This window comes from Hippocampus bargibanti, linkage group LG18 (assembly GCF_051943395.1).
Source record: "Hippocampus bargibanti isolate YZ-2025 linkage group LG18, ASM5194339v1, whole genome shotgun sequence".
NCBI lineage: Eukaryota > Metazoa > Chordata > Actinopteri > Syngnathiformes > Syngnathidae > Hippocampus > Hippocampus bargibanti.
In genome coordinates, this window is record NC_142751.1 from 5653039 (window position 1) to 5941396 (window position 288358).

At 40.5% G+C, this 288358-nt stretch overlaps 8 protein-coding genes and 1 long non-coding RNA gene across 17 annotated transcripts; 6 read left to right on the forward strand and 3 right to left on the reverse strand.

Moving 5' to 3' along the window:
- Positions 1 to 524: 524 nt before the first annotated feature.
- On the forward strand, positions 525 to 17233 carry stom (stomatin). Of its 2 annotated transcripts, XM_089021236.1 has the most exons (8): positions 537 to 684; positions 1691 to 1720; positions 3734 to 3843; positions 4076 to 4148; positions 7807 to 7889; positions 11194 to 11397; positions 14126 to 14260; positions 16636 to 17233. In XM_089021236.1, exons 1-8 carry the CDS (start codon positions 630 to 632, stop codon positions 16822 to 16824), a joined length of 879 nt encoding a protein of 292 aa, XP_088877362.1. In that variant the 5' UTR covers positions 537 to 629; the 3' UTR covers positions 16825 to 17233. The 2 variants fall into 2 exon arrangements, with proteins under 2 accessions (XP_088877364.1, XP_088877362.1); XM_089021238.1 differs by lacking the exon at positions 1691 to 1720 and having other exon boundaries at positions 525 to 684.
- Positions 17234 to 18492: 1259 nt separating this feature from the next.
- On the reverse strand, positions 18493 to 39642 carry gsna (gelsolin a). 2 transcript variants are annotated; one of them, XM_089021234.1, is made up of 17 exons: positions 39432 to 39642; positions 29118 to 29311; positions 28619 to 28773; positions 28177 to 28338; positions 27926 to 28075; positions 27546 to 27635; positions 27221 to 27353; positions 25869 to 26173; positions 24424 to 24557; positions 24192 to 24282; positions 23975 to 24001; positions 21429 to 21599; positions 21171 to 21345; positions 20632 to 20753; positions 20454 to 20531; positions 20310 to 20370; positions 18493 to 19315 (listed from the first exon to the last, which is right to left on the reverse strand). In XM_089021234.1, exons 2-17 carry the CDS (start codon positions 29308 to 29310, stop codon positions 19098 to 19100), a joined length of 2265 nt encoding a protein of 754 aa, XP_088877360.1. In that variant the 5' UTR covers position 29311; positions 39432 to 39642; the 3' UTR covers positions 18493 to 19097. The 2 variants fall into 2 exon arrangements, with proteins under 2 accessions (XP_088877360.1, XP_088877361.1); XM_089021235.1 differs by lacking the exon at positions 23975 to 24001.
- Positions 39643 to 41737: 2095 nt separating this feature from the next.
- Positions 41738 to 50861, forward strand: ppp2r2ab (protein phosphatase 2, regulatory subunit B, alpha b). The gene is made up of 10 exons (XM_089021067.1): positions 41738 to 42044; positions 43336 to 43404; positions 44132 to 44229; positions 44404 to 44569; positions 44835 to 44947; positions 46221 to 46398; positions 48186 to 48350; positions 48535 to 48704; positions 49107 to 49198; positions 49403 to 50861. The coding sequence occupies exons 1-10, from the start codon at positions 42038 to 42040 to the stop codon at positions 49680 to 49682; spliced, it is 1338 nt and encodes a 445-aa protein (XP_088877193.1). The 5' UTR covers positions 41738 to 42037; the 3' UTR covers positions 49683 to 50861.
- Positions 50862 to 51367: 506 nt separating this feature from the next.
- LOC148884386 (BCL2/adenovirus E1B 19 kDa protein-interacting protein 3-like) lies at positions 51368 to 62777 on the forward strand. 3 transcript variants are annotated; one of them, XM_089021070.1, is made up of 6 exons: positions 51368 to 51644; positions 55137 to 55353; positions 57139 to 57313; positions 57504 to 57607; positions 58892 to 59055; positions 60361 to 62777. In XM_089021070.1, the coding sequence occupies exons 1-5, from the start codon at positions 51590 to 51592 to the stop codon at positions 59043 to 59045; spliced, it is 705 nt and encodes a 234-aa protein (XP_088877196.1). In that variant the 5' UTR covers positions 51368 to 51589; the 3' UTR covers positions 59046 to 59055; positions 60361 to 62777. The 3 variants fall into 3 exon arrangements, with proteins under 3 accessions (XP_088877196.1, XP_088877194.1, XP_088877197.1); XM_089021068.1 differs by having other exon boundaries at positions 51371 to 51644; positions 58892 to 59041; XM_089021071.1 differs by having other exon boundaries at positions 51378 to 51644; positions 57139 to 57217; positions 58892 to 59041.
- Positions 62778 to 65132: 2355 nt separating this feature from the next.
- dpysl2b (dihydropyrimidinase like 2b) lies at positions 65133 to 97759 on the forward strand. Of its 2 annotated transcripts, none has more exons than XM_089021065.1 (14): positions 65133 to 66640; positions 81543 to 81631; positions 82812 to 82996; positions 83589 to 83753; positions 84088 to 84149; positions 84568 to 84648; positions 84854 to 84922; positions 85681 to 85801; positions 86038 to 86194; positions 86271 to 86412; positions 88466 to 88636; positions 91440 to 91619; positions 91714 to 91882; positions 95492 to 97759. In XM_089021065.1, exons 1-14 carry the CDS (start codon positions 66368 to 66370, stop codon positions 95581 to 95583), a joined length of 1956 nt encoding a protein of 651 aa, XP_088877191.1. In that variant the 5' UTR covers positions 65133 to 66367; the 3' UTR covers positions 95584 to 97759. The 2 variants fall into 2 exon arrangements, with proteins under 2 accessions (XP_088877191.1, XP_088877192.1); XM_089021066.1 differs by lacking the exon at positions 65133 to 66640 and adding an exon at positions 71747 to 71792 and having other exon boundaries at positions 95492 to 97756.
- Positions 97760 to 101149: 3390 nt separating this feature from the next.
- LOC148884388 (alpha-1A adrenergic receptor-like) lies at positions 101150 to 109666 on the reverse strand. Its single transcript, XM_089020272.1, has 3 exons — positions 109497 to 109666; positions 102524 to 103769; positions 101150 to 102287 (listed from the first exon to the last, which is right to left on the reverse strand). Exons 2-3 carry the CDS (start codon positions 103419 to 103421, stop codon positions 101860 to 101862), a joined length of 1326 nt encoding a protein of 441 aa, XP_088876398.1. The 5' UTR covers positions 103422 to 103769; positions 109497 to 109666; the 3' UTR covers positions 101150 to 101859.
- On the reverse strand, positions 109666 to 111438 carry LOC148884389 (uncharacterized). Its single transcript, XR_016118257.1, has 3 exons — positions 111362 to 111438; positions 110771 to 110845; positions 109666 to 109790 (listed from the first exon to the last, which is right to left on the reverse strand). It is a non-coding gene; the product is annotated as an uncharacterized LOC148884389 (long non-coding RNA).
- A 5839-nt stretch (positions 111439 to 117277) lies between these two features.
- Positions 117278 to 176071, forward strand: igsf9a (immunoglobulin superfamily, member 9a). Of its 3 annotated transcripts, XM_089020764.1 has the most exons (22): positions 117278 to 117491; positions 118682 to 118867; positions 130300 to 130394; positions 130537 to 130737; positions 138006 to 138152; positions 138730 to 138878; positions 139082 to 139193; positions 148971 to 149112; positions 153364 to 153509; positions 154000 to 154142; positions 157049 to 157189; positions 157900 to 158016; positions 160731 to 160881; positions 162528 to 162639; positions 164479 to 164669; positions 165887 to 166104; positions 167420 to 167504; positions 168124 to 168270; positions 168495 to 168531; positions 168738 to 170948; positions 171148 to 171218; positions 172253 to 176071. In XM_089020764.1, exons 3-22 carry the CDS (start codon positions 130334 to 130336, stop codon positions 172414 to 172416), a joined length of 4746 nt encoding a protein of 1581 aa, XP_088876890.1. In that variant the 5' UTR covers positions 117278 to 117491; positions 118682 to 118867; positions 130300 to 130333; the 3' UTR covers positions 172417 to 176071. The 3 variants fall into 3 exon arrangements, with proteins under 3 accessions (XP_088876890.1, XP_088876891.1, XP_088876893.1); XM_089020765.1 differs by lacking the exon at positions 118682 to 118867; XM_089020767.1 differs by lacking the exons at positions 117278 to 117491; positions 118682 to 118867; positions 130300 to 130394; ... (1 more) ...; positions 138006 to 138152; positions 138730 to 138878 and having other exon boundaries at positions 139091 to 139180.
- Positions 176072 to 213525: 37454 nt separating this feature from the next.
- On the forward strand, positions 213526 to 250570 carry LOC148884391 (leucine-rich repeat transmembrane neuronal protein 4-like). Of its 2 annotated transcripts, none has more exons than XR_016118318.1 (3): positions 213526 to 213947; positions 225575 to 227266; positions 248014 to 250570. XR_016118318.1 is itself a non-coding variant. In XM_089020873.1 (3 exons), exons 1-3 carry the CDS (start codon positions 213944 to 213946, stop codon positions 248077 to 248079), a joined length of 1695 nt encoding a protein of 564 aa, XP_088876999.1. In that variant the 5' UTR covers positions 213526 to 213943; the 3' UTR covers positions 248080 to 250570. The 2 variants fall into 2 exon arrangements, 1 of the variants encoding a protein (XP_088876999.1); XM_089020873.1 differs by having other exon boundaries at positions 225575 to 227199.
- The last annotated feature ends 37788 nt before the right edge of the window (positions 250571 to 288358 follow it).

Consider the following 288358-nt stretch of genomic DNA (forward strand, 5'->3'; position numbering starts at 1 on the left):
CCAAACAACCAGGAGATCATTGTATTTCACAAGTCTGTTTTAAATTAATCAATGGATGAAGGAAACAAAATGAGGCAAGGAAAAGGCAAGAAATCAGTAACTATAGCATTTGAGTTAATCCCGAATCTCACTTTCAGGCAGCATCTCATGGACCATTGCCAAACGAATCACATCATTATATACTGTAATATGTCGTTATTATTATTTTTCTACACACATCGAATAATTAGAATTGTTAAAGATAATAAGGAAGTCCATTTTAAGCATCCCTGTGTTGTGTTAAACTGGTGGCCATAAAGGTTTGCTATGTGTTTTTTAGGCTGTTAAAACGGAATACTCGTGGTCATATGGCAAATCCAGATTTTTACATTGATGAGCGCTTCACTTTACGATTCAAAACTGCTTTGTCCAGCAGTTGCCTTTATTAGTTTGAATTAACTGAATTGTCCAGACGGGATAAACAGGATTATTTATACATTTATATTAGGCCATGACGATTGGTGTGCGTCATGGTACCTCCGAGTCCACGCTCAGGGCAAATATTATGCACAGAGGATAAAACCACCGCCCGTGTTGTGGAAAATTCTCTTCTCTCCTACTACTGCAAAGATTTGAAATACGTATTAAGAATGGAAAACGAGGATTTGGCATTGAAAGCTACCAAAAGACGAGAACGTCAATCAGGTAAGACTCAAATGATTTTCGCTTGTGTTTGAGCAGCTAATGCCCAACTATGTATAAATTCGATATCGAAAAGCTCACCATCTATTATTTGCAATACATCACAAATCTCTGTTCATTTGCAAATAGTGTGACCTTCAGAAAACACTATTTGCACTGTGTCAAATTCGAAATGAGATTTTCCCCAAAGCAAGCTAATGCAAAGCTAATATAGACTAGCCCCTCCCATTTGCCAAGCTAACGCGTCGTGTGAAAGTTGACTACGCACATGCCTTATACAGTACTGTAATCAGATTTCATGTAGCTAATCAAGACTACCCATGCACGTACAAACTGCGGTGTCAAACTCTACTCTGAATGTATGCACCACAATATAATATTGTGGTGGTTAAAACGCAGTTATTGTTTGTTTGTTTCGTTCTGTTTTTGTTGTTACGTACAATACTACAGATCATTATTTCGAATCACTTTTGGACGTATACCTGTTGCCAAGATCGTGTCGTCCTTTTAATATACAGTACAGTGAACCACCACCTTATTCACGAATGCACAAATTTGCTTCTCTGTACAACCTGTTGACAGAATGGGACTCGGCGACACAGGGTTTGTCTGACAGGCTACAAGAAGAAATAACTTATACACGAAGAATCAAAGAAATATTGTTACGTACCGAACATACATGCATGCATTACAGTTGCAACTTGAACTGGGTAGTGTAGCATCCAACATATTATTTTCCTCAAAATTCCATCTTTAATCCCAAACACGTATTTCTATTGTGTTGTTTTTATTTTCATTATGCTGATGATGAAAAAACAAGGGCCATTTCCTTGCTTCTCCTTTAAAAAAAATGAATAAACATAAAAATAGTGTTTTCATTTACTTTGGGATTTTTGGTGTTCCGTGGAGCTCAGACCCTACCCCATGTGAATAATCAGGGTTTACTGTACAGTATATTCCTATTGTACTCTTCGATCAATGGTGTTTTGACCTTTAACTTTGTCTGTAGGTCCAAGCAGCACTTTACATGATACAGAAGGTATTGCATCCAATCACACCCAATGAATCATTGCATGTCATCAAGTTTTGTAGTGAAATTCAAATTGGATGTTGGGCCATTGGCTGGTTAGGTTTACATTTAATCTAATCGCTATTAGTGATCATAGATCGGTAACTTGTAAGGCAAGGTGATTGTCCTGTAATTCTTATTTTTTGAAAAACTAATGGAATTCACCGTCATGTGTCTCTGAATTATTTTGCCAATGGAGAGCTTTCTCGGTTTCTAACCGGGTGGTCTTCGTAAGCCACCCATTCTCTATCACGAACCTGCTACGCGAATGCACTAGTCAAGTCATTCTCAATATTTTTACGCAAGAACACTTGTAGGTTATAAATGTAAAGTTTGTTGCAAGCTGTATGTAACCTTGAAATGTTAAATCACCATTAAAACACATGGATGCAGAATCTGAATTTTTATATTTAAGGAAGTGTAAATCATAGAATATTGTCGCACTGTACGAATGTCACCGTAATGTTTGAATGGCAATGTGTGTCATATATGGAGGTGGGCGGTACAAAGCGACATGTGAAGTGCACTTTTTAAGAGTGACACTTGCAAATTATGTGTTTGGGAATGTTCATCCAGCTAATAAGCGTTAAATCTAACTGTTATGTAACCAGTTGACAAAGATCACCAAAGCAGTGTACCAACGCCTTATTTGTTACTTTGTTGAAACTGTAGCACAAAGCGAGTTAGCAAACTCATGTGTGCCCCAGAAATACAAACCTCCCAGGTTAACTTATTACTAGCTAGCTGATATGAAGAAACACAGATGCATTTTCTCCTTTTTTTAAAAGTAAAAAACAAAAACAAACAAAAAAAAAACCTAGTTCAGCTGCAGGCCAGTGTACGACAATGGATTCCAGAGGTTAAAATAAATTATTTTAAACTAATTAGGAAGACCGTTCATGTGTTGACACAGCTGCATTAATTGGTTATGTCACGCTATAATAATTTTAAGGTTAGAAAAGGTGAATATTTGGGTTGGTAAAACGCTTTGGCGTAGTATATTAAAATGCCTTCAAAATTGGACGTGTCACTTGTGCTATAATGTGGGCAAAAGTACCCTTTGTAAAATATTCAGATTGATTCTGGAGTCGATCGTTTAATAATAAATGGGTCATGAAGAGATATTGCTCGATAGTTATGCCCGCCAACGGTAAAGCACAACCAATGGTTGAATGCGCATGTTTGGATGTGAACAGAGCCAACTAGTTTACTAGGTAATGACCAATCATGGTTCATGGGGTGTTCATTTAGCGTTCAAAACTGATCCCCTTAGGCACTGTGAGCACTCGATAGTGAAGTGGTAAAATGGCCACCCTCTGAGATAGGTAACGTCAGGTGGATTTGGCTACTTTATTCATATTCCTCAAATGCAGTATTAACCAGAATAGATTTCCCCTCCAAGGCTATGTTAGCAATCAGAAACCAGTCCCAGTGTCTTACTTGAAGTTGAACCAATCACTTGAGTGGAGTATTGTAGCCGTTCCCATTCAAAATTGCTGAATTCAGGGTGTTCTTGATTTATGATCGAGTCCCATTAGAAAAGCGCCACAGTATCATTTACATACTTCAATGCAATAGTCTATTTATAATTACTACGGAATTAATATTTATGTGCAAATGCTTGCTTGGTAATAAATATCAAAACAATCAAATAGAATGAAATATGACAATAAGTGAGCCAGCCTTGTACTGTCATGCAATATTCTTTCATTGGTCCCTGCATGGCATTAGTAACTTCAAAAGGATGGAAGCACTGTACGATAACTATTTACCTACAAAATATCATAAAATATAAATGAATCAAATGGCACATTATGTATGGTGATGGGGTAGCTTGCCTCCATATGCCAAAGGATGATTGATTCTTCCATGCCATAACCCATAATTCCGATTTTACAGGACTATCATAAACTAACCAACACGTTTATTTACCCGTGAAGAGGAAAATGACGGCTGTGTTTCTTTATTTTTCTTCCTTTCTAGCCTTGGAGAATGGAGACTCCAACATTGGCGCATGTGGCTGGTTGTTGGTGCTGTTGTCTCTTCTACTCATGATAGTCACACTGCCTATCTCCATTTGGATGTGCATCAAGGTCATTTTTGTTTTACTGCTTGCAATTTTGTTTTATTTTGTCAAGAGTTTCCCGCAGTTTAAGTCATCATCAATGTTTGAATGTCCTCTAATGCCTGCTAAGACTTTGTTACGGAGAATGGATTATGTCCTTTTCTTCAGAAATACAAATAAAATGATAGGATGTCCGTCCGTTGGATGTAAATTTAAGACCTGCTGTATAAACGGATAGTGTCTTCTACCTCTGCACGCAGATTGTGAAGGAGTATGAAAGAGCCATTATTTTTCGCCTGGGACGACTTTTGCGAGGAGGAGCCAAAGGACCAGGTTGGGTCTGTTTAAAGTACTTTTTATTCTAGTGTGTATGTTTGATACTTGAAGTTCTACAGTTGACGCAAATTTGCAATCACCGAAGCTGTTAGTCAAGGTCATCAATGACCAATTTGGAGTTATGTCTTACCTTGGAGGGTTGTTATGTCAGTGAAAACACAAAATTATTAATTGTACACCACAAGTTAACAGATTACTAGATTTGAAATCAGTGAAGTCAATTCAAATTGTTCAATTATTATTCAAGTGAGTGTCAATTAGGTACCGTAATTTACGGCCTAAATAGCGCATCTGATTATAAGCCTCACCCAGTACATTTTTAAAGGACAAACCATTTTGTACATACATGAACCTGACCTGTCAATTAGCCGCATTTTTATAAAGAAAGACGGTACACAGAATTTTTTTTCAAAGTTTTACTAATATACCTTAACTTTTCTTTCAAAACAGTGCCTGTTACGCAGAAGCAACACAACATGCATTATGGCAGTAACGCAGCCCGAAGAGGGCTGGTAAAAAAACATGCCAGTACAAGTGAGACAACGCGTTAACACTCGCTAACAGGTCTGGGTACAAAAACATACAAGGTAGAAATACGTTAGCAGAGTTGTGCAAAAGTTGCTCTTCACATATGGACAGTTTTGGTAAACAGTTTCTTGCCGCGGGTTATCCAAGCTTCCAATTGAACTCGGAGGGCCACTTTAACTGCACGATTCACATGCGTAGTTAAAGTAGTTACATTAACTTGAGTCTTCCTCGGCACACATATTCGCCCTGTCTCACTCTGACCTTTAGTGCCATACCGTTAGTAAAAATGCATAAATCGGTCGCATCGTTGCATAAACCGCAGGGTTGAAAGATTGTGACAAAAGTCGCGGCTTATAGTACGGAAATTACGGTAATAAAATGATTGCAAAATATCAGCGTTATTTATTACATGTGGCAATTTGACATTTCGGTACACATTTGAACAAGTTGACACACTTGATTTGCTTTTTGCGAGCCACATAAAATGACCAGGCGGGCCAGGGGCCAGATTTGGTCCCCAAGCCACGTGTGCGCGTGTATGTGGTGGTGTTATGCTGCAGTGTCCAGAGCTAATGTGGAACAAAGTCAGCTAATGATTATTGTTGTGTTCATTTTTTCTTATGTCTGGTAATTTATCCCCACACATTGAAGTAGAAACATTGAACACAAAAAGATGGCGTCCATTCTTGTTTCACGCGTGAGGCAATTGCAGTTAGCACTTGCTTGCAACAGAATGAGTTTGCCGTTGTTTTACAGTTTGATGTGCTGCGTAGAGCTTGCATTTTTTCCAGCGTGACACACGAACGACAGGTCCCGGGAAAAAAAAAAATGAAAACATCTTAAGTCAGAAGATGGGATTTGTGACTGCAGATTGGAGGCAGAGCCCAGCTGGATCCATTCAATTCATACGTCCCAAATCAGGTCAATTTAATTTCGGTCATAAAAACGTTTGTGAAGCAATGGTTGCCTGGTTACTCACAGCCATGTGTCGATGGTGATGTTGTCCACCTGTAAAATATGGGGCAGGAAAGAAAGCACAATGAATCTCAAGACAGGTTGCCGGATCAAGAATGATGTGAATTTGACCAAAGTCAAGGATGTAACTACAGTGATACCTTGGCTTACGAACGTTTTAGCTAATGAAGTTATCGGCTTGCGAACGTTAAATTCGCGATAATATAATCTTGGCATACAAACTATTTTTCGGCAAAGACACGGAGCGCCACAATGAGTGATGTGTCGTTCGCGAACGAGCCGGTTCTTGCGGCTCCTAGCAAGGTGCTGGAAATGGCAGCCGGATTTTTTTCCTCCTCGATTCCCCGCCCCCAGTCTTCGGTTAAAGCCGTATGTGATTGGTCAAGAGTAGTAGAGTAGAGTAGGTCCGTGGTAGAGGAAGGAGGGGACACAAGCAGCAGGCCACACGCAGCAGTGATCGGGGGAGGGGTTACAGAAACGGAAACACACACGAAAGGGAGACGACAGAGCTTGAAACAAAAAAAACAAAAGTGAAGAAAAAAACATAAGTGAAATGGTGAGAAAATTGATAGAAAACGGTGAAATTTGGACTCGTTTCAACTTGATAGTTCAAAGGCAGAGTGTAGGTTAAAATATCCCATCAATCAGGCTCCACAAATAACACGCACAAGCCATCCGTACAATTTGAAGAGAACATACAAGCAAGGGAACCAGCTATTACTAAAGTTTCTAGTGTGTCTGCCTGCATCGGTTGCTTTTGCAATATCACAACTTCTAAGACTTCCTTGTGACACTTGATGCAAAAAGCTATCCATTCCATCAAGCCATCAACGACCATCACAAAGGCAAATAAAACAACTTTATTATACAGTACAATTTATTTGTTTAATTACAATACAATAGCAATTTAATATACATAAAATAAGCTATATTTTGTGTAGTTTTAAGGCTTATTTAGTTAAAAATTATGTTTTATGGGGACCTGGGAATGGATTATTCTCATTTTAATGTTTTCCTGTGGGAAATTAATGTTTGGAATACACACTTTTCACCTTACACACACTTTCTGGGAACCAATTAAGTTCATAAGCCAAGGTATCACTGTATCAGGTAAAGGCAGTAATACCAGCGGATAAACAAACAAACAAAGAGACTTTTGTTCGACCTCCTTCGCACAAATCAGAAATGGAAACAATGTGGCTCTCCCCAATGTGGATCCTGCGGCGCCATTCACCAGGGCCTCATTTATGTGTTGCCATATGTCTGCCAGTGCTGTTTGACTTCTAGATGCAGTAATAAATCTTAAAATAGTGATGGGAAGGCCTATCCACCCCTTGTGAGATGGCATATTTGTAGAGGAAAAATGCAGGCTCCCATGAGAAACAATTTGCATGCATCTCATGGCTCTCTGTCTCTTCATCCTTGATTTGTTGTTTTACTGCATCCAATAAAAAACGCAGGGCGTGTCCTCTTAAAAATTGTGAAATTGGACTCCCTCAAGTGCCAGGGGACGCCATTGGTGACGGTGTAGGGTAATAATAGCCCTCTGCTCGCAAATTTCCCATTCCTGGGGGTCTTGTGGTGTTTATGCCCCTCAACTAAATTCAGCACTTGGTTCACTGTCATGCGCCTTTAAGCGAATTTTTTAAATGCCATTGTTGCCGTTGCTGATGCCAAAACAGTTATTTCACCACACTGGAATTTTACTCAGAGCCATAAAATCTCACAAGGTCCCTGCAAGGCCTTTCAGATTCAACTTAGCTTGCCTTGGGAGGGGGAGGGAGAGGCTGTGGTTCGTATTTACCATCGGCTCTGATTTTCCCCAGTCAAATCTGCACTTTCCATAATTGAAAATGCTTGAATGCTAAATGTTTGCATTCCTCGCGTTTTAACTCAGGCACGTGCCAAGTCTTGTTTGGTGCCCCCGCTGGATGGTTGTGACTTGAAACGGGCTTCTGAAAGCCGCAAATTTTCACAGCTTTGCCCGACTGTCAGCACAGCTGCAGTCTTCTAAAGCGTGCTTGACTTGGCCCCTCGCCAAGATTTCATTCATCCCGCCGGCTTCAAACATCGCTGGAGACGTCCGCTTCTCATTGTGTTTACCGCTGACGCGGTCTCTGCACAGACTATTTGCATTCTTATGATTCCACAGGTTTGTTCTTCATCTTGCCGTGCACCGACAGCTTCATCAACGTGGACATGCGTACCATCACCTTTGACATCCCACCGCAAGAGGTATGACGTCGACCAAATACACACGCAGACACTCAAAGGCTGTCAAAATACATTTGGAAAATTTCCTCCTCCAGCTCCCGAATGTAAACACATTGTTGGGAAACAGCACAATTGATTACGCCGTGCGGTCTCATTCCTGGAAAGTGACTTGCTTCAATCACGTTTTGTAATTATCAATTCCACACAAAGAAAATTACTCAAAATCAGAATCATCTTTATTGGCTAAATATGTAGAACACACAAGGAATTTGTCTCCGGTAGAACACACTTCACTAGTATCATCATAAGAAAGACATGATAAATAAGTATGGAGGACACTAATAAAGGCTAATTTAATCAAACTGAATTCCTTACTGTAAGTCAGAGGTCTGGAACCTTTTTCACGGAGAGAGCCATAAAAGTAAAATATTTAGAAATGTTTTTCAGTGAGAGCCACATACACACGCACAACCACTTTTCAACAAAATGTCAGAATGTATTATTGAAAATAACTTTGTGATAGTACTCACCATTAACATGAATGGTTTTCCGTTCCTCATGATTGGTAAAAAAAAAACTCCTGCCGAACGATCGGAATGAAAACCAACTTGCCGGGTCCATAGGCGAAGTTACTGCTAGCTAGCTAGAGGCACACTGCTCATTAGCTTGCACACTTGATTTCTGCTGTCTCTCGCAGAAGTATATTGATGTTAACGTTAGTATGGGGCTTGTCAAAGTAGCACTGATATTCAACTGTTTCACGATGGTATTGTTTCATTGCAAATTAGAATCAGAACCTTTTCTCTCAACAAAGACGAATCCTTCGGTCCATTCTAACCTGAAGTGTACGATACTCTTCATTTTTTTTTACACGTTGGGCTTATTTAAAAAGGCGTTTACGTTTTTCGACATCAACGGCCACCTAGGTCAGTATCATCTAATCAAAATTGCTTTTTGAACATCAAAAACCACCTTTGGTCAGTATCATCCAATCAAAATTGCGCTTATGCAATTTTCAAAAGAGCAATAATAGATTCCCGACCCCTGCTATAAGTGGTACCTCTCAAGAACAACTGAGACAATGTGCAAAGTGTCAAGCAGACAGTGGTCCAAGTGAGTACAGAGCTGGATCTACAATGATTGTAACAGGATGTTGTTCCACAGGGTTGTGTAAAATTGCAGGGGCACTATACAGTTAGATTTGGGTTACTATTTAGAGAGTTACTGGCTAGGAGGACGAAGCTGTTTAAATGTCAGCTGTAATTGGTGTACATGGATCGGTAGCACCTGCCTGAGGGGAGTAGCTGGAAAAGGTGGTGGGCAGGGTGCGGAGGGTTCAGTAGGACTTTCCGCGCTGTTGTCTTGATTCTTGCAGTGTGCAAAGTCCTCAAGAGTGGGTAGAACTCATTAGTCATCTTTAATTTATTCACTGCCTTTCACAAATTCATTTGGGAATTGAAAATATGATGTAGAGCGCCATTCCCGAATTTGTTTGGAATTTGTTTTTTCTTGTTTCGGTGCCGATAAAGCGCTGTCCATGGCCTCGACCCACAAGGGGCGAGCATTTCCCTTTTTCCATGTTCACACTTTAAAGCACTATTTAAACCAAAATGTATGTATTGCATTGTATTTTGGACATTTTCAAGCTCCTATAGCTCCAGACACATATAATTTAGCAATTGACTCATTTTTTCGGATGAAAGAAGAGAGTCTAAGGTTTCTTACGCTGCATTGAATGTTTATTTAATCCTAAAACTCAATATTGTGTGGGTCCTGGAATTCGAGTGACAATGACAAAAACCCTGGCACTGGAGTGGACACATTTTTGCACGTTTGGCAGTGAATGAGTTAATGGCCAAACATGTAAAACACAAAAGGAATTTGCCTCGGGTTTAAATAAGTTATACTTGTATTGTACTAACGAATGCGGCGCAAGCTGCACAGCTGCCATCTTTCATTTTATGACATGCCAAGCAACACAGAATCGCCACGGCAACAGGGAGCAACAAAATCCAAAGCTTCCCGTAACTTCATCTTTAATGACACCCAAAGTTTGAAAACGATCCGTAAGAATAGGCGTTTCTGAGAATGGATGGATGGTTGGGTTTGTTTAAAAAAAAAGAAAAATATATACAGGTAACATCCGATTTATGACCGAGTTCCGCTCCGACCAAACAGTCGTAAGTCAAAATAGTCACAAGTCGAAATCCATTCAAAATTTTGAATAGAGACTCGGAGGCTAAATCACTCGCAAACTCCCCCCGTCTGGTGCCATCAAACCATCGATTGCTGTGCGAGAGTGAGATTCTGGCGGGCTGGCCAAAATTGTCATACATTTTGCCGTCCTGCTAGCACGTTGCGGTGCCAGGTGTAGAATTAAAATTTTAAAAATAGGCTCTGGAGGTCGTAGTCGTAAATACAGGTGGTTGTAAGTCGAGTTGGTCGGAAGTCGGATTTTCCCTGTATATATGAGGCCAAAAATGGCGCCCAAATTCCAAAGTAAATTCAAAATGGCCTACTTCCTGTTAGGTTTAAGCTACGCCTCAAAATGACTTTTTGTAGGTCTTGGGCCTTTCCATATGCCTCCCAATGTTCGTAGAAGTGGATGATATTTTTTACTGGGGTGCTTTTTGACAATTTATAAGGGCAGAACTGAGCTATTTTGACCACAAAAAAATGAGTTTTTACTATATCAATGCCATCGCAGAACTCAGACCGACAGTCAAAACACATTTTTGTCATGCTTAGTTTTCATCCGTGGGTGATGCATGTGATGAGTCACTGTGGCAGCACGTTGAGTGCATGTGCCGCGGTGGAATGTTCCAAGTTGTTCCACTTGGCTCTCTGTGCTCAAACCAGTCCTTGAATATTTCCACCAAAGAACGTCCTTTTGCCCGCATCACCTTTTTCATCGACTTGTCGTGTCCTATTTCTATTTTTTAAGAAAGATAATCGAAACGGATCCAATAAAAGTATTGGTTTATTCACATTCAACCGAAGGAAATGCCAAAACACTACTTTCACCCTTTTCGATCCCTTTGCTCTGCCAGTTGGTTTGTCAGCTCACTATCTTTATGTAACCATAAGATGGCGCCGCGAGAGTGGCTGCCTTTCCAGTAGCTAGTAGTAGGTGTTTCTACTTCTTTCTTTTCTCTTCTTTTCATAACTTTTCTGCTGTGGAATGTACATTTCTCCACTGCGAGACGAATAAAGGTACATCTCATCCAGTTGTGATAGGAAAATAAAAAAAAGCTCTGTGGGAAACCTCCTCACAATTAATATCTTGCTGCCTCGTTTCCCATTTGGAATGTGACAATTCCTGCAGGTTTTGACCAAAGACTCTGTGACAGTGAGTGTGGACGGTGTGGTGTACTACCGTGTTCAGAATGCCACTCTGGCCGTGGCCAACATCACCAACGCTGATGCTGCAACACGCCTTCTGGCCCAGACCACACTGAGGAATGTTCTTGGGACCAAGAACCTGGCTGAGATCCTTTCGGACCGTGAAGAAATTGCGCATAGCATGCAGGTAAGGGTTCTTTCCATTCTCAGTTGACTTGCGTGTGGCCCATTCCATGACAATTTGGATGTATCGATTAGGACCGATGTGGGTTCTAATCGACCGAACTCGATCATTCAACCGCTTTGATACTCATGTTTCTTTGTGATGAGAACATTCACGACAGCTCACAATGTGATATCAGTGTTTTAGAGAACTGTCTGACTTTATGCAGTTTTTGCTGTTTGTTTTGCAGAAAAGGGTTGAATCTTGTAGATTTTAGAAAGAAAAAATCGAATTGTGTAAGCCAGTTATTTTGCTGCCAATTATCTTGATCAAGTCTGCACATGCTCAAAAAGATGGGTCACATGTGTGTGAGAGAATTTAGACAAAAAATGGCTTTCATTTGAACAAAACTTAATTGGTCGATTTACATGAGACATTTATAAAAATAATACATTTAATTTATAAGCGCCATTCAAAACTCAAGGTCACTTTACAGTCACAGGATATGTTTTTCTGCGGGTGAGCAGCGTCAACCTCACGCTCCAGCGTTCACTGAATCCAGAAGTTACTGAAATAGATAGAAAGCTAGCTAGCTAGCTGGCCAATCATTAGCCAACAGATACCTAGCTAGATAGCCAGACAGCTAGATAGTGAATTGATAGCTAGCTAGCCAGCCAGATAGCTTATAGATAGCAAATAGCTAGCAAGTGATGATAATAATAATAATAATAATAATAATACATTTCATTTATAAGCGCCTTTCAAAACTCTCAAGGTCACTTTACAGTCACAGGATAAGTTTTGTGACTGCAATCTAATCTAATGGTGGTCCAGGATGGGCCGACCTACCTACCTAGCTAGCGGATAGCTAGCTATCTAGCTAGCTAATAGATAGCAAATATTTAAAAGGACCTGGAGGGCACATGGAGAATCAAATCACCTGTTTTGTTTGCATGCAAGTTTTTGGAGTGTGAGAGGAAACGGGATTACCTGGAGAAAACCCACGCAGGCCCGGGGAGAACATACAAACATAACACAAGTAGTCTGTACCTGGATTTGAACCCGGTACCTCTGCACTGTGAAGTCAACACGCTAACCACTGGATCATGAAGCAGACTACGCAGGGTCATGATGACTCGTGGCAAATAGACAAACCCAAACATCTCTTGTTTTGGCAGTGGGTTCGCTGAAGGACTTCCAATCACCTGCTCTCGGAATAACCTCCGCTTCATGTGCTCTTCTGGTGAAGGAGTTCGCTAAGCAGCTGTGGTGGCCGCTATTGCGCAACAGACAAACACAGAGAGCCGATAGAAAATAGAACAGATGGTTCATGTGGCCTCTTGATTGCAGCCGCTCTCTTGATTCGCATTTATTCAGCTGCAACTGTCGGTTTTAAAAATGAACAACCTGCAGAGGACTGGATAAACCAAGAAAGGGCAGCTGTCCGTTTGCATATGATTATCATTTATTATTTATTACCCATGTTAAGAATTATTTTCATGGACGCCATTAATGGGAGCCATACGTTTCTTTCATCGTCACATCTGTGTAAGCTCAGTCGTACAGGAGTGGTCCATCAATGAAAATGTTTCTTCAGCCGTCATCTGCACTTCTATGAAGGTGTCCGATGTTTCGCTTCTCATCCAAGAGACTTAGTCAGCGAACTAAAATTTAGGTGGTAGATCTGGCTCTATACAAATAGATCCCTACTGTCCAGTTAAGGTAGTATAAGGTACTGCTGCATTACCTTACATTGTAGGGGTTTCTGAAAAACTAGAAAGGGTCCTTTGGCAACACAAAATTCCTACTTATTTCAAACCAATAAACACTTTAAGACAAAAATTAGTGCATCCAAAAGATAGGCTGCCAAATGAAAAAACAAAGTAATGTAGCTTATTCAATACATTGTAAAAAGAAAGATTGTAAAGAGCAATACATTGGAGAGACTCAACAAATTCTCAAAAAAGACTATCAACATCGCAGGGATAATACTAGTGTGCCTCAATCTGCAGTACATATGCACCTCAAAGCTAGCAACCACTGATTTGACGACAATGAGGTTAAAATCGTCGCAAAAGAAAATTGATGGTTTGAAAGGGGAGTGAAAGAAGCTATTTTCATAAAACAGTAAACCCCTTCACTAAATGGTGGTATGAGGTTTAATTTGGATCGTGCTTACAACACCTGAGATCGTGACTGCATAGGCTTAGTTATGCTGATGAGTTGATACCAGGGCAAATGGGGCAATCCGGCCAGTCATAGACCATAATCAGTCACGACAATATAAGTAATCAGTGTCGCCTCAGGAAATAGTCCTCTGCTACCCCCAACCTTCGAGCACGGACCTATAAGAGCATCAGTAAATTTTTAGAAGCCTCTTGGATGCGAAGCGAAACGTCTGACACCTTCAAAGAAGTACAGATGACGGCTGAAGAAACATTGTTACCGTTTCATCATCACACATAATGTCAAGTGTTATTTATGTGTCTCAATGTTGCTTTGCATTCTCTATTTGAAAATTTGAGATTGCCATTGGGGAAAAAAGTCCCTAGTTGTCAGAACATTGTTTTTAAAATCTTTTACTCTGCTGCCATCATGTGGCGAAAAGTAGAATAGATAACACAGGTCGACACAAACTAGATATTTCTCCTAGTCACCAAAAAAACCATCGCATGATTTGAATTCACTTGATCCTTGAGCATTGACTATCCATCTTCGAAAATCCACCTCATGTCTGCGTATGTCTTGGCAGTCCACCCTTGATGACGCCACAGACGACTGGGGTATCAAAGTGGAACGGGTGGAAATCAAAGACGTCAAGCTGCCCCTCCAGCTCCAGAGAGCCATGGCGGCCGAGGCTGAAGCTACTCGAGAGGCCAGAGCCAAGGTATGCGTCGCAGCGACGTAACGCTTACATAAGAGGACAGATGTGACTGGCAATGATCTCAAAGCTTCTGGTCCAAATTTCCTCGTTGATTGACAAAATTCACTCACGTGCCTTGTACTTACTTCAGATTTACTCCTGAGATGGCTGAACATGTCCCTGAAAGTATTGCTTGAAAGTGTCTGCCTTTTTAATGCGTTGTAATTTATACATTATATTTCAGTAAAAAAAAATATCCACCTCATGTTAAGCTTAACCATGAATTTAAAAATGATGTTATTATTAATATTGATAATAATATTGATAATAATAAGAAATTTGGATTTGTTTGTGGGGGTGTGGTCTAGTTCTAGAACAGGGGTCGGGAACCTTTTTGACTAAGAGAGCCATACATGTAAAATATTTAGAAATGTTTTCCCGTGAGAGCTACATGCATGTGCGCAAACACGCGCACGTGTGATTTCAACAATGACAGAATATATTATTTAAAATAACTTTGTGATCATACTCACCACTAATATGAATAGGTTTCCGTTCCTCGTGATTGGTAAAAAAAATCCAGCCTAACGATCTGAATGAAAGTCAACTTGCCGGGTCCATAGGCGAAGCTACTGCTAGCTAGCCTGCACACTGCTCATTAGCTCGCACCCTTGCTTTCTGCTGTCTCTCACAGAAGTATATTGAAGCTAACGTTAGCATTGGGCTTGTCAAAGTGCCACTGATATTCAACTGTTTCATTCATGGTATTCTTTCATTGCAAATTAGAATCACAGCAGAACTTTTTCCCTCCACAAAGGTGAATACATCCATCCATTCAACCTGAAGTGTACGATACTCTTACTCGTCAGGCTTATTTAAAAGGGGGCGTTTACCTATTTCGACATCAATGGCCATAGGTCAGTACAGTGTCTGAAACTCATGACAAAAAGTTAGCAGACACCCGGGCAGACAACTCTAAAAAGTTGCGTGCCCGGCCATAAAATTGCCTGGCCCATTTTTCACAACTTGAAACACAATAAGACGACTAATCGCAAAAAAAAAAAAAACATTGTTACGAAGTATAAAATATTTTTTTAATTAAGGAAGTACCTACCACAAATGCTCCCCTGCTTAATTAACGGTAAATATCCCTTGCTGAAGATTATGCTCCAGTTGTCATTTGTCGTCATGGTGCATAATGCAATGTTAGCGTTGCGTTGTCTGCTCAAAGCCACATGGACTCCTCTTTCTAAGCGGCTTTCAAAACTCTCAAGGACACTTTACAGTCACGGTATAGTCCGAAGCACGAAACAGGCTTCTGATTGGCTGCTGTGCCGAGTATGCAAATTGACAAACGAACGTTCATTTGGCAATTTGCATACTCAGCACGGCAGCCAATCAGAAGCCTGTTTCGTGCTTCGGACTACACCGTGACTGAAAAGTGTACTTGAAAGTTTTGAAAGCTGCTTAGAAAGAGGCGCCCACGTGGCTTGTAGCGGTTTGCTTGTAGCTTTTGCTTTAGTGAATAAAACAAACATTTGATTTGAAAAAAAAATTTTTTTTTTTTTCTTGAAGAAGTTGTCACCCACCCGAGCTGAGACGTTTTGAAAGTTGTACGCCCGATGTAAAAATTGTACGCCTCCGGGCAGACGTTATTTCAAACACTGGTCAGTATCATCCAATCAAAATTGCGCTTTCCGCCAACTGCTGCCCAAACAGGAAATGAACAGCGAAAAAGCGAGAATATGTATTTAGTTTTATCGGCGAGCCAGATGCAATCATCAAAGGCAATCCTGTAATCCGGTAATCCTGAAGTTGCCTGGTGGTATTGTAGTTTCAGCTCAATTTAAAAAAAATGTTGAGTGAGTCACACTAAATAAACAAGTAAATATGTCACAGTTTTTAGCCTATTGAACTTGAAAATACCGGTTTATCTTGAGTTCTTAAAAGCACGGTTGACCTAATGAATCAATGTACCGTATTTATTTGAGCGTAACACACAAAATTTTGGCCAGGGAAAAAATGCTCATATATCTTTAATGCTTAATCCCTTCCAGGAGGGGGGGGCATTTCCATGGCTATTCTCACCCTTCAGTTTTGATTCTCGGAAAGACCCAGATCACACGTATTCCTTTTTTGTTGTTGTTGTTTCCTTTCCTTGCCTTGCCCACACTAAATCGCGAGTTGAGCATTGCTGTTTTGCACAATTACCAATATCCAGAGTTTCCATTCAGTGTTTACATTGTCAATAAATGATTTTTATCACAATGCTTAGTCTGAGCCGAGAAAAAGTGAAACAAAATGTTATACCCATTTTTAATAGAAAATTAGGGGTGCGCGTTATACGCGGAGAAATACGGTCAATGTGAAAATGGAGGTTCATTACCCATGCCTCCTAGGTCATTGCCGCCGAGGGCGAGATGAACGCTTCGAGGGCATTGAAGGAGGCATCGCTGGTGATCGCCGAATCTCCATCCGCGCTGCAGCTGCGCTACCTGCAGACCCTCAATACCATCGCTGCAGAGAAAAACTCGACGATCATCTTCCCTTTGCCTCTTGAGATGATGCAGGGCTTTTCCAAACATTAAGTATCCATCAAATCCGGCCCCAAACACACACGCAATGAGCATTTGCATCAAAATCATGAAAAAGTGACCTTATGCTCATTCACGTACTTCTTATGTAGTAATGCCCAATGCTGCAGATTTGCTCCAACCACTGCCAGCGTAGATTCTACTGTAGTTGTTTTGAAGTTTTAACTTGTTCGTTCGTTCTCATCGCATGACTTTTTGTCAATTTGTGTGTTTTTAGGCCAACACTTTTTCCAATTTCTTAATGTTTTTATGCCCTCCGTCCATGCATTTTCTAATCCACTTAGCCTCTCTCAAGCTGTTCCAGCTGTCTTTGGGCAATAGACAGGCGACACACAGAATAAGTTGCCAGCCAAGCGCACATTCATGAACAACTATTTTGGCTTACAATCACACCAATCAACAATTCTGAGTATTTCATTAACCTGCAGTGCGTGTTTTTAGAATGTGGGAAGAAACCGCATAACCCGGAAAAAAAAAACCACACAGGCACAGGGGGGGAGGAGGACATGCAAACGCTGCACCATGATCAAGGCCAAAGTACTAACCAGCCTGCCGCCGTAGCATGTAGGATACAGTCCCGATGCCAATTGAAATGTCTAATTTCTTATCGCGGCAATGAATAATGCCTCACAGACTAAAGAGAATAGTTGATCTGAAAAGCATAAGGCTTTCCAAGTGACTTCAGTTATGCGAACATGCTCTATAGTGGACAAACGCGCTCTGTAGGGAACGCAAAAAGTAGTTGAGGATAAATATGGATATGCTCAGCTTTCTATACACCGCAGTGCCACCTTCTGGAACTCCCTCAGCCTTAATTCTCATGAATAAACGATCGTCCCATATCTTGATTACGTCGTAGTTTTCGAGCCATAGCCCGCTTTCACAGAGCAGTGATGTAAGACATAGAAGAGCTTATGTTAAACTGCATGAAGAATGCTAAGTTAAAGAAATTTGAGTGCCATACAACAAACAATATTGTTTTACAATATGTATTCGTCAATACTACAATTAGGTGACACCCAGTGTTTTAATCCATACACTTTATACACTGCTTATTTAGCCGTATTATAGCTGTCATCTTAATTATTTTTAATGCATTTTTTTAAATATGTGGGGGAGGTCCCTTGCAACATAGACAAGCCATACATGTCGGAGGTTATTGCTTCATCGGAGCTCGTGATCTCGAAGAATGCTCTTCCCGCAAACCCAAAGGCTTTAATTTACTGCCATGGATTTATTTTGACTCTTACTATGCAGTTTTAAATGTAGCATCAGAGTTTTTAATGTACTTATTATTCAGTCAAACAATTCTTCTCTCAAAAAGTCAAAAGAGCCCTTGTATTGGGCTGTCTTTGAAGTTGAATTGTCGTGTTTGAAATGTGATGTGAACAGTAGCTGTTACAATATTCTGAAAGTTTTTAACTCGGAACGCTTTAAATCATTCAGGTGTGCACGCATGTGCTTTACCATGCAAGTGTTTTCCTTTTTAGCTGTGAGAAGTTTTATTACTCTATGCTTAACACACACACATTGCTACAGTAACCATTATATTGTTATGGTGCAACTGTTACGTTAATGATACATTTCCGGGGTTACGGTATAATTGCATCCAATGTGTTTTACTCATTTACAATAGCATCCATCCAAATGAAATGCCAGTGATTGGAGGAAAAAAAAAAGCTGTTGTCTTTATTTTATTCATGTTAAATGCTGTCAATGTTAACACATAGTGGGCATGAAATATTTTTGTTCTGTGCAATTGATTTTTTAAAGAATGTTTTATTTGCTGTTTTGTACAGTATTTAGGATTGAAGACGGTTGATCCCAAAGCTGGAAAGTAAATGCAAGTCCATTTTTGCTATGATTTTATCACACACTATTAAAAATGCTATTCAATCATCAAACAAAGAGATTTTGATTTTTTTATATATTAAAAACACAACTTTTAATTAAATTTTATTTCTGTGCAGGCATGCCGTGAGACCTAAATTGGCACAAACTGTAGATGACTGCTTAAAAACCTGCCATCCTGACCAGCTACAATACAAGGCATGATATTACAAAACAAAGTAAGGAAAAAAAGACATTGCACTTTAACAAAAACCCTGCATAAAGCCATCCTGCAAAAAGTGACTATGCTATTTGATTTGAAAAGCAAATGAAGACCACCTTGTGAGCCAAAACCCAACTTGTTTCTTGACATCGCAAAAAAGGTTTGGCATATTTAGAGCTAAAATCAATAACCAGCTTGCAGAGGCGGTGAAGTGTCAGGTGCTATTAGGGTGGCGAGGTGTGGCAAAGACCAGGTATGATCTCACATGGCCAGTTTCGGCCATGGCCCGCTCCAGGGGGTCGGTGGTCCAGTAGTCGTGGTCCCAGCCCAGGAACCAGCCGGTAAAGGTGGGCGGCTCGAAGCTCTGCTTAATCTTCACGATGGGAGTCCTGCGGTCTCGGTTAGCCGGGTCTGTCTCGATGTAACGCACCGCTGAAGGCAGATGGATCTTACGTTAATTATTTGTGACATACAACTTTTTCAGATTTCCATTTCTTCATTGATATCAGCTCACCTGCGCAAAAAGGACTCATACAGTAAAACCAGGACAACAGCCAAAAGCCACTCATAATTGATACTCTCAAAAATGTTTCAGATTGCAACGATTAATTATTTCATCCGTAAGTACCGTATTATCTGGCGCACCGGAGTATTAGGCGTACCCCTAATGAATGGTGAATTTTCAAAGTATAGGTTCAAATGGAGTATATAATTAACTAATAGAATTCTATAAAATATCCCGAAACATGTAAGGTAATCGAACACCTAAAAAAAACCACCATATGTAAGTAAAGAATATCTTGTAAATTAGAATTCTATAAACATAAGCTCTTTATTTGCTATCTACCTGGCTAGCTATCCAGCTAACTCCCTATTTGCTATCTAGCTGGCTAGCTATCTATCTAGCTAGCTATTAGCTATCAATTAGCTAGCAAGCTAGCTTTCTATCTGAGTTACTTTCGGGTTGAGTGAACGCTAGCACGTGTGGCTGCCGCTACTCACCCACAGAAAAACTGAGCCTGTGACTGTCAAGTGACCTTGAGTGTTTTGAAAGCCGCTTATAAATTAAACGTATTTTTATTATTACCACAGTGGAGGCTGGGGTTACGCACTAAATTAAATTGGTGGCTGCTGACAGTAGTCGCGAGACCTGTTGTGGCTTAATATTACTTCACATTTAATGCGCACCTGCGTATAAGGCACAGGGTCATTTTAGAAAGAAAATCAAGGCTTTTGGGTGCGTCTTATATACCGGAAAATACAATATTCCACAAAATATGATCACAAGAAAATTCACTACCATTCAAACTTCCGGCATTTTAAAAATGAATGGTCTCAAGATGATTTGATTGAGTGGACTAAAATGCATCATCAAATCATTTTCCAGAGCTGTTTATATTTGAGTAGATAGTGAAAATGGTCTTACCAGATGCCATTGCTTCGGTTTTCTCTTCCTCTTGGGCCTCGTTGCCGATCCAGACAAACACCTTCACAAAAGGTAGGAAGTACAAAGTGAATTACAGATTCACATTTTTTTTGTCTCCCAAATTTATTTTTCTGCTTTCCTTACCTGCTCCCAGGTGTCCAGGATCATGACATCATCAGTGGCAAGATCATCCTGGGTCAGCTCTCCGGGCACCTCTTCAATCTGAAAGATAAATATTGGTTGACGTTATATGTGGAGCAGACAAGCTTGTTTCACGAATGGGGAGTGGAGGGGGGGGGGGGGGGGGGGGATTCCAACTTACAATGAAGTTTCCGGTCTTGTTAGAGCAGGCAAAGAGTCTCGGAGGATGGGCGTCCATTTTGTCCCGAAGTCTGGTTGAAGTGCGATATTCTGTCTTTCCCCCGAGAGCATTCCAGAACTGACCTGTGGATGGGACACATGCTTTCAATATCAAACAGGTACTGTGGCCGAAAGATTTGAAAACAAATGAAATTATCTTAAAGCGAACTGTCAAAGGTATTGTGAGGCAGTGAATGTTTGCGAGTGTAAAGGTTTTTGTGCTCCCTCTTATGAATACCAGTCAAAAGCAAACATCAGCATTTTGGACCAACTGGAGATGCTTGATGGAGGATTGGCTGACTCTAAAAGTAAAGTGCATCTTTGTAATCCAGTCAGAATGTGACGACGGCATGAATATTTCAAAGTGTCCTTGATGAAGGAGAGGCTTTACTTTAGCAAGCTCCCTTAGATACAAGCTGGATTTTACAATGGCACCAATTTGCCGTTTCAATATAAAATCACTTAGCCAACTTCCAGACTGTTGTAAACAAGACTCATTACCTGTCTCCCCTCCCTCGGCCACCTCTGAAGGCGACACTCCGAGGATGCCACATAGTTGCTGGGCTCCCTTCTTTTCAATGTCACTGGCACCGACTCCCACCCACAGGAAGGAGCCTTTGGGGCTCGCCAGAATAAAAGCATCATTGGAATTCAGGTTGGCTGCCACTGCATCAATCTAAACATACACGTATGTTCATGTTCAAAGTTCTGACCTTTTTGGACATACAGTTTACAAAATCACAATTTCTGATGTCTTACCTCCACTGCTCTGGTGTGTCCGGCGGAGTTGGAGCGCACCTGGAAGAGGCGAGTCTCTGCGGGAGATGACTGACCTCCTTCTCTGGACGTCCCACCCTGGTAAACCACCATGGGCTGTCCTCCAAAAAGACTCATCAGGTGGGCCGGCTCCTTCCCTTGCACCACCCTAACCTGACAGAAATTCAAACATCTGAGAGCTCATTCATTAGCATGTTCGCGCATTGATTCTTTGTGCACCCAATCTCATGCTTTCGTGTTAGTTTACTTGCAGTCTACAAAATCTAATTTTTAGTAAGGCCACCGAAGAGTATGATTCACTGGGTCGCCATGTGACAAGATTTTTTGAATGTGTACATTAGTGTATTGTGTTTTCTCTGGAGGTGGTTAGCACTGCGGTTTCACAGTGCAGAGGCCTTGAGTTTGAGTCCTACTCTGTCCTCCTGTGTGGAGTTTGCAGGTTCCCCCTGGGCTTGTGTGTGTTTTCTCCAAGTCCTCCGGTTTCCCCACATTCCAAAAACATGCATGGCAGGCTGATCAAAAGCTCAAAATTGTCCTTAAGTGTAAGTGCGGATGGTTGTATATCTCTGTGTGCCCTTCGATTGGCTGGAAAACAATTCAGGGTGTCCCTCGCCGAGTGCCCGAAGACAGCTGGGATAGGGTCCAGCACCCTCTGTGACACGAATGAGGATAAAGCGGTCTGGAAAATGGATGGATGGATGAAACTCTTTGGTCAAATTAAATTGCAAACACCCATTTTGTACCCTTTCTGTGCACCAAAGCTGGATATAATCATTTTAGTGTGATTTATTGGGCTCTGTTCTCAAATAGAGCGCCAAAACCACGTTTGAAATGGACATATTGGACATATTTGCTGCAAGTCACAATTCCATAGTTATTGTATTTGGGTCGAATACAAAAGGTTCTTTGGTGCCGTCTGGCGGCATTCTGTTGCCAAGCAATTGTACTGAACTGAGTGTGGAAAGGAGTTTCTTTGGTTGGAGCATAGCCTTGTCTTTGCTGCCATCTAGTGGTAAATCTTTCAGGTAGTGCAGTAAGGTACAGTGATACCTCAGCTTACGAACTTAATTGGTTCCCAGAAAGTGAGTTTAAGGTCTAAGTTCGTCTGCCAAACATTTATTTCCCATAAGAAACCATTAAAAATGAGAATTGTCCGTTCCCAGGTCCGCACAAAACATAATTCTGAACTAAATTACCTTTAAAACTACACAAAATATACCTTATTTTATGTATAATAAATGTGATATTGTATTGTAATTAAAGAAATAAACTGTACTGTATAATAAAGTCGTTTTATTCACCTTTTTGGTGGTAGTTGTCAATGGCTGGTAGCAATGGCCGACAACATTACTGGGACAGATAAGTCACACAAACGCACACCTCGTTTGCGTTTCCTGTTTTCTCACACTGTACATGCAAATGAGGTGCAATCTAATATCCACAGACATGAAGCATGCGCGTGGAAATGACACAAGTAAACAGTGAGGTGAAAATAAAGACAAACTGGAATCATGAGCGTCTCACATGCACAAAGCCAGGACGGTATTTCTATGATGACGACAACTTAAGAAATCTAAAGATGTCAAATTTAGACACATTTATTCGGGAATTGAAAATATGACGTAGAGCGCCTTTCCCGAATTTGTTGAGGTTTTGTTTTTTCTTGTTTGGGTGCCGACAAAGCTCTAGCCATGGCCTCTGGCAATGTTTTTTTTCCGTTCCACGAGGGGGCAGCATTTGCCTTTTTTCCATGTTTGCGCTTTGTCACAGCTTCAGCTGTTGACAAAGACCTATATAAAAGAATGTGTATGCAATACGCATTGTATTTCAAGCTCACATGACTCCAGACCCATATAATTTAGGAATTAACTTGGTTTTTTCTGATGAAAGCGAGTCTAAGGTTTCTTACCCTGCATTGAATGTTTATGTAGCCCTAAAACTCAATCTTCTGTGGGTCCTGGAATTCGAGTGACAATGACAAAAACCCTGGTACTGGAATGGACACATTTTTGCACGTCTGGCAGGGGAATGAGTTAAATGAGCCAAATGATGTTATGGGGCATTATCACATGATTGTAGGAATGAAAAATCGAAGCGTTCTATGAGTGAAATTGTGAAGAGTGAACCGTGAACAGCGATGTACTACTAAAGCGGGGGTGTCAAACATTTTTTTTTTTTTGCCGCGGGCCACATTGTAGTTACCGCTACTGTTCTGAATTTGGGTAAACCATTAGAATGTTTCATCTCTTCCATGTATTACATACAGAACGCACAACAAATTAATGAATACGTACTTTTCAAATCTGAAGTCAAGAATAATGACTTGTTATTCTGGTTTACATACGACAATTTTAATTTTGGTTCTGACTTCAGCGAGCATCATAGCACTTGACATGCTGAATATAATGGTGTGGCGGGCTAGATTTGGCCCGCGGGCCTTGCCTTTGACACCTGTTATCTAAAGTATCAGTACTTTTGTCGCTGGCTGTGGACTCAATGGACAAGACTTAGTTTGAAAAGAAGAATACCTGATTAGTTAAAGGAGCACCAACAACCTGAGGAAAAAAGAAGCGGCGTAAAACTGAGGGGAGGAAAGAAGCGGCAAGTGAGAGAGAAGGGGAAAGGATGGAAGATCAGATGACGAGGGAGCTAAAAAAAACGCTGACAAAGTGAGGGACTGAACGGATTTGAGATTATGAGAATAACAAGTTGATACAACGTTATTAACCGTACGGCAAGGGCTACCTGCACAGCTCCGCCACCAAGCTTGTCATCCAGCTCAGCGCTGAGGATAGCGCAAGCCCCAATTTCATCCTGGCTGGAGTCCATGCCCTGCCTGGGAAGAAGAACCACAATCACTACGGATCAAAAAAAAAAATGAGTTGAATAACATGAAACCACACTCCTATAGCTTGGTAAATCAAGATGAGTATTATTTTTTTTCTGTGGACAGAGTTTGCGTGATCATTATTCTCACCACATATAGATGATATGTCCATTCCGTCCTCCGTGATGGTAGTTGTACTGGATGATGTAACTGTCTCCTCCGAAGAACTGGCCGTAGGTGGACTTGTCTACTGGAACCTTGTCAGATCCCTCGATACGCCAAATCTGTCAGGAGAGACACAAAATCGAGTTCTCGCGTGACACGTCATTGGGTACACTTGTGCAGTCTAATAACACAATTAGAAGATTTTGTGAGAGGGAGGGAGTACAAACCAATGTTCATGAAACTTGTCTGCAGATTTCTTAGACTTTTTGTGGATGAAAAGGTATCTTCAGCCGTCATCTGTACTTCTTTGAAGGTGTCGGACGGTTCGCTTGTCATGCAAGAGGCTTCGTCAGCGAACTATTTTTTTTTGCTGGTAGCTCTGGCCCTATATATATCCCTACTGTCCAGAGATGGCAGTGCCAGACCTCTGCTATGATAGGTCCCTGCTCTAAGGTTGGGGGGAGCAGAGGACTATTCCTTGAGGCTACACTGATTACTTTTATCGTCCTGGCTGATTATGGTCTATGACTGGCCTGATTGCCCCATTTGCTGTGGTATCACCTCATCAGCATGACTAAGCCCATGTTGTAACAATCTAAGAAGTCTATTGCAAGCACGAACAAAATAAAACCTCACACCACCATAGCAATGTAGTGAAGCGTTTTGCTGTTTTATAAAAATAGCTTCATTCACTCCCCTTTCAAACCATCTATGTTCTTTTTAACCTCACTGTCATCAAATGAGTGGTTGCTAGCTTTTAGGTGCATATGTACTGCAGATTGAGGCCCACTAGCATTATCCCTGCAATGTTGATAAAGTCTTTTTTTGAGAATTTGTTTTGTCTCCCCAATGTATTGCTCTTTACTATCTTCATTTTTTACAATGTATCGAATAAACTACATTACTTTGTTTTACATTTGGGAGCCTACCTCTGTACTTTAGGGATATTTAGGGCCTGAGTTACCAGCACAACTTTACGTCTGTGTAAGCTCTCAGTCGTACAGGAGTGGTCCATCGATGAGAAGGTTTCTTCAGCCGTCATCTGTACTGGTCGTATCGACCAGTCAGACTTTAGTTCGCTGACGAAGCCTCTTGGATAACAGGCGAAACGTCCGAAACCTTCACTTTTGTACAGATGACGGCTGAAGAAACCTTCTCATCGACAGCACAACTTTAGTTCGCTGGCGAAGCTCTTAGGATAAGGAGCGAAACATCCGACACCTTAAAGAAGTACAGATGACGGCTGAAAAACCTTTTCGTCGATGGACCACTCCTATACGACTGAGAGCCTACACATACGTGTTTTTAACATGTTAACCTCATCACTTTTACGGAGCTGATGTTTGTGTTAAATCAAGCCTCTTAGTTTTAACAGTGTCCACTTGGATGAATCTATTGCAAAGGTATTCAAATCAGAAGAAACTCCACACCTTCTTTTCACCGCTGCCATCATCCACCATCCCGTGCTGGGCGGCCATGGCGGGGGAGTCGTGCAGGGATGAGGCGTCGAAAGGCACCTTCGCAATCTTGGCGATGCTGTTGGCAATGTAAGCCACGCCCAAGCCAACAGTCTGATCTTTGTCCCGCCAGTTCTTGAAGAACTGTTTGAAGAGCGGCGTCTCGCCCATCTCGGGCAGGATCTGCACTTGGGTATGTTTGGGGTAGCCCATTTTTTGGATGAACCCCTCAGCAGCATTCATTGATGCCTTTCGCTCATCCATGTTGGCGCCTTGACCTTTTTTTTTTTGTAAAGAGAGAAAGGAAAGTTCTGGAGAGGTCTGAGAGAACTACCAGAGCATAAAAACCAAGCCCTGGTATAAGTAGTGGAAAAATGAAAGTAATCAATTCAACCGGGAATGTTTATAAATGCCAATTCATAATTTAACGTGTCAATACGGATCCCAACAAACTTAAATATCACTTGAAAGTCATCTTTCTTACATTGCCTTTAAAAAGTGCATAAGATTAATCTGAAAAAGAAAAATGCAAACATGCAGTAAAGACTTTCCACTATCAACCCAAGCTAAACTATCCTCCCCGATATAAAAATGTCTTTGTCACATCTTGGCTCGATTACTGTAATGCGCTTTACTTTGGAGTCAGCCAATCCTCCATGAAGCGTCTCCAGCTGGTCCAGAAATCTGCTGCTCGCCTCTTGACTGGTACTCGTAAGCGGGAGCATATGACTCTAACTCTGGCATCCCTTCACTGGCTCCCTATCCATTTTAGAGTTCTTTTCAAGATCGTATTATTTGTCTTTAAATCTTTACCTCTCCGAGCTCATCCACCCTTACACTCCTTCCCGACACCTCAGGTCTGCTGACCAGACATTATTAGATGTGCCAAAAACTAATCGGAGGCTCAGAGGGGATAGGGTCTTTTATGTTGCTGGTCCCACTCTCTGGAATGAGCTGCCACTGAACTTTCGACAAGCCCCCTCGCTGCCCATCTTTGAAACCCGTCTCAAAACTCACTAGTACCCTTTGGCATTCAACCCGGCATGATTACGACTTGATCTTGGTTTTACTCCCTGGTGCTTTCAACTAACTTTGTGACTGCTTTATTTCCCATATATGATACCTGTCCATGTTAAGCGCTTTGTTGCAGCTTCAGTTGTTGTTAAAGCGCTACATAAATCAATATGTATTGTATTGTATAAAAAGCTTGTCTCTCAGTCAAGTTGAATCACTTCAACGAATTTTACAGCAATGTACACTGGGCGGGGCTTTGATGACATTCAATCAAAACTAATCATGGCTTGATAACTACAACTCTACCTTACCTTTCCATACGTAGATCTTGCCGTCAGAGCCGTGGTCCAGAATGAAACAGTCACCGGTCTCCAGGGCGCTTTGTGGGAATGGGTTCTGTTCAGCCACCAGTGCAATCGTCATACCTCCGCTGGCATTAGACACCTGCCATACAAAGTGACACAGAAATCATTTTTATAGCAGCTACAATTGAACTCTTGAGTGCAATAAATTATCATTTGACGGCCCGCCACTGATTACTACCAAGTCTTCATTGTATTTTATAAAACCACCCACCAAAGAGCCCAGCAAACAAACAAATATTTTTATTCACCGCAAAAGGAAAAACAGAAGTACCTTATAGAGTTTGGCCCTTTTCCTGTTGGAGGCATCGGCCTTGATGTCGTCAGAATCTCCAAGAGGCAGCTCTGGTTTTTCTCCTAAAACCTGTGGCAAAAAAGGATTTCATTGTGTTTGACGCACTAACTTAGCCACACGTACACCAATACGATCAAATAACATCTGACACGAGAACGACTGTGTTAGATATATAAAAAAGTGGAGAGCGGGTGACCTCAATTTTGATTGACAGGTACAGTATGTGGGGTGCCCCTGGTGGGTTGCCACCGGTCTTATTTTTGAAACTTTTGATTCATGGATTCCATTACATCATGCATCATGTGTTAGCAATGGGTGTATTTCTGACAGTACAGTGCCAGTAGATGGAAGAAACTCACCTCTATCATCTTTTCTCTCTCCGCACCCTCCTCACAGACATAGACGCGGGCCCTCCCGCTGCGCTCATTGTCACGGATCCCCTTAGCGACATGCGTGGCCTTCAGCTTCTCAAAGCGGTTACTCTGGGAACCACACCACTGGTAAATCTCCTGCGGTGCATAAAGGGGGGAGGAAAAGTAAGTTTATGCAATCCGATGGACCCAAACAGCTTTTCCCTTATTTTCAAAACCAACACCCCAAGGTGACTCACAGCTCCCAAGTCCAATATGAAGCAGTCTCCTTGGTTGAAGCTATCCCAGCTGACAGGCACCTCTGTTGCCCTGACAACGCGACGACCTTTGACTTGGAGCACTCTCTGTACAACCACCTCATTGGTGACGACATGCTTGAACCCTGATGCCACACCGCCTCTCTGGTAGATACATTTTTCGTCGTTAATGATTGGAGGCCTCTCAAAATACGGTATGAAAATATAATGTTTGAATGATGCGTGAATTTTGTGTGACGTCTGACAGAAGATTCATTGACGTGAACAAAATTATATGAAACTGTAATGTAAACTACTAGGAGGACTTGCATATCACAAGCGTACTCCAGTTGTACCGGTATATATTCAATCATAAATGAATATTATAATTCAGTTGAATTTCAAAACTCCAATGTAATACACCGGGTACAGCAAAGCAGCACACCATATACTTGATCCCAGACTTGAAGTAGCCAAGAAAGGTTTTGGACTCGTGTCCCTGGACTTCACGATACTGGATGGGGTTTCCTCCCAGGAAGTCATCCATTTGGACTGTAAAAATGGCCGCCGAGCCTCTCTCATCCGCGGTGCAGGCATCACCTGCGCAACAACAATCACAACACCAACGACACCCGTTTACCCCGACAGCGTTTTCATTTTGGGGCCGGAACATCATATGTCACATCTTTGAAAAAAAAAAAAAAAGATTGGGTATTTCCCATTGACCACTCCCTTAACAGATATGAATTTTGTGTGTTTGAATACTAATTTGCGTATTGGAAAAATTCATGAAGCATATCTACTCTCACACTTTCTCAAATTAAAATTGTTGACTTTCACACGCATAACCCTACACTGGTGAACAAATGGTTCAATTTAATGGACCAAATAATTTCTGTTAATTGAGCATTTGAGAAAGAACTTGTTTGTCTCTGTGTACTCACCCAACCAGAAATGGAGGTCATACTGCAGATTTCCTGAGCGTTGCTTGATGGTATTGAGGATGATGTATGCATCTCCAATGTAAAATCCTCCATAAAGATTCTCAGGAACAGGCACCAAGTTAAAGTTCTCCACCCTCCAAACTTGGAGGCCTTGCTTCTTTCCAGCCCTCTCAAACTCTGGGTGCTGTGCCATTCTACCTCAGAAAAAAATGACATAAAAAAATCACAATTATTTGCAAAGTGGGTTCTTTTAGCTCCTTTTCAGATTTAAGCATACATATGTGTCGTCCTGGCGCTGGAACTGTGTGGGCAAACACTGCCGATGTAACAGCCCTCCCTCTGTAAAAAGTGAAGCTTAACTCCTCCTAGTTATGAGCCACATGCTCTGGAAACGTCAAGCTACTCCCATTAAGGCTGAGCCGTTACCACGGAAACAAAGATACACTAGTTGGATATTAGTGCACCACATAGTGAATCACTGTGTTTGGGTATTTCCCCTTCTAGAAGGAAGTGTTATGACTCAGTCTGACAAAGTTCCACACAACCATATGGAGCTGACTTGCGCCATTTTATGCTACATTTTATCTGCACCACACATTCCTAAATGTATGTGGAAACAGAACAACGAGTGGAATATAAGAAGGCTCAGAAAAAAAAGCTTCAGAGTTTATAAATTTGCCTGTCATGAAACGCTGCCACAAGTGGGACTGAAACAATAGAAATGTGAAGGCCTGATATTAAACTTGAATTAAATAGTTATCCCAAAATTTTATCATTTAGCAATTACAGCTAATGAATTAAAAATTTCCCCATTGTGGTACGATTAAAGGCTTTCTGATTCTGATTCTGAAGTATTCAAACAATGTTAACAATGGTTATTTCAGTGGACAGTTAATCGTGTTATCAGGTTACAGGGTACATGACAGGGTAAATCCAATTTTGCAGCAAATGCAACCCACCCACTTCCTCCTACCTCGGGACCAGAGATGGCGTGGCACTGGCCAGAAATAACACCCATGCAATCGGTATGAAAGGCAGAAGCAAGTACAGTACAAACAAAGCAAAGCCCAAGTTTGAAGGAAAATCATTCCACAGACTATGAAATTGGGGAGACTGGTCACCACCAGAATGCCGCCAAGCAATGCTTTGCCTGGCCTTCGCTGCAACCATTTCGATTTGCTGCTTGTTTACCATTCTTGCTCTTTTGGCTTTTGAGGTTTGGCTTAATCTGGTTTCAAAGGACATCTCACATTCTCCGCTTCAATCAATCATATCTCTCATTTTAACGGTTTTAAATTCACTGTGGTGAATCCTTGGATGTGAGGGCCTGTTCTCCTTCCCGGGGACAAAACCTAGACACTGGTTTAGATATGTGGACGATACTTTTGTCATAATTAAAAAACTAAGAAATTCAATCCTTCACAGATCACCTCAACTCAGTAGACAACAACATTAAATTTACTCGTGAGGACATTAAAGAGAACCAACTAGCCTTTTTGGATTGTAAAGTAATTATAAAAGAGGACAGAGCGTTAAAAACAGAAGTCTTTAGGAAGGCTACGCACACTGACCAATACTTACTTTTCGATTCTAACCACCCTTTACAACACAAACTAGGAGTTATCAGAACCCTCCAGCATAGGGCTAAACTAATACCAACAAGCGTTGAAGGTAGAGAAAAGGAGTCAAAACATATCAGGAGAGCACTCACAAACTGGGTACCCTCAGTGGTCATTTAACAAATGTGAAAGAAAGAATAGGGAATGAAACCAAAAATTCTAAAGATACAAAAAGGCGAGGAGTAGCAGTACCTTACATTGCAGGAGTTTCTGAGAAACTACAAAGTGTCCTTTGGCAACACAAAATTCCTACTTATTTCAAACCGATAAACACTTTAAGGCAAAAATTAGTGCATCCAAAAGAAAGGCTGCCAAATGAAAAACAAAGTAATGTAGTTTATTCAATACATTGTAAGAAGGAAAATTGTAAAGAGCAGTACATTGGGGAGACTAAACAAATTCTCAAAAAAAGACTATCAACATTGCAGTGATAATACTAGTGGGACTCAATCGGCAGTACATATGCACCTGAAAGCTAGCAACCACTCATTTGACGACAATGAGGTTAAAATCTTAGCGAAAGAACATAGATGGTTTGAAAGGGGAGTAAAAGAAGCGATTTTCATAAAACAACTAAATCCTTCATTAAACCGGTTTGGTGGGGTGAGGTTCAATTTGGATCGTTCAAATAATAGCCTGCTTAGGCAACATAGGATTAGTAATAATGATGAGGTGATACCGGTCGAAGTGGGGCAATCAGGCCAGTCGTTAGTCAGAACGATAGGAACTATCAGTGGAGCAGCTGCAGGGAGTAGTCCTCTGCTCCCCCCCCCCCCCCCCCAACCTGAGAGCAGGGACCTATCATAGCAGAGTCCCGCACCGCCATGTCTGGACAGTAGGGACATATATATAGGGCCTAAACGACCAGTAAGACTTTAGTTTGCTGACGAAGTGTCTTGGATAAGAAGTGAAACGTGCGACACCTTCAAAGAAGTACAGATGACGGCTGAAGAAACCTTTTTATCGATGGACCACTCCTGTACGACTGAGAGCTTACACAGACGAGTCACAAAGGTAGTATAGAAAGCATCAGGGAGTAAAACTAAGATCAAGTCGGAATCATGCTGAGTAAAATGCCAAAGAGTATAAGTAATGTCATGCTGGATAACCACAGCGAAATGGTCACATCGTGGTCACACACCCACGCACACCCACTCATCTCTAACCATTTGTGAAAGTGTATGAAGATACATGGCGCCAGTCGAGTCAAGAGATTCAAGGAGGTGCCTGCTTGTGGGCATGTGATGTTTAAAATGGGAGAGGTGTAGCCTGAGTTTACTGTTTCAATTTTTTTCTCCCATCTAATCATTGTCAGTTAACCAAATAATGGTGTGAGGTTATTGCTTCTTTCATGTGAGAAGGGCTTTTCAAAGGCTTAACTTGGTTTCAGCTTTTGATGGCAAATCACAAGACTTGTAGAGCGTTAGCAATAAACAAAAACCGGTATAACTCACACGGCTGGGGTTTCATCCTTTCATTCAGCTGCTGAACATGAAAACAACCCTTTTGGTTTCTTTTGTCAAACATTTGGAGAAGGAAGCACAACATCATTGGGGAGTAATCAAAGTAACATTAAACTTATTTCAGAATCACTGAGTGTCAGTCACGATGAAAAATATGTACAGTAAAAAAAAAAAACATAAAGATGGCAAACTCCAGGAACATTTTCTCTGCATAGTGATATATGATGACTTAAAGGACAACCGACGTCACTTTTTTTGTTTCCTAACTGACATCAGAAAACCGTTTTATAGCATCTAAAATACCCAAAACATGCAGTATGATATTTTATTCAAGTGCAAAACACCAATAAAATAACTGTGTCCAAAATCTGCAAAAAATTGAGCTGCGAATTGGGCATTTTCAGAATGTCCCGCCCCCAGTTCGTGACGTCACGCCAAGACGTCTTGCATTGCTGGAGAATCAAAACAATGGCTTCAGATTCGGAGAATATGCTTTCTTGTTACACATCCAGTTATGAATATGATTCAAATAGTTCTGAAGACATGTTTGCAATCGATTAAATAATTTATTCTGTGCCATTTTGAGGCAACATTGGGGGGCAAATGTCTCACCCAAAAAGAGGCAGAAAATGGCCAGCGAGCTGTTGTGAGGAATGAATCAGCCCGTTTCCACAGGCTGATAAATTCCTTCCATGGAGCTTGGACGCCCTCTTCTAGCTTTTTATGGTGCAACACGAGGTTTTCAGACCAAACAATCATTGATGTGATGGAAGGACTGCTACAATGTGTCCTTTTTTTCGGTCAAGGGCGTTCCTTCAGTGATGTCACGTACGGACTCGTCACCAACACAAAAACAAGACTTCCGGAATATTCAGCACGAGTCTTAAAACGTAAAATATAGCTATATGCGGTGGAATCTTATTAAAATACGCTCAGTAGAAGTCATTTGAAGCCATTTTACAAACTATGGACACAACTTGTCGGGAGGCGTCAGTTGTCCTTTGATGGAACTTGAGGATGTATTTAACCGCCTCTGGCTGAAACTGTCACAAATACTTGTGTGAAAATTATAATTCGCTCTGAGATCATAAATACAACCGGTCACAGAAATGTTCTCAGCGGACTAGCTTGACTCGCTTACGTGGCAGAGTAAATACTGGAGAGTGTAAACAAGTTCTCTGAATTGAAGCGGTGTTAGCAAATTAGACTTGGAGTTGTATTTATTTATTTATCGAAGGGAGCCTTTGCTACCAAATTTCAGCAACATGATTCCGGTTAACTAACTGATTCACTTGTTTAGCTCAAGATGTAAAAATTATTCTCAAGTATTCTGTGTTTTGCAATGAAGAGCACTTTCTTTTTGCTAATATGGCCCAAACATTGTGTGTGTGTGTGTGTGTGTGTGTGTGTGTGTGTGTGTGTGTGTGTGTGTGTGTGTGTGTGTGTGTGTGTGTGTGTGTGTGTGTGTGTGTGTTGTATATATATATATATATATATATATATATATATATATATATATATATACAGTAAAGTCTCGTTATATCGATATCGGATATATCGATAGTCCCGGTTATATCGATACTATTTCTATGCACGCACGGAGAAAATTACATGCAAACAGGGTCGGATATATCGATAGTCCCGGTTATATCGATATTTTTTTCGGACTCCCTTGAATATCGATATAACGAGACTTTACTGTATATATATACACACATGCACACACACACAACCCCCATTACATGAATCGTTCAGCTTTCAAGATGGCCGTCGGACCACAAGCATGCGAAGCATCTCCTGCCAACTCTAGAGGCACAAATGAAAGCAAGGTTATGGGTGAACTCATATGTCCAGCCCAACATATTTATTCCCACTATTATTACAGCTTCCCTTGCGCAACGCCGAGTGGGTTCTCCATGTGACAAAATGACCGCATATGTGGCTATGTGGGAAAGCGATTCGTAGAAACTAAAAATGAGAGCAAGTTAACATGCTTCTTTGCGATATGTTCTATTTGCCCTAACTAGGATTTGTAGATGAATCCATCCATTTTGATCAATGTTCGGATGGGGCAGATATTTTATCTTGCACAGCCACTTATAATCAACTGAGAGTGACGTCATCATGCCCGCAGGCTCACTTTGCTAACATCACCTGGCCAAACCAATAAAACAGGTAAATCGCAAATGTGGTTGATATTTCAATATGTAAAGTGTGTTTTTTGGTTTGATGTCACCTTTTTGGTCTTATGAACAAATCAAAGGAATTAATCCGACCTGCCAACAACTGTGGGCGTCTTGTCGATTCCATATTACTGTATTTTGTGATTGTATGGCCTGTGCTCTCTAACATTGCGTATTTATGGAGGATATGGAAAACTGAATACTGAAATGCACAAAGGTACACAAAGGAATATTTTGATGCACTTCATGCAAATAACGTTTGCTATCTTGATTTTCTGTATTTAATCCCTAATTGTAGAGTACTGATCCTCATTCTGTATATTAAATACAATGAACAAACTCTGATACCAACTACAGTAAAGTCTCGTTATATCGATATTCTCGGGAGTCGGAAAAAATATCGATATAACCGGACTATCGATATATCCGATCCTGCGGCATGTAAATTTTCTCCTTGCGTTCACAGAAATAGTATCGTAATAAGCAGTACTATCGATATAACGAGACTTTACTGTATTATTACTTCTTAATTATAGGTGGAACAATATGCTCCAAACTACTGGCCATAAATTAACAACTTCTGCTTTTGTGGCTGTAAAAGTCACTCATTGACATACCCAACAATCTGATTACCAAATCCAAACAAAGAGAAAGCACGAGATCCTTATTGGACATGAGGGCAGGTGTTTGGCAGATAATCTTATTGAGATGTTTTGAAAACTAAGGACTAAAGTTTCATACAATTTTTTTTTTAATGTTAAATCTCCATACTATAAGTTTTGCGGTCTCTGAAATAGCACCCCGGGAGACTCTTGAAACCCGAGTAAGACACTGTCTTTGTCAGTCCTAATAAAGCAAACATGCGTGCGTTAGGGTTTTCCCATCTGACTGCGCGTGAGACTCATGGTGCGCCATAAGTAGACTCCGATGGCAAATGCCACACAGGAACGTCTGATAGTCAGACAAACACTCTGACTTCCGATGCAATACGAACCACTCTCCTACCCTGCTGCTCAAAAACACCAAAATAAACCAATTAAACCTCTGGGCTGCTTATATAAAAGTGGTGAATGTTTATCTGAAAATCCAGTTTGTTTTGGTAACAGCTAGTAGTGTAAAATTGTACCTCAAAAAGTAATGGAGCATAAAACTGTAAAAAAACAACCATGCCCACTTACAATCCCAAACGTTTGTGGAACTGAATGGAATGCACTAACACCAGGTCAGCCTCTTTGGCTCAAGAGTTCCAAAACAATTATCTGGTCCCTTCCCCCATACTTGGCTCGCAACAGACCCCGCTGCAGGCCTCAATACTGGTGCGGCGCAAATGGTAGAATCAGACGTTGCAAAACCCTTGTGATTTGTCAGCTGCTGTCACAGCTGGGGAAAAAAGGGGTAAAAAACAAGCCTACAATTCACAGTTTCATTTATGACACAAACACACTTCAGCCTTGTGTTGGGATTTTTCCCAAAATGCTGGGATTGTGTAATTGATGACTGACGATATTACCAACTTGAATTCACCATATTGTATTCTTCTTTGTTACCAACACCGTAACATTTAAAGGACAACCGACGTCTACGGACAAGTTGTGTCCATAATTTGTAGAATGGCTTCAAATGACTTCTACTGAGCGTATTTTACAAAGATTCCACCGCATATAGCTATATTTTACGTTTTAAGACTCACGCTGAATATTCCGGAAGTCTTGTTTTTGAGTTGGTGACGAGTCCTCACCCTACGTCACTGAAGGAACACCCCTCAGCGAAAAAGGACATACCTTGCATCACCTCAATGCATTTTGCGGTACTTTGTTTGGTCTGAAAACTTCGTGTTGATGGGGAAATTAGAAGGAAAACACATAAATAACGCAATGGTGAATCGTGTGTTGCGCCAAGACTTCGACAGTGTATTTGACAAAACTTCCCAGGAGACAATTTCCACAGAGCTTTGTCGCTATCTTCTGCCTTTTTTTGGGTACCGTAAGTACTAAAGAGTTTGTCACTACATTTCTCTCCAGATGCATCAAAATGACCGGAATAAATTCTTTAATCGATGGCAAACATGTATGCATTGCTCTTGAGAACTATTTGAATCATATTCATAACTGGACGAGTAACAAGAAAGCATATTTTCCGAATCTGAAGCCATTGTTTTGATTCTTGAGCAAGGCAAGACCTTTTGGCGTGACACCACAAACAAGGGGGCGGGAACTTCTAAAACTGGCCACTTCTGGGTTTAATTTGAAGTAGTTTTTGGACACTTTAAGTCATTTTTATTGGTATTTTGCATTTGACTAAAAATGTCATACTGTGTGTTTTGGGTATTTTAGATGCTATAAAACGTTTTTCTGATGTCAGTTAGGAAACAAAAAAGTGATGTCGGTTGTCCTTTAAGTGATAGCATCGAACACACTGCGAGACTAATAAAGGCTAATCCGATGCAATGCACTCCACCATCCTATTGGTGGATATCACAGTAAAAATCTATCATCATATTGTTTAAAATTGAATCACAATGTAATTCAGTTACTATGGTTAAAGATCAGCAAAGAAAGAATGCCGTTATTTGAAGCATCTTTCGAAATGCAAAGACTGCGGATTAAATGAGGCTACAGGCTTCCTGGGTTTACATCTGATTGAGGATTTGACGGCGGCCATTCTTATTGTATTGCAACTTCCTATCAGGAAAATATCACCTCCATACACGTTGTGGGAAACATGCATGACAGTGGGTGACACATTCATCTCGTGGTCGTGGACACAACTTCCTCTGCCTCAGTATTTGTTTGAACGTTTCTGTGGAAACAACACAAGTCTGCTCTTGGAGATGGTATGCAATTGGTCAGCGGTGTCACACCATTTCTAATTAGGGAAAATGAAAATATCACCAAGCCGATCATAAAACGCAATATCCATCTAGATGTGTTAAGGTAATGCAATGTTTTTCAATCTTTTCTAATCCAAGACACATTACTTTCATTGAAAAAAATCCCGCAGCACACCACTACCTAAAAAAAAAAGTGAAAAAAGTTTATTCTATTCTGTATTGCATTTTAACAATTAAGCGTTATGGACTAAAATGCCGCCCCCTGTGCGGCTTCCTCTACAGCAGCTTTGTGATTCACATTCTTGTTGTTGTGGTTGTTTTTGTAATAATTAATAAATAATGCAATATTATAACACATTGAATAGGAATCAAATTAACATCAATGTAATAGTGTATTCACTTTAATGGCAAGTAAAATATAGTAAAATACAAATTTAACTTGCTCTGGGTCGCATTTCTTTTCATGAGACATACAGTTCTGCTTCTCCCGATTGTTTGCACTCCAGCAATATTGAGTTTGAGCAGCTTCCATTTAGTCCATAATATTTTTAAATTGGAAAACTCGCTTACAATTTTAGCTTTGCTCCACGTTTTGCAAAGCATATCTGACTCACTCGAAAAACAAAATACCTTACCCAGTTTCACTGCTTGTTCTTCTGTTTGCGCAGACTCCGACATCCACATACCAACTTAAAATAACCACAGTTCATTCTTATTTTGGTTTGTGTCGTCGATAGATCACATTCACGGCCCCGTTGTTTTGCCTTACTATGGGATTAGGATTAGCACATTTACAGTATCGCTGCCGCACTGTTATTGTTATGTAACAGAGAACATGCGCTAGTACATACTGACAATGCTGTGATAGTCAGTGCATCATATTGTGTGATAAATTGGACATCCGCCACTCGCTGAAGTACACAGCAAATTGATAGACCACACAGACATATATTGTGAATAAAATTCCCACGCCAGACCTGACGCTATCTCGCTGCACTGGTGTGCCGAGGCACATAGTTTTTAAAAGACTCAGATCTTGTACAGTTGAACCTGGCAAGGTCCGTGAATTGCTAAAATCTACATATGACCGACGCCCACTGAAGTGTATTGGGGAAAAATTCTCCCTGAAATGCTGCTAAACATTCAATGCATGGCAAACAGGCAGGGGTTGACCTGACAACCCTATCCGTAAAAATCCATGTACAGTCAAACCTCAATTTTCCAACATCTCTGTTAACAAACAAATTGGATTTCAATTTCATAATTCGAGATTTGTCCGACTCAGATTCTGACCAAAAAACAGATTTCGACCAAATTGAGTAAACCAGAAAATGGCACTCCACTCATTTTGGCTTCGTCACATTAGGAAATGACGATTCCTTCAGAGCAGACCCGTTTGTTGTTATTTACACAAATCTGGCGTTTTTTTCCTGATATTGTATAAACCCCTATAATCAAGGGTGAGTAAAATTGTTTCGCATATCGAACAAATCACATTTTGAACAGCCTCCTGTCACGGATTATGGTTGAAAATCAAAATAACTATATACAATAAATATGTATAGTCAAGAAAAAAATCTGACTATGCATGTGAATCATCTTCTAATCGGTATCAAAACAGTATCTTGGGACATTCCAAATACACAAACGTAAATACAAAATTATATTGCAATGATATAAATATCCCAATATTCAACATGCGTATCAAATTTCACATATTTTTCCAGTCTCATTCAGCCTTCATCCATGGACAGTGTCATATTCACATTGGCATTTCAGTCTTTAATTAACATAAGAAGCATGTTTTGGAAAATGAGAAGAAACCAGAAAACCTACACAAACAGGAAAAAAAAACACATTACACAAGAAGACTTGAGATAAGACTTTCGTAACACAATCCGTTGTGTCACAGTCTTGCCATACAAATTAAACCACATAATTATCTTTCTGCATACAAGCAAGGGCTATGTCCTTATATGGCATTGACTGCCCTACAGAATGTATACTATACAATAATATTGATTTAACAATAGCTGAAGCTGGAACAAAACGCTTAACATGGACAACATACGGTCGTTACTACAGCATTACTACCACTGTTCAATACTTCAGAAGACCAAAGTAGTGGGGCGCCATGCAAAAAAAAAATATGACCCGGTCGTTCCCATCGTGAATTGGGGGCGAGAAAGCTTTTGCTGGAAAAGTCAAATTGGTCGTACCTGTCAGATTCCGAGTTGAAGAAAACAAACGGAGAACAAAGGGAGACGAGACCGAGCTGGCGTTTCGAGCAACAGTCCGGGACCAGTGAGGCGTCAAGGCGGCGTGCGTGGCAGCTGAGCGCAAAGCCGCTACTTTGGAGATTGTCCCGGGATACTCCCAGTTACGACACACCCAGTTATTGCAGGCCGGCCATTGCCGACCAGCACAATGAGTGCACAAAGGCGGAAGCGCATGTTTTTTTATTTTTTTGTTCTTGAGACTGGCACTCCCCTCCTTTCGGGATTTTAGTGTGATCACATTGCACGATCGTGATGCTTTTACAGCACGAGGAAAATTCAAACTTTATTGAGTGTGTGCGTGCGTGTGTATGTGTGCGTGTGATTGACGTCCCAAATACGGTAAATCTGGAATTCTACTTCCGGAGTGTGAGAAAGCGTTCATGTTGAACTATGCTGGCCCCTAGTGGTGACACGGTAAAGAATAAAAAAATAAATACACAAACGAATAAATAAATAAATCAATAAATAATCAACGCGCAGGATAAATGAATGAAAGAACAAATAAATAAATAAATAATCAAAGCACATGATAAATTACGGCACACCACAAAACAAAAAGATAAAAGCAAAAGCGTAGTTGATCCAATCGCAAATAATACTCAAAAATACTTAAAATATTTATCTTTTTTTTGAAATATTCAATTGAACACAAAGAAACCATTTCAGATGATTAGTAAAGTGTGGATACAGGTTAATTTTCCATTCTGTTATTTGTGTTACTTCCGGGTAGAGTGAACGCTGGCCTGGCGCGAATGGCTGCCGCTGTTCACCCGCACAGAAAAATCCTGTGACTTCAACGTCCTTGAGTTTTGAAAGGCGCTTAGAAATTAAATGTATTATTATTATTATTATTATTATTATTATTATTATCTAATGAAATGTGTTCCTGCTGACCACTGTACGCTGAAGACATAACTAAATGAAGATAACCGCATGATTTACAGTAATAATTACTGCTGTTTTTTGCAGCACACCTAATGGTACATTCCTCACGGTACACTAATATGCTTTGTGTGTAACTTAAAGGACAACCGACGTCTCCGGACAAGCTGTGTCCATAATTTGTAAAATGGCTTCAAATGACTTCTACTGAGCGTATTTTACAACGATTCCACAGCATATAGCTATATTTTACGTTTTAAGACTTGCACTGAATATTCCGCAAGTCTTGTTTTTGAGTTGGTGACGAGTCCGTACGTGACGTCACTGAAGGAACGCCCCTGACCGAAAAAAAAAGACACATTGTAGCAGTCCTTCCATCACGTCAATGTATTTTGCTCTGCTTGTTTGGTCGGAAAACGTCATGTTGCACCAAAACGAGCCAGACGAGGGCGACCAAGCTCCATATAAGGAATGTATCAGCCTGTGGAAACGGACTGATTAATTCCTCACACGGAGCTTGGTCGCCATTTTCTGCCTCTTTTCTGGGACGCTTCATTGCACTCGAGATGAATCAAAATGACACGGAGGGACTTCTTTAATCAATTGCAAACATGTCTTCTTCAGAACTTCTTTTTGTGCTGTTTGATCATCTCACATACATTCAAGGAGAAAACACGCAATTTGTAGTTTAGGGTAAAATGTTCTGTGACACCATTCCTGTAACCTGTGTAACATTTCAGTCTCTTGTAGAAGTTAATATTTGGAAGTTTACCCACCCAAACACAGAAAACACTAAGGATCGAGTCCGCTTGTGTCAAAGTCAAGATCTGACCCACCAGATCATTTTATGTGGCTACGAAAGCAAATCATTTTTTTATCAGAACAAAATGGAAGTAGATGTCAACTTCCACGATGCTCCATAAAATATCGACCATAAGTCAGAATCAGAATCAGAAAACATTTATTAAAATGATCACAAGCAAGAAATAAGAGATATGTTGCCAGCAATTGTTTTGTCATCAAACCGTCACTACAGTCACTTAAACAATATCTGGAGAGAAAAAAACTGTTATACTGTACTTTTATCCTGTTTTTTATTTCGGCCATAATAGGCCTCCAAGGTCATTAAAATTTGACCTGTGACATAAACGTGTACAACATCCCTGGTCGAGCCAATTTCAGCAGGGATGGCTGGGCAATATATTTCAGGGGAAGAAACAAGTTAGAATATAAAAAAAATCAGAAGGTGACAATATTGACCACAGATCATTTTGACTGAAGTGCCTCCATTATGCTTCTGGTTTCATTCTGTTTTTTTCTCTTCAATTATGCGCGCTCATCCGAGCATCTGCTTTAGAGCGTGCGCGCGCTTTGTAAAGAAGGATTTGTGTGGAGGTGCGGAAGGAGACTGTGGCGGGCGGACGACAAGTGACTTGTGGGATGCCAACTCTAGAAAAACAGTCAAGAGCGGCAAGTCGAGGCGACGATCATTGAAAACGCGTCGTCGAACGCCCCGACGCCCAGGCTCGATTTGCCGGCCAGCGGATATCCATCACAAGAGAAAGTTCAGTCAGTTACCCACCACGAAGCAACGCGTGGGAGTGGGAGTGGGAGTGGAAGGAAGGATCGCGTTTGACTGAGGCGAGCCCCGAGTCGGTCTCGTCATGGCAGGTAATTTATTTCGGCGGTTCTACATGTAAACACGACGAATATGCCGACGTGCTAGCAACGGGATACACAAGCACCCTCGATCGTTGCACGATTCTGCGTACGCCCTAGTAGCAGTTTGGCTAACAGTAGCAGGCTAATACAATTTAGCCAGCGCTAATGCTAACGTTAGCTTGTCAGGAAACTCCGGTGTCATCACGCGTCTGGCCTGAGTGTTATCGATAAGTCCCCCACGCTACAACGAGGGCAGCATTTTAAACATGCACGCCACTTCCGCAAGAATTACGAAAGTGACATTTGACACCCAAAAATAAAAAAAGATGTAATAAACACTCGCTACAACTGTCTTGACGAAGGGACCCTGCAAGCTAAAATTAGCTCAAACTTTGACATTGACCACATGCTATTGCCGCAGAGCTAGCTATTAAATGATCCGGAGCTGTTGCACTTGAGTCAAGATGAAGAATATACGTGGTCGTGCAAAATTGTTCCCCTGTCGTAGAATATTTTTGCAGCCGGATATTTAGCGATTATACTTTTAATCCATCAGATGTTAACGGTACGACTTCCGTTGCAATTTGTAACCCTCATTAATGGGGTTTTTAATTGGACCGTTTTGATCGAATTTCGCGGCATTACTTGTTCGTTTGACATAAAAAAGGTCATAAAAGGGTTACTGTCAGCATTGCATCGTTTTCTTCTCCCCCCCCCCCCACCTTTTGGGTGGAGAAGCAAGAAGGATCCAATGCATTGCTTTGTGATGATCTGATGATTATATTTTCTTTGGCGTCATAGCAACAAAATTACTAGGTAATCTGTACTGTTGGACTAATCTCTCCTCTCTTTAGGAGTCATGACTCACCTTTGATGATGTGAATATGGCACAGGGATGACTCATAAGTGACTGACTGGTTATTCTCATCCCTATCCATAACAATTTTTCTTGTAAACTATTTTAATTGTAGTGTCTTAGAATAAATGTACCTTTGCATGAAATCAATGTACAGTTGTTTCTTGAAAACATTTAAGACATTTTAGACACAAATGTTTGTTATGGGGAAGAAACATCATAATACCAGTAACAAATTGAAAAAGAAAAGTAATTAAAAAACATCCCTGACAATCAACCAATGAAAACCAGACAATTATTTTACATTATCCTTCCCCCCGCCCCACACACAGACATATTCTGTCCATTTCATTTGATTTAAGCAAACAATGTGTCCATATTTGTGCTTTGTAACAAAACCCCTGTTCGTTTGGCCACCTTCAATCCAGTGATTTTAACTTGCAGGAGCTGGAGGTGACATGCAGTGGTGCTTCTCTCAGGTGAAAGGAGCCATTGATGACGACGTAGCTGAAGGTATGCGCAAAGGCAAAATTTTCATTTGTCCAGTTTTTCTCTGTTACACAGCACTGTTCACAACACTGTAGTGATAGGGCAGTATGCAGTATTTTTCTGCTAATGTGTGTTTCCTTTTTGTCCAAATTTTGCTGTCACAAAAATAGCAATGGTGAAGCAATAACAGTACATAATACCCATTGTTTTTTGATAGTTCCTTGTTTTCTGTTATTATTATTACTATTATTATTGTTGTTGTTTTTATTGCTTTGTGTTATTTATCCAGTTAAAAAAAGCTAGTCACTCCTTTATTATCTGTATGTGAATGTAGGTTAGTCATTGCATACATGGACTTTGACACCAATGTGATGCCCCATCCCCAGGCAATTGGTCCATTCAATCTTCTCATAGACATTCACAAATCTTTTGTGTGCTGGCATTCTGCTTCAGTGGGCAAGAATGGCTTAAGTAACAAGATATGTGGAAAGGGCTTTCCCGTCTTCTCTCTCTTTGGGCTACCTTCAATCTATTGCATTAGGATGCTCCAGCATGTGTTTGTTTTTGGGTATGGACAGAGGGAGTCTCGCACGACATACTCATTGTGTTGTTAAAATAAACCGCTTGAAATTTGGTGAGCAACGTAATTATGCATACAGAGGACCCCTGAAATGACTGTTGGATTCACAAAAATGTTTCTTCTGTTCACCAAAAGATTGTTTGTTGTCATTTTTCTTTTTAATATATGCAGCTGATATCATCTCCACCGTTGAATTTAACCACACCGGTGAACTACTAGCCACGGGTGACAAAGGAGGACGCGTGGTCATTTTCCAACAGGAAATTGAGGTATGACCCAAGCGAATGTGAACACCGACATCAAACAGAAATGTGGCTTTAGGAAGTGTTTTAGTTTTCCTTTTTCTTTTCTTCTGATGTTATATTTTAATTTATTATAACAGCAACAGTCCATTTGACCATACTTGGTCTGTGTCTGAGTGTCTTCTTGTGATGTTCCCACAGAATAAGAGTTTGCCTCAGTTTCGGAGTGAGTACAACGTTTATAGCACTTTTCAGAGTCATGAGCCTGAATTTGACTACTTGAAGAGTTTGGAGATTGAAGAAAAGATCAACAAGATTCGTTGGCTTCCTCAGAAGAATGCTGCTCAATTCCTGCTGTCAACCAATGGTAAATTAGTCATTCAGGAATTCAGTCCGATGCGTTTTGGAACGCAATGCTTGCGGAAGATAATTTAGGCACGTCCTGACTAGAAAAAAAAAACGTACATTTTGGATGGTTATCACAGCATTTGCAAGGTTATGAAATGAAGTTTGAGTTATACGTTGCTAACTGAAATTATTGCAAATATTCTGCACGTCAATCATTTTAGTGGTCGCAGTTCAGTTCATGCCATTTGCCGTCGGGAATGTTGACAATATTTTGTCATTGGCAGATAAAACCATTAAATTGTGGAAAATCAGCGAACGAGACAGGAGACCAGAGGGCTATAATCTTAAAGAGGAAGATGGCCGCTACAAGGATCCCAACACTATCACCTCACTACGGGTCAGTCCATGACTCATACACCCCCGAAAGCACAAGGAATGACATTGTGCAACAACACTAGAGTTCAGATGCCTATCAATCAGAAGAATCTAACCGGCGCATGTGCATTCTCTGGTCTATCGGTTCCCTTGCCGAATCGGATGACGATGAAAGAGCTCAGTTTGTGGTTATCAAGCTATTAGCAAAAATTAAAATTGCCTCATTTAATCCCTTCCTCTCCCCTTCCATTTCTTTTACATTGCAAATCTTACCACTTCAATCTTATCTGCATATCTATGTAAACAACAATGTATAACAGGGCTCGAAATTCACGGTAGTCCAGTCGCCTGCGGCGACTTAATTTCCCAGTTGGCGAGTTCGTTCAGTTACTAGCCAGCCCGGTTGACTAGTTGAAAATATATTCTAAAAAACGTGTTTTAAGTTGAAAATATAAACACAGTGTTAACCGAACCTCCATACAGTATGTGTAAACAAATCATAAATGAGCTTGCACTGCCCATACAGCTGTTATCGGTAGTGGCCCCGCCGAAAGAATGATCCAAACGCTTAACAAGGTAACCTTTGACAGGCTTATGGTCATGTTTAGAACACGTCGTGGAAATGCGAAGCATGCACCGCCTTTCATGGATTTTGTCTGGCAGTGTGAGTTACATGACATTAAAGGTCTGGGCATAAGGAAAACCTATAGGAATGACAAATCTGCCAAAACATTTTCACACTATATTGCTGAATGTGAGCGATTGAAAATTGGAGAATCAGTACGCAATGCTAAGTACATCAGTATCATGTATGACGGAAGCACAGATTCAAAATACCCTTTGAAATGCAATAAAATACTTATTAACTATGAACAATCGTAGTCTTCTGTGCCATTTTTACACAAGGATGAACTTACTGAGATCAGACACATTTTGGCTAGTTGATTTTCTGATTGGCTAGTAAAATTGTAAGGTAACTAGTCCGGCTGGCTGGTAAGAAAAAATATGCATTTGTAGGCCTGTATAATAATTTAAAACGGCATAGCTTTGTTTCGTTCAGGAGCTGAAGCACTTAACATGGATATGTAAAGTCTATTTGTTAAGGTGACATCCAAAAAATGGGAAAAAAAGCAGTATTCAATTAAAATAATGATTTTTACTCGACTCTGCCCATCCCTGACCTTCCATTTCCTTCCATTTCGGTTGTTTGACCAATGTAAGTCTCTAGAGGGCAGAATTGCTCTCGTTTATCGAAAAAAAAAAGTTGAGAAGTTTTCTGTGTCCTCATATTTTAGGTGCCAGTTTTGATACCCATGGACCTCATGGTGGAAGCAAGCCCACGAAGGGTGTTTGCCAACGCTCACACCTACCACATCAACTCAATCTCGGTCAATAGTGACAATGAGACGTACTTGTCAGCAGATGACCTTCGTATTAACCTTTGGCACCTCGAGATCACTGACCGCAGTTTCAGTATCCTTTTCTGTCAGCGTCGAACACTACTGCAGATGCCGTAGATGTTTAATAACTGGCTCTGTTTACAATAGTATTTTTTTTTTTTTTTGCAAATGAGCTCATTCAGCACTTTTTGGCATCTTCTGTTTGGTTTCAACCTGTCATAGCTTTTGTTATCTTATGCTTTCAAGAATCAACTTTGATACAGAAGGATATTTAAAGGACAACAGACACCATTTTTATGGTGCCCAACTAACATCAGAAAAACGTTTTATAACATCTAAAACACCCAAAACACACATTATGATATTTTAGTCAAATGTAAAACACCAATAAAAAATACTGAAAAGTTGCCCCAAACTGTCACAAATGAGCTCAAAACTGGAGGGATTCAGAAAGTCCTGCCCCCATGTTCGTGACATCATATTGGGAACCTTCTGGGCGAATCCGTCGATCCTGGCCCACAAACTGCCTTGTTCCAGAATCAAAACAATGGCTTCAGAGAGTTCAGATTCAGAGAAGATGCTTTCTTGTTCGTCATCCAGTTATGAATATGATTCAAATAGTTCCAAAGAGGAAAGCATAAGTGGTTTGCGATCGATTAAAGAAGTCCTTCCGTATCAATTCGAGCTGTATGCAAGCTACGAAACAACGTATGAAGCTCTGTGAATTAGTAATATAGCATAAACTTCGGTGATATGTGGCATGTAAGGACACGAATTACAAATAATAAGCTACAAGATGTCAACATTAATGTAGATTGTTTAATGGTTGTGCAGGCATAACGTTTAAACTTTCAAGATGAAAAGTTACGAACTTGCATATAAATGGCCTTCTATACAATAGTTCATAATAACAAAATTGTAGTGAATCGCAATTCACATAAAATCGAGAATTTAATCATGGCCTCAAATCACGATTTTATTGAATAGGACATTCATCTAGCAGTCTCTCGATCAGGGGTTGGCAACCTTTTTGACTAAGAGCCATAAAAGTAAAATATTTAGAAATGTTTTTAAGTGACAGCCACATACGCACGCATAAGCAGCCACTTTTCAACAAAATGAATATGTTATTGAAAATAACTTTGTCATAGTACTCACCATTAACATGAATGGTTTTCCGTTCCTCATGATTGGTAAAAATGCAGCCAAACGATCGGAATGAAAGTCAATTTGCCTGGTCCATACGCGAAGTTACTGCTCGCTAACCTGCACACGGCTCATTAGCTTCCACACTTGCGTTCTGCTGTCTCTCGCAGAAGTATATTGATACTAACACGGTGTTGTCAGACTAAACAAAGTACCAAAAATGCACTCAAACTCGCCTGTGTATCGCTTTCTCGCTGTTGAGGGTTCCGAAATATACGTCACTTCCGGTATCGTAATCAACTCGAAAACAAGGCACCTTGAATATTCAGCGCGAATTTTAAAAAGTTAAAATATAGCTATATGCCGTGGACTCTCTGTGAAATGCGGTCAGGAGAAGTCATTTGAAGTGATCTTACAAATTATGGACGCAACTATGTATGTCCATAATAATATGAGGTGTCTGTTCTTTTAAAGAAAAGCCTTTAGTTTGAGGTACTCTTTGACAGACAAACATTTTCTTAACGTGCCAGAGCGTTCACCGATTGAAGTAAAAAGGGCATTGGCCCTTGAGTCTTATGTACCTCGTCCTGATTTCCTAGACTACACTCTAGCATTTATGGCCTTGCACTCTTGCCGACACGTTACAGCATGGTACATTTTGTCCAGGCCTGTTGTAGAAAGCACGCATATTCCCCTTCACCCTGCATCCTCCAGATATTGTTGACATCAAACCAGCCAACATGGAGGAGCTAACGGAGGTGATCACAGCCGCTGAGTTCCATCCTCATCAGTGTAACACCTTCGTCTACAGCAGCAGCAAAGGAACCATCCGTCTGTGTGACATGAGGATTTCGGCACTCTGTGACAAGCACTCCAAACGTGAGTAACGGTACCCAATCTTGGTTGCCCCCCAAAAAGAGCACATAGGTCAGATTTAAATCAAATTATGAGCAAAACAGAGTAAGTGCTAGTTAGTTACTGTATACTGTCCTATTCTCAGCACTGAACCAAAATTCATATCTACCGGTACATATTTTTGAGTGTTGTTTTTTTTCACCTCCAGTTTTTGAAGAGCCAGAAGATCCCAGTAATCGCTCTTTCTTCTCTGAGATTATATCATCAATCTCAGATGTGAAATTTAGCCACAACGGGCGCTACATGATGACCAGGGATTATTTGTCCGTCAAGATTTGGGACTTGAACATGGAGAACCGACCAGTGGAGACCTATCAAGTGGGTTCTTTCAATGCATTTTGAAATATCAATCTAGATTTTGCCTGAAATTAAAATTCTATCGCGTGTGCATTCATATGGTTATCTGTATTTTTTCCTTCATTTAAAATTTGTCAGTCTGACATGTCTGTCATCCTTGTGATCTGGAATGTCATATCAAGGCCATTTCATATTTTGCAGAAGCTTGCTAATGTCTAGGGTTGTTGTTTTAATTCAATGGCATCAGAATAGAGTGTTTTATATTTGTGGTCCCTGTTAAGCGCTTTGTTGCAGCTTCAGCTGTTGTTAAAGCACTTTATAAATTAATATGTATTGTATTGTACCAGATCCAGTAATTTATGTCATCTGCAATGGAGAAGCTTTTCCAAGCCGTTAATAATTTGCTCTGACTTTTCCTTTCAGGTTCACGAGCACCTGAGGAGCAAACTGTGCTCGCTCTATGAAAACGACTGCATCTTTGACAAGTTTGAATGTTGCTGGAATGGCAATGACAGGTGATTTAGGCGAGAGAACAAATTGAGAGACCAATTTCTCCTTTGACTGATTTCAATCAATTTCATGGTTTTATTCATTTGTGATCATCTGTGTTGATTTATTGCCTGGATACCCCAGCACTTTTTTCCTACCAGATTTATGCCAGAAATGTTTTTATAGTCCTTAATATTAAAATGGTTGCCTTTTTCTCTACATTCTTCTAGCGTGGTCATGACCGGCTCTTACAACAATTTCTTCCGGATGTTCGACCGGGGCCAGAGGCGCGACATCACTTTGGAAGCATCCCGTGAAAACATCAAACCCATGCAAGTCCTGAAACCCCGTAAGGTGTGCGTAGGCGGTAAGCGTAAGAAGGATGAGATCAGCGTGGACAGTTTGGACTTCAACAAGAAGATCCTGCACACAGCCTGGCACCCTCAGGACAATATCATTGCAGTAGCGACGACCAACAACCTCTACATATTCCAGGATAAAGTCAATTAACGTGCACAAGCTCTGGTGTGTGTGAGATGTCGTGATGCACCACCTGCCGTCTCGCGGCCTCAGCCAGGGTGGGTCAAAGTAACGCTGAGAACCAGCATCCCTTGTTTGTCGCTGCTGGGTGACCGGCCTTTGTTCCAGATGGAGACAGAGACAGTCTTGCTCTTGCCCATCATCAATCTGTCTGTGACAGTGACACTTGCCTTGTTGTTTCAGTGATGTGCCATTTTATTTTGTTTTTCATTTTGCATTGTTATTATTATTATTATTTTGCCTAACCACCTTACCTCTTCTGAGGTAGTGTGGATATAACGGATTAAGTCCCAAAAAATGTTGAGTACAAATTTATTTTTATAACCTACCCCTATGACTCTGTGATTTTTTTTTGTATGTCATTTATTGACCTGTGCCATAGTAGTGTTTAATTTTCTTAGATAAAAATGAAAGTGTTTTATTTTTGGGGGGGTTGTTGTTAATGTGTGTGCATCACACCCTTTTTATGAACCTAACTGTAATGCTTTCATAATATTATTTGAGTCTCCTTCCGTATCTTAATTCCACACACACACATAGGAATGCTTGCTAGGAAAGATTGTGGAGAAAGGCAATGTCAGTCTTATCAGGCTGAGTTACTTTTTTGGTCACTGTGTTGGAAGGCCAGTATGTTCCAAAATAATACCAATCAAATTTGGATCTTGTTTTGAACACTAGAAGCCTGAGATTGGATTTAAACATAACAGTGGTTGTCTATTTATATTTGAAAAGTAATCTATCGCTGCAATTATTCCGTCCTTTGTTCCGATTTTAAATACGACCTTTTAGGATTTTTACTTTGCGATCATCTCAAGCGTTGTCTTCCACCATGATGTGTTGCTTTACAAGGGAATTGTTTGCTACGACACTGAACTTACTTCAAATAAATTACGTGTATTTGTTTGTTTGGCACATGTTAAAAACTGAGGATTTTTATTTGAGGCATTTCACTGCATCCTGTTAATTCAAATACATTACAAACATTACTGCCACTTTAAATGTGTTAGTGCAATGAGCTGCAAGAGAACTGATGCGTGTTGTCCTCACACCATACAAACGTGGACCAGTCAGACTATTTGATGCCTCTGTCTATGTGGGACAGCAATTTAAATCTATGACAGCGGAATAAAGGAACTACTTTTTGCATTATTTCGATTGCTTGAATGAGGCACCTAATGGGTTGGGTTTTAAGGGTGAGATGGTGCCGTTGTTAAATTCGAACGCAGGGGTGGAATGATAAAAAATACTTAATGTTCATAAACTGATATTTACATCAACACTTAAATGTAAATGTCATTGAGCAATTATTTCATCAACTATTTGAAACTATTAGTGAACGGTAAACATACGACATTTGTTGTAAATGTACCAGATGTAACGTTGTCTGTTTGCTCTTTTATGGGAGCTGATTCAAAAAATAAACTTATTGCTGGAATCTTGAATGTTGAAACCAGGTTTATACAACCCCTGTTTGTGTACGTGATCATACGCACGTTTATTATCAGCGCCGTTTTGCACCAAAAACGGGCAAAATATATTTAAGATTTTTCGGTAAAGAAGTCTCGAGGCGGAAAATTATTTAATTACGGTATTTATTTTTAAAAGGTTATCGAATTACATTGTCTTCTTTGCTCTACGTCATCAGTCATCTCCGGGAGGATCCGTCAGCCCCGCGGCGGCTACCGCCTCGGCAGTATCCATAAAAACAAATCGCAGTTCAGCCGAAGCTTCGACAGCTTCTCGCCAACAAAAGCATCTGACAGCGAGGCGATAAACTTGTGCTGTCACTTGTCTGAATGTATGAAGCGAAAATCGCACATATTTTCCACTGACGAGCTTTTTTATACAACACACACTGGTTGTAACGTGGCTCAACGATGTCCGGCGCTAGTTTCGCTGCTACAGACAACAACGGAGACTCGGGGCTCAATGGTGAGTTGTTTGATACATTTGAGGTTTATTCAGTGTTTTCACTCAATGCAGGAGAAATTGGACTGTGTGGATGAATATTACGTGATGTGAACTGTAATTTTACATTTCTGTAAAATAGTTGTTCATGTTAGAATGTTTTTTTTTTCACGCCGCGAAGCTACATGTAAAGGAGGCGGAGTTAAGATGGCCATGTTCCGTTGTTTGACAGCGTCAAGACCAATGGCTGTTTTGATTCATTTGACTGGCATGCGTGGGAGCTAATCAGTATGTCTGGCGGTGTTATGGAGGTGGGATTGAGCTTTGTCAACAAGCCGTGATCCAATATGGCAACAACTGGTAAAACGTTTGGGGCAAGGTGCATAATGTTTCTCGCAAAAAATGTAGCCATGTTTCCTTCCCCTGAATTATAGTTTTGTATTGATCAAAATATTTTATCCAGCCACATTAAATCGATTTATGTTGATAAAATACAGCAAACGTTTTCACTTAACGTCGTGGTTTACGTTCGCTAAGCAAACCAAGTTGAAATGAGGTCGCTACTCCTACTAAATAAACATACAAGGCACATTTATGAAAAATGCTCATCTTCTAACAAAGCAATAACGTGGTTTGTTTCTCATCACTATGGAGCGGCATGACGGAGAATGCTATTTACAGCGACACTGACAAGGGGCAGTGGCAGACGTCAAAAAATGGGCATCGGGTTCAAAGATTTCAAACCACTGTAGTGCTTGAAATTGACTATTTTATTGAGCTTAATATAAGCAGGTGTTAATGAACTCATCTGTTCGGGATGTTGTGATTTTGGTGCTCAAAACTCTTACTCGTATTTGTGTCACAATATTTAAGAAGTTCCCTTAAGTCTTTTGGCTTTTACGGTTATGAGTTTGATAGTGTTTTGAAAGCTCTCGTGTGCCACTTCAACATGAAAGGAGACTTACTGGACAGTCACTGTTGAAGACAAAGCTGAAAATACATGCCCCACAGGTATCATCAGCAAGATATCGGTGCAGTGTGTATTTGCGTTTGCTCAGCCAGTAGGCTATTTTTGGACTTTACTGGAGCACTGAGCCATGGTCATAAGCATATTTGTCCGTAGCATATACTCTTCCAGGCAAACGTCCTCCATCACATCTCTGCTGTGTCTGATCCCTATCATCAAAACAGCCACCTTGTATCCATTATCCTAATCAACATCACAGCTGAATGTTCACAAATGATGACACCATGGCAACGTAGTATCAAATCACACACCACAGAGCAGAGAAAATGCTCTGTCAACAGCAGCGGCTTCGCTCATAGTCTACTATGTAATCCAAAGGATGAGTGCAAATGTTCAGTTTGAAGGGGAGGGACGCCTGACATATTGGGTCAGTGGGTGCAACTGGACTGGACTGCCTTTACAACTGCCATGAGGAGCACACTTTTTATTTCACTGTCGTAAGATCATAGTACCAGTGTGGGAGGTATGTCTATGATAAATAAATAAACAAATAAAAATGCTACGACCAAATACCTCCAGCGCGTGAGGCAAGTCCTCAGAAGCCAGCTCAATGGCAAGAACAAGACCCGGGCAATAAACAGCTATGCCCTGCCAGTGATCAGATACCCTGCAGGAATAATAAGGTGGCCAAAGGAAGAGATTCAGACCACGGATGTTAAGACCCGAAAACTCCTCACCATGCACGGAGGGTTCCATCCCAAGTCCATCACCCTGAGACTGTACACAAGCCGTAAGGAAGGAGGCCGGGGACTAGTGAGTGTGAGAGCCACTGTCCAGGATGAAACATCCAAGCTCCATGAATACATCAAAGAGAAGGCTCCAACGGATGATGTACTCAGAGAATGTCTCAGTCAATGGGGAACAGAGGATGAGGTGCTGGAAGAGGGACAATCATGGGAGGAAAAGCCCCTACACGGGATGTACCACCGAACCATAGCAGAAGTGGCTGATCTCAAGAAGTCCTATCAGTGGCTAGAGAGGGCTGGCCTAAAGGACAGTTATATATATATATATATATATAAAAATTTAGGTATGCAGTCACTCTCGCTCAGCTGCCTGCACATTCAAAACTCACATCAATAGAAAATGCATACATCGCATGGAAGGTCCACTAGAAGCCAAAGGAAGGCATTTCCTGCACTGTCATCACAAAGCAGGAAATAGTGCTTTCCTCATCAACATGTGATTGACACATCCACTTGTTTGCCTTTGGGTGAAAGTGCGACTCAGATTCTTTTTTTGGATCCTGTCAGCTTGTGGGGTCAAATCAGGAGAAGCAGAACTCCAATCCCCACCTGTACCATGGTCCATGTTTACTTGTACCACCATGAGCCGCGAGAGTGGCTGCCTTTCCAGCAGCTCATGTATTTTGTTTTTCTACCTACGTTCATTCCTTTCATCACTTTGCTGCTGTGAAATGTAAATTTCTCCACTGCAAGACTAATAAAGGCAAATCTAATCTAATCTAATATTAAGCAGTGCTTGACATAAAACACCATTATGGAGTTACAGTAAATGGGTGTATTTAAGTTGGGAATGATGAATATTCTTACATCACTTTTACAACAAGTCTTTAAAAAATAGGCAAAACTCTTGAACGGTCACCACAATAACTAACATTAAATTACAGTACTGCAGCAGGACCATTTTTAGTCAGAAATGAGTCTGAGGTTTAATTTTATAAAAGTAAATTCAATATTTCCGGCTAGTGTAAAATTATTTTCTTTGCTTGAAGAAATTATATATTATATTATATATGTTATATATAAAATTATACTGAATACCGATTTGTTTAAAAGGTGTTTCCTACGAGATTTAAATAAAACTATCCAATCAAATAGTTCTTGAAGATTAAATGCATGCGTATTGTATTTAAAAATTAAAGACAACTGAAGTCTAATTGCAGTAATTATTTAGCATTCCACTGGTGGTATTTTCACCGCACCAAATGTAAAACATGTTTTGATTTACTAATTTATTAATGCAGTGACGTTTTCCCTGCCCTTGTAAATCACACCAAAGTAAGGAGCGGGATTGAAAATATTTCAGAAACAAAGCAAGCCGGTTTGCCATCATCTGGAACTGCAAACGTAGTACGACATGCATTTGTGTTATTGCCTTTCTGAAAAATGTCACTGCATCTTTCTGCAGGCAGATCTGAGGTCAGAACTGTTATTTCGATCACCTCCGCTAATGCAGCCATTTCACAGAATTACTTTGATGGGAAAACAAGCAGTCGATGGAATGTTGTTTATTTTTTTTACAATGTTCTGAACGTCTGTTTATATCTCACCGTTGAATTGAGCTGATGCAATCAGTTAACAACCTCCTCTCCTCCCACATGCAGAATTTAATCCAGCTAGTAAACATACAGTTATAAAATAGTAGCTTATAGTAATGGCATCAATGGTTGCACCAAAGATTGTTTGCACAGGTACATAATGTGTACTTCGAAGGCCAAGTCAGCATGTCAATGTTTCTCCCCACAGGGTCCTGGGTGGAATTGGAGATGAACAGAGGCGCTGCAGGACCCAGCCAGCCATCTTCTGCAGTTAGTTCTGTTTCAGGCCTGCTGGAGGAAGAGGAGGCCATGGTGGGTTCGCTGGAGCATGTCCCATCCTCGTCCTCCATCCACAACGGTGACATGGAGAAGATCTTACTGGATGCCCAGCACGAATCCAGCCGTAGCAATTCCTCCTGTGACAGGTGGGCTAGCCTTTCCTTCTTTCTTCCTTTCACCTTGTCTTTTCATCTGTTCAACAAAGTATGTTTTGGATTGAGCATTAATTTATCCGGTTGAAATCACCACGTTACTCACTTCACTCCTTAAAGGACAACCGACGTCTCCGGAAAAGTTGTGTCCATAATTTGTAAAATCGCTTCAAATGACTTCTACTGAGCGTATTTTACAAAGATTCCACCGCATATAGCTATATTTTACGTTTTATGTTGAGTTGGTGACGAGTCCTCACCCTACGTCACTGAAGGAACGCCCTTGACTGAGAAAGGACATACTTTGCATCACCTCAATGCATTTTGCGGTATTTTGTTTGGTCTGAAAACGTCGTGTTGATCCGTGTTGAACACATAAATAACACAATGGTGAATCGTTGTATGTTACACCGAGACAACTCTTTGATATTTGTTGAAAAAAATTCCAAACTGCAAAACAAAACTTTCCAACGGAGCTCTGCCCCCATCTTCTGCATTTTCTGTGACACTACATATATGTCTTGAGCAATCAAAACGACCCAGAAAACCTTCTTTAATCGATTGCAAACATTTATACTTTCCTCTTCAGAGCTATTTGAATCATATTCATAACTGGATGCGTAACAAGAAGGCATATTCTCCAAATCTGAAGCCTTTGTTTTGATTCTCGAGCAAGGCAAGACGTCTTGCCATGACTCCACGAACAAGGGGGCGGGATTTTCTGAAACTGTCCATTTCCGGTTTCAAATTGAAGTACTTTTGAGACACTTTAAGTCATTTTTATTGGTGTTTTGCATTTGAATTAAAAATATCATAAAGCATGTTTTGGGTATTTTAAATGCTATAAAACGTTTTTCTGATGTCAGTTAGGAAACAAAAAAAATTGTGTCGGTTGTCCTTTAAACGACAACCGACGTCACTTTTTTGCAAAACCTGTGATTATTTACCTTGAGCGGAGATACTGGAATGTCTTATCTTGTATGGGTTCTCTGCGTGCACTCCCTTGTCAAACTTAAAATAATGAATTCATTTTATTTGATTATAATACACGGAATAAGAAAGCCACAAACCAAATTTAATCTCTGAACGTGACATAAATGCATCATTGTTTTTGTGGCGAGTAGACTGGGAAGAAGTTGAATAATTGTTTTAGCAGCTATGCGCATACACGGTACGTCCCAGATCTGTTGTCGTCCTCACTGCCTTCGCAATAAAAGCATGAAGGAGCCTGAAAGGCAGCTGTCTTGTTGCCGTGGTTACCCAGGGTTGGCTAGGTTGTACACAGTTTGCAGTTTGTAATGTTTGTCACATGCCAGACCACTTGCCTGCCCCGGGTGGCTGTCAGATTTATCGCAAACACATTTCATTTTTTTTCCATTTAGTTATGCTGGAAACATTTTTTGAAATTAGAATCAAAATGTTTTTAAAATACCGGGATGTGGCGAGTTAAACAATGAAACAAGGGTACTTCTCCCCCACCTTAACATTTTTTTAATCCTTTAATGCAATACTTCATTTATGTTTTTAATTTATTTTTAATATTATGACTCGGCATACAGTACATGTATTTTTCATTGATGTTGTTCTGCATTTAAAACAGCCATATAGAATAGATTCCTCATTTTGAAGCAGCTACACAACCCAACTATTATTATTATTATACATATTTTCCATGTTTAGACTGGAATTTCTCATAATAAATCATTTTGTAGCTGACCCTTAGAGATCATACTCTGAATGAAGTTTGTTCATTTGTTGATTTGTCCCCCCACCTTCCAGTCCTCCACGGCCCCAAACTCCGCAAGATGAAGGGCAGATCATCTTCGATGCGGACGTGACCGGCAGACGAGACAGTCAAGTGAGAACTCAAGTGGGGTCTTGGGGGATTGAGGTTGTTATGGCAACCCCTCTTCCAGAACTTCCGACTATAGTCTTCACAAAAACTGCAAATCGAGTTACGGTTCACATATTATGTTTTTGAATGTTTTTTTCAAAAACATGACGTGAAAAATATTGACCTTCTTCACAACGAATTGCAAACACAGCATGCTGATAAATGGTTTCTGTGTTTTTTTCCGTAATCACCAGCATATTATTATTGTTGTGTTTCTATATGATAACCTAACGTTTGTTTGTGTCTTTAGACTGAAGAGGATGTCTTGGACAAGGAGAAGGACATCGATATCCTCATGAAGGACGCAGATTGGGTTGCTGACTGGTCTAGTCGACCGGAAAACATTCCTCCTAAGTAAGTCTTAACTGTGTAAACACCCCCCCCCCCCACACACACTCACACAGCTGCTTGTTTTTACTGAGAAGGTTGGTGTGGCAGCCCAATACTAAAATAAACTGAGTGCTTGACTTTTTTTATATGTATGAGACTGTGACTCCTAGTTTTCAACTCAGAACAGTGATGCCTTTACATATGCCTTCAATTGATAATATGAACCTGGTCTTAACTCAAAGCGATTGAACCACAAGTCATCTTTCCTTATCCGAATGAATTGAAATGCTTTTCACTCCTTGCAGCTCCACACTTTCTGGTGTGTGCCTCAGCCACAAGGAGGCAGTATCATGCAGACATAAAGGACAAAGGATTGTGCAGTGATACCTCAGCTTACGAATGTATTGCTTCCCAGAAAGTGTGTAAGGAGAAAGGTGTCTTCCAAACATTAATTTCCCATAGGAGACCATTAAAATGTGAATAATCTGTTGCTAAGTCCCCACAAAACATAATTTTCTACCAAATAAACCTTAAAACGACACAAAAGCTAACTTATTTTATGTATAATAAATGTGCTATTGTATTATAATTAAAGAAATAAACTGTACTGTATAATAAAGTCGTTTTATTTACCTTTGTGATGGTAGTTGATGTAGTTGCTGTGCTTTCTCGGCGATAATATCCTCACTAACACGGTCCCCTGTGAGCTGCTTTTCGTTAATTCAAATCAACAGAAGTTTTTAAAACTTCTATTGCCTGAGACCGTTGCTTAGACAACACAGAAACACCCTTAGCCACACGTAGCAATGCACGTGTGGTTCGTGTTTCTCAATGATCTCCTTCTTCTGCTCGATCGTCATTTTGTTTTGTGTCCTCATCTACTGACCACTAGCCTGTGGTGGGGTCTTTTTCAGTCCCAAAAAAGCAAGAGTATCCTGTGAAATGTAAATGTCTCCAATGCGAGACTAATAAAAGCAAATCCAAATTGATAGCAAACCACGTATGCCACGTGTGCACTCAGAGAAAGTGGGTGTGAAAAGTAGTCCGGCAGCCACGGTGGCGGTGTCCGGCCATGTAGTTTGGTGTTCTTCTGCCGAAAACTAGTCTGCCAGCCATTGTGGCGCTCCGTGTGTTTCCCGAAAACTAGTTTGTAAGCCAAGATTATATTCTTGCGAATTTAATGTTCGTAAGGCGAAAAGTTTGTTAGCTAAAGCGTTCGCAAGCCGAGGTATCACTGTAATTTCAAAACAAATGCCATGAGTCAGCCATGTGCTGTATTGAAATTTGACTTTTTATTTGTCCCTCCAGGGAGTTTCATTTCTGTCACCCCCGCCGCTCTGTGACGCTCAGCATGAGGAAGACTGGGGCCATGAAAAAAGGAGGTTTCTTCTCTGCCGAGTTCCTTAAAATCTTCATCCCTTCCCTGTTGATTTCACACATCCTCGCTCTGGGACTTGGGTAATAAACACCAAGTAATCACCAGTGTACTAAAACATTATAACTGATTTATCAGTTGTATGCTTGTCTCTATTGAGTGTGGAAAAAGATAACATTCATTTTGTTAGTGAAGTCATTTCCATTTAGCATTCGTTTAACGGCACATTTTAAAATTCGGAATCAGAATCACAGAGCCTTTAATGGTGTCCACAATGAGGACATTTGCAATCTACAGCAGCAAATTTGAAAGAGGTAGGGGGGATGAAAAATAAAAACAAAGTATTCTATGCATAATAAAAATGTCAGAAGACTGAAATGTATAACTGCGCAAAAATATGTAGCACATCACTTATTCAAGTTCTAACCTGATAGTCATTACAAATCTGGCAATTATTAAGCCTACTTACATTGAGTATAACACTTGGTCCAAACACGTCCAAGCACTGTCCGCCATCTATTGATAACAATTTAAAATCATGCAAATGACCCCCGCCATTGACAGGGAATAAGTAACATGGTCGATCTTCAAACGCTTAAAATTCGTGAATGATTCTGCACCGCTGAAAGGCATTATGAAAACTTATTCTGGTATTTTGAGAGGAATGTAGAGGGGATGACAAATTCTTCCTCAGAAACGCTGATAATCTCCAACATGTATTTTCCTCAAAAAATGAAACGGCTGAATCGCTATTCTTCCAAAAAGTACATGTGTGCTATTCCGTGAATTATTGTAGAGCAAAGGTGTCAAACTTTTTTGCCCGGGCCACATTGTAGTTAGTTTCCTCTCGAGGGCCCTTATGAATTTGGGGAAACCATTACAATGATTTGTCTCTTCCACATATTACATGCAGAAGACACAACAAATTAATGAATAATGAGTTTTCAAATCTGAAGTCAAGAATCATGTCTGTTGCTGTGGTTTACATCGGACAATTTGAAATTTTGGTTACTTTAATAATAATAATAATACATTGTATTTATAGCAAGCATCATGCTACTTAATATGCTTGATTTGCTTTCGCGGACCATATATATATATATATATATATATATATATATATATATATATATATATATATATATATATATATATATATATATATATATATATATATATATATATATATATATATATATATATATATATATATATATATATTAATGAAGTGGCCAATCATCATGGGCGCCACTTCCTGGTCTTTTTTTTCCACACTCCGTGGACATGTTTTCTACAGTCCTGATTATGCTGAGTCAGGTTTGTGTTATTTTCATTCTAACCGTCGTTTCATTCCTCTGCTGCATTTTGATGTGTGACCTACAACTGGCCTTCTTCTCAACAGAGTGTACATTGGGAAGAGGTTGACCACGCCCCCCACCAGCTCTTTCTGAAGCTGAACCTGAAGAAAAGTGCCTGAGAAGTAGCCTGGAGCCAGAAAAAGTGTTGATGTCCTGTGAAGCGTTTCCCCCTCTTCTCCCCTGCTTGCCACCATCACCCCCCATTCCCACCTCTTTTCCTCACTGAGATATGACATGTTCTCAGGAGCCCTCTTTTTTCTCTTGACTGCCTTTCCTGGCACAAGACTTTCAATGGGCTGAAAGGCTATATTCAGGCTATATTCATTGGCTTTCTTTCAAAAAAGGAAAACCAGGTTTGAGCAAGTGTATGTAAGCCGCATGTGAGCTGACCGTATTTCAAAGTCTTGGGTGTTGCGGGGTCCATGAAGGTCCAAACCGTGTGTCAATGTTCTTTCAGTTGAACATCTCATAAGTGCTTACAGTGCCTGAATGGGACTCAGCGAGACAATGTTGTTTTAGTCTTTAGTGTTCATTGTAAATTATTTGAGAAGATTGGCTCTCAAAATCCCTTGCAACAAATGCAGAACAGAATTAAGTTTTGACGATTTAGTTTTGGCACAGTGATACCTCGGCTTACGAATGCTTTAGCTAACGAACTTTTCGCCTTACGAACATTAAATTCGCGAGAATATAATCTTTGCATACAAACTAGTTTTCGGGAAACACACAGAGCGCCACAATGGCTGGCAGACTAGTTTTCGGCGGAAGAACACCAAACCACACGGCTGAACAGCGCCACCGTGGAAGCCAGACTACTTTTCACACTCAGTGCGGACGTGGCTTGTGATGGAGTGGATACTTTTGCTTTTTTTGGACTGAAAAAGACCCCACCACAGGCTAGTGTTCAGCCGAAGAGGACACAAAAGAAAATACGGTCAAGCAGAAGAAGGAGATCATCGAAAAACACGAACTAGGTGTGCTTTTGTGTGACTTAGCGTCCCAGTACCAATATGCTAAGTTGACCATTGCTATGTGTGGCGAAGGGTGTTTCTGTGTTGTCTAAGCAATGGGCGCAGGTAATAGAAGAGGTTGAAAAATGTTATTTGATTTGGATTCACGAAAAGCAGCTAGCAGGGGACAGTGTGTGAGGGTATTATCGCTGAAAAAGCATGGCAACTTCACACGGATATCATCAAGAGGCAACTACATCAACGACCATTACAAAGGTAAATAAAATGACTTTATTATACTGTACAGTTTATTTATTTAATTACAATCAAAGTCAAAGTCAGCTTTATTGTCAAATATGCTAATATTCATGACATACAGCATAGATGAAATTACTGTCCTCTCGGACCCAGCATGCAAGGCACTTATAATTACTTAACAAACATAAACATGAAAACTCCAATATACAATAGCACATTTATTATATGTAAAATAAGGTATATTTTGTGTCGTTTTAAGGCCTATTTTGGAGAAAATTATGTTTTATGGTGACCTGGAAACGGATTATTCTCATTTTTAATGGTTTCCTATTGGAAATTAATGTTTGGAACCAATTAAGTTCGTAAGCTGAGGTTATCACTGTATTTCTTGGAGAATCATTCTTGATAGTTTTCTTTCATTAATACAAACTTTTTTAAGCTTTATAGAAGCTTTTTTAAACTATGTTTACCATGGATAAGTAAACCATGGGTTTTCATTTGTTGTTTAAAAATGGGGAGTATGTGAGGGGGGGGCACTAAAGCCTTCCTAGATTGGAGTACCTGCTCAGTTTTTAAGACGTGTCTAATCCTTATGGCAGCAATAATGAATTAGTTCATTCAAGGTCCTACCCATGACTCCCATGTGATTGCAAACTCGTGACTGACAGTGTTCAACAGCAGCACAAAGCTTCATCTGCTATCGAAGCTATTGTGGGTGTAGACTTGCCCGGGACTGAACTTTGACCCATCACCTAAATGCAATGTTGACATGATGTTATCCAGGAATTACTTTTTCTGAAGGCACTGATGATGAGTAAAGGTAGTCGCATGTTCTGTCTTTGGTACTTTATCCAACAATGTCCCACATGGTTGAAAAACTCCTCCCCAGTCCCACATTCTTTAAAGCCACACCCCACACACACACACACACACACACACACACACACACACACGTATAAAACTAGTTTGCAGAGTGGTGATTATGATTGATCTATTACCGGATTTCATTTTATTTAATTTTTTTTAATTGATTGCGATATAATACACAGGTCTTGAGTCACCTTGGACCTGTTCCGAACGAAAAACCTGTGCGTTGACTGCTCATGATGTGAGAAGGAAACCAGAGAGTGCTCTCACACTGCAATGGCCTGACCGTAATTATTGGAATACATTTTCTTTTTCTTTTTTCTTGCCCTTTGATTCCATTCAACAGATGATAAACATTTCGTCATTAAAAAAATAACCTGAATGAATATTCCACGTTTTGGGTTGTATGATTTATTTAAAGGACAAACGACATCACTTTTTTGTTTCCAAACTGACATCAGAGAAATGTTTTAGAGTATCTAAAATACCCAAAACACGCAGGCTGATTTTAGTCAAATGCAAAACACCAATAAAAATGACTTAAAGAGTCCAAAATCTGCAAAAAAATTGAGCTGCAAATTGGGCATTTTCAGAAAGTCCCGCCCCGAGTTCGTGACGTCACCCCAAGTCGTCTTGCCTTGCTCGAGAATCAAAACAATGGCTTCAGATTCAGAGAATATGCTTTCTTGTGACACATCCAGTTATGAATATGATTCAAATAGTTCTGAAGAGGAAAGTATAAATGTTTGCAATCGATTAAAGAAGGTCTTCAGGGTCATTTTGATGGATCAAGACTGAGGTGTCGTGTCACAGAAAATGCAGAAGATGGCGGCAGAGCTCCGTTGGCAATAGTTTTATTCTTCACCTTGGATTTTTTGTGAACGACTATCAAAAAGTTGTCTCGGTGTAACACACAACGACTCACCATTGCGTTATTTATGTTTTCCTTCTAATTTCGCCATCAACATGAAGTTTTCAGACCAAACAAAGTACCGCAAAATGCATTGAGGTGATACAAGGTATGTCCTTTCTCGGTGAGGGGCGTTCCTTCAGTGACGTAGGGTGAGGACTCGTCAACAACTCAAAAACAAGACTTCCGGAATATTCAGCGCGAGTCTTGAAATGTAAAATATAGCTATATGCGGTGGAATCTTTGTAAAATACGCTCAGTAGAAGTCACTTAAAGCGATTTTACAAATTATGGACAGAACTTGTCTGGAGACGTCGCTTGTCCTTTAATGGTCAGAAACCGAAGAATGGCATATAAATATATACTTCTTTTCTTTTCGGCTTTTCCCGGCAAGGGGTTGCCTGCCTGCTAGCTAACGCGTTGCGGTACCAGGTGCAGAATAAAATTTTTAAAAATAGGAGCTGGAGGTCATAGTTGTAAGTATGGGTGGTCGTAAGTCGAGCCGGTCGTAAGTCGGATGTTACCTGTATATATATAATTTTATTTGTTTTTTACTAACTAGTAATATGGTTGGATTTGATTGGCTATGCCTTTATTAGTCTCACAGTGGCTTGCTTGCATTGACTATTAGCTCCGTCGGCACAGTTTGACACAATTTAACATTTGAATCTTGCACTTTTGTACCGACTGATCCCTTCTGAATCTGCAAAAGAGGGCAATCAACATGTGTCTAACTCTAGATGACAAAATAATGTGAAAAACAAATGTGGTAGAGTTCAGTCAAAGGCAGCCATAAATATTGCTCATACTACAGCAGAAACAAAAACAGCTTTTCCTTTAAAGGCATTGGCTGGCATAAACTGACTGTTTGGTTATGTTTCGCATGTTTGGATTCCTTCCCCCTCTTCAACAAAACAGCACACTTTTTTTCAGGTGTGATGAAGTGCAGTACAAACATAGCCCAGTAGGTCACATAAAAAACGTGTTTGTCTGTCTTGTAGAACCGAGCCCTTCCTCCTGCTCCATGTCCAACTGTTTATAAGCCATGCTGACAATTTTCCTCATGAATTATAACACAACCCTGCACCTCTGCTCTCAGACTCCCTTTGTGTGGTTCACGCAGATTTATGTTTGCGTTCTAAGCATTTTCAGTGTTTGTGTGAGCCGACCATTATTGTCACATTTCCTAATCCACTGCAAGACCTTCACACTTTCTCTTCTTGTTCTGATCACCACCCACCCACGTGCACAGACACACATGGGTGTCCTCCCAGCTCTTTGGATAGATCGTAGAGTGGCAACTGAACCACTCGGCGCTATCACGTTGTTATGGAAACTGTGTTGACTTGCTGAAATGTCTTCTACATTCACTTCTGCAGTCCATGTTTTGTTTGTTTTTAATCTGAATCAGGATTTGTTTGGGTGAAGCAAAACAATAGGATATTCAATTTGAATGAATTAAACAGACACACGCAGGTGCAATGCAATTTAGCAGATTTATTGAGAATTTTGATCTGAAAAGTTTAAATCGGGCCCTTGGTTACAGCTTCAGCTGCTGTTAAGGCGCTACATAAACTAACATGTATTGTATTGTTTGGTCATTGGGTTGTGCGTGTTGGAATTTTGCACAAATTGTATATGTGTTAGAAATCTGACAGAAACTGCAAACATCACAGTGCAGGTGGGACCTTTGTACATCCTTATGTATAGACTCCAAAAAGTAAAAATGTATTTAAAACAAGACAGATGCAGTGGTTTTCAAACTGGGCTTCCATCAGCCCCAGATGTTCACAAGCTCTGGCTCGAGATATTCAGAGTAAACTGCAAAAAAAGCATACCTAAAGAAAATACTACTTTAAAATATATATTCCTCCCTAACTAATATGATGACGGACCGATGGCATAAACCGTCCCCTCCCTGCTTGAATACAGAAAAAGTACCAAAGATCCTATTTATATCTGGATCAATGAAAGTAGGAGAACATAGTCCTATTTGTAAATTACAGCTTTCATCCCCAGGAAATCCATCCATGCATTTTCCGTATATTGCTTATTCCTCATTAGGGTCGCGGGGGTTGCAGGACCTTATCGCAGCCCGGCTGAGATAGGGTCCGGCTGGGCCAGCCGTCTTCGGGCAGTAGGCGGGGGACATCCTGAATTGGTTTTCAGCCAAACTTTCTTCCCTTGTTATACATTGTCTTCAAAGCATAATTTTACAACTTTAAAGTTGCAAAATACAACTTATTTCTGAAAAAAATAACACTTTTTACCACGACAAATGATTTCATTTTTTCCACACGTGGTCACATACACGTGATAGTTATGTACCTGGTCTAAAAAAGTGAAAACACCTGCTACAAATACAATACAAGCTGCAAACAAAGCGCTGAACATGGACAGGTAGCATACACAGGAAATAAAGCGGTCACAAAATTATAAAGAACCAACAGGAAGTAGCTAGCAAGTTAGCAACTAAGAATGCTAGAAAGAAGGTGCTGAAAGGACAGCGTCTTTTCACTGTTGGACTGAGTGTGACTCGATTAGAAGGTTTGATATGATCTCTAACTTTGACAAGAAACGCCCTTTAAAGACGAAATACATCCTTACATGAAATGCTTTATTTTGTTCGAGTATTCGGTGGTGATATGCTTCGCTTTGTCAAGTTTGGATCTTTCCAAGAGGGAACAATTGTTCACACTCGTTATCTTCAAAACTAGCTCCAGATTATCCTATGCTTTTATTTTGACAAGCTTAGCTCTTGGTGCGTTCCTCACATCGGTGGACTTGACACTTTGTGGTCGCAGGCTTGTTGCTTATATACTAAATTACTAAATTCTTACAGCACGGATGTTTTCCCGTTTTTTAAATCACTTCAAGTCATTATCATCAGGGTAGGACCGCTTTCATGTTGTATTGTCCTTCTCATTTGTCCCCTTTTAGTAACGCTGCCACCACCCACCTGCAATTGAAGTCATATCAAGGCGGTGGCCGTGCAGGAGAGCAGAGCTGACATAAAGGAGATTTTGAAAATATCCATATATTGGCTTTCTGTAGCCCCTGCCAGACATGTCGACCACTGGGGAAGTGACAGCAAGCAGCTTTTTGAAGAACATGGGAACAGACAGCCCCGCTAGACCGAGGCAGCAATTCTGTGGCATGTTCTGCCCGGTGGAAGGCTCCTTCGACAGCAAGACTTTGGACTTTGATGCACTGTCTGCGTGCAGAGGCAAGAGAGACAGCCGAGTCATTGACCGGCAGAGCGACATTTCCCAGCCCAAGAAGGTGGAGATCAGGGAAAGTACTGGCAAGGAATCTTTGCAGAATCTGGATGATGGAAAGGTATTTTGAATCCTAAAAACACACACCCAATACTGCTCTGCACTGAATGTGTTGTAAAAGCACACACACATGCACCATACACAATGGCGATTATATTTAACGTCTCTTAAATTAACTGGACAACAGAAAACTCACTAACTCAATTTCCCAGCAACCCTAAATTGCGATGCAACCGCTTGCAGAGCTGCGAGAGGGCGTGGCCGAGTACACCATTGTTTCATGAGTTAGCATTACAGTGCATTTATCTAATCCAACAGCGCACGTATTCTTGCAACTTTTATTATTTCAGACTTATTATTTCAGGGGTACATGGGCTGGGATGGATGGGGATGTGTCACATTAGCAGAAAAAGCTGTCAACTTGAAAAAATGTATTTATTTATTTGTTTATATTTTTCTGCTGCTCATGCGAAATCGTTATGTAGCACCAATGATGTTGATGCATCTCTTATGTTGTTTTTAAGCACTCAGGATGGCGTTTAAAGCTTTTAGTGGTGGTGTTGAGCGTAGGTTTCATGTTGCATATTGATTGAAAGCGTGAGGTACCCACAACCGGATCTCAACCATTGACAGGATGATTGCTTCATTTATCGACACTCACTCTAATGCAGTTGCAGCTGCTAAAATATATCTTTAAAAAAATCATTCAGTGGGATGCAGTGAAGATTGATTTGCAACCATAAACTTAATGTTAACTAAATACCGCAGCTGCAAATACATGATCAGGCGCAGCATTTGAATCAGAATCAGAAAGCCTTTAATCGTCTTTCAGTGGGAAATTTGCAATCTACAGCAGCAAAATTGAAAGGGGTGGGCTGGGGGGGACTAATTACAATGTATAAATCCAGTTCTCTCTCTCTCTCTCTCTCTCTCTCTCTCTCTCTCTCTCTCTCTCTCTCTCTCTCTCTCTCTCTCTCTCTCTCTCTCTCTCTCTCTCTCTCTCTCTCTCTCTCTCTCTCTCTCTCTCTCCTTCCCTGTCTTTGAGACTACATTCAAATCTTGGTAGCATTTTGACTGCAAGCTCCCCCAATAATTTAAGTGTGTGATGTTGTTTTCCCTCCTCACCTGTATTTGTATAGCTTCAGAAAAGGGAAAAAAGTGGAAAAAATTATTTATTATGCTTTTTTGCATTTCAATGAGTTTCTTTCCCTCCAATGAACAATGAACAATACATTACAAAACACAAATGTGAAAAAAAATGAACTCATTCAAATACAGTAATTGCAGGTGCAGCGCAGTATGTAAGTGCACGGCCTTCCTGTATATATTTCTTACACCAGCCACAGACAGTATGTATTTTACAGTTCTTTTGAGGGGCAGAACTGGCGTCTCTTCTCTTACTTGCCCAAGCTGAGAAACTGTCTGTGGAAGCTGGATCTTCAGTTTTCTCAGAAGCTCCTACACTCTGAATAGCTTTCACCACTCCTGCTCAGGCTTCTCTGCGGGGGACGTGTTTCCTTCTTTAAATGAATCCAGTAACACTCCTCTTGGTCTTCTTATGATGTATTAGGTCGAATTGATCTATTTCCAGATCACCTGCAAAAATTAATAGCCCAAAGTAGGCCTGCAGGTTGGTCTCATTCCTCTTTTTCCAGCTGTCTCCATATTTGAGAAAACCATTCAGATTTGTCATCTCTTGATTATTTTTCTATTGCTGGTGTGATAAACAGGTAGAATGTAGGTATAATGAGGGTCCTGAAGATGATTGATCATATTATGTGTGATATTCCTCCCCATCTTCTTCTGATCCATTGTCCACTTCCTCTTCCGAATCAGTTGTCTTGCTTGATATCAGAAAAAAAACAGTACAAGAGCCTCTTAAATGTCATAATGTACAACCACGGTGTGGGCACACGGAGAATTAGGGGTCCTGTCATATGTGGCACCCTTATAACCCCTTGAAATCCACAAAAAAAAGGAGCTGTGCCATCTGTGAAAATGACACCTATGTTGTCTTGTTTAGGTCTCCTCCTGTCTTGTTCATGTGTACAACTAATTTTTCTGAGACAACTAAAACATTCTGTGGTGTGGAAATAACGTGATGACCTTGATTTCAACTCGATTTGCCGCACGGGTCATTTTGCAAGCAAAACATCAACTTTCTACAGTTGGGGCTAATCTAGGAAAAGGTTAAAAATATCATTTCAGGTGTTTTTTGGGGCATTTTGACACTGTGTCGGGTCATTTTGACTCGAAGACCACAAGAAGGTTAATTTGCCAAGTTTGGTAAAAGCAGAAAGTAAAGATATCTGTTTGTAATTCTCAGCAATACAAAACATCTGAAAAAGGAATAGGAACAAAGTAGTTATATAGGCCAATCGCAGGCATGCCTCTCCTTACCGAAGATGATAAACTATTCACTGTTTCTATTTATAATTGTATTTTATTTATTGATGAGAAGGTTTCTTCAGCCGTCATCTGTACAAAAGTGAAGGTTTCGGACGTTTCGCCTCCTATCCAAGAGGCTTCGTCAGCGAACTAAAGTTATTTATTGTATTCTATTTGTAATTGGAGTTTATTTACCATAGTATCTATGCTTGTCTGTGACTTTAAAGTGTCCTTGAGAGCTTTGAAAGGGACTTAAAATAAAATGTATTATTATTATTATTATTATTATTATTATTATTATTATTATTATTACCGGGCAAGCGAAGCAAAGATTTTCGGCAATATCTGTAACCCATCTTATCGGGTGAAGTGGAAAGACATTGAATGCCAAATATCTAGTGAAATTCCACTACAAGCATTTATCGCAGACCCTCGTTTGACCGATAATCTTAAAAGTGTTAATCCTTGGATAAAGACTTCAATCAAGGTCTGGCATGGAATATTCAAGCAAGACATGTTCCTAAAAGGGGTCGGATTTGATTCAAATTTCTTTCCAAACCTGCATGCAGGTTTAAAAAAATGGTTTGGAAAAGTGCGAACGATCGACATAGACATCCTTGAGGTGACAGGGATACGACATTTCCAATACCTGAGAAGCAACTTTAGACTGAGATTTTTTTAGAGTTCCGGACCAAGGGTATTCATAAGGAATGAATATAGCTTGCTGGAGATCCTGCAGAAACAAAAAAGTGTCCCGTTTTCATGTGTTTTGGGAATATCTAGTCATCTCCAAATCCTGGAAAGAGACGTGAGTGATAATAGGTATTATTGTAGGAAAAGTGGTTCCTCCAACCTTTGAAGCCCTGTATCTGGGACTGTAACCTGACTTTATCATTAACTCTGCCCAGAAATACATATGCATCATTGTGCTATTAGCAAGCAAGAAAGCAATCACGAGGAAATGGCTAACAAAAGAACCCCCAACAGTCAAAGACTGGATTAAGGTGGTAGGTGAAATTTATGAAATGGAAAAGCTTAGCGAGAGAAATTTGAGAGACTATGGGATACCTAGAAAGAATTTACGGCAACCTAAGTGATTGTAAAGATGGTTAAGTTACCCTATTGACCCCAATCTACTGAAGTTGGTTTAATTTTTTTATTATTGTCATTTTTATTTTACATATTTTTATTTCATTGTTTTTCTTCTCATCTGGCACAATGAAACATGTTTTTGCCTTATTTTAATATTAAAGGGATTAATCGTAGACGCAAACTGTATTTTCCGTACTATAAGGCGCACTTAAAGGACAACCGACACCATTTTTTTTTGTTTCCTAACTAACATAGAAAAAGGTTTTATAGCATCTAAAATACCCAAAACACGCAGCCTGATATTTTTAGTCGAATGCAAAACACCAATAAAAATGACTGCTTCAAAATGACCTCGGAAATGGCAAGTTTCAGAAGGTCCCGCCCCTTGTTTGTGACGTCACGCCAAGATACTCCAGATACAAAACAATGGCTTCAGAGAGTTCAGATTCTGAGAAGATGCTTTCTGGTTACTCATCCAGTTATGAATATGATTCAAATAGTTCTGAAGAGGAAAGCATAAATGTTTGCAATCGATTAAACAAGTCCTTCCGTATCATTTTGAGGCGTGTGGACTCCAATGTAGCTCCCAGAAAATGCACAAGATGGCGCACAAGCTCCGTTGGAAATGGGCTGATTTGTCTGCTGAGAATTTGTCAATTTGTATGGTGTTACCACAATTGGTAGTTTTGTTGCGGCACACAACGATTCACCATCGCATTATTTGTGTTTTTCCTTCTAATTTTGCCAGCAACATGGATCAACACAATGTTTTCAGCCCAAACAAAGTACCCAAAATGCATTCTCGGTCAGGGGTGTTCCTGACATGACGTCAAGTCAACTCGAAAACAAGACTTCCTGAATATTCAGTGCGAGTCTTAAAACGTAAAATATAGCTATATGCAGTGGAATATTTGTAAATTGCCCTCAGTAGAAGTCATTTGAAGTTATTTTACAAATTATGGTCACAACTTGTCAGGAGGTGTCGGTTGTCCTTTAATGGTGAGTATAGTTTTGCTTGTTGAATGTTGCTGTGCCAATGACCATTTTGTGTTTGAAAGCCCTTTACCGAGCATCTTTATTAAGTTCATAGAGTTGCTTGTTCTGCAGCCACAAGGGGACATAAGCCGGTGTCTTCTTGTGCCGGTCCCAAGCCCGGATAAATACAGAGGGTTGTGTCAGGAAGGGCATCCGACGTAAAACCTTGGCCAAAACAAACATGTGAATCAAACCTCTGAAGATGGAGGATCCTGATTCGCTGTGGCGACCCCTTGAAGGGAAAGCCGAAAGGAAAAGAAGTAGTTATATACATATAGTTATCCAGTTCTCACCACTGTTTAATCCTTGGAGAGCGATTAATGGCATTTTTCGGTCAATGGAACAGGGCGAGGCTTTGCGCATGCGCAGCTGAGTTCCTTTTTTATAACGGGGACCAGGCTGGCTTCGGCCCCTCCCCTCTTGTCTGCTTGGAAAAAGGCTCGGTGCATCGGCGGAGACCGGGAGGCTGCCAAGGACTCCATCCTGACTTTCAGTTTTGCATATTTCTTTCCGTCTGTCACATTTTTTTGGGGTGGGGTCACCGAAGGAGCTTCCTGAAAAACGACCGTACTTCTGCGTTCTTCCTCTGAGTCTTTCTCTCCCCTTCATTCGTTCGACGCACGTAGCGGTCCCCCGGCGAAAGCAAGGCGCTGAAGATGTCTGGATACCAGGGCAAGAAGAACATCCCTCGCATCACAGTGAGTTCCAGTGGCGGCGTGGTGGGCTCGTGGGTGTGGGAACAGGATGTCATTGGGAACGCTTTGGTCTCCCCCTCCTCTATAAAAGCAGTGACCTAAGCCGCTTGCTCGCCCTTCGCCGTCGTCTTGGTGGTTCTGCGGATTGTCGCTACTTTGACGGTATTTTGAGGAAGACGCGTGAATCGTCATCTTGGCACGCTTAAGACTGAGCATTGCGCACTCATTGTTGCTACAATGCAGGTTTAGGTGCACCATGCGGATTCAGAGTCAGCTCTTTGTTATAAACGTAATGCCTGCTTGCATGCAAGGTTGGTGTGAATCGCTGTTTGAGGTTCCCCCTTTTTGTTAAAGATTTCAAGAATGACGGGATATTAAAAAACAAATGATCATTTCATTGATGATGATTGTTACATTTTCTGCCAAAATCGTTTTGTAGCTCACAAGGATGTAAATGAGTGACTTGGGAGGAGGCAGTGGCTCCTATTTCCTTCCATGTTTCTGCTGTCTTCCCAACTGTGTGAGCGAAGGATGAACAGGAGGAGCCAATCAGTAAAATTGAATAAAGGAACTGAACGAGCGGTAGAGATGGAACTGGTGGGGTTCTTTTTTCAGTGCATCCATGCACATTGCTGAACATTGTGCATTTAATTTATAAAATAAATTAGTGGTGGCATACATTTGGTTTACATTTCCCAACGCTGTGACCAATGGGTTTAACTTTGTCTACTTATGGGATAAAAAAACGGGATGTATCAAAGTAGACACGGTAGGCTTCCAATACACTGTATTACATCCGCTGATGATTGTATCGTTCTTAGTCTTAGACATAGAAGTGATGGGTAGATTTGATGATGTCGTCATTGGTTGATTTAAGGCGTTTGCAAGCAGCCAGTTGGTAGTGAGATTCGAGGATTAGTTGACGTCGAAGTCCTTGTGGTAATTGGGTCAAACCTAAATGGATAGGATGGCTATTCCTGAATTGGACATTGCTGAAAAAGAGACCCGAAGCATTTATTTTCAAATTTAAACAATGGGGCAAACATGACCTCATCACTGTCTTTTGTTATTTTTTTTTACTATTTTGTCAGTGTGGTTTATAAAATGAGGTGAGAAGAGTAAGATCATTTTTTTAAAAAGTTGTTGGGGCCACAAGGGACAGGAGAGAGATATGAGACATGCAATATAATTTCTCAATATTAGGTTATATACGCAAATGACATGAGGAGGCGGTTATCATCTGTCTCATGCGATTTACCCCCGCCCTCACCACCACCAGATACAGATTGCTTGTACTCCCAGCAAAGTGATAATACAATGAGAGAGACAGAGAGCCAGAGAGAAAATTAATTAATAAAAAAATTAAACGGGAAATGTTGCTGTATTCCCAAATTCTCTGTGTTCCACGTGTAACGGAGTTGTGCACTTAGATTATTAAATTATGAAGGAAGTGACGCAACGGCGCACAGTGTGGCACGATGTCCCGCCCATAGTTTCCAGAACAATCTCGAGGAGATTCAGGTTAATCACAAGACGAAACCCATGCGACTTCACCCATCCCTTCTGCCATACTGTGTTGCAGAAATAAAAGAAATCAAAAGACACATTCACGCGTCTCGTCTTCATTAATACGGCAGCATCGTGGAGATGAAGACAGTCGCTGTTGTGACACCCGTCACACATGTCCTCACAAATCGTTGTTTCTATAAGTGCAGTTTACAATGATATTGTTGTTTTCACAAAACAATAACTGCCGTGTCTTGTACAGACTCAGTTGTGCAGCTGGTACAGTTCTAAGATGCTGACATCGTTTCTCATCAATTAAACATGAATATAGGCAAGATCGCCACCTGGAATCGGAGTTGGACACCACGAATCAATGAGGAAAATCATTGGAGACTGAGGAGATGTTCCGTTAGAGTAAAAAAATGTATTTGACTAAATAAATTGACCTACACCCATGCACACAGTTAAACTGCATTTTACACTCGATTTGTGACTGCCATGTAAAATAGGGCCCTTATTGATTCAGTTTTCTTCCAGGCACGCACGAATGTTGTGCTTATTATTGTCTATTTCACATGTTAAGATGTTATGCCTTGGTTTTTTTGCGGTAAATGGGGACCAGGACCACCCACACGAGACGAAAATCCACAAAATAGTATTATATAATAATATCCCACGTGATAAGAAAGAAGGGGATGCTGGGCAGGGCTGAGAAGATGCCCAGCCAATCCACATGGCTGTAAACCATGAGATTGGTGGTGTCATTGGGTGACGTCAGCGCTGAGAACCAATCAAGCTACAGCCATGTACAGAACTTTTGAGTCATTCGGCATTTATTTTTTATTCTGAAGGTTTTTTTCCCCTGAAAAAAAAAAATCTGTGATGCCTTGTAACCACGATAAGTGAACCGCGAAGTAGCGAGGGATGACTGTCATAAGAGTCACCTGGATTTAATGATCTGGAGCTGCAATGTTTACCAACTGAGTTAATATGAGGCGGTGTACACCTGCGGTGTACACCTGCAGTTCTGCACTTGTCCCATCGTGAGCCGGCACTTACTTTTCCACGGACACGCCCCCACCTCCCCTCTTCCCCCATTCACGTTATCTAACAGCACACAGCAGCCTGGGACACTGTCTGTTCACACACAACGCAGCATGCTGCTCTCCCTCCAAATACAGCCCCCATCATCCACTGGCTTAGTCGCCATCCCTCAATCATAATCAGAGGCTTCCCTAGAGTCAACCGCTAGACAAAGGTGCACAGATGTGGAGCTTTTTTCCATACGTCCATTTGAACAAGGCAGACCATTGTGTTTCATAGTCAGTAACAAGACCACAGTGATTGTGGTTGCTCTTTGTCCTCAGCTGAGGAGGTCAACAAGGATTCTTTATATTTTTGTGTGTGAAGTACGAAGTGAGTTGAAGAGAATGCGCTGATTTCAAAGAAAATGAATTATTTATTGGGAAAAAATGAACAGCTTGAAACGTCTGTGTACGCTCTCAGTCGTACAGGAGTGGTCCATCGATGAAAATGTTTCTTCAGCCGTCATCTGTACTTCTTTGAAGGTGTCGGACGTCTCGCTTCTTATCCAAGAAACTTCGTCAGCAAACTAAAGTCTTACTGGTAGTTTAGGCCCTATATATATATATATATATATATATATATATATATATATATATATATATATATATATATATCCCTACTGTCCAGACATGGCGGTGCCGAACTCTGCTATGATAGGTCCCCGCTCTCAGGTTGGGGGGAGCAGAGGACTACTCCCTGCAGCTGCTCCACTGATAGTTCCTGTCGTTCTGACTAACGACTGGCCTGATTGCCCCATTTCGACCGGTATCACCTCATCAGTATTACTAATCCTATGTTGCCTAAGCAGGCTATTGTATGAACGATCCAAATTGAACCTCACCCCACCAAACCCGTTTAATGAAGGATTTAGTTGTTTTATGAAAATCGCTTCTTTTACTCCCCTTTCAAACCATCTATGTTCTTTCGCTAAGATTTTAACCTCATTGTCGTCAAATGAGTGGTTGCTAGCTTTTAGTTGATTATGTACTGCCGATTGAGGCCCACTAGTATTATCCCTGCGATGTTGATAAAGTCTTTTTTTGAGAATTTGTTTAGTCTCCCAAATGTACTGCTCTTTACAATTTTCATTCTTACAATGGATTGAATGAACTACATTACTTTGCTTTTCATTTGGCACCCTATCTTTTGGATGCATTAGTTTTTGCCTTAAAGTGTTTATCGGTTTGTAATAAGTAGGAATTTTGTGTTGCCAAAGGACTCTTTGTAGTCTTTCAGAAACTCCTGCAATGTAAGGTACTGCTACTCCTCTCCTTTTTGTATCATCAGAATCTTTGGTTTCATTCCCTATTCTTTCTTTCTGACATTTGTTAAATGACCACTGAGGGTATCTGAAGATCACTCATTGCAGTTCAACAAATCATGATTAAATGCTGAGATGCTACTAGTTATAATTTGCAAAAGAGCAACGTATAAAAGCAAAAATTGGCTCATTATTTGGCAGGAAGTCTTATTTGCTACATATCATATTGGACTCGCTATGGCAAAGCAAAACGCCAATACATGTAGGCATCCTTATTGTAAAACGACGCAAGATATTTTTCTATCCACTTACACTTCTTGGGGTTGCTGATGATGTAGTAGTACACTTGAATGTCTTGTGTGTGGGGTTCAGTGTGGCAGCTGGAGCCTATCACAGCTGCCTTCGCGCAGTTGGCAGGGGACACCTTGAACTGGTTGCCAGATAATTCCAGGACACTCAAAAACAAACTGTGATATTTCCCTTTTCCCCCTAGTCTCAAATACAGCAGAAAGTAAATGGCTCAGGCTGCAGATGTCCAGATCTATTGAAAAAAAAAGAATAAAATACATTATAATGCCACATTTTCTTTTATCTTATCATCTGCCTAAATAATGCATTGAATTTAAAATGAAAATTGGGTTTTTCTGAATATTTTTTTGGATGAGACTAAAAATAGATTAATGACCATATTTTCCGGTGTATAAGGTGCACCCAAAAACCTTGATTTTCTTCAAAAGATTACCCTGCACCTTATACGCAGGTGCGCCTTATATGTGAAGTAATATTGAGCCACAACAGGTCTGGCAACTACTGTCAGCAGACACCATTACTGTCAGCAGACACTCCATTTTTCCCCTGTAGAAGTAGTACTGCGTAACCCCAGCCTCTACTGTAGCACCATATAATGTGGTGTGCCTTATATTTGGACAACTTTTATAGATTTATATATTATATTTGGAAAACGTTTTTCATTCATTGAAGGTGCACCTTATAGTCCGGTGTGCCTTATATTGTATATGGAAAAAGTTTGAAAATCGACCATTCATTGGGGGTGCGCCTTATATTCAGGTGCACCTTATACACTGGAAAATACGGTAGGTCAATTTATTACAGAACCTAATTGATCGCACACATTTTTTTGATCACAGCAGCACTAACTTTATTATAACTTTATATGTACGTATATTATTATTTCTTTATATATAATGCACTTTCATAACAGCTGTAGCTGTGACAAAGAATGTTACAAGACAGTTAAGATAACATAGCAAAATAACATAACACATAACATAACATATCACGCATACCATAAAACATGGACAGTCAGACAATCGTAACAACTCTTCTTGCATACGCATTGTTGTTTGAAGCATGAAATATAGCCAGGATTTATTTTTACAGCCCATGTGTGGCTAGACATTTTCAATGAGGTCGACTAAATCAAAATAGCAGCATATTAAATCATAGTGCTGACTGTCATGTCTGGCAGCCTTCTCCACCTGACTTCATTTGTGTTACCAGGAGATTCTCCATTTGGACGAAAACAAAGCGTTGCTGGTTCATGACCAATGCCAACAGTCGTTTTCCAGGCAAAAAAAAAAGCTTCTAGACTGCATTGTGAATGCTCAGCGACTTCATTTTATTGGTATTGCGTCTTTGGCCATCAGTCATTCTTCGTAATTTTGGGAGATCATACTTTTCACTTATTGTGTGATGCAGCAGTATGGCATACTTGCTACCTTTTTAACCCACACTGGAAAAGTTGTTTTCTTGCATAAAAATTACCATTCAAGGACAGCACAAAACGTGAGCATTCTGTCATACAAGTCAACTTGTACTGGTACTATGGTACTATGTTTATCCTCAATATTACTCCAACTAACAAACCAACCATAATCCTCTTGTCCACACAAGGGGCGGGGGCGTTCTGGAGCATATCCCGGCTGTCTTTGGGCAGTAGGCGGGTTTGCCAGCCAATATTTTGAACTGATTGCCAGCCATTATTTTGAAAAACAGCCTTTTGCGGTAGAGCTTGGTCTGCAGCTTATCCAAAGTTCTCATGATATGAGGATCCTCTCACGCCCGGCACAGATCCATTCCAATCACACAGAAACACTCTGCAGCTCTTATGAACTAATAACAAATGATGACTGTACACGTTTTCAGCGGCTGTACTTCCAAATTTACAAGCTTCTGGTTTGAGTAATGTGAGAAAATGTGAGCGTTGACTCATGAAGCAAATTATCATTTGTTCATGTTGTTCTTTCTGGGAGACACAAGCAAGTCAACAGTGAGCTACAAATCCCTCCTTTGTTCAGTAGAACATAATCTAATTTTACTCATCTCATATGGCAGATGGCAAAAATCTTCAAGGGCCGCTCAAGTCAATAGTAATTCTGTTTTATGGTTTACCCTATGTTTTTTTTTTTTTTTTTTTTCCCCCCTCAAATCAAGACGTGGATTGACTGTATGACAAATATTTGAGTTATAGTTCCTTGTACCTGTTAGATGCTATTAAGTATAATGGGCCGGCATGATTCCAGCAGGATTAGAAGAATTGTAATTGTAATTGATACCCATGCAAGAACGTTCATAATGGCTGATAAATTATGTATGCCAAAAGATGATAGGTTCTGTAAATATTTTAAGTACATTGGAACTAAATCTACAATACTCTTAAAGCTGAAGACTCTCTATAACCTTCACTCACGAACCACAATACAATCTATACATATTGATCGCACTTTAACAACAGCTGAAGCTGCAACAAAGCGCCTAACCTGGACAGCTATCATATACAGGAAATAAAGTAGTGACAAAGATAGTAGAAAGCACCAGAGAGTAAAACCAACATCAAGTCCGAATCGTGCTGAGTCGACTGCCAAACAGTACAAGTGTGTTTCTAGACGGGTTTTAAAGATGGGTAGCGTGGGGCCTTGCCGAATGTTCAGTGGCAGTTCTATCAAGAGTGGGACCAGCAACGGAAAAGGCCCGATCCCCTCTGAGCCTCTGTTTAGTTTTTGGAACGTCTAATAATGTCTGGTCAGCAGACTTGAGGTGTGTGTGTACTGCTTTCCTTTTAGCCGGAGCTTTCGATCAAGTTTGTTTCCACACGAAATTTTCTTGTTTTGATTCTGAATGTGGAAATTTGACCACTATTCAGTCAGTGTATATGTTCTAGCCATCCTCAAAATCGTTGTGGGATTTCTTCAGGTACTCCCTCATTCCAAAAACATGCACGACAGGCTGATTGAACACTCCAAATTTACCCTAGATGTGAATGTGAGAGCGAATGGCTGTTTGTCTCTGTGTGCGGCGAGACAGCAAGCAGGTGGAAAGATGATAAAAGTTTACTCAGCCAGATGCAGGAAGGGTATTGGGAGTTTTCTTTATTTGAAGTCGTGGTGGCTATCAGTTTTCGGCAGACCACAGGTAACACTGCTCTCCAGGCTGTCCTTTCTCCCTCTTCTTCCTCCCCGAAGTGACTTCCTCAGTCTGGTTTTGAAGGTGGTTCGCCTGAGCTTCTGGCCAATCAGTACCCAGCGGCAATTGGCCATTCTCAGGTGGTTGCAATCACCTTCTAAGACAGGGGTGTTAAAGTCATTTTTTGCCGCGGGCCACATTGTAGTTATGGTTTCCACTCGAGGGCCGTTATGAATTTGGGGAACCCATTAGAATGTTTAAATCCCTTCAAATATTACATATAGAGCACACAGCAAATTAATGAATAACTCGTTTTCAAATCTGAAGTCAAGAATAATGACTTTTATTGTGGTTGACATCCAAAAATATGACATTTTGGCTCAGATTTTAGCAATCATCATGGAATTTAACAAGTTTGATTTCCTTTCGAGGGCCGAAAAAAATGATGTGGCGGGCCGGATTTGGCCCGCGGGCCTTGACTTTGACACGTGTGTTCTAAGAGATGATTAGTGGTCGCCCGACTCTACTGTTTTGGATGGGGAGAAATGCGCACATTTCTCTCATCCAAAATCCAGAAAACACTAAATTATTTAACACTTCTTTTGTCATCATGACAGTCCCTACGATTGGCTGGCAACTGGTTCAGGGTGTCCCCCGCCTACTACCCAAAGACAGTTGGGTTAGGCTATAACACCCCACTGTGACCGTGGCAGAGGGACAACATTTTAGTGTAGCTGGGCTGATTAATAAAAGTGGCAGAATTTCAAAGTGGCTTTTGCAACCTTCAATTTGGAGTGCTTGAAGGAAATATTATGTATGCCTCGACTTGAAAGGTTGAGCTTAAAATTGCACATACTGCCCAAAAATAAAACCATGCGTTATGTGTTCTTTGATGATTTCACATCACGCAGAGGATTAAATGAGCATTGCTTTTGAGCTGGATGATTGCAGGTGCACAGTTGTGCAAAAAGATGGTGTAATTCCAAGTCATATCAATGCAAGCAAGACTGCTTCTCAAGACTGCGATTGGGCGCTTTGCAGGTCTGTCAGTGCAAGGCGGGGCTACAACTTGCTGCTTGGGAACGGGACTGTTTTGGATGAGGCTCACAGCAGTGGTTCACAGAGAGCCTTCTTTGTTCGCATACGGTGCTTCATTGTGACTGCACTGCCACTCCCTTTTCGTCCACTGTGCCAAAACGGAGGGAGGAGGGAGGGAATAATGGTGGGCAATGCAAAGGGAAGAGCAGCCCCTTGGCCCCACAGCTAGACAAGTTGATAGATCCCCTGCATGTGTGTTTCTGTAAAGATCTGAATCCTTAAAATGGACTGAGGCGGTCTGTCTGTGGGGGCTGGGCTGCTATTCTCATTCTCTCACTAGTGAATTTTTACCCCATTTTTTTTAATTGTCTCATTTTGGCATGCTGAACAAGGTATTTTTGTTTGCATTTAATTTGCCAATTGGGTGAAACGTGTTTTTTTACATTCTTAATCAAACAGCAGACCCAACATAGAGGATTAGTGCTCCAGCAGGTGCACTTTTAATGTACTCATTTGCACTGTCACACAACAATTCAACTTGCTCCTTCCCTTCGGACCCCGAGAAAGCTCCCCACATGCACTTTTCTAATGTATTTTTTTTGTAATTGTTTTGTAATTGCTTTTGTAATTCCACCCCCCTCCATCAACGCATTCATGTGTTTCACAGTGCTTTATTGGAGGAATGAATCATAATAATTATAATAATGATGATGATAAGAACCTTTCAAAACTCGCAAGGTCACTTTACAGTCATAGGATAAGTTTTTCAATGGATGAGCAGCGGCAGTCCCACGCGCCAGCGTTCACTCAACCCGTAAGTAACTCAAATAGATTAATAGATACCTGATATATAGCTCGCTAGATAGCTAAAGTCGACTTTTTTTTCTTTTTTAAACAATCAAGTGGCGATGTCTGGGTCAATTTATCTTAGTATAAACACGTTTTGGGGATTGAGGTGGCCTTTTATCAAGCATCTTTATCTTAAGTTCATTGAGTTGCTTGTTCTGTAGCCTCAAGCGGACACAAACCAGTGTCTTATTGTGCCGGTCCCAAGTCCGGCTAAATACAGATGATGGTGTCAGGAACGGCATCCGACATAAAAGCTTGGCCAGAACAAACATGCGAATCAAACCTCTGAAGATGGAGGACATTGATTCACTGTGGCACACCCCTGAAGGGAAAAGCCGAAAGGAAAAGAAGAAAAGTTTTGGGGAGTGTCAATCCACCTCTTTATGTAACATTTTCCATATGACACATGAAATATCTTGCCAAGACAAAGTTGTTTCACCTTGGTCGCCTTCAATTGGCAGACATCTGTATTTTGAGATCATCTGCATCTGCTTCTTGTAGAATATTGAATTGAATCAAATGTAACCCAAAACATGAGATTTTATTTTTTATTTAAGTTTAGCTGAGTGATCCTGAGCATTATCTTTCAGAGTGACCGTCTCCTGATCAAAGGAGCAAAGATCGTCAACGATGACCAGTCCTTCTGCGCCGACATTTACATGGAGGATGGCTTAATCAAGTGAGTCACTCTTTGGCGGCACCATCAAATTAGACAACATACATGTAGAACATATGTCATTGTCAAAATGGTAATAAAAGTACTTATGGCAATAGACGCACTGTACGAATACATATGTGTTAATGTATTTAAAAAAAAAGTAGTTTAATATGGTACATACAAAATCCAATACATTTATCCATCCGTCTATCAATTAGCCGTACCGCTTATTACTCAGTAGGGTCGCGAGGGGTGCTGGAGCCTTTCCCAGCCATCTTCGGGCACTGGGTGGGGACACTCTGAATTGGTAGCCAGCCAAACGTAGAGCATAAAGAGACAACCATTTGCTCTTACGCTCCCACCTTGGCACAATTTTGACTGTTCAATCAGCCTGCCATGCATGTTTTTGGAATGTGGGAGGAAACCGTGGGACACGGAGAAAACCCATGTGGGGAAAACATGCAAACTACACACAGAGAGGCCGAACCGGGTCTTGAACTCACAACCTCTGCACTGTGAAGCGTGCTAACAACTCAACGACCGAGCCGCCCCAATACATTTATGTAATTGCTAAAATGTAGACTCAGACAATTCTTTCTGAATAATACATAAATGTTTATAATAATAAAATAATACATAAATAAATATAATACATAAACGTTTGATAAATCAGAAAATGCCGTAAAGTTTAATACTGTTCAGCCCCCAAGTTATTGGTAGTTTTCATATCTCATACTTTTAATCAGATTTAATTAGATTTTAGTATTGCATATTTTATCCTTTCTTAGTTTATTTTTTATTTGTTTATATATTGCTTTGTTGGTTTTCTTGTTTGTTTGTTTATTTATTTTTTATGTCAAGAATGACTTTCATTATTGTTTCATTTCTTGGGGAATCTTGGCAAATACAATTCAGTAGAATTCAATCTTAATGAACATTTGAAAAATACAAAATTAAAGAGCTCCTTTTTCTCTCCCACCAATCGCCCCCCCAAAGTTACAATTTAATATACAATTTAATAAAGTATATCTCACTTATCCATTTTTATATAATTGGTAAAATTAACATCAACATACTTGTTGAAAAGAATTCACCAATGTTCCAGTGAGCCAAAACAAAGAGTGAAAACACAGGGCAATCAGTGTCAGGCTCTGAATTTTCCAATCAAAATCAATCATCAACTTTTATGGCATTTGTTCAGACAAATTGGTGAAAATCTCATCGTGCCCGGCGGGGTGAAAACCATCGACGCCCATGGCCGCATGTTGATGCCAGGAGGGATTGATGTCCACACGCGGTTCCAGATGCCCGATCGAGGCATGACATCTGCTGATGACTTCTACCAGGGCACCAGAGCGGCACTGGCCGGAGGCACCACGATGATCAGTAAATTATCTCCCATCTTTAGTTATGCTAATAAGGTGATACCAGAGCAAATGAGGCACTCGGGCTAGTCAAAGACCATAATCAGTCAGGACATTCGAAGTAATCAGTGGCGCCTCAAGGAATAGTCCTCTGCTCCCCCCGACCTTAGAGCAGGGACCTAACATAGCGGAGATACCAGCAATATTTTAGTTTGCTGACGAAGCCTCTTGGATGATAAGCGAAACGTCTGACACCTTCAAAGAAATACAGAAGACAGCTAAAGAAACGTTTTAATCGATGGACCACTGTTGTACGACTGAGACCTTACACAGACGTACTCCCATTTTTATATTTAAATGCCATTGAGAAGGCTGCCATCAGGGAATAAGATGCTCATCCATGCACTGGCCTAGATTTTTCATCAGCAAAATAGCTCAAATGCAAAATATTGTGAATAGATTTTGTTGTCCAATCTTGTCTCCTTTGCATCATTCACAAACTGCAGCTTTTTGCTGCCAGGTTGTGATTTCAGTCTTGATGTGGGACCAAATAGTAACACACTGCAGATGAAAGTGGATGAGTTGGTTTTTTGTGTGTGTGTGTGTGTATCCAGTCGACCACGTGGTCCCAGAGCCAGGCGTCAGTCTCATATCGGCCTTCGAGCAGTGGCGCGAATGGGCCGACAGCAAATCATGCTGTGACTATTCGCTGCATATGGACATCACTGAGTGGCACAGAGGAATGCAGGAAGAAATTGAAGCCCTTGTGAAGGATCACGGTATGACGAGAAAAAAAAAACAATGGGCTGCTCTCAAAATGGCATATTTCAAATCACACCTTTTTGTTTGGAAAATATCCTTGTGGTTGATTCAAAAATGATTTCTCAAAGTCAATAGTGGCCCCTTGAGGCTGGTACGGGCCACTCGTCACCGACAGTGGCACAATTCAGGCAACACTTGTAATGCGTGTTTGCTGTATGTTTGCGCAGCTCATATGTTTTTCTGTTTCAGCAGGTTATCCTATGAGCATTTTTTGTAATCATAATAACAAATTCAGGTGTTATCATATTTTGTTTTGCACTAAAGTCGTTTTGTCACTTCCTACTTTCTCAGGTATCAACTCATTCCTTGTCTATCTGGCCTATAAAGATCTTTTCCAACTAACTGACACTCAGGTGGGTCCATTAGATTATTTGTGTGTGTGTGTGTGTGTGTGTGTATTACCTTTTTTATTTTTTATTAGCAGAGTTGGCTTTATTCAGTCTCATTTAAACTAATACAAGAGGTTTACCTTTTTTCTTGTATAAAAATAATAATAATAATCAGTTTTATTTTGAAAGATTTAAAAGGACGTTTCTCACCCCAAAGTTGTGCAAAATTAATAGCTCACAAGCATGTTCATTCAAATCAAGCATGATTCTTATGAAACAACACAGCTTATGAACGCTGGGTCCGAGAGGATAATAATTTCATCTGTGCTGTGTGTCATGCATATTGGCATATTTGACAATCAAGCTGACTTTGACTTATTGTTTAAGTGTGGTTCATGTTATGACAAGTAACGGTCAATTCAATTATTTGTCGTGCCCGCAGGTTTATGAAGTGTTTAGCGTGATCCGTGATCTTGGAGCCATCGCTCAGGTGCATGCTGAAAACGGGGACATTATCGCTGAGGTATGTCCTACATGGGTGACCATGAGCACTGTGCTCTTTCTTCATCCCTCTATCACGGCACGACTCAAAATACATTTGCGTTAATCACCAACAACAAATGATGACTAGTCATAGAGGGCATATGCATGCTTAGTCTTTATGTTTAATCTCATCATGTGAAATAAATGGAGTTGCTTGAGCATGCTATTGTATGTGTGTTCGTCAGGAGCAGCGTCGGATCCTAGAGCAGGGCATCAATGGTCCTGAGGGACACGTCTTGAGCCGTCCAGAGGAGGTAAGACACACCCCAGAAAAAAAATGCAATTCGGTAAATGTTCATCAAATGATCAGTTCATGCAGCCCTTGGTTGTTTCACTTGTTATAAAAGTCCTTCAACATCCTTTTCATGGTGAGTATCATGTATTTCAACAGTTTGGTCCTGATTACGGCGCATCGTTTGTGATGAATGCAATGGAATCATGAGAGAGGAAGTGTCTAAGCGAGCTGGCCTCAGCACAACTCCCTAAACGCACTCACTCATTGCATCAAAACTTGAGGCTCCAAATCCAACTTCTTACCATCTTCCCACTCTCACAGAATCATTTCTCATTTCCTGGCTGCAAAAGAAAAGCAGGGCTCTCAATTGCCACGAATAAAGATGATATCTGTTATGCATTTAAAGGAACACACACAACTGAGATGCGTAGTGCAGGATATTTAAAATGATACAACTGATACCATCATGAATAGGATGTACTGTGTTTGCCCTCATTTGTTTAGTTTTCGGCATCCACCTTGTGTTGCGCAACACTTCTGTATTCCGAACACTGTTTGTCCAAATATTACCTTCAATTTCATACGGTTAGAATTAACATAAAAGTTTGGCTGGGAAGCCATTTACTCCACTGTTCCTGGTATATTTGTATTAAATGTCACAGCGAGCAAAGCCTGGTATGAGGATATTTGCCACTCAGAGGCATTTTTTGACCTGACATTCATCATTCATTCTTGTTCAATCGCAAGCATTATTATTATTATTTGCTTATTTTTCAGGTAGAGGCAGAGGCTGTAAATCGCTCGGTGACAGTGGCCAATCAGACCAACTGCCCTCTGTATGTCACCAAGGTAATGAGCAAGAGTGCCGCTGACGTCATTGCTCAAGGCAGGAAAAAGGGTGAGATGCAAAAACACCCCCCAACCTCTCCTTTTTAAAAAAAAATGTAGCAGAATGTCTCTCAGTAGTATATCTTTTGAAAAAGCCAACTTTCAAAGGGATATCTATTTTTGAGAAAAAAAAATAGAAATGACCCACCTAGCAGATGACAGTTATTTTTATGGATGAACATCCCGTGACGTTATAAACTATAACATGGAAAAACTTTTTCATTGATATGAAACTGTCTTGGGCAGGCACCGTTGTCTATGGAGAGCCGATCACTGCGAGCCTGGGAACAGACGGTTCACACTACTGGAGCAAAAATTGGGCCAAAGCAGCAGCTTACGTCACCTCCCCACCACTGAGCCCCGACCCAACCACTCCGGACTATCTCAACTCCTTGCTCTCTTGGTAACGTCATAATCAAAACATTCCAAGGGGATATATCCGGATGATGCTTTCTATTTTCCACTTCCTTTTCTTACAGTGGTGACCTACAGGTGACAGGAAGTGCACATTGTCCTTTCAACACTGCCCAACGCGCTGTGGGCAAAGATGATTTCAGCTTGATTCCGGAAGGTGTCAACGGCACTGAGGAGAGGATGTCCATTATCTGGGACAAGTGTGTGGTATGTGTTGTCACATGTGACGTCACTTCATTCATTTTCATTCATCCATCTTCCGAACCACTTTGTCCTCACTCGGGTCACGGGGGTTGGTGGGGCCTATCCCATGGGGCTTCGGACAGTATGCGGGGGACACCCTGAATTGATTTCCAGCCAATCGCAGGGCACTCAGAAAGACACAACCAACAGCGCTGAGACTCAGACCAAAGGACAACTTTGAGTATCCCCTTAACCTGCCATGTATGTTTTTTGGAATACGGTAGGAAACCCACGCGGGCCCGAGGACATGCAAACACCACACAGTGAGCCGACGTGCTAACCACTCGACTACCGGGCTGGCTTGACATCAATTCACACACTGCAAATAGATGAGAGCAATAGATCAAATCACATTTAACCAGTGGCGGGCCCGTTCGTCACTCCTCGGTCTTCAGTAGTGCTCTGAATCAATCCACTAGAGGGTGCCGTTGGCTAGGAAATAACTTGTGACTTGAAGAAACTTAAAAAAAACGCTGTCCTTAAACTATTTACTATGAATGTGTTCATTCATAATAACCTCATAAAATTGGAATATTTATTGCTATTTTTGTTAGCTTCGGAGCTGTCCAACCTTTCTTAATGATGTCCACCTATTCTTTAAAAGTCCGTCTTGAAAATTGCTAACAGTATCTCTGCAACCAAATCCATCCGAAACAAAAACAAAGTATTGCATGCACAACTCTCATTTCTTATGGAATAATCTAATTGTAACATGCGTATGTTCCCTATTTTTATGCATTTTTATGGTGGCGTCAACATCACATTTTTTTTTTTACATATTGGAATGATAGACAATTATTTGTTTTTTTTACACCCATTAGGTCCCAGTTAGCCGAAATATCAAAGAGTAAATACAAATGCCTGCCTTGCAAGAGTTTGTGTGATAAAACATTTCTGGGTGGAGGTGGCTTGGAACATCTCAATTTACAAAACGTTCAAGTTAACAAATTTCTTCCAGAGCCAATTAATTTCCTAAGAATCAGAATCAGAATCAGAATACCTTTATTCGTCCCGCAATGGGGAAATTTGCAGTCCACAGCAGCAATTGAAGAGGGATGGGGTTGGGGTGGGAGTGAAAGGATAGAAAACAAGATATTCTAAGCATAACAAAATAAAAATGTCAACTGTATACTGTGCAAATGTAGATGTGCAAAAACCGTTCTATAAACAAGACTGTACATAGTGCAGAATCAAGAGATGCATTTAGATATATTGCAACAACCCATATTTACAAGTGTCCAGTTTTTTTTTTTTTTTTTTTTTTTTTTTTCCACATGTGATCATTGGGAATTGTGAAGCCTGACAGCAGTCGGTAGGAACGAGCGGCGGTACCTCTCCTTCTTGCAGCGCGGGTGTAATAGTCTCTGGCTAAAGGAGCTACCCAGAGCTGTCAGGATGGGCAGGAGGGGGTGGGAAGGGCTGTCCGTCATAGCTTTTAGTTTAGCTAGCGTCCGTCTGTTGCCCACCTCCTCAAGAGAGTCCAGCGAGCAGCCCACGACAGAACTGGCCCGCTTGACAAAGCGCTCCAGTCTTTTTCTGTCCCGGGTGGTGATGCTGCCTGACCAGCAGACAATGCCATAGTGGATGGCTGATGCCACCACAGAGTCATAGAAAGTCTTTAGGAGTGACCCCTGAACTCCAAAAGACCTCAGTTTCCTGAGGAGGAAGAGGCGACTCTGTCCCTTTTTGATTAGGGCATCCGTGTTTGTTGTCCAGTCCAGTTTATTGTTGAGAGTAACACCCAGGTACTTGTAGGAGCACCCAGGTACTTGTAGGAAAACCCAGGTACTTGTAGGAAAAACCCAGGTACTTGTAGGAAATAAGTAGAGGAACCAGTGTATTTAAATTCAATTTATTGTATCGTTTGCTGAGCTTAAATGTTAAGCATGCCAATCTTTTCACATTAAATGCACATGCAACTGATATAAAGTATACTGGTACTGTAAATGTCCTTATAAATGTGTCAAAAAGAAGAGTTTGTAAAAATGGCTCACCATCCGTTTGGCATTCATTTTAGGTGACTGGCAAGATGGATGAAAACCAGTTTGTGGCGGTGACCAGCACTAATGCAGCCAAGATCTTTAACCTGTACCCACGCAAAGGTCGTATTTCTGTGGGCTCTGATGCAGATCTGGTACTGTGGGACCCTGATGTCACAAAGATAATCTCCGCAAAGAGCCACAACTCGGTATGTTACTCAATTACCATTTCTCTGTTCCAAGAGCTTTTTAGTCAAGTTCATCACTGCTCTTTTATCTTCCAGAGCTGTGTGATTTGATTATTCAACCCAAACTCAAAATGCCAAATGGAGAACAACGTAATGTAGTTTATTCAATACATTGTAAAAATGAAGATTGTAAAGAGCAATATATTGGGGAGACTAATCAAATTCTCAAAAGACTTTATCAACATCGCAGGGATGATACTAGTGGGCCTCAATCTGCAGTACATATGCGCCTAAAAGCTAGCAACCACTCATTTGACGACAATAAAGAAACGATCCGTATCCGTTCCACACGACGCACAAAGTGACAAAAGAATAACAAAACAACCAAAAAAAGCAAGGCTCGTGAGAGCACTTACCGACGGCTGCCTATTCGGGCGCCAACTTGGACTTTTTCACAAACAGATCCTAAGCCGCCATAAAGGTAGTGATATTCAGTTTTGAATTACACTGCTTATCTTTACAGTTTAGTTTAAAAGAAAAAAAAAATGTCATCATTAACAGTTCAAACTTTTTGGAGGTCCTAGTTGTACATCCAAGTTAGACATGGTCATTATGTCTTGAGAAGGTCTCGCTTGAGAACGGACTTTGGACCCTTGGACTGCCCCAAAGGCTTTCTCCTGTTTTATTAGCTTGCAAGAGAAAAAAGAATGTCAATAATGGAGTTGTGACATTTACAAAACAGTCTGAGCATAAAACATTCCCACGATGCATTTGATCAACATTTAATGAATGAAGCCTTGAATAGTTAGTATGCTGCCTTTGTAGACGTGTTCTTGATTATAAGAGGAGATTTTACAACGGTCTCTCTTCAGAAGGGTGTTGATCTCCCGCAGCAACAGGAGGGTGATGTCATCCTTAAAATCTCCCCCAAAAGTACTTCAACATTGGAATGGTTTTAATTGTTAGCAAGGAGATCCTTGTGTGAGTTTGCATTTGTGGCGTGTCTGCTCTCTAGCCGAAACGGGTTGTTTTTAATGATTTATTTTTAATTTCATCTGCTCGTAAAAATAGTGATGTTCACCATATGTACGGCTTGCTCATTCACCATGTGCATGTGCTAAAACAAGTCTAGTGTATTGCATGACTGATCTCATTTCCGGCATTTCAAAAGCCACCCACTGAATGACCTCAGCTTTCAGAAGCTTTTCAGCATACACAAACATGATATATTTTTGACTATACCTAATTGACCCTGATTGTTCTTGAGGCTTGTGTGCATCATTTCGAACGTGTTGTTATGACAAGTCGGACTGAGACCAATTTGGGGTCAGTGTTCAAGAATATCTCTTTCCATGCTGTTCCAATTTTACTTTTTGCTTGACACTCCACACAGGACATTGACAGATTCTTGAGTAGAGAGGGAGTTTACAGGAGCAAACCAGGTCATGTTGACTGGATGAAATCAATGTGTTTCTGCATTGAAGTTATTTTGGTGTCATATACTGTTTTTTTGTGTGATGAGTCAGTGCAGCTGTAATGAAGCATTAGTGAAGCTTAGGCGGGAGCTGTTGGATGACACATCGAACACAACATGGGAACAACAACACACAGAAAGTCAAGCTTGTCATGTGTTGCTTTGAAATTTGAAAATAAAAAAAAGATTTTCTCTGTGGAGTTTCCGTGTGACATAAACAAGTCGGACTGAGACCAATTTTAAAAGTGAACCCCAGTTAAGAAACGTTTTTGTTGTACTGGGTGTATAAACGTTCTTTTCATCATATATTTACTCAGCACTTTACTTCGGAGACACCCAATCCTCGGATCAGCATCTCCAGTTGGTCCAAAATGCTGCTGCTGCCCATCTTTGAAAACTCATTTTTATTTTTTGGCTTTTGAGTAAACACAAGACTTGATTTTTAGCTTCACAATATTGTGCTTTTTATTACCTTCGTTATTTATTTGGTGTTTAACTCATTCACTGTCAGACGATGTGCATAAATTTGTCCACTCCAGTGCCAGGGTTTTTGTCATTTTCACACAAATTGTAGGACCCAGAGAATATTGAGTTTTAGGACTACACAAATATTCAATTCAGCGTAAGAAACCTTAGACTCTCTTCTTTCATCAGAAAAAAAGAATTAATTCCTAAGATATATGGGCTTGAAATGGGGGCGGTTGTACAAAATACAATATAATACATTGATTTATATAGAGCTTTAGCAACAGCTAAAGCTGTAACGAAGCACTTAACATGGACAAAAGGCAAATGCTGCCCCCTCATGGAAGGGAAAAACATTGCAGGTCTCACCAGCGCTTTATCGGCACCCCCCCGCGAGAAAAAACAAAACCCGAATAAATTTGGGAATGGCGCTCCACGTCACATTTTTCAATTCCTGAGTAAATTGGAAAATTGCAGCGGATGAGTTAATTGTTTGTCATTCTATTATTGGATTGGATTATTATTATTATTATTATTTTTATCCAACAGTTGTTGTTTAAGAATGACTTTTGAATTCAGTTGGGTAGAATTGAGTGGATTTGAAGTTCAAACATATTTTATTCAGCATCAATGTTCTATCTCAAATTTTCCCCATTCGGCCGTTTTGTGACGTAGCCTCCATGTCCAGAATGTACAAAAAGACAAGTTGCACTTACATTCGCAAGAAAGGACAATTTTAAGGCTTCAATGAACCGAGTGTTCACATTTTTGGAATGTTGTGGTTGCCACTGTATGTATATTTCTTTTCAAGTGGATTCATAGCTACGAACGTCATCTCAAAAGGCCATTTCCCCTCCTATGTTCTTGGATGGCTTCCATTTGCAGACTGTGGAGTATAACATCTTTGAAGGAACCGAGGTGCGCGGATGGCCATTGGTGGTGATCAGCCAGGGGAAGATCGTCTTGGAAGAAGGAACCCTCCACACCACTGAAGGTGCCGGCCGCTATGTGGCCCGCAAACCTTTTCCGGACTATGTCTATAAAAGGATAAAAGCCCGCAGCAGGGTACACAACAGTTCAATTCAATGTGTATTTTATTTTATTTTTTATTGCTTTCATTTTGTGTGAAATTTTCTGAATTATGTTTTCCAAACTGCAGCTGGCTGAGTTGAGGGGTGTGCCCAGAGGACTGTACGACGGTCCGGTTTGCGAGGTGTCAGTCACTCCGAAAGCCATGACACCTGCTTCATCGGCCAAGACGTCTCCTGCTAAGCAGCCCAACCAGCAACCAGTGAGGAACCTGCACCAATCTGGCTTCAGCCTCTCTGGTTTGTGGACACCCATCAGATGGATCATCTCTTAAATTGGAATTAGCGAGATTTAAGACATAATACTAAAATTACAATAACCAATTGATGAACCGATAAATAAGATTTATTGAAACAATGTCATTTTTAAGAAGCCGGAAGTATACGCCGAAACATGTCAGGTATTTGAACACCTACAATACACTGTCGCTAAGTAAAGAATATGTTTTAAATTCAAATTAAATGTCATTTTTAATCTTGACATTTTAATCTTAAAGTTATAAATTACATCCTTCCGCTTATTCCTCATTAGGATCGCACGGGTGCTGGAGCCTATCCCAGACGTCTTCGGGCACTGGGCAGGGGACACCCTGAATTGGTTGCCAGCTAATGCCAGGGCACACAAAGACAAACAACCATTCACTCTCACACTCACACCGAGGCACAATTTTTGAGTGTTCAATCAGCCTGTCGTGCATGTTTTTGAAATGTGGGAGGGAACCGGAGGACCCGGTGTTGCGTCGTTTTCTCTGGTTCATGGCTCTTCGCGGTGTTAGAAGATGGTAGTAAAATCAGCAGGAATCAAGGTGATGAACAGAAATATTATTTTAATCTTGGACATCGTGAGGAGAAAGAGGCAGGCCACTGGGGTAGAAGCTTCTGCTCTCCCCCACCCGAGATGTTATTTATACAGAGGGCGGGAATGACATAATTTCAAAAGGGGCCTATCAGCTACGCGATAGAAGGGTTAAATATGATATTAGACTGAAATAAGACTGGTTGAATATGGTACACACGTAATACGTAAGGTTATAAGATAAACTTCACATATATGTATAGCATAAAAAGTTAGACTAAACTAGACAAATACAAATGAGTCGAAAATAAGAAAAATTGAATGTTTAAGAATGTGCATATAAAATAGTTCTATCACCCAGAAAAAACCCACGCAGGCCCAGGTTGAACATGCAAACTACACACAGGGAGGCCGGACTGCGTCTTGGACTCGCGACTTCTGCACTGTACTAACTACTCGATTTCCGGGCCACCCGTTATAAATAACAGGCAGAGCGTTTGACTTTTTTTTACAACTCTTTACACTATTTTAAATTGACAGCAGGGAGTATAATAAGCAAAAAAATCAATTTATTCTGGTTTTGGTGTGTGTTTGTAGGCGTCCTGGACTTTATAAAAGTGCTTCATTGATATTATTATTAATACTATTTTTAATAATAATAATACTTATTCTTATTATTATTATTATTAATAATAATAATAATAATAATAATAATAATAACAATAATATTGTTAATATTATTTTTATTATCATTCATATTATTATTATTAGATTACATAAGACTTTATTAGTCTCACATTCATTATTAATATACAGTGGGGTCTCGGTTTACGAACACCTTGCCTTACGAACTTTTCGGTTTACGAAAGTTACATTTATGAAAATGAAACCTTGTCATACGCACTATTTTCGCGATACACACCCCCCCCCCTACACGGCTGGCGGAGTAATCTTCGGCGGAAGAACGCAAAAGCACAGGACTGAACAGCATCCCAGCCGGCCTACCTTTCCACACCCCCTTTCTATGAGTGCACACGTCGATCGTCTTCAACAATACTTTTTCCGTTATGGGACCGAAAAAGATCCCACCCCACCACGAGATCCCGCTCGTGTTCAGCCGAAGAAGACACAAAACAAAATAACAGTCGAGGAGAAGAAGGAGATCGTTGAGAAACACGAACGAGATGTTTGTGGCGTCGCGTGCGCGCACCGCGGCTGTCATGTGAATCTCAGCCTGACACATCTCCCACGCTGTGTGTAACTTCCCTGAGAGTAACTTTCGACTACAATTCTACAAATGAAGAGCCCGAAATGCTAAGTCCACCTTTGCTACCATCTTTCGCCTTAAAGCTTGACACAAGAGCGTTATTTAGTCGATGCTTCACGTGACTAATGACACCAAAATTGTCACGTGCGAGTTGACAGCTGGGGCGGGGCCGCCGCTCCCGACCTCCGCTGGCCGAAGAAGACACAAAACAAAATTACAGTCGAGAAGAAGAAGGAGATCATTAACAAACACAAACGAGGTGTGCATGTTGATCCCCTAATCACCGATACTGGGACATTTCAACGAGTCGCTGTCACCTCACCAGTGACATGATTACGACGCCTCGCCAGTGTCTTGGACTTGCCAGCACAGGAGTTTGGTGATTGTAAGCCACAATCGCGTATGTTTCTTGCTTTCCGGGATCGCGAGTCAGCCATTTTATTTTGCCTTGCTTGACAGGCTTCTTTTGTCGCGTTTCTTTTGTCGCGTTTTATTCCGCGTCCGTGGAATCATCGGACTCGTGCCTTTTGTTGTAATAAAATCTCTGTCAGCACCTACGAGACTCGAAGTGGATGCAGATGACATCAAGGAGCTTGTTGCTGACCATAATGAGGTCCTCAACACAGAGGATTTGATTTGCCTTCAAGAGGACAAGCCGAAGCAGGCCATTCAGGAGTTTATGTGCAGGCTTTTATTGAACAGTTCCATCCAGAAAAGGCTATGAGAATCATCAACATGATGAATGATAATGTGATGCCTCAGTTTCGTAAGACCTTACAAGTCAGAAAGCAACAGGTGTCAATTAAGAGCCATCAACGACCATCACAAATGTAAATAAAGTGACTATTATACAGTGCAGTGTATTTATTTCATTACAATACAATAGCACATTTATTATACATAGAATAAGGTATGTTGTGTGTAGTTGTAAGGCTTATTTAGTTGAAAATTATATTTTATGGAGACCTGGGAACGGATTATTGTCATTTTAATGGTTTCCTATGGGAAAAAAAAGGATACACACTTTTCGCCTTACACACTCTGTCTCGGAACCAACTAAGTTCGTAAGCCAAGGTCTCACTGTATTATTATCATTCTAATGATAATAATCAGAATAATAATAATCATAATAATCACAATAATCATGATTATTATTTGTTTATGATGATGATTGTTATTATTATCGTAATAATAACAGCAACAACAATAATCAAAATAATTATTATTATGACTATTATGATGATGATGATGATTATATCTATAATAATATAATTAATGTTGTTATTAGTGTTATTGTTGTTATTATTATTATTACTGATCAGACCAAAATGGCTGTGAACATTCGCTGTTGTGTTGCTGTTGAACAAGCAACTCTGCTGTAGTGTTTGCAAGGTTATCTTTCACTGCTCATCATTTCCGGAAATGTTCCTTTTTGATGAAAAATGTTTTTTTGTTTTTTCCCTCACTTCACTTATTTCATCACCCTGCATGATTGTTGTATTGTACCACATTTCTTCTAAATGACTCAGAATCGTGAGAATTACAAGTTTACCATTGAATGAACCAAGTTCACTTGCACACAGAAATTATGTTTGATCAAAACCTAACTCTTCGGTGTGCTTAGCTCTGCACCATTTTAAGATCAACACTTAGACCTATGTTACTGTAGTTTATTTTTAGTGAGGTTGATGATGCATGGCTCTGTACTGAAATACCGATTGATGATCAAATGGTTGCAACAGTGGTTCCTGTAAAATGTCCAACGGGCTTTTTTTTGTCCATGCAGGCGCTCAGGTCGATGACAACATTCCTCGCCGCAACACCCAGCGCATTGTGGCGCCCCCCGGTGGGAAGGCTAACATCACCAGCCTTGGTTAGAACGTTCCACGCATTGCGCGGAGGGTAGGATAAAGGATTTGAGGAAGGGCGGCCGGTTGGTGCTGATGGTTCCACACCGGGACCTTCTCGCGACATCCCGTTTGGCATTTCACATTCTGTGATTTGTAATATTGCCACCGCCTGCCCCCAACCACACATTCTCACTCCCCTCCCTGCTTAAACGTGATTGTCAAGGACAAAAAAAGGGTCTGCCTCACATGAAAGGAAACAATTTTGTGCACTTTTTATTTTGTTGATTAATGTTGTTTTGTTTTCTCTTTCACTCACCATTGGGTAGGCTGATTTAACACAGTTTGGGTCGTTACGGTAAAAGATCAAATGTACTGGATTTTTCAAATTGGGAGCGGCATATGTGGTTCATCTCTACCCAACATGTAATTGATAATCCACCCACAGGACTGTCTTTAATTAAAAAAATAAAGCAGTCTGGGGTTTCATCATTCGCACACTGCTTCGCACATGTTTATCTTTGATTTTTCAGCTGCAAAGTCCTGATGGCTGTTGTAAATGTAGCTTTATGCCTCATCTCGCCATTCCAAGTGGGATGAAAGCGAATTGAGGGAAACATATAACCAAGGAGGGCCATAGAAATGCCTTATTGTCTCGCCACATCATTTAATTCACACAGAAACCGTCAAACCTCCAAATCTTTCAAGCCGTCCATCACCAACCTGTGCATTTCCACATAGAATGTTTCCAGACTCATCAATGTACCCCACTTTCTGTTCTTACTCTTTATGTGCCTGAATCAACAGAAAGGTGTATACATAATTGTTTTGCTCTTCTTTAAGTGAAGGATGTAAGATTAAAAAAAAGGAAAATAGAAAGGATAAACCGATTCAAAGGTGCCAGATTTTGTGCTTTCATTTGAGACCATGTAAAGATGTAATGAGCTCATGATCTTGATGTTTTTTTTTAAAGCTGAATTGTTAAACTGCTCTTTAAGGTCAATTTGTCACTAGTTGCTGAACGTCCGAGCATGTTATTTTTGCGCTTGAAAATGGCGGTGAGCTGATGATGTTCTATGGCTATACTTGTGTGTGTGTGTGTGTGACTAGTGTGCAGTGTAGATGTTGGAGGGATGGACCCCGGCCGGCCACATTTGACATGACCTCCTTTCCCCTCATTTCACTTTTGGGGTATAATGTGTTTTTCATTTTGCCCAGCAATGGATGTGGCATGGTATCTGACTATCATTGCTCCTCCCATCTCCTGACTCAATTTTACAAAACTGTCTTCAGCAGGCATAGTGGTACCTAATTGTAAAGAATGGTGCTTGATGACCTGCACTCTTTTCCATGAATTCAAACAAAAAACAACATTGTGATGAACACAAATGTTCACCAATCTAAAATGAAATGCAATAGAAAGAAGACAAGTCTGTTGCTCAGACACTTTTTCCAGTTTGACACCAACTCTCAGACTCCTACCACCCCTACACCCACCCCACCCCAGTCCCCGACTGTTCTTCCCTTTTCTCTGTTTTTTTTTTTTTTTTGCATTTTGGGGTTGTGTGTGGCTGTTGCCACGCCGACAGAGCTCACCACTCTCATGAGCTGCTAATTGTGTGACTTGTCTAAGTCATGCCAGTCAGAATGGAGTTTCACTTTACCATTAGTAATCCCCCCCCACACACACACACCAAGCACCACTGTTTGCATGTCCCATCCTTCCGTGCACACTACACATGTAAACCACACAGCTTTACTTTTCTAGTCTGCTTGAGTTCTAATGCTATGCCATATTCTGCTAATCCGATATACAGTAAGTGATATGTATGTTCTCAATGTGCTGCAGACTGAGAGGGGATGCTCTTCTGTACAACCGCCTATAATTGTATAGACACCTGACGAGCCCCTTAAACCCCCTTGCCCCCCATTTTGTGGAAGTAAAAATGTGTGACGGTGTTAGTGGCGGTTGCTATGGGGAATCTGGGATGCTTGCTCACCATGTGAAATAAAGTGAGTGGTAATATTTGAAAAAAAAAGTGGAAAAGGCAACTACAAGGACTTCAAAGAATTAAAACAAAAAATGGAAAAACTTTATTTCACTCTAGTTTCTTATGTGTGTTGTGTTTTATGGAATGCCGAAACAAAAGACAAGAATATCAAAGTTTTGTGGAAGAGGCGACTACAATTTTTTCATATCAGAACATTAAAAGGCAAAACATCCATCCATCAATTTTCCGTCACTTATCCGGGTCGCGGGGGCAGCAGCTTTAGAAGGAAGCCCAGACATCTCATCTTCCAGCTCTACCCGGTGGATTCTGAGGCGTTTCCAGGCCAGCTGGGTGACACAGTCTCTGTGAGGATCATTATTAATGAACCAGGAATCAAAAGTAAAAACAAAAAGATTCTTTAATCTTTGGGACGGCACAAAATGTGACTGTCCACCCCGAGGCAGGGGAGAAGAGCCAAGAGGGAAGAGAAGGTGGGGCTTGTTGGGAGAGCTTTTATAAAGACGGACATGATGTGATGGCATGTGAAAGCGGACGGAATGTGACATCATGTATAGGTGGACAGAATGACGTGATGACAGGAAGTCCGAGAAAATAAAACGATGCGAAAGGAAATGGAAAAGATGTTTAAAATGTGTTCGTATAGCGAATTGCCTTCACAGTCTCCTGTCAGTGGGACATGCCTGGAACATCTTACTTAGGAGGCATCCTAATCAGCCACATGTGCCAGCGTTCACTCAACCCGGAGGTAAGTCAAATAGATAGAAATCTAGCTTTCTAGCCAATCGATCGCCAACAGATACCTAGCTAGATAGCCAGCCAGATAGCCAGCCATCTAGATAGTGGATAGCGAGCTAGATAGCTAATAGATAGCAAACAGCTAGCAAATGATGATAATAATAATAATAACAAAATGAAACTTTTAAATGTGATGACATTGCGTTTGTCTATTCTCTTCTATTCTAGATGCGGGTTGAGATGGAGATCGGCCAATAATTTGAGAGCTTTTCCCTTTGGTTCAGCTCCTTATTTACCACGACAGACCGATACAAAGTCAGCATCACAGTAGATGCTGCACCTCCTGCCCTCACTCATCAACAAGACTCCTCCTCCACTTGGGGCAAGATGTCCTCCCCGACCTGGACAAGGCACTCCATCCACCCTTTTCCGACTGGGGACCATTGTTTCTGATTTGGAGGTACTGATCTTCATCCCAACCGCTTAACACAGGGCTGCAAAATGCTTTGTGAGAGTTGGAAATCGAGCCCTGCTTGAAGGAACCAATAGTACCACATCCTACCATTCATTCCACACAGCGCGTTCATTTAGCCATACACACACACACACACACACACACACACACACACACACACACACACACACACACACACACACACACACACACACACACACACACACACACACACACACACACACACACACACACACACACACACACACACACATATATATATATATATATACTTTCCCCCTCCGCTCATGTAAATCCAACGCATTCATGCTTTGTTCACTGAAAATGTCTGCGTGATTCAAATCTTTGCATGCATTGAAGAGAAGGCATTCAAGCTCAAGGTCCCCTGTGGAAATAAAATACACAAACCTTAAAATGAATAATTCTGAGCATACTTATCGAATTTACGTTCGCCTTGTCTGTGTCTCCTGACCAAAGCCAATCACCTGCATATGTTATTCTCTCTCTGTGGGAGAGTGTGTCAAATTCATAATTCAACAATTCTTGAAGCAGCAAATCCAACCAAATAGATTGGTGAAATATATTCATATTACTCCTTATGGCCAATTTATTGTGTTTTTTTTAACCCTACAACTGAGTGACAAGAAATCCAAAGCATTACTCTAACTCCTGCCTGTAGTCAGTTGACATCTGCTCCAGCATAAGCAGTGTCGGAAATGTATAGGTGGGTGGATGGATACTTTTATATTAGTGCCACAGGTGGAAGAGCACCTCATATCGGCAGCAGGTGAATAAACCGTCATGTTCAACTGCTCCTGATGAGTACAGGTATTGCTCTTGATTTGAGTCAGTGGGCTAGTGGTGGCATACACCCTGAGCAGGCCACAAAGTGGTGCCAATATTCCTTGCGCTGGGAATGTGCGGTGAGAAATCAAAGGGGAGAGTGTTTCACCAACCGACATTTTCTCATCCAATTGGCATCAAAGGATCAAAAGATGTATTTGAGTCTTCAAACATCTATTGTCTCTTACATTTCACTTTGAGGATGTAAAATTCAATTCAAAGCAATGGATTGGTACGAGAACAGCACATAAAACATGCATTATGAGAATCCCACGGTTGTTTACTTAAAGCGCTTATTTACGCTTTTAAAAATAAATAACACAATAAAATATGCAGTTTTTGACTGCAATTATTAGAAATTGATTAGAAAAAGTAATCCCCACAAGGAAGTGAATTAGTCAAATGCTAGGACGGAACTGATCATATATTGAAAATATTGCAGCTGTGGAATGATTAAATAAGAACAGCAAATAATCATGTAAAACTATGTGAACTGTTTGCCAGTGTAAGCATGCAGCTGTTATTTTTGAACCTTCGAAGACATAAAATAGGCCAACTCGACAATTGAAAAAGACACCCGGGGATTGCTGCTCGGTGTGTTGTGTGTCATCGAAAAAGGTCAGCGTACTTGGAAAAATCACGGTTGCATTGTTTAAATTCCTTTTAATCTGTAAATTGTGTGAAATTAATTTGTACCTGCTGTCGGAGACCTTTTCAGTCCCCAAAAATAATATCCTCCAGTGAAGAAAATCGGTATTTGGACACCCTGCTATTTTGCTATTTCTCCCACTTAGAAATCATGGAGGTTTCTGACATTTTCATTGTAGGTGCATGTCCACAGAGATAAACTAAAAACAAAAATCCAGAAATCGCAATGCATGATTTTTAACATTTTATTTGCGTGATACAGCTGCAAATAAGTATTTGAACACCTGTGTATCATCTAGAATTCTGAGCCTGAAAGACCTGTTAGTCCACCCATTAGAAGTCCATCTGTACTTCATGTATCATCCTGAATGTTTGAGGTCATTAGCTGCATAAAGACACCTGTCCACCCCATACAATCAGTAAGACTTTAACTTGGAAGATATATATATATATATATATATATATATATATATATATACATAGTAAAGTCTCGTTATATCGATATTCTCGGGAGTCGGAAGAAATATCGATATAACCGGACTATCGATATATCCGATCCTGTGGCATGTAAATTTTCTCCTTGCGTTCATAGAAATAGTATCGTAATAAGCAGTACTATCGATATAACCGATATCGATATAACTTTACTGTATATATATATATAACAATGACAATTGAAAAAGACACCCGGGGATTGCTGCTCGGTGTGTTGTGTGTCATCGAAAAAGGTCAGCGTACTTGGAAAAATCACGGTTGCATTGTTTAAATTCCTTTTAATCTGTAAATTGTGTGAAATTAATTTGTACCTGCTGTCGGAGACCTTTTCAGTCCCCAAAAATAATATCCTCCAGTGAAGAAAATCGGTATTTGGACACCCTGCTATTTTGCTATTTCTCCCACTTAGAAATCATGGAGGTTTCTGACATTTTCATTGTAGGTGCATGTCCACAGAGATAAACTAAAAACAAAAATCCAGAAATCGCAATGCATGATTTTTAACATTTTATTTGCGTGATACAGCTGCAAATAAGTATTTGAACACCTGTGTATCATCTAGAATTCTGAGCCTGAAAGACCTGTTAGTCCACCCATTAGAAGTCCATCTGTACTTCATGTATCATCCTGAATGTTTGAGGTCATTAGCTGCATAAAGACACCTGTCCACCCCATACAATCAGTAAGACTTTAACTTGGAAGATATATATATATATATATATATATATATATATATATATATATATATATATATATATATATACATAGTAAAGTCTCGTTATATCGATATTCTCGGGAGTCGGAAGAAATATCGATATAACCGGACTATCGATATATCCGATCCTGTGGCATGTAAATTTTCTCCTTGCGTTCATAGAAATAGTATCGTAATAAGCAGTACTATCGATATAACCGATATCGATATAACTTTACTGTATATATATATATGCTTTTTTGTGTGAACTAAATGTTGCCATCAATGTCAATTTTTAAGTTGTTTTAACTAAAATGAGTGTTTTGGGAATGGTTATTGCATCATTTGATGTATGAATGAAAATATACAGAGTGGAATTGACCATGTACTCGAGTACATTACGAGTCAAACAGCCTCCCCTGCAACCTTGAGTGAAAGGCGTAAGACCTTTGCAGACGAGTACTCGGGTACTGGCGTTTGATGAGTTGAGAGGCAGCATGACCTCAGAAGACCTGCTGGACTAACGTCATCAGAACCACTTTCAGAAGACACATGCAGCTTACTGCAGCAGTTCCACAAAGAAGCATTGTTTGGCGTAGCAAAATCAGACCTATTGGATACTGGTCGTGAACTAGCGGAGTGGCTGGTGTTGTGGCTTTCTTGGGCCTGTCCATTTCTCAAGCAGAGGCCACGGAGCACGTTATGGAAGGCTTTCTTGAACTCCTGGCTGAAGCACGGATAGATGATGGGATTAATGCAACTGTTGAAGTAGCCAAGCCAGAAGGTGACCTTAAACACCATCTCGGAAGGCTTGCAGGATGGGAAGATGGAGCCTACAACACCCCAAAACATAAATCAACATTTTGTTAGTCAGTCACTGTATCCCAAAGAAAAACCAAAGTAGCTAGCTACTTAGCTTGCTAAAATAAACCTAATAAACCAAACAACACTTGATGAGAGAGAGAGAGAGAGAGAGAGAGAGAGAGAGAGAGAGAGAGAGAGAGAGAGAGAGAGAGAGAGAGAGAGAGAAAGAGAGAGACAGAGACAGATTGTGTTAAGAGTTACTTACCAATTGGGAAGACAAGGAAAAAAGGCAGCCAACACAGAATAAAGCACCCGACGACCACCCCAAGGGTCTTGGCTGCTTTCTCCTCACTAGGCAGCTTCAGCATCTTGGGTAGGACACCGGTGACCCGTTTGTACCTCCCGCCGTCCGTGTCCTTTTCACACTCAGCCGTTTGAGCGCCGTTCCCCCTGTGCACCCTCAGAATCACCCCTTCGGTCTCCAGTCCTGCTCCTTCACGACCCATCTTGAGAGTTTCTGTCTCCCTCCTCACCACATTATATACACGGCAATACATGGAGAGAATGATCGCCAGCGGTATGTAGAAAGAGCCGAGGGCTGAGAACAAAACATAGCCGGGCTCCTCCGTGATTCGGCACACCGTGTCATCTTCTGGGTCAGGCTCCTTCCAGCCAATCAGAGGGCCCACGGATATGACAGCCGAGAGTGCCCAGAGAGCAGCCACTGCAGCCAGACCTCGTCGGCCGGTAGCCATGGCGGGGTAACGCAAAGGGTAGCTGACGGCGAGATAGCGGTCGATAGAGATCACGCACAGACTGAGGATGGAGGCAGTGCAGCAGAGGACATCCAGGGCCGCCCAGACGTTGCAGAAAGACCGCCCGAACACCCATTTGCCAAGCGCCTCTGAAGTGGCTGAGAAAGGCAGAACGGCAGAGCTGAGCAATAGGTCGGCCGCCGCCAAGTTGGCGATGAAGTAATGAGTCACAGAGCGCCAGTGGTGATGGCACACCACCGAGAGGATCACCAGAATGTTGCCAAGGACGCCAAACACAACAAAGACTGCCAGCACTATTCCCAAGAAAACCAGTTTGGCAACATCCACCTTCAGGTCTGAGGTGGAGCTACAATTATGACATGTCTCTTCTGTAGAAAAGAGACTCATGCTCTGACCAGCTTTTTGTATCTTGTATTTTTAGTTTGGTCAAACCGGCTCCATACGTACCCCATCTGCACCCACCTTCTCCTCGTGATGCAGATGATCAAACCTTTCACCTCGTCCATCTAATTAAGTTGCAAATAAAGCTGCTTTCATCACACTGTGCCGCCAGAAGCTATTTTCCCCCGTTTGGCAAACTGTCATATTTAGAGAGACAAACGCAGCCGTGGCTTGTCATAATCCATCCGGTGGGGGCATAATAGAAATGACAAATATTCAGACTTGATGCGAAAATCACCGCTGGGCTTGGCATCTTGTGTTCATCCATGCCAACTGGTCTGAGAGGCAAGAGACCTGTTCAAACAAGAGAAAAAAGTCACTATAATGACATTTTTATTTGCCAAAGAAAAACACAAAAAAAACTTTCAAAGATGAGACAAAATGCAGATTTTCAAATGGAAAAAAAGAGACTTGTCAGAAGTCGACTTTGTTCCATTTTAGACAAGCACCTGATTATTTCATTGTTTTTATGATTGCACACATCAAACAAATAAAAATTCCTGCTGCATCCAGTCAGAAAGTCACGGGTAAATATGTGTTTGATAATTACTTTGCATCAGTGGCAGTCACACACACCACACAGACGTAAAATGATGACCACTTGCTCAAAGATGATATCCACTGAAAAACAAAATATCTCAGTCATGCTGTAATACCTAAGCATCAGAAACATTCATTCATTCACTTCCGAACTGCTAATTCCTCACTAAGGTCGCAGAAAGTGCTAGAGTGCTTTTCTCAGCTGTCTTCGGGCATGAGGCGGGGCTACCCTGAATTGGTTGGCGGCCAATCACAGGGCAGACAGAAACAAACAACCGGTCAGTGAGCCTGGGGGAGGGGTTACAGAAACAAAAACACACGCACACACGAAAAAGAGACGACAGAGCTTGAAACAAAAAAACAAAAGTGAAAAGGTGAGAACACAATGACATTTGGACTTGTTTCAACTTTATTGATAGTTCATAGGCAGCGTGTAGACTGTGAGGTTAAAATATCCCATTAATCAGGCTCCACAAATAACCTGCACAAGCCATCTGGATAATTTCAAGAGAACATTCAAGCAAGGGAACCAACTATTAATGAAGTTTCTAGTGTATCTGCCTGCATCTGTTGCTGTTGCAATATCACAACTTCTAAGATGTACAACCCAGAGCTCCGTCGGTTAATAAGGTGCACACAGTACGTTATTAATTTCCTTATTGACTGATTGTTTTGTCAAACTTATTGTAACGTTGTTGTGTTAATGTCCTTTATAGTTTACACGGCACGTAAAGTGTTTCACAATAAACGTTGTGACATCAGTACGAAGCGTCATCCTTGACTGGGGTAGATACAGTGAGTGTGTACCTTATTAACCGGAAGTAGATAAACGTTGACATAGACTTGAGACTGTCGTTCTCTATCGAGCAGTTGCTCGCCTTGTGTCTCTCTTTCGAGACTTTCGTTCCGTCTGTCTCGCCGTACTCGCTTTTATCTAAAACACCTGACACGGAAGCGGAAGTGACATTATAAATAAAGTATCAAAGACGATTTTAGAAAAACACACACATAAAGTTTCGCATAGAAACAAACACTTTTACAGAACAACAAGTCTAAATAAATTCTATTTTTGTTGTTGTGTCAACCAATGACAAGATACCCGCCAGTTACAGAATGAATGAGGGCGATTGCAACCGAGGACCACCGTTGATGCAAAGACGCTTTGCAAGACACTGTTTGCATCCCAAAAGAGGGATAACAGTCAAGACTTGGGGCATGCCCTGGAGGATAAATAGTTAGAAACATACGCACATGCGCTCAGCGTGAAAACGGACGCATGTTATTTTGTGTCCTGTTTGCCATGTGTGGGTAATTGGCAAACCGCGCTGGGCGGAATGAGGGTGTCTTCTTACCTGACAGGAAATGATGCAATGTTTTTTTATGGTTTCGGCAGGAATTTGACAAACTAGGGATATTTGGTAAAATTATATTTCATTGTGGAGTGAAGTGCAATAGGATCATATTTTCCACCTCAAAGATTTTCTTGCCTGGTTCTACTTTCCAAAAATATTATTTGACTGTAGCCTGCCACTGCAAAATGACATTTGCACCTGTAAATGTCTTTCCCTGCTTTACTGTATCTTACATCAGACCTTTCATACACGGACATCTTGTGAATACAAAATCTTGTGATGTGTGTGTGGAAACAGACACACACACACATCCTGTCGTATGCCCTTTGAAAAATGGAGGATGGGACTGGAGGGCACTGTGGATGCCCCCACATTTGGCCATTACCACCCATTCATCTCCAACCAAACACCTCCACCACCACCACGCCCTGCATTATATGACAAGAATTAAGCAATTCATTCTTTTAAAAAATATCCTGATACTGGCAGACCCTTAATCAACACATAAAACTATTTCACCATTTGTTTACCATTTCTGCTAAGGGACAGCCATGATTGGCTCTCCAATGAGTGTAAAGCTTTAACAAAAGACGAACAGCCAGCGGAGAAATAAACACACACACACACACACACACACACACACACACACACACACACACACACACACACACACACACACACACACACACACACACACACACACACACACACACACACACACACACACACACACACACACACACACACACACACTCGCCTTGATGGAATATCAACCTGGTTTGTAGACAACAAACTGCTTGGGCAAAAGATTTTTTTGCACAGAATAAAAAAAAAAACTTGTATCGCTGGTTAAACAATTTGTTAACCAGTAGTTCTTCATGTAGATATGATATATAACATTAAAAAACAAATAAATATGTGAATAAGTATGATGCAGTCAAAGCTAAACTTTGACCTTTGAATTACCAAGTATGCAGTATCCCAATGATGTCTGCTTTTCATTATCTGCTAATGCATTAATGGGATTTGTTCCAAAATGTGATTTGTGAGGACACCTGTCCGCTGTAGGTGAGTCCAAAGTAGATGAATGAGCCCTATTTATAGCTATTCCCTCAAGGTGAGAGAATAGGACTCTTTTACCATCGTGGTCAATAACCATATGGGAGTCATAAAGTCTCGGGCTCATGACTTTCTATTTCACGTTCCATTCACGCTCATGTTTAATACGGAAAAAGTGCAACGGCAGCAAAGTGACAAAAATGATAAACGGGTACATTACAGTTGCCTTTATTGTAATGTTAAAAGCCTTCTTGCCCTTTGTACATCTTGACCACTGAAGGTATGTAGGTAGCTAAAATGGATGGATGAATGGATAGACGGATGGATGGATAAATTGTCCACTCTGGAGAGATGAATTTGGCCCAAGAAAAGTGAATGAAAAGTGTGTCTTGTTCCTTGTTTGTGTGTCAATCAAAGTCAAAGTCAGCTTTATTGTCAAATATGCTAATATGTATGACATACAGCACAGATGAAATTACTGTCCTCTCGGACCCAGCATGCAAGGCACTTATAATTACTTTAACAAACATAATAAACATGAAAATGCCAATTTGCCGGGAGAGGGGAGCCGCTGCATGTTCACGCGCCGCCATCTTGGGAAAAAAATAAAAATAACAAATATGACAACACAAAGACACAGAGTTATTCATTCTTCAGGACTTGCTGTACCCTCTTTGTGATGACATGAAGCAGTTCTAGTTGAAAGAGGAGAGGATCAAAGCATCCATGTCAGCAGTGGATCAGGGACGTCATGGTGGAATTTGTACGTCTACTACAAGCTAAATGTTGAAAGCAAACACGAAGCTGTAGCATCCATTGACGAAAAGACATTGTCTCACATCTCCTGTCTCACATAAATCCGCTTCAATTCCAAGCCGCGACAGTTCCACATACGCATCGGCGCTCTGCGCTGACGCTCCTTTCTTCTTATTGCAGGTTCCTCAAGCCATGCATCCATCCAGCCGCAGACCGTCCAACGGCACTGACCTTTCCGCTAAACAAAGCGGGGCTGTGAAGATGCTGCCCATTACAGGCGCAAAAAAGCACAATGGCCCCTTTGGTGTCCAGCGATGGCAGTCGAATGGCTCCGACATTCCTCCCATTCAAAAACAGTACTGGCATATTCATGCTGCCGAAAGGCGCAACCGCTCAGCACAGTCTCCTCCTTGATGATTGTCGTGGCCAAAACTGCTGAAAAACAATCTGTATCCGTTCCACGTAACGCACAATAACATAAAGTGACAAAAGAAAACACAATAACAAGACAAAAACAACAAAAAAGCAAGGAATGTATAAAGTAAAGCAATTATTCTTTCAAGTAACACGCTCATTCATTCACATCACAACTACCTATCATTTTTACGCAAGTGCATTATGGTTAGCAAAGAAAAAAAATAAAGTTGGCATGATTCTCAGTTTTATTTTTATTCTTATAATCCTGACTTTAATCTCAGTGAGAATCCTCACTTTAAAGTTTGAATTCTGAGATAAAAGTGAGAATCCTGCCATCTTCATTTTTTTTCTTTGTTGGCCGTAATCCTGCATACATTTTGACCTCATCAAATCCATGGTTGCATTTATGGTTGCATCACTCTCTCTGCCATGACATTTATTTTCCACATGATGGCGCAGTGCAACAAATGAGGCCTCATGATGCATTGGCCAAAAAAAAGCCTCATTGCTTCATGATGCCTCATTTTGCCATCACTAGTAACTTATTACCCGTTAAGATACACTCCAGCACGACCTGCGACCCTCGTCAGGCAATCTTTTATAGGACAAATTTAAAAAAACCAAAAACTCAAAACGGATGCAAGAAAAGAAACAAAGTAAATAAAGTTTTGAAATAAGCATCAAAACAACATTTATTGCCGCATTTATGATTCAAATGAACTGTTGACCGTGTTTTGAATTACAATGTGGCTGGCTTTTTGCAGAATTAATCAATAGCAGTTTAATGGCGCAAAAACAACCCTGGAGACATTAGTTTGCCTGCAGCTGTGATGTTTTGTAGCGTTTTTCGCTCCTGTATCTTTGCGTTAGATCATGCAGTCTTGTGTACTCCAACAAAATATCAATGTATTGAAGACATAAACAAACAAAAATGTGCTTGTTTTTCCTCTCGTTGAAAAATACATATTGACTTTGTAATGGCGAATGAATTATTCATAGCTTTAGCCTGATCATATTTTGAGGCCATTTTTCTGATTAGAAATAGAAAATAAATAATGCTAGCTTTCACAATGTAATATTATTACCGTGCTGCATTGCGTGCCAGCATTCCAAATCTAATGAAATGAAACATTTTTTAATGGATTGGGTTTTTTTTTTATACATACACGCACGCACACACACACACTTGATCTGCCATGTAAACTGTGATGAATTGCTTCACATTTTGAGGTCTGCTTCTAGACTGCTGCTTTCTCCAGGGTAGATGCCTAAAGTCATAATTCAATTGATCCATAATTGTAATCATTAAGTTTTATTAACCTTGACCATTTGCGGCGTGCAGTTGCGCAATGCGTACTTTGAACAGTCGCCGGTCTCGGGAAATGTCCATTCATTTAATTTACAGACTGCGGAACCTGTTCAGGGAATTTCCAGTGGAGTCTATCCAGCTAACCTATGACTACACTCTGGACTGGTTACCAGTCAATCGCTACAGTAACGAGAAAGACAATGTCTCTTACCCACTTTCATAATTTGCACCGATGTCCTTAAATATCCCCAAATAGCAATCATTTCTAACCGAACTAAATAATTTCATTCAGCTTTGCTAAAATCATCTAATTGAAATGTATAATGATAATGGTGTATAGTTTGAATAAATAAAAGTATTGAAAAAAAAAAAAACATGCCTCCTGTGTACAAGCAAAAAAGGAATTGACTTGAATGGCAAATTTGTATTAAACCCTCAATATTCATGCAAATAGTTGCATTTGTGATGTGATCATGGGAGGAAGACCAATCCAAATATTTTCAATGAGAAACCACTAAGTCAGACAAGGCAGCAGTGGGATGGAGTAAGGACAGTGAGGGACGGGGAAAAAATAAAGCCATATCTTACCTTCCTCAGGGAGCACGTCTCGCGGTTGCAACTTTCTCGAAGGGCTTTCTCTCAGCTTTGCTGCGTTATCCTTTCCAGACAGAGGAGAAAGAAGGAAAGTCAAGTGTTTCTTTCCCGCCTGCCATTCTCCTCACGGGAGAAACTGTGGACAAGCCCACCTGACCTTGTAAGCCCCGCCCCACGCCTGACTTCTATTTCCTTGACTGACCGCATTATGACTCCACATCTTGTCCTCCTGTCATTTCGACCATCCATCCATCCCTCGGTAAAGCTTGATGATATTACTGAGAATCTCTAGTGTCAAAAATATGACAAGAAAATATGCATCATCGTTGTTTGTCTCTCTTATTTTTTTTGACCCCCTGTACGAACATGTGAAAACAGCAATTTTTTTATTTTTATTTTTAAACTGGAACGGCTGTATTTGTTTCTTGGAAAGGTCACAACGAAGAAAATAAGTTGCCAAACTCCATTATGATTGCTAAGATAATATCAATTGTCGGAAGAAGTGGAAATGTCTCGAAAAGTATCACACCTTTTCGAGACATAATAGGATGACTCCACCACCAACACAAGCCACACTCCCGGAATTTGTATTGAATTGATGTGGCTTGTCCAAGCCAGCTGAATACAAAGAGGTAGCCCAGAAGACATTGATTAAAACTTGACTTACAACTTAAAAGCTCCTGGGTTGACAACAGACAATGATTGGACTGATTACACAAACAAATGAACCGTTGACTTGAATTAATATAATTTTCAACCACCTCCAAACGAGTGTATTATGTGAGGTAAGCATGAACACTTGGTAATTAGGTTTACTTCATATTTTTGTGTGAACATAGTGTAAACGTGGTTGGTAATAAATACCAAACACAAACAAACAAATTAAGTATTGACTTATATTAACATTTTCCACTTTGTAGGGCTTGGCATGATTTTTTTATATTCTTTTTTGTACTCAGCAGTCACCATTGGCTTGTCGATTCCCAGCATAGCAAACTGACAAGGTTGACAAGGTAATCCATGTAACTATCCATTCGTCCATCCATCCGTCCATTCTCCAGACCGCTTTATCCTCATTAAGGTCGTGGGGGGTGCTGGAGCCTATCCCAGCCGTCTTCGGGCACTAGGTGGGACACACCCTGAATTGGTGGACAGCCAATCACAGGGCGCACAGAGACGAACAACCATCCGCTCTCAGAATAACACATAAGTACAATTTAGAGTGTTCAGTCTGCCATTTTTGGAATGCGGGAGGAAACCGGAAGTACCTGGAAAAAACCCAAGCGGGCCCGGAGAACAACATGCAAACTCCACACAGGGAGGCTGGACAGGGTTCCACATATCTAAAAACAAACAAAAAAGCTTGAAAATTCCCTGAAAACTTGTTTGTTTGAGGGTAGGGGGACATAAACAGAATTAATCTCGGAATTCATTTACATTACATTGAGATGATTACTTTTGTTTCATTAAACCCTGCCCCGAAAACAGAATCAATAAACCATCAGTTCTGCAATGACATGGACAAAAGAGAGTGCCCAAAGCGTGAATTACAGGCTTGATTTTGTGCCGAGCAAACTTAAACGGCATATACAAACAAAACACCAGTCGCTTCAAAACAAGCTATTTTTGAAGAAACAGGCAACCTTGAGAAGAAAAACCACAAAGGTAAATGAGAAAGCTAGTTACCTTGTAGTTTCACACTGACTGAGTATAAATAAATTGAGAAATTAATTTGTAATTAAATATATTGTTCAGATTGTCATTTCATAATTTGTGGTGTGCCGCAAAACTTTTCTGATGTAAAAAAACATACCTTGGCTCAAAACATTGGTATACAAGACCATGTCAGCTGTGTTTACCTCCCAGTGATGATTTTTATGTTGTCCATCCATCAAATTTCTTATCCTCACAGGGAACACTGGCATGTGAAGTCGGCATGCTAACCACTCGACGACCAGGCCGCCCTTCTTCGAAGTTTTATTGTTAAAATAAACCTCAGGGTAGTGTAATCGTTGACAACAAGATTACAGTTACTGGGTGATGATGTCAGCAGGGCGCGCAGAACCATACGAGAGAGTGACTGAGCGAAACGGATACGCATCGGTAAGTCAAATAAAAGAGACCACGTTAACGCAACAGCTGGACTCACGTGTGCCTCATTTGACAACACGACATGGTGTCAGAAGTCCTGTGGTTGACGAGGTGTGCGCGAAGAGGATCTTTTGGACATGCGGTGGAGAGGAAAAGTTGAAATGAGCGACGGAGAGAAAGGAACCTCGGCACGAGCTAACACCGCGGGGCCATGCACCACGTTCAACATCCAGCCAACAGAACCCTTCGACTTTTCAAAACCACAGGAGTCAGACAAATGGATCAAAAGATTCGAGAGATTCCGCCTGGCAAGTAACCTGAATGCTAGTTCTGAAGAAAATCAAGTGAATACATTTATTTTCTGCATGGCTGACAAGGCTGATGACATCTTACGTGGGCTGAATTTGGCGGAGGTTCAACAGTGCACATAACAAGGAGTGCGTAGGGGACCCCAAGACTTCTTTGTTGTCAAGAAAAATATCATATTCGAGTGTGCTGCATTAAATATGCGCTATCAGAAGGAAGTGCAAAGTGCGGATTAGTTCGTCACTGCACTGTATGCGCTGACAGAGCATTGTAGCTACGGGATGCTGCGCAATGACCTGAAAATGGAGGCCCATAACCTACGTGTCACGGTCGGTCACATCTACGGAGCAGAGATATGCTCAAGTGGAGAAGGAGGCTCTGGGGATGACCTGGGTCTGTGAGAGGTTTCACAACTTTCTCATCTGAAAGCATATCTTGATGGAACACAAGCCTTTCCTGTGTCTCCAGGGGTCCCAAGCCCTTGATGCATGAACTCCACTGATACAACGCTTCAGAATGCCACTCATGCGCTATTTTTACTGCATCTCTAACGTTCCAGGAAAATGCAGGAGGGGCTGGAGCCTATCCCAGTCGTCTTCGCGCACTAGGTGGGGGACACCCTGAATCAGTTGCCAGCCAATCGCATGGCTCTTTTTGTTTTACAAATTTTATAAATGTTTGTGTGGTAATCAAAGCTTATGTCGTTTTACTGTAAATACAGTAGTCTCGTTATATCGATACCGTTTATATCGATAGTACTGCTTATTGCGATACTATTTCTATGAACGCAAGGAGAAAATTTACATGCCGCAGGATCGGATATATCGATAGTCCGGTTATATCGATATTTTTTCCGACTTCCATTTCTCACGACTTGAAACACAATAAAATGACTAATCGCAAAAAAAAAAAAAAAAAACATTTTGTGAAGTATAAAGGATTTTTAAATTAAGGAAGTTCCTACCACAAATGCTTAATTTATGGTAAATATTCCTTGCTGAAGATTTTGCCCCAGTTGTTGTTTGTCGTCATGGTGCATAAAACAATGTTTGTGTTGCGTTGTCTGCTCAAAGGCGCGTGGCCTACTCTTTCTACGCGGCTTTCAAAACTTTCAAGTACACTTTACAGTTAGGGTATAGTCCGAAGGACGAAACAGGCTTCTGATTGGCTGCTGTGCCGAGTATGCAAATTGCCAAACAAACGTGCTTCTTTCCCTTAAAACATAATCTGTTGGGTGCTGGTATTTTTTTTCAATTTAGTTTCCGAAAGCAGATTTGTGTTTTTCTCGAACATTTTTCTTCTAACGCTCCTAGTATACGACTAAATTCATTCTTAAACTTCATCAGAATATCACATATGTCAACATGTCCGTGTCCCCATGTTTTTCATTACAGTACTTGTTTTTTTCTCCCTCATTAATAATCTAATAACGATTTGATTAGTAACACTCGCAAATATAGGGTGAGACTCGACCCAAGCTCTACACTGTAATCGATGGTAACATTTGCATTGCTCAGATAAACAAAATGCAATAAGTGTGTGTGTGTGTGTGTGTGTGTGTGTGTGTGTGTGTGTGTGTGTGTGTGTGTGTGTGTGTGTGTGTGTGTGTGTGTGTGTGTGTGCGTGTGTGTGCCTGTGTGTGTGTGTGTGTGTGTGTGTGTGTGTGCGCGTGTGTGTGCCTGTGTGTGTGTGTGTGTGTGTGTGTGTGTGTGTGTGTGTGTGTGTGTGTGTGTGTGTGTGTGTGTGTGTGTGTGTGTGTGTGTGCGCATGTGTGTACGTGTTTGTGTGTCACTGTAGTTTCTTTGCTCCACTGAAACCAAGCAGAGGCAGATACTGGCGCCTTCAAAAAGGTCAAGTACTCGCGTCTTGCTGCAGACAATGACGGATACATTGATTTACAGGTACTAACTTCACTTTTTCAACTGATTGGTTGAATACTTGATGCAAACATAATGGACAAAATAGACATATGGACACATTTACTGTAAAACAAGCTCCGACAAAGCTCCGTGTAAGGAATTAATCAGCCTGGAAAGGGGCTGATTAATTCCTTACACGGAGCTTTGTCGCCATATTCTGCCTCTTTTTTAGTGCTACATTTTCCCCCACTATTGCCTCAAAATGGCACAGAATAAATTATTTAATCAATTGCAAACATGTATCCTTTCCTCTTCAGAACTATTTGAATCATATTCATAACTGGATGAGTAACAAGTGAAGTTGCCGTGCTTTCTAGGTGATAATACCCTAACACACTGTTCCCTGCCAGCTGCTTTTCGTTAATCCAAATCGACAGAAGTTTTTCAACCTCTTTTATTGCCTGAGACCGTTGCTTAGACAACACAGAAACACCCTTAGCTAAGTCACACAAACGCACACCTCGATCGTGCACTCAAAGAAAGTGGGTGTGGAAAAGTAGTCCGGCAGCCACGGCGCCGCTGTTTGGCTGTGTGGTTTGGTGTTCTTCCGCCGAATACTAGTCTGTCAGCCATTGTGGCGCTTTGTGTGTTTCCCGAAAACTAGTTTGTATGCCAAGATTGTATTCTCGCAAATTTAATGTTCGTGAAAAGTTTGTTCGCTAAAGCGTTCGTAAGCCAAGGTATCACTGTACTTTGAACTGTTTACCAGCGGAACTTCGCAAGGCACACAGAGACAAACAACCTTCCACGCTCACATTCAAAGCAGGTAACCGGGCCGTCTCATGTGATATACTGTATCGGCACATACGCACATGCAAACACAAACCTTTTTTTTCTTTTTTGGCATGATGCTGTTTGTGGCAGACTTTCTCTCTGTTAATACGTATGTAATGTAAATAAAGTCTCCATCTATGGCTGAAAATGAATCTGTGAACCACTATATTTTTGTAGAAAACACTATTTTTAATCTTAGTATTAATTCGCAGGTCCTGAGCCACGCTTTCAAACACGGTACTAATTAAAACACTCCCGCTGCACTTAATCCTGCTTTAAAAATAGTTGTAATTTACGGGTTGTCGCTGCGTTTTATTGTCCTCCTGCCATATTTCATCAATGTTCCTTTCCAAGATACCACAGTTTAGTGTATGTTAAAATATGAGTCTGATGTTTTATAGCCTCGGGTGCCAAACCCCCATGGATCTCCCGCTGTGCTTTCTACTTCCGAAATGCACATCTCCATGTGGGAGATAACAGTCTGAATGTATCAAATTTGTAATTATCAGTAGGAGGGTTTCCAGGCTGCAGATGGTGTTTGCAGAAAATCTGCTCTGACATTAAAGCAAAATCATTTACAAAAAAAAAAACAACAACAAAAACGTATTAACAATATTTTTAATTTTGACAATAAATTAGGGGACTAATCATGCTTAGTTCAGTACACAAGAGTTCAAGGAAAGGTTAATAATTTTGTGACACACTATTTTTATAGACAGGCCCATGTGCGGTCAGGTTTCAAATTTGTGCATATTGATTTTCATGCTACATTATTTGGGGGTTTGGGGAGACTAAGCTATGCCATGCTGGACGTGACGGCAGAGAATGTTTGCGCACCCGATAGTTTGGTGACAGAAAACCCCATTTTAGTGTAATTTTAGTGCATTTGATCAGATATGGGGGAGGGGAAGGGCTAAACTGGGCGGCCTTGTGGTCAAATGGCACGTCGACCATACAGTGCTGAGGTCGATCTGGCATTTGTGTGTGGAGTTCTCCCTGTGTGCGCGTGGGTTTTCTCCGGGTCTTCCAGTTTCTACCCACATCATAAAAACATGCCTGGCAGGCTGATTGAAAACTTTTCACTTTCCCTAAGTGTGAATGCTCATGGTTGTTCATCTCTGTGTCCCTTGCAATTTGCTGGCAACCGGTTCAGGGTGTCCCCTGCCTGCTGCCCGAACACAGCTGGGACCGGCTTCAGCACCTCCGCTACATATCTGAGAATAAAGCGGTTCAGAAATTGTATAGATGGGCACTTAAACCCAGCCTCGACTGTAGCGCCTTAACAAAATATTATTTTCAATTTCAAATTAGAAATAGAAAAATTGCATACAAATGCTTACGCTAGTTTTGTCTTCTTGGATAAGCATTGCCATGTCATTCAACATGTGAATGCAAAAAATAAAAAAACTCATAGACTGATATCTTTGAGGCCTAGGAAGTCTTCCCAGAATTAAATGACATCCTGAATTAAGTACACGTCAGTGCCGAACCGTGCATTTTATAGCTGAGCCTTCAGTAATGCTACATCTGAATCAATCCACAGCTGCGACTGTAAAAAGTGAGGTGTGATTTACTACAAGTCCACGAGACTGGAGGGTACCATGAGCCAGGAAATAACTGTCCCATCTTTCTTAATGATGTCCATCTATTCTTAAAAAGTCCATCTTGAAAATGGCTTTTTTTTTTGGAGGGCAAGAGTGGGTGGGGAACAGTATACCGTAAATAATTAAGTACACACTATGTGACAGTTTTCATTCAGCTTCATGACATCATAGCATTTGTGAAAGAAAATGCGGGCCTCTTTGTGGAGACAATAAGCATCAATCCATCCATTTTCTCATCTTCACGCGGGTCAACGGGCTTGCTGGAGCCTATCTCGGTTCTCTTCAGGCAGTAGTCTGGGTACACCCTGAATTTGCAGACAATAAAACATGGATGCATTTTGCTTCAAAACATTGAAGTGGTTACAACAACAGATTCGGCGGATGTCTTATTATTGCTCGATAACACCGGCCAACAGCAAAACACAATTGGTATTAACTTTGTGTCGCTTAATGTATTTTTCACGCTCACCTCAACCGGTGTGTTTTTTCCCAAACACATCAGGTCTTTTAATGTTTTATGTTCAAGTTTGAATGATAAAATATCACTTGTTGCAGAGCCTTACTCTTAATTATTTAATATGACCAAGTACGTGCTTGTCTTTCAGATAAATGAAAAATAGAACACATTTGTTCACTGGTGGAATTAACATTTGCAAGTTCTGATTTTCTCTTCTGTTTTTGGGACGAATTGAACAAGATTGTCCTTGTAGAAAAAGGACAACGGGAGTGTGGACGTCACAGAACGTACAGATCATTTGTTTGACTTGTTATTGATGCTTCACAGTTGTACTGATGCATTGTACCAATATTTTGGTCCACAGTGTGTGACAACTCCCGTTTAAGTGCAATGGCAATGACACCCTCTTGTGGTCGATTCTTTCGGGGATTGAGAGCGATTTTTGTTTTAAATTACCGGTACTTTCCTTCACACCAGACAAATGCTTGCGTCCGATTCGGCTATTACGGGCGAGTTTCCGATGGAAATTCAACGTTTGAAAACAAACAACATGCAGGGCGTTCGTGGGAGGAGGCAGGGAGTACACGAGAGTACTCTGGTGGGGGCAGGTCACTTGATCACCTGGTTTTGAAAACAGACACCTGTTACCTTGCTTTCGGTCGCCACAGGTATCGCGTTGCAGTTTGTTTCTCAGAGCAACAAAGAACCTAGTCTCGATGCTCCCGATGACTCGCCTGCAACCGGACTTACCTGAACATTCGAAGGATACGTTTAGACTGAGAGGACACAAAAAACGAATCTGAGAGTAACACCGAAACCACCAGTAGTCAAACTGCAGGTATGGTGCGTTTAAATGGCCACACTATCTCATTGAATAACTAGATTCGTATGTTATATTTACAAGGATTTATTTCGATTGTTCTTGAAAATCACTTCAACTTAGTGTTGTTTTTTTAAGTTGTTATACAAGCTTTTATATTAGGGTCAATAAATTGCTTAATGTACTTAAAGCCCTGTGTGTAACATTTGGGCAACATGTTCCGAGAGTAAAATTTACTTACAAATACTAACAATAGTTAATCTTAATTTGTTGCTTTCTTTCTTTCGTTTTAATTGACCGGTACTTAGAATTTTCCATCTCGAAGCATAATATTCCTTTTGATTGCTAAGACTTTACAATGAATTTGAGCAATGCTGCAAGTTGTTGGAGAAGCTTGATGTGTTTTCTTAAAAATACTAAGGTGAAACTCTCTTTGTTCTTTATCTTCTATCATACATTTAATTGTTTTTTTGTGTAACGTAACATCATTTTGTCTAGTGTGGTCTTTTGTTATTTAACAATTGTGAACTGTGATCACAAATTTCCAAAATCAATGAGTTATTCGCTTGATTGCATTCTTGAGGTCACACAAGATGAGTCAAAGTCGAACAAAAGTTCAAACATTGATTATTTGACATTTCAAGAATCTAACCCAACCGTCTTCTATTCACCTTTTTGTACAAGACGGGGTTCATTTTATAACTTAAGCTTACCTGTTTGGTTTTATGTGGCAACTTATACCCCCAGTACCAATGAATACTTTTTTTGAGACACAGAAACTATACTGGGGAAAAAATGTATGTTGAATTTACTCAATGTAATTTTGTCAAGCGACTAGCTAAAATAAAATCACCTGTATATAAATATAAATATATCATCCAGATATATTTTTACATCTATAGTTCATCTACCTAAATCACTTTATCTTTATCCAGATTATTTTATGTCCACAAGACATAATCAATTTGGGTAAATTAAAAAAAAATCCAGTGAAAGTTACAGTGAGTAAAATATCCCCCTAAATCCGATCTTTTGATTGCGGATGAAGTTAGAATCACACTACCTCGTGATTAATACCTCAAGGTGTGCTTAACTGGAACAAAGTCAACTTGTTCTGTGATGCTGCTCATAATAAGTTGCAGAGGACATTGTCGCAATTCATGCGACAATGTGTGGCCATGAATAACAAATAACATATCTCTGTTCAGGTGGCCTGGTGGTCCAGTGCTTAGCACACCGGCTTCACAGTGCACAGTGGTCCCGGTCCGGCCTCCCTGTGTGGAGTTTGCATGTTCTCCCCGGGCCCGCGTGGTTTTTCTTCAGGTCCTCTGGTTTCCTCCCACACTCCAAAAACATGCATGGCAGGCAGATTGACCACTCCAAATTGTCCCTAGGTGTGAGTGTGAGAGTGACTGTTGTACAGTGGAACCTTGGTTTTCGAACGACTCACAGTTCGAACAAATCGGAGTTGGAACAAAATATTCGAGAAATTCTTGCTTCGCAGATTGAACAACAATCGGTGTTCGAACGCTGGTACGACGCGAGGGTGGGGTGCTGAGCGGCGTACGGGTGTATCGCTCTCTCCGTGACCAACTGTTGTCGCTTGCGGACGTGCTGCGTTTTGCTCCAGCGTTTAATATAGGTGTACGAAGAGTTTTAGCCCCTAATCATGCCTCAAAAGAAAGTAAGAGCTCCTACAAGTGAAAAAAGAAAAGTAGTGCGTACAACTATTGCATTTAAGAAAGAAATATAATCGCAAAATATGAAGGAGGTGTGCGAGTGTCTGATATGGCTAGGGAATACAGCATGGCGAAATCTACGATCACTACGATATTAAAGAATAAGGAGGCTGTTAAATCTAGTGATGTGGCTTTGGGAGTGAGAGCAAGTGTCATTGGATAGATATTTTAAGAGAAAAGAACATCCTGTAGCCGAGTCATCCGTAGCTGTCACGTGCCGAGCGAGAGTGACGGCAGCTGACTCATCGGAACGTAGTGGAATGTTTGGGATCCCAAAGCAGGTGGCAGAGACGTACTAACCAAGCAGGATGTTTTTTCACAAATAAAAGAAAACACAGCGAGTAAGAAGACAGGGGGTGATACGACAACGCTTACTACGCCAAAAAGCAAATGGCACACGAGGGTGCAAAATGACATAAATTTACGGGATGCAGGGAAAATACCTCGGACCGGATACACTCGCGCATCGAAGGAAGAGTCCAGGTTTGGTGGCGAGGTGAGTCAATCATCCGGCCTTGGCGAGGTGATCGCGAACCGTATAAATGCCCCGTGTCCGTGATTAGAGAATTGACAGCAGAACGAAGCAAGTCGACATTATAATTGATGTGTTGCCACCCTTTGTGTCATTTTTGTGTGGGAGCATGCCATGCAATTTTTCAAACCAAAATATTGCCTCGGTTCTATAAAGATTGAGATTCAATGGTATAACGCACATGTGTCAAAGTCAAGTCCCGGGGCTAAATCTGGCTCGCCACATAATTTTATTCGGTCCGTGAACGAAAGTCAAGCATGTCAAGTGCCATGATGCTTGCCAAAGTCCAAACCAAAATTTCAAATTGTCGTATTGTAGACCACAATCTTCTTCTTCTTTTCCTTTCGGCTTTTCCCTTCAGGGGTCGCCACAGCGAATCAATGTCCTCCATCTATCCCGGTTTTGTGCATCCTTCTCTCTCACACCAGCTACCTTCATGTCCTCTCGGTCTCCTGCCTGGCAGTTCAAGATTCAGCATCCTTCTCCCGATATAGGCGTTCGCTCTCCTCTGGACATGTCCAAACCATCTCAGTCTGGCCTCTCTGACTTTCTCTCCAAAGCCTCTAATATGAGTTGTCCCTCTAATGTACTCATTCCTGATCATATCCAACCTGGTCACCAAAGAAAACCATCAGCTCTGCTACCTCCAGCTCTGCTGTCTTTTCGTCAATGGCACTGTCTCCAGTCCAAACATCATGGCTGGTCTCACCACTGTTTTATACACCTTTCATCCTAGCTGAAACCCTTCTGTCACACATCACACCTGATATTTTTGTCCAGCCGCTCCAGCCTGCCTGGACACGCTTCTTCACCTCTTTTCCACACTCTCCATTGCTCTGGACAGTTGACCCCAAGTACTTAAAATCCCCCACCTTCTTTATCTCTTCTCCCTGTAGCATCACTCTTGCACTTGGATCCCTATCATTCACACACATATATTCTGTCTTGCTGCGACTGATCTTCATTCCTCTCCTTTCCAGGGCATATCTCCACACTTATAGTTTCTCCGCCACCTGTTCCCTGTTCTCGCTACAGATCACAATGTCATCTGCAAACATCCTGGTCCAAGGATATTCTTATTTAACATCGTCTGTCAGCCTCTCCATCACCATAGCAAACAAGAAGGGGCTCAGAGCTGACCCCTGGTGGAGTCCCACCTCTACCTTGAATTCCTCAGTCTGTCACGGTTTTGCGAGGTGGTGATGGCGGGTTCGGATCCCAAAAAGCAGGCAGGAGGGAGCAGGAGGTTGTTTGACAAATTGTATTAAAATAAAGGTCAGCAGTAACAAAATGTAAAACATCAAAATGATCTGAATGGAAAAAATACAAAGTAGCAAAAGAAAACCAAGTGTAAAAGTCCGCCAAGGTTAAACAAACACGTACACAATGCATGCAGCAAACAAGCAGCAAACAAACAATGAATCGGCACCGGATGATCGTGCCAGGTGTCCTTTTAAGTGTCATTGATCTTAACGACCAGCACCTGCGAGGCTGCCGGCAGGGCTGACGTCGCTACCCGCTGTTCGCCAATCTGATCGGGACGACCAGCACCTGTGCAGGTGCAGGCGGGGCCGACAGCGCCCCCCGTTGGTCGCCAACCAGATCATGACACAGTCACACCGACAGCACACCTCACAACTGTCCTACAGTCATGATACATGTCTTGCACCACTCTGACATACTTTTCTGTCACTCCAGACTTCCTCATGCAATACCACAGCTCTTCTCTGGGCACCCTGTCGTACGCTTTCTCCAGATCTACAAAGACACAATGCAATTCCTTCTGACCTTCTCTGTACTTCTCTATCAGCATTCTTAAAGCAAACACTGCATCTGTCGTACTCTTTTTTTTTTTTTTTTTTTTTTTTGCATGAAGCCATACTGCTGCTCACAAATGTTCACTTCTGCTCTTAGTCTAGCTTCAACTACTCTTATTGTAGACCACAATAACAGTCATTTTTCTTAACCTCAGATTAGAAAACGAAACGTTTGTCTAATACGTGGAGGAGATGAAACAATGTAATGGTTTCCCCAAATTCAAAACGGCCCTCAAGAGGAAAACCTAACTACAATGTGGCCGGTATCACGGATGGATGGATGGATGTGTTCCTTATTCCAAATTGTGTTCATTCTATTTTGTAGCCGTCTCAACGTGTATTTTGTTTGTTTGTTTGTTTTGGCTTCCCTACTTTCACTTTATTTGGTAGCTAATGTCCAATTGAACTTGGTGTCAAGAGGTTCATTGAAAAAGTCCATAAGTGGGCAGAGGGTGATTAATTTCCCTTTTAGGATACAAGGTACCTTTACTCACTGTTGACATCAATATCTTGGACATTATGAAAGGGCATTTGCTATGATATGAAAAGAACAGACAATGGCACAATTAAGAAAAGAGGAATTTGTATTAAAAAAAAAAAAAAAAACATAAAAAACATTAAAAAAAAAAAAAACAAAATTGCAGTCGTCACAGTTATATGAGGCAGAAATGCTGATAGATGTGTTCCAGAGTCACAATCAATCAGCTGCACCTCCATTTCTCTTCTTATGTAGATTAAAACAGCACCTCTGGCTCTTTTCTTACGGCTTTTCTGTCACCGTCTCTATTTGTTGCAGTTAATAAATCAACAAGAGACAGGGGTAGGGGTGGGGGTGTGATTCTTTTGCGAATCACCTGATCGTTTATGAGACTTTTGAAATGTTTTATTTTGTGCTGTCATCATGCTTATATTTATTCATGTTCACATAAGAAGCAAATGTCAAGGTAACATCTAGGCCAGGGGTCAGGAACCCTTTTGACTAAAAGAGCCATAAAAGTGAAATATTTAGAAATGTTTTTTAGTGAGACCCACACACACACACAACACACACACACACACACACACACACACACACACACACACACACACACACACACACACACACACAAACACGCCCGCATGTCATAATGTATTATTTCAAATAACTTTGTGATAGTACTCACCATTAACATGAATGGTTTTCCATTCCTCATGATTGGTAAAAATCCAGCCAAACGATCGGAATGAAAGTCCATATCCAGGTACATATGTGAAGTTACTGCTAGCTAGCCTGCACACGGCTCATTAGCTTCCACACTTACTTTCTGCTGTCTCACAGAAGTATATTGATGCTAACGTTAGCATGGGGCTTGTGAAATTGCCACTGAAATTTGACTGTTTCATCGTTGGTATTGTTTCATTGCAAATTAGAATCAGGACATTTTCTCTCCACAAAGGTGAATCCTTCGGTCCATTCAACCTCAAGTGTACGAGACTCCTCTTTTTTTTGTACTCGTGGGTTATTTAAAAGGGCCGTTTACCTGTTTCAACATGAACGGCCAGTATCATCCAATCAAAATTGCGCTTTCCACCAACCTAGGTCAGGATAATCCAATCTAAATTGTGCTTTCCGGAGGAGGTTAGACACAACTGATTCAACATGTCATTTAGTGATGACACACCCACTTGGTCATCACTGGCTGAGATCACTGTCTGAGATAATCACACTATATTGCTTGTTCAATCAATGCTGTGGGAAATTTAGTTGGCACAGTAGTCGGAGTATGACTGTCGGAATAGCATTTTGTGTGATTTTTTTCCCTTTGTTTTCCTTTGGTAATGTTTTAAAATGTTATGTTGAACAAAAAAAGAAAATGGTCGGTCTGTACAACATGGATTCACATGCATCACAGAATGTGATGGGGCTCAGTGTCCTATCTGCATGATTTGGCATTCCACGCCCTGGCAAAACTTAAGGAACACTTCTCCAATTATATATTTGTTTTTCACTAAGACTTCGGTGGATCTGGATTTGAACTGAATGGTTTTGGTACCTATCACAAAGTTAAGAACCACTTGTCTAGGCTATGTTTACATGCCATGTGGTTCAATTCAGAATTTTGTTTTCTCGCCATGTTGTAATTTTTCGTCATACCTGCCTTTTTGTTGTCTGCCAAACTTTCCCTTTTTCTTTCCTTTCCCCAAACAATATTATGCAATCCCATTTTAGCTCGATGGTTGAACTCTTTTGCTGTATACTGTATTTTCCGTTGTATAAGGCGCAAAAGCCTAATTTTCTTCAAAAGATGACCCTGCACCTTATATATGAAGTAATATTGATCCACAACAGGTCTCACAACTACTGTCAGATGCAACGACTCCATTTCCCCTGTAGAAGAAGTAGTGCGCGGTCCATGCTGGGATATATAAAACGGAACCCTAGCCTCGACTGTAGCACCTTATAATGTGGTGTGCCTTATACATGGAAAATGTTTGAAAATACACCATTCATTGGGGTGCGCCTTATACTTTGAGGCACCCCAAAGTATAAGGCGCACCCCAAGGCGCACCCCAACTCCTGAGTTCTACAGTATATGGAAAAAAGTTTGATAATATACCATTCTTTGGGGGTACTCCAATGCACCTTATACACTGGAAAATACATCAGTACATTAAATCTCATCTACCATTAACATCATAAACAACATTTAGATTGATCTGTTTTGTTGGCCCTCTCCTTCACATTTTGGGTACTCTGTCAGGCTTGCTTTATTCTCATCCAGTCAACCTAATTTATTATTATTGAGGGGCAGTCAACTGGAAGGTACTAAACAATCAAGTGATCATTACGTGCCAAATCGGGAAAGTACCTGCTGCTTCATCATTGCTACAGCCGCACCCCATTTGGAGCCATTTGTGCTACATGAATAAACATAAGAAAGCTGGTTCATAGGTGAAGGGAGGGGTATAGCGGCATCAGCATGTCAAGTCCGACAACGATAAAAATGTTCATTGCAGGGAATCTTTCACCCTTTGCACTTTGCATCTTTTACTTTGTATTGCGGCATTTGTGTGGGACTGTGTTGGATAACATTCTGTGGCTCTTGACAGCCTGTATAATTATTTCCCATCCTTTTAGACTGAGGGCCAGCCATGTAATGAACACACTAATCAAAGCCTTTTTTTTGTTCATCTTCAACAATAACTGTAAAGTGTCCTTGAATGTTTTGAAAGGCGCTTATAAATGAAATGTATGCTTACTTTTATAACTACGCAAACAAAGAGTCGTGGGCTATGAGGAGGGGGAAGCCTGTTATCAGTCTAGTCAAATTGAGCCCTGTTAACCTTGCAATTAGTGATGGACACTTTATCTTATTTCAATATTGGAAAAACTAAATTAGAACGGGCCACAGGGTTACGTTAGATTGTAAGATCTGACAAGTCAAAGTGAAAAGACTGACATTTCTGGAGACTGTTTTTCACCTGGTTTGTACTTTATGGCAGCCTGGAATGTTTTCTACTGTTTTTGGTTTGAGTGACATTTCTGAAGACTGTTTTTCATCCAATTTGTACTTTCTGCCGACATGGAATGTTTTCTAATGTTTTTGGTTACCCTACTTTTTAACGCGAGAGGGGTCAACATGAAACAGCATTCTGAGTGGTGCATGGCTGTTATAATTAGAATCAGCACTCAGTCATCCAAAGGACTTGGGCTTTGGAAGTGCCGTTTGAGTTCCACTTTAATCCCAAAATAAAAATAAACGGTGAGACTCAATGTATCTCTCACATTTCTCCTCGTCTGTCTACATGAATGATAATGTTCAATTGATAAGTATCTAACAGCAGTGATGAAAAATGACTATTGTTGGGAAATGGGAGGATGTTGTGTCAAAAATCACCGGTACCGGCAATACAACACATTAAAAAACAATCCATTTGACTGTATGGGCTACCGAACAAAGAACAAAAGTACAACAAATTCAAAAACTTGAAACGTATCGGCTAATTGGTCAGCCAGTTTGATGAATTAACATTTTGAAAAATCTTTAAAAAAAACAAAGCAAAAACTTTCCATTCATCCATTTTCCAATCCGCTTTATATTAACAAGGGTCGCGAGGGGTACTGTCGCCTACCCTACTATGGGCAAAGGAACACATATGGTCAATGGTAGACAATGAAAGAATCAGATGAAAAAGATGGTTGAATGGTGGGTGTGCATGTGGATAGTAGAAAATGTTTTTATTGTTGCTGTGGCTGTTGCCATCACTTTACTGTGGGCATCGCGATGTGGTGCATCATAATGGCCATCAGGAAAAATGTTTGAGAAAGTTGCCATCACATTGTGATGTATTTCCTCACATTGACGCTGTGGTAGGTTGCAATCAAGAAAATATACCACACGTCATTAATCTAACTTCAACTGCCTAATTCATATTTGACAAAAAAGTGAGTTATGATTTTCCCAAAGATTTATGGCTTGTGCGCTCTCCTCCATTTGCTCGTTCTCTGAGGGACCAACTCTGCTGACAACTTTTTTTTTTACTTCTGCTGCAAAAATCAAACTGTTTCATTTCCGCTATAACGTGCCGAGTGAAATAAAAGTTTCCATCAACATTGTGCTCACCAATTAAACATCTTTGCGATGCAGATTGTCTGTGGCTTAAAGTGTTGGAAACTCCCTTCTCCACTAGTTTGTTCTCAAGTGATTTTATGAAATTAAAAATTATGCTATTACTCAAATTAGCCTTAAAATGTTGCGTAATCCAGTTACAATATTTCAGATGTGTGTTGTGATGTAGAGAGTATGTTGCTTTAAGATAAAAAATGTGACACAATATATTGGCTGCGTATGTTTTATTGCTGACTTTAACAGTATATGTTGAAAACCAAACTTAATGAATGGACAATAGATGCAACTTCTCAATATATGTCATTGTTTGAACATTGAACATATATACAAATCCTGAATATATGTCATTGTTTGAAAATTCATTTACCACAGTTGATTTCCATGACATCAGTTTTTGGAGCCAGTCATTTACTTGATGATGTTGAGGTATGTGACAAGAGGACATCTGCCAGTCATGTGTCAACGGCCTTCCTTTCATATGTTCTCATCTGGGTAATTCTTTTTATGCTCAGTGGTCTTTGGAAGAACATTTTGCTATTTCTTTAGGTTATATAAGACGAGAGTAGCTCTGACAGTCAAAGCAAACATTGATGCCGCTTCCCGTCTTTCAGGACATCTCAGAGGGACACTAGACTTTTCTCAATCTTTTAATGCAGTTCCTTGAACACATCACACAAATAACATTCATTTCCATGGTTAATTGCAAATTCTATGTTGTCCAGGGGGTTTTCTTGTTCAGAAAAACCCATCTGACAGTATTTTGGATTGGACTGGATTAGCCTTTATTAGTCTCACAGTGGAGGAATTTACATTTCATAGCAGCAACGTGAAGAAAGGAAGAAGTACAGCAAACAAAATAGAGGATCTGCTGTAAAGGCAGCCACTCTCACGGCGCCATCTTGAAGTCAAAACAACAACAAAAACTAAATAACAAATAATGTGACACAACAAAAAAGACAGACAGTCATTCAATCTTCAGCCCTTTCTGCACCCTCTTTGTTGTATGAAGCAGTACTAGATGAAAGAGGAGAGGATCAATGCGCCCTTTTCACCAGTGGACCAGGGACGTCATGGTGAAATGTGCATGTCTGCTACCAGCTAAATGTTAAAAGCAAACAAAAAGTTGTAGCATTCTTTGATGGAAAGAGACTATCTAACATCTCTTTTCCGACGTAAATCCGCTTCAATTCCAAGCCGTGACGGTTCCGCATACGCATCGGCACTCTGCGCTGACGCTCCTTTATTATCATTGCATGTTTCTCAAATCATGATTCCATCCAGCCACAAACTGTCCAATAGCACTGACCTTTCTGCTGAAAAAAGCGGGGACTGTGAAAATGCTGCCCATTACAGGCTCAAAAAAGCAAAATCGCCCCAGAGCTGTCCAGCGATGACAGTCAAATGGCACTGACATTCTTTCCGAATCAAAAACAGTGTTGGAATATTCGTGGTGGCGAAAAGGCGCAATCGCTAAGCAGTTCCCTCCTTGATGAATGTTGTGGCCAAAATTTCTGAAAAACAATTTGTATCCGTTTCACACGACACACAACAACTCAAAGTGACAAAAGAAAACAAACAAAAAATAAACACCACAAAAACAACAACAAGATCAAGGCGCGTGAGAGCATTTGCTGATGGCTGCCCACTCGGGCGCCATTGCAGACTTTTCTTTGCTGTTTTCTTGTTGAGGCACTCGGATAACATTGAGCCATTAGTCAATACCCTTTTGTCCAAGTAGGGATTGGACTGTATTAAACTTTGTCAGAGTTTTTTGCATACTCGTTGGTGAAAGGCAATGGTGTCAGGAAAGAGGTTCAACCCTATGGGATCACCACCCGTCAAGTGTCAAGGGATCATGTCTACAGATCTCAGTTATTATGATTTGCATGGGGCATGCGCTCCTCAATGTGACTTCGATTTACAAAGAGCTGTGACAATAACTCAGAGGCTGGAAACCTTTGCTTATAAGTCGATGTGGGTTGAAAGGATAATGTGTAAGCTACTGTATATTTCTCTTCTATGCCCTTGATACGAAGCAGCAAAGGATTATGGTGTTACATGTTGTTTGAATATAAGATAAATTAGACATTTTTGGTAACAATATTTAGCACCTACTGGGAAGTGACAAGAACATATTTAGTGGTTTTATATATATATATATATATATAGGGCCTAAACTACCAGTAAGACTTTAATTTGCTGACGAAGTTTCTTGGATAAGAATCGAAACGTCCGACACCTTCAAAGAAGTACAGATGACGACTAAAGAAAACTTTTCATCGATGGACCACTCCTGTACGCCTGAGAGCTTACACAGACATATGCACAAGCATATTTCAAAAGTGCAATAACATTCACACAAAAAAGACAAAGTTAGACAGTTGGCATTCAGACCATTTGTGTACTTGTTATTTAGCTCTTTGAATCCTGATCATTTTAACTGGTATCTCAGCTCAAAGTTTATTTCTCTCCTTTTCTCCTGTATTGGTTAGCAATCGGCATGAGAAAATATCTTCATTAAATCAGATCTGCATGTTCTATGGCGGAAAAAAAAACAGAAAAAAGACCTTTTTGTGAAGGCATTATTCCAATAGTTTTTGCTTTTGTGACATCTCAAACTTCTAAATAAGACTTGTTTTCTATAAAACAACACACACAAAAATAGCTTTTAATGGCACACGTATTTTTTAGCACTCTCTTGAACTGATGATATGAACGATGAAGGGAAGTGAAAGAATGAGCTCAGCGTATGTGTGGGCAGGTGTATGTTTGCATATTTAAGCGCACTGAAATTTATGCACATTTTTTGGGGGGAATGTTAAGATGAAGTAGGCCTCACTTTGCATAGGTCATGGCTTCGATCCCATCTCCGGCCTGTAAGGAGCTTGCATTTCTGCCTGTGGCTGCGTAGGTTTTTTCCGGGGATGACGGTTTCCTCCCACATTCCAAAAAAATCATGCTTAGCGGGCTGATTGAACACTCTAAATTGTCTCTAGCTGTGAATATGAGAACGGATGGTTGTTCTTCTGTGTGTGTCCTGTCATCGGCTGGCAAAGGGTTCAGGGTGTCCCCGCCTATTGGCCAAAGACAGCAGGGAGGGATTCTGGCACGCCATGCCGCCCTTGAGTGGATGATGTGTTTCAGAAAATAGATGGATGGATAAAATTAAGCAATTTCTCTGATTCAAGAGCACAGAACATCTTTTTCACCACATTCTGGTTGCATTGTGTGAAGGCCCGTTTGTTGCAGTGTGGGTTTTTCATGAAAGCAGGCGATCTTTGTGCACATAGCTCATAGCTGCATGTTACTTTTGTATGGATGAAAGCATCCTGCTGCTTTCAGCAACTTCATGTCTCTCCTCATGGTGCAACATTTTCTTCCCAAAACCAATAACGGGATAACTATTGATTTTCTCCATGGTGACGTGTTCGAATGCATTCTCTATTAAATACTACTCCACCCAACTGTACTCCACAACTCCGCCACCTCCCCCATTAGTTCTACTTGTTCTGCAGCATGATCCTGGCTGATGTGTATTTATACATTGTGGGGAATAAAAGAGTTAAATCCTTAGACAATGAATTATGGCAGAGTTTCAAGGGATATCAGAATAAAGCATCCATGTGAAAACGATCACAGGTATGAAACTGTTCCCTGAAACATGAGGTGGCCAAAGGGTGAGCAAGTGTGGTCATGGCCACTTCTGTCCACCGTATAAGTCCACCAGTGTTAATTGTCATTGGGCACAAAGAGCTCATCTTATTTTGGCCTTTGAATGCCTGCAAGGTCTTAAAACCTCCATTGATGTGTTCGCAATAAAACATGACGTGCCATTATGCACATGACTCTTGGGAGATTTACATGACATTTGTGACATTTACATTCACAAAAAGATATAAGGGCCAGGGCGTTTTCTGGCTACTTTGGCAAATATGGCCATTTATGTAATGATATGGGATGCAATCCAATCATCGAAAGCTATATTAAAAATCAAAATGTTCCTTCCCCGGAGTCAGAAAAATCATGGCAGAAATAGAATCTCAAGCTGTTGTTGTTTCACAGATGGTCATGTGTTCCTCGGCCAAGTTATTGATGCGAGTGTGACATTTGTGTGCCTTTTGCCAACAGATTGAGCATGCTTCAGGTGGTCTGAACGACAGATATGGGATCAGGAAGATCTTACTCACGGACTGTGTCTGTGGTGGCTCTTTTTTGCCTATTCCGTAAGTACTTTTTCATTCAACTCTATATTTAAGGCATATTTTTTGGGGGAAAATGTACCATAATTTCCTGTATATTAAAAAAAAATATCTTGTGCTATAAAAATTGAGCACATTTATCCTTTTACTTCTCGCAACCCTGCAGGGACTATTGATGGAAAAATGTCAGAGGTGCATGGAAAGGTCAACGGTGTGGTGGAGTTGACTTGCATCGTTGGTCCGCCCTACTCAGCTGATGTGTCATCTGGGTCACCATATGTGGTTGAATGGGTGCGACAAGGGCTCGACGTGCCTGTGTTGATCAAATTTGGCTCCTATCCTCCTCATGTCCATCCACAATATGAGGGTAAGCAAACAATGGCGACTGCAGCTGAAGCGTGCGGTTTCACTCATTCGATTGCTGAAGGTCTTCTCTTATTTGTCTTGCATTGGGGGAGTTTTAATCTGAGATTTTTCATTCGAGAATGAATTTAGCAATCCTCACATAATAACACAAAAGGGAGATCTACAAATGATGATGAAGCCTCACTCTGTGTGACATTCAATACCAGCGATTTACATGGAAAGTGTGCGATATACAGGTATAACAAAACAGTGCTCTTCGACAAAAGGCACAACCACACCTTTCTGGCTAAACCAGCCGCTACGGGAGCCACTTTTAGAAAGATCCACGGCTCAGAAAACAAAGAATGTCTTTAGGGCAGTGGTCCCCAACCTATTTTGCGCCGCGGACCGGTTTAATGTCAGACAATATTTTAATACAAATACAAATAAATACAACAAAATAAGATGTTTGTTTTTTACTAATTTTGCAAGCTTACGGTGGGCTAATTTTAGCGGTATGTATCACGTGACCTAGATAAGCGTTTTGCATGAAGAGTAAGTCATAGACGGATGTAATCTGGTAATTTATCATTTTTCATTTTATGTAAATTAAATTACCAAATGACCCACGGACCGCTGCCGGTCCACGGCCCGGGAGTTGGGGACCTCTGCTTTAGGGGACATGATTATAGTACTCAGTAATTTTGTGTAGATCCGGTTGTCCTTTAAATTCACCAACAATGAATGTACAAAAGTAAAGCATGACTAGGTGTTTCAGATAGGCCTTTTTTTCTCGGAGTACTTCTCTTTTCCACCTTGTAATCTCAATCGAAAATCGACTGATGTGACCTTTTGGGTTCCTGCACAGAAGACATTTAAATGTTGAATGTTGAATGTCTTGTTCGCGTGACAATGCTGAAACTTCAGACAGCCTAGCTGCCAAGTCACAAGCTAATAATGCCCAGGTGCCCAGTGCTCAGGATCATTAGGGCAAAACAGCAGATGTGCTGTTTGCGCCAAATGGCTAACTCACAGACACCTTTAACTATTTCCAATCATCATAATACTTTTGGTGTCCTCGAATCATCTTGCGAACAGAATCATGTTGCGAAGTGAAGATTAATCATAAACAAAACAAAAACAAAACAAAAACAAAACAAAAAAACATCACGTATGAGCTTGACCAATATGCAGGAACCATAAGGTGATTATGACACTCCCTTTCAAGTACCACATTCTCTGCCATGAGATGCATTTGAAAAGGCACGAATTATGTTACAAATCATAAAGTAACATAACTAAGGTCTCTGTGTTGCAAGCACTACTTTGTTCAATTAATATTTATTAACGTCATGCCGAAACAAACCCTGCAATATCTTTTGCTGGGATACAAAACAATGATAGATCGATGTGATACTCATCGTTACATTTGTATTCCATTGTGGAGTTGTTGAGGGGCCTTCCCAAGTGTTGCCTGGCATTTCTCTCAGGTGGGAAGATTTATTGCTTTGTATGTCACTGCAACTCAACACACGTGCAAGCAATGTTTTCCATCGTGGTGATAAGATTGAAATATTTTCCAGGCGGGTGAGACCCAGGTGTATTTGGGCTGTCTGTCAATACCTTTGAGGAAATGAAGAGAACGCGTTTGGTGGCACATTTAAATGTCATATTGAGATTTCCCGAGGCAGTATAAGGAATAAGTCGAAATGCCATGCTTTTTCAACGATTGAGTGGGAGAGGGTGTTTTAAAAACATTGGAATAAATTGCTCAGTATAAAAAAAAGAAAAATCTAATAAATACTGCATTCACAATTATTGGAATTTTAACTTACTACATTTGCATGATTTCAGAAATTCCAACACATTTGCCTTATCGGTAATTGCGATGCAAAGTAGAGAGCAACAGTGGAGACAATTTATGTCTGCACGTGTGTGTGAAAGGATCAGTTCCTCTCCCATCTTAATGTGATGTCACTCCTTCCCTTTATCTGACCAGGAAATATCACTTGTACATTTACATCTCAATAAACTCATCTCGAACTTTGACTAGATAAATTACTGTTCTGTGACCGTTAAGCTGAATTCAATTTTGTCCAAAGTCCGTAAGCGACAGTCGCCATTTTGGGTCTCACTCTTGGGTATGATCCATCTGCGTGGGCCCAGGTCATGTTTTATAACAATGGATGTTACGGTATCACATAAAGCGGGGAAACCTGCTGTTATTCAGCACCCTCTAAATCTGAGGCGGGCCGTCAGGGCTTGCAAGGCCTTCTCTGCTGGCCTAAAAATATCGAATCACAGACTGATTAATTAAATTTTGTACATACATTCTTATTAAATAATTTTAAATTGCTTTTCCTGTGATGTGCTGCTTCCAGATGTGTGTTTTCATATTTAAGCATTTAACCAATCACATTTCAGCCATTGTTTGTTCCCAGGGACAGAAATCTACCTGGACGTTACAATCAGCCGTTACAATCAGCCGTTACAATCAATTCTGCAGGCCCTGTCACATTAAATGCGGTGTCAATGTTTTTGTTGCTTTAATGAACGTCTGTTGCTTTCATCAATCAGATTTTGAGTTGGTGACACACAGGGCCTGCGGGCAAGCCTGTGTAATGTCAGGGTTTTCTCAAACTATGATTGGCAAGTCACTAGTCAATCATAGTATCACCAGCTGCTAGTGACAACAGGATACTGGTCTGAGCTAGCTCACCATATCTGTAGCGAGCCGCATAAGCAAATTCATTGTTGTGTTGATTTAATTGTGGTTTTGTCAAACCACAATAGCTGAAGGAGAAGAAATTGATTTGGTTTCAGATGTACTGTGAAAGCAATTTTCAAGAAGGACCTTTCCAGAAAAAAATGGACATACAATGATACCTCAGCTCACAAACTTAATTGGTTTCCAGAAAGTGTGTGTAAGGCGAAAAGTTCGCCTGCCAAACATTTATTTCCCATAAGAAACCATTAAAAATTAGAATAATCAGTTCCCAGGTCCCCATAAAACATAAATAAATCTACTAAATAAGCCTTAATACTACACAAAATATACCTTATTTTATGTATAATAAATGTGCTGTTGTATTGTAATTAAAGAAATAAACTGCACTGTATAATAATGTCGTGTTATTTAGCTTTGTGATGGTTGTTGATGTAGTTGCCTCTTGATGATATCCGAGTGAAGTTGCCGAGCTTTCTTGGCGAGAATACCCTCATTCACACTGTCCCCTTCTAGCTGATTTTCATTAATCCAAATCAACAGAAGTTTTTCAACCTCTTCTGTTGCCTGAGACCGTTGCTTAATCAACACAGAAACACCCTTAGCCACACGTAGCAATGGTCGACTTAGCGTACTGGTACTAGGACGCTACGTCACACAAACGCATACCTCGTTTGTGTTTTTTGATGATCTCCTTCCTCTGCTCGACCGTAATTTTCTTTTGTGTCCTCTTCGGCTCAACACTAGCCTGTGGTGGGGTCTTTTTCAGTCCCATAATAGCAAAAGTACTCCACTCATTAACAAACCACGTCTGCACTTAAAGAAAGCGGGTGAGGAAAACTATTCGGCCAGCCACCATTGCGCTGTGTGGTTTGGTTCGTCCGCCAAAAACTAGTTAGTCAGTCAAGACTATATGCTCGCAAATTTAATGTTCGTAAGGTGAAAAGTTCATGAGCTAAACAAAGCGTTCGTAAGCTGAGGTATCACTGTAATTAAGAAAGGTCGGAAATGCTTCCCAACCCAATTGTTTAATCTTCTCTGCGATGTGAAAGAGTGACTCCTGCCCCCTATCATGAATCGACATATTCATGGTAAAAACTCAAACAGTTTAATGACAGTATTTCTTTCTTAATAAGTTATTACCTGGCTAACGGGACCCTATAGTAAATCACACCACACTTTTCATTTGCAGTCGCAGCCTGAATTAATTCAGACGTAGCACTACTGTAGGCCGAGGGGTGATATGCACGGCTTGCCACTGCTCTAAAAATCTTTAACCCCATGTTCTGCAATTGACGTTGCAATGTTTGTCGACAACTGCACCGGCTGTAAATCATCCAACAAAGGGGAACAAAACAATGGCTACCTTATCTCCCTCTGCTCCTGTGACAAACAAAAACGACTCTCCTGAAGTCTTACAAAAGTTTTGAAAGGGTTGCTTTGTTGTCTGTAGCTTCACATAACTACTTGGCTGTGGGAGTAACAGGTGCATCATGGGAAACAGGCTCTTTCAAAAACAACAGGTGTATATTTCACCTCCTCTGGTCATGTGCTCAGGTGTCACTGAGGGTTTGGCTTGGGGAGCCGCAGTTCAACTGTTGTCTCCCTGTTGACTGCGGCTCTTGTTTTTCTATGTCAGCTGACGACCAAATAGCGCATCATCATATCCGTTATTTATCTTATTGTTAGCTAATGTTTAAACTCGCCAATGTGTATGATTCAATGGTTTTGTAGCTGATTGTTCACAAACCTTTGGAGATTTTCAATGGATTTGTTTTGATAGAGCTGTGTAAAAAAGAAAGAAAGAAAAAGAGAGGAGCTGTGTGAACATGACCAACTCCTCCTGCACCCATACTTGATAAAAAAAACAAAGCTATATATCTATTTGTGATATTAGTGAGCTCTTGCTGATTAAATCCACTCGCAATCAGCAAGAACAGACGGTGGTCAGATGTTCAAGTTTCGCACACAGTTTATATGCTTCTCTCTCTCAAGTATACACACATGAATCTATGCTCTGGGATGACTCATGTTTGTTTCAGGCCCCCGCAACCAAATTGCTGCCGATCGGTTAATTTAAATGCCAATTTATCACGCCTCACCGAAGCCCAGAAAGAGATCATCACTCTGTGTCACGGACCTCCGCCAAGGCAGAAAATTGTAACCATGTCTTTTGTCCAAAATCATGAATTGCACAGTGTCCCAAGTCACAGTATGGAAAATCAAGTCTTGAAAAAGAAATCTTAGGTTGGAAAGTGTTTGGCTTTAGGCAATGTGGGAGTGCTTGTGTTTACATGCATGAATTCACCTAATGGAAGACATTTTGAGGCAGTCAGCTAATTGAAAGGCGCCAGTGAGCAGAAGGAGATGTGCAGATGAGAAAATGGTAGACGCAAGTTGTGTGTGTTTGCTTCAGTCCGTGTGAGAGAGCGAACATGCAGGAGTCTTTGCCCAAGACGTTCACAAACCGTACTTGCCGTTCAGTAATTGCCTGGTGTAATTTCGTACATCCGCAGGAAAGGTTCGGCTATTAAGTGAGTATTAATGTTTTTGCCCCAAAATTAGAACATTGAATATTCAATATACTTTTCTGGCAGACAAGACACACCAAATGTGTTCCTGAATTTTAAGGAGTCAAAATAAATGTGCTTACATATGGTGAATAGCAGTCATGCAGTACAAAAAAAAACATTACATTTGCTGCTCAAAAAGTTTTCGTTGAATTGACTCAATTTAATTTGGTGAGGTGGCTGCTCAAAATAAATAAATAAATAAACATTTTAGATGTTTTTATTAATCCCCATGAATTTTCCCCTAGAATGTTTATAGTTTGTTTTCTTTATCATTATTTTGTTTGGGTGCTTGAGTTTAAATCCCGCTCTGGCCTGCCTGTGTGGAGTTTGCATGTTCTCCCCACCCTTGTCACCCAGGTCCTCTGGTTTCCTCCCACATTCCATACACATTTATGGCAGGCTGATCGAACTCTCACAATTGTCCCCAGGTGTGAGTGTCAAAGAGGGTGGTTGTCTGTCTCTGCCTCAAAAACATTTTAATTTTGAAGAAACAGATATGCATTTTTGAGAAAAATAATGACATTTGTTATCAAGCAGTTATTGATAGGACTATTTTATATATGCACATTCGCAAACATCCAATGTCAGTTATCCACTTTTTGACAGTTCAGTGCACGCCACTATTATTAATGTAAAAATGTGCGCACACACTAAACAACCCCACTGTCAAATAATACATGAGACACAAGTCACTATAATTCATAACGTAGTTGAAGAAGTACACTGTACAGTATATTCTTTTTGTTTTTCTGTTCTCTTACTTCACACCCAAATTGACCTGATTCACATCTCTCACAGTCCAGCATTTCACCACTGGAGGCTTCAGTGTAGGTTATGTCTTTAGTGTAGCACCACCCAACTTCCTGTCCTTTTATCACAGGTCTCCCAGGCACGTTTGTTAGCCTGGCCAAACCTTTCCACTGTGGTGCTACGGTGACCTATTTATCACACTGAGCTGGTAAACAGTGCACTTTGCCCATTTTTAACTCCACCTTCCCTTCTATACTCTGTTGATTTCATCCCTGTTTGCAGCCGGGAAAAGTAAATAGGGTGGTGTTATCACCAATAACATAGTACTTAACATTAACTCCCTGCTTTTCCCGGATTGTCAGGAGCAACACTTGCTCCACAGTTTCAAGAACTTTGAACCTTGTGTGATATATTACGCACGACTGCACAGCTTTGTGCCCTTTTTCCCCAAGCTGTAGAAAAAAAAAAGAAAATAAAAAGAATACATCTTAACTCATTCGCTGCCATTCCAGAATTTATTTTGTAATTGAAAAGTGTGACATGGAGCGGAATTCCCCAATGTTTTTTTTTTTTTTTTTTTTTTTGTGGGTGTGCCAATAAAGCGCTGGTCAGATCTCTGGCAGTGTTTTTTTCCTTCCACGAGGGGGCAGCATTTGCCTTTTGTCCATACTACAGCTTCAGCTGCTGTTAAAGCGCTGTATAAATCAATATGTATGCAATCTATTGTATTTCATACACTCCATTTCAAGCTCAGATAACTCCAGACCCATATAATTTAGGAATTAACTCTTTTTTTCTGATTAAAGAAGAGACTCTCAGGTTTCTTAGGCTGAATTGAATGTTTATGTAGTCCTAAAAGTCAATATTCTGTGGGTCCTGCAATTTGAGTGAAATTGACAAAAACCCTGGCACTGGAGTGGACACATTTTTGCACATCGTCTGGCAGTGAATTAGTTAATGCTTTGAGCTAACCTGTCTTGAAGCAATCACCTGACACCTGTTCAGAGGTCAGATTTCCGCTTGTGTATGTGCCCGTGTTGTTTTGGGGTTTGGCATGGACTTTATGTGTGTAAGTGAGCACAACATGTAATGCCTCCAACACAAAATTGTGTTTAAGCGCCAACTTACACTGATTACACTGACAGACAGAAAAAAAATCTCATACAATGGAAATCCGATAAGATCTATGTTTCATGTACCCTTGCTGCTGATTGCTGTTTACATGCACTCGTGTCTTTGCAGGGCGGGTGTCTCTGGTGAACATCAGTGCTCTAAAGCTGGAGGGTCTGCTCCTGGACGACCAGGGACTGTATGGGTGTCACATCCTTTTATTAGATAAACCCAAAGATGAGCTTCAAAACAGCACCTGGATCATGCTTTCTGTACTTGGTGTGGCACTTGGTTTTCTTATTTCATTTTCACAAACACAATGCAAAATTTGGATTTTTTTTTTACATTGTCGTTTTATGGAATTCTATGAAACAGGACAATATTAATGTCAAATTTAGGGAGTATGTTCCTATAAAATCCCATACATCATAACTGTCAAGGTACTTTTGACTTTTCCTTACTGTAAACATATTTTTTTTTCATAAAAAAATGATTTTTGTTTGTAGAAAAATAATTATTTAAATTATTTAGTCTATCTAAAAATGCAATATTCCCCTTTGCTTTATTTTTATTTGACGGTGCTTTCGCAACATGCAGGTGATGGGATAACATGCATTATCGTACTGTAGGTATGGCCTTCACATATTGGCTGCACTTGACGACAGGCAAGAATGTCATTGACATAATGGGGGAGAGCTTGTAACGAGCCGTTGATTAAAAGAATGTAGATTGTTTTCACAAAGATTATATACATAAGGAATTGATTATATATATAAGAAATTGAGGTCAAGAAATACAGTTAATAATTTGATTTTTAGTTTACTTTTTTCACCAACAGAAGGTATTTTTTTTCTAGCGGCCCCAACCTTCTCCAAAATTCCTCCCCCGGTCCTGGAGGTTCTTGTTGGATGTCACCTCTCTCTTGTCTGTGCTGCCAACGGCAACCCTCTTCCAACCATCACCTGGCTGAAAGACGGCAGTGTAATTCAAACAGCAAATGATTGGGTAGGCTTTGATCATTACATTTTTATTTATAGTTGGCTGGCTAGTTAACACATACGCGGATGTACATATGAGGTTTTTATCCATATCTGTACTTTTGTGTTTCGGCCTTCAGTTCATTTTTTATGCATACTAACCATTCGTCTATTCTCTTGAACCTGCTTGTATGGTCCACCAGCATGTATCTGTCATGTCATGTTTACCAGGAGGGAGACTTTTCTTTGACAGCAGTGAGCATGCAGTCGGCGGGACAGTATACCTGTCATGCTTCCAACTCGGAGGGAAACGCAACTCTTGAGACAAAGGTAAAGATAAAAGGTCAGTAACAGCACTTGTCTGTCAGCTCGTCTGTCTGTGTGCCAGTTCCTTTGGGATGCCTCACGCTGGGACTGCAATGGCTATGGGCCAATGCGGGTTTTAGTTTCCATCTCTTGCATCATCATGGAGAAGCAAAGGACTCTCAGGCTGTACACTTTTATTGACACTAAACACAGATTCCACAATATCATCAGTATTATGACTTTACCTTCACAAAAATGTTATTTTTTCTCTCCCAGATTTTTCAGTTAGCACTGACAATAACAACAAAAACTAAGCAAATCTATCACATAACTTAATTACACAAACAAAAAAAACATATATTCTCATCTATAATTAAAGCGCAATTATTCAAGGCTATTTCAAGGAGAATGCATTTTGAAATGAAAACAATCTGTTTATACTTATTTTATTTGACCATATTTATAATGATCACTTGCATTTTTTACATGTATTTCTCCACTCGGAGTCTTGTCTGCCTGTTATGTTGACTATCGTCCCATAGATCTATTGTCGATGTATCAACCAGAGTTCGAGAGTGACCATGTTGGAAAGGATTAGAAATGAGGTCATTTGAATCAGAATCAGAATCAGAAAACCTTTATTCGTCCCACAATGGGGACATTTGCAGTCCACAGCAGCAATTTGAATTTAAAGATGACTTAGGTTGAATTTTGCAGAGAAAAACATTGAACGAGCAGACTTGCATGGTCTGGGCATTTCCAGACAAGAGACAGTGAGTTGATTGGCATAAGATTGATCGAGCTCGTGAAGGAAGTCATGAGGTCACTTGGCTTTAGGGAGAAAGCAGAATTTTAATATTACATAGAAACCAAATGACGCGTTGTGACGACTACTGATGGGACAAGCTGAAATGAAAAAAAAAATGATTGTGTTGATCAAGACCTAAAATTAATACTGAACACGGTTTAGGGTAGCTTGTTGAAGTGGACATTAAACACCTGTCCCAATTTCTCATCCGACTGCATTTTTGAAAGGGCCACATGACAGATTGAATTGAAAATTAATTGGCCACCCCTGAACTCAATCATAACCCATCCTTTTTCTAATCTGCTTATCTTCAAGAGGGTCACGGGTGCGTTGGAGCCTATCCCAGGTGTCTTTGGCTGACAACCTGAAATGGTTGCCACCCAATCACAGGGCATACAGAGACGAAACCCTATCTATGCTCGCACTCTCACTTGGCATTAATCTGCCACGCATGTTTTTGAGATGGGGGTGGAGGGTACGTCGAGGAAACCCACACAAGCTCAGTGAGAACATGCAAACTTCACACCGGAAAGACTGAGGCGAAATTGAACCCTGCATCTCTGCACTGTGATGTACACGTGCTAACCAGTTCACCTCCATCCATCCATCCATCCATCCATCCATCCATCCATCCATCCATCCACCCATCCATCCATCCATTCATCCATCCATCCATTTTCCGTACCGCTTATTCCTCATTAGGGTTGCGTGGGGCGCCGCAGCCTATCCCAGCTGTCTTCGGGCACGAGGCGGGGGACAACCTGAATTGGTTGCCAGCCAATTGAGGGCACACCAAGACAAACAACAGTCACTCTCACACTCACACCTATGGAAAATTTGGGGTGTTCAATCTGCCTCCCATGCATGTTGGAAGGTGGGCGTGCTAACCACTCGACTACCGGGCCGCCCCAGTTCACCGCCATGCCACCCTTAATCATAATTTACAAGCTAAAATTCAATACATTGTGAATATCTATATTTGCAGTTTTGCAATTGAGAGAGTTTTATGTGACATTCAAATATACTCAATTATATGAAACCATTAGTGTTTGTCTATTTGGGGTCTGTGACTGACCCCTTTCCTATTCCAATGGAATTAGATCCACAGTGACAAAGATTTCGGTGGCGGAAAATAAATGTATCCATCGAAGTCATTGTAAAAGATTATGCTTTTCTTTTCTTTATTTTTTTTCAATTACTCACATTAAATCAAGCTTCAGTTTGTGCATCCACCTGTGCCCTAGCCATGACCCGTCGGAGTCAGAGAGTTTCACACCGGCAGACAGAAAATTTCTACTGTGGTTAAACGTTCGCCACACTTGGTGTGAAATAGTGGTTTCACAACAGCTGCACGCGGTGAAAAGGTGTGAAACAGTGAAGTAAAACCACTGATCGGAGTCTGTTCGACGAACCAAAACCTTGAGTATAGAACAACTCCTACTAGGATAACGCTCACGACCAAAGTTTTTTTTTTTTTTTTTTTTTTAATTAATTCAAATGGCATGCAAACATACAAAGTAATAGAAACAAACAAACAACACTGCAAACAAAACACAACAAAAGTAAACAAAACCATTGGTTTTGAATAGCTTGTGGAGCTTCTAAAAGTACATCTGAGGTGCGTCTCAGCAAATCTTTCTGCATACTTGATATTTTCCAAATAGTTGGCAACATACATTAGGTGACAAAATCGCGTATGAGACAGTACCTGATCGCACAGGAAATAGAAGTTCCTGACAGATAATCATTTTACAAGAAGAAAGAAGAGGAGAGAAGAACAAAATAGAAGAGAGAGAGAGCGGGGGAAGGGGGGTGCCAGGGGTTTTAACATTCCATCGAGTCTGCACAACATAGTGAAATTGACAAAAAAAAGAGAGGGGGGGGGGACACCAGATGATTTCGGCAAGCACATCATCCTATGCCATATTTCATCAACAAATCATGTGTTTTGATAGCATTTGGGTCGGCAGATGGTTGAATTGTTTTCTGATATAGTTTCATTTCATTTTGAAATATTACAAATAGTGGTTTCCTCCCACAAAATTTAGATTTATGAATATGATGTTTGGCAAGAAAAACTAATAAATTAATAATAAAATATTTATCGTTGGTCTTGTTGTAATATCCAAACAGCATGTCTTTGTAATGAAATATGAACAGAGAAGTGACTTTACATTGAACGTATTTGACAAAGTGTTTCCAGAAGCGAGTAGTTTCGGGACAAGCCCAGAAGAGGTGAGTTGCAGTTTCAGGCTCAGCTTCACAAAATGTACATGATATATCCTGTAAGGACCGTATCTTATGTTTAACAGGATAGCAACTGTGCAAAAGTTTGTATGTTATTTCTCTTTGTTTGTTGGTGATGAAAAATTTATATGGGAGGGTCCAAACCTTTTCCCATGGAATATTTGGGACATACGTTCTCCAGTGATGAACAACGTAGGGAACCGTCACAAAAGATTTTTGAAACAAATGTCGAATTGCACGGTTCCGATTTCGAGCAATTGATGAGAAACAGAGTTTCCCCAGGGCAGTTTCTGTCACTGGAATTGGCGGTGGTCTGTCGGGAGTAGCGGAGTGACCCTTGAACAGGCTTATGATACCACTTGGGATGGCATCCATAACGATGGCAAAGTCCTTAGGGGTCACAGGGATTTGATGCGTATTGAGAAACTCAGCATAGTTCATTAAAACATTGTTTGTGTTAAAAAGTTGCTTTACATAAATGATACCCCAGTCAATCCATCTCGACAAAAACAGTGATTTGTTTTTGTACAAAATATGACAGTTATTCCAGATCATACATGAATGCGGAGAGAAAGAATGGTTATACATTAGGCACCAGGCTAATAAAACTTGTTTATGAAATTTTGATAGGTTAACAGGCAATTTTTCAACCTTATAATTACATTTCAGCAAGAAAGACAGACCACCAAGTCGGGAAAACATGGATTTTGGAATGAAATTCCAGATTGCATCAGGGCTACACAGATAATTACGCAGCCAGTTAATCTTAAACGTATAGTTTAGAGAAGTAAAGTCCAAAAAATCTAGGCCTCCCTCCTTTACCGTCCTGGATATGACTGAGTTTCTTATATAATGAGTTTTATTTTTCCATACAAAGTTATACATTATTTTGTCCATTGTCTTACATGTGCTTGGATCCACATTTAAAGCCATTGTAGGATATACAAACCGAGAGATTCCCTCACTTTTTGCTAGCAGTATTCTTCCGTTTAGTGATAGATCCCTTTGTAACCAGTGATTAAAGCGCTTCTTGGTTTTATCAATTATTGGATCGAGGTTCAAATGACAACGCTCTTCGTCGTCTTTGGCTATGACAACACCTAGGTACGCCACTTGATTTTTAACAGGTATGTTGTATAGCATAGATTCATTACATGATTTCACAGCTAACAACTCACATTTATTTATATTAAGCGAAAGACCTGACGCTTTGGAAAACTCTTTAACCAGAGCTATGGCCCTTGGAATTTGCTCAGGATTTTTCAGGAAGAGTGTGGTGTCATCTGCCACCTGGCTAATCACAACCTGCCTGCCCGCTACTTCAATCCCTTGGACCTCGCTTTCAGTGACCAACAGTGATAAAATTTGTGCTGAAAGTAAGAATAAATAGGGAGAAATGGGACAACCTTGACGGATGCCACGGGAGACGTTGAAGCGAGGGGACGTACCATATTTAAGCAGTATTGAGGAGTTGCAGTTGGTGTACAGTGTCTTAACAGCCTGAGTAAAGTAGTTTCCAAAACCAAACTTATTAAGTGATTGAAAAATAAAACGGTGTTCCAAGGTGTCAAAGGCTTTGTAAAAATCGAGAAATAAAATAAAACTATTGTGGTTAATAAGTTCCTGATAATCAAGAATATCCAATACAAGACGAACATTATTGGCAATGTGTCTTTTACTCAAGAAGCCTGACTGTGTTTCACTAATTATATGCGGTAAGGATTTTCTAATTCGGTTTGCAAGAATGGAGGCCAAAATTTTATAGTCTGTATTTAATAGGCAGATAGGGCGCCAGTTTTCAAGAGATGATGTGTCTTTTTTTGGTTTTGGAATGAGAGATATAAGACCTTGAGAGAGTGAACAGGGGAGGGAGCCTTTTGAGATGCTTTCAGCAAAAACATTGAGCAGGAAAGGAGCCAAAGGTTCAGAGAAGGTTTTATACAATTCTGAAGTAAGCCCGTCGTTTCCAGGAGATTTATTCATCTTGAGCTGCTTAATTGCATCCTGCACTTCAATTAGATTAATTGGTTGATCACATCGTTTTTTCTCATTAATGCTAATAGTTTTATTGGACGTAATGGACTCTAAAATTGACACTGGCTCTGCTTGCATATGGTTGGAAGTATATAGGTTACCATAGAATTTTGAGCAGAAAGAGGAGCTTTTGTGGTAGTCTGAAACAATTTTGTTATCAATTTTTAATGTGTCAATGGTTTGCTTTTTAGATTTAGATTTTTCCAAGTTAAAAAAGTACGATGAGCATTTTTCCCCTTCTTCCAGCCAACGCCTCCTGGATCTGATGAATGCGCCCTCTGCTTTTCGTCTATATATATCATCAAGTTTATTTTGGTAGTCTGCTAACTTGCCGTGATCATCCTCAGATAGGGTTGCTGATTGACTGGAAAGAGACATTATTTGAGCACATAAATCATCCTCTTCCGCTCCTCTGTGTTTCGCTAAATTGCTGCTATATTTCCTCATATATTTACCAATTTCGTATTTTAGAAGTTCCCATTGGAGGCTGAAAGATTTTTGAAGAAGAGCTGTGTCCCAATGAGATTTTATTAACCTGTTTATATTTTCCTTTACTTCATCATGGGCTAACAAACTATTGTTCAGCTTCCAACATAAAGCCTTAGGAATATTCATAACTGGTGTCAAGGTTACCTTAAGCGTAATTATTTTATGATCAGACAGTGGTGCTGGGTGGTAGTCTACTTCAACGAGGTCCGCAGAGATTGTTTTAGATATCAAGCTCACGACCAAAGTAAGAGGACAGACATTGCTTTTAATGATGCCCATTGTAATCATTAATATTCATGATTTTAAGTCTTAAATACTGGGCGCTCGGTTTGGGTGTTGTCTTCTTGTGGTGCCTTGCTGAAGCAATACAAGATTGTTTCAATAGGGACCTGAGTGTCCCAGATTTATATGCATCTGGATTAGATCTAATGTTAGGGAAATAAAACGGAGTGAATTGAATCTACGGAATCCTGGTCATCTCTTCTGAATACTGATTATTCAATGTCTGAGAGAGTTGATCTTGTTGCCTCTTAAAACTGTTTTATCTCTCCGCCATATTTCAGTTTGAACAAGAGTGACGTCGGACAATCGAAACTTAACTAATTTGTGACATTTTATTTGTTTTAAAAATACCCAAAATCACTTCAATTGCCACCGTCTTCCTCCAACTGCTACTTGGCAGTATATCCAATGAATTTGTTGAGAACTTTAGAAGGCCCATTTGGCATATCAAGTTCTGTGGTGGCTCTACACTTGTAGGCTGGATCTCTTCGCAGACACACAAGATGCTTTGCTAAATGCTGACTTGCAGCCAAATTCTCCTCCTAATGTTTCGGGTTCAGAATACCGCAGTACCTTCCAGAAGGTTTTCACCGGAACATTGTACAGGGCAAATATGGCTAATTGGATTACACTCCCAATGTACTACATAGAAAAGAGGGGACAGACTTGATTTGACAGAAAGTCTACTTTTCAAGCACATGCACTCACATCACACACACACAACACACAACACACCACACACACATGCAAACGCACACATACAAACACACACTATGCGGATCAACAGTCATTATATACAATAACATGAAAAAAAAAATAGAAAAATAAATTAGCGAAGATTAGCTTGGGAGAATAGCATTGTGGAAAGGGAATCATTACCGACCTTAGTGGGGTACCTGACACGGAGGCAGGAACACATGTAACACACAGCGTGTTAAGTGCAGTCCGTATTGTACGTACATGTACCATTTTAAAATACTTTTCCTGGTGCGCAAGATTCACAATTTGGGGCAAGTCCATGGACTACTGTTTGCCCATGATTGATTAGTTGGGCACTCCTGCCAGAGAATGGTGTGAAAACTGGAACTTTTTTTCTTAATCATCTCTGCAGAGGAAATCCAACTGCATACATTTAGAATACAGAAGTGTTCAAATGGGATTTTACGGGCCTTGGTGAGGAGGGGCCTGCATGCATACTCTGTGGGAGTGGGACGACATAAATATGGTGATGGAGTGTAACTGCTCCACTTGCAGCTGCCAAATGAAATTTATTTCCATGCACCATACTGTTGATAAAACACAGCAGTCAATGAAAATGTTTCATGACATTGTATGTTTTAACACTATTATTTACTGCACAATGGCTACAAGGTGACACGGCGTTATTCCAAGCCAACTAATGTGGTAATACATCATTATGAATTCATCTTCAACCCTAAATCACCCTAAAACATATTCACTGTTCAGTCACATGTTCCGGATTTCCACTTTTAATTTTATCCCATAAATCCGATATTTGCTGAAAAACTCGTCTATTTGCTCTTCTATTTTAATGAATTGCTTTGGTGCTATCTTGTGGCCAAAAATGTACAGTATTTTATGAAACATTCTTGCGCAGATACAGTATACACCTCAGTCTTCTGACATTTTTTATTTTGCTTAAAATATCTTGTTTTTGTCTCTTCACCCCCACCCGCCTTTTTTTGCTGCTGTGGACTGCAAATTTCCCCATTTTAGGACGATTAAAGGCTTTCTGATTCTGAAAAGCAGCTCCTGTCTTTTGTTTTTTTTTTTTACTTTCATTCCTTTCATAACTTTGCTGCTGTGAAATATACATTTCTCCACTGCAAAACTAATAAAGGCAAATCCAATCCAATCCAAAGTGAGCTAACGAGCTTCATGGTGTGCTTTGTCACCACCATCTTGTGGCAGGTATTGACCATTATAAATCCACCCCATAGTCTTCTTCTTGTAGTCTTCCCCTAGTGTCAGTTACAATTTCCTGTTTCATAGCTGCCGTTTGCTGACATGGAAGTAGTATCATATCTTTGTTGTGGTGTTTTCATTTCATTTTTAGATTTCATATCAGTGTTCGAGTACTTGTAGTCAGCCAAACACGATCACAAACGCAGGCTGATTTATATTATCTGTGTTTATGATGCTTGATTTAGGAGCGCTGCCACATGAATGGATTGCAGTATGTTTGCTTGATGAGCTGATGGAAGAGTCTAAAAGCCTTAAGCAACCCGTAAACCATCACTCAGGCATCCATCCATCAAGCATTTAAGGGATGTAGAACTGATGAGTGATGACTGCTGCAGTCTTGATGTGCATATTTTAAAATGACCTATGCGATGAATCAAACCGGCAATATGGAGGGAGGCTTTGCAAAACCACACAGTTTAGAGCTCTGGCATCAGCATTACATAAGACACAAGACATTTTTTCCAGTCAATGCATTGCTAGTGTTTTGCATAAGGATTATGGGTGCATCTAAAAATATACAGCTGTATACATCTTGAATGTTGTGAAAGGCGCTTATAAATAAAATGCATGATGATTATTATAAATACTATTTTAATAATATAGTAACCAATTAAATGTTTTATTTTATTTTTGTTAATTCATTAGCTGGAGGCTATTAATGATGAAAGCTTCCAGCTAATGAACTGTTCGAATTCATCATAGAGATAAAAGATACACAATATGACAAATTTAAATATTATTATTATATACATTTACAATTATTATTATTATTATTTACAATTTTGTATTTTCCTGTTTTGACTCACATGTAATATTTACATTGAAGAAACTCCTGAAGTGCAGCCCAACTGGTTAACACTTCGACCTCACAATGCACATCTCGTGGGTTTAATCATTCCTTGTGTAGAGTTTGGATGTTGGATGTTGTGGTTTTTCTCCGGTTTACTCCCATGTTCCAAAAACATGATTGAACATTAAATTGTCACTCTGTATAAGTGTGAACACGGTTGGTTGTTCGTCTCTGTGTACTTGGTGATTGGTTGGCAACACGTTCAGAGTGTCCCCTACCTACTGCCCGTAAACAGCTGGGATAGGCTTTAGCACTTGTTAAGATGACTCGGATACGAAAATGAATTGAAATCAAAAATGCAAATGAATGAATTATACTACGGAACTGAGGTCGCCAGTTCACGTCCCGGTCCGGGGGAGCTTGCATGTTCTCCCCGGACCCGCGTGGGCTTTCTCCGGGTCCTCCGGTTTCCTCCCACACTCCAAAAACATGCATGGCGGATTGACCACTCCAAATTGTCTATAGTTGTAAGTGTGAGAGTGACTGTTGTATGTCTTTGTGTGCCCTGCGATTGGCTGGCAACCAATTCAGGGTGTCCCCCGCCTCGTGCCCGAAAACAGCTGAGATAGGCTCCAGCATCCCCCGCGACCCTAATGAGGAATAAGCGGTACGGAAAATGGATGGATGGATGGAACTACTAAAATGGCATTTTCTGATATATTGACACACTCCTGTGTGGACATACATGGGACTTGCTGCATGGTTATTTATTCATTTCATTCCAACAAAATTATTTATGACTATTATGATTAGTCTTGTATATTAGCATGCAACTTCGATCTCTTAGTTGTTGCATTCCCTTGTTTTGGTTTAAACTTTGCCATGGCACAGCTTCCTCTATTTTTAGCAGCTGCTATATTTTAGTATGTGGGGGATGGTTGTGCTTCTCTTCTGCAGCAGCATTGCTGAGCGTTCTTTAGTAATTTTCAACGCTATGTTTTGCTTCTTAATATTTCTTTGACCGACAAGAAGTGAAAATCATCAGCATAATAAAGTAAAAGCATAGCCACAAATGGATGGAATGCTTGACTCAGTTAGAAAAAGAACTTCATTACACCTGCAACAAATGTCTCAAATGGATTTAATGAACAGTATGTGTGGCCTTTGCCTTAATCCAGGTCCCCCCGTCATCATTGTACCTCCCAAAAGCACCTCCATCAATGTGTCCCAGGATGCACTTCTTCACTGTCAGGCCCTGGCTTACCCCTCAAATATGACGTACGTGTGGCTGAAAGGAGGAGAAAATGTCTACCACCTTGAGTAAGTTCTAAAATTTTTCATTATTGAGTATGAGGGTTCACTTTTTACTCTATGTTCTTCGTCGTGTAATCTGTATCATTATCAACACTTTCGAAGGCAGTGGTTACTACAATGAACAGCTCATCATCTGTCTGGTAACAGTGTCCATGAAAGGGTTAAAAACACGTCTTTGCAATATATCAAACACACGTTTTAATTTATTTGTCGTCATCAATACATTTTCAGCATACCTCTCTTTTGAAAATAATCCGAATTCACACAGTTTCAGCTTCTCAACAGTAAATGTTGCCCGATTTCTGTCATCATCCATGAAAGCGGAGCGTGAGAGTGAAACATTGGAAATATTTTTCCAAATTTTTTTCACAATACATACCAAACCCAATTACTGAAATCTCAGATGCTTATTTGTGCACTGTCCATTTGAAATAATGCTGTTTTTTTTAAACCAAAACGAGGGAAATTTAAATAAGATTTTTTTTCTTCAGATTCATCTATACATCAAATAAAAAGTGATTTATTGAATATTAAAATGTTTGCTAGTTGCAGCTAACTACCCGAAATATAAATGCTTCACCGTAATGTTGCAGAATAAAATAAGACCCTTTGGGAAACACGATCATGCAAGGCTTGCAAACACCACCCACCAACCTGCCAAATGTGGGAGAATATCAGCTGTAGTGGATGACCCCGCCGCTCCCATGAGCCACTTTGAGGATGCAATGGCTCATCTTTAATCCGTCAGCCATATGAATTTCCTCACCATGCATGATTTGGCACACGTGCTTTTAGGATTGGTTAGTGAAAAAAATCATTTGAAGGCTGCTCCTGCCCCATTCAATCTCTGCAAACTTCCTCAACACTGTCTCCTCTTCTTCATGCTGCGTGCTGGTTGTCGGCAGTGAGACTGTAAAAATAGGCCACACATTCAGTTATTGTGAGAAGAAATCGATTTGTCTCTACTATTTCTTTCAGTAGTGAGTGATAAAGCTAAGTGAGTGCTATCACTCAAATACACATTGCCGGTTTCACCAAAATAGTGTTTGACTAATTCTGTGCAATGCATGGATGAACCCATTGCTGTGTAGCACTGACCACATTAGCAGCGTAGACAGTCTTGTGTGGGTCAAGTCACTAGCCTCAAATGTGCCCCTGCCTTAAATTACAACAACAGAATTGTGACAAGTGAGAATGCCGAGTTGCTAGTGTCTCTGGGGAACCACTGGCCACTGGATCATATATTCCTCACCGTTCAAGTGTTGGTGGGTGTGCGTGTGTGAGCAAATTTCTCCAACAGATCAAGTTGTTAATGCTTTGGATGTATTAAATAAGTAAAACAATAAGGGACTGAAGTCCATAAATTGAAGCACATTTCAAGTGCTTTGATAAATTGGGATGTGCAAAAATACCCACAGCCAATTGATGGTGTAACTACAAACTAAATTGTCTTGTCGGGACTACGAAGCACTTTGCTGTAATCAAGAGAAGAGATGAGAGGATACTTTAATCCTCCTGTGTATGTCGAAGGTGGAACATCTCAAAGACTATGTTATTTTTTTCTCAGTGATGACTGCAACTGGACCAATGGCTGGCGGTACATTACCTTTATAATGGGGACTTGGTTGCCCTCATCCACCCCTTAATACCACCATTATCATGTCATATAAAAATAAATAAATCAATACATACATACATAAATAAAAAAATAAATAAACAAAAAAGTAAACAAACACTTGATGGATGGATGGATGGATGGATGGATGGATGGATGGATGGATGGATGGATGGATGGATGGATGGATGGATATATACTCACTTATTATACCACTTTCTTTGCTGCTCAGAGCTACTTACTTGAATGGGTAGTCAATGCACATTTGCCAAAATATTCTAAAATAAGGATTATCTGTTTGGTGTGTGACATTCACACATCATTTGTCCATCTGTTTCAAATGCCATTTTTGTCATACATCTAGTTCGGAAGCATTGGATTTGGATTTGATTGGCCTTTATTAGTCTCTCAGTGGAGAAATTTACATTTCACAGCAGCAAAGTTATGAAAGGAATGAAAGTAGAAAAACAAAATACAGGAGCTGCTTTTCAGAATCAGGAAGCCTTTAATCGTCCCACAATGGGGAAATTTGCAGTCCACAGCAGCGGGTGGGGGGGGGGGGGGGTGAAGAGATAAAAACAAGATATTTTAAACAAAATAAAAAATGTCAGAAGACTGAGGTGTATACTGTAATTTGTATTTGGTTTTGTCTTTCTGCTGTGTGTTTGTGCGCGTCAACATGTGCATACATAGATCAACCGACACTCGTGTTTCATTGTGTGTGTCAATTTGTTGTGGATAAGTGCATAGACTCGCAATCACTGCGACAAGTAGGCACTCACACCAAATAGTCTCTGACAACACAAAATACAGCCAAAATGTTTTTGGCTCATGTCACATCAAAAACCTCAAATTAAATTTGCTTAAAATCACAGAGGACAAAGTTACATGGAGGGCCGTTTTTGCCTATACAAGTGTCCGAAAATAAAGACCTTTGGTTTTCTGCATGATTCCCAGCCCCCCATCCACCCACCACTTTTGATAAAGCGGTGAAGTGAAAGCAGGGAAAGCAGTTTTTGCAGTAGTGATTTGATAGAAAAGCGGCACTTGTGGAGAGGAAATTGTACATAGCCCTCCATGCGCCCACACAAAATGCATTATTTGTGATGGGTTAAAAATGAATGCAAAAACATTTTTTAATATATTTGGTACTGTGGAATGGTACTCACGTTGATTATACTATTATTCAGTGGTTTCTTGTGACACCCATTGAATACATTTGCATTGCCTTTTAGCATTAAACCCATGGAAATTAATTGAAATAAATATTAATTGGGGCAGCCTGGTAGTCGAGTGATCAGCACGCTAACTTCACAGTGCAGAGGTTCATTTCCAGCACCGGCCTCCCTTTGTGGAGTTTGCATGTTCTCCGCGGGCCCGCGTGGGTTTTCTCCGGGTCCTTCGCTTTCTTCCCATATTCCAAAAAACACACATGGCAGGCCAAAAACACTCTAAATGGTTCCGAGGCGTGAGTGGTTGGTGGTTGTCTCTGTGTGCCATGCGATTGACTGGCAACCAAATCAAGGTGTCCCCCGCCGAATGCCTGAAGATAGGCTCCAGCACCCCCCACGACCCTGGACTTTGTTGCTGTGAAATGTACATTTCTCCACCGTGAGACAAAGGCTTAATCTAATCTAATCTAATCTAATCTAATCAAGCGTTTTTGCAAATAGAAGGGGTCCATGTATGTTATTAGCAAATATGTCAACTTCATAGGTTGAAGTACTGTATTGTATTGATTTTCTCCATCTGACAACAGTGATATGATCTGGGAAAAACTGGAATGAGTTGCTAAATCTTGCTATAGTGTGTTCTTTAATCATTAATATTCACTCATTTAATGATCCGTGCACTTGCAATCTTTTGAAAATACAGTAAAGTCTCGTTATATCGATATCGGATATATCGATAGTCCCGGTTATATCGATACTATTTCTATGCACGCACGGAGAAAATTACATGCAAACAGGGTCGGATATATGGATAGTCCCGGTTATATCGATATTTTTTCGGACTCCCTTGAATATCGATATAACGAGACTTTACTGTATGTCACATCAGACATACACGTAAATGTTCCACTCTTCTGTTATGACATGGGAGCATTGCTGTTCTGCAGCGGTTTGTACACAGAGAGTTTACCAGAGATTATGTATGTGGAAACAGATGTCTCCAGCTAGATACCGTTTTGATGGGAGCACCGTGACTGAGTCATACATTTATTTTTTGTGAAATGAGGCTAGAAAGCTGCTTACAGCCATTGAGTTGGCGGTAAATCTCTGTGTTTATAGCTGGGAGTAACTGCTTTATATTAGTCATTTTTTGGAAAAAAGGTTGCACTAACAGCAGCGTTCAGTCAGGAGTTCACATCTGTATCAAGACGGTTAATGCATATTAAATCTCAAATGCGATGAGTCCAATTTAATATGAATGGAACTTACACAGGAACAACTAGGAGAAAGCGTTGAAACTGCAATCAGCTTCGTATAACAACGACCTTGTCAATCAGAAAAAGAAACAACACCAAACCTCCTGCAGTGTCAATAGCCATGGCGAGCACACATAAGCTTCCTTGTTTGTAATTGCGATTTCGCTCCAGCTTTTTCTTCCCTTTCCATTCTAAAGTGTGTTTGTCTTTGAAGGTCGCTGAAGTCACGCGTGAAAATCATGGTTGATGGAACTCTCCTCATCTCAAGTCTCACCCCAGAGGATTTTGGGAACTACACCTGTGCACCCACTAATGGCCTGCTGACACCACCCACTGCCTCTGCCATTCTCACAGTCATGCGTAAATCCATTTTCCAGAGATAAATATAATTCTACTATATATATATATATATATATATATATAGTTATTATATTTTTTAAAGTTACATATGCAGATGTGTATTATTGCTTTGCTTTGCTTTAAACACTAGCGTCTCATTCCATCATGCAGCTCGTGAATTACCCCTCCTTTTATTCTATTCTTGTTTCTTTTCTTGTAACGTGTCTTGTTAAGGCTTACAAAAACACATGTATATTTAATCACATAGTTATTCCGTTTTGAATTGCAGTTAGACTGAATAAATCTTATTTTCTGTGAGACCTGTTAAAACCCCTTGTGGGAAATTACTCGAGCACTTGTAAATTGTACTGTGACGAAACAATGTGTTCACGGGTCACAGTGCAGTCTCACCTGCATGTGTGACTTCCTCTGTGGATGAAATGGTCTGCTGTGGTTAGTAAAAAAAAATTATACAATCATGAATGCCATTTCAATGCTTTCCTTCTCTCAGATCCAGCCCAGGCGCTTCCAATGCCTCGGGAAACCTATCTTCCGACAGGCATGGATGGCATGGTTAACTGCTCCTTAATATCTGAGCCTCCTCTCCTCCGTGTGGATTGGACTAAAGATGAAAAGCCACTTAACCTGTCCTTGGTAAGAAAGAAAACATCTATTCATGACAGCTCTGTTTCAACAAGATTTCTCATCCTTTGATAAAACATGGGGCTTTTGTACAGTTTAACTCATTCAATGCCAGACATGCGCAAAAATGTGTCCACTCCAGTGCCAGGGCTGAGACTCTCTTCTTTTATCAGAAAAATAGTTAATTCCCAAGTTATATGGGTCTGGAGTAATATGAGGTCCAAGTCCCCTAGTGGGAGGGAAAAACATTGCCAGAGGTCTGACCAGTGCTTTATCGGCACCCCCCCCAAGACAAACCAAAACCCAAACAAATTCTGGAATGGCGCTTCATGTTATCAATTCCCCCAAAAATTACGGAATGGCAGTGAATGAGTTAACTGTCTAGAGCTTCAGTAGCATGTGGAAGACCCATAAATAGCCACATCTGACTGGCACATCCTTCTCATGATTGTCACCATCCTCATCACAGGATGGCGACATGATGTCAGTAGACACTGTGTTGGTCACTAGAACTTGGACAGCAACATCACACTGCTCAGGATACTCCCATTATTCCCATATGTCATTTCAATGGATCAAATGTAATCCTAGACTGTGCCTAAAAGCAATGCCACTCATTTTGAAATAATATTATGATATTGCCTTTAATATGCACTGAAAATGTCTGATTGGCCTGGATGTCCCAGAAGCTCAAAACAAGAGTAAATCATAGCAAGATCTGCATAGATGAAAAACTTGACAGATGGAACTCGCCCCTCACCCCTTTACAGTGCTGGAATTAGAAGTGTTAGAGGAATGTGAAAACATGACGGAATTACAGAAAAGAAATATCTCACTCCAATCGTTTTTGGGGAGAGCAACAACTGCTTCAAACGTTTTTTGGGGGGGGGGGGGGTGAGGGGGTTCATTCACCCTGACGATGTAGCAAATTGATGTATCAGACCCTGCTGTATGTTTAACAATTAGGACAGCACACCCGCTGCTCTGGAATATACCATCACCAATTGTTAGAATCACCAGAAATGCCAGTGGCAAAGTTCGTCACACCCTTTTTCATTTTGTCCGTGCGAAGCTGGCTCCACTTTGGTTGCTGATTTGCACCTTGCAATTCTAATGCGCTATTGACAGTTGCAAAATCGACCACAGCCATGAAGCTCAAGTTTGACAAATAACGCGCAAGTCAAACCGTCCAGCAATTTAGCACCTTTGGGACCTCCCTGCTCATTTTCTCATCACTATTTGTAGGTCAGCTTCCTCATCTGTTCGCGTTTGCTTTGAGACCGCTCTTGCATGCACAGCGTACATTAGGCGACTATTTTGGACAGAAAGTCATGTCAATGGACAAGACATGCCACATGAAATGTGATATATTTCCTGCAGTGTGTAACGAAGTCATGTGGAGCCACTAATTATCTCACTTCTAACACCACCTTCAAAATTGTTCGCAATCACAGCCACACACCTGGCAAAGACGCATTCGGAGGGTTCTACAGTAATAGCATAGTAACGTCAAACAAAACTTCACAAGAGTTGGAGAAGGACAATTGAAGGCCTTCCAGTAGCATATATAAGTGCTTTTTCTAAAGGTTATTTAAGAATTAGCTCGTCAGACATTCAGCTCTAGTGCAAAGCCACAAAGAAAAAAAAAATCCTATCAAACCAATGAACTATTTTAAATTACGATATTAACAAATAATAATTACAACGCTAATGTTAAGGTATTTCATTACATTCTACGAATGAAGATTACATACATTGCTATTTGTGTCTGATTTTGCAAAGTGTCTCCACACTTTAATTTTGATGACGACATGACTATGCAACATAGATGATCTTTTACCCTGGCCTACTTCTAGAATGTTTTATCTTTATATTAATTCTTACTTTTTCAGTGAAAAATAATAGGCTGCAACAGTGCTGTATTGTATTGTATTGTTTTCTCTTTTGTGTACCTCCATCTAGTGGGTGCATAATGCAACACAGACACGAAAAACTTAAAGGACAACCGACGTCACTTTTTTGTTTTTTTAACTGACATCAGAAAAACATTTTGTAGCATCTAAAATACCCAAAACACTCAGTATGATATGTTTATTCAAATGCAAAACACCAATAAAAATGACTTAGAGTGTCCAAAATTGGCAAAAAAATGAGCCGCGAATTGGGCATTTTCAAAAAGTCCCGCCCCCAGTTCGTGACGTCACGCCAACATGTCTTGCATTGCTTAAGATTCGGAGAATATGCTTACTTGTTACACATCCAGTGATGAATATGATTCAAATAGTTCTAAAGAGGAAAGCATACACGTTTGCAATCGATTAAATAATTTATTTGTGCCATTTTGAGGCAACATTGGGGGGAAATCTCTCACCCAAAAAAGGGGCACAAAATGGCGACCTCCCGTGGCCACATCCGTTTCCACAGGCTGATAAATTCCTTGTATGGCGCTTGGACGCCCTCTTCTGGCCTACTGGCGGCTTTTGGGTGCAACACGAGGTCCCCAGACCAAACAAGTACAGCAAAATACATTGACGTGATGGAAGGACCGCTACAATGCGTCTTTTTTACGGTCAGGGGCGGTCCTTTAGTGACGTCACCTACGGACTCGTCACCAACTCAAAAACAAGACTTCCTGAATATTCAGTGCGAGTCTCAAAATGTAAAATATAGCTATATGCGGTGGAATTTGTAAAATACGCTCAGTAGAAGTCATTTGAAGCCATTTTACAAATATGTACACAACTTGTCCGGAGACGAATTGAAGGTAGATCTTATATTCCAAAGAACCTTATAGTGCGAAAATATGACACTTGCCAAGTACCTGTACAAACATTGCAGTGACGGGACTGAAAATATTGGCAAAGTAAGAGAATGATACCTGGTGGTTCTTTTCAACGTGCTGTTTTTTTTTTACACAGTATCCAGGGTGGACTGTGACACCCGAAGGAAATTTGCTGATGGCCACAGTCAATGATGATGCGGTGGGAGTGTATACCTGCATCCCTTTCAACAGCTATGGCAGCATGGGACAATCAGGACCAACCCAGGTCATTCTGCAGGTATGTGTGCACACAAGTGGTTTTCCATGTATGGTATTTAACATTGAACTTTTGAGCAGCTCTTTCACAGATGATGAATTGTGATTTTATATCACGGTTGACTATGTCCACCAGACAGCATGCGCATGATCATTGTGCCGTATGGTTTAACTGAAAATATAATTTTTCCCTCATTTTTTGGTGTTGTTGTGGCAAAGACAATAACTCCAAATTATCATCCAAAGGTGATTAATGTTGAGTACTGTACATGTGATTTTAAAATATGGGATACAATCATGGAGAATTAATGTACTTATGAGTACTGATGAGTACCGACCAAGTACCAAAGAATTGTACCAAACATGTTCTAGTACAGGTAATTGGCCGAAAAGGCAATTGTCACACTGACTCAAAAACGGCATTTTGATGACCAGCTGTAAATCACAATAGTTGCATCTATTCATCCATTTCCTGATCCGCTTTATCCTCACAAGTGTCGCGGGGTGAAAAGAGAACATGCAACTCACATGGTCGGAATCAAATCCTGGACCTCTCTGAGGCGGACGTTCTAACCAGTCCATCACCGTACCAACCTCGGTGTACCATGTCAGAGAGTTAATTGTGTGGCTAATTCTTCTGTGATTAAGATAATTTTGTCTAAGGCGGCATTAATCCTGCCTTCATATGGTGCCAGTGCCATGATTCTGATGTATTGTTTGGGCAATTCACAGGACCCCCCATCATTCAGCATCACTCCAGGGAAGCATTACAAACAGAAGGTTGGTCGAACCTTACTCATCCCATGTCAAGGCAATGATGACTCCACAGTTAAAGTCCGTTGGACCAAGGTAAATTGAAGCTGAAGAGGTAGTAGATGCAGTTTATTTTGTCGGCATGATTCAAACCATTTCCCGGGTGTCTTAATAAAAGGTCTCTGACAATAAGCTGCCAAAACAGAAAGGTGGTATGGAGACAGCCATCATGTAAATTACAATGGTGTGAAACCATGGGGCAGAATACTCTTGCTCACAAAAACAGGCAGATGACAAGATATTAACATGGTTTTGTAATTTCACACTTGATGGGTGGCCAGACACTCCGAGACACAAATATTTGGATACAAAGAATAAAAAAGTTGATTTGCCGTAATAGGACTCAGCACATGACAAGCAACTCGACGTTCTACTTCTCTCAGCCTTGCACTAATTAACACATTCTTTTGGGAGTTGTTTAATAGCCAGAGTGATCGTAATATATTTGTGGTGTGTGAGGAATATGACTTTGAAAGATAGCAGTCAGGTAGAACCTCATCACCCTGTGTTGAATCTGTTTTGCTGCACACCATAACTTAAGATTGTTGGTTTCTTTCAAGAATTGGCAGAATTTCCATCATTTGTCTTGAATAGGAAAAAAAAATGTTAAGGTGTGAATAATGCAATCGAAACATCCACATGTGATTTCATGAGCCATTCGCAATTCATGCGTTCCCACGTGTACTCACACCTATGACACGCTCTCTTTGGTTTACCCTGACATGAGCTTTGTGAACAGATTTTTCATAAATAGTTCAAGTTCAAGATTGCATCACAGCTTTTGTCCTTTGGTCCGTTGTATTATTTTGTCATTTTATGTTAACTGTTCTGTTGATGACGACGTGGGCACCCACAGCAGCTCCTCTCTCTCCTGAGATTGAGGGGAAATGAATGGAATCTGTGCTTTATGTTGCACATTGATCACATCTGAAGGGAAAGTTGATTTGAACTTGAACTGGAAAGTAGATATCTCGCATGCTGTATCAGCTGACTCACGCCATGTCCAAGTTGTGGCTACGTCAGGGATGTCAACATCCCCATTAACGGTCATACAGAAATTACCATATTTTCAGGTGTATAAGGTACACCCAAAAGCCTTTTTTTTTTTCAAAAGATGACCCTGCGCCTTATACACAGGTGCCCATTATATGTGAAATAATAGTGAGCCCTCAACAGGTTTTGCATTTACTGTCATACAGCCATCACCCCCCCCCCCCCCCCCCCTAGAAGACGTAGTGCGTAACCCCAGCCTCTACTGTAGCGCCTTATGATGTGGTGTGGCTTATATTTGGAAAACGTTTAAATGTTTAGATATTATATGGAGGATTTTAAGTACTTGGGGTCAACTGTCCAGAGTAATGGAGAGTGTGGAAAAGAAGTGAATAAGCGTTTCCAGGCAGGCTGGAGCGGCTGGAGAAAAATATCAGGTGTGATGTGTGATAGAGGGGTTTCAGCTAGGATGAAAGGAAAAGTGTATAAAACAGTGGTGAGACCAGCCATGATGTTTGGACTGGAGACAGTGCCACTGACGAAAAGACAGCAGAGCTGGAGGTAGCAGAGCTGATGGTTTTCTTTGGTGAGCAGGTTGGATAGGATCAGGAATGAGTACATTAGAGGGACAACTCATATTAGAGGCTTTGGAGTGAAAGTCAGAGAGGCCAGACTGAGATGGTTTGGACATGTCCAGAGGAGAGAGAGTGACTATATCGGAGAAGGATGCTGAGCCTTGAACTGCCAGGCAGGAGACCGAGAGGAACGCCGAAGAGGGGGTTTATGGATGTGGTCAAAGAGGACATGAAGGTAGCTGGTGTGAGAGAAGAGGATGCACAAAAGCGGGATAGATGGAGGACATTGATTCACTGTGGCGACCCCTGAAGGGAAAAGCCAAAAGGAAAAGAAGAAGAGATTTGTAAAATCTTTTTCATTCATTAAAGTTGCGCCTTGTAGTCTGGTGCGCCTTACATATGGTAAACGTTTGAGAATTCAGCATTCTTTTGGGGTGCGTCTTATATTCCGGTGCGCCTAATACACCAGAAAAATACGTTAAGTCATTTAAAATTATAACTTGCTCATTTCTCAACCCCATTTTACAAGCTGTATTTTTTCCAGTACCAAACCCTGTGTTGTCAATGTATAAAATTCGTTGTGTTTTTTTTCAATAAAAAAAAAAAAATGAAATACACGAACGACATGACCCACCCATAGGCATGCGTGGGTCATATGGTGCTGCCATAGGCATGTACATTGTCGACGCCCCCTTTTCATATCTGGAGGCTTGCGTGTTGACAGCCGAAACTCTTAGCAAAGTGAAATAGCTTCTCATTAAAAAAAAAAAAACAAAACAAAAAAAACGGACACGTCTGAACTGAAGAAATCCATCCATTACCTGAACCACTTTGTCCTGAGGCAGGTCGCGAGAATTGGGAAATCCCATACTATCAAATGACAATGCAAAAGATAATTCAATTTTTGAGCCTGCATACGAACAAACCAAGTTACCGGATAATACTTGAGTATAAAGGAAAACCAGTTTTGGAAATTGAATGACAGAAATAAGTCTTTAGAATCTTGAAGGAAGGCTGCCAACCAATCCTGTTTATGTTTACAAATGCATTCATACTGGTTCTATGAGGCCACTCTTTGTCTTGAGTGAATGCTCTCATTTACACAATGACATACAACACTTATGGGTTATCAAGAGATGTATTGCATTGTTCAATCCCTCTTTTTTTTCTTTTATTTTTTTTAAGGTTAACCTGGCTCGTCGCAGATCTTATTCTGTCACATCCAATGGTTCGCTGTTGCTACGGCCGCTCGCAAAGGACCACCATGGCATGTGGGAATGCAGTCTTTCCAACCGCGTGGCCCTCGTAAAAGCCTTCACTCAAATCGTTGTCTTGGGTGAGTGCAAATTGAAGGTGTTTACAAAAAAAAGACAAAACCCTGTTTCTTATCGTGTTCATGATAAATGATACCTCCAACATAATGGAATTTCGGTTCAGCATCACTGCAGACTACAACCTCAATAATTCAGTTTATTGGTGAAGTGGCTGACGAAAATGTGCAACAGTGGCTGGAAGCGGAATGTGGCAGTGTGTGCTAAGTCAACTTAATAATGCAGAAAAACTAGTGTCAATAACTTTGGTCTTTACATTCCAATTTTTGAAACCAACTTTTGGCCTCTTCTTTTCCAGCCTAAAAACACACACCGTTGAAGCAGTAATACAATTGCTTCGGGGACATATCTCTGATTTGTTTCCGGGTCACATTGATATTATGAAAACTGCTACACAGAGCACAGGCAATGTTTACAAGTACAGTGATACCTCAGTTTATGAACTGAATTGGTTCCCATAAAGTGTGTGTAACGCGAAAAGAGTGTCTTCCAAACATTAATTTCCCATAGGAAACCATTCAAATGAGAATAATCTGTGTCCAGGTGCCCATAAAACATAATTTTCTACTAAATAAGACTTAAAACTACACAAAATATACCTTATTTTATGTGTAATACATGTGCTATTGTATTGTAATTAAAGAAATAAACTGTACTGTATAATAAAGTCATTTTATTTACCTTTGTTATGGTCATTGTTGTGATTGCCTCTTGATGATATCCTCTGCGATAATACCCTCACACACTGTCCACTCCTCGCTGCTTTTCGTTAATCCAAATGAACACAAGTTTTTCAACCTCTTCTATTGCCTGAGACCATTGCTTAGACAACACAGAAACACCCTTAGCCACACGTAGCACACGACTTAGCATACTGCTACTGGGATGCCAAGTAACACAAACGCACACTTTGTTCGTGTTTCTCGATTATTTCCTTCTTCTGCTCGACCGTAATTGTATTTTGTGATCTCTTCGGCTGAAGACTAGCCTGCGGTGGGGTCTTTTTCGGTCCCATAATAGCAAATGTATCCTTGATAACAAACCATATATGCACTCAGAGAAAGGGTGTGTGGAAAAGTAGTCCGGCAGCCATTGTGGCACTCCGTGTGTTTCCCGAAAAATTTGTATGCCAAAAAATTTGTATGCCAAGATTATGTTCTCGCAAATTTAATGTTCTTTAGCTAAAGCGTTTGTAAACTGAGGTATCACTGTACCTCTTACTGTTGTGTAAGAAACAAAACAACTAATGCAATAATTTTATTGCTAACTTCTTATTGTTCTCACATCCTTCTTTACTTCACACTATTATTGAGGCCACTCTTAAAACCCCACAAAACACAAAGAAAAAGCAAGACAAATTGACACATTTATTTGTAGTTGCTGAACTGAGCTGGTATGCATGATGTCAATTTTAAAGACCATTCCAGGTTTTTGTAAGACTTAGTGACATTTACCACCCCCGCTTCGCCATATAGTTTCTACTTTGTTACCTATAATGACTTGTTTTTGTGAGGACACATCCACATGAAAGACCTGCTCAAACATTTCCCTCCTTTTCCTCCACTTTGCCACCAGATGCTATAGGTGGTCAGTCTAAGACGGGCTATTTTTCTGTTCAATTGACATCAATTCTCTGTTCTTGCCATTGCAGGCACGAGCCCCCATGTAGCGACATCACTGTCCGTCACTCCGGGGAAGAGGCAGGCCAATGTTTCCTGGTTGGCAGGCTTTGACGGAGGTTCAGCACAGACATTTTCTGTATGGTAGGTGGAAAGCCTACATTTTTTATGTTCTCGGGCTGTAACCATGGCAGTCACCAACGGTCCTTGTATCACTCTATTGATCTTTAGCATGAGGAATTCATTCATCTATTATCATGTCATGGCATCTATACAAAAAATTGCAAAGCACAGCTTTATTTAGTGGTGATAATTTGGCAACAGTAAGAGGGGGCTGATGAGACAATGTGACTGTTTATGATGTATGTATGATTGGATGAATCAGAGCATATATAGTGGCAGAGAAATTCATCTCTGAAAGAAATTGATCTGTTTGGTTTGCAGTCTTTTACAAATCTGTGATAAAAAATATTGATCAATTTAATTTGTTTCACGTTAGCTCAAAGGGTTTCGGGCGATCACCCCAGTGTGCCTACGCAACCAAATACATTATGCTGTATATAAAAAAATAATGTATAGCTGAATTAGAATCAAAGAATATACAATTTTCTTGAACTGAACTCGTGCCTCAAAGAAAGGCCTGCCTAAAATATTGCTATGTTGCAGGCATTAAAACGGAGTTCAACCATAACCATCATGCAAATGTCTGAGAAGTCCAAGAATGATGACTATGTACTTGTAGAAGCTTTTTGGTTTCCTCACTTAAAGGACAACCGACGTCTCCGGACAAGTTGTGTCCATAATTTGTAAAATGGCTTCAAATGACTTCTACTGGGCGTATTTTAATAATATTCCACCACATATAGCTATATTTTACGTTTTAAGAATCGCGCTGAACATTCAGGAAGTCTTGTTTTTGAGTTGGTGACGAGTCCTTACGTGACGTCAGAAAAGGACCGCCTCCTGACCGTAAAAAAGACGCATTGTAGTGTCTTTCCATCACGTCAATGTATTTTGCTGTACTGTTTTTTTGGGAAAACCGTGTGTTACACCCAAAAGCCGCCAGCAGAGGGAGTCCAAGCTCCATGGAAGAAATTTATCAACCTGTGGAAACGGGCTGATTCATTCCTCACAGCTCGGTGGCCATTTTCTTGCCTCTTTTTGGGTTAGACATTCCCCCCCGCCCGTTTGCCTCAAAATGACACAGAATAAATTCTTTAATCGTTTGCAAACATGTATGCTTTCCTCTTCAGAACTATTTGAATCATATTCATAACTGGATGTGTAACACGAAAGCATATTATCCGAATCTGAAGCCATTGTTTTTATTCTCCAGCAATGCAAGACGTCTTGGCGTGACGTCACGAACTGGGGGCGGGACTTTCTGAAAATGCCAAATTCGCAGCTCATTTTTTTGCAGATTTTGGACACTTGAAGTCATTTTTATTGGTGTTTTGCATTTGAATGAAAATATCATACTGCGTGTTTTGGGTATTTTAGATGCTATAAAACGTTTTTCTGGCCCTTACAATTAAATTCATCACATTAATAAATGAATATTTTAGCCTCTCTAATGAAAGAAGACGACACTTAAAGCCAGGAGATTCAAGCCATATTTTAAGACTTCCATTAATAATTTTCAGAGGGGCTTTTATTTAAGGATAGGTAAATCTTTTCCCTTTTTTGCATCTTTTTTTTTTTTTTTTTGCCTCAGGTGTCAAACAAATTTGCACGTTATAAAATAGCTATGCAGGACCTTTGCTCTGCTGGAGCTAACAACAATCACTGTAATTGGACTGGCACACTCTCTGTCCATTAGTCGCAATACATCTGTGCTTTGAAACCAAGATTTGAGCTGCTGATGAATATGAATGATTAATGAAACCCACTTTTCTGTCATGTTTCATAAAAGCAGACTTTGGGATTTCCCTCCTCCCCACTTTTGTCTTTACATCTCGCCTCTTACTCTTATTCCTTCTGCAGGGTTAAAAAGATTTCGCCACGTGATAATGAAGGGAAGCAAGAGTGGTTCTCTGTGCCTGTGCCCTCAATCTCCGGCACCACCTTGCTGGTGACAGGCCTGTCTCCTGATACTGAGTATCAGTTCAGCCTCCTCTCTCACAACAAAGTTGGCGCTGGACCTTTTAGTGAAATTACCACAGCGCGAACCTTAGGTCAGTATCTTCATCATGTTGTTTGATTTTACTGACAGCATCTTGAAAATGAATGAATGAATGAATGAATGAAGGAATGAATGAATGAATAAATGAATGAATGAAATCTCGTAACCCCATCATTATCTCACTGTGTGCTTTGTGCTTGCTCACACCCCCTGCCATGATTAACTCATTCACTGCCAGACGATGTGCAAAATGTGTCCATTCCAGTGACATGGCTTTTGTCATTTTCACTCAAATTGCAGGACCTACAGAATTTTGAGTTTTGGGACTACATAAACATTCAAAAACCTTAGACTCTCTTCTTTCATCAGAAAAACGTTTATTTCGAGTTTACTACTTTGAGTTATCTGCATTGAAAGTGGGGGCGGCTTTACAAAAGGTAATGCTGCCCCCTCGTGAAAGGGAAAACATGGCCAGAGGTCTGACCGAAGGTTGAAACGCTCTCCCCCTTGTAAGAAAAACAAAACCCGAACAAATTTGGGAATGGGGGTCCACGTCATGCTTTTCAATTCCCGAATAAATTCAGGAATGGCAGTGAATGAGTTCATTTTAATGATTAATATAATAGCATGAATAACTTGACTTGGAGAGTTGATACTCAATTCAACAGTAATAATAATAATAATAATAATAATAATAATAATAATAATAATAATAATAATACATTACATTTTAAGCACCTTTCAAAGCTCTCAAGGACACTTTACAGTCACAGACAAGCATAGGTACAGTATCATGATGTTGATGCACCTTTCTTGAAACCATTCCGTGTTTACAGAAAACTTTAAAAGCTTCCCACTTGACTAAAACAGAATGACTTTAAAGCAAGTCCATAAATTGTCAGGATTAAGTTTTCAATGCTGCATTGTTTTTATAGTTATTTTGGTTTGTAGCATCAAGATATGCATCAAATGTTTTAATATGCTCATGGGGAAATGAAAATATTACAAACAGTTCTCAGTATGACAATGTGCTGTTCTACTCCACATGTTGTAATTAGCATATAAAACACAATATTGGACGACAGTCTTTATTAATTAGTCTGAGGAACCTCATGATTAGTCATCTTTGACTCTCTCGCCCTGACTTCCCTTAAACATTCCATATTTCACAGCGACACAACAATTTCTTGCACGGTGATTAGGATTTTCCACTTTGATGCATCTGGCTAATTAACAGCATGTCGTCTTTTGTCACCATTCTTAAATCAGATCCTTCACCAAGCACAAGTCAGCTCCAGCCGCCTTCCTCGCTGTCAGCCAATTTGGGCCCAGCAGGTGTTGTTCTGCACTGGTCCCTCCCTCATGCCCAAGCTTTAGCCGTCACAGGATTTGTTCTTCAGTCTCGCTCCGAGCAAGGAGCGTGGATCAATTTGAAAGAAGATATTAGTGGCTACAGCCGCGAGATACTCATTCCAGGTCTGCACCAGGTAAAGATAAAAAATAAAAAAATACCCATCCATCGTTTTGCGTACCCTGTTTGGTTTGATTAACAAATTAGTGTATTTAGTCGGTGCTGGGAAACAACTGCGGAGGGTCCCCATTAATGAAACCTGATCACTAATCATTCATTCCTAAAAAAAAGAAGTGTGCATCACCATTCTTTGGTTCTCTGATCTCTTGACTAAGATAGCTGCACTGATCATGGAACATGAATGACAATTAACTCATACACTACCAAACGTGCAAAAATGGGTCCACTCTCGTGCCAGGGTTTATGTCATTTTCACTCAAATTCCAGGACCCAAAGAATATTGAGTTTTAGGAATACATAAACATTCAAGTCAAGAAACCTTAGACTTTCATCAGAAAAAAAGAGTTAATTCCGAAGTTATATCGGTCTGGAATAATATGAGGTGCAAGTGGGGGGGGGGGGGGGGGGTGGCTGTACAAAAGGAAAATGAATCCCCCTTGTGGAAGGGAAAAACATTGACAGTGGTCTGACCAGAGCATTAGCGGCACCGAATACATTCGGGAATGGCGCCCCACGTCATCTTTTTAATTCCCAAATAAATTCGGGAATGGCAGTGAATAAGTTAAATGCATATCAAAAAGCCTCAACATTCTTTCAAACAAACAAGTATGATCCTGCCACCTCATTTCTGCTGCGATTGGCGATCTCTGACTGGCATGATAGTCAACATCCTTCTTTAGAATGTGAGTCTGCTTACTTTGAGGTAACTTGTAGTACAAATTTATTTAAAAAACGTCTAAAAACACTTGCTTAAGGTAGTCCTGAAATCAATACATTTTTATTTTGACATTTTTTTTATCAGTTTCCAGATCCTAAAATATAAACAAAGATTCTCCTTTAAGTTACAGAAGGCTACCTACCTTACCCACCTACACAAATAATACTGCTGCTAATTTTACTTAATGTAGACTCTCAATTATCCACGCTCGAAGGCATCAGTCCTTCAATTAATATTTTCTTCTATCAATCTCTGTGCACTGCCCCCCTCTGTGCCGCCTTCTATTGCTGTCTTCGACACAGCTCTAGTCACATTCAAATCAATTTCATTAGCATTGCAAGCACGGCTATGTTGACAAAGTGAGGTTTCATCCTGTGTGTGTGCGTGTGTGTGTGCGTGTGTGTGCGTGTGTGTGCGTGTGTGTGTGTGTGTGTGTGTGTGTGTGTGTGTGTGTGTGTGTGTGTGTGTGTGTGTGTGTGTGTGTGTGTGTGTGTGTGTGTGTGTGTGTGTGTGTGCACGTGTGCGTGCGTCTGCGTGTGTGTGTTGGTCTCAGGATTGCATATATGAGCTGAGGCTGCTAACTCGACGCGGTGAGCTGCTGAGCGAACCCAGTCCATCACTCAATGTCTCCACCATGGGTAGGTGTTGGAACAACCTTGCCCCTCACATGCTTGTCCCACCTCGTGTTTTAATCCACTCAGTCAAGATCAATTTCAATCCCTGTCCTGTTGCTACGTTTCCTAGATATTGGGGCAGGGCTCCGGGGAATGTTGCCCATTTCTATCTTGAACAATAGACATTGCAACGCTGATAACTTCTTCAGAGAATTGTCGTTGCTATGTCTGCCACATTTTGTTCCATATCTTGTTGGAAATGTGACATGAATGTTTCATTCGTAAACGGGAGAGATCTATGCATTCTCATTAATTCTATTTCTGGGGGGGGGGCGGGGGGGGGGGGCAATGCGAGTTCAAGTTTGAAAGGTGTAAATGAATGACAGCATTTGGTCATCAATTCATCAAAAGCTTCCCACATTCACTCTTTTTTTGTCTTGTCCACCATTGTAGAATCCAAATTAAATTTGTTATTGACGTTGATACATAGGAAATTGATTTGTCTGATCACGTTTGGATCAGCAACAATCATTGTAACGGAAAGGAGATCAACATTGATTTATCAACTGTCTATCCGAGTTTTAGGAAACTGCTATCTTTCGCTGGCTTTGATCTGCATTTACAAATGAGTATGTCATGACAGGAATGGAGATGTCATCCAGACTTCTCGAATCTCCGAAACCCTTACTGGCCGGCGTTCTAGGTGGAGTGGGTTTTTTGTGTTTGACACTGGTGTTGCTGTTGGGGTGCGCCTGCTTCATCAGTCGCAAAAAAGAAAAGAAGCAGAATGGTAAGTGGATATTTTCCAGTACCATACAGGATTCTGAATGCCTTGCTGTATTTCTTGTTACAGGCAATAGCGTGATTGCTTACTTGGTAGTGTCTAAAATTCATGATAGATAACAATCTCTATAATTTTCGGGTCAATTGTGTTCATTCTTTGGTCAATCTGTTTGGACCCTTCAATAAGTCAAATCCAATTTTTCAACCCTCCCCCCGATATCCCTCTTCCAGAACCTCCCCCTGCCATCTATAAGTGCTCACCGTCAATGTAAGTCCTCAATTCGCCTCCCGTTGCCCATTCCCGTCCCTTCTGATTTTGTTACTGAAATTATATTCGCAGTGTCAAGGAATTTGTTTTAAAATGTACGCTGGTCTTTTTTTCTGACTCATTTACTCTCACCCCATTATTTTCTCTACATATAACACGTCTAACTATTTTCTCCTCTCACCTCCCATCCTTACTCTCACTCACAGAAAGATTCCAGACTGCGGCAGTGCAGAGAGTGTGTTGAAGAAAAGCCTACTTCCAGCCAGTGCTCTCTATCCCATCACTTCCTCTGCCATGACATACTCCCCCTCTTTCTCCTCCTCCTCCATCTCCTCAAACACAGATTGTTCCTCCTTCATCAGTGAGACTCAACATCACAAGCAGCAGCAGCTCCTCTCTCAGCACAGAAGAAGTCTAAACCAATTCCAGTGTCTTAAATCATGTCCCGTTTCTCCTTCTGTTGATTTGATCACCAGAAGTCCAGATGGGCGCTTTGTAATACCACCATATGACACGCTGAATGTTCAAGACACGAAAAGTACAAAATGTAACCATCCTTTTACAGTCCAAAAGCCTGTGCCATTATTCTCGGAACAACGAGACAGTCAAAAGCCACCATTTGTTCTTTCTGTGGATCTTGCTCCATACAAACAATCTGGATTGAATACGTCAAGGCAAACCTGTGACATTACACGGCATCTGGATCGAGGTACCTTAGACCATAAGGGAAATTATGACGGCTCACTTGACTTGAAGAATATGCACTCCAATGGTAGTTTACCCCCTACTTGTCATCTCAAAAGAGCAATATCCACCACATTTCCAGTGCTCCCACATATACAATCAGGCTTAGGCCAGCTTTCAACCACAGCCAGCACGCTGGTTCTCCAAATGGAGCACGAACGTGAGAGGGGAAACCTCAGTCACTGCCTGAAATTGGCTCACGAGAGGGAAGAGCTGGCAAAGGAGCTCCAGAAATACAGAGTGTACAGATGCTCTAAAGAAGAAATAATAAGAGCGAAATCGGTCCCCGAGAAGGGAGAGAATGGTGGTAATGAACTTGTTCAGGGATATGGAAGCCAGACATTGCCATTCAGGCACAGACAGAGCTACAGTGAAAGCTTTGGTCTGTCGCCAAGTATTTGCTCTTCAACTTCCGCCCACTCTAATGATTTTCCCACAATAATGACAGTGAGGACCTGTTCCAGTCCTTCCACTCCTCCGAATTCCTTTTTTCAAAATGCTGTTCAGCAACATCCTCCTCTATCGACAACCGCAAAGATCCCCTTCAAATGTGAGGGAGCAGACCATTCTTCCAATAACAGATTAACACCCCCACATCTCTCCCAAACAATGAGGCACAGAGCGGTACGAGAAACACCACAGGGATATGATGATGTATTTGCATCCACGTTCTCCGAAATGCAAACAAACATATCCTCCTCTGAGACACTGCGACAACACAATGCATCTCTTGATTGCCAAATGTATGGTGAATCATCCAATGTGAATCTTGATGCAAGTCCAGGCTACAGTGATACAGAGGAAGAGACCCCAGAGCCCACTCAGCAGAATGTGGGTATTGAGATGAGTGTGGATGAACCAGCGTTTGAAGCATACATTACGCCTGAAAAAGAGAAACACAGAATCGCCTCTCAAGTACAAGAAGGATGCCCTCGCAAAGGCCGCTGTGAAGAAATGAGGAGGAGCACTAGCTTCCACGTCCAAGCTAAATCTTCAGAGCCGAGGCTGCGTAGAGCCATGAGCCATGGTTCTAAACCGTGGGACACGAAGCAGCAAAGGCACAGCCTGGGCCAAAAAAGACAGACCGACACAGATTTCCTGACCCCTGATGCATGGATAGACTCTTTACTCAGAGAAAAACAATCTGATTCATCTGCCTTAAAGGCATACACTATGCACACTGATAACCAAAGTTCAATCTCCCCAAATTCTGAAAATGTTCCATCTGCCAGTCAAATTTCGTACCACTTACCCCCTGCCATATATCTTCCTACAAGCAATCCACCAAGGCCAATACACAAACGGATTGTTATTGATGACCACAAGCTAAGAGATGCTTTTGTCTTGCCTCGTAAATTTACATGGCCTGATACATATCAAAAGGGCATAAAAAATGCAATGGTCTCGACAATGAATTTTTCCAGAAACTTGGTACCTGATGACAACAAGCTACAGAAAAAACGAGGTCCACTAAACTTGGAAGCAGAAGTCGATGAGGAAGTACCTGATTGTGGAAGCAGCTACAGCAGTTTTGCAAGCAGTGGCCGAGGGAGCATGGAACCTGGAAATGGGCGCTTGTCCATGAAGACCACCAGCTCACCTGAAACGGTAGAGGAGGGTGGCCAGTCTAGCACAGTGGATATACATGGCCACCATATGGTAAAACGTCAAAGGTAAGATTTAATAAAAGATACGAGGGAGGGGGGTGCGGGCTCAAATTTGGCTTGCTTATGTGGCCTATACGGTGTAATTGATTGATACAAGGCTTTTTGTGTTAGCCTAATAATCTGAAAAGAATTCTGTATGGGCTCAACTGTCGCGCATAATCGCATGGTAAGTTTGAAAAGATTCTATGCTCTCTATCTGTGGCAGAAAGCCCTCAATTGATGAGAACTACGAGTGGGATGAGGCTGATATCTGTTCACAGTCAGGAAACTATGACGGTGAGGATTTCTTTTGGTGTGTTTGGAAAGAAACAAAAACAAAACTACTCCTCTTCAAAGGCTTGTCTTTTTCAAATAAATAATGATGGCTGATGAAAGATGTATTGCAATCTTGACCTAAACAGAATCAGAGAGAGTGAGGATAGGGAAGTCTACAATCATAGTTGAAATTGTGAAAACTGAAACAAAAATGGTATGCATTTGTAAGGTGTGATTACATGGCAATTATTACAAAAAGAAAATGTTACACCATTATTTTTGGGAAACTTGATTAAATAATGATCAGTCAGCAACATATATACAACATTATAATATTGTATAACACAATCAGTGTGTACAATTTATCTCATATTAGTCGTACTGCATCTGAATGATAAATTAGTGCTTTATTTGAACATTTTCTATTAAGACCAGTGCTGCAGTTTTTTTTAGATGTTCACTTAGGAGAAAGAACTGAGGTAGTGGAAGGACGTAATCATGTCTGTATGAGGCACGGGTTACTACTAAAAATAATGAATTTAATTTATAAGCGCCTTTCAAAACTCTCAAGGACGCTTTACTAAGTGAGTGTTCTGGTGGTAGCCTTGTCCTTTATCCTTTATCCTGGCCCAAACTCACATTGAAAACAAGCGTTTCACAAAGCATCAAACATGTTTTTCAAGTGGCCTTTTAGCATTTTTAACGAATGAAACCTAGCAAAAGCACATATGCATCACTTGTCCAGGCTTTCCATTCATTGCTTTTATTCTAAAATAGGCAAATAATGCACCAGGCTACGATTTGTTCAGTCGCTTGGTAAACGGACAAAAAAGGTCAGGCTTGCGCTTGGCCACCAACATCCCGTGCCCCGTGACATGAGTACTCGAATTGAATTAAGAAATAAGCATTCACTCTTTAGGTCATCTGATTTAAAATGCCATCCGACCCTTTACGCCGTAAAATATTTCCATCACATACAATCCAGATAAAGATGTTCCATTTAAAAAAATGTGATAAAGTGGAAAATAATATCTCAAGTGTCTTCTTCCCCACAGGCCTTCTTCCTTCATTGAACCGACGAAACGTTGCAGCACTTTGTAGCGCTCCCAGCATGAAGTTTTCAACTAAGCCGCTGACGAACTTCAATGGGAGCTCTTCCCTTCAGGGGCATCAAAGTAATCACTCTGCTTTGCCTCAACCTGACACAGTGCTTTTCTGACAATGTCATATGTTGCCATTCAATTATTGATCGCACCAGGCGACAAGAACGAAAGCACCTGATTTAACTGCTCTTTATTTCCTTCAACATTGTTTTTGTTTTTTGGAACCCCGTTGTTTGTTTGGTGTTTGTCACTTCTGCCAGTCGATATATTACTAAATAGTTTAGTTACTGGCTTATCCATCATGCCCTGCGATTGGCTGGCAACCAATTGAAGGTGTCCCCCGCCTGGTGTCCGAAGGCGGCTGGGATAGGCTCATCCCCGGACCCTAATGAGGACAAAGCAGTCTGGAAAATGGAAGGATGGCTGGATGGATGATCCATGTCCTCCATGTACTTTGACAAAAAAGTCATTACACCGTCACATGTACTTTTGAGCTCGATTCATACACTCCATTGTCTAAAAGGATTCCTTTCCAATTGCTTCCTTACAAGTAGCACCATTTTACAGGTTTAATATGCGTTAAAAAAGGATAACCATGATGAGCCCAGTTCAACTCAACAGAATCGGTTAAGACTTACATAATTTCTTATTTTGTCTGTGTTGTAGCAAGCTGATGTCGACTAACATGCAGTCATTGACCTGCGTTTTGGACATTGAGCATCAGGTCGTTCAGACGTTCATTAAATGTGAACACGATGATATTGATGTTGGCCATTTGAAAGTCAATGAAAAGGGGGAAAAAAACCGTTGTGGGCGTTTATATCATAATTGCTCACTCAGACCATCAGTATAAATCCAGGATAAAGAGTTCCCAATTCCCATGTCACATCCTATCATAAAATCTTTACTATGTACTATAATTTCGGCAATACATCAGAGGGTAAAATGTCTATACTGCTCTTAAACTGCAGCGAATTGTCCATCAAACTTCTTAGAATGTTGTTGTCAAAGAGACTTTTTTTGTTCTTCAATGCAAAATCACTTGTGCACTCATCTTCGTTTATTGGAAGGGGTGAAGTGCTCTTCTTTGGATTGCTTTTTATGAAGATAACAAGCGAAAGCAGATATGGGACACTATGTTGTATCATAAAAAACATACATTATTTTAAGAGTACTGACAGAAATAATTGGCTTCAAGACTGAATAAAAGATTGCCGTTGCCCATGCGATCAATTTCTTCCTTGCCTAATGCAAAGAGTGAATGGATATGATGTAGTTATGAACTGAAAACGAACTAATACCACAGCAAAAATGTTCCTCTTAGTCTTTTCTGATGCCTTCAACACATGAGCTGTTAGGAATGATTTTAAATGTCTTTTTTTATCGGTTTACCGCACGGCTGTTTGTCAAAACAGTTATCTGGGTGTCATTTCGTTCTTTCACTCTGTGGCCATGCATGTCACTCCTAGGCCTTCAGTAGTGTTCCATCTAAATCAATTCACTAGAGGGTGCCGTTGGCCAGGAAATAACTTGTGACTTGAAGAAATACTGTTATTAAACTGTTCGGTTGTTATTATGAATTTGTGGATTCATGATATCCTCATAAAATTGCAATATTATTTGCTATTTTTGCTAGTTTCGGAGCTGTGCAACCTTTCTTAATGATGTAGATCTATTCTTGAAACGTCTGTCTTGAAAATGGCTTTAACAGTATAGCTGCACCCAAATCCATTTATTTTCCCCTTCAGCCGTTGTGTTAAATCACCACAAATGTATATTTGCTCATGCAGCTCGCGACAGATACAGTGTGCTAGCTCTGGCCAGTATGCTCTTAATGACCAGCTCTAGTGATACTTTGATTGGCAAGCCACTAGCCAATCATGCGACTAACCAATCATAGTTTGCAAAAACTCTGACGCTTCCAGCGCCTGCAAGGAGGCCATGGGTTGCCAAATCGAAATCGGATTGCTTAAAGCAACAGTTTCATTGACACTTATTTTATACATAGGGCCTGCAGAACTCACGTGTTTTTGCTCAAGGGTCTGCAGAACTGATTGTGAAGGCGTCCAGGTAAATTTATGACCTTGGTAACAAATGATGGCTGAATTGTGATTGTTTAAATGCTTAAATACGAAAACACATCTGAAAGCAGCACAACAGGGGAAAACCAATAAAAATTACATAATAAGAATTCATGGGCAAAATATAATTCATATTAGTGTGTGAATCAGATATGTAAGGCAGATAAGGCCTTGCAAGCTCTGTCGATCCACCAGTGCTTTAACTATTGCAGTATGTCGCCAAAAAGTGACTTCATCCGGCCACTCAACAATACCTGTGTGTGTGCGTGTGTGTGTGTGTGTGTGTGTGTGTGAGCGCGCACGCGCGCGATAGTCATGATGTTATTAGTAGTTTTCATTGTTCAGGTTTTATGTTTAGGCTTTTGCCATGGATTTGTGTTTGTTACTTTGGGTTATTTTTGCTTTCAGGACTTTGTTTGTTTTGGATTTTGTTTCATCACTGTTTTATGAATACTGCTCTCCCTCCTTGCCTGATTTTCATGGGTCCTCCAGCGCCGTATTTGTGACACCACTGGCAAAGAAAGTTCTTGGGTATCGTCCCTATAATTGAAATTCACATCGGATGCGTTCACTGCAAATCAATGTTTCCCTCCTGTTGAGTATTTTCATTTTCTGCTGCTCACATATTACAAGCCTATAAAAGAGAAAACCACATGTGGTACTCAGGGGATTTGTAGTCAGCACTACTTTAGTTTCTAATCCAAACACTGTGTCCAAACCACAAAACAAAGAATAACCTGTGTTTTCACCACTGAATACATCACATTTTCATTTTTATTTTACTCGTGTATATACTTAGCATAGCACAATGTTTTCACTGTTGTAGAACTAGATTCACCAATATGCAATCTGTATTCCTGTGCGACGTAGGTGTTAAAGTCATGGCCCGGCGGCCAAATCTTATTCACCCCGCTGAAGCAAATTTGTGAAATTCCACAATGTTTGCTAAAATTTCGTTTCTTTGTTGTTTGACTTCAACATGGCACCGTGAGAGTGGCTACCTTTGAAGCAGCTCCTGTATTTTGTTGTTGTATTTCTTCCTTTCCTTTATTCTTCCCATCATTAACTGCTGTGAAATGTAAATATATCCACTGCGAGACTGATAAAGGCTAATCCAATCCAATACTTATTGGATTAGTATACTTAATAATAATAATAATAATCGTAATAATCATAATAATAATACAGGCGGCCCGGTAGTCGAGTGGTTATAGCACACCGGCTTCACAGTGCAGAGGTCGCCGGTTTGCGTCCCGGTCTGGCCTCCCTGTGTGGAGTTTGCATGTTCTCCCCGGACCCACGTGGGTTTTCTCCGGGTCCTCCGGTTTCCTCCCACACTCCAAAAAACATGCATGGATGGCAGATTGACCACTCCAAATTGCCCCTAGGTGTGAGTGTGAGAGTGACTGTTGTATGTCTTTGTGTGCCCTGTGATTGGCTGGCAACCAATTCGGGGTGTCCCCCGCCTCGTGCCCGAAGACAGCTGAGATAGGCTCCAGCACCCCCACGACCCTAATGTGGAATAAGCGCTACGGAAAATGAGATGAGATAAAAATACATTGTATTTATAAGTGCCTTTCAGACAGACAGCTTTCTATCCTTTCACCCCACCACCCCATCCCCTTTCAAATTGCTGCTGTTGACTGCAAATTTCCCCATTGTGGGACGAATAAAGGTTTTCTGATTCTGATTCTGAACTCCTAAATTTTAACAACATTACCATGTTCTACGAGCTTAGGCCGGTCTTAAAAGAGAAGTCTTGCTTGTTTTTTGGAATATGAGTTTTAGCCATCTCGAGGAGGCGATAGCGGTCATTTTTCCACTTTGTGTTGAATGAAAATGACCTGAGGCCTGACCAAATGTGATGTCATTTTCAGTCAAAAGAGAGTGGCAAAGATGGCCTGACATAAAAAAAACAACAAAAAAAACACATGCATTTTACTGCTCATTTACACAAACGCAATGCAGAGTAATCTAAAAATAATGGAAACACATTGTGGGAGTTGAGATCCTCTTGATGGACAAATGTCTTTCTTACAACAACAATCCTGCTCCCATTTCCATTGCAAGTTGTGATGGTGAAATACAGCTCAGCTCGACTCTTGACAGCAAACGTCAGATGATTTCATTGACTGATAAAATACGTGTCTTAGATTTGAACAAGCGTTCAGTCACATTGTATATTGTATATTAGAACTGCATGACATTCTCAGTCTCAAGAAAATGATGTGAGAATATCACAGTCATCCATTTTAACTCTCCGCAATTCTCTTTGTTTAACCTTTTATAGCACTGGAGCAACGATTGAGTAGGACAAGCATATTTCTTTTTGTCTGGCTTGTTGTCTATTGTTGTCCCATGCTGGGAGATCGCCAAGGGAGTGAAGACTCGTTACCTGCTACCTCTAAGTGGCAGACAGGTCGTGAAAATTGACAGGCAAGGTTGCCTTTTTTTTTAGTACAACTACAATGCAAGCTGCCCATCATCCCATTTTCATCCTGCTGAGACTTTCTTTTCAAACTTTAGTGTGGAGCGCAGATGAACTTCATTTCAAAGGAAAACAACAGCAGCCCTTGTTGAATGAGTTGTTTAAATTAAAATAAAGTGCATAGCCTCACCGGCATCCACCTTGGTGTTGTGGTCCCGGAAGAGTGCTCAAGATGAGTTGACATTAATTGGAAATAAAAAATACCTGCACAGTTTCCTTATACTTTAACTGTGCCCATGAAGATGCATTACAAATTACTCACCTGTTAATGATTCTTCGGCCATTAATTCAACATTTCCAAAAATGTATTTCTATCATCGGTGGTGATCAGAAATCTTTCAAATGTCCACCAAGTGTTGAAAGAGAGATCCTTGTTTGCGGCAAAACAACAAGTGACAGTTTAAAAGCTTGCATCACACAGCCCACCCAGCCGCACACCCATTTCGGCTTTCCACATGGACAAGGAAGCTGCCAAGCTGGTACTTAACTGCTCATTGAAATAGCAACAAAAGCCATTTGGCCTCACATCAGGATTATTCATTTGGTGCATTGCTACAAGGTTAAAATCTGGTTCCAGTAATAAACGTGCGCACCAGACTCGTTAAATCCTATTGCTCAAATAACCTTGAGATATGACCAATTACTATGTAATTAAGAGAATCTGAGTCTTGTGGTGGGCTGGGGGGCATTAACTATTGAATTGCCTTTTCACATCCTTGCACCTTACTTTGTATATAAGACTGAATCGTTTCATATATAGGATGTAGAATAAGAGAAACATGAATATCAGTGAACACTGTGCTTTGATATGTAGCACAGCTTTTGAATCAAACAATCCAATTTATAATTATCTCATCTTCAAAAAGGTCGCGGAAGTGTTGTAGGCCTTCAGGGTACACTCTGAACAGGTTGCTAGCCAATTGCAGGACACGCAGAGACAAACCACCCATTCACGCTCACGATCACACTTTGGGACAATCTAGCTTGTTCAAATAACCTACCGTACATGCTTTTGAAATGTGGGAAGACCCCCAAAGTAACACACAGGCTCGGGGAGTCACATGGAAGCGCCACAGAGGAAGGCCGGGAGCGGAATTGAACCCTGGATCTCTCTACTGTGGGGCAGATGTGCTAACCAGCCGACCGAGATGCTCCCGCTTTTATTATGGATGCATTCAGTCCAATATTGCATCATCAATTGGGCCAATTTAATTACGGACTCCATGTATCATGTGCATGGATCTGCAAACTCAAAACAAACCTGCCAGGGGAAATATTGATCGATCAATGTTAGTGGACAATGTGAGCCACAAGTTGCAAGGTGGTCACAATATTTATTTAAGTCATTTATCACCTGTCTTTTACATAATCAAATAACTGTAAGACTTGGTTTGTAATAATTTTGTTGTCATGCATTGATGTCTGGTCTCCATCACTGTGCACCAATGCCAATGCTGGTCTGGTCAAGTCTTAAGGAGATCAATGTACAGTATTTTCCGGAGTCTAAGGCACACCCAAAAACCTTGATTTTCTTCAAAAAATGACTGTGCCTTATACGCCGGTGTGCCTTATAAGTAATATTGAGCCACAACAGGTCCACAACTGCTGTCAGCAGCCACCGACTCCATTTCCCCCTGTACAAAAAATAGTGCATACCCCCAGCCTCAACTGTAGTGCCTTATAATGATGTGTGCTCTATATTTGGAAATTGTTTATATATTCATAGATTATATTTGAAAAACGTTTCTCATTCATTGAAGGTGCGCCTTATAGTCCGGTCCACCTTATCTTTGGAAAAATTTGAAAATACACCATTCTTGGGGGAGTGCCTTATACTCCGTTGCGCCTTAATCACCAGAAATATATGGTACATGCATGCAGGTAGCCTCAACAACAAATTGCAGGCTGATATAGAGATTATTCATATAAATTATTTTAAACTATATCGGGTCATGTAAATAAATTTTGATGAAGCACAGTTGCATATTTTGATTTTCGTTCTTGAAGGGGAAGTTGTATGAAAAGCAAACATATGTACAGGCAATGTTGAAAGTAAACAATTTAATATTAACTGTCATACGATTGGAAAAAAAAACACTACATCCTTTAAAAAAAGAAAATACAAAAATCTGTACCCATTATGCAACTACTCCTATTGCTAGTACATGGCCAATTTAATGAACACCCATTCAATTACCATGCAAAGCCAGATGCTTTCGGACCGAAAAAATCTGTAAAAACCTTTTCACTGTGGTTGTTGGTTGCATTGTGTTGTGTATGACTCATGTTCAAAATCTCTTGCAGCTCTATGAGGAATATTTTAAAAGTGCTGATTTCCAGCCAACTTGAGCACTTTGACAACAGGGAGCCTGTCAAGTTTTTTTTTTGTCGAGAACTGTATTCAAATGAGATACTCCATTCAATTTGTGTGTAATGCTTGGTGTTATAATTCCACTAAACTCCCCTTTTCTTTTTTACGTAACAATAGAAAGACCCTTGCAAAAAAAAAAAAAAAGTGCCCGCTGTTTGACAAAACGACGCGTAGAACAGGAAAAACACTGGCTACTTTGGAGTGTTTTACATGAATGTAATTTCACAATTTACAGTGATACCCTGGCTTACTAACTTCATTGGTTCCCAGAAAGTGTGTGTAAGGTGAAAAATGTGTCTTCCAAACATTAATTTCATATAGGAAACCCATAAAATGAGAAAAATCCGTTCGCAGGTCCCCATAAAACATAATTTTCTACTAAATAAGCCCTAGAACTACACAAAATATACCTTATTTTATGTTTAATAAATGTGCTACGGTATTGTAATTAAAGAAAAAATTGTACTGTATAATAGTCATTTTATTCACCTTTATGATGGTCATTGATGGCTTTGTGGAATGGAGTGGGAGGAGATGGGAGGGAGAGTCACATTCCATAAGGACTGAAGGAAGGACGGTTAGCCTATCTTTCATAGGCTTATGCCGAGGGACGGACTTCTCTTCCTGTGTAATGAAAGTCCCGTGAGGCATCCTTTTCCAAAAAAGGCCGGTCTCGTTAGCATTAAACACTTGATGAGGAATGTAGCCTTCTTCTTCCACCATCTTGAGGAATGATCCCTTGTAAACTTCGGCAGCTTTATCATCAGAACTGACTGCCTTACCATGACGAATGACACTATGAATCCCAATGTCATGATGCTAAAAGAAATGTTAAATAATTTTGTGTGTTCTGGAATTTGGATGGGAGAAAGGTGCACATTTCTCCCCATCCAAAACAGTAGAGTTGGGCGACCACTAATTGATTTAGACTGATTGAGAAGGTGATTGCAACCACCTGGGAATGGCCAATTGCCGCTGGGACCTGATTGGCCAGAAGCTCAGGTGAAGCACCTTTAAAGCCAGCCTGAGCCAGTCTCTTGGAGGAGGAAGAAGAGGGACAAAGGACAAGCTGGAGAGCAGTGTTACCTGGGGTCTGCCGAAAACCGATATCAACTTCAAATAAAGAAAACTCACAATACCCTTCCTGCATCTAGCTGAGTGAACTTTTATCCTCTTTCCACCTGCTTGCTGTCTCGCATCACGACAATTGGTGGCAGTGTCGTGCGGCGAGACAGCAAGCAGGTGGAAAGAGGATAAAAGTTCACTCAGCTAGATGCAGGAAGGGTATCGTGAGTTTTCTTTATTTGAAGTTGATATCAGTTTTCGGCAGACCCCAGGTAACACTGCTCTCCAGGTTGTCCTTTGTCCCTCTTCTTCCTCCTCCAAGAGACTGGCTCAGGCTGGCTTTAAAGGTGCTTCACCTGAGCTTCTGGCCAATCAGGTCCCAGCGGCAATTGGCCATTCCCAGGTGGTTGCAATCACCTTCTCAATCAGTCTAAATCAATTAGTGGTCGCCCAACTCTACTGTTTTGGATGGGGAGAAATGTGCACCTTTCTCCCATCCAAAATCCAGAACACACAAAATTATTTAACATTTCTTTTAGCATCATGACATCATTCACCCCCTCTCCTCAGAGTTCAGACATTCTTGTCAAATAATCAGCAATAACATTTGTTGTCAGGGCAGAGAATGTCATATGTGACAGGTCCTATTCTCCTAGTCACAGCGTATGGGCCCTGCCACTTTGCCAGTAGCTTACTTGATCCCATATGCAACAATATTAACACCTTCTGTCCAGGGTGCCAATCTCTCCCTGATAAATTCTTGCCGTTATTCTCGCTGGAGATCCTCTTCCAGCTCCTGACGTTCTGCATCTTCCGTTTCTTTCTGGAATTCTGGGTTCAGAAACCATGGGAATTGCAGCTTGTCTTAGATGATGAAACTGTGGAGGTTGGGCATGTTAGGTAACCCAACTTGGGAGTTTCTTGTGCGGGAGGAAGGTTCGTTGGCCTGGATGTTCGAGAGTCAGCGCCCTGGGGGTGCGGTCCCAGAGGAGGATAATGTTAACTAGATCGACTGTCAAATGTCCATTCTTACTTGTTGGGTGCATCTGATCTCTAGATCTGTTCAATCAACATCACCTCGTGTCTGAGTCTTAGGCTTCACCACTGGTTCCATCTCACTCTGCTCAGTTCCATCCTTGGCTTGGCAACTGTCAGACGCCTCATGGAAAAGAAGAACGGCATCTTCTTGGGGCAACTTAAGCTTCTGGTTTCCTTGATCCCCTTCAGAACTCTTCAGTCCAGTTTGATTGGCCCGTGCTACACAACTTCTTACTCGTCCCACCTTCTTCCTCTCGGCTTCCTCTTATCTTTTCCACTTCAGCAAGGCGTAACGATCCCACCTTCTTCATGCAGGGTGAAACGATCCCACCACTCCAGCAAGGCGTAACGATCCCACCACTGCCACCAATTGTCGTGCGGCGATACAGCACGCAGGTGGAAAGAGGATAAAAGTTCACTCAGCTAGATGTAGGAAGGGTATTGTGAGTTTTCTTTATTTGAAGTTGATATCGGTTCTCGGCAGACCCCAGGTAACACTGCTCTCCAGCTTGTCCTTTGTCCCTCTTCTTCCTCCTCCAAGAGACTGGCTCAGGCTGGCTTTAAAGGTGCTTCACCTGAGCTTCTGGCCAATCAGGTCCCAGCGGCAATTGGCCATTCCCAGGTGGTTGCAATCACCTTCTCAATCAGTCTAAATCAATTAGTGGTCGCCCAACTCTACTGTTTTGGATGGGGAGAAATGTGCACCTTTCTCCCATCCAAAACACACAAAATTATTTAACATTTCTTTTAGCATCATGACACCCTGTACGATGCTTAAAGTTCTCGAACCATCTGTGGCTAGCCTTGAAATCATCAATAGATGACGAACATCCAGGTTGCCTCTTGACGATATCTGAGTAAACAATACATATACATACTGACCAAACATTTGTACATTTGCTTTCTCACTCTCATTGAGTCTGTTCCCTAACCAGTTAGGCAGTGTGTAACGACACATACAGTGCAATACATACACAAAAGCATGGGGACTACCCCCCTCCACAATGCATAATCCATTGGGAGTAGATTTAGGAAAGCGAGAGGCTTGGCACGACAAAGGAACTGGTTGGCCAGCGAATGTGATATGCCATCCTATTCCTTGAATAGCCTTTAGTATTGCGCTCCTCCTGTTTTCAGAGCACACTAACATCTATTTTGCTTTTCTTTGCTCAACCTGGCTCCACAAAAGATCCGCCTAACGATATGATGCAAGCAAACACATCTGTTACCTGATTATATGGGTGTCTCCAAATTTGATGGTGTTGGTAAGAATTTGATCACTGTATGCCAATGGCTAGATATTAAAAAAAGACAAGAAAAAAATGGATTGGGGTGGTTATGAGCGCTTTAGTTTGGGGGCAGCTGTGGCCATGTGGTTAAGATGGCTGACTGCTGCTGTGGGGATCCCGATTCAAGTCAGAAAACAGCAGAAAAGCATGTTGACGGGAGGAGGACACCAGATTGGGTGAAAGAGGGAGGATGCGGTAAAAGTCTAATCTCATCCACTCACAACATGTTCCAGACTCATGCCTGTGGTGCCTCTGAGCTTGATGCGGAAGCTGGGAACTGCTCCAGCATGTGTATTTGCTGTAATGGTAGGATGCGGCAACATCTCTGAAACCCAGATTCCATTCCTGGAGGATAAGCTTGTGTTTTCAGGAATTGCCCAACGTGAAAGACGAGAGTGCATAGAAATTCTGCTGCTGGCAAAACACAACCATCAGATAGACATGGACCCGATTTGTTGTAGATCAGAAGCTATTCTTAGAGCACCGAAGGTGCTGTCTGTTGAACGTGACGTTACTAATAGAAAAAATGTTGTGTCCCTCTATGCACTTCTAAAATGTGATTGCATGTTTTGAAAGAGCTGTGCTCTATTGAGATATATTTTTGCTGATAAAAGAGTGTTTATATGTATTCTGAAAACATTCACCTTTTATTATTGTACAGCCTCAAGATACTATGAGACTTTCCCAAGGGATTAAGCTTTTGTACATTGAACCCAACAGGCCTTGAGTTTGGGGATTCATGGGACACTGTGAATTTCCCTGAGTACATTGGGAGATGTTTCAGTGCAAAGTGGGATGTTTGTATGAACCTTTTGATGGCTGAGCAAAACCTTTCATGTCCAAGGATGTCACGAATGCAAGATGGTGGAGGTGGACCCCAAATATACAGGAAGGAGGGAGGAGCAAGGTGTACTTGGGGACTATAAACAAGTCCGCAGCTCAGACATGACGAAAGCAAAAAATCCATAAAACGTGACTGATGCTAAAAACTAGCAGTGACCGTAACATGAGCGAGAACATGACCAAGGACAAGAGCGAAAACATGAGCTACAGTGGAGACAAACACGAGCAAAATGTGACAGTGCAACTTATTAGTCGCAAAATAAAACGTGACAAAGGAAGCTTGCGGAGGTCAGGGTTGCGAGGGTTGCTGTATCCATATATTAACACCCCACTGATTCCATAGATACTCCTCTAGTTTCACTAACATTGTATTCAGTAACTCAATCAAAAACTGGCAACCAGTTCAGGGTGTACTCGGCCTACTGCCAAGGACAATAGGGGTGGGATCCAGCACACCTTTGTGAATATCAGAAAAAGGAACAATGGATTGATTTATATATTGGTATGATTAAGAGTACTAAGAATAATAATACAAAAAATCTTAATTCATTTCATAATAAAGAACTTCAATTGACAGAAAAAAAGCTCTGAATGGAAGTAGAAAAACAAAAAGTATAGGAGCTGCCTTGAAGGCAGCCACTCTCGCTAGTCACTATGGAAAGCATAGTAAAAGTACAATGTAAACCTTGATTGTGATGAAGCAGTTCAAATAATGGATGAATTGATTTTTTTTCTTTGCACACACGGATTGAATATGCTTTTGTGACCCTATTGTGAAAACACTTCACAGTCACAGTCTAGCCTTGAACTCATTCTCTTTGGATGGACAAAATGAGGGATGAATTGCAGCAACTCACAAGAGAAGCATTTGCTCTGACTTTAATAATAATAATAATAATAATAATAATAATAATAATAATAATAATAATAATAATAATAATAATAATAACACATTTCATTTATAAGCGCCTTTCAAAACTCTTAAGGTCGCTTTTCAGTCACAGGATATGTTTTTCTGTGGGTGAGCAGCGGCAGCCACACACGTGCATGTTTTTGTAATACTACTACTACTACAACTAATAATAATAATAATAATAATAATAATAATAATAATAATCATCATCATCATCATAAATTTACTTTATAAACGACTTTCTGTGGGAAGAAACCGTGTACCTGTAGAAACTCACCGGCACAGGTAAAACGTGTGTCCGGAACTGGGATTGACACCCCGATCTCTGCACGATGAGGTTGACATGCTACCCAGTGGATCGCTGTTTTTTTTTCTCCCTATATTTTAATGACTTGTAAATAAAAGCAGGCATTTATTGCAGTTAAGCATGTATTCTGGCAATTGGCTAATTAGGGGACCTTAGAAGGAGTCATAAAGCAATATGGCGAACAATGTTACAGGAGGTAATGAACTATCGCGATGTCAAGTGGGAACAGCGCCTGATCCACATCAAGTCTCCCTTGCCAAATTGTTCCCGTTTGCGCACACCCACATTTTCCCCTCCACATTTCTGACATGCCTACAATCCAGCAAAAAGGCACAACTCCTTCAAGCTCCTCTTTGAATGGCATGAGGGAGGCATCGAAAAGAAGACAAAGCAATGCACTCAGCCACAAAAGCACGCAGCTGCGTGCCTTCACTGACTTAGAGAATATGGCCTCCATTGCCCGTGTCAGAAAGTGCCTCTGGTGCCACCTCTTCTTTGTGCACGTCTGGTTGCAGCACTTCTTTGTCATCAACCTGTCAGCAAATGAAATTGTTTAACAGTTGACATTAAGAAGATGGATTTGTCTATCAACCCATATTAATTTTTCTGCAGTTGGATCAGAAAGTTCAAGTTGAGTCAAGAAAGACACTGCGCTGTTGCAAGACCTTCATAATAATACTAATATGTTTGTTTTAACTGAAGAAACAAAGAAACATAATGTGGCTTCCAGCAGGATCCATAAGGCAGATCCTGAAATTAAAATGAGGGAAATTATTCCCTTTGGTGACAGAGATTTCATAAATGTCCACATAAAAGATTGGGTTATTTCCCTCCCCTGCCAAGGGAAACTTGGATTTACAAAGTAATTAGTCCAGTTGAGTTTTGCCCCCAAGTGTACCCTAAGCTCACCCTGCTCACGTCTGCACCCAATTTAAGTTTACTTACTGAAGAATTAGGATATTTGGTGGTCCAGTGTTTAGCGCGTCAACCTCACAGGTCCTATGGTGCCTTGTGTGACAAAGTAGATACACGCGTTTTGCTTATTATATTGGATTGGATTGGATGTACCTTTATTCGTCTCGCAGTGGAGAAATTTACATTTCACAGCAGCAAAGTGAGGAAAGGAAAGAAAGAAGTACAAAACACAATACAGGAGCTGCTGGAAAGGCAGCCAATCTCGCGGTCCAAGATGGCGCCCGAGTAGGCAGCCGTCGGCAAGTGCTCTCATGAGCCTTGCTTTTTGTTGTTGTTGTCTTTGTGTTTTCTCTTGTCACTTTGTGTTGTTGTGTGTCATGTAGAACGAATACGTTTTTTTTTTTTAGCATTTTTGGCCACGACATTCATCCAGGAGGAGACCCAACAGTTGCTGTCATCAAGGATTAGCCATGATGAAAATGTCCCAAATATTTAATTTGATAATGTCGATTTTCTACGAACTACTCCAGCATGCACTTAACATTTGACGGACAGAATAGCATTACCTAAAATCTTTAACATCAGCTCTCTTGGAAACTGACATAACAGCTACCATGACGGAGTCAGAATAATGACATAATAATAACAAAACATGCGATCGCCGGTTTCTGTTTGCTCTCATTGTTGAAGTTCACCTTTGCTTTTTTATACACAATTAAGATATTTTATTTCTGAGTTTGTTTCTGTCAGTTTTTGTGAAGCCGCACTTTGTAACAAAGAAGTCAAATAAATGAGTGCGTCATGCTAATGTTGGCTTGTTTCATCATTAATAATATATTTTTGGAATTTGTATTTTATTTAAATGCATACAGTTATGTTAACGTAATATATCAAATTCTGTCTGTGGACAAAAGAACACCACTGAAACAGCAAAAGGCCACGTTAAGACGGGAGCTCCATTCTTTAGCTTTTGAGCTGTGTTTGCCCAAATGAACTTCGAAAATAAAACTTTTTTTAACGTTGAGTCTTCTTTCATTTTATGACTGCCCAGGGCTGACAGATGCATCATTAATATATTTTTATTGTTGTGTGTGTGTGTGCGTGTGTGTGTGTGTGTGTATGTGTGTATGTTCGTTTATGTGAGTGTGTGTATATGTCTGTGTGTGTATGTATTTGTGTGTGTGTGTGCTTTTACATTCTAACAAGGCAGCCGCTTTGTCTATGCAAAGTGACTGGACCAAACTAATTGGAAAATAATATATCCTCATTACTGACTTTAAATTGGGGAAAATGTTTTTTTTTCTTTGGTGTTACTTGTGGCGTGATTCCAATCATTAAAATTCTTTTGAATTTTTTACATGAATCTGAATTCACAAACACAACAATATCGTGCATATGTTTGTAGTTCCTTGTTATACACATCTCATGTTACTCTTGCTCATTTTAATGCCTTTTCATGCACACAAGTCCATTAATATTAAATAAACCATCCTATCTTTACAAAACAATATTTTGAACCATATCCTGCACCTAGTTAATACTTAATACATCAATACAGCTCTCAGGCAAACAGCCACAACAATGGAATGTTTTTCCTTCATGAAGGCTTTCTAGAACCAGATCCGATTTATTTCATTTGCATATAATCATTTGCAAGAATTATCCAGCAAGAAAATCTCATCAAATGTACTCGAGGCGATGTGGGAGTCATTGGGACTCAAGTCGCACAAAGCTTGACTTTGAGCTCCCATGTAAAGAGTCATTTTATCAATGTGTAAAGGTTTTTGTTATTTTTTTAATCCATGCTCAAAATTTATTATTTCATTCAAAATATTTTATTTTAAACTTGTGAAACTTCTCATTTCCGCTCACGACCCAAACACTCAGTTCATGCTTGTTCGCTTCGTCGTGGATGAAATACCAAACTGGTAATTACATATGCAATACTCCCTTTCCCATGAAATTACATTTTATCACTCCAAGTACCCATTAACTGAGTTATCAGATTGCTTAACCCAGACATGGGCAAACTACGGCCCTCGGGCCACATCGTTTTTTTTTTAATCCGGCCTACCGAACTTGTCCAAATTATAGAAAAACAGTATCTGAAACTCATGACACAAAGTTAGCGGACACTCTGTCCCATTTTTTACAACTTGAAACACAATAAGAAGACAAATCACACACACACAAAAAAAACGGCCATAAAGTTGCCTGCCCCGTTTTTCACAACTTGATACACAATAAGACGATTAATCGCAAATAAAGCTTGTTGTAAAGTATAAAGGATTTTTTTTATTAAGGACATACCCATCTCAAATGCTCCCTTGCTTGATTTACGTTAAATATCCCTTGCTGAAGATCTTGCTCCAGTTGTTGTTTATCCGCAATGCAATGTTTGCGTTGCGTTCTCTGCTACGAGCAGACTAATCGCCTTTAAAAACTCTCAAGGACACTTCACAGTCACGGTATAATGTACGTTTACGTTTTGTAGCGTCATAAATTTTGTTAGCTTCTTTTGAATCTTTCTTCTGGGGCTGAGGTTCTGTGCATCTACTTTGGAATATGATATGCAAATGCACGACCTTGCAACGCTCGGTAAAGTCCAAAGCAAAAAGCAGGCTTCCGATTGGCTGTCGTGCCGAGTATGCAAATTTCAGCTGCGGGTTATTTAATACAGCATGTCTGTGTGCTTTGCAACGATACATGTGTATTGGTTGCGCGTGAATGCGAGGGCGTCCATAGCGTGTTTGTAGAGCGCGCAGTCAGGATAATCCATCCATGAGTTTAACACAAGTCGCTATTATTATTGACTATTTCATTGTGTAATACAGTGGGACCTGGGCTTACGAACTTAATTGGTTCCCAGACAGAGTGTGTAAGGTAAAAAGTATGTATCGCAAAAATGAGAATAATCCGTTCCCAGGTCCCATAAAACATAATTTTCTACTTTCTAATTTTCTAAGCCTTAAAACTACACAAAATATACCATATTTTATGTATAGTAAATGTGCTATAGTATTATGATTAAAGAAATGAACTGTACTATACAATAAAGTCATTTTATTTACCTTTGTTATGGTCCTTAATGGCTTGATGTAATGGAGTGTCCGGTTTCCTCAGCATTAAACACTTGATGAGGAACATAGGCTTCTTTCACCATCTCGAGGAATGCTCCTTGTAGGTGCTTTCTCTGTGATAATTGTGTCTAGTTCATCAATTGCGATCTGTTGAGCTGTGTTAATAACTTTTTGCATCAAGTGTACAGATGACTTGTGCGGGTTTTTTGTGGAGACTGATTGATGCGATATTTAACCTTCCAGTCTACACTCTGATTTTGAACTATCAAAGTTGAAATGGGTCCAAATTTCACTGATTTCAATCCATTTTCTCACCATTTTACTTGTTTTTTCCCCTTTTCTTTTTTTGTTTCAAGCTCTGTCCTCTCCCTTTTGTGTGTGTGTGTTTTCTCTATCTCTCTGTCTGCCTGTCTCTTTAATGTTTAACCCCCCCCCCGCCCCCACACTGCTGTATTCTTGACCAATCACGTGGCTTTAGCCGAAGACGCCATTTTGTTTTTGGGAGAACGGCCTCACTCTCTGCACACACACACTACATTTAATGGTCTCGTATATCCGTCCCAAATACACCCTCCAAATGCTCCTGGCCCGGCCACTCTGTCAAAATTTAGAACCCATTGTGGCCCGTGAGTCAAAAAGGTTGCCCACCCCTCGCTTAACCTGTTCAGGGTTGTGAGGTGCTGGACCATGCGTATCTCGGCTGACTACCAACGAAGGACAAACTATTTTCTGGAGGCTACTTTAACTTGATGATTCATTCTTTGTGGTGTGAAAGTCTTATAAGTGTAAGTAGGAGTGCATGAACACTCCTACTTGCATACTCTTGAGACTCCCACTAAGTTCAATTTATAACTCCAGCCCTGACTCCAGCGGTGTTTATTTAGTGCAATGGTTAAAGCATTTGTTTTTTTTTTCTTCTTACCCCATGTCAGGTAAAGCTCTTTCGCAGCACATGTTGTCAATGTATCAGTGAACTCCCCACTGCATGTTTTTCTAAAAGAAGGGAAAGAAAAATCCTTAGGTTCACATTCTTGTCACCCTCTCCACAAACTGCTAACTCAACGTATTGTGTTATTCATCCTTCGGGTGCTAGGGGCTGGTGAGGCATTCCGAGCTGACAATCAACCAAGGCCCAATGTTATTCAGCTTGTACAGTCAACTCAGAACAATTGAGATGGGAAATCTAACATCCTTTTTTATAGCTGATGTAATAACAAATATCGAAACAGTTCCACTTTATGACTTCACACTGTGCCATTGTGTAGTTAGTAAACTGAGTGGCCAAAACAGTAAAATGGACTTGGGTCTTTGCATTACATTATGCAAATTAGAAACATAATCAAATGGGCTTTTGTTAGAAACTCCAAACAGCGATCAAACAATAAAAGTTAATGTCGAAACCTTCACGAGCAGATGGCAAAGTTACACCAATGCATGGCAGCAAACGGCAAGAGCCCCTGCACTTACTGATTTTAAAGGTTGCTTCCCCTCAACATGTACATTGGATGTTCAAAAAAATCATTGATATGTGATTGACACAATTCAGAAAGAGGGTTTTCAAAGTGTTCAGAAAGGACCGCAAAGAGAAATATGTTTGGGTATGATAAGCAACAGTCCAACCATCCATCCATCCAACCATTTTCCCATCCCATAATTTTCACAAAGGTCGCGGAGGGAGGTGGGGGACACACTGACCGGGTTGCCAGCCAATCCCAGGGCACACAGAGACAAACAAACATCAGCGCCCACACTCACACCTCGGGACAATTCAGTGTTCAATCAGCCTGCCAGGCACGTTTTTAGAACTGGAGTACCCGGAGAAAACCCACCCGGGCTTGTGTAGAACATGCAAACTCCGCACAGGTAGGCCGGGACTAGAATTGAACCCGGTACATCTGCTCGATGAGGTCGACATGCCGTCCATAACCAACAAGGATAGGAAAAAATACATCAATCAAGTCAAATTGTTGCCTATCAAGATGGAGAAGGCTAGTTGGAGACTAAAAAAATGGCATTCAAGCAACGCCCGTTATACTGTATTATTCCTCCAGTATTAATCTGTTTCAGCCAAGAAAGTGACTGTGCCAAGGTGTGCACGCATCCTCTCGAGAATGCTTGGATTTCCTCTTCACCTCGTGGAATTCCTCTAGACAACACCGAAAGAGGTGAACACATACACTGTACAGTACAAAGTAACACGTGAAGTCTCCCATATGGTTCTCAGACAACAATGTGATCCGGATGTTTAGAAAAAAGTAGACAAGGAGTACACAGGCTTCATATTCAAAGGGAAGTGGATGCTTTGCTGCAATTTTCTTTCTCCAACAATGTGGAAGCATTTGCTTCCGATTCACGGGAAAAATCTTCAGGTGGAATAAAAGGTACTTCTCGGGCAAATAAATATGGTGTAAATACAAATAGTCACATATGAAAACAAGCACAATACTTCGAAAAGTGCCATTTTCTATGAAAAGCATGTTTAGCTTTCGATGAAAAGGTTTCTTCAGCATTCATCTGTACTTCTTTGTGGTGTCGGACTATTTCGCTTCTTATCCAAGAAACTTCATCAGCAAACTTAAGTCTCGTTTGACGAGAATGAGGTTAAAATGGTAAAATCTTAGCGAAAGAACATAGATGGTTTGAAAGGGGAGTAAAAGAATAAAACAACTAAATCCTTCATTAAACCTGTTTGGTGGGGTGAGGTTCAATTTGGATCGTTCATACAATAGCCTGCTTAGGCAACATAGGATTAGTAATACTGATGAGGTGATACCGGTCGAAGTAGGGCAATCAGGCCAGTCGTTAGTCAGAACGATAGGAACTATCAGTGGCGCAGCTGCAGCGAGTAGTCCTCTGCTCCCCCCAACCTGAGAGCAGGGACCTATCATAGCAGAGTCTGGCACCGCCATGTCTGGACAGTAGGGATAAATATATAGGGCCTAAACTACCAGTTAGACTTTAGTTTGCTGACGAGGTTTCTTGGATAAGAAGCGAAACGTCCAACACCTTCAAAGAAGTACAGATGACGGCTGAAGAAACCTTTTCATCGATGGACCACTCCTGTACAACTGAGAGCTTACACAGACGCATGTTTAGCTTTGAGATGGACAAGGTTGTTGCCAATAGAATTTTTCCTCGTAAGTTAGTTTGTTATAAGGAAACTGTATTTGGATTTTCATAAATTGTTCATGTCTCATTATCCCTGACGAGCGGCTAATAGGCCAACATGAATGTGACACTGTCATTTTTCAGGACCACATTCTCCAAGCATAGTTCTAGCAGTGGGGGCCGTCAGGGCCTTCTCTGCTCGCCTCAAAATATCTGAATCACAGACTAATGTAAATTATATTTTGTCCATTAATTCTTATTAAATAATTCCAAATTGTCTTTCAGCTTCCTTTCATTGCTTTTCCCCTGTTGTGCTACTTGCAGATGGGCATTTTCGTGTTTAATCATTTAACCAATCACATTTCAGCCATTATTTGTTACCAGGGTCAGAAATCTACCTGGATGCCTTCACAATCACTTCTACAGGCCTTGGAGCATAAAAATAAATGTCAATAAAACTGTAGCTTCAATCATAGTATCAGTAGCCGCTAGTGATAAGAGCACACTAGCCAGAGCTAGCACACTGCATCTGTAGCGAGCTGTATAAGTTAGTTAGCAGTTTTGTCAACTCACAATGGCAGAAGGAGGAGAAGAAATTGATTTGGTTGCAGATGTATGTTAAAACCATTTTCAAGACTTTTCAAGAATAGATGGACATCATTAAGGTTGGACAGCTCCGAAGCTACCAAAATAGCAAATAATATTGCAATTTTTTGAGGTTATCAGGAATCCACACATTCATAGTAAAAATTCGAACAGTTTAATGACAGTGTTTCTTAAGTTATTCCAGTTATTTCCTGGCCAACGGCACCCTTTAGTGAATGTGTAGTAATATCACACCACACTGGCAGCTGATTGATTCAGACCTAGCACTACTGAAGGCCTAGGAGTGACATGCACGGCCCACCACTGAGTTCCAGGGTCATCATGTTGTGTTTATAGTTGACATATTTATCAAATGAACAACAACTATCACGCATATGGGGCGGGGCGTGCCATCGAGTGAAGCTGGAATCTGCATCAAACTGCCAACGGGAAATTTCCATGCGTGTTTCGTGCAGAATGAACTGCTGATGGCATTTTATTCGTTTGTTTGTCAAGTACACAAGCATTTGCCAGGCTCGTCTTTTCCTGTTTCCATGAAACGTACAACAGTGGGCACCATAAAGGACTTTGACCTTAATTTAAAAGCGCTCTCATAATTGTGCTAATTGCTTTCAAAATTGGGACGGCAGTGAGAAATGGCAGGAAGTGTTGCGCCTGAAAGAAAATTCCCCAAATACAAACATGAAGTAGTGCAGAAGCTTTCAAGCGTGCGTAGTGTGTATTCTGCCAACATGTGAGTGTTGTTTTTGATGGTGCTTGACAGAAACAAACAAGGGATTGGATTTATTCCGAATGAGCATGGAGAGCATCGATTTGCCACAACAAGAGACAGACACAACAAGACAATGCACTCAGGCTTCATTATTTTTTGAGCAGCTTTGAGTTCCCAGGCTTAAAAAGGCCACAGACTTAATAATTTCTTTGCCAAAGTTTTGTGTTAACTCAAAGCTTCCTCGAAAAACATCCTGCGACTGATCCACTCAACTATATCGTCTCGTTGATCGTCTCACTTTTATACAGTATACAGTTGACATTTTTATTTTGTTATGCTTAGAATATCTTGTTTTCTATCCTTTCACCCCACCCCAACCCCATCCCTTTTCAATTGCTGCTGTGGACTGCAGATTTCCCCATTGTGGGACGAATAAAGGTATTCTGATTCTGATTCTTACTTTTCAAATGGGGTCAAGTAGAAGATCACTTTAGCGGGACTGCTTTGATGATGTGTAGATTAATACATGGGCGACCTAGTGAGAAAGTGGTTAGTACGTTGGCGAAAGAGTGGAGAGGTGCCGGGTTCGATTGTGGCACTGGCTATCCAGTGTGGCGTTTGTATGTTCTTCAAGTGCTTGCCTGGGTTTTCTCTAGCTATTTGTCGAGGTTGGCATGGAAGCTGCGATTGGCTGGTGCGTCCAACGGGTGGCACTGTAGGCCCCTGACTGAAGCTGCACAGGTGTGGGTCATTTTAATAGTGTAGACCATTCAGTGTCGTGTCATTGGTTGTTTGACCCAATGAGGTTTGTTTTGTCATGTTTTACTCATGGCTTTGTTTGTTACTTTGGACCTTTTTGTTCTGATGAGTTTGTTGTGAGATTTTGTTCTTGCTGACTTTATTGAATACCATTTGTCAAAAACGCCGTGCCCCTCCCTCCTGCCTGCTTTTGTGACACTTTGCAAATTGTGACAACTAGCAACTAGATTAATGTGTCCCGAAGCTAGCAGCGGTCGCCTCAACCTCCCACAACCACCACCACAATCCTTGTGAGCACGAACTGTTTCAGAATAACGAAGGATAGTTTAATACACATTATGCATCTGGAAATGTCATGACGATTCATAAAATGCTGGCCTTGGCCTGATATAAAAAAATTACATTTTTTCTCTGCATCAAATATTATCCACAAGTGAAATATGTGAGGTATATAATTCCCTGTTGAAACAATGCCTGAATAAAACAGACATATGTTGCATTTTTGCCCAAAGGCACATGAAAACATATTTTTGACTAGTTTCTATAAAACCTACACAACAATCTACAATACAGGGACAATTTGGAGTGGTCAATAAGCCTACCATGCATGTTTTTTGGAATGTGGTCGGAAACCACACGACCAGGCAAAAACCCCACAGGCCCAGAGAGAACATGCACAGGGAGGGCGGACCAAGTCTTGAACTCACGATTTTTGCACTATGAAGACGGCGTGCTAACCACTCGACTATTGGGCCGCACCTGTAAAATATAGCTTGAACAAATTTGTTAATTCACAAATGTTTGTCAAAATGGTTCCTTACCCTTCCCATTAATTAGCCAGTGCCCACCAAGTACAAACACAACCTTTTGTTTTCCAAAAGGCCGTTGACCCTTGCAGGGTGTCTTAATATTGCAGGTTTCAAGAGAAGATGTAGCAGGTATTTTTTGAAGTAATTTATTTATTTATTTATTTATTTATTTATTTATTTATTTATTTTTTTATAACAAGCCTCCAGAGCACAGCATAATGCCTTCACATTTGATCTCTACAAAGCAGTAATTGTCATGCATAATGCAGTGACGTAAGTGTGCAAACAACCTCACAGGCTTTGGGTTATGCTAAATGAATTTGAAGATGAAGTGAATCAGACAAATCGTTTCTGAATTTGTCCTGTGCAATAACGATTCAATGGTAAATGGGGCTAAAACATGGAATAATATTAAAAAATATATGGTGTATATATATATATATATATATATATATATATATATATATATATATATATATATTTCACCTACATATGAACAACATTCTGTCTCCTCCACAACATAAAAGGTAGAGTTAGTCTTTTATCTTTCATTTGCATTCAAATGTAAATAAATGAAAGGAAACATATACTGTACTTCGAGTTGCTGATGGTGTACTGGTACACTCGCCTACTTTGCTTGGATATGTATCTATATTTCTGAATAGTCACTTAAAAGGTTTTTCATTTCAAACCCGAAATATAATTAACCCCCCTCTAATGGGCATCATTGAATTTTAAAATAATGACAGAGGACTGTTGACAGCTTGGCTATTTGTGACAATAGCCACCTGTTCCTTATCCTCATTGGTTCTCTGGTTTTGTTAATTCCTCAGAGCTCTACATTCAAAGCTGACAGGAACTAGCCTCCTCCCCTGAAATGCAAATAAACAGTGGCTGCTTTCTTTTGGGGACAGACAGATGTATTCACAAAGATATTCACAGGTGCCGAAGGATGGCTCACAGCAGCAAATTAAACCTATTGAGCTTATTTAACATACAGTAGTCTTCAATTAAACATGCGGCCGTGGAACTGTGAATGACATTTTTCGAGTTGAGTCGTCCCTCAAGTAATTTTTTAATTTCTTCACCTAAGGCAATAAGCACACCATTTTACTCTTGCTACAGCCGTCTCACAAACATCGTTCAGTAGTCTCATCAAAATTGTTGGCCAATGGATTTTCCTTTAACTGTGAGAGAAGGAGGAATATTATTTTGCATGGAGGTTGAATCTTAACATTTAGTCCGAGGGCTACTTATGCCAAAAAATAAAAACAAAAAAAACAAAAACAGAGTTAACGTACACTTAAGGAGGATGGACCAATTGGGAAAACATACTTTTTCAAAGCAGTCACCAGTGTGAGACGGTGATGACAATGTGTGTGCGTGTGCGTGTGTGTGTGTGTGTGTGTGTTTGCGTGTGCGTGTGTATAAGCGCAGAGAGAAATGGGAGGCCAGCGGGTGAAATGCAGGCTCAAAAAAAAAATACAAACAAAAAACACAAAAAAACAGAAGACCAAACATAGGACAAACCAACAAAACACTCCCGATTTTAAAGAGAATCCAGAGGAAAAAAATGCTCCCAGGCTTTTTTTTTAAACTGTACCTGGTCACTATGTCCACTTGGCCCTGGGATGCAAGTGGAATGCAACAGCAAAAAGTGAAAAGCTATTTCTGGAGCTGCACTTTTAATCACTTCTGTAACTGGAATCATGACTGGAAGACAGTTGTGAGGTGTGCTGTCGGTGTGACGGAGGAATTCAAGGTGGAGGTGGGGTTCCACCAGGGGTCAGCTCTGAGCCCCTTCTTATTCGCTGGTGATGGACAGGCCGACAGACGATGTTAGACAAGAATGTCCTTGGACGATGTTTGCAGATGACTTTGTGATCTGTTGCTCGAGCAGGGAACAGGTGGGGGAGAAAATAGAGAGGTGGAGTTATGCCCTGGAGAGGAGAGGAATGAAGATCAGTCGCAGCAAGACGGAATATATGTGTGTCAATGAGAGGGACCCAAGTACAAGAGCGATGCTTCAGGGAGAAGAGAGAGAGAAGGTGGGGGATTATAAGTTCATGGGGTCAACTGTCCTGAGCAATGGAGTGTGGAAAATAGGTGAAGAAGCGTGTCTAGGCAGGGTGGAACGGCTGGAGAAAAATGTCAGGTGTGATGGAAGTGTTTCAGTTAGGATGAAAGGAAAAGTGTATAAAACGGTGGTGAGACCAGCCATGATGTTTGGACTGGAAACAGTGCCACTGAAGAAAAGACAGGAAGCAGAGCTGGAGGTAGCAGAGATGAAGATTTTAAAGTTGTCTTTGGGAGTGACCAGGTTGGATAGGATCAAGAATGAGTACATTAGAGGGACAACTCATATAAGAGGCTTTGGAGAGAAAGTCAGAGAGGCCAGACTGAGATGGTTTGGACATGTCCAGAGGAGAGAGAGTGACTATATCGGGGGAAGGATGCCGAGCCTTGAACTGCCAGGCAGGAGACCGAGAGGAAGACTAAAGAGGAGGTTTATGGTTCCTGTCAAAGAAGACATGAGTTGGTGTGAAAGAAGAGGATGCACAAAACCAGGTTAGTTGGAGGACACTGATTCGCTGTGGCGACCCCTGAATGGAAAAGCCGAAAGGAAAAGAAGACAGTTAATGTGGACAGCACCCTCTAAATATGTTAATTTTCTCATTCCTTAAGCTCTACATAAATTACATAAATGAGCTATTTATGATGGACGTGAGGAAATAAAGTTGCTCATTAATTATAAAATAATTGGTCAGCTGATTGATCAGCCTTGGTTCCTCCAATGTGTCTGTGTGAGTACCTGTGCATGAAGCAGAGTATGCGGCCAATCGCAAGCGAGCTCAGTCGGAAAAAGGCACGCAATACAAAATCTAACTTACAGCGTCTCTGTCCAAACATTTTTCGACATACAATACCCGCAAAAATGTTCGCATGTACTGTTTTTTCGTAACTCGAATGTTCCTAAGTTGAGGATCGTCTGTATTAACAGTAGAAGGATGGCTCGAATGTGACATGATACAAAAGAGATAACAGGTTGCGAGGAGGCTGGTTTGATTGACCCACACCCCCAATCAGCAAATGAAGACAACTTCATGAAGTGTGCTGGGTTGTATTGAGATTTCCAGTGCTAAAAATGATTTCAGAAGGTTCTATTCTGCAGAGTGAAGACTTTGTAAATCTTTCTCTAAGGAGGGAGTATGTGTGCTTAGAGTATCCAATCGAGTTATCAAATCAGTCACAGCTGAGATCACATCCTTTCTCCCTGAACAACCAGCCAGAGACATGAGTCATTTTGGTTCAAGAACAGCGCAGCTCCATTGATTGACTTTGTTTTAATTGCATTTCTAGTTCACAAGACATTAGCATAATGCCGACAGGAACAAATGACCAACTTCTCCGAGGTGCCATTCAGTATTTCATCCAACATGAAATCAAATGTCCAGTTCATTAAAATTAAGTTTGGAGTTTATTGAAAACCATGTTGTTTTCTGTCGCGAGTTTTCACCAAATGAATATTGATGGTAGAAACAGTCAGCTAAGTAAGTTAAGTGCATTATGAATAAGTGATGTTTTGTAAAGCTCATGATGCTTTAAAACAACTTATATGATGAAAAAGGAAAATAAAAGTCATCAAAGCCATACAACTATACTATTGTAGGAATTACAGGCAAAGCAAAATCATACTACAACCCAGAAAACCAAATTCCTGTAATGGAGCAGCACAAATAAATAAATAAAAAATGAATAATAAACAAATAAATAAACAAACAAATAAATAAATAAATAAATACACATTATTTAATTGATGGAATGTTAATAAAAAATAAATAAATTAATTAATTAATTACAAATATACACTATACATACATAAATAAATACATTCATGAATAGATACATAAATAAATAAATACTAAAATAAATAAATAAATAAATACAAACTACTGTAAAATAAATTTCTCCACTGTGAGACTAATAAAGGCAAATCCAATCCAATCCAATCCAATCCAAAATATCTGCATTTCTATTGTTCTACTGTATGCTTGTTTCATCATCAGATGAAAGACAACGATACTAGTGCAGCGTGTTCTACCGGAAACAAATTCCTTGTGTGTTCTACATACTTGGCAATAAAGATGATTCTGATTCTGATTCTGATTCTGATTCTGACAAAGTCTTTGAAACGGGTGAGTTAAATATACACCAAATGACTATTTTTCTCTTCGTCAATTATTTTGAAGAAAAACTGCAGCTGTGAAAGAATATCACGCTAGCAGCGGCTCACTCACTATTTGACCCACCTGCGTCCATTGGGGCACAACAAAAATCAACATTAAGCTGAAAAGTCATCAAGCATCATCACAAAACTGTCTCTTAAAGTGAATAGTCACTTTGACAATGGATACGCTCGGAGACACGGCGCACAAGGTTTGTTGTCGGAACGACTACATTTGGATTTATTCTGTCCACACTTCAGGTCTTTCCTGACTGCCTGCAATGTGATCTGTTGATATTTGCATTTTGAGACATTTTTGAACACACTACACTGTTGTTGGAGTTCTGAATAGGTCACCATGCAATTGAAGCAACACATTATGCTTACGCACTTTACGCTAAAAACACCCAAGTCACAGTTGAATGGCTAATTTTGCCACTACTTGATTATTGAATTCCTTGTTTTAATCAATTTCACAATCCTAGGTTGCTGCAGGGCTTTTATTGCTCAAAAAACGAAGACTGTATATCTGGAGAGGAGAGGAATGAAGATCAGTCGCAGCAAGACGGAATATATGTGTGTCAATGAGAGGGACCCAAGAACAAGAGCGATGGTTCAGGGAGAAGAGAGAGAGAAAGTGGGGGATTATAAGTACTTGGGGTCAACTGTCCTGAGCAATGGAGTGTGGAAAAGACGTGAAGAAGCGTGTCCAGGCAGGGTGGAACGGCTGGAGAAAAATGTCAGGTGTGATGGAAGTGTTTCAGTTAGGATGAAAGGAAAAGTGTATAAAACGGTGGTGAGACCAGCCATGATGTTTGGACTGGAAACCACTGAAGAAAAGACAGGAAGCAGAGCTGGAGGTAGCAGAGATTAAGATTTTAAAGTTGGCTTTGGGAGTGACCAGGTTGGATAGGATCAAGAATGAGTACATTAGAGGGACAACTCATATTCGAGGCTTTGGAGAGAAAGTCAGAGAGGCCAGACTGAGATGGTTTGGACATGTCTAGAGGAGAGAGAGTGACTATATCGGGGGAAGGATGCCGAGCCTTGAACTGCCAGGCAGGAGACCGAGAGGAAGACCAAAGAGGAGGTTTATGGTTACTGTCAAAGAAGACATGAGCTGGTGTGAAAGAAGAGGATGCACAAAACCAGGTTAGTTGGAGGACACTGATTCGCTGTGGCGACCCCTGAATGGAGAAGCCGAAAGGAAAAGAAGACAGTTAATGTGGACAGCACCCTCTAAATATGTTAATTTTCTCATTCCTTAAGCTCTATATAAATTACATAAATGAGCTATTTATGATGGACGTGAGGAAATAAAGTTGCTCATTAATTATAAAATAATTGGTCAGCCTTGGTGCCTCCAATGTGTCTGTGTGAGTACCTGTGCATGAAGCACAGTATGCGGCCAATCGCAAGCGAGCTCAGTCGGAAAAAGGCACGCAATACAAAATCTAACTTACAGCGTCTCTGTCCAAACATTTTTCGACATACAATACCCGCAAAAATGTTCGCATGTACTGTTTTTTCGTAACTCCAATGTTCCTAAGTTGAGGATCGTCTGTATTAACATAGAAGGATGGCTCGAATGTGACATGATACAAACGAGATAACAGGTTGCGAGGAGGCTGGTTTGATTGACCACACCCCCAATCAGCAAATGAAGACAACTTCATGAAGTGTGCTGGGTTGTATTGAGATTTCCAGTGCTAAAAATGATTTCAGAAGGTTCTATTCTGCAGAGTGAAGACTTTGTAAATATTTCTCTAAGGAGGGAGTATGTGTGCTTAGAGTATCTAATAGAGTTATCAAATCAGTCACAGCTGAGATCACATCCTTTCTCCCTGAACAACCAGCCAGAGACATGAGTCATTTTGGTTCAAGAACAGCGCAGCTCCATTGATTGACTTTGTTTTAATTGCATTTCTAGTTCACAAGACATTAGCATAATGCCGACAGGAACAAATGACCAACTTCTCCGAGGTGCCATTCAGTATTTCATCCAACATGAAATCAAATGTCCAGTTCATTAAAATTAAGTTTGGAGTTTATTGAAAACCATGTTGTTTTCTGTCGCGAGTTTTCGCCAAATGAATATTGATGGTAGAAACAGTCAGCTAAGTAAGTTAAGTGCATTATGAATAAGTGATGTTTTGTAAAGCTCATGATGCTTTAAAACAACTTATATGATGAAAAAGGAAAATAAAAGTCATCAAAGCCATACAACTATACTATTGTAGGAATTACAGGCAAAGCAAAATCATACTACAACCCAGAAAACCAAATTCCTGTAATGGAGCAGCACAAATAAATAAATAATGAATAATAAACAAATAAATAAACAAACAAATAAATAATTAAATAAATAAATACACATTATTTAATTGATGGAATGTTAATAAAAAATAAATTAATTAATTAATTAATTACAAATATACAATATACATACATAAATAAATACATTCATGAATAGATACATAAATAAATAAATACTAAAATAAATAAATAAATAAATAAATACAAACTACTGTAAAATAAATTTCTCCACTGTGAGACTAATAAAGGCAAATCCAATCCAATCCAATCCAATCCAAAATATCTGCATTTCTATTGTTCTACTGTATGCTTGTTTCATCATCAGATGAAAGACAAAGTCTTTGAAACGGGTGAGTTAAATATACACCAAATGACTATTTTTCTCTTCGTCAATTATTTTGAAGAAAAACTGCAGCTGTGAAAGGATATCACACTAGCAGCGGCTCACTCACTATTTGACCCACCTGCGTCCATTGGGGCACAACAAAAATCAACATTAAGCTGAAAAGTCATCAAGCATCATCACAAAACTGTCTCTTAAAGTGAATAGTCACTTTGACAATGGATACGCTCGGAGACACGGCGCACAAGGTTTGTTGTCGGAACGACTACATTTGGATTTATTCTGTCCACACTTCAGGTCTTTCCTGACTGCCTGCAATGTGATCTGTTGATATTTGCATTTTGAGACATTTTTGAACACACTACACTGTTGTTGGAGTTCTGAATAGGTCACCATGCAATTGAAGCAACACATTATGCTTACGCACTTTACGCTAAAAACACCCAAGTCACAGTTGAATGGCTAATTTTGCCACTACTTGATTATTGGATTCCTTGTTTTAATCAATTTCACAATCCTAGGTTGCTGCAGGGCTTTTATTGCTCAAAAAACGAAGACTGTATATCATGCTACAAAGTTGAACCACATTTTTACAAAGGAACAAAATAGAGTGACATTTGCGGGAGGTTTCCCAAGTTGATTTTTTTTTAATTGAGGCAATGAACTCTTTCCCCACATAAATATGTGCAAAACAATGATGTGAAACAAACCATATTTAAATTCCCAAAGACATTTCAAAAAGTTTCTATAGTTACCATCAACGAAAGGTATTACACCATCCGTGAATGTTCCATCATGTTAATCTCACCGAGGGTTACCCTGGAGTATAAAACAACTTTAAATTGACCTTTTCTTGACCTCCAAAGATTGTCTGCTCATCCAAATTAATTGTCTCTTTTTTTATACTGTGAAGGTAGCGATTCATTGCCCTGAATGATTGAGTTCCATTAATTAAGGTTTTATATTACTCCAGAGGAAATTTATCAGGGGAAGCTGCCGCATTTGATTGTGTCATTATATCTTTGTCTTAAGACATGCAGCAGATGGCAAATAGGCCATGTTTTTTCCGCGAGTGTAAACAAATTACGCCCCACGATCACTCGTCTTGTCATTTCGATGTAAGTGCCGTGACATCTGCTCTACTAATCAGCCCTTGCACGTGGCACGTGATGCTCAATGGTGGTAAAAAAATACAATAATTTTCTGCTTGATTTTAAAAGTTTAAATGGCCCTTATCCAACGCCCGCTCTTATGTTCAGATTCATGTCTGAGTGGTATTGAACCCTGCATGATATGCTTGCATCGTATTCTGTTCATGTCGTGTTGGCTACATTGTGATATAATCACGTGTTTGGACGACATGCTTTTTTGGTTTTACGCTACATGCTGTTCTCTGAAAAATAATAATTAGTTTATCCCATAGGGCGGCCCAGTAGTCAAGTGGTCAGCACACCGGCTTCACAGTGCAGAGGTCATGAGCTCATTTTTATACAGAAAATAATTACAGGGCACATGAAATATATTTTTACAACAATATATTTGATAGAAAAAGCATGTTATTTAGCCTCATTCACAAAATCACAATGTCAGAAAATTTAAATATGTAAACTAAAGTGCAATCATATTCGTAAATGAATGACTTCTGGCTTTTGAAATGTAAATAAACCAATCTATTGTGATAAAACAACAGCATTGCAATAACTGCATCAACCAACAAAGTGAAGTCTAACAAGTTCTTTGAAGCGGCTGCGTTTCTCTGACTCTGAGCATTCTTTTTGAGCTCTCCATCTCTCTACATGGCACTCTGTGACAGAATATTTCACAGTCGCTTTGCAATTGTTTGAATACTCTGATGCATTTATCACTATCATCTTGATTTTAACATCATAATTTCTCAGCTGCTAGTTACCCTGGCTGATCTTTGAACCACTTCTCTCCAAGTTGTCACAATGTTTCTGTTATATCTTATATTATTTTCTTCTTTTTTTATTACAGCATTTCTTTCTTCTTTATTCTATCACAATTTTTATTTTTATTCTTTGTGACAGGGGCTCGCTTTGGCCTGGGGAGTCCAGCTTAGCATTCGCTTCAGTGGCATCTGGCGCCGTTTAGTGTCCCATCATGTCTAAACCTCAAATATAAGATGACCTTCACTTTTTTCAGTCTTAATTCAAAACACTGTCTTATATCCGGGCCAATACAGTACATATGAACTCCAAAATTGTCTCGTGCTTGCTTGCATTAGGCTAGACTATTTGGATGAATGTTCTTTGTCCATATTCAGTTTAAAATGCTTTCATATTGAGTGTTCTTATCTGCTTATCATGGAAAAAAAACTGTGAATCAAGAAAGCAAATAGATAAAAGTCAATTACTGTTTTTTCAGCACATATCAGGCAAACCCCTCCTCAGCCCCAAGAGAGGAAAAGAAAATCCCAGAACCATGCCTGGCTTTGAAACTACAGACTGGGCCATATTTACAGAGGAAACTGACTTGGAAGGTCTCCACATCAGCTGCGAATCTCCTACATCAACTTCTGCACACAGAGCATGACAAAGACAATCAAAGACTTCCGGAACTAGAAACTGTAGCTCGACAGCAAATAGGCTGGAGGAGGAGGAAGAGGAGGAGGAAGAAGAAGATTCCTTTGAGTCAGGAGACACTCACTATATTTATGCAGGAATATTTAAGTAAAATGCTATGCTATGTTTCAACAAATAACTTCCGATGTCAAGTTCTTGATAAAACTGAGAAAATTCTAAATCTTTCTCTCAATCAATCTCTCTCTGAGTCCAGACCTTGAGCAGCAATGTACTTATGAGTGTAACCTAGCAACCAGAATTGTAAGTGATGACTTTGTGTCCGGGCGACGACTGGCTAGCGCTTCAACGTCACGTTGCAGAGGTATCAGGTTTGATTCCATTTCTGTCTTCCCTGTGTGGAGTTTTCATGTTCTTCCTAACCCTTGTGTGGGTTATGTACTCCAGTTTCCTCCCACATTGCAAAACCATGGGATAGGCTCTGGGACCCTCCCCCTCCCCCCAGTCCTTGTGAGGATAAAGTGACTCGGAAAATGAAATGGATAGTTGGATGGACTTTGCACCCTTACTAGAACGTTGTGCGAGAAGCAAACAGAGGCAAACAACAAAAATGCAAGACTGCTTTCAGTCTTTGTTTGGTGACATAAAATGTTAGCAATGTGCAACGTTTCCAAGCTTTTTCGGATTTGCTTCCCTTTTATTTTTCGAGTAAGCTCGAAGCATAATTATGCTTGCTTTTCCACTTTATAGCGCTGGCTTGTCTTTACTCCCTATTGTTTGGGTACTAAAAATAGCGCAGCAGGTAACGGTGGGAAAAACATGCTGCATTGAACATGTCAGTCGAAGCAATGGGCTTGAAAAGAAGAAGAAATTTCAATGGAGGAAAATGGCAGGCCCATATTTACCCCTTGGGGTGCGGCTTTTGATACAAAGATCCAGTATTTATCCGACAAGTGAATGAAGGCAACATATGGAGGGAACATTGCAGCAAAGGGGAGAATGTGGCACACAACGGGCCCCCAGATGTGGTTTGCGACGTGACCCATTTGGTCTGTAATTGGCATATCAGGTGTTAACAGATGCAGGAAACAGTTACTCATTGTACCAGTTTTATTATTTTTTTGCGTGTTTTTTGTCAAAGAATGCACAAACTAGTGAGCAGAGCCAAGCTGGAGTTCAATGCAAATGAAACATTTACAATATTGTTCCAAAAAGAAGCTGCAGCTGACTGTGTTGTGAGAAGCTTTTCAAAACAGCAACCAAGCGCAAGTGAGGGGACAGCCAGGGAGTGTGATGTTATTTCGAACAATCAAGGGAGTGAGCTCTCGTTAGCTCCTGCCCATGAGCCTGAGCACCTGGTAGTAATAATTGATTGTTTCAGCACAGACATGAGACATTGGAAAATAATATCCGGCATGTTTTAAATGTCACCCCTTTCCAACAGACCAGATTCGCTTAATGAGGATCGTGATCAGGCTTCTCAGGGTTAGCTGATGAGCAGATCATTTGAATCAGAGAAAACCCTGTTGGCAAAAAAACGCCGGTTTTGTTTCAAAGCTGAATTTTCTATCAGAATTCATGCAAAGTCTCATGCTACATAGAAATTCAGTAAATTGTGAGGAGGCACTGAGAAAAGTCCTGGTCTATGTGCTCTAACACAACCAAATTCATAATTAATTTAAAAACGCAATTTTCATGTGCTCAACGATGACCCAATGCAGGGATTAATCTGGGAAATTAAACAAGGGGGCCCCTTATGTTTGAAAATGGGGCCAACTTCTAAAATGGATGGGTCCCGATTAAACTACATTGCCAAAGTATACAAAACTGATTGACATAAACCAACATACTTTCATTGGAGCATATTTCTAAATTGCAAATGAAAAACCATTATTTCAGTAAAATCTACTTTTCTAATATGTCAACAAACAATTTTAATTCAAGTCAAATAATTTATTCAACCCTGTGCTATTTTGATATTCTACGGTATTACAGAGAAGTTAAAGAGAACAGATTTAGCACAACATTTCTTACTCGTGGCTACTCGAACAAATTTCTTTGCTTTGAAGATTTCCAATGTGCTGCAACAGCTCTGACATGATTCCCATTAGCCACTAAATTTGAATCATTAACAGCAGTTTGCTGCAACCAATTGTCACTACCTCCCACAGATATATTCAATTGTTTCTTAAAATACAAGAATATGTTTGTATGCTGCCTGTTTTTAATGTCTTTTTGAGTTTGACTCCTGTCTCATGTAAAAACAGAAGTCTTTAGGAATGTTACACACACTGACCAATACTTACTTTTTGATTCGAATCATCCTCTACAACACAAACTAGGAGTTATCAGAACCCTCCAGCATAGGGATAAACTAATACCAACAAGCGTCGAAGGCAGAGAAAATGAGTCAAAACATATCAAGAGAGCACTCACTAACTGGGTACCCTCAGTGGTTGTTTAACAAATGTCAGAAAGAAAGAATAGGGAATTAAAGCAAAAATTCTGAAGATACAAAAAGGAGAGGAGTAGCAGTACCTTACATTGCAGGAGTTTCTGAAAAATTACAAAGAGTACTTTGGCAACACAAAATTCCTACTTATTTCAAACCGATAAACACTTTAAGGCAAAAATTAGTGCATCTAAAAGATAGGCTGCCAAATGAAAAACAATGTAATTTAGTTTATTCAATACATTGTAAGAATGAAAATTGTAAAGAGCAATACATTGGGGAGACTAAACGAAATCTCAAAAAGACTATCAACATCACAGGGATAATACTAGTGCGCCTCAATCGGCAGTACATATGCAGCTAAAAGCTAGCAACCACTCATTTGATGACAATGAGGTTAAAATCTTAGCGAAATAACAGATGGTTTGAAAGGGGAGTAAAAGAAGCGATTTTCATAAAACAACTAAATCCTTCATTAACCCAGTTTGGTGGGGTGAGGTTCAATTTGGATCGTTCGTACAATAGCCTGCTTAAGCAACATAGGTTAGGCAACATTAGTAATGCTGATGAGGTGATACCGGAGGGAGTGGGGCAATCAGGCCAGTCGTTAGTCAGGAATGTCGGAACAATCGGTGGGGCCGCAGGGAGTGGTCCTCTGCTCCCCCCAACCTGAGAGGTGGCACCTATCATAGCAGTGTTCGGCGCCGCCATGTCTGGACATTAGGGATATATATATATATAGGGACGATACTACCAGTAAGACCTTAGTTCGCTGAAGAAGCATCTTGGATAAGAAGCGAAACGTCCGACAGCTTCAAAAAAGTACAGATGACGGCTGAAGAAACCTTTTCATCGATGTACTACTGTGTTTATTTTATTTTAATCAAAACTGTGTGCACAGGTGAGGCACACAGTTCTCCTGCCTCATGTCAGGGGGGATAACAGATTCTTCTTGCGACTCCTCAGCTGCAGAATATCAGAATTAGTGACAGCAAGCTACAGTAAACAGTTAGCAAGTTAAGTGCAACCATCCAGTAATTTTTTTCATGTTGCTTGGCCTTATTTTCAGAATGGTGGATTACATACCTTAATTGAAAGAATTTTCTAAAGTCGACTTTCAATCAAAGCAGGAGATAAGTAAATGAAGACCAACACCGGACTGTACAGCTCACAAACGGTGAGGGATGAATGTAAATCTCCTGGACAGCTTCTCAGCTTTTTGGCGAAGAAGGATCTCATTGAACCTACTCCTGAAGCGACAAAGTTGCTCCAGCTCGTGCTCACTGTTCCAGCTCCTACAGCATCAGTGGAGCGGTCATTCTCAGCACAGAAGACTGAAAACATACAGTCGGAACAGGACTGATCAAGGACGACTTTCTTCACTGGCTGTGATCTCCATTGAGACAGAGAGACTTGGACTTCATTTATAAGTAAAGGTAATACGATAACATTTTTTTAAATTATTTTTTTCTATGCTACAGTTTGTACATAAAGATTGCTGACCTCACTGAACCTCACCGCACGTCACTGGAGACTAATAAAGGCTAATCCAATCCAATGCAACAGCGTTTATATGCTATTCACTCTGCGCTCACATTTTATCATGGATCACAGTTCTTTCAGATAAAGGTTGAAATTACTTTTAAGAAGTGAAAAAAATGACACTTAACTTGCTAACTGTTCACTGTAACTTGTTGTCACTAATTCTATTCAGCCGCCGAGGAGTCTCTGTAATCACCAGCGCCCCCTGTCATGAGGCAGGAGCACTGTGTGCCTCACTTATGCATACAGTTTTGGTAAAAATAAAATAAAATATACACTGTTGTACAGTGTTCATAATGAACAGTAACTGTACATTATATACAACAGCTAAAGTGTATAAATTTAGTTCATATACTAAAAGTTTTTGAACACTTTAATAGCGATATGCAGAGGAACAGCAATGCGGTCTCACTGCAGAGCAAGCCATCACAGTTAGCATAGTGATTGCGCAAACCATGGTGAGGCTCAGCAGGCTGCTGCCTCACCGCTCATCTTTACTTAGTATTTGAACGGTAAATGTGAAAATTCAGTGTTTAAAAAAAATACATCCAAAAATGGTTAAGTTAAATGGAAAAGAACTTTAAAGTATAAATCACTAAATAAATATAACTGTTTAATTTATTTTTTCATTTGATATTTCCATGATGACAGGTGAGGCATACAAAACCAAAGGCAGGACAATCTTCTATTCCACGTAAATCCACTTCAATTCCAACCAGCGACAGTTCCACATAAGCATCAACACTCCTTTCTTCTCAGCGCGGGCTCCTCAAGCCATGCATCTATCCATCTGCAGACTGTCCAACAGCACCGACCTTTCCGCTGAACGAAGCGGGGCTGTGAAGATGCTGCCCATTACAGGTGCAAAAAAGCACAAAATCACCCCAGAGCTGTCCAGCGATGACAGTCAAACATCATTCCCAAATCAAAAACAGTGCTGACGAATAGGCGTATATTCGTATAGATGTATATTTCAAATTGAACTGTATTGTATCATAGCCAGTTCTACAATATTGATATGCTTATCAGTGATGAGACGTTGGGGAACAATGGCTGCACATCCCGAAAGAATGGATGTCTGGCCACTGCAATTTAATACAGTTCGACCCTCTATAGTAGCAACCACCTGTGGCAGTTTGTTTGCACACACGGAGGACCTGACCCTTGTTATTTATGTCCCGACCATGACTGTAATTAAGGGCACCATTTTGTTCCTAACCCAAAATGCAGGCACTAAATTGCATGTCCAATCACTCTAAAAGATTGCAGATGTTGCTGTAAAAAAAGAGCTTTAGGTGGCTCTGCTGTTTTTCCCAAGAAGAAGTTGTTAGAGTATCACGAGCTCAAATTCACGAAACAAATGATGAAATGGCAAGTATGACTGGAGGAGCCAAACCAACATATTACTGCATCAAGGAGAGGAAACCCATCACATGGGTCCTTTTATAGAGGTCTGCAACTGTGCAAAAGCCATGTGTTTTCCCCCTCAGTATGTGGCAATGGGGTGTGTCTGCTCATCCTAGTGTTCGAAACTCGGAACATGGCTTTTTCTTGTGCCTAGCTCCAAGTATCAATGAGAAATTTCAGGGCACACTGCATTCCACCAGCCAGTGTTTTAAAAAGCCACATTATCGAGATTGATATGTCATCTTGCAGGTGTGAAATGTATACATATTTCCCTCCCTCACCGTGCATTATGAATGTCATATCTATTTCACGTTTGGTATCCTCGGTGCCCCCACTTTAAAATGACAGTTGTCACATGTTTTTTTCTCAAGCAATCACTTTTTTTAACCAGTGTAACACACACACGCGCACACACACACACACACACACACACACACACACACACACACACACACACACACACACACACACACACAACACACAACACACAGACACGCATACACACATACACACATACATACATACTCCTACTCTGGCATCCATTCACTAGCTCCCTATACATTTTGGAGTTCTTTTCAAGATCTTATTATTTGCCAAAAACTAACCGGAGGCTCAGAGGGAATCGAACCTTTTCTGTTGCTAGTCCCACTCTCTGGAATGACCTGCCACTGAACATTCAGCAAGCCCCCTCACTGCCCATCTTTAAAACCCGTCTCAACACTCACTGGTACTCTTTGGCATTCGACTCAGCATGATTCCGACTTGATCTTGGTTTCACTCCCTGGTGCTTTCTACTAAATGTGTGACTGCTTTATTGGCTGTATATGATACCTGTCCATGTTAAGCGCTTTGTTACAGCTTCAGTTGTTGAGGAAAAGGTTTCTTCCGTCGTCCTCTGTACTTCTTTGAAGGTGTCGGACGTACAGATGATGGCTCATCGAATGCCCCTTCTGTACGACTGAGAGACACGGACAAGCTTAACCTGTTGTTAAATTGCGATATAAGTTAATATGTATTGTGTTGTATTGTATACATAAATCGTTTTACCATCATCTTTTCTTCACAGGGCTCGTGCTGGAACCTATCCCAGCTTTCTTCAGGTAAATGGCGGGGACACCCTGAACCGGTTGCCAGCAAATTGCAAAGCACACAGAGACCAACACCAATCCGTGCTTAAACTAACCCCAAAGGACAATTTTGAGTGTTCAATCAGCCTATCATCCATGCCTTTGGATGTGGAAGGAAACTAAAATCTGGCGAGAACATGCAAACTCCACACACAACCACTGGACCACCAGGGCATATCTTACAACCAACCAACCAACCAACCAACCAACCAACAACCAACCAACCAACCAACCAACCAACCAACAAACAAACAAACAAACACACAAACACACATAAACACATACACACACACACACACGCACACACACACACACACACACACACACACACACACACACACACACACACACACACACACACACACACACACACACACACACATACATACACACATACATACATACATACATACATACATACATACATACATACATACATACATACATACATACATACATACATACATACATAGGGACCACAGATGCTTCGTTAGGTGAGATCAATCCAAAAGGGAACATGCTGACGTTAGTGAAGTGACTGTCTCAGACAAACTGAACTAAAGTGACATCTAAAGGAGCTTTGACCCAAAAAAGATTCCTGTATTTTGTTTTGTTTTTTGGGCCCAAAGCTATGAGAATCAACGTATTCGGTAGATTCTGCTCCTGATGTTTTCACTCATGTTGTACTGGCCATCTTGTTGATCTCATGTAAAGCTTCGAAAATGTCCTATTCAAAAAGGAGAATGGCACACATTGAACCCAAAACAGTGATTCGTTATTTTGATGCATTCAATCACATTCGTACCGCTCTTCTTTTGAGTTGTTCTTGATATTTTACTTTCAATGAACTGACTGACATGAGTCATTTCACCTCTCGTGTGTGCTCTATAATCTCAAACGGATATGGCAGTTACACCCTCGATTGGTTGGTTGACAGTCAATCGCAGGGCATCCCTTGAAATAGACAGCGGTTTATGTTGACATTGAACCTGAACTGAAAAGGCACTGTAGTCAGGTGAGTAAACGACTCAACCAAGAGAGACAATTTAGAAGGGAGAAGGTACATCTAAGTGTAACATTCCTGTGCTATCATACAGTTTCTGGGAACACTTTAAAAGGTGAAATGTGATGAAAATGTGGGAATTGAGTGAGATGTCATTTTACAAATCTGTCACGGCGTGTTTCCAAGTAATACACTGGTGGCCTGTGAAAATATGCCGCACCAAATTAGTGTCTTCTGAGGATATCGGGCCGCAGTTATACAGAAGGCTTGGTTTGCAGAAGATTAGATCATAAACATAACAACAGGGGTTATCAGAGAAGCAGCTTTAAAAGAACGTGTCGTTTTAGTTCCAGAAACAAGGGTAAAAAGAACACCAAACGCGGCTTTTGTCATTGGAAAATATGGTATTACAGCATATTTTTTCCTCCGGGGTCGTTGCCAATTTCGTGCGATGACACCTTGGTCTGAAAGCACTCAGGCCAGGGCTATTATTTTGATTGATTGTAGATATAATCAGGTTTATGAGCATTGTGGCATTTTTTGTGTGAAAAAATACATGCTTAGTTAGCATTGTAGCATGGATCAAATAATCAATTATTTGAACTCAGCGCAACCTTTAATAATGTTTGTGATATAGAATACATTGGTCGAACCGATTGTCGAACCGATGCTCGTACCGAGCCATCTTTTCCACAAACCTGCTTGTGTTCGTTTTTGCCTGGTGCTTGAGCTTCCATGACCAAAACATGCATGTTAGGCGTATTGATGATTCGTAATCAGGGGTGTCAAACTCATTCGAGGGTTACATTAGTTTTAGTTCCAAAAGACAACAGCATTTGCTTATACAAAGCAATACATTTTGCACTCAGCTGTCATAAATCGAAGATGGTGCCCGAGTAGGCTGTTGTTAGCAAGTGCTCTGACAAGCCTTGCTTTTTTTGTTTTGTTTTTGTGTTTTCTTTTGTCACTTTGTGTTGTTGTCCGTTCTGTGGAACGGGTACAGATTATTTTTCAGCATTTTTGGCCACGACATTCATCAAGGAGGAGACTGTGCTGAGCGGTTGCACCTTTTTGGCAGCACAAATATGCTAGCACCGTTTTTGATTGGGAGGAATGTCTGTGCTATTTGACTGTCGTCACTGGACAGCTATGGGGCAATTGTGGTTTTTCGCGCCTGTAATGTGCAGCATTGAATTGAAGCGGATTTATGTAGGACAACAGATGTGTTTGCTTTGAATATTTAGTTTGTAGCAGACGTGTACATTTCACCATGACGTCCCTGATCCCCTCCTCTTTCATCTAGAACTGCTTCATACAACAAAGAGGGTGCAGAAAGTGCTGAAGATTGAATGACTGTGTCTGTGTTGTCATATTATTTTGCTTTGGGATTTATTGTTGTTCTTTTGACTTCAAGATGGCACCGCGAGAGTGGCTGCCTTCCCAGCAGCTCCCGTATTTCATTTTCTACTTCTACCTTTCCTTTACTCTTCCGTCCATAACTTTGACGCTGTGAAATGTTAATTCCTCCAATGCGAGACTAATAAAGGCTAATCCAATCCAATTCAATAATTATGCAATTTGAGACTGGATCAAACCTGCATCCACTGGACCAGTAATAATTACACTCCTCCAAGATGTCCTTTCCATCACAATTACGACTGAGTGACGGGAGTTAATTGATTGTTGAAAAATAACAAATCTCATATTTGACATAAATCCCCCCTTTCCCCAACCCACTCATACGCAGCAGTTCAACAACTGACTTTCACGTTCACTGGGTGACGTTCTGCCTCGCACACGCGTACACCACGCATTCGTGCGCGCACACGTACCAGAGTAGGATGAGCACGCGCCCCCCGCTAATCCACTCTCCTGGCGCCCGCAAACACGGAGCACCTGCTTCGGAAAAAGGCTGCGCCCATCGCTGCGCCACAACTGTGTCCCTTTCGTCGTTTAACACTTTTTAAACGTGCTGAAATGTTATGCGGGTTCTAAAATCATGCTTGAAATCCGAAGAGGTATTCGCAACATGGGCTTTGAGGACACGTTTTCTCATGTGCGTAGCAAGTTTAGCGGCGTCTGTGCGCATTTGGAACAAACTTTGACCGTTTGAATCACCGGAAGACTTTTCTTGAAATTATTTTTCGGTACGGATGTTAGAAGGGGAGTTACCACTCGCTTGAGGGGTTCCTCCGATTTTGTGTTGTTTGGATTAGACACGCCACGCAAGGGGAAGTCGTGATCGCTTCTAAAGGATTGCACGACTGTGAACCAGCAACGGAGCGGATGCGCAGATGAGACAACATGGGTGAGTAAGCGAGGGCAATAGAACGTGTACAAAATGTAGTTAGGTGCGTTTATTGCACACCACGATAATAACGTGGACCCCTAATCGTCTGTGAGTGTAGCCTTGGTCTCACCAAAAAGATTTTCCGTTTTCGCTCCAAAATGCGTCTGAAAAGCAGCAATACGAGGGCATTAACTAAACCAAATACATTTTATATTGCATTGAGGAAGTGACATTTTGTCACATTGTTACGTGTATAAAAAATAAAACAAGTCAAGCACTGGGGTGTAATTGCGCAAACACGTAAAATTAAACACAAGTGGATTAGAAACGTTTTCAAATGAAAAAAATAACAGAGAACACTTTATGACAGCTATGCAAGCTGTGGCTGATTTGAGTAATTCTTCTAACTTCCGCTGCCCCATTCCCCCTCACTCAAAGAGCTTCTCCAATCTCATCCCACACGCCTCCTCAATTTTACTGCACAGAAGGTACAGCTCAGGAGCCCACAAACGCACACTTCCCTTGCCTTCTGCAGCTTTCAATCAATCTTCATTTTACTGTGTGGGGCAAGGTAGTGAAAACGCATTGCTGTTTGGGAATAAAAAATATTTTGATTCCCCCCCCTCCTTTCTAGCATTGCATGCTGTTGGATATGAATTTCAATTTTTGCTCGCTCACACCCACACACATTCACACACACACACACACGCACACACACACACACACACAGTGTGTGTGTGTGCGTGTGTGCTCTCGTTTATATTTGGTTATGGGGACAAAAACCTGTTTACATAGTTACATTTGACGTATGGGGACAAAAAACCCGGTCCTCATAAAGAAAACATTAAAAAACGTTTCAGAAAGGGTGGTCCCCAGAAGTGATGATCCAAAAAGTGGTCCCCAGAAAGCATAAAACCGCGTATGTGTGCGTGTGTCTGTGTGTGTGCGCGATTGTCTGTGTGTGTCTGTGTGTGTGTCACTCCTGTGTATTTAAATAGTTCAATATGTTTACTGATTAACTTAGTCCCCCTTTGCCATTTCATCCTTCCTATTTTTTTATGTTTACATACACTCACCTGGCATGAAATAGGTAATGATAAGATGTTATCCATCTCAAGATCTGCATTACAGCCAGTGGAAAAGATGGACCAAGGTAACATTCAGTATTATTGAGGTTTATCATGAGCAAGATGCTTGGCTTGTTGTGAGGAGGCAATTGTGCAACGCTGAAGGATTTCTGTCAGTTTTTTTAAGGCTAAAATAAATATTTTGATCCTCTGATTTAACTACACAAGATCGGCCACATTTCAATCATGCGAACGATCACGATCATGTCAAGCATTATAAACTTGCAAAAGTACAATCTCAATAATAAAATGGAAACCGTTTGACACTGTCAATTAAAACTGAGCATTATTATTTTTGTATACAGGCAGAATAAATGATACCTCTAATAATATTGTTTCACATTTTGTGAGTCTCCATGACCCAGAGGAGCAGGCCGTCCACACTGCCCACACATACATGCATAAACACTGGCTGAGTTTTAATAAGCAGCTTAGTGCAGCTCGATAGAACTTGCAATTATGCCTTTTATGAATTAATTAAAACATTTACCCAACAAGTCACATTTGTATTCCATAACTGAAACATACAGCAGGAGCAACCCATCTGTCAAGTTTCCATCTAAATTCATAAACAACAGACACCTGCAAAAGAAATAGTTTTAACATGTATTTATTCATATATATATATATATATATATATATATATATATATATATATATATATATATATATATATATATATATATATATATATATATATATATATATTGTGTGTACTTCTTTTATGGATTTTGGCTACTCGGGGTCCCAGTCTCAATCAAGGGTGGGCAATCAGATTCTAATGATCAGATCAACAGCAAGCACTGTGGAAGCCTGATATTGCAAATTTCCCAATTTTGAAACTGTTGAAGGCTTTCTGATTCTAATTCCGATTCTGCTTTTGTAAGTTTAACCTGTACATTGGAATCAGGTGTGTTACAACCATGAGAGTTGGAAAACATGCAGGATAATGGCCATTTAGACCAGGGGTGGGCAATCCCAGTCCTGGTCTCAATGGATCGGGCACGGTTGGAACACTTCAACGGTCTTGATGTATTGAACGCGCCTGACGTCAAATCAGGGGTTACACACTTCAAATCTTCATGAGTGTGGTAAATACCTGTAGGATAGTTGCAAACGACACTCTTGACTTGCCGACTTTGGTGGTCCTGAAAGAAGCAAATGAATATCTTGGGCAGAACTATGAAGCTGGGAGAGGCACCCCCATCTCACAATCAACAGGCTCTAATACATACACATACTGTGGTTGTTTATATTGGTAATCGACTGTAATTGTCTCTGTAAAATGCAGAAACTTTTTAAATCCGTTTTGCATTTGCTCTGAGATTGTTCCAGTGTGCCCAATGTTCTCTCTACGTGTCTCTTGTCAACCATCTACATCCGCAGCATGTGACGCATCCGTGTTGGTTTATGCATGCTGTCTTTCCTCAAATAGCAACTGAATTGTTCCAAAAGTACATTCAAGGAGCATTTCTGTTATTAAATAGAATGAAATTGACTATAAAAAGACAATTCAGCCCATCATAAGATTTTTCTTTCACTGTGGAGATTGAAATTTGGTCCTTGCAGGAAAAGTAATTATTTTGGAATGATACATATTTGTGTGGAAAGGAAAAAATAAAAAGAACAACTTTTCATGGAGCAATGATTTATAGACAATGTCCAAACACCATTTTGAAGGAAAACTGTGATGTTTTAGTATCCATTATGTTCCATTTTAGAATTTTTTGTCGTTTTAATTTTCTTTTGAAAGCTTCTAAAGCTATAAAAAGCTTATTTAGGATTCCTGGCAAAAAAACAACAGAGAGTCACAGATGCTTTATTGTCACCCTAACAGAGCGTATCGCAGCACTGTATGAATAAAAATTGCTTGTGGTCATACTCAGCAGTTTTCAACAAAGGGAAATGATCTTTTTTTTGCCTCATGAGTTGTTCCCTCCACAAATAATATCTTACTTATCACACTTCGACAAGTGAAACCCTTGCGGTTTTCTCAAGTCTCGTATGCAAATGTCACTAGGACACATTGATCAATGTCCTTCTGGGCATGTCATGAAACTTTAAAAAAAAGGGCCTGATTGCCCCACTTCGACCGGTATCACCTCATCAGTATTACTAATCCTATGTTGCCTAAGCAGGCTATTGTATGAACAATCCAAATTGAACCTCATCCCACCAAACCGGTTTAAAGAAGGATTTAGTTGTTTTATGAAAATCGCTTCTTTTACTCCCCTTTCAAACCATCTATGTTCTTTCGCTAAGATGTTAACCTCATTGAAGAACCTGAAGAAACCTTTTCATCGATGGACCACTCCTGTACGACTGAGAGCTTACACAGACAAACTCTGACAGTGTAATACAAATGGTTTGAGGAAACAGGCATTTCGGTCTGTGGTGGGTCCATCGACTATCTTCAAATTTGGATCCGCCTTTATGTATGTCTGTTTGCAGTATCAATGTCGTCTTCAGAGCCATTCTGAGCATCCTGAATGATTGGTCCTAAAACAAGAGCAAGAGACAATGCGAGGTGACTCACCTTGTAATAGGCTGAAATAGTTTTGATTCCTGCCACGCTATGCAGTTTCCATTCGTTATCATTGCAAAGCCTGGAAGAGGAAAATCTGATCGCTGCCAGAATTTCTCACATGAAAAATGTGTTTGTCGTGACTTTTGTCCTAAAGGTGGCTGCTTGATTGTCTACTTTCAGTCAGTCAGGGTATGGTACCCAATGATGAAGAGGATCCAGACGTGGTTCAGTTAATATTCAACCTGGATTTAAAAGCATTTATGCTCATTGTTGACTTTACTTCGCTGGAAGGCTTTGCATGCAGCATAACAGTTTAATGCCGTTTTATCATGTTTGCCTTGGAACTTGAGCTCCACAAATCGACCAATCCTCAACATATGAGACTAACTCTTATTAAATAAACTTCAATTAACTCGTGCAAGGAACACCTACATGGTCCCAAGGTGAAATTCGAGCTGGTCACTGAAATATTGTTTACTCATTTACATTTGCATTTTTGACCCCATTTATTTTGAAAAAGTGACAGTGTCTAATGGTGAAAACAAATCTTTCCATTTGTCAGAAAAGCAGCAGATCTGCCGTCATTTTTGTGATGGATGAACAAATCCTCCTCGCTCATCTATTTCTTTTGTATTGTCATGCATTTTCTGTCGGAAAGGCCTTTTGCAATTTGAGTTACGATTTGGCATGAATCAGCATATCCGACAAAAGTCACATTTTAATCTGCTCAAGTCCAAGGGAAGGCTGCAGGCGCAACGCCGAAGGAGTATTACCCAAAGTCTGAGATTCACACGTGGCAGGGAGAGAAACAATCGCACAACACTAATGAGTCTGTGTGCGTAACAAGAGACACTGTGTGCACCAAACAGATACAGTTGTCTCTGATGGAAACTAGATTTCGATCTTGTTGCAGGAGCAGAATCCTGCACTCTCCTTCCTACTTTGATTGCTTTGAATACATATTGTCAAGGGAATGGATTGCATTCGGTGACACTTCAATTATAAACAAGATGTGAAATGCACTCATTAATGTCAGACGCGGTTGATATTCCTGAGTTCTGATCAGAAGACTGCAATGATTTCAAAGTGAGTAAAATCTGCTGGCTTTCATAGGCATCGGCGAATAAACTCCATTGCAGATTTTTGATGACCTCAGGTTGTCAACTCATCTTGAAATTTCAGTATCGTCATACTAGGCTTTTCGACCATAATCGGTTGGTTATTCAGCAAACCGGTCAGAATTTTCTGGTCAAAATGAGATTTGGTTGAAAACAGAGACATTTGAAAACTGCAATTTTACTTTTTATGCCATTTGGTTTCATCCACAGGGAGGAAGTATAACTAACAGAATAGTTATCTGCTTGCCTTGGTCGTGCAACAGCAATAACAATAGCAAAATGGCCTACATGTAGCTGAAATACCAAAAACAAAGTTGTCAACTAAAATTGAGCCTCGAAGGATAGAAATTGTCTTGCACTTGCCACAATTTATTGTTATGTTATATGCCAGCTATTACACAGTCACAGCAAGTTTAGGAACTCTATAAAAACACAAATCATTTCAAAGGAAACAAAATACTGTATTCGTTGTATTAAGTTCATCCTGTCTACTTGATATCTAATTTAAAACAGATTCTTTACTCACAGATAGTGAATTGTACACTGTCTGTAAGTAAAGAATCTGTTTTAAATTTAAATGATGTATTGTTTGTTTGACTTATTTCATTCTGGACATGATAATGTGGACCATAATAATTCAAACTAATTTTTCTCGCTGGCCACATCTCGTTTGCCGTTTGTTTCCCTTTGAGGGCCGTTTTGACTGAAACAATATAAATTTATTATGGTACGGATTTGAAATTCTGATAGGTATTTTAACCAAAAAAAATGACAATCTTTGATTTGCTTTTGTCTGCCACATTCTATGAGGTAGTGGGGCAGATATGGTCCCAGGCCTTGAGTTTGACACCTGTGTCCAAGACAAAACAACAAATTAAATGTGTCAAAACTTTCAAAAATACCTTTTCAAACGTCTCGGTTCTCAACCAATTCGGTTTTCGACCAAAAGTGTGTCTTTTTATGCCTCGGTTTACAAGCGAAAATGGTTTCTCGACCAAACTGAGTGCAGTTAAATGCACCACTCGACTCTTGTCCGCTTCTTTATATATCACTTCCTTGTGTCGAGTCTCATTGTGACCGACGCATTATCCTCGTATAGTGTTCAAGTGTGAGCAGGCGTGTTTGTATTGTTCAATCACTATAAAAAAGGAGACATTGATTACATTGATTATAATAGGAAATGTTTCGGTTTTTGACCAAATCGGTTTCCCAACTGGTTTCTTGAATCGATTATGGTTGGAAACCGAGGTTTGACTGCAACTGGACATAACTAACTATCACAATAATGATATGGACTGTTCTTTTCAGTTTTCAATGCTGGAACGCATTTTGCCCAGTGGTATGGTTTACCATTATGTCAAAACATACAAGATGATTTTTTTAAAAACGAATGCAGGTGGAGAAACACTACCCAAGCACTGTCAGAACACATTACCTGCACACAGAGAATACAGAATTCCAATTTTAGAAAAAACGTGTGTGCTCACCACATTAAAAGTGTTCAGTCCTCGACCTTTTTTTCTTTTTCCAGCCCAACAAATCCTTGTTCTGCATTATTTTCAGCAGAACTGTCTGAAAGATTCAAAGCCTTTTCGGGTTTTTGAAATCCACCCATAAATATCAACAATCACACAATTCCGGTCACAGGTTTTCTACTATTGAAGTGGAAAGCGTTAATTTCCAACGACGATGGTGTTTGCGCATTCTGACAGTGGGAATTATTTTGAATTATGATTAAAAAGGAAATAATCAATGCACACAACCAGTCAAAATTGAGATGGCTCAATGGCATATCACACTGACCACGATGAACACTGCAGTTAAATTGCCACTGCATCATTGCGCTTGATGTGTGTGAGAATGTGGCATACGTTAAAGCCACTTCGTTATGGGGATGAATTATTATTGGGGTTCTATTCTATATATTCTCCATCTTCATAATTAACTTTAGGTGACAAAAAGGTCTTGGAGAGGCAATCCTTCAAGTCTTACTTCTTTTCTGATGAAAGAGCCAATGAGGAGCGGAAGCGCAGACCTTCATTTATCTACTTTTATACTTGAGAAGGTCAAGGTACCCGGGAGACCTTGGTTTATTGCAACATCCCCGACTAAGCCTGTCAGCGAAACTGAGCTCACAAAAATTGACTGTCCACCGGATCAGTCATATTGTCCGATCCATTTATTTTTTTTCTCGCACACAGAAACATTTTGATCTGCATTTCATTCACAGCTCCACTTTTTGTTAAATAAGCTTGATTATCAATTGAGCACTTGAAACAACTGCCTGCTCTTGCTCAGTTGATCTGACTTCCAAATTTGTTTCTGGAATAATCACTTTTTGTCAGCAAAAAAAGAGATTTCAATTCCAGATAAGCATCCGATGTCCGGTGGATCGTCGTTGCACAAGATGGTGCCTGTGATTTACACTATATCATGTACTTTAAGCCCTGGGAGTACTTCTCATTTTATCTGCCCTAAATCTAAGTGTGCAGGGTCAGTTTTGTCATAAATCACAATATGAAAGTGCCGATCTCAGATTCTGCTTGCCTAAGCTCTGTCAGCCATCATACACTTTCAAACTCTCAGCTCTTCTCGCTGGTAAAGCGAGAAAAATTAAGCTGAGCTTTCCAATATTTTCGTTTTCATCCACATCCACACAAATGTATTCGTTGAACACTCAACACTGTAGTTAATTACTGTACTTTACATGGCGGGCTCTAATTTTATGCCCCGAACAAGTCTTGTGTGAAGTGCAGTCGAACTGAGCACATGAGTACACCAAGTGCTGATGTTTTGGCAGCCACGGAGCTCAGAGAAGAGAAGAAAAGGACAGTTTGCGCCATTGTGGACATGACCACAGCCAATCAAAGCAGCTCCTATTTTTAGATAACCTGTGTGAAAGGTGTAAGCACAATCAGATTTGGAACTGCAAGCAGGCTTCCGCAGGCAGATTATGTTAAATTGGCTATGGGTAGAGCACAGATAATTGCTGTGAAGCGCCTAATGTACAGGTGTCAAAGTCAAGGCCTGGGGGCCAAATCCGGCCTGCCACATTATTTTATTCGGCCATGAAAGCAAATCAAGCATGCTAAGTGCTATGATGCTTGCTAAAGTCTGAACCAAAATTTCAAATTGTCGTATGTAAACCACAATAAAAGTCATTATCCTTGACTTCAGATTTAAAAACTACGTATTCTTTAATTTGTATGTAATATGTGGAGGAGATGAAACATTGTAATGATTTCCCCAAATTCATAACAGCCCTCCAGAGGAAACTGTAACGACAATATGGCCTGCGGCAAAAAAAAAAAAAAAACAAAACAAAAAGTAGTTTGACACCCCTTGTCTAATGAATTGATAAAATTCACCAAAATCACACGAGACTACCTACGCCAACACTTGGTTGCCGCAGGCTTAAAATTGAGTCGACTTTTGGTCACTATAATTGTGCAGTGTGTAAAACTAAAAGCCCTCTGAATGCCACAACGCCGCGCACGACTATTTGACAAGTTCTCCCAAAACATTAAACAAGGCTCGCACCAAGTTCAATTGGACTGCATCCACTTATCATAATTTTGGATAGCGCACAGCAACTTCACTGCAATGATTGGAACTGTAAAATATGGTGACTACTAAAACGGCAGCAGTGACATTTGTCACTCATTTTTTTTTTGGGCTACAAATTGATTCCATCAACGTGTCACTTGTATGCATTCTTTAATGCATAACACCTCGGTGACATGCACAATGGAGGAAGTCAATTGCGCTCGTACGCTCACTCACAGAAAAAACGTATCCTGTGACTGTAAAGTGAACTTCAGAGTTTTGAATGGCGCTTATAAATGACATTTCCGATTATTATTTTGTAATCTCAAAATGTCTCCGAAGCTGTACCATAGTTGAAGTTTTTAATAATAAATAGTGGCGAGAGTTGTTTTTCTGGCTATCTTTTCATTTGTTTGAAGTGCCTCAGAATTTGACCTGTACACTCTTGGCCAACCCATTGGGGCACTCTGTCTAATAGCCTTTGCATTGGTGCTTTGAGGGCTGAGCATTCAAAAAAATATCAAGTCATCGCAATGCCAAGCAACATGACAGCTGACTCTTTGGGGACTGGCACAACTTTCTCTACCCTCAAGCAGGAATTTAGTGTTATTTTTAAGGGATCAAATGGAAAAAATGCCATCAGTGCACAACCTTTGGCGACATATGAAAGGATGTGTTTTGAGAGCTCCTGGAAACAATGCTGGGTGGTGCATTTGCACACTAATTTTTAGTTGGAAACTCAAGCGCTTAGAGTTGACCAATTGGCAAGTTACGAGCCGTGGCTTGTTTGATTTTTGGCTTCTTGTTAGGAGCAACTTCAGCCCAGCATCCTGCATTCTACTTGCATTTTGAGAACAGATGTAAATTGAGCTCATGGCTCAGTTAGGAATTCTCATGTCGAGGTACTGCGCTTCCATGTACTGTAGTTTAATGTTAATGCAGCAGGGAAAGAGCATTTCACCCACAACATTTCATTAATGGATGGTGGGATGTCAAAATGGCATCCCAAAAGTATTCAGCATCAATAAATAAATCCAAGGCTAACAAGTAATACTCCAGACTGACTCCAGTGCAGGTAAATTTCATGGAATCAATAAATGAAGGACATTCCTCATTTGTTAATTAAAATACTGCTGTCAGTATTAAAAACAACATCAACAGCATAGCAGTTTACAAGTGCAGTGTCAGCTCTACATATCAATGAGGCACACATAACATTTGGGTGGAGCTATATCAAACTGTGATAATATTTTCAGTATTTTTAGAAAATTGAAATTGCAAGAAGCCTACTTCTTTCAGATGTGCAACAAAGAGTCAAATTGTTTTACAGTATTTCAGCTGACACTAAAACACCGTAGAAGAACGGCCCGGGGACCTTTTGAGTCTCTTAAGCATCAGAATGGTATGACCAATATTCAAGTAAAACACATTTTCTACACAAAGCTCATCATGTTTGACAAAGTATGAACTTTCTAGTTTCTATGTAGTAGTAGCAATGTAGCATGTATGTAATCCTAGTGAATGTGTGCTGACTTCTCACTCTTTTTCAAAACTACACCAACAAAACTGCTAGCATCTGAGGACCATTTGGCTCTAGTCTGCATTGAAAATGGTTCGTTTGTCCCAACGCAAGGAACAGATAACGACATATCATGATCTGATTATTTTCTACTTCCTCTCTAGATTAGAGAGCGTTAACTTTGTCGGTTGCGTACTCTGCAAATGACGTGCAAATTAACTGGAATTAACTGGAATAAACTGGAATTACACACTCTGATATTTCAGATGTTTTTAATGCAAGAAGACTCACGCTTGTCAAGATGTTCAAGATTTATTTTGTATAGCAAGTCCTCCAGCTACAATTGGTCAAGCTTTACGAAGAAGCAAAAAAAGTGAGATAATCAGATGTGGATGAGATTAAATCTCTTGGGTTGCCATTTTAACCTATCCAGTTTTTGTTTCAGTTTTTATAGCCTATTTCTTTTCTGTTTGCGTCCGCATCTCCACAGAGATTAAACTATTGATACTGCAGAACAGCCAGTATGAGGAGTGGATAAAAAAAGTGTGAATCATGAGTGGCAAAATCATTTGCCACTCTGTTAAACTCTTCGTGGGGCCCTGTTATAAACGTGTTTCTTCCTCTTTTGTTTATGCGGGGATCTATACAGAGTTAATGTGCCCTAATTAAATATGCTGTCAAGCAATGACGCCAATGAGAAAATGGCTCAGTGCCATAGCGCTCATGCACATCATACAGCCTAAGGTTTCAGGACAACGATTCACACAGCAAGGCCCTTGTAACTGCTCCAATGAGAATATCATTTTAAGAAAACTAATGAATGGGTCCGGCGCATTGAACCCTTAGCTACTTCACAGAGCAGCTAATGGATAAGATGGAAACCACACTGCATTTTATGGCTTGGAGGAGTCAGGAGATTTATTAATAGGCACATTTTCACATGGAAGCGTTGTCCCTACTCTCATTTACTTACCATCACTTGGTATCATTTATAGTCTCAAGCACAGTCATAATTTTAGTGTGTATTTGCGTGTCAAATATATTTGTTTCTTTCCTCTTTTGTACTTCTCAAAAGAAAGATGAAGCATGAATCACAAAATTGTTCAATAACTGTGTCACAATGTAATCTATCCGGCGAATATGTGGTGATTCTACCAGAACTAACTGCTGCATAATACACCTTCCTCTATTTTGGAATAAGGAGGATTATCGGGTACTTCTCTGTCATTGCCATCGTAAATTCCCGGCATCATCTTTGATGATTTTTAACCTCTATTCTAGGGCTGTGGTCGATGCAAAAAAAGTTTTGCTTTTCTGTGTGAAGGGTGTGTTTGATATTTGTGCTCGGAAATTACCGTTGTTATGAATTAAAACTCATGTTTTATCATAGGTCAGAAAATAACTACAAACAATAGACATGAACAAGCAAATATCAAATTTGTTTTCAAAGTCATCTGTCAACCGCACTCCGAAAAACAAAAGATTTTATTTCATCAAGTCGCTGAGCAAACTCAAATCATCAGGAGTTAAATACAGTACATTTTTAGATCTATAGTTGACTTAAAATATATGGATGGAGATTATTTTATTACATGCAAACACCTGGCGAAATAAAGGCGAGTTAACTCCACAAAAAATGGTTGTATCATTTAGCACATTGATCAAATGTTCTTACATTGGATCACTTTGAACGAAATGAAAGTGTCATGCTAATTTGGTTTCTTTCTTGTTCGGTCTGCTGCATCCCGAGTTATATGTGTGACTTGAATGAAATAGTAATCCATGAAATGTATTGGTTTCTGTTCTAGGTCCTGTGTTGAATGATGGACGAATGACACACCTCCTCGTTCCGCTCCTCCTCCTTTTGCGAATTCCCTTCTTGTTCAGCTTGGGTGAGCGCACATGTCCAAACAGCTGCCGGTGCGAAGGGAAAACTGTGAATTGCGATTCATCGGGCTTCCTGGATGTCCCAGAAAACATTTCAGTTGGGTGTCAAGGCCTCTCCATGCGCTACAATGAACTGCATACCCTGTTGCCGTACCAATTCGCTCACCTGGGTCAGCTTCTCTGGATATACTTGGATCACAATCACATTTCGGCCGTTGACAGTCGGGCATTCCAGGGAGTACGTCGACTTAAAGAGCTCATTATGAGCTCGAACCAGATCACATCTCTGCACAATTCAACGTTCCACGGAATTCCCAATCTTCGTAGTTTAGACCTGTCATACAACAAGTTGGAAATCCTGCAGCCGGGACAATTCCATGGCTTGCGAAAGTTGCAAAACCTCCACCTCCGATCCAACGGTCTCTCGAACATCCCTATAAGAGCATTCCTCGAGTGCCGAAGTTTGGAGTTTCTGGATTTGGGCTACAATCGAATGAAAGCTCTCACGCGCACCACCTTCTTGGGGTTACAGAAGTTGATGGAGTTGCATCTCGAGCACAACCAGTTCACCCGCATAAACTTTTTCCTCTTTCCTCGTCTGGCCAATCTGAGATCACTTTACCTGCAGTGGAACCGCATCAAGGTGGTCAATCAGGGACTTCCCTGGACATGGTATACTCTGCAGAAACTTGACTTATCTGGAAATGAAATACAGAGCCTGGATCCGGCAGTGTTCCACTGCTTGCCCAACCTTCAGGTTCTCAACCTCGAATCCAACAAATTGTCCAACGTGTCACAAGAGGCGGTGTCAGCGTGGATCTCACTGACTTCCATAAGCCTCGCCGGCAACATATGGGACTGTGCCACCGGCATATGTCCGCTTGTGGCTTGGTTAAGAAATTTCCGTGGCACCAAAGACACCACTATGATATGCAGCAGCCCAAAGTATCTCCAAGGAGAAAAGATTATGGAGGCCACAAGGAACCACGGCATTTGTGAAGAAACCGACTATGTTCTGACTGAGACACCCTCGCCAATGTCAGAGCTTTTTTCTGAAGGCACCAACGAGCTGACATTTGCCCCCACAAGTGGGTCTCCGCTCACGCCACCAACCTTTGGTCCGCAACCACCTTTCGAACCGCATCCAATTCCTCATCCAACGTTCCCTGGGCATATGAGCAAAGATCCACGAGACTCGGTGGCACGTAGTCGGCCCACTCACGTACTACCCCCGGAGATGGAGCACATGAATCTACATAAAGTGGTGGTGGGCAGTGTGGCACTCTTCTTCAGCATGTCTCTAATTTTAACCATCATCTACGTATTGTGGCGGCGCTACCCAGGTGCGACCAGATTGCTGCACCAGCGATCCATGGTGGGGAGAAAGTGTCGTAAAAAGAGTCCCGAGCCCGAACAGGACCTAAGCACCCAGCTGCAAGAGTATTACATGAGCTACAACCCCGCTGCCACTCCGGAGGCAATGGAAGTGCTTGGCAACGGCACCGGATCCTGCACTTGCACAATGTCTAGCTCCAGGGAGTGTGAGGTATGATCCATCGCATCAGCCTAACATGGTAGAGATCAAATTGAAAATACACAGGCTCATCAGCAAGGTAAATATTTCAGCAAATATACCCTCTAAAATACTAATTAACTCACTTTAACTCACATTTTAACTTGCTACTTTGCTGAATGCCTCCAATTATTCAGGAGTAATCCTTAAAACCATCTTTATATTTTTTTTAAATGAACTAGCTTTTCAAATATTACAGGTGGCAAAAAAAACATCAGTGGATAATTGCTTTAATGTATTGAGCACATCAAGGTTCTTGAGAATAATAATCCATCCATCCATCCATTTTCTGTACCGCTTATTCCTCATTAGGGTCGTGGGGGGTGCTGGAGCCAATCCTAGCTGTCTTCAGGCACGAGGCGGGGGACACCCTGAATTGGTTGCCAGCCAATCGCAGGGCACACAAAGACGACTCTCACTCTCACACTCACACCTAGGGACAATTTGGAGTTGTCAATCTGCCTGCCATGCATGTTTTTGGAGTGTGGGAGGAAACCGGAGGACCTTGGGAAAACCCACCCGGGTCCGGGGAGAACATGCAAATTCCACACAGGGAGGCCGGACCGGGATGAGAACCGGCGACCTCTGCACTGTGAAGCCGTTGTGCTAACCACTCGAATACTGGGCCGTGAGAATAATAAATCAAATAATTTTGGATTCATTTAATATTAAGGGAACCGTGAATAATTGGACACTAACACAAGTAGAAATTATACCGCATCAGTGTTGCATGACTCACATTTTGAGGAACAATGCCTGCTTGGATAACAAGTTTGCTCACGTATTTTTGTTTTCAATTTTGAGTTTGAAGGAATTTTTTTCATCCTCACATTACATCGCTGCAAATGAGGCAACAATGTAACACCTTGAAGCAGCACGTCGTCCTCACGGTGCAGACGTTTCTGGATCTATTCCTGCTCTGGACTTTCTGTATCGAATTTGCATAATCTCATGGCACCTGTGTGGGTTTTCTCCTGGTACTCCAGTTTCACACACATTCCATTCCAAAAAACATGCATGGCAGATGGATGTGAGGGTGAGCATGGCTGGATCTTCGTTTCTGTGTGCCTTGCGATTGGCTGGCAACCGGTTGCCGAGTGACCAAAGACAGCTCCAGCACAACCCTTGTGATATGCAGATTAGCAAATGGACATATGGATGAATTACACCTTGTCATGTCATGTACAGAGACTAACATCACAAGTTTTCAATGAAACAGTTTATTGATTCGAAATTATTTATCAAAACAAACAAGTTACCTTCTTCACAGAAATAAGGAAGTGTATTACAACAGCTGTATTACTATGGTGCAGCAGAAGACACAAATTAGACTGCATGAAATGTTTCTCCGTTTTCTGTGTCAAAATGAAGTAGGAATCTTTCTGATGGAGAGAATTTGTTGGAATGTAGCTATTCCGGCAGGTTACATAAATCTAGGCTATCCATGGGATAAAAGATGTAGATTTCTCAAGACGATGTATGAGCGAATTCACAATTTAATAACATGGAAAAATACTCTGACAATTGCCTTGAGTAAGTGTTAAATGTTTAATGATTGAAAAGGCTAAGTGGTATCTTGCTCGCCAGCAAAGCTGAACAATGCCTCTATTTATGGCTTTGTGCCTCAGGTCTAAAAAAATGTGCTTAAGGTGCAATTGATGTTAGCATTTAAAGTGATTACAAGTTGCTGTGTTTGAACAAGACAACGGCATTTTTAATTTTCCTCTGGGTTATTAGATGATGCAGTCTGCATTAGAGCCAGTACTAATGTACTGGAAGCGGGTTTGATTCATAATATGTCTGCACTGATGAACATAAGAACAAAATTAGATAAACAAAAACACTTCAAAAGTATTGAAAAAAAATAAATCAAGAAGGCAGCCCGGTGAGCTCGCCAACTTTACAGTGCAGAGGTTGTGAGTCCAAATACCGCCCCGGCCGCTGCGGCCTGCCTGTGTGGAGTGTGGAGTTTGCATCTTCTCCCCAGGTCCACGTGGGTTTTCTCCATGTCCTCCGTTTTCCTCCCACATTCTAAAAACTTGCCTGGTTGTTCGTCTCTTCATGTCCGGAGATTGGCAGGCAACCAGTTCAGGGTGTACCCAGCCTAGTGCCCAAAGACGGCTGCGATAGGCTCCAGGACCCCAGCGACAATCGTGAGGATAAAGCCGTTGAAATATGAATGAAAATAAATAACGCCCACTTAAACAATGAAACCTTCACATAAAATATACAGTACAGTCAAGGCCACATTGGCGTAGATTTAAATTTGCTAAAAGGTGTTGTTCCAGGCTTTTTCATGAAATGCTTCCAATAAAATAGAGCATTAAAAACAAAACAAAACAAAAAATCACATTATGCAGCTTTCATCATACAAAGACATGTGCAGTTTCCAAAGCGTTTGAAGAAACTTCTGTAGTTTCATGACATATTACGAATGGCAGTCAACAATAATTCAAGCAACAGTCGCTAACATTGTGGCTTTGAATTGCCAGGGACAGAAACGAAAACATTTGTGTCTCTGGTCGATTCATTAAGCATTCCTTGTGTTTGGGATCCTGTGAGTGTAGCCTGTGTAGCCTCTTCCCCTTTGATGGGGGAAACGATGCCATACAGCCAGCCGCAGTGCTCGCTTGGGATGTTTTCTGGCTAATTTCCCCTCGAGACTCGTTCCACTTGACAGGCATCACTCCACAAGCCATTTAGAAGAACACTTTCATTTTCCGCTCACAGTCGCCTGTACGGTGCCACTTTTAAAGAAGGATTAGGAGCTGAGGTGGAAGCAGAAGCTCAACGGCTCTGAGCTATCATGACTTTGAAACTAGTCTGAATTTTCAGATCATTTCATTGCATCGAAGTTAGACACCTTTTTATTAAAACCCACTTCAGTAGTTCCTGTGATCCCGTAGATTAACCAATATCCATCAAACCTTCCTTTTTCTCTCTCTTATCTGGTCCGTTCATAAAGCACAGGGCATCTATGCACATGCTTGCACATGGTGAGAGCAGCAGCTACGGAGCACGTCTACCCCTTTTTAAGAAGGATTCCCACTTAGTCGTTGCAACAATCTCTCAACATAACCAAGGGCCGATTTCATGCTCTCGTCTCTCAATTGCCAGGTCATTCTCAAAAACAAGTCCCCAGAGAGGAGTTGAATGATGATGCATCATTCAGCTCATTTTACCCAAGGTTCCACTATTGCACATGCAGAAGTACTGTCACACTCAAAACAAAAACTGGTGAGTGTACCATTGGCAGTATCTAGAGTTGTGTTTGTAGAATGCGATGGCTTCAAAACAGAAGGATTAGCCTCCTTTGAACGTTTATACATGTGGGGAAGCAGCTTCATTGCACAAAAGAGCCACCCCCACGACTGGCCTGAATTGAATTTTATAATCCTGCTGTATCTACCCCCATGTTCTTCTTGCCTCCGGCTAGGGTAAAATTTGTGTTCTTCATCTTTGAATCAAAGCATCAACCCACCCACCTTTCATGCAAAGTCATTTTGATGTGGTACAAATGATGTTGCCAACACGTGTACGCTGACTCTCAAATGTCCCACGCTTTTAATAACTTTCCACGAAGTGGTATGATTATACATGAATTTAATAGTTTGCTGTCTTGAGTTTGGCACGATGGGGAATTGTGAGACTAAATAAATAAATAAACATATGGGAAGATGGCCGGACCGACGGACGGACGGACGGACAGAGAGAGAGAGAAGAGAGAGAGAGAGAGAGAGAGAGAGAGAGATCATCAAGAACCGTTTTCTTGTTTTTGACAGTCTCATAGATTTGAGTCTTTTGGACTCCAGGCGTCTCCTGAATGTGTGCTTTCTATGGTCTTAATTATGAATTTGTTTTTAGTTGGAATAATTTTCACTCCATGTCCAGCACTTAGCAGTGTTTTTGTTTTTTTTAAGTGCTCTATTAACACTGTTGAGCTGAGAAAAGTTTAATGGTTGATCACTGGCGCTTTGAAAAGTTCAACTTGAAGGGTATGTTGGAGTTTTCCCTCAGCTTAGTGCATTTTCCCGCCTGTTATGCATCCAAAGTTTCACATTGACAGTTTGATTGGGGGCTTACTTTTGCTGCGGCACGCTTGGGAAAGTGTCGACTGCCATTGTGGTGGTAAAAGGGCTCCTGTAGCTATCGGCTTCTTGTCAACATGTTTTATGAAATCAATATGTCATCGTTCAACTTAACCTCTTTGAAACTGTGTAATTGTTTTCTTCACTGGTGCGCAAAGTCATGACAAGCAACCAAACTTTCTCTACTGGCCATCACTCAAGAAAGGCTTTGAAAATTCAGCCGTAATTAATTAATGGAGCTTTTTTTTTTTTTTTTTTTTTTTTTTTTGGGGGGGGGGGGCAACCCCCCCCCCCCCCCCCCTTTATAGCATCCTGAACAATGACTTCAAATTTCAAAATTCATTATCCCTTACTGCATTGCATGTGAAAAGAAAAAAGTGGGTTATTTGAAATTACTTATTTTGTCAAATTGTTTCTGGAAATAAAATGATTTGGATCCAGATATTTTTTTTTACTTACTCGACTTTAAAAAAATGTCAGAATCCAGATGATTTAGTGAATTCTGACATTTTGACAAAATAGAATGGAGTAAATTAAACAAATACACCTTTCAGTACATGATGAGGCGGGGAAACATTTATCTGCCTTCACTGTCAATGCCAGTAATAGAAAGTGCATTGCAACAAAACTGGATTTGATACTCTGACTTCGTTCGTAAGAACTAAAACACACCCTACATGGTGTCTATATCAAGTCCTGGGGACCAAATCTGGCCCGTCACATCATTTTATTGGTCCCGCAAAAGCAAATCAAAATTGTGAAATTCCATGACGATTGTTAAAGTCCAAACCAACATTTAAAATTGTCCCATTTAAACCACAATAACAGTCATTATTTTTTACTTCAAATTTGAAAACTAGTCATTTATTAATTTGTTGTGCGCTCTATATGATATATGTGGAGAGGATTAAACATTGTAATGGCTTACCTAAATTCATAATGGCCCCGAGAGGAAATCGTAACTACAAAGTGGCAAAGAATGAGTTTGACATCTTTGAACCTCCTCAGTAGTTATATGAATGCGTTGAAACTTTGAGAACCAAAAAATCAAGCCAAACATGCTTATGGTCTTGTCTACAGCACAGATTACACCTGGCGCCTAGATGCCATGATTTCGCTCCTGTGAAACACACATATTTGTCCCACAGCTAATAATGCGCACTAACTTTTTCACTGAGCCAGCAGTGTGGACAATGAGAAAAGTTGTGTTTTTGATTTGATTGATTACTCACACCAACCTCTTCGAGAAAAGGTCAGCAGGTTCAGGAATGAACCGAATAATGAATTGCATCCCCAAAATGCAGATATGTACAACACACAAACGCCAAAAAATGTTTCTAATGAAAAACACAAATGAGACAAAGTAGAAAGAGAAATCACGGGTCTAAAGGAGCCAGGAAAAAACAAGGCATTGATCAAAAGCATCTGCGAAATACATGGAAATAGTAACAGTGAAAATACAAGCAAAATGACAAGAGTGTAATTTACACAACAAAAGACTAAACAATACCAATTCTGACTAAACAAGCATCTCAGAAAGCAAGACTATGAACGAGCCCAAGAGGTCGAGAAAACACCATTTAGCATATACGGCAAGCAAGGTGAATACGCTGAGAGAGACTTGCCTACTGTGCAGTCCTTAAATACTTGGCAAGATTTGATTGCAAAACAGATGGAGGTGCATCGCTCAAGAGTCACACCTTTGATGCCAGCTGGTCCCTCACAAAGGTTGTATGGGGAGTGCTGGACCCTATCCCAACTGTCTTCAAGTGGTATGGGACACAATGAATGGGTTTCCAGCCAATTGCAGGTCTTACACACACAAAACCATTGACGCTCAGAGTCACACCTCAGGACAATTTAGAGGATTCAACCAACCTGCCATACCTGTTATTTGGAATACGGGAAGGCCGGAGTTAAAATGGAACGACATTGTGAGGTTGACGTGGACCACTTCATGCACATGGCGTGAGTGGTAAAGCACTGAATCATCTGAGGAGAATAATTTGCGAGCAGAAATGTGTTTCATATCAATTAGGGATTAAAATGGTAAAAATGGAACATTGAGGAGTCAGTCACTCATTACATTTGGGATTAGACTGTCACACGAGGTGACTGTGCCTGGACTATTAATGGGAAATTAAGTGCATGGTCCACTGGCTACTGCTACTGTATGTTAGTGATGATTGCACTAATGAAGACAATTCTAAATTTCATGCGGGTGTCAATCATGGATAGGATGCAGGTGCCTGTGATGTAGCACTAAGGTATTGATGCTGTACTAAGCCTCCTTATTGATGAAGGACTGAGACATTTTCACCAACATGACAATAAATTTGTCTTCAAAATCATGTAGTAAAGTGAAAATGTTGAGTATTTAATCAACATGCCATGCCTGATATTTGGAATGTGAGAGGAAACCCAGAAAAAAACCACAGAGATTCATGGAGAACATGCAAGGCAGGTTGATTGAATACTCAACATTCACACTTTACACTGGTGGGAAGGCCTTCATTGAAGCTAATTAACTGGTTGTCATTCAAAACAACACAATTTTAGGATGAACTTCTGATAATAGAATTATCAACTTAACCCGACCTTCTGTTTTTGTCATTTTTGCAAAACCTTTTGTTCCCATAAATGGGTGTCAAACTCATTTTTTGCCATGGGCCACATTGTAGTTACGGTTTCCTCTCGAGGGCTGTTATCAATTTGGGGAAGCCATTAGAAAGAATGTTTCATCCCCTCTATATCTTACATACAGAGCGCACAACAAATTAATGAATGGCAAGTTTTCTAATCTGAAGTCAAGACCAAAGACTGTTTTTGTGGTTTACATTCTGCAATTTGAAATTTTAGTTATATTTTTTAGCAAGCATCATGGCACTTGACATGCTTGATTTGTTTTCACGGGCCGAATAAAAATATGTGACGGGCAAATTCTGTACCCCGCCCATAGACTTGTGCCATAAACGGCAAAAAAAGTCCAGAGTCCTCATGAACAGTAGAGTAAAAACATCTATGCGCTGCACATGCAACATCTGAAATAATGTGACATGACATGCATGTCATCATGCAGTATCAGTATCGGAAGACCTGAATCAATTGAAAGAAGGCATAAAACCAACCAAGCAACCAACCTTTTCTTGCAAATCATACTTTTTTTCTGCCCATACTCTCACAAGGACAAAAGAAAACCAACCGCAAATGAATTAAACCTTTCAGGGACAGAGGTTCCTCCAGTAGGCAGCTTATCATGTTATCGGGTTACAGAGTGCATAAAACGGTTTAAAAAAATATTGCTCAATGCAATGTGCCCTACTTGATAAAAAGTTTATACTTACCTATAGATGGCAAAAGATAGCCATGCAACTAATTTATAAGTACAATACTAAGACGCCACAACATGGCACAAAAAATACTCTGATTGCCTTCTGCTCAGTGCAAAAGCAGTACATATATGAGTTTTTCAACAAATCACTGTGGAAATTCACCCCTCCCCAAAAAACACCACTAAACGAATGCAAACAGCAAAGGTTCACTGAAAAACAGCATGATATTCCAATCATACCATTGCAAATATTAATAAATAAATAATGCACCTAAGCTCACATTAAATGTCATTTAACTGAGCTGCTTTTGTGCCATCATCCACATGGCTTCTAGCAATCATCTCTCCCGTTCATGACACTGGAACACTCAGTATTTTGACACTGCTGTCATATTTACTTGACTTTGAGTCCACTTACGTCACAGCAGGAATGAGTCACGATCTAATGACTCACACGCCGGAACACAGTTACAGAGAGAAAAGTTGTGGATCAGAATTACAGAGTTGAGTTACTTCCATTTCAGCAACCTGGTGGATGAAAGGTTTTTTCCTTGCAGTTATGAGATCCAAATTCAAATGTCTTCGTGAATCTCCAAAAAAAGTTTGCCTTTCCTCCAAGTTCTTAACTAAAGTCTCCCACTTCTCCATTGCAGAAGAAGTGAGTGTGGATGGTTGTCTCGATATATTTCTGCTCTGTATAAAATCAGAGCGACTTCTCTAGGGGTGTACGCTTGACTTGCGGGTGAATATGAGATCCTGAAAGCTTAGAAACCAGGTGAGCTGTCAGTAAGCACAAATTGTCTGGTTGAAATCCCACAGCAGGAGGGAGACGTGCGCGCGTGTGCGTGTGTGTGCGTGCGTGTGTGTGCGTGTGTTTAGAGGTGTTTGGGGGTGGGCTAATTTGGAACAGGATGAGTTTACATCTGGGTTGACATAGTGGAGACAGGACATCAAGGTTTTGTACAAGCAAATTAAGACATCTCTAACCATATGGAATACAACTCTTGAAAGAACGCACCTGGGGAATCATTTCCTTGGGGAGTGCATTGAACTCTTTTGATTGTCTACTAAATTTAATCCTCCAGGAAGGCAAAATATGTTAGTCAGTTAGACTTGTGGGCCTGATTTTAGCTCAGTGTAGCATACCTGTCAACCTTGGCTAATAGCTTCCCTTACAAAATGATTATAACACCCGACATCGACGTCATCGCTCTGACGTCTGTGGTCATGAAGTCCTTTGAACGCCTCGTGCTGAACCACCTAAAGAACATCACCGGACCTCTGCTAGATCCTCTTCAGTTTGCCTACCGGGCAAACAGGTCTGTGGAGGATGCAGTCAACATCGGACTGCACCACATCCTCGACCACCTTGACAACACAGGAACCTACGCAAGGATCCTGTTTGTGGACTACAGCTCTGCGTTCAATACCATCATCCCAGAACTCCTCATCCCCAAACTTCTCCAGCTTGGTGTGTCCCCCACGATCTGCCAGTGGACCCTCAGCTTCCTGACAGGACGGACACAACAGGTCAGACTGGGAAATATATCATCCACAACACGAACCACGAGCACTGGAGCCCCGCAGGGATGCGTCCTCTCTCCATTGCTCTTCTCTCTCTACACGAACGACTGCACTTCAACGCACCCAGCTGTCAAATTCATAAAGTTTGCAGACGACACCACGGTCATCGGTCTCATCAAAGACGGCGACGAGTCTGCGTACCGACAACAAGTGGAGCAGCTGGAGCTCTGGTGCAGCCGTCACAACCTGGAGCTGAACACGCTCAAGACAGTTGAGATGATCGTGGACTTCAGGAAACATCCATCACCACAGCTACCCCTCACACTATCCAACTGCCTGGTGTCAACCGTTGAGACCTTCAAGTTCCTGGGAATCACAGTCTCCCAGGACATGAAGTGGGAGGTCAACACCAACTCTATCCTGAAAAAGGCCCAACAGAGAATGTACTTCCTGAGGCTGCTAAAGAAGCATGGCCTGCCACAGGAGGTGCTGCAACATTTCTACACGGCTGTCATCGAATCCATCCTGTTTTCTTCCATCACCGTTTGGTTCGGGGCCGCTACAAAAATGGACAAAATCCGACTTCAACGGACAGTTAGGACGGCGGAAAAAATCATTGGCACCGCCCTACCCACTCTCGAGGACTTGCACACTGCAAGAATCCAAACTACGGCGCGGAAAATCCTACTGGACCCTCCGCACCCTGCCCACCACCTTTTCCAGCTACTCCCCTCAGGCAGGCGCTACCGATCCATGCGCACCAAATCCAGCAGACATTTAAACAGCTTCTTCCCCCAAGCCATTAACTCTTTGAACTCTTTCAACAGTAGCCAAAATGGAACTGTATAGTGCCACTTAGCAGTTTTTTTTTTTTTTTTTTTTTTTTTTTTTGACGACGATACTAGTGCAGCGTGTTCTACCGGAAACAAATTCCTTGTGTGTTCTACATACTTGGCAATAAAGATGATTCTGATTCTGATTCTGAATAAAAGTTGTAATACGCTGAACATTATTTGAAATGATAAAAAAAAGCCTTGAGTGGAAATGCAGACAGCTAGCTTACAGCGCATGTGCGCGTTATACTTTTATCAATCCTATCGTATTCAGCGATTAAAAAAATTATATATATCTATATATATATATAATATATATATATATACTGTAAAGTTGTAGTATGTTATACATATACACGTATGGTGAAACAAAGCCTCGATTCAGTAAGATGTAGCAGATTTACAATGTACAAAATCCCCTCCTAAAATGAGACTTATGTCAACCGATGCCATATGTTTAATCGCTTGGAATAATGGCTTGTTGCTAAAAAGTCACTGACTGCAGTGATTCAATGGACTGATTTGCATATAACTTTCCACTCATTAAATGTGTGAATATGAATGTGAAAGGTTTTCTGTCTCTGTATTTTCAGTAGCTGCTTTGTGACCAGAGTCTTTAAGTCTTGCCTCGTTTGTTTTCCGCATGCTGAAAACACAGCAGGGCAATGCTGCGTATCTCTTCACAAAATCAGTGTTTTGTGTTTTACTTCCCGCAAAGCGCTTCCGTTCACCTTTAATCATTTCTCCACAGCGGAGAGGATTCATTTACTTGACATATTTATGTTTTCAACATGCCTGTCCTTTAGGAACAGCTGTTAATATTTAACGTCAGACGTCTTCAAAATAAATTGAGGTGCTGTCATCTCGCCTCAATCGAATTTCCGTTTTATTCGAGAGCACACAAGTCCATGAGCGGTTGTAGGGACGGAGCCTCCATTCATATCTGTTGTCAGGTCTATAAAAAGCATCCCCACACAAGTACTGTTGAGTTTACACATTGTTCTGACAATCTTTTGTGGGGGCTATTCCATAAATATCTACCAACTGGAAGGGCACAGGAAAGTCAACACATAGCACATTAAACATGTGAGCTCCTACTATGACTTTGAAATGAACGAAAAAAAATGTAACGTCATATCTGGTGGAACTCAATGGAAAATTTTGATGTTAAAATAATGAATGATGTGTGTCAAATAGAAATAATCAACCCACAAACACAAACTTCGTGTGCGCATGCTGCATAATCCACAAGAAAGAACCATAGTTGAGGTGAAAGTACATTTGTTATCTTGAGATGAAACAGATGGAAAATGCCCTCATGGTGTTGGTAAAGTGATATTGTGGGAGAGGCAAAGACATGAGAATTCACTTGGATATGAAGGGAGCATATTTGACAAATATCTCAGTGGAAGGGATATTGTTCATATCCCGTTTTTGATGAAGAGACAGTATGTTGTATTCTTGTCATTACAGTAACAATGTGGGAGAAGATAAACAACCTTCATGGCTTTCTGTTCACAAAAAAAACAAAGCAAAGTGGCGCCATGGGCAAGATTTTTCTCTGGTGCCGCCCCCCTCCCTTCTGTGATAATATTGTTTCAAGTTTATTTGTTTTTGTTTTTTCATTTCCTGACATATTTTGGTCATCAGTATGAATTAGCGCGGGGGTGGGAAAACCTTTTTGGGGGGGATCCACATTACCGTAGCTTTCGGTGCATAAGGCGCACCCAAAAGCCTCAATTTTCTTCAAAAGATGCCCCTCTGCCTTATACGCAGGTGCAAGATGTTTCATTTAGTGAGTGGAAAGTTATATGCAAATCAGTCCAGTGAATCACTGTTGAGCCAAACCAGGTCTCGCAACAACTGTCAGCAGCCACCGACTCCATTTTCCTTAGTAGAAGTATTGCGGAATCCCAGCCCCTACTCTAGCACCGTATAATGTGGTGTGCTTTATATTTTGAAGCCTTTTATCTATTTATATATTATATTTGGAAAACATTTTTCATTCATTGAAGGTGCACCTTATATATGGAAAAAAAGTTTGAAAATACACCATTCATTGGGGGTGCGCCTTATACTCCAGTCCGCCTCATACACCAGAAAATAATTTTTAGTATTTGAAGGCGGGCCGGTTCAGCAAAAGATGGTACATAAAAACTGTAAAAAAAAAAGATTAAAATACAGTACATATAAAAAACTGTAGATGTTAACAGTCCATACCAAATATAAACGAAACAAAACCATTAAAGTATTAGTATATCTTTATTCACGAGAACTGTGAAATAACTCCATTGTGGGACAAATAAAGGTTTTTTTATCTTCTTTTATGGTACAGTATATGTCCTGTATTGAACGTCCACGAATGTTAACAATATTCATGTGTGACAACACAAACAACAACGTGCAATTATATATTGCCCAAAAACTGCAACATACAGGACAGATACATGAACAAATATATTAGCTGGACTGCCTGTCGAGCTTCGAGCAATTCACTGTGAGCATGGAAACTGCCAGAATCGGGAAAAGCCAGAATTGCTTCCTTGTTTTTCAAAGTCTCCCAATGTGAGTCTTTCCGACTTCAAACAGCTCCTGAATGTTTCGTACTTTCTAACCAGCTTAGTTTAATGAGATACATATCACTTTCTCTTCCGCTGTAATTACTGCTCCTCGTCGTCATGATCCACATTATGTTAAGGTAAATTAATTAAATTAAGAACTTTCGCAATCCCAGGAAAACTCACGGCAATCAAGAGTCGCTTGCATCTCACCATATTGGATCTAATGATAGAAAATAGCTGCATGGACATACAGTACATATTCCATCATATAAATAGGAGTTGCTTCATTTAGCGCTATTGGCTTCCAGAACTTCCTTCTTCTGAATCAGTCCTTCATGTAATGTAGAATGTTTCATGCATACATTTTTAAATGTTTTTTTAATTAATTTTTTAGATTATATTAGATTAGAAGAGCATTTATTTGTGGTGAAATTTACATTTAACATCAGCAAAAAATACATAGATACAGCAGCTGCTGTAAAGGCAGCCACTGTCGCTGCGCCATCTTCAAGTTAAACAAAAAAAAAAATCCTAAATAACAAGTTAAGTGACACAACACAAAATACACACACTCTTCAACCTTAAGGACTTTCCGCACCGTCTTTGTTGCAAAAAGCTGTTCTAGATGATAGGGAGGATCAAAACCTCCTTTTCACCAGTGAATCAAGGACACCATGGTGGAATGTGCACATCTGCATTCATGGACGAAAAGAGATTGTTTCGCATCTCATGTCCCACGTCAATTCGCTTCAATTCCAAGCTGTGCCAGTTCCACATACGCTTCGGCGCTGGGCGTTAACACTCCTTTGTTCTCCTCGCGGGCTCCTCAAGCCATGCGTCCATCCAGCCCCAAACTGTCCAACAACAGCGACCTTTCCGCTGAACAAGGCGGGGCTGTGAAAATGCTGCGCATTACAGGCGCAAATGCACAAGTGCCACAGAGCTGCCCAACGATGACAGGCAAATGGCACATTCCTCCCAATCAAAAACAGTGCTGGCATATTCGTGCTGCCAAGAAGGCGCATCCACTCAATAGTTTTCTCCTTGATGAATGTCGTGGCCAAAAATGATGAAAAAGAATCCACATCCAGTCCACACGACAACACAAAGACAAAAAAAAAAAAAAAAAAAAAACAAAACAAAAGCAAGGCTCGTAAGAGCACTTGCCGACGGCTGCCTACTTGGGCGCCATCTAGGTTACTCAGATTCAAGGTTTTTGACCAGGTTTGTGAATTCCCGTTTGACAGAGGTCCACAAATGGGAGAAAAGATTTCTTCCACCATCTCTCTCCCTCTCTCTTGGTCTCTCCCTCCCTCCCTGCGCTCTGCAACTTCAAACTGCGCCACTCGACCTTAAATGCCTATTACTACAAGTCCAAATGAAATAAATGCATTCATATTGAACCCCAACCTTGTGTTTTCTGATTATAATCATAGCAACTACAATTCTTTTTTTAATTGATTTCTGCGGCATGGAATAATGCATTATTGCCTTACAGGATTTTTATACCGTAGAAGGTTCATTGGCTTTGACAGCATGGCCAATGGTGAAGAAGCTTCAGAACTTGTTTCATTTTCATATGTTCATGCCACCTAAAAAAAATAAATTCTTGAGAGAAAATGGTATCAAAACACCTGCAGCAAGAACGACACCATCACACACAAAGTACTGTTTTTTCGTTCCATTCGAAAGTCCTTGGACTATGCTGTACTTTTCATCAGTAGAAACATCCTTCTGCTTCCCCCCCCCCAGGTTGTGCTGAAAAAGGGTGACTCACTTATCCTGTACTTATGTAATTTTGCTTTACTGTGGCTCACAGAGGAAACTAATTAAAATGAAACCTGTCTGATATCAGCCCCAGTCTTTCAAAATGGGAAAAACTAATTATGCTAAAACTTGTTATGTTAAGAAATGTTTCAGCAAACTCCATGTTTACAGCACACACTATATAGTATGTGTGGCTTCTCGACAGATTAGATTGTCGACTGAACAGGCGCATCTTTGGTTTTAGATCGTTAATGGTAGATACAGGCTTACAAACCTAATTGGTTCCCAGAAAGTGTGTGTAAGGCCAAAAATGTGTCTTCCATACAATAATTTTCCCATGGGAAACCATTAAAATGAGAATAATCAGTTCTCAGGTCCCCATAAAACCTAATTTTCTACTAGATGATCCTTAAAACTACACAGAATATACCTTATTTTATGTATAGTATAGGTGCTATTGTATCGTAATTAAAGAAATAAACTGTACTGTATAATAAAGTCGTTATATTTACCTTTGTGATGGGCGTTGATGTAGTTGCCACTTGATGATATCCGAGTGAAGTTGCCGTTTATAGCTACATTGACATTGATGTTAAACAGAGAACAGAATCAAGCCTTTTGTGTTATTCGTTAAGCAATGATATCACTGAATATAACATGTTTCTTCACAGCGACTTGAAGAATGTGAACGTAAAGTAAATCAATATTTCTTGATGAAACAGAGCTTGTGACTGCTTTGATATGCATGTGGGAGAGATTCCACCAGCCCCTTCCACCCTCAACTTTAGCGGTACCACCGGATTTCATCTTTGTTTTAACTTTTGAGAGTACATAGATATTGCATTGAGTTATCCTTTTTTTTAGTTTTAATGTATTTTTTACGCTACAACACAATCCACGGTGACAGAGACTTAGAGAGGCTTGCCATAGCTGTATCTCTTAATGCGCTCATCCATCACCCAAATAAATCACAAGCACCATAAATCACAATGCCGAAGCGCATATAAAACATGCACATATTCACCCACGTTGGGTAAATAAGTGCATACACTACGACACTTGCCCACAGACGTGCTGGCTTTGCTCGTCTTATCCAAAGCCCGTCGGGTATGATGCCCGCTGGGAGATCTGGGAGCTACGTCAACATACAACATTGCTGTTTTTTTGTTTTGTTTTTTTGCGATTCAGTTTAATACCACCTATAGTGTTCGTACTATATCTCAATATGCACTGAGATTCACATCTTATATATTACAGTATTTATGTTATATCATGCTCATTTTTTATGCATGTAGTATTGCCACAGAACAACTTATAGCTATGACCTTTTTTTCCAACTTCCCTTGACCTATTATTGAAAGGTGTGTGCAAGGGTGAAGTGGCCATGGATAATTTGGGGAGGTCCATTTCAAACTTCGATTGCCACGCATCCAACACCACATCAACAAATAGATTTGGGTGTATTTTGCCCACCGTCGGCATACCCCACGTATATTTCCTCCTTGGTGTGTTTGACCATATTTTTCATGAAAAACAGAAAACCTCAATTTTAAGCCACATAATTAGTAAAATGCCCGTTCACATTTCTTTCAATTATAATTAACATTGTTGTCAAAAGGTCAATTTCATTGACTTCACACCATGTTATGACAGACTAGCCTCGTCTACTAATTTATAAAATTATGTATGCATTTCGGTCTTTGTTAAATGGAGGTTCCTGGCAATTAAGCACGTGGATGATTCCAAATACGATACGATGCTTATTTTCCTGCTCCCCCCAAGTGAGAAAATCGGCTCACTAACAAGGTACTGTGTTTACAAATTAGGGCCCCACCTCACCCGCTCGGTGTGGCTTGTTTTTGGTCCCCAATTTATTCACAGTATGTCAAGGTCACAATGAAATAATTGACCAACCCGTGTCTTCCATTAACACAGGTACCGATCAATCGTGGCCATTATGGGCAGTTTGTAAACACGTCAGTCATCCTTCATCTGGCATGCATGATTTATTTTGACCATGTACAGGTATGCACACTAAATCTGTGTACCACTAATGCGTACATTTTTGCTTTTCACTTGAAAAGATGAAAAGAAGAGTGATGAAAGTGGTGAAACGTAGGGATGCGTCTAATCTTGGAAACCACAAAATAATGAGAATCCTTCAGAGAGCCCAGCATGATATCCATCATATCCATTCAGCCCACTGAGCTGTATGATGCTTTTTGAATTAGTGTTACCCAAATTTATTGAATCCATACATGCCAGAGGGTGAACACTTTCCCTTTATCAACGAACCAACTGAACAGATCATGTTTGATATTTACGCAAGATGATCAAAACTCACCATCAGAGGAAGCTAGGAAATGATGCTGCAGTGATTTTGTGGCAGATATTAAACTCTGTTTTGTAGCTCCAAGGTGTAATATTTGCTCTTTGATTTTCATATCAAGGTACGATATTCCCGTAATTGTTGACAAGTAATATTCCTCGGTTGCTGTTTTCCCATTTCTGCTTGATCAGGAATCTGCCATTCCCATTTTGTATTCTTTTTTTTTTAATGATCATGATGGTATGCTCAATTCTTCTGCCCCAGCTCATTAATTTCCCCTCCTATCAGACATTTCGCCCAAAGATAAAAGAATGTTTGAAAAGGAATTAGCTGTAAAACCACAACTCTTTTTGAAGATGAAAGATATGTGCTTCCACACGCACACTCTCTGCCTTTTGTTTCTATTCAAGTTATCACGTAAGATGTAGTCAAAATTAGAAGATAGGGCACACAAGAGGACAATGTTCTTGTTTGGTTGAAGCAATTGGCTTCCCAGATGAGAGGTGATACGTATACCTATTTATTGAAAAGTATTTTTGTGATTGCACCTTTAATGACTGCATGAATACAACAATGTCAGAAGACTGAGGTGTATACTGTAACTGTGCAAAATTGTTTCATAGAAAACTGTACATAGTGCAAGTATCAAGGAAAAGGCATATTGATATATGTAGCTGTATTGCATCAATATAAGGTGGCTGTGCTATTTACAATACAAGAGTACAGTTTTTTAATCAAATTATGATATTGATGTACAGGTATATCATCAGTGGTAATATATCTATTCCATTAGCCTACTTAGGCAAATAGTAATATATCAGAATGTTATTTCATTTGTAGCATTTGCTTTTGTTTAATGTCTGTCTAATGAAAACAGGAACTATGTGTGGGGAAAAAAATGAATTTTCTCCAATATCACTTTGTACTCATTTCAGTTCTTTTTAGATGACTCCAAAGATTCATTCATTCATTCATTCATTCATTTTCCGGCCTGGGGTCGTGGGGGTGCCTGAGCCCATTCCAGCTGTCTTCGGGCATTCCTGTTTTAAGTTGAATCTTGTCTTCGGTATTTTTATTTTAAGAGAATTGCAAAGTTTCAAAACAAATGTTTTTTTTTCATATCCCAATTGACCTCTATTTTATTTGAGAAGTTTTTTTTTATTTTTTTAAATTCTGATTAGTGAAAGTGGGCAATTGCTGCTCACTGGATGGGTCTAAGACCAAAGCCATGGCCCACACAAGCATAACCTACATTTCTCAGGATAATCCATCCATTTTCTATATGGCTTATTCCTCATTAGGGCCACAGGGAGGCCGGACTGGGTCTTGAACTCACAACCTCTGCACTGTGATGGCATCGTCGTGCATAAGTTGTGAGTTCAAGACCCGGTCCGCCCTCTCGGTATTAATGTTTTCAAAATGTTTTGCTCATGACTTTAGCCATATTCATCTTAAAAGGTTGAAACGGTTCATCTGAAAGTACAGAGTCACGCGAGAGAATTGGAAGTGTTACTGCATAAGCCAAGTCACCACTGAATATATGAGCTATTGATCAAAATAGTTGAAATTGAAAGCACCTTCATCTCTGTGAGCATCGTTTGTCTTTATCCACAACTACTTGAAGTCAAGACTCAGAGAAAAATGTCATACAGGACATGAGAGGTGTGTGTGTGTTATCAGGCGGGTCAGTTGAGTCTCCAGGACTCAAATTAATCTATGTATCATGTCGGCTGTTGGCTTGTCTCCGGACATCATATTCCTTTTTAAATGCCTTGCTGTGCTTCGAGGCAAAATATCCATGACATGACCTGATAACATGATTAATGAGACCATCAGTGGTATCAATGCCCAACCAGCGGTCACCTCGCATTGGTTTTAACTCAAGGGTCCAAGCCCATCTTCCTTGCTGAGTTTCTGCTGGGATCTTGCCAGCTTGGAAGCGAGACTCTGTTAAAGTAAAGTGAAATGCATCATCTACTTATGCAAAGATAGCAAAAGTCAAGCTAATCTCGAGTGACGGGTGCAAAAACCTATTTAATAATGGGCAGCCTTCCCTGACCTCATCAATGATGTGAGCATTTTATTCGAGGCAGCAGGCTGACTAAATGGAAAGAAGGTCGGAAGAATATTAATAGTGAATGTAATTTTTTAACTAGAATGCCAAGAAAAGATAATGACTACAAAAGAAGACTGTGTAAATGTTCATGCACATTACAGTAGGATTAATTGAATCGCGCGAGCCTTCAGTGAATTCCCGCAGCGTGCAAGGTTATGCCACTGATTTCATGAGTGGCCGAGTCTCTGTCACTGCCTTAATGGCAATCTTAAATTTGAATCACAGTTGAATCAAGTTACAGTCTACAAGAAGAAAAAAAATCATTTATTGGGTTTGAGCAACCAACGCTGAAAAATGAAGCAACAAAACACGTTATATTTTACAATACATATGTAACCATATGTGCATTTTCACCATTGGATGAAATACTAAAGAGTGCTGAAAAATGCATGTTGCACAAGCGTGAGGATTTCATCCCCCGGTAGATATGAAACGATGCAAATGGCCAAGGAATGTGAAAAAAAAAATCAAATTTGTGTACTGCATATGCTGTTTTTATATCTTGGCTTCCTTTCTTGTTTACTTAAAATAAAGAAATGAGTTTCTTGCTGCATCACCTGTTTTCTTTACTACACATTCTTGTCAGATCCAAACTATTCCAAATTCTAAATATTCAGCTCATTAAAAGGACAACCGACGTCACCGGACAAGTTGTGTCCATAATTTGTAAAATGGGTTCAAATGACTTCTACTGAGCATATTTTAATAAGATTCCACTGCATACAGCTATACTTTACGTTTTAAGACTCGCTCTGAATATTCAGGAAATCTTGTTTTTTAATTGGTGACGAGTCCGTACGTGACGTCACGAAAGGACCGCCCCCTGACCGAAAAAAGACACATTGTAGCAGTCTTTCCATCACGTCAATGTATTTTGCTGTACATGTTTGATCTGAGAACCGTGTTGCACCCAAAAGCCGCCAGAAGAGGCATCCAAGCTCCATATAAGGAATTTATCAGCCCGTGGAAGCGGAGGTGGCCACCGGAGGTCGCCACCGGAGGTCGCCATTTTGTGCCTCTTTTTTTTGGATGAGAAATTTACCCCCATAGTTGCCTCAAAATGGCACATATAATTCTTTAATCGATTGCAAACATATATGCTTTCCTCTTCAGAACTATTTGAATCATATTCATAACTGGTTGTGTAACAAGAAAGCATATTCTCCGAATCTGAAGCCATTGTTTTGATTCACAAGCAATGCAAGACGTCTTGGCGTGACGTCACGAATTGGGGGCGGGACTTTCTGAAAATGCCCAATTCGCAGCTCAATTTTTTTGCAGATTTTGGACACTAAGTCATTTTTATTGGTGTTTTGCATTTGACTAAAAATATCATACTGCATGTTTTTAGATGCTATAAAACATTTTTCTGATGTCAGTTAAAATACTAGTTCATATACGTATAAGGTGCGCTTGCGTATAAGGCACAGGGGCATCTTTTGAAGACAATTAAGGCTTTTTTATACATCAGAAAATACGGTACTATTCCCTAATCGCCAACCCCACCTCAGAAAAAAAGTCCCTAAATTCTGATATTTTACACCAGTATTTTATATGGACATATATCAGTCTCATTCAATTAACATTTCGGTTAATTCTTCAACCTTCCCCATCGGTTTTCGTTGGGGAAGGCTACGTAATACATTCACATGTAGTTCTTGCAGAAATTGCATTTTATAAGGAACTTGAACAGGATGTTTCCATTTCTTCGTGTTTTAGTGTTTATGAATAACATTTGGGAAGCAGCATTAACAATATATATTTATTGAGCAAAAACAGGGTTAACTCCAGTGCTTTCTTTTTCTTCTCTGTTTATTGGACATATAACTCGCCCTTATGTAGCCCAAGAATAACCATGGTAATCATGGCATTGGGACATTATCAATTTCTTGTGCCTATATTTCTATATTATATATATATTATATTATATATTTGTTTCTACCGGAAACAAATTCCTTGTGTGGCCTACATACTTGGCAATAAATATGATTCTGATTCTGATTCTGATTCTGATTCTGATTTCTTTTAATCATCTCTCCATGATGCAATGTTTTTGCAAATTGGACAACTTTTTTTAGCTACCTTTGTCAGACCCTGTCTGTCTTGCATTGTTTTCACCGCACTACAATGTAATCGCCAATCACCGCAATTACTTAAACACTTTGGCAGGTACCACTGAAAGGCATAGAAACATTGTTAGATGTTTCTAACCAAATCTTTTCATCTGTGTTCTTGCAGAACGAGTATACATGTCGACGCCCATTACCTGGCACGTGGCTGGGGGAGCTGCCTTCCATCCATTAGAAGGAACTGCTTTTGGATCGTGCTGGGAACAACTTACCCACCAACACATAAAATATTATTACAGAGTGTGGTATGTGGAGAACAGCCTAAGGATCCTATTGAAATGAATCACTAAAAACCTTTCTGGAATTTACTAGAAAACAGTGTGGACAGAATCAAAGGCTGTGATACTTGTTAATATTAGTTTCTGTACTGAGGGCCTAATATGGAGGAAATCTCACAATAACGACTCAGCAACGGCTGATATCAACCACATTTGCTTATTGGCTCTATGAGGACACTGTGGTTAGATTTGAGGATCAAGACTGTACATATGCCAGATTGCTTTAAAATCTTATTGAGAAACATGAACTCATCGATGGGCCTTGCTGACAGAGACAGTATGCAATTTCAAAGCCCACTTTGATTCCTTAGGACAGCAGTATGCTATCCTACAAAACTGACTTTTCTCTGAGCAAGGTTTGGATGGCGTAAATGTGCCTCACGGGATCCCTTTTTTTTTTTTACAACCAGTTGTTTCAGATAACCTGGTTGCAGGCTGTCATAAGAAGAGATGAGTCAAAAGAAAGGAAATTAGCCAGAGCCAAGACTATCCCAAGTCCAATGACTTTTGTTGTTGTGTGTTTGTAATTTAATTGTTTTGTTTTTGTACATTTTATTTCCAATGTGGTTTGTAATGGCGATCGGTCCCTCCCTGGTTGAATTTCCTGAACTGAAAATGTAATCAGGATTGTGGAGGCAGGAAAAAAAGTATTGGTCATGAATCAAAAGTAACTTTCTTAGCGTATAATGTAATTAATGATATCCTTTAAGGCTATTTTTTTCATGTCATTTTTCACCTTAGCCAAAGGCACCACTTTTCCTGTTCGTCTCTCCTTATCATGGCAGCATCGCTCGCCCAAAATGTCAATGAAGCAATCTGTTTCCTCTAAACAATTTTGATTCCTTTGCCATCAGGCAACATTTCCTCCTTTCCTTTGAGGCATCAATGCATTCATCCAACACGAGACTTGTACATCTTGGTATTGATTTGTGTGGACACAAAATGAGGAATTACAACAGTTTAACATGCGAACACTTTTGCCAAAGTTTTATGGTAATATAAAGACCAAGCGGTCTGTGTCGGTGCCTCTTCTCCCCCTCACCCCATAAAAACTATCAATTCAACATTATTAATGTTCCCCATTTTCTGCTGCAAAATTTAGCGGTGTATTTGGATTTGGGCAAGTAGCTAATGAAACTGACAATACCATACTATCATGACATGTTATCAGTAAATAGACATATTAACTCATTCACTGCCATTCCTGAATTTGTTCGGGAATTGAAAACCATGACATGGAGCACCATTCCCAAATTTTTTTGGGGTTTTGGTTTTTTTGGGGGTGCTGATAAAGCTCTGGTCAGACCTCTGGCAATGTTTGTCCCTCCCATGAGCGGGGATCATTTGCGTTTTGTACGGCCGCCCCCATTTCAAGCTCAGATAACTCTAGACCCATATACCTTAGGAATTTGTTTCTGATGAAAGAAGAGACTCAAAGGTTGGATTGAATGTTTTTGTAGTCCTAAAACTAAATTATCTGTGGGGCCTGCAATTTGAGTGAAAATGACGAAAACCTTGCGACTGGAGTGGACACATTTTTGCACATCGTCTGGCAGTGAACGAGTTAACAGGACAATAGTGACATTTTGTTGTTGTTGTTGTTCCACAGGGAAATTTGAGCAAGGAAAACATTTCCTTCAAAATGTCTATACCTGGATAGTACATGTGCGTGTGTAAACTGTCCAACCTTCACCCTGTTTTCACAAGTGGTCCCATCCTGAAATGCCATAAAAGCTTACCAACAGATTTTCCATTTGCTCTTCTGCTTTCTACTTTTACCTTCCTTTCCCATTCGCTCAAAAATTGACACTCTACCAAATTTTTATTTCCGAGAACAGATTCCCCTCAAGAGCAGCTCATGACTCGTGCAGAGATGGCATTTGCTCAGACCTGTCCGGTTGAGATAACTGAGCCCTTTTCACATCATCAAATGACTTGTTTCACTTTCCTTCAAATCACCATCCCTTTCACCCCTCCGAAAATGGACATCCGGCGCGCGGATCTTTGTGTGCTAGTGTTTCATATTTACGAAACTGTATATTGCGTTGTGACATGCTTCTCAAAACCCTTCAATGTCTCCCTTTTTAGACTGAAAAAAAAAACAGCGTTTTGTAATGTAAATTTCCTGCTTTCTTTACCGTTGTTGATTAGTAAGCGGCTGTATGTTTTTGTTCACTTTCAACTCTGTGTTTTTTAAATGAAACTCTCAACTTGATTGATCAGCAATATGACGTGATCAAATAAAATATGATGAAAAAGGTTTCTTCAGCCGTCATCTGTACAAATGACGACTGAAGAAACCTTTTCATTGATGGACCACTCCTGTATGACTGAGAGCTTACACAAACGAAATAAAATATGACCTAGCCATACCCTGTTCATAATTGTTGAGGCTTTTCAGCATTGCACATGTATGCGCAACCGATTCCCTACGGATTTGGAGTGCCGAAGCTATTACATCAGCATTAGCCTCATTAATTTAGAGGGGAAGAACATTGATCCCTGCTCAACAGTTCTTGTTCACGGCAGCCCCTGTTGCGAGCTGCAACGGCCCTAATTATGCTTCTGGTGGATAACTCAAGAGGGGCTTGTGATTATTGATCCCTCCCCATGTTCACTGTGCTCGGAACTTATCAAGCTGTAAGAGCAGATGGTTGGTATTCAGAATGCTCCCATGGGTATCGCTTCGCTAATCTCGCCTCGATGACATGATCACCTCCTCCCTATGTTTGGCCCTGGTTTCTTCAACGTTACCTGGACAAATAGTGCTATAGCGCTAAGAGTAGCTTATTGTGATGTGATTCCCAAGTTTTTTTCTTGTAAATCTGTGACACAATTTAGTTCTTGAACTCACAAGAAAAATCTGAAGATGGAGCAAGAGTGTTCCTAAACAGGTGGACCAACAAAAATATAGAGGTATTTTTCATAATGTAAGGATACCAATTTTGCGCTAGTCCCAACCAATACCAGCTGTGTAAACAATTCAAAGCGTCATCAAGCAGTGCTGCAGTGACCAGCAGCAACACTTTTGAATGTGCAGCGAGCAAGTGTCAAGTAATTGTGTGAAATATTGATCAATGGACACTTGTGCTTATATTTAGAGAGGTGAAGTTACAATATCATTTACAAAGTGCAACTGTGGAATTTTTAGTCAACTATTTATTGAATCGATGGCAAGGGGGAGGAAGCGATTTCAATGGCGGTGTTTTGATTGTGCTGACCTGAAGAGGGAGTGACTATGATATCAAAGTTCTGAGAAAAAAATCCTTCATCATTGTTTTTAAATCATGGAAGTCCTCAACAGTGGTTTGAGGAGTACCAATGAATGGTTTCCGCAGTCATAACTTGTCATTGGGGGAACGTAGATTTCACGGTAATGCCAATGGCTCTCATTTAAAACAGTAGTTTGTGGTTTGTCACATTGTTGGAGGTACTGGACCAAGCAAGTCGCATTCCTGCATTCACCATATAGCTTTTCAAAAGGAAAAAAATGTAGATACATCATATAATATATTTGTTTAACTATTTCTTCAAATTCACTATTCTACACTGATGTGGAAAATAAATATTTACAAGTCAACTAATCAGTTCAATCCCGACGAGCCACCAGGTTTTGAGAACCAGATGAATTCTCAAAGTGATGATACGACCTCCTTTTTGCTTTTCGATCTTTCTGGAACGTTTCTTCTCTGCAATCCATGTGTAGCGATCATCTGGCTCTGTGAATGTCGACATCAATTTCAGTGAAGTGTACCCTTTAGACGAGTAACAACTCTGTTTGTGTTATCATTTAGTGAACCGGGATTTCTGCCACCTAATTATAATGGGAATGGATGGTGTTTTGTTTGTGCCAGAAGCGGACAAAAATATTTTGCCTGCAATGCAAGTGCTGAGCATGAAGTCAATGGATTATCCACAGTGACTTGTACTTTGTATTATCTGCAACTCTGACAAATATGATTTTCCACCATTCACGGGACACTCACCATTCTTTTTGAGTGTGCAACTGGCTGTGCTGATGCATATTCTCAAACTCAGGTTCTTTAAATGAAAGGTCGAACTACCTTTTTTGCTGCTCTGGCTACATTCTGAGACCCCAAAAAAAGTCATTTAATCTAATCTATTCACCGGGTAACAATCATACCTTCACTCAGCCAAACAAGTTCACTCATTTACTGTACTCAACTCATTATTTAGCAAAAGCACACCAGTAAATATAGCATTTCTGTAAATACGGCAGCTTGATATTATTGCGGCACAACATCCAGATCCCAGAAAATGTATGTTTCGTTTTTAGAGGTTCAGTACAGAGTAAAATGGTATGTTCTCATGATTCTCATGACGAATGATGACCTGCTTTGATGTCTGACTTCAGGAGGATGGACCTGCACATGTTGACGAGCATCTGCTTGATGGTGTTGTTCCATCCATTAGCAAAACAAAGACCACAGTATATTTTATGACAGAAATGAAAAAAACAGAAACCAACACAAATGTTGAATTGACCCCAACTGTCCTGCTTGAGGTAAATCAGAAATACTTTTTTTTCAGAATCAGAAAGCTCACAATGGGGACATTCGCAATCTACAGCAGCAAAGTTGAAAAGGGGGCTAAGTGGTCAATAGATAAAACAACGTATTCTATGCACAAAAGAAAACAAACGAAAAATAATGTCAGAAGACTAAAATGTACAACTACATAAACATGTTTCATAAAAAGAACTGTACATAGTCTAAAGTACACAAATACAGTATAAAAAGCATATTTGATATATGTAACTCTATTGACTCGACATAAGGCGGGTGTGCTATTTACATTGTGTGAGTGCAGGTCTGTTTGTTTTTTTACGTGTGTTTATTAAGAAACCTGACAGCAGTCGGTAGGAACGAGCGGCGGTATCTCTCCTTTTTGCGTGACAGTCTCTGGCTGAAGGAGCTAGCCAGTGCTGGCAGGGTGGGCAGTAGGGTGTGGGAGGGGCGGTCCATCATAGCTTTTAGTGGAGCTAGTGTCCATCTGTTGCCCACCTCCTCCAGAGGGTCCAGGGAGCAGCCTAGGACAGAACTGGCCCTCTTGACAAGGCGCTCCAGTCTTTTTCTGTCCCAGGTGGTGATGCCGCCTGACCAGCAGTCAATTCCATAATGGATGGCTGTAGTGTAGTTTAGTAGTCATAGAAGGTCTTAAGGAGTGACCCCTGACCCCTAAAAGACCTCAGTTTCCTGAATAAGAAGAAGCGATTGACCCTTTTTGATCAGGGCATCCGTATTATTTCAGTTTATTGTTGAGAAGAACACCTAGGTACTTGTAGGAGGTCACCCTTTCTATGTCCGTACCCTGGATGTTCATCGGTGCAGGTGAGGATTGTTTCATGGGGAATTCCACAACCAACTCCTTGCTTTACCTGGGGTTGATCTGGGGGTGATTCTGCTGGTACCAGTCCACGAAGAGTCATCAGAGAACTTCTGTATGTGGCAGATTGGAGTGTTTTAGCTGAAGTCCAAGGTGTAGAGCAGGCCTGGCCAACCCGCAGCTCCCGAGCCGCATGCGGCTCTTTGGCTGATTTCATGCGGCTCTTAAGGGGCCGGCACTCAAGGGGCGTCCACATGACAAGCGTAAAAAATGTTTGGCGCTGGCGCTGCCATTCATCCTCTATGTACCGTAATTCCGTGACCATAGCGCGCGCTGCACATTTTGGAGAAAAGACTTTTAAAGGATAACCGACATCACTTTTTCGTTTCCTAACTGACATCAGAAAAACGTTTTATAGCATCTAAAATACCCAAAACATGCAGTATGATATTTTTAGTCAAATGCAAAACACCAATAAAAATGCCTTAAAGTGTCCAAAAACTACTTCAAATTGAACCCGGAAGTGGCCAGTTTCCGAAGGTCCCGCCCCCTTGTTCGTGGTGTCAACCCAAGACGTCTTGCCTTGCTGGAGAATCAAAACAATGGCTTCAGATTCGAAAAATATGTTTTCTTGTTACTCATCCAGTAATGAATATGATTCAAATAGTTCTGAAGAGGAAAGCATACATGTTTGCAATCGATGAAAGAATTAATTCCGGTCATTTTGATGCATCTGGAAAGAAATGTAGTGACAAACTCTTTATTACTCACAGTAGCCGAAAAAAGACAGAAGAGGGCGACAAAGCTCCGTGTAAATTGTCTCCTGGGACGTTTTGTAAGCGAACATCAAATACACTGTAGAAGTCTTGGCGCAACACACAACAATTCACCATCGCATTATTTATGTGTTTTCCTTCTAATTTCGCCATCAACACAAAGTTTTCAGACCAAACAAAGTACCGCAAAATGCATTGAGGTGAAGGTATGTCCTTTCTCGGTGATGGGCGTTCCTTCAGTGACGTAGGGTGAGGACTCGTCACCAACTCAAAAACAAGACTTCTGGAATATGAAGCGCGAGTCTTAAAACGTAAAGTATAGCTATATGCGGTGGAATCTTTGTAAAATACGCTCAGTAGAAGTCATTTGAAGCAATTTTACAAATTCTGGACACAACTTATCCGGAGACGTCGGTTGTCCTTTAAGGGCACCTGAGAGTCGTGAAGACTTTTAAGTGCACCTCATAGTCGTGAAATTACGCTATCAAGCTGATGATGTGACGTAAACACGCATGTGCGTGAGATGAAAATCAATCATTTATCAGAATCAGAATCAGAATCAGAATACCTTTATTCGTCCCGCAATGGGGAAATTTGCAGTCCACAGCAGCAATTGAAGAGGGATGGGGTTGGGATGGGAGTGAAAGGATAGAAAACAAGATATTCTAAGCATAACAAAATAAAAATGTCAACTGTATACTGTGCAAATGTAGATGTGCAAAAACCGTTCTATAAACAAGACTGTACATAGTGCAGAATCAAGAGATGCATTTAGATATATTGCAACAACCCATATTTACAAGTGTCCAGTTTTTTTTTTTTTTTTTTTTTTTTGTTTTTTTTTTCACATGTGATCATTGGGAATTGTGAAGCCTGACAGCAGTCGGTAGGAACGAGCGGCGGTACCTCTCCTTCTTGCAGCGCGGGTGTAATAGTCTCTGGCTAAAGGAGCTACCCAGAGCTGTCAGGATGGGCAGGAGGGGGTGGGAGGGGCTGTCCGTCATAGCTTTTAGTTTAGCTAGCGTCCGTCTGTTGCCCACCTCCTCAAGAGAGTCCAGCGAGCAGCCCACGACAGAACTGGCCCGCTTGACAAAGCGCTCCAGTCTTTTTCTGTCCCGGGTGGTGATGCTGCCTGACCAGCAGACAATGCCATAGTGGATGGCTGATGCCACCACAGAGTCATAGAAAGTCTTTAGGAGTGACCCCTGAACTCCAAAAGACCTCAGTTTCCTGAGGAGGAAGAGGCGACTCTGTCCCTTTTTGATTAGGGCATCCGTGTTTGTTGTCCAGTCCAGTTTATTGTTGAGAGTAACACCCAGGTACTTGTAGGAGGTCACCCTCTCAATGTCCGAACCCTGGATGTTCAATGGTGCAGGTGACGATTGTTTCCTGCAGAAATCCACCACCAGCTCCTTGGTTTTGCCAGTGTTGATCTGGAGGTGATTCTGCTGGCACCAGTCCACAAAGTCCTTTGTCAGTCCCCTGTACTCCCTATCGTCTCCCTCTGTAATGAGGCCGACAATAGCTGAGTCGTCAGAGAACTTCTGAAGGTGGCAGGTTGGGGTGTTGTAGTTGAAGTCCGAGGTGTAGAGGGTGAAGAGGAATGGAGCCAGGACTGTTCCCTGCGGCGCTCCGGTGCTGCAGAGAAGCCTGTCCGACTCACAGTTCTTTACCCTCACGTACTGTGGCCTGTTTGTGAGGTAGTCTGTAATCCAGGATGTGAGGTGATGGTCGACTCCGGCATGCTGCAGCTTGTCCCCCAGTAGACTGGGCTGGATGGTGTTGAAGGCACTGGAGAAATCGAAGAATGTGATCCTCACCGTGCTCCCAGCATTCTCCAGGTGCAGCAACGCCGTATGGAGGAGGTAGATGATGGCATCCTCCACACCGATGCTGGGCTGGTAGGCAAACTGCAGCGGGTCCAGCGATGAGCTTGCCAGCGGTCGCAGGTGGGCGAGGACGAGTCTCTCCAGCGTCTTCATCAGGTGAGACGTCAGCGCCACCGGTCTGTAGCTGTTGAGCTCTTTGGGGTTGGCAATCTTGGGCACTGGGACCAGGCATGACGTTTTCCACAGCTGTGGAACTCTGCCCAGCTTCAGGCTCAGGTTGAACAAGTGCTGGACAATGTCACACAGCTGGTCGGAGCAGGTCTTGAGGAGTCGGGAACTGATGTCATCCGGACCTGCTGCCTTCCTCACCTTCATCCTCCTCAGTTGGTTCCTCACCTGCGCAGTTGTGACAGACAGGCAGGAACCAGGAGGCAGAGTGGCGGCTGAGGGTGTGGCAACAGTTGGGAGGGCAGATGTTGGTTGTGGAAAGCTGGTCGTGAGAGGGGGCAGGGAGGGTAAGGCCACAGTGAGAGTTGGTGCAGGTGCAGCTACAGGTGAAGTTGACGGTGGGCCGGGGGCGGCTGGCGTCTTGTCAAACCGATTGAAAAAGCGGTTGAGTTCATCTGCCCAGTCCTTGTCTTTTTCGTTCAATGTCGTATTTATTTAATTTATGTCGTAAACCACGGGTGGCCAACCAGTCAGAGACTCGACACAAATTGTTTACGACGTAAACAATTCATTTGCGTCAAGTTCACTCTGAAAATGGCAGGGAAAACATGCACAGCGTAAGGGCAAGCCATTCTGCCTTATATGTCAGCCGTCATTGCCGCATATCACCCCAGTCCTGCAGAGAAGCCTATCAGACTCACAGTTCTGTGTGCATTTGCATAGATCTGGCATTTTCGGTCTCCATATAGTATAGTATAGTATAGTATAGTATAGTATAGTATAGTATAGTATAGTATAGTATAGTATAATTCCTATGAGTCATCTTTGGTGATGTTTTGGGATTTGGGTCATTTTGGATCTCTGCAAAAGGTCTTACCACCGAGCGTCGGTTCACAGTTGGTGATTGTGATGAAGTTGGACTTCACAAAATGAAAATGAAAGTAAATGAAATGTAACTGCTTACTTTCAATTTCAAGGCTGCCCATCAAAAAGTGGCACACACAGTTTCTGGATCTACGAGTTGCGTGCCAGTTCAGCCAAATGTGGTTCTGGCGCACATCATGTTGTCCTTCCAGGCTTGGGGTCATTGTGGCTTCTTCCGATCCTGTGAAATCTGAGTGAAACATCCGCTTCAAAATGACCTTTTTGACATTTTTATACAGGCCTTTGCTCCCAATCACATCAACACCCCTTCATTCTTTTTGTGTCACTTTCAGATTGGTTGCTGTTCACAATGATCTCCACAACTCACTCGCCATCAGTGGCATGTGAAGTGGCAGAGCAGCCAGTGCTGTATGCCTCACAGCAGATATGATGCATTATTCATGGGGTTTCTGCTCTCCGGCTAATAACCATTGCCGCTCTGAAGCCCTTCAACAGAGCTGCCCCTGGAAAAGGATGTTGAGCTCCGAGCTAAATGGTGACATCGAATTTCGTATCGTAATATGTTAGGGGGATTGTGACAATTTGCGGGTGGGGAGTCCTCATCTAACAAAGAATAAAAAGTGCAGTAAACACAGTAGAAATACATCCTGCTCACAAAAGTAATGTGTTGCTTAAAAAGATATATATGTATTTGAAATGGAAATGCAAGCTGCCATGTGATTGAAAAAAAAACAAGACTTTAATATTCCAAGACAAGGACTGCGGCAGAAACAGATCGTTGCATGGCAAAATAACATTTGCCATATTCCTCTTCCTGCTTCTGGGCTTTGCTTCATATTTGCATCAACTTGCCGAACGTACTAGTTGACTCACTATATAATCACCCCCCCCCCTGCAGAAAGCAGCTTAATTTCAGATGACACTTAAATGTGCAATTTCTTTCAGTTTAGGCACGGGATCCTTTTTGTCTCAGAGAGGGGCGCCACTGCTTGAAACCTGTGTAATCTCCAGCTTTGAAGCTTACCAAATTTTAATCTTAACTGAGGGCCCACCCGGTCCCGGTCTAAAACTTGGAGCATGCCCTTGAATCATTTTCGATCAAAGTCAACCATTCGTAATGTCTTTAACAGCTGATCTCGAGTCATTATCAGGCTTTAATGACCATCATACCTTTTCCCCTATACTGTACCGTTATTTACAATGCTTATGCTTTTCGTCAACGTGATCCAGAAACTCAGTGTGTCTGTGTTGCATGTTCATGTCCTTGTTTCTGTGATGTGTCAGTCACCACCGTGAAAATGAAAATGACAACAAGCAACGGGAGGCAACACCTCAAAATAGTTGTCCTTGCTTCTCATTCTTTTAATTTTCAAGCAGTCTGGATTCCCTGTTAACTCATTCATTGCCAGACATCTGCAAAAATGTGCCCACTCCAGTGCCAGGGTTTTTGTCATTGTCACTTGAATTCCTGGACCCACAGAATATTGAGTTTTAGGACTACATGAACATTCAATAGAGCGTTAGAAACCTTACACTCTCTTCTTTCATCGGAAAGAAGAGTTAATTCCTAAATTATATGGGTATGGAGTTATATGAGCTTGAAATGAGAGCGGCTGTCCAAAATATAATGCAATACAAACTGTACAGATTGGTTTATATAATAATAATAATAATAATAATAATAATAATACATTTCATTTATAAGCGCCTTTCAAAACTCTCAAGCTCACTTTACAATCAAAGGATACGTGTTTCTGTGGGTGAGCAGCGGCAGCCATACGCGCCAGCATTCACTCAAACCGGAACTCAAATAGAATAGTAAGACAAATCGATAGAAAGCTAGCTAGCAAGCCAATAGATAGCTAATAGCTAGCCAGCCAGATAGCTATTGTACGGTATTACAGAAAAGACAAAGAGAATAGACTTAGCACAATATTTCTTACTAATGTCTACATAAACAAAAGTCAAAAGCTTTAACAACAGCTGAAGCTGGAACAAAGCGCTAACATAGAAAAAGGGAAAATATGCCCCTGGTGGAAAAGAAAAAACATTACTAAAGGCCCTGGCCAGCACTTTATCAGCACCCAAGCACGAAAAAACAAAGCCCGAACCAATTCGGGAATGTCATATTTTCAATTCCAGAATAAATTCATGATTGGCAGTGAATTAAATAATAACAATGCCTGCCGAAGGGGAGTGAAGAGACTCTGGGACTCAAATTGGCCGTGTTCAGTCCAAGAACGGCGCGAAAGCTAAAGAACAAAAAACACCACCTATGAACACATTAAGTCTGCGCTTTGTACAGCATTGTTAAACAAGTGCCCACATTGTTGTGTTAGTTATCTGGACAACACCATACACGAGAAGAGCCGCATGCCAATATTCTTGTTGTCATGTGTGGGATCACTCAGTTTTATTATTTTTTTTATTATAAGAAAAAAACAGTGTGTGTGTGTGCGTGTGTGCGTGCGTGCGTGTGTGTGTGTGTGTGTGTGTGTGTGTGTGTGTGTGTGTGTGTGTGTGTGTGTGTGTGTGTTTGTGTGTGTGTGTGTGTGTGTGTGCTTGTCTACTCCGCAAAAGCAGCAGATGATCGCATTTTTGAAGTGATGTAACTTCGTTGCAACCCACACATGGAGCATCATCTGCTTTCCCCATCTGCTCCCAACAGGATTCCGTTTCAGAGGCACAACTCAACACCAATTCTTACTTATGTGCCTTCTCTTTAAGAAAAAAAAAGCACCGTACATGCTCTTTTTTGTAATAGTTTTCAAGTCAATTATCCTTTCGACAGTAACATTGTGGGGTCGAAGGCCTTTGCCCCTAGCTGCTGAATATTGAAAGTTGAATATTTAACAACTTCAATATTTCTCATTGGATATTCAGGAAAAAAAACAGTAAAACATGGAACAGGCAGCTTCTTTGTCATCTCACCGGCAAGTTTCATTGTGCCTTTCCCGGCTTGGAATTGTAACGGATTTACATGGGACACGAGATGCGACACAATCTCTTTCGTCAATGGATGCTACAAATTCACGTTTGCTTTTAACATTTTGCTTGTAGGATTTAATCCCTTATCCACTGGTTCAAAGGACGCTTTTATCCTCGACTCTTTCATCTAGAACTGCTTGACACAACAAAGAGGTTGCAGAAAGTGCTTAAGATTGAATCACTGTCGGTGTCTTTTGTGTTGTGTCACATTCTTTTTTATGTAGTTTTTTTTGTTGTTGTTTTTACTTTAAAATGGCGCCGCGTGAGTTGGCTGCCTTTCCAGCAGCTCCTGGATTAAGTTTTTCTCTTCTTGCCTTCCTTTCCTCCTCCTTCCATAACTTTGCATTTGTGAAATGTAAATTTCTGCACTGCGAGACTATTAAAGGCTAATCCAATCTAATCCAATTTAAATTGTTGATCAAACCCCACTGTTCTGCCCCAGCTATGAGATGCCCAAAGTTTGAGACCTATAGTGCAAGTCACTTTCTGAAAAAAAGAAGAGGAAAAAAAAACATGAATAGGGCATACCAACAAATCCAACACAAATACATTTCGAGATCAACTGATGCCATCACAGTTGTCCTTTTTCAACAATGGAGGAGTTCTGTGAACAACCATGAAATGATAACACATTTAGCTGAAGGGCTCGGATGCCCTCTCAAGTCAAGAGCCGTGCATGTTGATAAGAGCAGCCTAACATCTAACAGAAGAATGCGTTGGAGATCTTTTCTTCTCTTCAAGGTTCCGTGTGAAAGCAGCTTCTGCATTCCACCTCGGTTTTACCTGAATGTTTTTTGTTCTCCTCAATGAGGAGACAACAAGGACAAAACACAATACACGAAGACTCCTCATGTATTGTGTTCTACGCATCTGGCTCTACAATTTTAATCCCAATTATTTAAAAATGTCCAAAATTCATGCGGGTGCCCTGCAATCATGTCAAGGGCATTTCAGCAACGTCTCAAAGGCTTACTTAACGAACATCTTGCATTTAAACGAAAATCCATGTATCAACATAATGATAATAATAATAATAATAATAATAATAATAATAATAATAATCATCATCATCATCATAATCAATCATAATCATAATCATAATAACCATAATAATCAAAATAATCATACATTTTATTTCTAAGCTCAAAGACACTTTACAATCACAAAACAAGGACATAAATAAAATCAAAGATAAATGTAAAAAAAGCACAAGAGATAAAACTATACAGATAATGCGTATAATACCGTATAATGCACTTGCGTAGACTGACTCTAATAAATTAGGTAAAGATTGAGTGTAAAAAACATTTACTCAGTTAGTCCCAGCTTCAATTTAATCAAGGAATGTGTTTTTCACAGTCTTCTTATGCTTTGATTTGTTCGTGTCCTTACAACATGGCGAGCTGTGTGGTGACTGTGGCCTGGAAAAAAAACAACGGAATCGGCAAGTCATATTGGTGTTAAAATCGTTTCCCACAACAATCAATCAGAAAAAAACAACATGAAACAAAGACTCAACAGCAGTGAACACCGAGCTGCCAATGCCCAGGATGGCACATTGCTGCATATATGCCGTAAGCTGGCGATGATGTGTAACGTGAGAAGTAACCCCCGAGCAGTACTGAGTCCCTGAAATAGCACACTCATTCAATTTACCCTTCCTCTCAAGGGAGAAAGAAGGGAAGTATAGACATTATTTTCTCAATTAGGTGTGATGTATTTAAAAAGCTCTGACTCGTGTGAATCATTAGTCCGGAGAGGTTTGAACAAAATCAGCCAGTGAGCATCAAATGGTGCAATAACTTACCAAATACGCAATTGAGAAGTCAGGTTGCTGGCTTTGATTCAGTCTAGATTGGTTGAAATAAATCCAGAGAGACTCGCCGTTTGATTCAGTACGAACAAGAGATAACAAAGACAAATCTCAAACCGCAGCTCCGGTTGAAAATCGAAATCCTTTCAGTCAACTCTGCAAGTGATAGTGATTAACTCACTGTCTGCAGGACATTATCATCACACTACGTGCCCCATCCATCATTAGCTCACGCACTCATTCAGTAAATCGTTGCTGTGGCTACCCGTGTGGCTGGGCTCACAGCAGTTTTTTTTTATGTCGCTCTGGATGTTAATGTAAGGCATCACAAATCTACGACAAAGATATTTCAGATTTGTGGTTCATGTACAAAGGAAATGTTTTGGTTAATTGGTTTGCGTCAATATTTCTGAAGGGAAATGTTAATGAGCATATATGGTCACCTTAAAATGGCAGCTCTCGTGCTTAGTCAGGTTCCCTGATGGCCCGCCACATCATTTTATGTGGCCCGCGGAATATACATATAAACTAATGTGATTGATAAAGGAAATGGTGCTTTCCACTTTTTTAAAAACATTTTTTTTCATTCAACACATTTGTTGCGTGTGCTCATTTGTTGTATTCCTCTGAAAGACAAACCGAAGGAACTGGTCCTCACATTTTGTTTCTACTCACCGCTTCAACGTGATATGACATAGTTAAACAGTATAGTAGGGTTCGTTGATCCCTCTAAGTTGTCCAAAAGTGTTATTGAGTGTGGAAACGATAGTGTTTATGGAAGCCCTGTCATTGGCTGCCAACCAGGTAGGCTGGACCACACCTCCTGCCCAAGGTTCACATTGAACATATGCTTAACTTTACATTTTGAGGACAATCAGACTGATTTTTTTGCTGCATTTAAATGTGATGACCCAACTGAATCCGCGCTTTATATCCGTGCGGTGAGAGTGGCACATCATGAAGATACAGTAATGCAAATGCATAACTGCAAACTAGATACTAACAGACGTGAACAATTATGGAATTCATCTGAACTGCAAAACTGAATTAAGATAGCCTTGAATGATCATGTGGAAGGAATGAGACATGATTTCACCTGTGTCGATTAAAAAGCTCTGTGCTTTTGTCATGTTAATCACGTTTCCCAGGAGGCAGGCTTGTTATTACGGTGGTATATGAATAAAATTGTGTTCCAAAGACCTTGGCTCTGATTTGGCTTATTAAGCTCAAAATAGAGAGGTGATTACCACTGCTGACATTTTCCCCCAACCATTTAAAAAGTGTTCTTTTGGTATACATACGGTTCGACACACAAATGTCACGATTCACTTTGGATACAAGGAGACCAAAATAAACTTTTTGAAAGATAATTATTTTTAGTTGTGGTATGCCAGGAGCAAGTTTTACAAGCTCCAATATTGTAAACTCTATTCACTGCAAGACCTCTGGCTTGTAAACTATATTCATACTAAGCAAGCATGTGTCACCTTAATTGGTACTAAATACAATATAATGGCATTAAGTTACAAGTGATGGGGATAAAATTAAATGAATTGTTGGTATTCGACTTAAGTTGTCGCCGATTAAGTTCATAACCTTATTCTACAGAATTTCTAGGCACAGCCAAAGCAGTGATGGGTCCGTGTTGGTGGCCTTAGTATAGCATCTCTTCTTTTTGCAGATGATGCGGTACTCATGGGGCCATCAAGCGGGGCTCTCCATATCTCACTGAAGCGTTTTGCAGCAGAGTATGAAGCAGTTGAGATGCAAATCAACTCCTCCAAAACGTAAACAATTGTTCTCAGTCGAAAAAGGTTGGAGTGCTTACTCTGGGTCAGGGAGGAGATTTTGCCCCAAGTGGAGGAGTTTAAGTATCTTGGAATCTTTTTCACGAATGAGGGCAGAGGGAGCGAGAGATCGATCAGCACATCGTTGCAGCGTCTGCTGTGATGAAGACTTTTTATTGGTCTGTCCTGGTAAAGAACAACCTGAGCTGAGGGTAATGCTCTCAATTTACCGGTCGATCTACGTCTCAACCTGCATCTATGGTCACATGCTATGGGTCGTGACCGAAACAACAAGATCCCGGTTACAAGTCCCGAAATGTGTTTTATCCGCAGGCAGTCTGTACTTTTAATTAGAGATAAGATGAGAATCTCCACATCTGGGAGGGGGTCAGAATCAAGCCGCATCTCCTCCAGATCAAGGGAAGCCAGATGAGGAGACCCCGGGAATAACATGCAGGAGAGACTATGCCACCCAGCTGCCCTGGGAAATCCTCAGGCTCTGCCAGGAAGAGGTGGAAGAAGTGGCTCGGAAAAAGGGAGTCTGGGCTTCCCTACTGTAGCTGCTCCTACCGCGAGCTAATCCTGGATAAGCGGCGGAAAATGGATGCGTCAATGCATGATTTTATATCCTACATCCACATGTTAATAGATTCACTTTATGTAACCAACAAGTTATTGTATGCCCGTTTTGAGAATTTAATAAAATACTGTACATTATCTGCACCATTTAATCATGCATAATTAGAAAATGCTTACATTTAATTTATAAAACACATTTCAATGAGTTTTGATTTTATTCATAAAGGGATCAACTGCTTTTGCATATCTAACATCTGGAGGTTTTTTTACATTACAGAATGAAGAAAAATGAAGAAAACATACCTTGTCATAGGGGTCAGCCAAGGGGCGGCCCGGGAGTCGAGTGGTTAGCACACCGGCTTCACAGTGCAGAGGTCGCCGGTTCGTGTCCCGGTCCGGCCTCCCTGGGTGGAGTTTGCATGTTCTTCCCGGACCCGCGTGGGTTTTCTCCGGGTCCGACGGTTTCCTTCCACACTCCAAAAACATGCATGGCAGGTAGAATGACCACTCCAAATTGTCCCTAGGTGTGAGTGTGAGAGTGACTGTTGTATGTCTTTGTGTGCCCTGCGATTGGCTGGCAACCAATTCAGGGTGTCCCCCGCCTCGTGCCCGAAGACAGCTGAGATAGGCTCCAGCAACCCCCGCGACCCTAATGAGGAATAAGCGGTACGGAAAATGAGATGAGATGAGATGAGGGGTCAGCCAAATCAAAGCTACTCAGTTCTAATGAAAAATCGCCCACTCTTCTGATCATATTTTGTACAAGCAGAAATCTCACTGAGTCTCAGAAAAGTAAGATTCAACAATATTGAAAAGAACGCTCATGTAGGGGAAAGGACCCATGAACAAAAGCAAAGCTTCACATTGCAAGCCAGCTATGTTGAAGGTGGTACAATGGCTGTAACACTGCTGATGCTGGCACTGAAGGTATAAATGATACAGACTTGTACATTGTTTTCGGTGTTCCGAGATCATTACATTTTGAGTCATGGATTATCTTTCTGAGGACAGAGAGGCATGATTGGTTAAATATAAAAGAGACACGTATGAGGTCGATATTCATCTGTCTGACAGAGGTAAACAAGCTGGGTTAGCGTGGCAGTTTAGTTGACAATTAGGTAAGTAAGTTATTCATTTGAGTTAGGTGTCACAAAGGTGTCGACAATTTGGAGACTGGAATCTGGAAAAGACACCATTCAAGAAACTGCCATCGCAAATTTATCTTTTATGTTTCCATGGACCCCACCTAAATTGTATTTTCCAGAACTGTGGGCCTGCCATATTTATGATAACGGACAAATATTTGATGTGGAATGTCCACCTATATGCAAAGGCAAATTAATTGATGTGATTTCATCCATTTTCACACATGCACACGCACGCGCAGACACACACACGTGCACACATGCACACGCACGCATGCACACACACACACACACACACACACACACACACGCACGCACGCACACACACACACAGAGAAATTATTGGCAATGCACTATCTTGCATTTTTCATGAGGAAAAATCATTTCCCAATTAACTAGAAAAATGGGAAAACCTGTGACTCGTGTTAGAATGTTGAATTAATGTCTCTCAAAAAAGACCACAAAAACAAAAAAAACAAATGAATCTTAAACCCCTCTATCGATCCATTTTCTAGACCACTGAATCCCCGGGAATCCTGGAGCCTTTCTCAGCCATCTTCGGGCACGAGGTGGGGACCACCCTGAATTGGTTTCCAGCCAATTGCAGGGCACACTGAGACAAACAACCAACCGGGCTCACACTCATGTCGAGGGATAATTTAGAGTGTTCAATCAGCCTGCCTTGCATGTTTTTGGAATGTGGGAGGAAACCGGAGGACCCGGAGAAAACCCACACGGAATTCCATGCACAATAACAAATATAATAGTGTATGTACATACTGTAATCCACCCGTAGTCTTCCCTTTCTGGTCTTGATCTGTTACAGAAGAGCCTCACATTTCCGCCTATGTTTTTTTTTCTTTTTTCTATCAATGTTGGCAGTGGTGTTTGAATCATCTGACATATTTCTATTAGTCAATCTCAGCATTGTCTTCATGACATTTGCAGTGTTTGTAACAAGGTGACAGCCTGTCCTTGAGCTTCCATTTCCTATATGGGGTTAAAAATATGGAGAAGGGCGACTGCCCCATGTTCCTCATTGAGTCACGTTACATAATGAGGTTGCATTGCTCCCCGTGGACTTAATGTTATTAAGGAAATGTATTACCTGGATCCTCCTCCCACCTCTCACTTTCATTTGTTCAGCTTTGCGCATCTAGAAAAGGCCATTAGAAATCCATTACAGGACATTTTCCTATGAGAATAGCGCTCAGATTACCTCATTTCATTTGGAAAGAGATGGGCTAACCGATGGAGGCATTGAGATTCCGATTCAGAATGCTCTTTATCTACCATAACAGAAAAGCTCTGACTTGGCTCAACATGCAAAAAGGACAATGTACTGATCTACATTTCCGCTGCTGGTCCCAATCTCTGTAATGACCTGCCACTGAACATTCAGCAAAAAAAGAAAAACAAATATATATATATTTTTCAAACGTTATTATGGTCTTGATATCTAGCATGATTGCAGTAATTTTTACATCACATCATGCAGTAATCAAGACGAGCAATTTTCTTGTGCTTGCCTAGTACGTATACTTCATTCAGGTGCTTCGATGCAGGATAAAAAAAATACATGCTCTCCATCTCTGAAAAATGCACACTTGAAAACTCCTTATATTCCATGTACCTTCATCGTATATATGGCCGTGTTCGTCTCGATGCTTCACAATGTATTACCAGGCAATATGAATATATTATTCACAAAATAATTTTGAACCTCCTTAAAATCACCTGAAGTTTGTGAGGAGTATCGTGAAAGCAAAATGATTTGTAACATTTCAATATTCTGTGACAGCGCAACTGTCAGCACAATACTCTAGGTACTTGGGAATATGTTTCATTTTGTTGCACCATAGTGGGCAGATGTAATTTTCTTGTATGAGTTGGACAATTTGGTGGCTGAAAGTTTTATGTGTGTGTATGTGTGCGTGTGTGTGCGTCTGTGTGTGTGTGTGTGTGTGTGTGTGGGGGGGGGGGGTGTGTGTGTGTGTGTGTGTGTGTGTGTGTGTGTGTTTGTGTGTGTATGTAGCCTACATCGTGCGCCATAACCAGGTGGCTGGCATAGTCTACCGAAACCTCTGTGCGGAGTATGGACTGGAAACCCCAAGGTCAAAATAGGAAACACCTCCCAAGGTAGTAGAGAACGACCAAGCAAAGATCCTGTGGGACTTCCAGATACAGACTGACAACATGGTAATGGCCAAACAACCAGATATTGTGGTCATAGATAAAAGGCAAAGGAAAGCCGTTGTCGTGGATGTCGCGGTCCCGAGTGACGGAAACATCAGAAAGAAGGAACATGAGAAAATCGAGAAATACCAAGGGCTCAGAGAGGAGCTGGAGAGAGCCTGGAAGGTAAAGGTGACAGTCGTGCCTGTGGTGGTCGTAGCACTTGGGGCAGTGACCCCCAAACTCGACGAGTGGTTGCAACAGATCCAAGGACAAAGGACCATCAACAGGGATGAGGGAGGTTACATGCTCTCTACCACCTGGAGTCGTATCCTAGGGGAACGAGCGGACAGCGGACGAGCCTGTCAGATCTGACAGGTAGGTCACGCATTCATAGCAATACCAGCTGAAAAAGGCGGGTCACAACAACATCTGTGACACTCTGACGAAGGCGGAACTATTCGCCAAAACATGTCAGATATTTGAACACCTACAATACACTGTCTGTAAGAAAATAATCTGTTTTAAATTAGACATCAAGTAGACAGGATGAACTTAATACAACTAGTTTGTGAGCTCTGTGCAGTCATCATGAAATGTATATAATACCAAAAGGATAGTTAACTACTGACTAAACAAAGGAAGGAGACAAGAAAGGCTTCTAAAGATATTTATCCCCTTGTGGATGTGAGCCCCCAAGGGTTATGTCCCTTTTTGTTGTTAACAATTGTCTTTATAACTTTTAGTGAAGGCTCAAAGAGGTGGTTGGCACCTCTTTGAACCTTCACCATGCCATTTCATTTCAAAGAGAACTCACTCCTTTTTATGGTCCACTGCATGTGCAATGGGGCCTACTGTCAATTTAATGCAAACACAACGGTAAGTGAACTCAGGTACATTCATATTGCAAATGAACCAGCTCATTGTACATAAGGCAAATGATACTAGAGCTTCTTTCCGCATGTTGTAAGTTTGTTCGTATTAAGTTTGCTTCAAAAAGGAAGCCTGAAGTGTACAAAGTGGTGAAGCGATATTTATATCCCAGGGGAAGTGTGTGTGTGTGTGGAGTGGGGTACATGGGGAGGCCAAGACTATCTTAGGATGTCTGAAAAAAAAGTAACATATTATCAACAATCAACAGCCATGTTCTTCTTGACTTGTTCTTCATTTGTTACCTTACATGCTGAAATGCAAAATAAGTGACATTAACAACACAAGCGTTTGAGTAGACGCCTTCAAAATGTTTCAAGAGTTGACATTTCCATGTTCTCAATGGAAAATATGTAGTCATATATAATGCATAAATACAAGGTTGGATTGTTTTTTATGTTGTGTACGTGCAAATTTGCATCATTCTCTGCCAAAGAGCACAGGTCATTGTAACATTCACTTGTTTTAAAATTCTATGAGGCAACAATGTGACCAGCAAGCACACACAATGAACGACAAATTGACCAATATTTCCGCAGCAGACGTGCCACTGTCTTATTTGTTAGTTTTTTATCCAAAGAAATTACAATTGATTGCTTTTAGTTGACACATTTTGCGAAATGATTATACAGCATCCTTTTCTCAGTCCGACTCTCCTTTCCTGCCATTTTGATGTTCAAGGTCACAATGTGGTTTGCCTGTTAATTTATTTTCCCAACAAACATAAGTGCCAATGAAAACAAAGTGACTGTTCTAACTTCAATTGCTACTCTAAAAATATTTTTTCCAAGACAGCAGCTCTTTTATTATTAAACACACATTATTGTAGTAATGGCATGAAATTGCAACATCAGTGTGCTGGCTGGTTCACCAAGATCATGTAATTTTTAACATTTCATCATTTGGGCTTGTTTTAATTGTGCGATTCTTTAGCTGCAGTAAAAGTTGTGTGAAAGTATAGATGAAATCAGTTATGGCTCACTTGAAGATATAATTAAAATAGACGGGAAAAATGTCCCTCCAGGGTAAGTCCTTTCCAACATGTACATGCTAACGCGCATATACTTACGTATTCATTTAAATGTTAATCATCCACAATCCTGCCTCCCTTTAATTTTACACTTCAAAATGTTTGGCCCATGAGCCTGTTTCGAGTCCACATTTAAAACACTGGCACTTCAAGACATTTTTTTGGTTGCGTTAGCATTTTTTTACAAGGGCATGTTACATTTTGGAACATCTGTCTATTCTTTTCTTCCATCTTTGACTCCCAGGCCTCAGCTGCTCCCTACAGTCAGTATATTCTCTGCTGAACACACTTGACTTCTTCAAATAGCTAATCCCCCATTTTTTCACAATTCGTTGTCTCCAGTATATGCATTAAATCATGTTTAATTTACCTGCTGCTCTATTTCAGTGCCTACTCTGTTGGAAAAAAGCAAGCGGCACACATGGAAAGTTTGGACTCAGACGGAAGAGATAAAGAAACATTTCCACTTTGGTCAAATACCAAATGCCCTGTGGCAGCGTTGTTTCATGCGCGATGAATATGATATAAGTAGTTTAGTGGCAGATGTGAGTTATGAAACTTTAATTTAAGTTTCAAACTGAACTATTTGGTGCCAAACTTCCAACATGCAGGATGTTTTCTTGATTTACCAAGTCTTATCTCGATCAATAAAAGCAATGATCTGCATTTTGCGAGAATTTAGTGTTTTGTGGTGTGAGTCAAAGTGGAAGTGCGGGTGTGTGTAAACATATTGACCTATATCAGCATGTCACGTGAAAAGACAATCGGAGAGGGAGAAAACATTTTTGCATCGCTTTTAAAGCTTTATCAGTTCGAACCATCCATCTGTCTTTTATGTTAGGTGCAAAATATTCAGCTGAACCTTCCTTCAATTTTTTGCTCAATTGGTCCTCAGAAAATGTTGCAGACAGCAAGTTACATCACTTTTTACTCGAGAATGTTAATTTTGAGCCAGTTCACAGGGAGTTCAACATAAATATCGGAGATGTAGTCCTGAAAAAAATATGTGGACAAGTAATTATATTTATGAACAAGTTTGGGTTTAAAAATAGTCATTTTTCAGTTAGCCAAGAGTGGACCGAAGTGTGATCCCAATTATTTTTCTTAAAATGCCTTGAGAATCAAACGAACGGTCTGAACCTGAGCTCTTAGGCAAAAGTCATCCAAATTGGACAATATTTGAGGGTGGTTTGGAATGTTGATGCTATCAAGTACTCAGTTGCTAGAAGCTAGATATACCCCAAGTATCCTTTCCATATTTAGCTTTGTTAAGCCAGGATTGGATATTGTAAAAAAAAAAAAAAAAAATTCCATACATTCAGCTCGTAGATTCCAAGAATAATCTGTGGATGAGGCAAAGCGCAGCCAAATCCTATGAATGCTGTCCCTTTGTGGGGCCTACGATTAACAATGAGTCATTCATGAAACAATTGAAGGGAGATTTAGCAAAGTGGTGCTTACAGCAGCTTAATGATGAGTCCTGAGAACAGGGCATATGCAGCATTTGCACGACTTAAACAGGAAATTGGTAATAGGTGATAACAAGGGTCGACGCTACAAACACTTCTCCAAAATACAGCGGGCAGTTATGTGACCTCTTCAAGGTCTCTTAACACCCGCATGAGAACCTGATGAGAAGTCAGAATGGTACTGCAACCTTCGCCATGTGTGGGATACATATGAGAATACCAAAAGAGGAATTGAAATTGGGACTCTTTAAAATCAGGACAGATTCCAAACAAGCTACAAGCAGTGACGTGCAGTCAGGGGAGGCCTGTCATCATGGAAATATCAAATGAAAAAATAAATTAAACAGTTATATTTATTTAGTGATTTGTACTTTAAAGTTCTTGTCCATTTAACTTCACCATTTTTGGATTTTTTTTTCAAAATCGCTAAATTTTCACATTTACCGTTCAAATACTAAATAGATACGAGCAGTGAGGCAGCAGCTAGCTGAGCCTCACCATGGATTGCGCAATGACTATGCAAACGGTGCTGGCTTGCTCTGCAGTGAGACTGCATTGCTGCCCCTCTTCAAATCGCTATTAAAGTGTTCAAAACCTATACCAACCATTAAGAAAATACCTTACCGAGAGTGTCTGCATTATTTTATCCACGTAGAATGAGTCATATTGAATGAACCATTCCCTTCATGCAGGTGAACTTCAAAATTGAGACTTCAAAAATCCAAATGCATTTAAAAATGTCAGACATTAACTTTGATGTATTAATATTCTTCCTGCTCTGATTCGGCAAAGTTTCACAGTGTATTTTTTGTTTCCAAAATGTCATAGATTTGACAGTCTCACACAGTTGATTGTGAAGGGAAAATGCGTATAAAACAGCAAGTCTACATACTTTGAAAAGCATGTGGCATTTGATTCCCCATCCAGGTCTTTTAATTTAATAACTGTGTCATTGACAATTTTACTAAATGCATCAGTGATTCAGTGCTTTATGTTGTCTTTCATTGTGGATCTACTTTATTTATTTATGTTTGTTTGTTTTTACGACCATCAACACTGATTTTTAAAGCCAAGTTACCATCAAATTTAGTCAGAGGAGAAAGGAGGAAGTGCGAACACATAAAACTTTGCACTCAGTAATTGAGGAGAGTATCCAATAAATAACATTGTAGAAATGCATTTTTGGCAATGAACTAATGCGACGGTCTATGTTGGCCACTGATGATTTGGTGTTCATTCCAGTCTAATTCAACTAACAAGTTGCACAAGCATTCCGCCAATGAATCGTGTGATTGTAAAAAGCAAAATGGAAATGAAACAATTAAAATTTGATGATGCTTGGGGCTCTTTTGTATAAAATGGGGAGATCTATAAAGAATCTGGGAGAAACGAGCTGGCATCTGATCGCTCCAGTCACAGTATTCTATGAAAACAATGTCAACGGCTGCCGCAGATGGAAAGTACAAAACCATGAAAATGTTTTTTATGTCCCGGCATCGTGGCGTGGCGTAGGACACTGTGGCTTCACGCACCTCATAGGGTTTCGATTCGTTTGGTCAAAAGTCACAGGTAGATGACTTTCTCTGCTCTGCCGGCCCGATGGGCTCAGTCACACAATGAAGCAAACACCCGTTTCTTTTCTGAGTAGACTGGATATAAGGTGAATGTTCAATACTTTTACAGTGTAGACCTCAATGCACGATCACTATATAAAGAGGGGAGCTGCATAAAATGCTCGGTGAGGTCAGAAAAAGCATCTTGTATCCTCCACCATTTGTCATGTATTGATTTCGTCTGACCGAATAAGTCTTGCGTTTCTTTTTGCCTGAGCTCAGCTAAACTATACAAAACAACTACCAAACCATTTTCTCCCAAGAAAATTGACATATTTGTTTTGAAAGCAATCGTTGCACTATTAGTGATTTGATTGCAGATGATTTTACAAGCATCCCTATACTATCCAACTTTTGTAGCCTGAATTAATGAAAAAAAATTCTAATGTGATATATATATATATATATATATATATATATATATATATATATATATATATATATATATATATATATATATATATATATATATATATATATATATATATATAATGTAAAAAGATTATTTTTATTAAAAGATTATTTTTGTTGAGAAATTTGATGTACTCAGTCAGGGGCAGTGTTCAAGATTGTTTTTGTTTCATTTCCAGCTGGAATGGAGGGTATTTCCCTCCACCGGGTGCACCTGTTCTACAGGGTGACCCAAAAAGATGCGTACCCATGAAAATTTCATTTGTGGCTTTGATTAAAAAGCTATTATTTTCAAATTACAACCACACATTATAGATTTTTTAAAGGAGATTCTTTACTTACAGACAGTGTATTATAGGTGTTCAAATACCTGACATGTTTCGGCGTATACTTCCGCCTTCGTCAGAGTGTCGGCGGAAGTATGCGCCGAAACATGTCAGGTATTTGAACACCTATAATACACTGTCTGTAAGTAAAGAATCTGCTTTAAATCAAATATCAAGTAGACAGGATGAACTTAGTACAACGATCACACATTATATAGAGTTTCAGCTATTTCTGTCAATTTTAGTACATTTATGGCTTTCCCAAGATGTGTTCCAAATGTCCACCATTTCATTGCAAGCATACCTGTACTCGTCTGACAAAGTTGTCAATCACTGTTAACTGTGACACACTCCTCTTTCGGGATGGTGACCCAAAAAGATGCGTCCTACTGCAGCAGCCCCAAATTAATTTGACATGGTCTGTATACACAAGAATTATTTGGACTGAGACACACTAATATAAAAACAGGAAGATTATTCACCTCATAATTCGTCAAAAATATGGTAAACAGCTACTGCCTAAAGGAGACAGAGCATTTTTGTGTTCTTATTTCATGATAGAAAATAAACCTAAAGCTGAACATTGAACAAGCAAACATCTAATAGTCGAATGCACCCAAAAGGTCTTAAACATAGTATAGAGCATAAAAATATAAAAGTTGTTGTTTAGGTAAAATGTCAAGTTGAAATTCTTTATTTCCTGGCATCTAAACAGAGGTGTTTAGACTTTATATACGCTTCAGCAATTAGTCTTTTCTTCCAGAACACAATGTCAGGTCCATAAATGGATACTATTTAATTATGCTTTCATTGCTATCTTTTGCTGTAGTATGCAATAGACAGCCTGCAAATGCATCTTCAGTAGTCGAGAGATATTTGTGAGAGATATTCATCTTTTAAAAAGACCGGCATGCAAAGACTGCAAAAGAAGCAAACAAGACATACACGGAGAGGCACTAAGTGGCCGTGATAGAGTACTGGTACATCTGTGCCGACTTTGGATTACAAGTTCCAAAGGGACATGCAACAGAAAGTGGTTGAGAAGATGAGAGCTTAGATCTTGTGGGGCATGAAGTTCCAGAATGACAAACAGCTGCTGGCTAACCAAGCAAACAATAGCGAATGCTGACAGGGAGCAGAGAACAGATGTCACAAATCCCGGATGTCATCCAACATGAAGACAAGAGTAAGACTTCGCATGACTAAGGCAACAACTTGAACCGGGCTGTGATCTCATGAAAGGACCAGCTCTGAGATGTCTAGGGGGTAATGTCACAGGAACAGTTAAGTGTCGTAATATCAGAGGTCATTGTGGTAGAAAATATAGTAGACACATGTGTCCACACTGTCTAGCGGTGGAACCAACCAAAACCAGATGGCAGAGGTTACCGAAGGTCACCTGTCACAGAGGTTAACTGTGCAGGCAGTTTCAACGTCTTTTTAACATTTTTTGTTTGTATTTATTTGCACAGTGATACCTGATACCACAGTGATAATTGGTTCCCAGAAAGTGTGTGTAAGGCGAAAAGTTCATATTCCGAACATTGGGAAATCCATAAGAAACCATTAAAATAAGAATAATGCGTTCCTAGGTCCCCATAAAACATAATTTTCTCCTAAATAAGTCTTAAAACTACACAAAATATACCTTATTTTAAGTATAATAAATGTGCTATTGTATAATAAAGTCGTTTTATTGTGATGTGATGGTGGTTGATGGCATGAAGGAATAGAGTGGGAAGGCGGGAGTTGCTGTTTAAGCAGCTTTCCTCTGATTGATAAGTCCCAAGCTGCAGAAATCAATATACTGTATATTCTATTGTATTATATTGTAAATATATAAGCATCCTTTGGACACCATACGTCTTCATTGTGTTGAAATTCAGCGGGTCGTCTGTGAAATTGTGTCCTGGACCCGGTCCCCCAGGAGGAAAATGGATCCTTCGATGGTAACGCAGCATGACCTCACAGCCGGCCAGTGAGCCCTCTGAGAGGGACTCAACAGCGTGAAGCCACAGTCTCCAGCAGAAATTTAGATTCCAACTCAATCAATGAGAGGGCACAATTCACTAACCACTTCAACCATCTGTCGTTGAAGAGGAGTGCTGCTGCCATGGGAGCCTTACATCAAAGACATTTGATCAAATTATATCTACAAACTGACGTTTATTCAAATTGAAAGAACTCTCAAATTGAAAGACCTCTCAAATTTAAAGAACTCTTGCCCCAAGTGGTATTGATAAAACAATATCTCAAAGAACTGACCCTCAACTAAAATCTGTCATTTTGTGGACCTAGTTAATCAAGGTGGATTATCTCTAATGTTTTAGGGCACAGGTGTTAAAGTCAAGGCCCGGGGGTCAAATCTGGCCAGGCAGATCATTTTTTTCGGCCCGCAAAAGGAAATCAAGTTTCATATTTTTGGATGTAAACCACAATAACAATCATTATTCTTGACTTCAGATTTGAAAACTAGTTATTCATTAATTTGTTGTGCGCTCTATATGTAATATGTGGAGTGGATTAAACATTCTAATGGCTTCCCCAAATTCATAACGGCCCTCAAGAGGAAACCATAAATACAATGTGGCCAGCCGAAAAAATGACTTTGACACCCATGTTTTAGGGTGTTTGAAATAAATAAATAAAGTTGACGTCCTTGAAGTTGCGAGGTAAAGTAAAAGATTATGAAGAATTGTGAGTCTTCGGAGGCTTTGCTAAAGGGTGATTACAAGTCAGAAAATATGGTATTTTGGTTATTCGTTGATTTTCAAATGATGGTTGTACCCAAAGATGACATAGTGGAGATGTGTGATGTTGTGTGTTTCTCTCGTGAGGAATTCTGGACCCATGACAATGTATTGACCTGTGCAAAATGTCACAATAGTCAAACGCTGTTTTTATTTTTTTTATTTTATTATTATTATTATTTTTTTTAACTCATTCACTGCAAAAAGTGTCCAATCCAGTGCCAGGGTTTTTGTCATTTTCACTCAAATTTCAGGACCCACAGAGTATTGAGTATTAGGACTACATCAAAATTTAATTTAGCATAAGAAATCGTTGACTCTTTTCTTTCATTAGAAAAAAAAAGTTTATTTCGAGCTTACTTGGTTGTAGAGTTATCTGCATTGAAAGTGGGGGCGGCTGTACAAAAGGGAAATGCTGACTCCTCGTAGGAGGGCAAAACATTGCCAGAGGTCTGACCAAAGCTTTAATCGCACCGCCTCAGCAAGAAAAAAACAATTCCCAAATAAATATGGGAATGACAGTGGATAAGTTCATTGTTGGGGTGTGTGTTTTTTTTTGCAAAAGTTCCAGCTTCAAGTACACCCTTTCTACAACATGCTCACACCTTGGCATTAGGCAATGTTGACTTACCATACAAAAACTTGCATCGAAAATGTTTCTCCAACAACATTATTGCAAAGAATAATCAATAAAACAGTAGAAACTAATTACGGAAAGTATACCTTTTTAATGGACATGCAAGTGTACTTTTTTACAATGAAAACACCTTTATACTATGGGGGCATTGTTTTTCATCAGTTTGAAACAAAGTTGACTCAAACTCGTTTAATGACCACAAGCTTCACACCTATTCTTTTAATGACTGTATGATTCATTACAATGACTCAGTACACACCTACATGAAGATCAGGGACAATAACAAATCTAAGGGCCTTCTCTAAAAAAGGGTCAGGGCCACCTGCTTTTGTAGAGGGGAGTCAGACCCTTTGATGTTTGCTGCGCATTTCATCACCCCAGGGAATGGGTCGGCACAGGCCGATGCCCTTTTTCCTGTGCTGCACTGAGTTGGTGAGCCAGCTTGACATGACAAAAACACAAAAATAGTCTCGATTACCTGTAGCTCTGCTTGGCAGGAGGCTGCATTTCAAAACTGTTCCGATAGAGAACAAAACTATATGGCACAAAAGAAAAGAGGTGACCCCCACCCCAGAATCTTCACTCGGCCCCGGCAAGTCACTGTCTTTAGCCTTGTTGAACTTTTTAATAAAACATAGTTTTACCGATCGAAAATTTATGCAGTTCTTTTATGAGTATGTTCCAAAAATTGTGTGTCTGTGGTAATTTTATACCTTTTTATATTTATCCATAAACATGTTTAAAATTACCTTAACTCTGACACATTGAAAATTTGTTGTTATAGGTAGGATAGAGCTCTTCCGATATAAAACAATAATCCACGACAATGTGAATTATGATATGAGAGATTCTGTGAAATGAGAAAGTTGCATGCTTGAAATGTTTGAAAAAAATGGACAAGGTGAAACACAACCTCTATTTTCAATGTCATCAAATATTTGAGCAAATGTAAATGGTCGCGGCTACGGTCGTTACCTACCTCTACCTCTGCTGTCATATCACTCTATTTATTTTTATGTCTTATTTTTTTAAGGAGTGGCAATGCCTCAATGATTGGCTTTCTTATTCCTTTTAAGTCCTTTGTCTGCTTTGAGTGATATAAGTCCGCACCGTGACACTGTGGAATCAGAGCTGCCACAGCAGTCCATGCTGCATAATTCAGCACTTTCTCATTAAAGTTCCTGGCCTATCCATGGCTCTGAGTATGATGCTTTGACTGACGGTGCTGTTGCCATCTTAGTAAAATAGATAAATAAATAAATGCCGCAAATCACAACCTATGGGATTCAGCAGCCTCTGGTCCTTCCAAGGGTGGAGTGAACACATTTTTCAATGCAATTTTGCCAATCAAGGGACGTGATTGCCATGCAAAGATCGAAGCCTGTTAACAATTCAACAGGCAATTTGCTATTTGTAGTTCGCTCATAATGACTGGTGAGTACAGTTTTGCTTTTTGTATGTTGCTGTGCCGATGACCATTTTGTGTTTGAGAGCCTTTTACTGAGCGAGTTGCTTGTTCTGTAGCCACATAGGGACATGAATCTTCTTGTGTCGGTCCCAAACCCGTATAAATACAGAGGTTTGTGTCAGGAAGGGCATCCGACGTAAAAGCTTGGCCAAAACAAATATGTAGATCAAACCTCTTTAGATGGAGGACACTGAGTCACTGTGGTGATCCCTTGAAGGGAAAAGCCGAAAGGAAAAGAAGAAGAGAGGAGTTCACTCATCATAACTTTTACTGTTTGCATTTCTTGGGGGGGGGAGTATAAACAAGTGTAGGTATTGTGAATGCTAGCGTGTGTGGCTGATGCTGCTCACCCACAGAAAACCTTTATACTGTGACGAAGGAGACCTTGAGAGTTTTGAAAGGCGCTTAGAAATCAAATGGATTATTATTCCTCATGCCATTTGACAATAAGTATTTGGACATGTTGCTGAGGTGACATGCATACGCACTTGCATGCCGTATTTTCATCCATCCATCCATCCATCCATCCATCCATTTTCTATTTCACTTCTGTCTTTGGGCATTTGGCAGGGGTTGCCATGAACCAGTGGCAAGACAATTGCTGTGCAAACTGTGATGAACAACCATCCGCGCTCACACTCACACCTTGTGACTATTCTGAGTGTTCCATCAACACGTCACACATGTTTTTTTGGGAATGTGGGAGTAAACTGGAATACACAGGGCAAGCCCATGCAGACTTCATACATGAAAGCCGGAGCCAGGATGTAACCCACGACTGCTGCATTGTGAGGTTGACACGCTAACTCTTGAAAGATAAGGCCGCCTAAGGCATATTTTCTCAATCAAATAATCATTAGGATTGATAATTGTCTGTAATAACGGAAATAACACATGATGGAAGAGGATAGACAAACATAGTTGTAGTAGAAGCAAAGAAAAGCTACATTGCAGGTGCTTGGTGCTGGTCTCTTCGCTTGTAGTAATAACAACACAACCATTGTGACATCACCTTCTCAGAGGAAGACCTGTTTTCAAACGAAGGAAGCTGTTATCTGTGTGTCACACTTCATTACTCCGTGAGCGAACCGTCACTGTGCTCTTGCTACCATTTGGCCTCCACAGACCTTTTTCAAACAAGCATGCCTGCATTCTGCCCCAAAGAGGTCTGATGTCTCACTCTGGAGAGACAGATATTAGAGGTCAAGATGGGCTCATCAGCTTGAACCTCCCCCCGTCCCCTTCTCAAATCCTCACTCCGCACAGGCCCTTTCATACCTTCATCCTTCTGTCATAGACTTTTTTCCCTGATCTTAAGCGTTTGATCTTACCTTGATGTCTAATATGTTATGAAAGCGCCAATGACAACATGTTGGGTTCCACAAGGGGTCAGGGGAGTCATTGCCTCCCTTGTCTGCCCTGACAGCAAGTCCCTGCAGGAGGACGGACTTTCTGATGAGAAACAAGTGCACAGCTTCCCATAATTAAAACATTGACAGCCTTGTAATGATAACAACGACTCTGGTGTGATCCTGACTTAGCTGTAATATTGTAATTAGACAGGTCAGAGCCAAATCAAGTCTTTCTAAGGAAATGAACAAAAAGGCACTTGAATTTCCAGCCTACAAATTACGGAAAATGTTTGTTTAATGAGGGAACGTTTTGGATAAGTGTTTGCATCTTCATAATTGTGCAATGAAATGCTTTTTCTTGTCTCTGTGATAAATGCCTGAAGAGGAGCTCCATTCCTGTTGGCATTTAATTTGAAATTTAGGGCATCTGTCCTGTTGTCATGCTCATAATTCAGCTCATAATAATTTCTCTGCAAAATCGCTTGAAAGCCCTAACAACAAATCTCCACAGGAGAAAAAAAAGCAGAGGACAAAAAGACTCAAAGCGAAACAGCACATTTTCAGCACTTGCTGCAGTTGTTTACTTGTCGTTTTTTTACACATTTTAACGACAATGCTAAACAGCAAGGCTCACAAAATTAGGAAAAACACCACAACCTTTTGATTAAGCTCCTAAATCTAAGTCTGACTAAGCATATGAACTTTAGCTTAAGTGCTCCTCACCTGAAGCAAAAAGGCCCTAAGATCCTCGACTTGAAACCCCCAAATCCCTCACCACAAAAATGACAGGAAGAAATACCAATAACGAGTCGCTGACAGTGTAGTGATTTACGTGCCGGACTTGCGGACAAGCATTGTGGATTCACTCGGCTGACTCGAGGAAGCATGTGAGCTGTACCTTAAGTAGGCAACAGCCGCAAGCGTGGCCGCTGGCCAAAGACCAGCCTGCTGGATAAGTCCAGACTCCTTTCGCAAAATCGAGCCAGTGCAATAATAACATCGCCTTTAATGAGAGTGCTCTGAAAAGTTGAATATACCGCCACGTAAGGTCTGCTGCCAAAAATACTTTTGCTAACTCATCAATAAGCCACTGGCAAAGCATTCAATCATTGGCTTCAATGGGGTGGGGGGTTGATGATTTCCTGAATTGTCACATGAGAATTTGAACCGAGAATTTTGGAGCCGTATTGTCCAAACATTGTTTTTTTACCAAAGTTTATTTGACTTGCAAGGAGTCGCCAATGAGACAGGGTCATGCAAGTTGAACGATTTGGTTAGTTTCCATGGTGAAATTTTATTTTCCTCGCACCCTTTCTCATGATTGATGTCCGTAATTCTAAGAGACAAGGCTGAAAACATGTTCGGGTTTTCGCCTCCGGCTCGTGAATCCGATAGTAAAATGTGATTTGACATTAGGCTCACTGATCGTCTACAATCTACACTTTAACATTTCATCTGCTGCGGCAATCCGTGTATGGACAAATTGTCTATGAGTTTTTAACACAGAGACGGAAAGAAGAGGCAAAGCAACTCTAAATTTAAGAAAAAACTTTATATTAGGCTGGAGTATCTGTAAACATATGCATAGATGCATCAACTGCACTTTTGCTTTCCACTGAAGAGACGGGTTTCATCGTCACATAAATGCTGATTTGATTTATTTGTCTTTCAAAGCTCATGAAATCAGAAGTCGAACAAATAAAGAGGAAATATGGTGTCTGCAAGAATGCACAGACGTTGATGGTTGCACTCCTTCAGGTCAGTTCGCTGCCGAAGCGAAACATGTCACCTTCAAAGAAGTCCCCATAAAATATACATTTCTACAAAATAAGCCTTACAACTACACACAATACACCTTATTTTATGTATGATAAATGTGATATTGTATTGTCTTCTTCTTCTTTTCCTTTTGGCTTTTCCCTTAATTAAATATATAAAGTGTAATGTATAATAAAGTCGTTTTATTTAACTTTGTGATGGTAGTTGTCAATGGATGGTAGCAATGGTCGACTAAGCGTAATGGTACTGGGACAGCTAAGTCACACCGACGCACATCTCGTTCGTGTTTTTGGATGATCTGCGTTCGTGTTTTTCGATGATCTGCTTCTTCTGCTCGACCGTAATTTTCTTTTGTGTCCTCATCGACTTAACACTTGCCTGTGGTGGGGTCTTTTTTGGTCCCATAATAGCAAAAGTACTCCACTCGATTACAAACCACGTCTGCACTCAATGAAATAAATGGTGGAGGGGGGATGAAAACTAGTCCGCCAGCTGCACCTCGTTCGTGCTTTTCAATGATCTTCTTCTGCTCAACCGTAATTTTCTTTTGTGTCCGCTTCGGCTTAACAGTAGTGGTCGGCTTAACAGTAGTGGTGTGGTGGGGTCTTTTTTTGGTCCAATAATAGCAAAAGTACTCCACTCAATAACAAACCACCTCTGGACTCAAAGGGGGTGAGGAAAATTGCTCCACCAGCCACCGTGGCGCTCCGTGGGGTTTGGTTCGTTTGCGGTAAACGAGTTTGTACGCCAAGATTATATTCTTGAGAATTTAATGTTTGTAAAATGAAAAGTTCGTAAACTAAAGCGTTTGTAAGCCGAGGTATCACTATAATTAGATCTCATAACGAAAATCCTGATGTCATGAACAGCTTGTGATTTGTATTTCTTGCTTTTTTTTTAAATTGGCATTTTCTTTTTGGAACTATCAGGGGTTGAGTTCCCTAATAACAATAGGTGATGGTTTTTCTTTTTTCCATTCGGTCATGGTTGAGATTAACTAAAGAAAGAGGCAAGTGGAAATGAACTCAATTAGACCTCCCTATTGACTAATGGGGCAGGTGGAACAAACCAATTCCAAAAGGTTCCATGAAAGAGGAGGGAGGGGTGCGTGTACGTGAGCATGTACGCGTGTGCATGTACGCGTGGGTGTGCGTGAGTGTGCATTCATGTCATATGGTATGACTTCAAACTTTCTACAAAGGTTAAATGTAGTATCAACCGAAAACAAGCTTGAGTATTTGCTGAAAGTAACCGAATGACTGTAGCATTGTACAAAAGGACTAAATAAAGACTTATTTTTTTGTAGTCCCGGCATCATTTTAAAGCTTCTTCCCTGAGAATTCAAGACGAGGTTCTAACAAAGCTGGAATTGTTTCAGAATATTTTTTGTCCGTAGCTTCCTTCCCTGGATGGATTTTTTTTTTTTTTCATAATTTGTACAAGTCTCCTGAGCTCAGGTAAGACCACCGAAATAATGAGAACATTTCTTCACATATGACAATGTACCTGGAATGTGGTGTTGACTGGTGCGGGTGAACAAAGTCTGCTTTCAGAACATAATTAAACAGCACAACCACAGTGTAAGCCTCAGTGGTATAAACTACCTTGTGTGTTACCATGGCACTCAAGTTTGTCCAATCAAGACAAAAGAATATCCCTTGCGGCCGCTGCTTCACTAGTTTTCATGGAATTTAAGATGATGCATGTTTGTCGTTTGTAATGTGACCCTGTGAGGCGACACTCAAAATCATTTGAAAAGCTGCAGAATATTTTTGATAATCATTCCATTGCATGTTTTTGCTGGATGGAGAACTCGTAGCTGGATAGTTAGGTGGCAAGGGATTCAACAAGCAAACTCAGTGTTACGTTTCAGTTTGCTACCAATGGGTGGCACTGTAGGATCCCCCCTGCAGCTGCACAGCTGTTGGTTGTTTTAATCAGTGGAGGTTAAAAGGACTCCCGGCACGACCATTCATTGAAGGATTATTGTTTGTTTCACCCTGTACGCTTTGTTTTGTCATGTCTGGTTTGCTTTGTTTTCAGTCATGTTTTAATCATGGTTTTGTTTGTTACTTTGGATATTTGTGTTCTGTTGACTTTGTTGTTTTAAATTTCGATCCTGACAATGTTCTTTGAATACATTTTGTCAAATACACCCTGCTCCGCTCACCTCCTTTTTATTTGGTGGGGGTGGTCCACTAAAACCTCCATCTTGCAAAGTGACGACTCTCCTTATATCCGATCTGTTCACTACATGTAAATTTTGGAGATGTGTTGTCTTCTTCTTTTCCTTTCGACTTATCCTTTCAAGGGATCGCCACAGCGAATCAGTGTCCTCCATCTTTAGAGGTTTGATTTGCATGCTTTTACGTCTGATGCCCTTCCTGACAAAACCCTCCGTATTTATGCTAGCTTGGGACCGGCACAAGAAGATACTGGCTTACGTGCCCTTGGGGCAACATGACAAGCAACTCCATGAACTTAAACAATAAAAAGTTGTAATTGTCTTTTCATTCTAAGCTACATTTGTTGAGCCTTCTTTTTTTTACCTTTTTTCGCGGGCTGCATCTTTTTCCACATCGTCATTGGTCATCATTTTGTTTATGGTCCGTGGGTTGTAAATGGGAAAGAAAATTCCTTGTGCATTATTGTTGTTGATGTGGGTTTTAAAATTTTATTCTGAATCTGGTATTACTTTACATTAAATGTGTTCTCTCTCACAGGGACCTTAAAATGCTAAACAAATGTTGGAATGTCACGCACAACTTACTGCAAACATAATTTTCATAAAATTTGGTTCAATGCAATAATTTACCATACAGGTTTTGTAGCTTTAAAACTACAAATTTACTAATACTGTACATTTATTACTGACGGCGTTGTAAAGTCCAGTTCAAGATTTATCATTTATGTTTTTCTACTTCTGGGTTTGTTGGCAAATGTATTTAAAGGCTGTGTAAGAGAGCCATTTACAAAAAATAATCAACTTTCACTGAAGCTGGCATCCACTTGAGAATATGACATTTTTTTCCAACAGACGTTTTTAATGTCAAATGATCACATGACTCATATCCTTTCGTAAAAAAAGTGACTCAGTTAATGCTGTCGTCTGATGACTTTGTACCGAAAGGTTGAAATGGCCGTGCAGAAATAGTCATTTGTTGTCTGATTTAGCCTGGGTGGGAGCACGGGCTGTGTCGTTGCACTGTCAGTCTGCTCAAGGGTCTGCTCCTCTAAAACAACCATGGAACAGAAACAAAACCCTCCCCGTCTCCCCAATGAAGTGACAGAGTAAGTGTGACCCCTACTGAAGTCACAATGTTACTGCACGTGACACCAGACGAGAGGTGGAGTCTCTCAATGGACTGATGCTGTGAAGTGTGAATGCATGAAGAGTATTAAAACCAACTGATGCACGGTATGTCCATTTTGTTGAGCGCTTTCACAACAACTGCAGCTGTAACAAAACGTTTGATATAACAGTTTACATAAAATAAAATAAGACACATATTACGTACTGAAAAACGAGGATTTGTGCAATCTTAACCACTTTTCCTTCACACTATTTGTTTGAATCAGTTGTAGATGAAAGAGGAGAGAATTCACGTGTTCTTTCATGAGTGGATCAGACGCCAATATAAAAATGGGCACCCGTCTGTTAGAAGTCAAGTTTGCAAGTAAACAAGAAGCTGCAGTGTGCATTGATGGGAAAGAGATTGGCTTACTGCTGTTGAATTCAATTCCAAGCACCAACTCTCTGATCCAAATACCCATCGGTATTCCACAAGCAATCCACCTTCACTAGCACAAACTATTCAACAGTGCCAACATATCCGTTAAACAAAACGTGGCTGTAAAAAAATGCTGCCTGTTACAGGCGGAAAAAAAACATAAGTGCTCCGTGGCACTTTCAAGTGGGAACTGAAACTCGGCTGCCTGCAGGGAGGTCGAACCATTACACTTGTAGTAACATAGAAGTCATTTGTAAACAACATATTGGATTCACAATACAATGATACCTCGGCTTACAAACGCTTTAGCTAACAAACTTTTCGCCTTACAAACATTAAATTCGCAAGAATATAATCTTGGCATACAAATTAGTTTTCGGGAAACACACGTTTCGAGGCTGCCGGACTACTTTTCCACACACCCTTTCTCTGAGTGCATAAATGGCATACGTGGTTTGTTATCAAGGATACATTTGCTATTATGGGACAGAAAAAGACCCCACCACAGGCTAGTTCAGCCGAAGAGGATACAAAACAAAAGTATGGTCGAGCAGAAGAAGGAGATCATCGAGAAACATGAACGAGGTGTGTTTGTGTGATTTAGCGTCCGAGTACCAGTATGTGGCTAAAGGTGTTTCTGTGTTGTCTAAGCAACGCTCTCAGGCAATAAAAGAGGTTGAAAAACTTCTGTTGATTTGGATTAACGAAAAGCAGCTAGCGGGGGACAGTGTGCGAGGGTATTATCATTGAGAAAACACTGCAACTTCACTCGGATATCATCAAGAGGCAACTACATCAACGACCATCCAAAGGTAAATAAAATGACTATTATACTGTACAGTTTATTTCTTTAATTACAATACAATAGCACATTTATTATAAATAAAATAAGGTCTATTTTGTGTAGTTTATGGTTTATTTAGTAGGAAATTATGTTTTATGGGGACCTGGAAACGGATTATTCTAATTTTTAATGGTTTCCTATGGGAAATTAATGTTTCAAAGACACACTTTTCTCCTTACACACACTTTCTGGGAACCAATTAAGTTCGTAAACTGAGGTATCACAGTACTGTATATTCAAATGGTAGGAGGTGGTATATAATAATAATAATAATAATAATAATAATAATAATAATAATAAAATAACAATAATAATAATAATAATAATAATAATGTTTATTTACAAGCACCTTTCAAAGCTCTCAAGGACACTTTACAGTCACAGGCAAGCATAGAAAGAAAAACAGATACAATAATAGATAAAATACGATTATAAATAGAAACAAGAGATAAAGCTACACAAAAAATGCGATTTTAAATAGGTGGGTTTTGAGATGGGATTTGCAGGTGGGAAGAGAATCGATGTTGCGAATGTTGGGAGGAAGTGAGTTCCAGAGTTTGGGGGCAGATGGAGATCGATTGTTTTGGTAACCGACATGTGAATCTTCACTACCCATTTGGAATTCCGAACTGGGGACTTACTCTGCTTGCTCAGCTCCATATAACCATCTTCCCTATCGCTTTTTCTTTGACCTACCAGTAACTATGGCATTGTGGCATCTGATGAAATAAAAATATTGGGTTTGCCATGTAATACGAAACAGCTGATGAAGAAAACTTTTTCTGAGTGATTTTCACTTTTGTGCAACTAAGCATTGATTCCCACTCTATTCCCGCATTGCTCCTGCAAACAGTCCACAGCGATTCAGTGAAGTACTACCAAGGCCTTGGGGGGACCAGACTGCGGAAGATTTTCTTTCTTTCTTTTTTCTGCTCACCAGCCATTTGACTCCTGCCTGCCAAAATGGGCTAATCCAGCAAAATATGGCAGTTTTGAAACTCATCTCTTTGAGAACAAGAACAACCTTCATTTACATTCTTAGAAAACAGAAAATACTCTATGTCAATGTTTTTCCCCCTTTTTTCGTTTGATTAATTGAGGAGTTGAACCCTCAGGTCAACATTCAGAAAGTTAGCTCAAAAGTTTTCAGAATGTATCATGCCAAAGTGAACTGAATAGACCACAAGCAAAGCCTGACAGCAACATGATTAATGTGTGTCACCAGATGATGTGACCAGCAAGCCGAAAATCAACAACCTCTCCCTGGCCTTAGCAGGAGTCTACGCATTGTGAGGTGAATAAAGGGGATTGGAGCAGTATGGCCGCAATAGCCATGTTCCTAATTGGGCTGTTTAATGATGAGGGTCACTGTAGGTCATTGTAGCTACATAGACAAAACAAATAGACACACATTTTTTAACTGTCCCTTATTTTGGAGCCATTAAAGGTTGGAAGACATTTGATTCCCGACTCAATAATTTTAGAATTAGTATCTGTATAATTCTGTGGTCATATATGTCATGCCAATATCATTTGTCATTATTTAAAACACTGGCAGAGGGTTTCAATTACTAAAATTCAATTCTGACAAAACTTGTCATAACACTAATGGCATGCTGCATGCTTTAGTTGGGTGACTATGAAATTCAAGCTGAAAGTAGCAGAACAATTAATGTTTGGGTATGGCAAAGGTTGGTCTTTATGAATATTGGAGACATGAAACAGAAAAAAACACTGCTCCAGCTAGTGACTGTTGAACCGCCTGTTGAGAGCACATTCATTTTTCAAAAAAAGTCGCTATTATATCAAAGTGTCTTACATAATACAAAGAGAAATGTCTTGGCATTAAAAAAGCAAACAAACAACACTTCTTACCCCTGAATATTTCAATTAATTAGAATTCAGAGGGCCACTGACCGAAATTGAGAGTTTCCAGCTGCCAACAAATAACAATGAGACGGGACCTTGGACAGACAACAAAGGAAAATCTGGATGAGGTTAAAAAAATACATCATCAAACACCAAGTGTGGATGGCAAACAAACACAGCACCACAGATGCTGGCCGAAATGAGGTCTTTCAGATACAGTGATACCTCAGTTTACGAACTTAATTGGTTCCCAGAAAATGTGTCCAAGGCAAAACGTTCGTCTGCCAAACATTTATTTCCCATACGAAACCATTAAAAATGAGAATAATCCGATATCCAGATCTCCATAAAAAAATACATTTCTACTAAATAAGCCTTAAAACTATGCAAAATATTTTAATTAAAGAAATAAACTGTCCTGTAAAATAAAGTCGTTTTATTTACCTTTGTCTTTAAGCTTCCTTTCACTTCTTTTC

Bases quoted from the DNA above. Each gene is read 5' to 3' on its own strand.
- stom (XM_089021236.1), top strand. From the start codon at position 630: ATGGAAAACGAGGATTTGGCATTGAAAGCTACCAAAAGACGAGAACGT. The intron at 7,890-11,193 runs GTATGACGTCGA...CAATTCCTGCAG, and splicing joins TTGACATCCCACCGCAAGAG to GTTTTGACCAAAGACTCTGT. The intron at 14,261-16,635 runs GTATGCGTCGCA...CATGCCTCCTAG, and splicing joins CTCGAGAGGCCAGAGCCAAG to GTCATTGCCGCCGAGGGCGA.
- gsna (XM_089021234.1), bottom strand. From the start codon at position 29,310: ATGGCACAGCACCCAGAGTTTGAGAGGGCTGGAAAGAAGCAAGGCCTC. The intron at 24,283-24,423 runs GTGAGAATAATG...TCTTCTTCCCAG, and splicing joins GGACATATCATCTATATGTG to GCAGGGCATGGACTCCAGCC. The intron at 21,346-21,428 runs GTAAGACATCAG...GTGTATGTTTAG, and splicing joins GACACACCAGAGCAGTGGAG to ATTGATGCAGTGGCAGCCAA.
- ppp2r2ab (XM_089021067.1), top strand. The intron at 44,230-44,403 runs GTATGACCCAAG...ATGTTCCCACAG, and splicing joins TTTTCCAACAGGAAATTGAG to AATAAGAGTTTGCCTCAGTT. The intron at 49,199-49,402 runs GTGATTTAGGCG...ACATTCTTCTAG, and splicing joins TGCTGGAATGGCAATGACAG to CGTGGTCATGACCGGCTCTT.
- LOC148884386 (XM_089021068.1), top strand. From the start codon at position 51,590: ATGTCCGGCGCTAGTTTCGCTGCTACAGACAACAACGGAGACTCGGGG. The intron at 55,354-57,138 runs GTGGGCTAGCCT...CCCACCTTCCAG, and splicing joins AGCAATTCCTCCTGTGACAG to TCCTCCACGGCCCCAAACTC. The intron at 57,314-57,503 runs GTTACGGTTCAC...TTGTGTCTTTAG, and splicing joins TCACAAAAACTGCAAATCGA to ACTGAAGAGGATGTCTTGGA.
- dpysl2b (XM_089021065.1), top strand. From the start codon at position 66,368: ATGTCGACCACTGGGGAAGTGACAGCAAGCAGCTTTTTGAAGAACATG. The intron at 66,641-81,542 runs GTATTTTGAATC...ATTATCTTTCAG, and splicing joins AGAATCTGGATGATGGAAAG to AGTGACCGTCTCCTGATCAA. The intron at 85,802-86,037 runs GTGAGATGCAAA...TGTCTTGGGCAG, and splicing joins TGCTCAAGGCAGGAAAAAGG to GCACCGTTGTCTATGGAGAG.
- LOC148884388 (XM_089020272.1), bottom strand. From the start codon at position 103,421: ATGAGTCTCTTTTCTACAGAAGAGACATGTCATAATTGTAGCTCCACC. The intron at 102,288-102,523 runs GTAAGTAACTCT...GGGGTGTTGTAG, and splicing joins TTTCCTTGTCTTCCCAATTG to GCTCCATCTTCCCATCCTGC.
- igsf9a (XM_089020764.1), top strand. From the start codon at position 130,334: ATGGGATCAGGAAGATCTTACTCACGGACTGTGTCTGTGGTGGCTCTT. The intron at 157,190-157,899 runs GTATGTGTGCAC...GGCAATTCACAG, and splicing joins CAACCCAGGTCATTCTGCAG to GACCCCCCATCATTCAGCAT. The intron at 171,219-172,252 runs GTGAGGATTTCT...TCTTCCCCACAG, and splicing joins ACAGTCAGGAAACTATGACG to GCCTTCTTCCTTCATTGAAC.
- LOC148884391 (XM_089020873.1), top strand. The intron at 227,200-248,013 runs GTATGATCCATC...GTGTTCTTGCAG, and splicing joins CTAGCTCCAGGGAGTGTGAG to AACGAGTATACATGTCGACG.